This window comes from Oryctolagus cuniculus, chromosome 4, assembly GCF_051225735.1.
Source record: "Oryctolagus cuniculus isolate XC-2025 breed Fujian yellow rabbit chromosome 4, ASM5122573v1, whole genome shotgun sequence".
Lineage (NCBI taxonomy): Eukaryota > Metazoa > Chordata > Mammalia > Lagomorpha > Leporidae > Oryctolagus > Oryctolagus cuniculus.
Genome location: NC_142870.1, coordinates 25,896,130 through 26,184,487, shown reverse-complemented (window position 1 = coordinate 26,184,487; position 288,358 = coordinate 25,896,130). Strand labels below are relative to the sequence as shown.

General features: G+C 37.0%; 1 protein-coding gene and 1 pseudogene across 1 annotated transcript; one reads left to right on the top strand and one right to left on the bottom strand.

Moving 5' to 3' along the window:
- The first annotated feature begins 81,114 nt into the window (after positions 1-81,114).
- On the top strand, positions 81,115-82,432 carry LOC149126932 (succinate dehydrogenase [ubiquinone] cytochrome b small subunit, mitochondrial). The gene has a single exon (XM_089330630.1). The coding sequence runs from the start codon at positions 81,179-81,181 to the stop codon at positions 81,656-81,658; it is 480 nt and encodes a 159-aa protein (XP_089186756.1). The 5' UTR covers positions 81,115-81,178; the 3' UTR covers positions 81,659-82,432.
- Positions 82,433-107,637: 25,205 nt separating this feature from the next.
- LOC100352523 (replication factor C subunit 1-like) lies at positions 107,638-273,444 on the bottom strand (annotated as a pseudogene).
- Positions 273,445-288,358: the final 14,914 nt, after the last annotated feature.

Genomic DNA, 288,358 nt, shown 5'->3' with positions numbered 1-288,358 from the left:
TTATTGTTTTGATGTAATGATGTCAGCCCAGTACTTAATTCATCAAAGTGGCACTACATTTTAATAGAGAACCAAAATATTAATGCCCTAATTCATGTAGAGATAAAAATCCAAATATTAACCTAGTTAGAGAAAAAATATACCTCAACAGCTTTCTGTGTGAAGTTGCATGTCTGTCAATCCATCATTTTCTAAAAGCACTTTATAGTAAATGAAATTGAACAAGGCCTGACAAAAATATTTTTAAAGCTGTGCTACTATTCTGTGCTCAATTAAATATAGCCACTGTACTTGTATTTTGTCGAAACCATATGAATAATTTTCTTTTAAATTATGAAATTTATTACTGATGTACCCTAGGACATATACCAAATTTATGCAACTCTTGTATCTGTACCAAAACATTTGAATAGGTCAGTGTTTGGTAAATATTTTCTTCCATCTACTAACATAGAGATCTTTTTGATGAGAAACACTTTAGGAAATAGAACTTCAAATTTCACTGACCGTGTGCTTTCCATATTAATTATTACAATGAGTCCAACAACTGCATCTATCTGTACTGTGGCTACCCTGCATATAACTTTTCTCATTTCTTACCTGAAAGATTGCAAAATCATCCTGTTATCCAAGATTTCATTCTAATTTATCCTCGACTATTGTTAGCTGAGAGAGGAGAATGGTTCATGTAAAGTAAATCAAAGCAGTTCATATCTTTTCTTACACATTTCAATGGCCTTTCATTGTCCTTAGGAAATCCGATCCAATTTTATAGTCGGTAATTGAGACTTGTCTGCTGGTACTGTGTAGTAACAGTCTGTAGCCTCTTGTCATTCAATTTTCTCTCATTAGATCCAAAACTATTGACCTTTTTTTTTTGGTAATTTTAAGTTATGGTCATCCATGCCCTAGGCGTGTGTGCATTTTCTTCGTTTTTGTCATTTTGCTCTTTCTATACTACTCACAGTATCTCTTCATCACCTCCACATATAGGCACTGCTGCAACACCCTATATTGTACAGAAAAATCTTGCCACAGCTAAACATTCTCGGCACATCCTGCTCAGTAACATCCTCAGAAATTTGGCATATTTATTTGTTAAATTCCATTTATCTCTTTTCTCCTATTAAGTTGTAGGCACCAACTTAGTTCTCTGTGCTAAAGTATTGGCCCATTTACCATAGTTTAAAAAATAAAAGTTTATTTCTAAATTATTGCCCTGTCCAGACTTTGGGGTCAATAGCTGTATTTCTTTTACACAATGATTATTCTTTTGTTTTCCACTTAGCAATAAAGTGAGTATACTTCACAATGGAAGAAAGAATGTTGGCAGACAACGTAGGATTTGTAGCACAGACTCTCCTACTTTATTTAGGTTTTTAAACTTACATAAAATAAAGATTTTAATTTTGAAACAATAATACTTTACAAAGCTTTGTCCAACAAAAGCCTCTTCAGCATTTTTCTCATGGGCACTACAGCAATATGCATTTTTTCTTTATACTATTTGATGAATTCTTTGTATAGTGTAGGGTTAATCTTATCAGTATAAAGTAAACCTAAAGCAGTTCTTTGTAAAAGTTAAGAGTGGGAACAGGAGAGGGAGGAGGAAGAAGGTTGGGAACATGGGCAGGAGGGATGGTAGGGTGGGAAGTATGACTATGTTCCTAAATCTCTATATATGAAATACATGAAATAAAATCAAATAACATAATTAAATTAAAATAAATTAAATATTAAAAAACCTTGAAATTTATATGATCTCACAGAGATTATGGAAATTTACTTCATTGGCATGTGGTTTATCTTCACTTCAGTGTTTTCATTCAACAAATGAAACAATATTTAGATATTCATTATATTCCAAAACCAATAAATGTCAATAATCAGAGGAAAACAATAAACCCTAAAGCAATGTGACTGTTTCCATTTTGTTTTTCAGGAGGCCTTTATAATCTCTTTGCGTAGATGTGTGTGAAATACAAGTAGAATGTCAAGGATTATTCTAATGACTGGAAGGATAACTGGTGAACAGTATGTGTTGAATACAGTTAAAGTTCTATGCAAATACCATGAGGTATTATTGAGTAGGGCACTCCTAGCTTTACATTAGAAAAGGTTTGTAAATCAAACAATAGTATTTTTCATTAAGAGTTGCTCAACAGCAAAATAAGTAAATTTAAACAATTAAAATAAACAATTATAAAACAGGAGAGTATCTTTCTACTTTCATCACTAGATGCATGTGTATTCCTACCCCTAAGAAAGCCATGTCAAGGATTTTAATCATGTAAGTAATTTCATTTTTTATGTTTCTGTCCTAATCATACTTGTGAGTTTAGCTTACTTTTCTACACACTCCCCTGAAAGTGAGAACAGTCACCGAAGAACCAGCAGTTCTAGGTGTTGGTGAAGTTTCCATTACAGAAATATACTTCTTTGATTTATTAAAGATATATTATTGTTTTAGGGTTAAGTGTCATGTTTCTCTCTCTATTTCTCTCTCTCTCTCTCTCTCTCTGTGTGTGTGTGGGGGGGGGGGGGGATGGAGCACTCCAGAGTCTCTCATCTCATAAACAATAAAATAACTGAGATTCTGAATCTTCAACAGATAAGATTAGATCATTTTGATTTCCCATTCTCATTTTGTCCTTGATCAGCCAGCCTGTCTTCCTCAAGCAACAGCAGACCTTTCTCTGTCCTGTGCTGTAAAAATGTATATTAGGAGTTTACAATATTCAGTTTTTACAAAGGGAACAATACAGTTTAGCACCCACATTTTGAGAAACACCTTATGATACAACTTTTCCTGTATGATGTCTAAGACAACATGATCTGCCAACAGTAGGCATGAATTTAAAGGCTAGTGGTGAATAGATTCAGTTTGAGTAGTTGTTGTGAATCATGGGACAAAAATTGCAAGGAAACAGAGCAAAACAAAGAAAACTATAGAGAATTGTTCAGCAGGTTTTAGGAACTATTTTGAAGTTGGTGACTGTGGGGGCACTGTGGTTCATTCATTCTGTCATGTTTTCTTCCTGCAGTGCACCTCTCTTCCGAGAAAAGCTCAGAGACTGCAAATGAATAGGTACAATGGGAGTGAGGTTATTTTGTAGGGGAGTGTTCCAAGGGCAATGAAATATGGATTTGAAAACACCAGCAGAATGAGTGCTGGAGGGTAATACAAGAGTGTGAAGTGTGCAATTTTTGAAATTTATATTATCATCAATTCACATAGTACATGATATTGTTAATTTTTAGTTACTATTTTTGTATGTAGAGTTTTTTCTATAGGGGCTGGTGTTGTGGTGTAACAGGTAAAGCAGCCACCTAAGATGCCAGCTTCTCATATGGGTGACTATTGCTGAACCAGCTGCTCCACTTCCAATCCAGCTACATAGTAATGGACTTGGAAAAATAGCAGGGTGGCCCAAATGTTGGACCCTGACATGCATCTAGGAGACCAACCGGAAGCTTCTTGCTCCTGGCTTCAGCTTAGAGTGCCTAGAATCAATACCCACCTCTGACTCTGACTCCTGATTTCAGTTTCTTGTTAACTAAGCCACTGATAGGCAGCATAACGACTCAACCCATGTGTGAGAACTGGATTGCATTCCCATTTTCTAGGTTTGGCCTTTGCTCCAGTCCTGGCTATGGTGGGCATGAGGGCACTGATATGGTTTCTCTCTCTCTCTTTCTGACTCTCAAAAACAATAAATAAAATAATGTGTCATGGATTTAAATATAAATAAAAAATAAATATAAATGTACAAGTGACTATAAATTAATATTTTATGGCATCTTTTTAAAAAAACTGCATAGAATAATAATAATAATAATATGCATAGAAAACTAAGGAAGAAGACACAACCATTTAATAGTAATTGTGTTAGTGGAATACAGGAGATTTTCATGTTTTATTTAATACATTTTCAAATTATCTAAATTTATTGCAGATATTAAAGAAACAGTAAAAAATAATTTAAAGGAATCTTGGGCAATGGGAAATTCAGTTCCAAATTAATCAATACTTTTTTTCTACTGGGCGTAGAAAGGTAGTAGTATTTTTAAAGGGAACTATAGGGAGAATCATATATTTCTCAGCATCCACTCCAATCTTTGATTTCTTTCAGAAAGGATTTTATATTAACATCTCTTTTTTGTATCACATTGACATGGGTGTTTGGATAATGATTAGACCCTGGGATTCATCCGTATGGTTAAAGAATAAACTATGCTATAGTATGAAGCAACAGCCCTGGCCATCAGGAACATTTTAACTTAGATGGTGATCAGCTGATTCAACCAGGTATCACTTTCAGACAATCTCAGCATGGAACACTACAAGATAGAGAGCAGAATAATTGAAGTTGAATAGAGCCAGGGTATGAGCATTTAGTCTAGACATTAAGACACATGTATGCCATATTGCAATACCCAGTTTCAAATTCTGGCTGCAGCTCCTGACTCTTGGTTCCTGCAAATGTGAACCCTGAGAAGCACAAGTGACGTAACTGACCTCCTGGCATCTATATGGACATTTGAATTTACTTCTCAGCTCCAGGTTTTGGCTCTGGCTTTACTGGGTATTTAGGGAGCAAAGAAGTGGATGTAAACTTGCTTCTTCTCTCTTTCCTTCTCTGTCAAATTAATTAGCAAATTAATTAGTCATGAGCTGACAGATGTGGTGGAAAGTGAGAGCCATTGCATTATCTCCCAGTAAGGTAGTAAGGAAGTAAAAAGAACAGGACAGATAGAGAAGCCAGCTGTGACCTCAAATACAACTGTTAGAAAAACTCCTTAGATTGTACATCTCTTCCCTCTCTTAGTGTACAATTTGGGACATGCTCAAGCTGACTTGCCCCAAATGGTAGAGTTAGAAACATACCAGGGGACTCCAATTTAATCCCATCAAGGTGGCATGTACCAATGCCATCTCACTAGTCCCAGTGATCAATTTCAGTTCACAATTGATCATAATGAAAGGACTAAGAGTCAAACGGAGCACATAAACAAGTCTAGTACCTGCTAATACTAACTGATAGAATAAATAAAGGGGAGAGTGATCCATGGGAAGCGAGATACTCAGCAGACTCACAGAATGGTGGATGTCCTAAACAGCACTCTGGCCTCAGAATCAGCCCTAAAGGCATTCCGATCTGGCTGAAAAGCCCATGAGAGTATTTCAGGCATGGAAAGCCAAGACACTCTGGCAAAAATAAATAAATAAATAAATAAATAAATCTCTGCGAGTGAGATCCCAGTGGGAAGAACAGGTCTTCAAAGAAGGAGGTACCTTTCTCCTCCTTTGACTATGACCTTGTCTAAACAAGATAAGAGTCGGAGAACTCAAGGGGCTTCCATAGCCTTGGAAACTCATGACTGGTGCATAGGGAGATTACTGATGCCATAAACAGGAGTGTCAATTTGTAAAGTCAACAACAGGAGTCACTGTGCACTTACTCCTCATGTAGGATCTCTGTCCTTAATGTGCTGTACATTGAGACTTAATGCTATAATGAATACTCAAACAGTATATTTCACTTTGTGTTTCTATGGGGGTGCAGACTGTTGAAATCTTTACTTAATGTATACTAAACTGATCTTCTGTAAAAAAAAAAAAAAAAAAAAGAAGAAATTATCAATTCCCAACTTGACTCTCACTGGGATTAAACATGACAATAGGTCTGATCTGATTTCATCATCATTTAAAAAAAATCATCTATTATTTTTCACTTTATGTTTCTGTGTGGGAGCAAACTGTTGAAATCTTTACTTAATGTATGCTAAACTGATCTTCTGTATATAAAAGAGAATCAAAAATGAATCTTGATGTGAATGGAAGGGGAGAGGGAGTGGGAAAGGGGAGGGTTGCGGGTGGGAGGGACGTTATGGGGGGGAAGCCACTGTAATCCATAAGCCGCACTTTGGGAATTTATATTCATTAAATAAAAGTTAAAAAAAAAAGAAAAACTCCTTAGAAATATTACCACAGCAAAACACTAGATCTGCATCGCATTCTACCAGTCATTCTTCCTTGTAATTTTCTGTATGCTACAGTTTTGCAGCAACTCATATTATTTCCTGTCCAATCCGCTATGTACAAACACTGAATTTCCATTAAATAACAAGAGCCAAACAGGTTGCTGTTCTCTGAAGTCACAGACAGAGTGCCTGACATAGTGGCAAATCCAACTGCTTTACAGACTGAAATTTTTTTAAAAAAATTAGTCTCTTGTTTCGCTTGCAATTTTGCTTTCACTCTTCTTTTTTATAGTGTATTTCCTAGTTCCTCAATATTCCCTTTTCCATGTAATTTAAGCACCATACTCTTAGAGGTTTTCATTTCTCAATGACGTCCTTTCATAATCTGAAGTCTCATCATACAGATGTGGCACACACTTGCATTAAAATATTCTAAAGCAAATGCAATGTTTAGCACTCATACATAGAGACCACATTTAAACCAGTTCTACCTGTGCTATTTCTTCCCTAAAGATTCTAACCGTTTCTGATAAACATGTTTAATCATTAAAATGCTATGCTACATTGCATTTTTCATTAAGTCTGGTGACGTGGTTCACATTCACATATTGATTGCATTGGCGTTAAAACAAAAGGCAGAAACAATAGATACTTAATACTGAGTGATAAAAAGAGAAAAAGGGAGCATTTCTTTCTAATTATGTATAGTATAAAATTTTCTAGGCCTTGAAATAGCTTCTCAGGTGATATTAATACATGTGATTCATTCTGCACTAAGACTGAAAAATAAATGAAGCCTGAGTTTCTTGCCCAGTAATGTAGGAAGCATTCACTAAAATCTTGCCACAGAGAAGAGATAGACTTTCTTAAATTCTCACTGATAATTACAGATAATACACTAAATAATGTTATACCCTACACTGCAAAACACTTGAAACTTAAGTTCTTAAGATGTGCAACTTAAATCCAGTGGGTTCCTTGAAATTCTTAGATATTTTAAATCTCACATAAGCAGTCTGTTTCACTGATTTACCGGTACCAGATTTATAAGATTTTTTTTTACTCTTATTCAATATCAGAATATTCATCTTGATGCTGTAAAATACGTTTTACTTTTTAATTTTCTTATAGTAAATTTCTGTAAAAAAGACGAGATAAGTACAGTCATATTCTTAATCTTCTTAGCATTTTGTTCCATTCTACAATGCAATCATATATAGGATGTAATCATTAAGGAATGCAATTTAGTGATCTATTTTACTTTTTAAACTTTTCCTGCAGTAAATTTCTATAAATTAAATTTAGGATGAAGACCATCGTATTCTTAATGTTCTCACAATGTTTTTCCATCCTAGCATGCAACCATACACAGGGTAAAATCATTAGGGCATGTAGTTTGTTGATCTTAACTATGCCTGGGAACAAGCCATAGGCCTTTAAAAGTGTAGGAATAGCAAGCAAGTTACTGAGGTTGTCCAGAGGTCCAATGTCATGCAGACTGTGCCATCATTAGTAACCCTCTAATTTGTTTAGGGATGAGAAATTGATCTGTGAAAAGTGGTATATTTTGCTGTTTGCCAAAAAGATTTCTACTGATAAGCCTAATGGCATCATGGATTCAATATTGTGAAGATCAGCCTGCATGGTTATTTGGACCAATGAAGACAAAAAAAAAAAAAAAATGGATGCATACAGCTAGTTTTATACCTAATGCTAAAAAGTGGTAGAAATAATAGTTATTTTCTTTGCTTCTCATTTTCCAGAAACTGGTGGAAATTTTTGTGAGAAAGACACATTTTTTAAAGTTTTTTTTTCATAAAAACTCTTTGTTGCCAATCTCAATAACAGTATCTAAACAGAATAAGGAAAACATTATTCAAAATTTCATGAAAAAGGAACAAGTAATAGATTTTTTTCATTAGCTCTTTTGAAAAACTCCATATTAAATTCATTGTTTAAGTAATATGCAAAATTAAAATCTAGATTTGTAATTTTGTAATTTATAAGCCCTTTGTTAAGTCTTTTGAATGATTCTACTATGTCTCTTGGTAATGGAAATTACATGATTACATATGGGCAGCTGTGAATGCAGTAAGCAGGCTTTGTAACAAATCAGAAAATTACATTTTAATTTGCAGTTTCTTCTTGATCTACTACTAATGAAAGTTGCACTGAATTATCTGCTTAAAGGTCAAAATGCTAATTAGGAATTTCTCATCAGTGATAACTCAGATATGTGGAAAAATGCTGACATTAGCTTTTGATCTTCTTGAGTTAACTTATTTTCTACTCCATTGTCTCAAAGTTCTGAAAACAATGAAGACAGTTTATACTATTTAATATTTCCCATTTCGATGCAATATATACATTACCTTTTAAAGGAGTATATTGTTTACATTTCATCATAATTTCCTTACCTAATGCAGCTTCACAATAGGCAATTTAATAAGCTAAATTTTGCATGCCATTTTAAAACTATGCATAGAATACATTTTAGGTAACATCTGCAACAATTGAGCTTTTCAGAACAAGTGTTACTTTTAAAAATTCTTATTCTTATATTTTTAAATTTCTAGAAACAAAGATAATTAATCATTTTATCTTGACTTTTCTATCATAGTGCTATATAATTTCAGAATTCAAAGCATATTAAATAGGATTTCTTCTGTCGGAACATGGAAATCTATTCATTCAAGCAAATATTCCTTTCTCTATAAAATATAGCTGATCCATGCAAAATGAAAGTGCACTTTTAAAAAGATCTTAGTCATCTAATTTAAGTCACAATAATTGCCAATAGTAGAGAATGTTCAGTGGGTGTGAGGGTGTGTGATCAAACTCATATTGTCTTAAAATTTGCATGAAAGAAATACACAATGTCTGAAAAGATATAAACAATGATTGGCTATGGTGAAAAAGTGGTAATGTATTTCAAAGACAGAGTTTTAAGAGAGTTTAATTGAGAGCCAATTTCAAAGGCATTGATTCAAAACAAAAAGTACAGAAGCTTCTACATTTACAGTGGAGTTCTGTCCTAATAGACCCATCATAAATTGAAAATAGCCTGTTAAAAACGCATTTAATGTACTAACCAACTAAACAAGATATCTCGGAAGTATGGTGCAGTGCAGAATATTGGTTCTTTAACCTTGTGATTACAGAGCTGACAGGGAGCTGTGGATCAGTGCTGTTTTATTTATGGATTTAGAAAGTGTCCCAGGGCCAGCATTGTGAGCACCAGATTAAGCTGCCACCTGAGATGCTAGAATCCCATATGGGCACCTGTTCATGTCCCTGCTGCTCCACTTCCTATTCAACTCCCTGCTAATGGCTTGGGAAAAGCGGTGGAAGGTAACCCAAGTGTTTGGGCGCCAGTGTAGGAGACCCAGAGGAAGCTCTTGGCTCCTGATTTCAACCTGACCCAGTGCTTACCATTGAGGCCGTCCGGGGAGTGAACCACCAGGTAGAAAGTCTTTCTCTCTGTCCCTTCTTCTCGCTCTCTCTGTAAATCCAACCTGCAAATTAATAAAAAAGAAATTGTCCTAGGGCAAACCATTCTGTGCTTGGAAGAAACAAGACAGAAAATGGTAGCTAAGCCAACGTGGAAATTTAGAGGATCCATGCTGATCCTGAGAGAGATTTTGAGTCTAGTTTATACCTGATTCTCCTTGAATCAAAAAAGCCAGATTTTGTAATTCCACACCAGTCATTGAACACAGGCTTCATAAACTCACTAATGTGTGTGGCTGTGGAGTGAAAGTTCCATTGTCAAGGATCAAACTTTAAAGGTCATTGGCGCCAACTCTGAGCACAATATGTAGAAATTGAATACAGAGCATTGATAAAAAGATCAGATGAAGTTTTGCTGAGTTATAGTAGTGTCAATTCTAGGGCCTGATAGCACGTAATTTTTGTTTCCATCAAATAAAACCATTTTTTTATATAAAGCAATGTGGAAAAATGACTCTTTGGGATGGTTGTGAGATATATGCTATTAGATTGTCAAATCTACAGGTTTAGTATTGAATTTGAAAAGTCTTAAAATACAAATCAACTGTGGCCAGCACTGTGACACAGCAGGTAAAACTGCTGCCTGCAGCGCTGGCATCCCATATGGGCGCTGGTTCTAGTCCTGACTGCTCCACTTCCAATCCAGCTCTCCGCTAAGGCCTGGGAAAACAGTAGAAGATGGCCCAAGTCCTTGGGCTCCTGCACCCACGTGGGAGACCCAGAAGCAGCTCCTGGCTCCTGGCTTCAGATCAGCAGAATTCCGGTCATTGTGGCCATCTGGGGATGGAAGAACTCTCTCTCTCTCTGCCTCTGCTTCTCTGTAATTCTGCCTTTGAAATAAGCAAATAAACTGATACACTAAAATATCGGGGATTGACATTTCCCACAAAGGTTAAGACATCATTTGGGAAGACTGCCTCCATTATGGAAGTGTGTATGTTTGGATCCTGGCTCTGCTTCTCATTTCAGCTTCCTGCTGATACACTGTTTGCTGGCCAGCAAGTGATAGCTTAAGTAGTTGGGTTCCTGCCACCCACCTGAGAGACACAAATTGAATTCCTGTATCTTGTCTTTGACCTGGTCTAGTCCAAACTATTGTGGGTATTTGGAGAGTGAACTAGTGGAGTCAAGATCTTTGTCTCTCTCTGTTCGTCTTGCTCTGTTACTTTCTCTTCCTTTCAATACATAAATTAAAAAAATAAAATAAAAATGGCAAGTGCCACAGTGCTATTATAATCACAATTATTATCGTGTTATTATGGTAAACAGAGTGCAGAAATAGTTTTCTCATATTTAAAACAGTAGAATATAGATATCTTGAATATATCAGCACATATTAAGAGTTACTTTACTACTGCATACAATAATATCATATTAAAGAAATATAACTTTTCTCCTGGTGTGGTTCCCTATATTAAAAGGTAGAATGCAGTGACAGGGTTTAAAATGCCAACATTTCAAAGAAGAAAAAAAAAATCTTTAAGCAAATATTGATCTTATAGTTGTAGAATTATCAGAGTGATTAAAAGTAAAGAAGTAAGCTAAATGCCTAGTTAATCATCATCTAATTTCCATATGTTTCAGTCTTGTCATCTTTAGTATTGAGAGAACCTATAGTTCTTAAATATATGTTGTGAATATTAAGAAATTTAATAAAGATATATTGATTAGAACACAGAAAATCAGATTTCAAATTATTTTATTATAAGAAAAGTTTCTTAGCATCAAACTAAAATTAGTAATTATTTATTTTATAATAAGAGTTATCAAACTATCTCTGTAAAAGATCAAAAATTAAATAAATTTTGGCTTTGCCAATCAAGTAGGCTTTATCTCAATTATACAACGTTGCTCATGCAGCACCTAAATAGTAATGGAACACATGCAAATGAATAACTATGGCTTTATCTTAATGAAATTTTATATTTTTAAAAAAAGCAGGCATATGTCCAGATTTGGCTCATGAGTGGCAGTCTGCTAAGCCCTGTCATAAAGTAACAACTTGAAATACTTTTTCTTAGCAGAAATAAAATTTAAGAGATTCTGCCTCTTTTTATAAATGCAATAAATATTTTATGAATATGCCAAAAGCAATCTACATGATGAATGTCAATCCTATCAATTTACTAATCATAGTCAAGGTAGATCAACTTGAGATTTGACTCCAGGGGAAAAATAAATTACAAACCTCTAAGAGTACATTCTGGACCGGTTTCAGGAGAAGAATAGATATGAAATATCAGGGACACAGAACACTGAATATTTTTATTAATCTGGCACAATCCCCAAAGGCAATATGCCAAAAGCAGCCAACAATAAAGCAATCTTTTCCCAATTACAATATTGAATTGACCTTACAGTACTTGGTTTAATTGAAAGTGCAGTACAATGAGTAATATTACTTTCTTTGATGTTGTTATTGCAATAGATAAATGACTCAATCTCAAAGACTTCCAAAAGAGCAAAAGAAAAAATTCAAATAGGCTAAAGAAGTTAGAAAATAAATAATAAAATCAGCCAGAGCAACACTGAACTTTTACACAGAGCATCTTTGTTACATAATGTATCATGTGTAACACCAAAAAAGAACATCTTTCAAAAGACATTTTCTGTAATTATTTAAATTTCATCCAATAAAAATATATACTTTCAAGTATACTTGTATTTTTGTCATAGTCTTTATTCAACAGAAACAAATGCACAAAAATACATACATACATGCACAAAAATACATACATACATACACAAAAATAACCACAAAGATTTACAACTGAATATAAAATGTATTTATTTAAGAAATACCCATTTTTATTGATTTTAAAGGCAGACCTATTGAGAAGATGAGGAGAAGGAGAAGTGAGAGAGAGAGAAGTGGAGGGAAGAGAAAAAGAGAGGGAGAGAGAGAGAGGGAAGATCCTCCACTTTCTAGTTCACTCTTCAAATGCCCAGGATAGCTGGGGCTGGGCCCCCTGAAGTCCAGAGTCAGGAACTCCATGTGGTCTCCCTTGTGGGACAGTGGGACCCGGTATTTCAGCCATCACTTGCTTCCTCATAGACATATTGGCAGGAAGCTGGACTCAAAGAGAAGGCAGAAGTGGAACTCTGACAATGGATGTGTCATCCCACGTGGCTGCTTGACCTATTGTATCTTAAAATCTGCCCCTCAGTCTGCATTTTATATCATATAGACAATAAAATCTCAAGGACATGACATTTTTCTAATGACAGTTTTACTCCCTACTTTCTATGTGATATTAAATCTCTTATTCCAAAATGGCAAATCAGAGCACCTTTCTAGATTATATTTTTATTAATTTTCATTTTCTAAACAACGTTGGTTTCTCAAAGCATGTATTTTTAAAGGGGAAGGGGTGACATGGTGGGGGAGTAGAGAAAACCACCTGCAATGGTTTGTGTACTGACTGCTCCACTTCTGATCCAGCTCCTTGATAATGTTCTGGTAAAAGCAAAAGAAGGTGGTCCCTGTGCTTGGGCCCTGCCACCCGCATGGGGGACCTGGGTGAAGCTCCTGGCTGGTGGCTTCAGCCTGACCCAGCTCTGGTTCTTGTGGCTACTTGCGTAGTGAACCAGCAGATAGAAAATCAATCTCTCTGTCTCTCTGTCTCTCTCTCTCTCTGTTTCCCCTCCTCAGAGTGTAACTATGACTTTAAAATAAAGGCATATAACTTTTTTAAAAAGTGGGGGGGGGGGGCAGCGCTGTGGCATACCAGGTGAACCCACGGCCCACGGTGCTGGCATCCCATGTGGGGACCAGCTCAAGTCCCTGCTGCTGCAATTTCAATCTAGCTCTCTGCTATGGCCAGGGAAAGCAATGGAGGATGGCCCAAGTCCTTGGGGTCCTGCATCCATGTGGGAGTCCGGGAGGAGGCTCCTGGCTCCTGGGTTTGGAATGAGCCAGCAAATGGAAGACCTCTCTCTCTCTACCTCTCCTCTCTCTGAGTAACTCTGACTTTAAAATAAATAAATAAATATTTTTAAAAAATAAAAAAAGAGTGTGGGATGTGAACTTAAATTGCTGCAAATTCTTGCCTTTTTTTCTCTTTGAAATAATATTCAGAATTCATCTTAAAATATAGCCCTTTAGAATTTTATTTTCATAATCCTGTACATTGTCATTAAAATTATAGTTTTAATGATCTAGGATTACTTTACAATTAGTGAGTATGGATGAAATGGTCACCTTGACATTTGAATGTTGTTTATAGTCCTTGCCTATATTCCCAAGCATCAAGCCTTTTTACTGTAATGTAAATTGAAACTATGTTATATCAAAAATTTTTAAAAAAAGAAATAAAAAAGGGGAGAGGGAGTGAGGGGGAGAAGACAGGAAGAGGCTATCATTATAGTCTTCGAATTGTTTCTATGAACTATATTGAATCTGTTAAAAACTAGTTAACAGCAAAATAAAATAAAATAAAATTACGTGAGGAACAGGCTAGTTAATTTAGCTATATCCCACAATGGAATGACAGAGATCAGTACTTGGCTCTGGATATTGATCGTAGCTTCTTCTAACGCAGAAACTGGGAAACTGTGGTGATGACTCAGATGGCTGGGTTTCTGCTACCACGTGGGAAACCTGGAATGAATTCATGATTTTCAACTTTGGCCTCAGCTCAGTCTCAGCCATTGTAAGCATGGAGGCATTTGGGGAGTATACAAGCAGATGGGATCTCTCTCTCTCTCTCCCTACTTCCTTCCCACCCTCCCTCCTCCCCCCATAACTAATTAAAGAATAAAGAGATTTAGTCAAAGGTGGGTGTGGCAAATTTATTCTCAAGCACACAAAGGTGCACACTGGTTTTTGTGTCTGCCGTTAATTTCAGGAATGGTTCTCCTTTTCTTTTTGACCTACATAAGATTCTATTTCTGTTTCTTGTATATTTGCTCCTTATCTAGATTCCTTGCCCTCTTGGGTTTAGAAAAAGCATCTGGAGTACTGCCCCAGACCCCAAATTAGTTCCTGTACATAATGGACACTAATGTTTCTGAATAAATAAATATGTGTCAGTGTCAGGATGGCCACCATTTTTCAATCTTGTAAAAAATTTCCAAATTGTTCTGTTTAATTTCATCATGTCTTTCATGGAGCCACATTTTAGCATCCATTCAGCAAGCCTAATAATGATTTCCTGTGTTCATCTTGGCAGCTAAACAATGTCCTAATTGGGAAGGGAGAAGAATGGAAAGATGTCAGTATTACACACTTAAGCACAGTTTTATATTGACCAGAATCTAAGGTAAGTATCTCTTCCTTTTAAACAAACTATTCATAAGATTCTCTTCTTACATCTGTGGTGTTTTCTTTTAAAATTCCATTGACCTGGGGCCATACTACTTCTTTATTACAAACCATCATAATCATGTGAGATACTACTCATGATAAATCAGCTTTTACCATTCTATCTCTCTCTCTCTCTCTCTCTCTCTCTCTCTCTGTCTTCCTATCTATCTATCTATCTATCTATCTATCATCTATCCCATGGCCTCTGTTCTCTGGCATGCCCAGACAAATTCATATCTAACACAATGAAGTTATTTCACTAGATATATCATGGAGTCCACACATTTCAATAGAGTTGCTCCATCTGCTGGTTTACTCCTTAAATGGCCTTATCGGCCAGATCTGGGTCAGATTGAAGTCCACAGTGGGGAACTACATCCTGGTTTCCCACATAAGTGGCAGGGGTACAAGCCCAAGTACTTGGACCGTCTTTGACTGCCTTTCCAGGTCCATTAATGGGAAATTCAATTGATAGATGAGTATCCAGGACTCATTTGGCCCTTTGAGAATATGGGATACTGTCGTTGTAAGCAGTAATTTAACTTGCTGTTCCACAACACTGGCCCACAAATTTCATTATTTTCGGTGGGCCGCCTTTTTAGTCCTTCTACCTTACAGAAATCCCTTCTTAGTTGGGGCAGGTTTTTGTGCATTTTTTTTTTATTTTCTCCATAGATAATAATATTATGTACAATTAGTTTCATTTAGTTCTTCTTTGACTTGCTTCTCTTTCTTAGCGAATGGGATAGAATTTCTGGTACTATATTGAATAAGGGTACTGGATATGGGCATTCCATTATTGGTTCTGATCATAGGGCCCAAGCATTGAGACTGTCCCCATTCAATATAATGCTAATCTTAGGTCTTAGTAGATATTTTTATCAAGCTGTGATAAATCCTCCATATGTCTAATGTGTTAAAAACTTTTCCATGACCTTTCTGTCTCTCTCTCTCAGTGTCCACTCTGCCTGTCAAAAAAAAAAAAAAAAAAAGAAAAAAAAAAAACCTTTTCCATGAATGAATGGTCATTTTTATGTGTTTTTGTAGATCAAGTATCTGATTCTATGACTTTTTCTTCAACATATTGATACTGCAGAATATGTTGATTTATGGGGAATGATAAGTCAATTTAACAAACCCATAAGAAATCACATTTGTTCAAGGTGTATAATGTTTTTAAACAATACTTCAGTTGATGTGCTAATATTTTATTATTTATATTTATTCCACAACTTATTAGCAATATTAAACTGTATTTTTTGGGGGGGTTAGTTTGTACCCTCTTTGGTTTTGGAATCAGGGTAATATTTAATTCACTGGTGAAATAATTTGTTACCAGAAAATCCTTTTTATGATCTTTTAAGTTTAATATGTAATGTTTTTAATGTATTTATGTTGTCATGGTTGAATGGTTGGAGTTCGCTGATAGTTTAAGAGAAATTTGTTCACTTTTTCATGTCATGGATTTTGAATAGTATCAAGTTTTTTATGATGTTTTATTATTTTTTAATGACTGCAGGGTCTTGGCAGGTGCCGCAGCTCAATAGGCTAATCCTCCGCCTGCAGCGCCAGCACACTGGGTTCTAGTCCTGGTCTGGGCACCGGATTCTGTCCCAGTTGCCCCTCTCCCAGTCCAGCTCTTTGCTGTGGCCCGGGAGTGCAGTGGAGGATGGCCCAAGTGCTTGGGCTCTAGACCCGCATGGGAGACCAGGATAAGTACCTGGCTCCTGGATTCGGATCAGCGTGGTGTGCTGGCCGCAGCGCGCCGGCCACAGCAGCCATTGGAGGGTGAACCAAGGGTAAAAGGAAGACCTTTCTCTCTGTCTCTGTCTCTCTCTCACTCACTGTCCACTCTCCCTGTCAAATAATAAAAAATAAAATAAATAAATAAATAAAATGACTGCAGGGTCTGTAGTGATACCCTCTGTTTCTTTCTTGACTTGAGATTTGTACCTTTCCTCATTTTCATGAAGCTTGCTGGTGGTCTGTTTATGTCACTTATACTTCAAAAGCCTTTTTGTTTCATTGTCTTTTCCTAATTTTCTTCATGATCTTATATTGAGCCGCTTTGATAATTTGCAAAAGTGACTAACTCAGATACAAATATTTGTTAAAGAACTATTATCATTAGCATTAACATCATTTATGCAATATTGATAAATTTATAATTTGGTAAAGCAAAGACGAGACAAATAATGCTAATTGTTGAACCAATTTCAAAGTCTTTCATAAATTCTTACTGCATAAATTTTTCTTCCCGAAAATCTACCTTCTGCTTGCTGTTCCTCTTGCTTCGTGTTCAGTGCTTGTGAAGGACCCTCACTTTCCTTTGTTTGCTCCATAATGCCACAGTTAGATTCAGTGTGCTTTCAATGGTGCTGTCCCTGAAAGTGGTGACGTAAACTCTATGTAGCTGTTAAGAATGCAGTAAAGGTGTCTAGCATCTTGATGAAATTGCACAAAGATGATATAAAATAGCTGATGATTGCTATGATCTCCCAATATCAAGGGCAGAAAAAATTTACTCTAACTATGCAGGAGCTCTTCAAATTATTGTGGAGGGGAATAATCAGGCATGCTCTTCTAGGATTCTGTACTACAGGGTAAAGTTCTGTACCAGCTTCTTCTGTTAGTATCTTAGGACTCCAGCAGAATGTGAGAGCTCACTTGAATGTATAACCCATCAGCTCCAATTTCTGTTAAATTGTGGAGAAGGAGGTATATGTGTTAGAATTTGGAACTAAGGAGACCCTAGTAAACTAAGATTGCCATCTTCCATATGCTCTGATTGGCAATAGTGATTGGAACAGATGTTATCCAGTATCCGTTGGGCAATGTGCTCCTCATAAATCATGTTATTTTGGATGCTAGTATAGTTTTCAACAAAGAAAAATATAGTGGGTAAATTAGGCAGAGGTACTACATTGAAGGTGATTATTAAAAAAGATTTTAGAATATAACCCTGGTGAATAAGAATTCAGTTAACTCATTTATTCAGCATGTTTGCAGTTTATAATATGGTAGTTCAAATAATTTGAATAACTGACTCTATGACGTCTGATAAAATCTAATAGAACCAAGACTATTTTCAAGACAAGTGGGAAAAGCAAACATGCTTCATTGACATGTCATTAACATAATGATTTCCTCACTGTTTCATTACTTTTCAATCCAGAGTATAAAATAGCCAATATTATCCATGTATATAATGATGGTTGTATCATCAAGCATAAATGAATAACAAGTTTGTCTTTTATTTCCTCTAAATTAAGAAAAATAAAAAGCACCACATCTGTGTTTTTAAACATAAAATTCAAGTTATTTAAAGTTCTATCAATCTAGAAGGACTAAGATTCTAAACCTTTTTACAGAAATGAAATACCCCATTTAAGTGGACAAAAACTTCAACAATTGAGTCATCTAGTTTAAAATACAATATCCTGAGATTCCCTTATTACTCTTATTTTTATCTTTGAGCTTTTGGCACATGTATCCAACTGTCCACTCTATCATTGATTTTAGAGGTAATTTTTGACTCTGCAAGGGATCTTCTCTTGAGATAGACAGCTTTTGATGAAAGTCTGAAGTTAAGAGAATTACCTGAGCTGAGACAGATGAGCAAAGTGACATGAGTAACTAACAATAAGCACCCTTGTCTTGCTCTGAGCTTGACGAGTTAGTTATCAAAATGCTCTGGAGAAAGTGAAGTCCATCACAAGTGACTTGAAGAGATGAATATAAAGGATAAAAGAGCAGTGAATAAATGGTTTAACCTGAACACTACACTCTGAAATATCCACCCATACTTACAAGAAATGGAAAATAAAGAAAAATGTTAAAACACACAAATATACATGTATAACAAAGTAATATGAGCTCAACAAGGAGGGAAAACATTAAACATTTGGTGAAGTAGTAAAGTAGATAGCAAGCTAAATTTCATGAAATTTGCTAATGAGAAATAGTTGTATTATATGGCCAAAATGGAGACATATTTTATAGTTTAAATTTTATCTACCTTATTTAACTTTTAATATTAAATTATGAAATTTAAGTCTCAAATTCTTTAGGAACTCCTTAAGTCAGGATGTCATAGTCATTTGGACCACTATAAAAATTCTATGAATAAAGTGATTTTAAAAACAAGAAAAGTTAGCCGGCGCCGTGGCTCAATAGGCTAATCCTCCACCTTGCGGCGCTGGCACACCGGGTTCTAGTCCCGGTTGGGGCGCCGGATTCTGTCCCGGTTGCCCCTCTTCCAGGCCAGCTCTCTGCTATGGCCAGGGAGTGCAGTGGAGGATGGCCCAGGTGCTTGGGCCCTGCACCCCATGGGAGACCAGGAAAAGCACCTGGCTCCTGGCTCCTGCCAGGATCAGCGCGGTGCGCCGGCTGCAGCGGCGGCCATTGGAGGGTGAACCAGCGGCAAAGGAAGACCTTTCTCTCTCTGTCTCTCTCTCTCACTGTCCACTCTGCCTGTCAAAAAAAAAAAAACAAGAAAAGTTTACTTATCAGAGTTAAGAAGGCTGAGCAGACAAGATCAAGCTGTTGACACATTCAGTGTCAGATGAGAAACACCTAATGGTTCATAGAGTGTTGTAGTCTCCTCACTTTTTCCAGATGTGGCAGCAGAAGTGAAGAACTCTTCAGTCTCTATTGTAAGGAAAACCTAGTTCTATTTACAAGAGCAACGAATTCATGAAAACTTCATCACCTCCTAATACTGTCACCTTGGGGATGAGGATTTCATGATATGAATGTTGATGGAACATAAGCATGCAGGACATACCAATTGAGACACCTGTATTCTGTTTCACAAATAAGGAAAATGATGAGTGGTATTAAAGTTCTTATGTGTTTCTGTTCTTTAATCTAATAGAGAATGAGGATATGGAAACAGGGTATGTGGGAAGCGCTGCTTGGAACTGCCTAGTTATGACTCATTATTTTGCCTAAAGTGGTGGGGAAGAGATTATTATAAAAGGAAGTCATACTATACAGAAAAAGATTGAATATTTCAGGCTATGTTACATATTTCTTTTGATCACTTTTGTAGGGATTTTTTTTTTTTTTTGACAGGCAGAGTGGACAGTGAGAGAGAGACAGAGAGAAAGGTCTTCCTTTGCCGTTGGTTCACCCTCCAATGGCCGCCACGGCCAGCGCACTGTGGCCGGCGCACTGCGCTGATCTGATGGCAGGAGCCATGTACTTATCCTGGTCTCCCATGGGGTGCAGGGCCCAAGGACTTGGGCCATCCTCCACTACACTCCCTGGCCACAGCAGAGAGCTGGCCTGGAAGAGGGGCAACCGGGATAGAATCCGGTGCCTTGACTGGGACTAGAACCCGGTGTGCCGGAGCCGCAAGGCGGAGGATTAGCCTAGTGAGCCGCGGCACTGGCGGATATTGTGTTTTTTTGATGGGTTTCTTTTATGTATTTCAGAATACTATTTCTTTTTTTTTAAGTATTTATTTATTTGAAAGGCAAAGTTGCAGAGAGAGAAAGAAAGACAAAGAGAGACACATAAAGAGAGAAAAGAGAGAGAGAGATTGATTTTCCATCTGCTATTTCACTCTGCAGATGGCCACAAAGGCGGTAGTGTACCAAGCACTTGGGCTATCTTCTGCTCCTTTTTCAGGCACATTAGCAGGGAGCTGGATCAGAAGTGGAGCAGCCAGTTTTCAAATCTGTGCCCATATAGGATGCCAGCATCGCAAGTGGTGGTCTATCTATGCTGCAATGCCTGACCCAGCATATTATTTCTTGTACAGAGAAAACAACTTTGGTAAGAATATTTATACTACATTTTAGTTTCCTTAGGTTTTCTTATGTATAAAATATAGCATTCCTTACGAAAACCTGAGAAGTGAATTAGAAGAGACTTCAACATAGCCAGTCATTTTAGTTTTTAATTTGTTGTACATTTTAGAAAAAACTGCTTTAATACAAAAATACTCTTTAAAGATAGAAAAATTAGCTTCTAAATTGATGATTGATGAAACTTGAAAGCCAATTCAGAGTGCAGGTTGTGATTATTTTGGAACCTCAAATTTCCAGGATCATGTACTCTGTAATGAAAAAGAAGTTCCAAAGCACTTCTCACCATCCTCAACAAATTAATATAAATTTAAAGAGGTACACTGTTTCAGGGTGGCATAACTAATAGAAGGACCAATTAATAGAGTCAAATATTCAGAATTAGAAAGTCAAAATAACACCTTCAGTTTAAAGATTACTTTTGAAAACTGTGATATTCACTTCAAAATAGATTCTGTGACTATAATTATAATTTTTATTTTAAGAGATTAAGAGATTAAAACTTACTGAGCCACATCATTACAGATAAAAATGAATGAGTTCTGAAAGTTATTTAATTTTAATGTGTAAAATAGAAAGAATTCCTACCTTCAACAAATATTTTGCTTATTGTTAAAATCAGTACAAATAAGTAGCAGATCAAACAGGAAGAGATAATATAAGGACAGTTACACATATGTCATATCAGAATAGGTATAAATATAGATAGATTGGAGAGTAGAGAGAGAGAAAGAAAGAGAGGGAAAGAAAAAGAAGAGAAATTCAAGAGGATCATGCAAAATTACCTGGGGTTGGAATGTTTAGTTATGTTTCTATGGTTTTGAAAGATTTAATACTTCCGTAAAATTCTGTAATGATACACTTAGAGCAGTATGAGGAGTTAACAAAACATGGAGATCAGCTGTCCAACAAATACGTAAGAATCCAGTTTCACCATCATTGAACATTATCTAGTACAAGAGACCAGCTGCAGGAGGTCACCTCAGCCCTGTGAGGAACGCAATGGGACAAAGCTGGGAAATCTAGGAACAGTCTGACCTGAGACCTTGCAGTCTGGAAAATCAGCATCAGGACAAAGTCCTTTTGCCTCTAAGGACATTGTTCTCAAAATAACAAGTTCAAACAGCTAGTTAGTCCGGACTGCTGAACTCCCTTCCCCTTGGTGATCAAGTGACGGTCTGGTTTAGAACAGCACATGGAGAATTTTATCTTCAGTGAAATAGTAATCCGGCTTTGGGTTAGCAAGAATGTCTGACAGATAAGTGCAGAAATAAAAACTGGGACTGGCATTGTGATGTAGCAGGTAAAGCCACCAACTACAATGCCAGTATCCCATATACATGCTTGTTCATACCCTGGCTTCTCCACTTCTGATACAGCTCCCAGATAATAGCCCCACCAAGTGTTGGCCCCCTGCAACCCATGTGGGAGAGACCCAGATGAAGCTCTTGGCTTCTGGCTTTAGCTTGGCCCAGCCCTGTCTATTTCAACTAGATGAGGAGAGAACTAGAAGTTGGAAGATTTTTTTTTTGTTGTTGTTTTTTACAGGCAGAGTGGACAGTGAGAGAGAGAGAGACAGAGAGAAAGGTCTTCCTTTGCTGTTGGTTCACCCTCCAATGGCCGCCGCGGCCTGCGTGCTGCAGCCGGCACACTGCACAGATCTGAATCCAGGAGCCAGGTGCTTCTCCTGGTCTCCCATGTGGGTGCAGGGCCCAAGGACTTGGGCGATCCTCCACTGCACTCCCAGGCCACAGCAGAGAGCTGGCCTGGAAGAGGGGCAACTGGGACAGAATCCGGCACCCCGACCAGGACTAGAACCCAGTGTGCCAGAGCCGCAGGCGGAGGATTAGCCTATTGAGCCGAGGGCGCCAGCCAGTTGGAAGATCTTTATCTCTCTCTCATCCCCTCTCTCTGTAACTTTGACTTTCAAATACACAAATAAATCTTATCATTAATTGATCACTTAATAACAAGTGTCTTAATTTTAATTGCAATCATTTTTATTATAATTTTCATTGCTACTCTAGATTTTTACTCTTGTATTTTTCTCTTGAACAAAATGCATTTTGATTAGCCCATCAAAATGCAAATACTTATTAATTCTCAAAATTTTTACTAACCTAAATAAAATGGACAATAATTTTTGTAGCAATTTCCAATAATTAGCTTTTAAATTTTCAGTTGCAGTGGAATACCACCCCTTGAATTAACATACAGAGTTATCATGTACCATGTCAGCATTTCTTAAAAAGCTTCCCACAATAGACATAGGGATAATTCTTTAAGTTTATCTCAGTGTTAACTTATTCTTCTCTACCAATAACTTCAAACCATTATTTTGTCAATCAAAAATATTTATATATTTTTATAGAAATTTCCCTTAGGTACTTTTACATAGTTTGGGCCCCTGATTTATTATCTGTCTTTCCCACTTCAAATGTAATATTCCCTACAATGATCTTAATACCTGGGGCATGCCTAATATTTAAAAAATGAAATTCAAGAGCATGTGATTAAGCAAGATTACGATGTCATGCAAACTATGTCTTCCTTTGATTATCAGTTACAACACTAAGTAGGGGCAGGTTTCTGGGTTGGTGGTTATGATGCCTAGGAAGGAATCCACATTTCTTACTACTTTGATTACCAGCTTTAGCTCCAGATTCTGGATTCCCATCAGTGCAGACCCAGAAAAAGAGCAGGTGATGGTTAAATACTTGAGTCTTTGCCAAACAAATAAGAGAACTACATTGAGTTCCTGGCTTCTTTTGCTGGCCCTGGGCTGTTGTAGAAATTTGGGTAGTGCACCAGCAGTTTCAAATTCTCTGTTCCTCACTCCATATCAGAATTTTAAAAGTTTAAAAATAGGGGGCCGGCACCATGGTTCAGTAGGTTAATCCTCCGCCTGTGGCGCTGCATCCCATTTGGGTGCCAGTTCTATTCCCAGCTGCTCCTCTTCCAATCCAGCTCTCTTTGTGGCCTGGGAAAGCAGTAGAAGATGGCACAAGTCCTTGGGCCCCTGCACCCACATGGGAGACGAGGAAGTGGCACCTGGCTCCTGGCTTCAGATCAGCACAGCTCTGATTGTTGCGACCACCTGGAGAGTGAACCAACAGATGGAAGACCTTTCTCTCTATCTCTCTCACTGTCTATTACTCTACCTGTTAAATAAAAATAAAATTAAATTAAATTTTAAAAAAATGGGGCCAGCGCTGTGACATAGTGGGTAAAGTCACTTCCTGTAGTGCTGGCATCCCATATGGGCACTGGTTTGAGACCTGGCTACTCCTCTTCTGACCCAGCTCCATGCTATGGCCTGAGAAAGCAGTGGAGGATGGCCTGAGTGCTTGGACTCCTGCACCCACGTGGGAGACCTGGAAAAAGCTCCTGGTTCCTGGCTTGGGATTGGCGCAGCTCCAGCCATTGCAGCCAATTGGGGAGTGAACCAGCGAATGGAAGACCTTTCCCTCTCTCCCTTTCCTTCTCTCTCTGTGTAACTCTGACTTTCAAATAAATGAATATTTAAAAAAACTGAATAAACTATAGAGCTAATACTTGGGTCTTATTTTGGGGAATATTTATCATTAAATAAAACAGCCTGGATTTAACTGCTTCAAAAATTCAACCAACTGTTAACTGATACTTAATTTTATTATAATACACTTTGATAAATTATTCTGAATTTGTCACTAAAGTAAAGGAACAAATAAAGGAACAATATGTTTGTTAGTCACATTTAGGAACAGGAATTTTACTACTGTGCTTAATTTCACTCTGTTTAATTTTTATCCCTTTAATGTATCTATTTCACCATTTTAAAATTTATAATGATATCTTTGTAAATGAAGAAACACAATGTTGTCAAATAATATTCTTTGTTCTTTATTAAAAATTTTCACACCCTAACAAAGCTATTTTAGCTCTGAACACACTAGCAGCTGTTGTTCTGTCCTTCACTTAGGTCAGGAGACTCAGGGAACCCGAGACTGAAGCTTCCTGCCTGTACTTACATTTTCTGCCTCTCATCTTTGTCAATCTTCAGTTCATAATATGTGCCCTTCATGGTTATATCAACTTAAAGATCCAAGTGAAACATCTAAAGTGTTCAATTTGAATACATATAACAATACAGCAGTAGTTAAAATTGCATGTACCATATAAAAAACCATGAGGCTTAAAGTATCACCCCATTAGGAAAGCCCAATTAAAAAGCATGGCTCTTTCACTCTTCCCTGACGGTCATTAGAGGAAAAGTTTGACAGAGTGAAATTCTGGTCTGAACTATCTGTGTGGCATATTTATAAAGGAACCCTGATTCTTTCCATATTATCACAAAATCCAAAGTTTTTTCTTGGCTATCATTAAAGTTTTCATAATTATATAACCATATATTATATTAAAATTTTATAAAAGAGTTTTTACTTTTCAGTGAATGTGTTTGGAGTCATTAGCTGGGCTGCAGCATCTCTCCATATTAGCTTGCTTTTCTTGTCTCCACACAGTCTACTGTCAATTTTCCAAAATCTGTAGATGTTCTCTTCCAAGGCTAACACCTGTCTGACTGCTATTTCCTGCTCTCAAAAACAAGTCTTCTTTTGGTTTTGGAAGTGGACTTTTGTGCTACTGATTGAGAATGCTTATATGACCTAGTTTAATTTATAAGGACTTGAAAATCATCAAACATCATAAGAATGGGAGAGAGAGAACCACCGAGAACAGAACTGGAATCTATCCACAGAGATAGCTGTTGCTAGTTAGAAGACAACAAGTAAATGCAGAGAGAGATACAGAAAAAAGAATAGACAAGTGAAAACTAAAATTTAACCTTTTTCTCAAATAGAATTCTTAGGGACAATGGAAGAAAAGACAACTGAAGCATCATTTTTTTTCAAATCTTCCACTTTTTGCCTAAATAAAATTTCTTTTCTTGCCTCTAAATATCTAGAGAATGATATTGATACTTGGCAATTTCTAAGAATATGAATGCCTAACTTCAATCTTTTTAGAAACCCCACATAATAAACTGATTTCATTGATATTTAGTATAGACACCATATCATATACTTCTTATGATTTTTATAAGTTATTTTAAGGTAATATTCAATTCTTATATTTTTTATAATTTGCAGTGATTGTTTTTTCAAAAAATTCTTACTCTCATGTATCCCACTTCAAATGAAGATTGAAGACATTTATCATAGTAAGAAAGGAATTTAACATCTATTCAGCTTATGCATATTTGTGCTTATGATCATTCCCTGAATTAGGTCATCAAACTATTTAGTGGCTCTCTATCACCATTTTATTATTTTATTATTTTATTTGACAGATAGAAAGATACACACACACACACACACAGAAAAAGAGAGAGAGACAGAGAGAGAGTCCATCTTTTGGTTCATTTGACAAATGTCTGCAACAGCCAGGACTGGGCTAGGTTGAAACTGGGAGAAGGGCATCACATCCATGTCTCCCATGTAGGTGGGAGGAACCCATTTCCTTGAGTCATCGTGACTATTCCCCAGGGTCTGGAGTTAGGAGCTTGGGCCCGGGATGGAACTCAGGTACTGTGATGTAGAACATGGGCATCTCAACAACAATACTAAAAGCTGCCTACTATTCCTTTTAACAAGCAGATGCCACATAAGCAGGTGTGTCTCACATCATGTTCCACAGAAACAAAATCTGAGACAAGGAAACACATATCAGTGATTCTGAGGCAGCACTCAGGAACAATATTTAAATGGTGCATGACACACACATAGAAAAGAGACTAAGTGAACCTGTGGGATTAAGTGAAGGCGACTTTCCTTTATATCATGAGTAGTTCCAGAGCTCAAGCTACAACAAAGAGTTCTTCCTACAATATAAGGGAACTGAGTGCCTTGTTGACTGGAAGCCACCCTGTTGCGAGGAAGGGCTATATCCCCCATGGGTTGCCCATGACAATTCCCAATAGCCATGTGCAAACTATAGGAAAGGGTACAAGTAGAGCCATTAGCTTTCAACACCTTTAGCAGCTAGTACTGGGAGTAAGAAACAGATAATAAGAGTTTGTAGAGGGAATCATAATTTCCTCTACAAGGAAGTTACCCAAGTAGTGAGCAGTAACTGAAGTTGCAAAAGACTTCAGAGTTGTTTTCCTTAAAGGTCATGATTACACCAATGAGCAATTTGCATTGTTGAAGATAGAGCAGCAATCATTTAGCACTATAAACAGCAGATGAATAGAACCACGAAGTGCCAGAATCTTGTTTCGAATATTATCTTTTATATTCATTCATGATTTCCCCTGTGTCCTGAATAATCTGATATTAACTAAACATCAAAGAAAGTAATCAATATTTTATCCATAAAACTAGGGGAGATAAAAACAGGGTCATGCACAGTTGTCTAAACATACTTTAATCACAGGTATCAAGTTAAATTAGAAATATCTTCTGGTATCAGACATCTGATCCTTAAGCTGGAGATGGAATCATGCCAGCATTTTATTAAATATTTTCCTTACTACAACCAAATAATCTGTATATCTTGTCTTTGCAGTAACTGTCTTCCAAAGAAATTGCTTATGTAATAAATGTCTTTGATCAAACTTTAACCATTAACTTGTAAAATAAAATATATATTCACCTTGTCAGTACAAGGTGAATAAATCCACAACATCAAAACTTAATACAGACAATATATTCAAATACTCAACTCAGCCAAAATGCAAACAAGAGAGTATGAAAGAGAACAACAGAATCTCATTTCTTTGTTGCTCAAATACAAGTTCTCCCGGGAAAGGGTTGTACTGTTTTGAAGTTGAATGAACTATCAAGCTCGAATTCCATGTGTGTGTATGTGCAAGTGTGCATGCAAGTCTATGTGTGTGTGTGTGTCATTTTAAAAGCTAAGTTTGATTATGTTGCTGCTACCAAGGGAGTGGAATAGATAAATCATGTGCATAATGCGCTCACGGTGCACTCCAGTGCGTTAAGTCTGTTTTCCCTTATTATGTTATTATGGCTTAGTTTTGAATGGGCAATTTAATCGAAGTTTAAAAAAATTGAACGTAGTGAATGCCCTGCATATAGAGCTCTCTCCAGTTTCACAACATAAAGCTATTTAGCATAGGTGTTTCTGTAACTGTGATAACAGTGCCAGGTTGGATTTTGTTTATGGTGCCATGGGGATTCACCGCAGCCAGCAGCACAGCACACAAGGCACATCTGGCATGGTGGGAAGGGAGAGAAGAATTTCACTCATCCACTACTAACATGTTTGCTAGCGTAAATCTGCCTCGGGTTTTTTCCCTCTCCAGAGGTAATTTTCTTTTCTACACAAAATGTAAGTGGGTCTGCCGACCCATTTCTTGAAGAACCAAGGGTTTCAAACTGAGAATTCTAATTTAGATCAATTAGTCTATTTATTTGTGAGCAATATGACCATTACATAATGTTTTTACTCAATTCCCTGGTTTAACTGTGGTTTATTTCTCAAATTTCATACGCTCGGATCTCCTTCATGAATTATCTATGATGAGTTAACACTGGAATTCTTGTGTGTTTGTAAATAAACAACAATTCAAAATCATGTTGTAAGTCAATATTTTCTCAGTCTGAAGAACAGACTGTGAAACATGACAGAATCATTGTACAGCTAGTCCACTATCGCAGCTATCTCAGTGACCAAAAGGTACATTTTCATGTTTACTGCTACTGTCTGGCTTAATTTTTGAGTTTGATTCTTAAAAAAAAGGACTTCAACTGTCAGTTCAAAGAAGACATCTTCCCTAGAGACATATTTAGTTTGAATTTATAGTGTCTTAAAAGTTGCCAATATTATTTAAAAGTTTAAAGATTTCAGATAAACATGCAAAACTATGGCTGCTCTCTGGAAAAACTAAAATGCCAAAAGCAATAGACCCTGCTTTTAACCTGGCAACAACTGGCTGCAGTTGAATAACATCCTTTTACTTTAGCTGGTATTGTCCACCATAATCTCCAGTTGCACAGAAACCATTTTTTTTTTAATTTTTGTTTAAATATTATGAGACCTATAATGGAGATCTGAGTTTAGGAATACTGCCCAGATATTATTTATTATTAGTGATACTTTATTTGTTTTTACTTTTCAGAGTCTAAGTATCCTCTAATTTAATCATGATTTTTTCTGGTCAAGATTCCAAGACAAGTAAATGAATATTGTATTCAAAAAGTAAGAAATAACTCTGTTTTTCTTTTAATTCTCATACAATTATACATATTGTTCATTATAAAAATAATATAAAAATCAATCTGAAAACATTAAAAATAGTTTCATGAAAATTTTTGATGTAATGTATTCCAGATTATTTGTACATGAAGAGGATACATTTAAATTCAGTTTAAATTACCAGCTAAGTATTTATGTATATACTCATATAAATAAGTATTTTTATTCATTTTCTTTTTTTTTAACTATTATTTAATGAATATAAATTTCCAAAGTACGACTTATGGATTACAATGGCTTCCCCCCCATACCGTCCTTCCCACCCACAACCCTCCCCTTTCCCACTCCCTCTCCCCTTCCATTCACATCAAGATTCATTTTCGATTATCTTAATATACAGAAGATCAGCTTAGTATACATTGAGTATGGATTTCAACAGTTTGTTCCCACACAGAAACATAAAGTGAAAAATAATAGATGATTTTTTTAGATGATGATGAAATCAGATCAGACCTATTGTCATGTTTAATCCCAGTGAGAGTCAAGTTGGGAATTGATAATTTCTTTTTTTTTTTTTTTTACAGAGGATCAGTTTAGTATGCATTAAGTAAGGATTTCAACAGTTTGCACCCCCATAGAAACACAAAGTGAAATATATTGCTTGAGTACTCGTTATAGCATTAAATCTCAATACACAGCACATTAAGGACAGAGATCCTACATGAGGAGTAAGTGTACAGTGACTCCTGTTGTTGACTTTACCAATTGACACTCCTGTCTATGGCATCAGTAATCTCCCTATGCTCCAGTCATGAGTTTCCAAGGCTATGGAAGCCCTCTGAGTTCTCCGACTCTTATCTTGTTTAGACAAGGTCATAGTCAAAGTGGAGGTTCTCTCCTCCCTTCAGAGAAAGGTACCTCCTTCTTTGATGACCTGTTCTTTCCACTGGGATCTCACTCGCAGAGATCTTTTGCCAGAGTGTCTTGGCTTTCCATGCCTGAAATACTCTCATGAGCTTTTCAGCCAGCTCCGAATGCCTTAAGGGCTGATTCTGAGGCCAGAGTGCTATTTAGGACATCTGCCATTCTATGAGTCTGCTGAGTATCTCACTTCCCATGTTGGATCACTCTCCCCTTTATTTACTCCATCGGTTAGTATTAGCAGGTACTAGACTTGTCTATGTGCTCCCTTTGACTCCCAGTCCCTCCACCATGACCAACTGTGAACTGAAACTGATCACCTGGAACAGTGAGATGGCATTGGTACATGTCACCTCGATGGGATTGAATTGGAATCCCCTGGTATGCTTCCAACTCCACCACTTGGGGCAAGTCAGCCTGAGCATGTCCCAAATTATACATCTCTTCCCTCTCCCATTCCCACTCCCATGTTCAACAGGGATCACATTTCAGTTAATTTTCAACACTTAAGAATAACTGTGCATCAATTACAGATCTAAACCAGTCATATTAAGTAGAACAGATAAAAAAACTACTAAGAGGGATAATGTATTTAGTTGTTCATTAACAGTCAGGGCTATGCTGATCAAGCCACCGTTTCCCACAGTGTCTACCTCACTCCAACAGGTTTCCCTCTTGGTGTTCAGTCAGTCGTCACCGATCAGGGAGAACATATATACATATGGTTTTTATTCATTTTCTAAATATTTTTTAATTTTAATGTGAGTATAATCTGATTACTTGAAATATTTATTTATACCAAAAATATGAACATATTTAATGCCAAAAATACATGTCTGTATTATCATTTTATTTTATTTTTAAGATTTATTTATTTATCTGAAAAGCAGAGTTACAGAGGAGCAGAGGCAAACAGAGAGAGAACGGTCTTCCATCCACCCAAATGGCCACTACAGCTAGAGCTGAGCCAATCTGAGGCCAGAAGCCAGGCGTTTCTTCTGGGTCTCTCACAAGGGTGCAGGGGCCCAAGGACTCACGTCATCTTCTAATGCTTTCACAGGCCATAGTAGAGAGAGCTGGATCAGAAGTGGAGCAGCCAGGACGAACCGGTGTCCATATGGGATGCCAGCACTACAAGCAGTGACTTTACCCGCTATGCCACAGCACCGGGCCCAATATTATAATTTAAATAGTTGTATAATATTCTGCTTCATGAAAATTAAAATGATAATTACTTCAAGTGATGTTAACATTACAGATACTTTGAATCTGTGGATCTGGACACCAAGAAAGCAAAAATTTCTCCCCCACGCTCAATTATTACTTGATAGTAAGTTATTTTTGTATTTTTATTCATTATTTTTATTTTTAGCTGATAAAATTGTACATATTTATTGGATGTCACATGATGTTTTTTTGCCTGCATACATTGTGAAATGCTCAAATAAGTATAAACATATTTATTCACTCAAATGTTCATCATTTTCTAATGGTACACATGTTTGGTAGAGATCTTTTCTTCTGACTTTAAAAATACACATACAGACCATTATCATTAAGTCATTTAACACCAAAACTTATTTCTTCTAACTATGAATTGGTACCTGTTTAAATTTTAAAAGATGAATCGCTGGATGAAAAATTTTAAGACTGTAATGCTTTATATCAAGTTCCTCCCAGAAATAATGATTCATATCTTTATAAACAGCATGTGAGGAAACCTGTTTCCTCTCACCACATACTGATGTTAAATTTCTATTACGAGAAATGTATCACCTTCGTGAGGTTTGTAAAATACAGAAAACCAATTTGTTAATAACGGTTCCACATTTTATTATTATTATTATTTTAGCACAGAGATGTACCCTTAAAGTCTCTGGGGTCTAATCATTCTACAGTATCAGTGCTACAGCAGGACACTGGATGCCCACGAACATGAGTTCTATGCATTAAGTAAGGATTTCAACAGTTTGCACCCCCATAGAAACACAAAGTGAAATATATTGCTTGAGTACTCGTTATAGCATTAAATCTCAATGTACAGCACATTAAGGATAGAGATCCTACATGAGGAGTAAGTGTACAGTGACTCCTGTTGTTGACTTTACCAATTGACACTCCTGTCTATGGCATCAGTAATCTCCCTATGCTCCAGTCATGAGTTTCCAAGGCTATGAGTTTTAAGTCTAGTATTACTGCTTATTAGCACAGCTCCAGACTGCTTATTTTGTCTCTGTATTATTCATTTGGAAGAGAAGCAATCTTAGAACCAAGAGTAAACAAAATAGGAAAATGTTATAATATAAGACATATTCATGAATCATGCAATTTAATTATTGATGAGGTAGTTGTATGTTAAGATTATTTTGTCTCTCTGAATCAATATTTTTCAGTTATATTATTAGCAGGTAAAAGTTGGATTCAAACCAAAATCTCCATGCTTAAGAAGCCAGTTATATAAGTAATTTCTGCCTCTGTGAATTGAAGATTCTCCTTGTAACATGTACGATTCTACTTTTAACTCCAAAACAACTTCAACAAAATCTAAAAGATCTCAAAGTGAGATTTGTAATTGATTATGAGAGGTCTGTCATGTACTAGTGATACTTCCTACTTAATTTCAACTAATAATTAATTACTTATTTTATGTTAATTCATAAAATACAAAATATTCTTAAAACTGTATTAAACAATTGTTAAAAAACAAGCCTTCTAATCTCCATATTTGAAAATATACTCAAAACTTTAGAATGATAAATGTAAACTAATTAATGGTTCTTTGAAAAAAAGGAAGATAAAGGTAATCAAATCTAGAATAACGACATTCTTTAGAAAGTGAAGAAGATAAGTTTGCATTACAAAATTACATATCCAGAGTCAGCATAGTGGTGCAGTGCATGAAGCCACTGATGAGATTCTAGAGTACTCTTTTTATTTTATTTTATTTTTTTATTTAGTAAATATAAATTTTCAAAGTACAGTTAATGGATCACAATGGCTTCCCCCCCCATAATTTCCCTCCCACTCACACCCCTCCCATCTCCTGACCCTCTCCCATTCCATTCACATCAAGATTCATTTTCAATTATCTTTATATACAGAAGATCGATTCAGTATATATTAAGTAGAGATTTCATCAGTTTGCACCCACACAGAAACACAAAGTGTAAAATATTGTTTCAGTACTAGTTATAGCATTACTTCACATTGGAAAACACACTAAGGACAGATCCCACATGAGAAGTAAGTACACAATTTGACACCCTTGTTTATGGAGTCAGTAATCTCCCTAGGCTCTAGTCATGAGTTGCCAAGGCTATGGAAGCCTTTTGAGTTCGCTGACTTCGATCTTGTTCGGACAGGGTCATAGTCAAAGTGGAAGTTCTCTCCTCCCTTCAGAGAAAGGTACTTCCTTCTTTGAAGGCCCCATTCTTACCACTGGGATCTCACTCGCAGAGATCTTCCATTTAGGTCATTTAGCTCTTCTTTTTTTTTTTTTTTTTCCCCAGGTTGTCTTGGCTTTCCATGCCTAAAATACTCTCATGGGCTCTTCAGCCAGATCCGAATGCCTTAAGGACTGATTCTGAGGCCAGAGTGCTGTTTAGGACATCTGCCATTCTATGAGTCTGCTGTGTATCCTGTTTCCCATGATGGATAGTTCTCTCCCTTTTTGATTCTATCAGCTAGTGTTAGCAGACACTAGACTTGTTTGTGTGATCCCTTTGACTCTTAGACCTATCAGTGTGATCAATTGTGAACCGAAATTGATCACTTGGACTAGTGAGATGGCATTGGTACATGCCACCTTGATGGGATTGTATTGGAATCCCCTGTCACGTTTCCAACTCCACCATTTGGTGCAAGTCTGATTGAGCATGTCCCAAATTGTACATCTCCTCCCTCTCTTATTCCCACTCTTATATTTAACAGAGATCACTTTTCAGTTAAAATTTAAACACCTAAGAATAATTGTGTGCTAATTACAGAGTTCAACCAATAGCACTAGAACAAAACAAAGAAAAAATACTAAAAGGGATAAAGTATTACATTGTACATCAACAGTCAGGACAAGAGCTGATCAAGTCACTGTTTCTCATAATGTCCATTTCACTTCAACAGTTTGCCCCTTTGGTGCTCAGTTAGTTGTCACCGATCAGGGAGAACATATGATATTTGTCCATTTGGGACTGGCTTAATTCATTAAGCATAATGTTTTCCAGATTTCTCCATTTTGTTGCGATAACCGGATTTTGTTGTTTTTGACTGCTGTATAGTATTCTATAGAGTACAAGTCCCATAATTTCTTTATCTAGTCTACTGTTGATGGGCATTTGGGTTGGTTCCAGGTCTTAGCTATTGTGAATTGAGCTGCAATAAACATTAATGTGCAGACTGCTTTTTTGTTTGCCAATTTCATTTCCTTTGGGTAAATTCCAAGGAGTGGGATGGCTGGGTTGTATGGTAGGGTTAAATTCAGGTTTCTGAGGAATCTGCTGACTGACTTCCATAGTGTCTTAACCAATTTGCATTCCCACCAACAGTGGGATAGTGTCCCTTTTTCTCACATCCTCTGCAGCATCTGTTGTTGATACATTTCTGAATGTGAGCCATTCTAACCGGGGTGAGGTGAAACCTCATTGTGGATTTGATTTGCATTTCCCTGATTGCTAGTGCTCTTGAACATTTTTTCATGTGTCTGTTAGCCCTTTGGATTCCTCTTTTGAAAAATATCTATTGAGGTCCTTGGCCCATCTCTTATGTGGTTGGTTTGTTTTGTTGTTGTGGAGTTTCTTGATTTCTTTGTAGATTCTGGTTATCAACCCTTTATCTGTTGCATAGTTTGCAAATATTTTTCTCATTCTGTTGGTTGCCTTTCCTGACTGTTTCTTTTGAAGTACAGAAACTTCTCAATTTAATGCAATCCCAAATGCTAATTTTGGCTTTGACTGCCTGTGCTTCAGGGGTATTTCCCAAGAAGTCTTTGACAGTACCTATATCTTGCAGGGTTTCTCCAATGCTCTCTAATAATTTGATGGTGTCAGGTCATAGATTTAAGTCCTTAATCCATGTTGAGTGAATGTTTGTGTAAGGTGAAAGGTAGGGTTCTTGTTTAACGATTCAAGAAATTAGAAAGGCACCAAATAGATGAGCTTTCACTGCATCTCAAGGATCTAGAAAATCTGCAGCAAACCAGACCCAAATCTAGTAAGAGAAGAGAAACAATTAAAATCAGAGAAGAAATTAACAGGATTGAATCCAAAAAAGCACTACAAAAAATCAGCCAAGCAAGAAGCTGGTTTTTTGAAAAAATAAACAAAATTGACACCCCATTGGCCCAACTAACTAAAAAAAGAAGAGAAAAAACCCAAATCAATAAAATCAGAGATGAAAAAGGAAACGTAACAACAGACATCCCAGAAATAAAAAGAATCATCAGAAATTACTACAAGGACTTGTATGCCAGCAAACAGGGAAACCTATCAGAAATGGATAGATTCCTGGACACATGCAACCTACCTAAATTGAACCAGAAAGACATGGAAAACTTAAACAGACTGATAACTGAGACAGAAATTGATAGAGTAATAAAGGCCCTCCCAACAAAGAAAAGCCCAGGACCAGATGGATTCACTGCTGAATTCTACCAGACATTTAAAGAGAACTAACTCCAATTCTTCTCAAACTATTCAGAACAATCAAAAAAGAGGGAATCCTCCCAAATTCTTTCTATGAAGCTAGCATCACCGAAATACCTAAGCTGGAAAAAGATGCAGCATTGAAAGAGAATTACAGACCAATATCCCTGATGAACATAGATGCAAAAATCCTCAATAAAATTCTCGCCAATAGAATGCAACAACACATCAGAAAGATCATCCACCCAGACCAAGTGGGATTTATCCCTGGCATGCAGGGATGGTTCAATGTGCACAAAACAATCAACATGATACACCACATTAACAGACTGCAGAAGAAAAACCATATGGTTATCTCAATAGATGCCGAGAAAGCATTTGATAAAATACAACACCCGTTCATGATGAAAACTCTAAGCAAACTGGGTTTGGAAGGAACATTCCTCAATACAATCAAAGCAATCTATGAAAAACCCACAGCCAACATCCTATTGAATGGGGAAAAGTTGGAAGCATTTCCACTGAGATCTGGAACCAGACAGGGATGCCCACTCTCACCACTGCTATTCAATAGAGTTCTGGAGGTTCTAGCCAGAGCTATTAGGCAAGAAAAAGAAATTAAAGGGATACAAATTGGGAAGGAAGAACTCAAACTATCCCTCTTTGCAGATGACATGATTCTTTATTTAGGGGACCCAAAGAACTCTACTAAGAGACTATTGGAACTCATAGAAGAGTTTGGCAAAGTAGCAGGGTATAAAATCAATGCACAAAAATCAACAGCCTTTGTATACACAGACAATGCCATGGCTGAGGAAGAACTTCTAAGATCAATCCCATTCACAATAGCTACAAAAACAATCAAATACCTTGGAATAAACTTAACCAAGGACGTTAAAGATCTCTACGATGAAAATTACAAAACCTTAAAGAAAGAAATAGAAGAGGATACCAAGAAATGGAAAAATCTTCCATGCTCATGGATTGGAAGAATCAATATCATCAAAATGTCCATTCTCCCAAAAGCAATTTACAGATTCAATGCAATACCAATCAAGATACCGAAGACCTTTTTCTCAGATCTGGAAAAAATGGTGCTGAAATTTATATGGAGGCACAAGAGACCTCGAATAGCTAAAGCAATCTTGTACAACAAAAACAAAGCCAGAGGCATCACAATACCAGATTTCAGGACATACTACAGGGCAGTTGTAATTAAAACAGCATGGTACTGGTACAGAAACAGATGGATAGACCAATGGAACAGAATTGAAACACCAGAAATCAACCCAAACATCTACAGCCAACTTATATTTGATCAAGGATCTAAAACTAATTCCTGGAGCAAGGACAGTCTATTCAACAAATGGTGCTGGGAAAATTGGATTTCCACGTGCAGAATCATGAAGCAAGACCCCTACCTTACACCTTACACAAAAATCCACTCAACATGGATTAAAGACCTAAATCTACGACCTGACACCATCAAGTTACTAGAGAACATTGGAGAAACCCTTCAAGATATTGGCACAGGCAAAGAATTTCTGGAAAAGACCCGGGAGGCACAGGCAGTCAAAGCCAAAATTAACTATTGGGATTGCATCAAATTGAGAAGTTTCTGTACTTCAAAAGAAACAGTCAGGAGAGTGAAAAGACAACCGACAGAATGGGAAAAAAATATTTGCAAACTATGCAACAGACAAAGGGTTAATAACCAGAATCTACAAAGAGATCAAGAAACTCCACAAAAACAAAACCAACAACCCACTTAAGAGATGGGCCAAGGACCTCAATAGACATTTTTCAAAACAGGAAATCCAAATGGCCAACAGGCACATGAAAAAATGTTCAAGGTCATTAGCAATCAGGGAAATGCAAATCAAAACCACAATGAGGTTTCACCTCACCCCGGTTAGAATGGCTCACATGCAGAAATCTACCAACAACAGATGCTGGCGAGGATGTGGGGAAAAAGGGACACTAACCCACTGTTGGTGGGAATGCAAACTGGTCAAGCCACTATGGAAGTCAGTCTGGAGATCCCTCAGAAACCTGAAGATAACCCTACCGTTCGACCCAGCCATCCCACTCCTTGGAATTTACCCAAAGGAATTTAAATTGGCAAACAAAAAAGAGGTCTGCACCCTAATGTTTATTGCAGCTCAATTCACAATAGCTAAGACCTGGAACCAACCTAAATGCCCATTAATGATAGACTGGATAAAGAAATTATGGGATATGTACTCTTTAGAATACTATAGCGCAGTAAGAAACAACGAAATCCAGTCATTTGCAACAAAATGGAGGAATCTGGAACACATCATGCTGAGTGAAATAAGCCAGTCCCAAAGGGACAAATACCATATGTTCTCCCTGATCGGTGACGACTGACTGAACACCAAGAGGGAAACCTGTTGGAGTGAGGTGGACACTATGGGAAATGGTGGCTTGATCAGCATAGCCCTGACTATTAATGAACAACTAAATACATTATCCCTCTTAGTAGTTTTTTTATCTGTTCTACTTAATATGACTGGTTTAGATCTGTAATTGATGCACAGTTATTCTTAAGTGTTGAAAATTAACTGAAATGTGATCCCTGTTGAACATGGTGGTGGGAATGGGAGAGGGAAGAGATGTATAATTTGGGACATGCTCAGGCTGACTTGCCCCAAGTGGTGGAGTTGGAAGCATACCAGGGGATTCCAATTCAATCCCATCGAGGTGGCATGTACCAATGCCATCTCACTGTTCCAGGTGATCAGTTTCAGTTCACAGTTGGTCATGGTGGAGGGACTGGGAGTCAAAGGGAGCACATAGACAAGTCTAGTACCTGCTAACGCTAACTGATGGAGTAAATAAAGGGGAGAGTGATCCAACATGGGAAGTGAGATACTCAGCAGACTCATAGAATGGCAGATGTCCTAAATAGCACTCTGGCCTCAGAATCAGCCCTTAAGGCATTCGGAGCTGGCTGAAAAGCTCATGAGAGTATTTCAGGCATGGAAAGCCAAGACACTCTGGCAAAAGATCTCTGCGAGTGAGATCCCAGTGGAAAGAACAGGTCATCAAAGAAGGAGGTACCTTTCTCTGAAGGGAGGAGAGAACCTCCACTTTGACTATGACCTTGTCTAAACAAGATAAGAGTCGGAGAACTCAGAGGGCTTCCATAGCCTTGGAAACTCATGACTGGAGCATAGGGAGATTACTGATGCCATAGACAGGAGTGTCAATTGGTAAAGTCAACAACAGGAGTCACTGTGCACTTACTCCTCATGTAGGATCTCTATCCTTAATGTGTTGTACATTGAGATTTAATGCTATAACGAGTACTCAAACAATATATTTCACTTTGTGTTTCTATGGGGGTGCAAACTGTTGAAATCCTTACTTAATGCATACTAAACTGATCCTCTGTAAAAAAAAAAAAAAAAAAAAAAAAAAAAGAAATTATCAATTCCCAACTTGACTCTCACTGGGATTAAACATGACAATAGGTCTGCTCTGATTTCATCATCATTTAAAAAAATCATCTATTATTTTTCACTTTATGTTTCTGTGTGGGAGCAAACTGTTGAAATCCATACTTAATGTATACTAAGCTGATCTTCTGTATATTAAGATAATCGAAAATGAATCTTGATGTGAATGGAAGGGGAGAGGGAGTGGGAAAGGGGAGGGTTGTGGGTGGGAGGGACGGTATGTGGGGGAAGCCATTGTAATCCATAAGTCGTACTTTGGAAATTTATATGCATTAAATAAAAGTTTAAAAAAAAACAAAAAAACAAAAAACAAAAACAAATTGGGAAGGAAGAACTCAAATTATCCCTCTTTGCAGATGATATGATTCTTTATTTAGGGGATCCAAAGAACTCTACTAAGAGACTATTGGAACTCATAGAGGAGTTTGGCAAAGTAGCGGGATATAAAATCAATGCACAAAAATCAACAGCCTTTGTATACCCAGACAATGCCACGGCTGAGTAAGAACTTCTAAGAGCAATCCAATTCACAATAGCTATAAAACAATCTAATACCTTGGAATAAACTTAACCAAGGACGTTAAAGATCTCTACGATGAAAATTACAAAACCTTAAAGAAAGAAATAGAAGAGGATATCAAAAAATGGAAAAATCTTCCATGCTCATGGATTGGAAGAATCAATATTATCAAAATGTCCATTCTCCCAAAAGCAATTTACAGATTCAATGCAATACCAATCAAGATACTGAAGACATTCCTCTGAGACCTGGAAAAAATGATGCTGAAATTCACATGGAGACACAGGAGACCTCGAATAGCTAAGGCAATCTTGTACAACAAAAACAAAGCTGGAGGCATCACAATACCAGATTTCAGGACATACTACAGGGCAGTTCTTATCAAAACAGCATGGTATTGGTACAGAAACAGATGGATAGACCAATGGAACAGAATTGAAACACCAGAAATCAACCCAAACATCTACAGCCAACTGATATTTGACCAAGGATCTAAAACCAATCCCTGGAGTAAGGACAGTCTATTCAATTAATAAAATAAATTCTTTAAAAAAAGAACAAAATCTCTGATTAATTTCATAGCCTCTAGTCATACATGATTGTTTGAACTGCAAAGTTATATATTCTTTAAAGTATAAAGTTGAATTAAAATTTACTTTCATAAGTTCATTTACTACACTTCAAATGTTCAATAGTCATTATAGCAAGTGTCTACTGGACATTGCATGTATTGAAGATTTTTTCAGAATTGCACACAGTGCTTCATCAAAACATAAAATCACACTTACTAGAGTAAAAGTATCACATAGTTTGTAAATATACTGTCAATACAACATCTCTATGGTATGTTCCTCAAATGCTCATCTACTGGAAGCTTGATCCATAGTGTGTTGATGTTAAGGTGATTTTAAAGTTGTAAAGTTTCTGGCTGGTGTAGTGGCGTAACAGACATCTTTGACTCCAGCATCCCCTGTTGGCAACAGTTTGTGTCCTGGGTTGCTCCACTTCCAATCCAGCTCCCTGCTAATGGCTTGGAAAAAGAAGCAGAAGATGGACCAAGTATTTGGGTGGCAGCAACCCATGTGGGAGATGTAGTTGAAGATCCTGTTTTGGTCTGACTGAACCCTTGCCATTGCAACCATCTGGGGAGTGAACCAACAGATGGAAGGTCTGTCTCTTCGTGTCTCCTCTCTCTGTATCTCTGTCTTTCAGATAAATAAATCTTTAAATAATTAGCTGAAACCTAAGAAGTGGAGCCAAGTGGAAGGTAATTAGGACATGGGGGACTCTCTCATCATGAATGGATTAGTGGTGTCCAATAGGAATGGATCAGGTTTTTAGAAGTAGAATACTGCTCACAGGGCGGCTTGTTACCAAAATGACAAGTCTGGGGCCTCCGTTATTTCTTGCTTCTTCACTTGCACACATGGCCCTTCTGTATAAGACCAGTTGGCTTTTTGTATCTTTTCCATGGTATGATGTAGACAGAGCTCTTGCTAGGATGCCTGGCAGGTCAAGCTGCCACCTGTGATGCCATCATTCCATATGGGCACCAGTTCCAGTCTTGAATGCTCTACTTCTGATCCCTGTTAATGGCCTGGGAAAGCAGTGGAACATGGCCCAAGTGTTTTGGCCCCTGCTACCCCTGTGGGAGATCTTGAAGAAGCTTTTGGCTCCTGGCTCAGCCCTGGCCATTGAGGCCATCTAGAGAGTGAACCAGTGAAAGGAAGATATTCTCTCTCTCTCTCTCTCTCTCTCTCTCTCTCTCTCTTGTTCTCTACTTATCTATGTCCCTCTCTCTCTCACACACACACATACACACACATATTCTGACTTTCAAACTGATAAATATATACGTCTTAAAAAATTAAAAATAGTCTAAATAAAATTTATAAAAGCGGTAGACATAATCAGGTACACAAATTAAATAAATAGATTAGGGTAGATAGATAAAGATATATAGAGTTACAGGGAATAGATACAAATGATGATTGACAGATATATAGATAGATGTTAGGTGATAGATGGATATATATATATATATATATATATACACACACACACAGGATTACAGTGAAGAGTTGTTTTCTGAATTAAATAAGATTGAATAATTAAATAATAATTCATTTGAAATGTGATTGGTAAAATATACCTACTCACAAATGGTGATTGCTTTTGATATTATTCAGTGCATATAACTAAAATAAAATTAATGAAATGCTGATGCCTAATGCAAGGATAATTCAAGGTAACTTATTCTAGACCTAAAGATCCATTGCCATCTGAGAACAAACATGATATTAATATCCATAATATTTTGTGGGTAGACAGCTCAAGACTATTTGCATATGACACTTGTATGAAAGATTGTGCATTGGAAGGCAGGAAATGTTGGGAACAGCTTTTATTCAATACTGGTTTCAGTAGCTATTTCAGTACTGAGGATGGGCTAATTTATACTGACTTCATGAAAACTTAAGTTTCTACTTAAAGACAGACTTAGGTCCAGATCACAGATTTCCTAATAAGCTCTGACAAATATATACTCTAATTATACATTTGGACTCTGACACTTCATGGAATAACTTGTTAATTCAAGATACGTTATTGCCTGGTAATGTGAAGTGCATTCTGCATGAATTTATTAGTTGGTATGCAGAACAGAAAACATCTTTGTCCTTATGTGGCTTATATTTTTATGGTGAATCAATCAAAATGGGAAGCAACATTCCTATATAAACCAATAAGATAATTTGAGATTGTGATACAAGTGTATGGCTGTGTTCACACTGAAGGTAACAAAATGAGAATGTGAATTGTGAAGAAAGGACATTGTGAAATTTACTGCCCATTTATCCTCATAAGAGGTTGCCTAATGCATAATCTGAAGTAGAATCATGCCCCCTAAATTAGCAAGCCATTAAGAGTGAGTATGAAATATGTCCCAGAAAAACTGAAAATTAATCACCATGGGAACACATAATTAAATCAATTAGAGAATAAGAGGAAACATAGAAAGTAACTATTTTCATCTCCAGTAACAGCTCAGGTAACATATGAAGAATTATGTCTACCAAGTGCTCAAGAATGTACAGACTATGCCTATGTTAACAGTTGAGTAGTAGGTAGCAATAGGGATAGAGAACAGGCAAGTTAAGGCATAGAAACATTGAAGAACTTAACTAAGCTCTTGCTTCATTCAATGGAAGATCTAAATTTTAACTGCATGCATCATGTTTGTCTTAGTTCATTCAGACTCCTACAACAAAACATGCCCTGAACCAGATGGATGGGGGTTGTTTCTCACAGTTCTGGACATGGGGAAATGCAGTATCAGTGTACCAGGAGAGTCAATTCAGTATATAGATGGCTCTGACCTTACATGATGAAGGGATGAGCTAACACATTGGAATCTGTTTTTAAGGGAACGAAGCCCAAAGTCTCTTGCCACTTATTTCAAGGCATCTCTTTAATGCAAGCCATGGGATATGCTCCAGCTTTGGGAGTTTGTGTTATTAGTTTAGGGAAATTAATATTCCAGGGCAGTCATTCTAACTCAAGATTCCTAATTACTTCTAAAAATTTCCTTTTACCACATATGATAACATATTCACAGGATTCAAGAATTAGGTTTAGGGAATAGATATTTTTAAGGCATGAGGGCTATTATGTGTCCTATCACAGCTAATACTTCTTCATTACTTTTAATCTGTAGTATTTTATTTTTGAGAGTATTTTTATAATACAGAAAATCGGAGCAGAAAATATAGAGTTCCCACATATCCTTCTCTACCTTCTTCCAGTTTTCTCATTATTACATCTTGCTTTACTATGGTGCAATTTTAGCATTGCTGAAGCAATATCAATGTATAATTATTAACATAAGCCCACAATTTGCTCTGTACTTTTTTTTTTTTTTTTGTGATACAATTCCATGTTCTGATAAACACATAATGTCTGGTACAACATCACACAGAATAATTTCATTGGCCTAAAATTTCCTCTCTAGAGCCCTTATACAATTCCTTTATTTCTTTCTATAATCCCCTAACAAATGCTGGACATTTGGCCAGTGCCGTGGCTCAATAGGTTGATCCTCCACCTGCGGTGCCAGCACACCGGGTTCTAGTCCCGGTCAGGGCGCCGGATTCTGTCCTGGTTGCCCCTCTTCCAGTCCAGCTCTCTGCTGTGGCCCAGGAGTGCAGAGGAGGATGGCCCAAGTCCTTGGGCCCTGCACCCAATGGGAGACCAGGAGAAGCACCTGACTCCTGGCTTCGGATCAGCACAGTGTGCCGGCCACAGCACGCTGGCCGCAGCGGCCATTTTGGGGGTGAACCAACAGAAAAGGAAGACCTTTCTCTCTCTCTCTCTCTCTGTCTCACTGTCCACTCTGCCTGTCAAAAACAAAGCAAAACAAAACAAAACAAAAACAAATGCTGGACATTTACCATCTCAATACTTTCACCTTTTCCAGAATGGCATATTCTTAGAATCGTATAGTATTCAGCCTTTTCAGGTAGATTTCTTTCACTTGCCATTATATATTAAGCTTATGCTATGCTGGAGCAAGCATTTAGCACAAAGGTTTAGGAGCTGTTCTGGATGCCCACATTCCATACACAGTGCCTGGGTTTGCATCCTCACTCTGCTCAGGGCAACAAGTGATGACTGACGTACGTGGGTCCCTACCGCCCAAATGAGAAAACTGGATTGAGTTTCTAGCTTCCAACCTCAGTTTACCCTAGCTCTGGCTATTGCAGGCATTAGAGTAAACCTGTGGAATGGAGAATATCTCTCTCTGTCCCCCACCCCCTCTCTTTCTTTCTCTCTTTTTCTCTCTGACCTTTAAATAATAAATAAATGCATACATGCATACATAAATAGTACTCAACGTATTTTGTACATTTATTTCTTATCTTCGTATCCCATCCTTATGAAGCTTCTTCAGTTTATTGAGTCACCTATAGAAAGACATCTGTGGCTGGCACCATGGCTCGATAGGCTAATCCTCCACCTGTGGCGGCAGCACCCTGGGTTCTAGTCCCAGTTGGGGCGCTGGATTCTGTCCAAGTTGCCCCTCTTCCAGTCCAGCTCTCTGCTGTGGCCTGGGAGTGCAGTGGAGGATGGCTCAAGTCCTTGGGCTCTGCACCCACATGGGAAACCAGGAGGAAGCACCTGGCTGCTGGCTTCGGATCAGTGCGGTGCACCACAGCAGCCATTGGAGGGTGAACCAATGGTAAAGGAAGACCTTTCTGTCTCTCTTGCTCACTGTCCACTCTGCCTGTTAAAAAAAAAAAAAGAGAGAGAAAGAGAAAAGAAAGACATCTGAGTTACTTCTAAGTTTTGTAAGTCATGAAGCTACTGCAAATATTAATGTGCAAGATTTTGCATGTTTATAAGTTTGCAGTTCTTTTGGGTAAATACCAAGAGGCAGAATGGCTGAATCATATGGTAATACTACTTTTAGCTTGGTAAGAATCCTGCCTGCCTACAACAGACACACAAGCAATATGGCTATAAAATTTTGCTTTCCTATCAGCAACGAGCAATGGTTCCTTTTGTCAGTATTTGATATTAGCAGTGATTGGGGTTTTAACCAGTCTAATAAGTATGTTGTGGTATCTCATTGTTGTCTTAATTTTCCACTTCTTAATGTTATATTATTTTGAACATTCATATACTTACTTACTGAACATTTGTATAACTTTTTCATAGCACATTCTTGAACTAAATTTTAAAAATCCATTTATATTCTGAAAATCAAGTAAGTATAATCTTACATAAAAGTGATTCACGCATAATTTTTAGAACCTACAAAGGGCTTTTGAAAAATATAATGCTAATTTCTACAAACCTCTTTCAAATATATCACAGCTAGCTCGCAATCTTTTTTTAATATTTTTGAAAGATTATTTATTTGAAATTCAGAGTTACAGACAGAGAGGGAAAGACAGAGAGACAGGTCTTCCATCTACTAATCCACTTCCCAGATCACCACATTGGCTGGGGCTGTACCAGGCTGAAGTCAGGAGCCAGGAGCTTCCTCGAGGTCTCACATTTGAGTGGCAGTGGCCCAAGCACTTTGATTATCCTGCACAGCTGTTTTTCTCAGGCCATTAGCAGGGAACCGAATATGAAACAGAACACCTGGGACACGAACAAGAGCCTATATGGAATACCAGCATTGTAAGCTGTGGCTCTCTGCAGTATACCACAACACCAGCCCCACAACTAGCTCCCAGTCTTAACAACAAAGAGTTACAAGAGGCAAAAGCAAGTAGCTTGTGAAGAGGAGAGCTTAGTAGGAAAAGATAGATACACTACTAAAGAAAAGGGAGGTAAATTCTACAATACTGGTGTTTGGAAGTCTCCTGCTCACCTGTGATTTGTGAGAGAGCTGAACAAATGGTTGTACCTCTCTACACACATTAGACATAACAACTTTTAACAACTTTTGTATTAGAGTAGACCAGAAAAAAGAACGTTTCCTTGGCCCATCACTTACCACAGACGTAGATACTTATGAAATTGATCCTGTTGATATTCTACAAAGGTTGTTCCTCATAATATGCCAAAGGAAGTGAAAAAAACAAACACTTTAAATAGGCTGCTCTTAAGAGAAGTAACTGAGACAGAGAGAAGTCAATGTAAACAATCATCACAATATAACAGCAGTGCTGGGAAAAGATCCCCTCAGTTGTTAGTCATAGATTTCTAACATAATAAAATATAATTGCAACTATAATTTAAAAATCAAAAGCTACATTGGACATAAAGTAACATATTGATTTGCAAGATCACATGAAAGAAATATTTCTCATATAGACACAAATCATTAAGAGTTAAGAACCAACAGGACAATGAAAGATAAAAAACTGAGGACATCTTGAGAGGACTTTATGTATGTGACTTTTTACAGATACAAGATAACAAATGACAACAGATTAAAAACAAACAATAAATGTAAGATGTGTTGAATGAAATCAGATTTGGAACATAAAGTATGACTGTGAGACAGAATCAATGAAGATATAAACCTCTTGGCATATCCTAATAAATGCTATATTTCTATTTATAATTCTACAAACTATCCAGTGAAAGAGAACATTAGCTATGTAGGAAAGTGGATTAGATTAGAGTTGAACCTAAAATACTATAAGTTGCAAGACAAGTGGGTAACATTTTCCATTTAAGAGGTTTTTTTAAAAAATAATTAATTAAAAGGCAGAGAAAGAGAATTCCTATCTGTGATTCATTCATCGAATGTCTGAAAAAGCCAAGGGGACAAAGCCCAGGAATCAGGGACTCAGACCAGGTCTGTCACATGGTTGACAAGAATGAGCTACTTGCGACACGTCCACAGTAGCAGGAAGTTGGAGTAGGAATAAAAATTGGAATTCAGAGCTTCTCGGCAAGATGGCGGAATAGGAAGGGAGCACACTGATAGTCCGGAAAGAGACAGTTTAATAAAAGCGGATATACTGCAGGTTCAAGGAAGAGTAGCGGAAGAAACAGCAGAGGAAACTCTTCCGGAACTAGTGATTCACAGTGGACCCGCATGGAAAGCGTGGGAGCCCACAGTTTGGAACACCAGTGGCAGACTCAACACACCAGGGCTGGAATGCGAAGTGAGCTGAACCTCAATAGCCCAAGACACTGGCGGGCAAGCAGAAAGAGGAGACTAGAGGGAACGAGGCTTGAAACCCTGTGGGGAAAAGTTCACCAGGCTAAAAAAAAAAGAGGGAGAAGAGAGAGGAAAAAAAAAGTGACACGAGTTTCTCTCTCTCCACTCACCTCTCAAAGGAGAGCAAGACAAAGAGCAGGTGCCATTTTGGACATATGTGATAAGCAGGGTGACCTCAGGTCTGCACCGGCTCTCAGCCTAGCAGAAAAACCTGACTCTGGTGGGGGGGTGGTAATAGCAGGATATTAGGACATAGGGAATGTATATGCACCTAATTACAGGGCACCGGTTTGTTAAAAGATTTGTTAAGGGACTTAAAGGGAGACTTAGACTCCAATACAATAGTACTGGGGGACTTCAATACTCCACTCTCAGAAATAGACAGATCAACAGGACAGAAGGTCAACAAGGATACAGTAGATTTAAACGACACTATAGCCCAAATGGATCTAACAGATATCTACAGAACTTTTCATCCTACACATAAAGCATTTACATTCTTCTCAGCAGTACATGGAACCTTCTCTAGGATTGACCACATACTAGGCCATAAAGCAAGTCTCAGCAAATTCAAAAGAATTAGAATCGTATGATGCAGCTTCTCAGATCATAAAGGAATGAAGTTGGAAATTACCAACTCAGGAATCCCTAGAGCATATGCAAACACATGGAGATTGAACAACATGCTCCTGAATGAACAATGAGTCATAGAAGAAATCAAAAGAGAAATCAAAAACTTTCTGGAAGTAAATGAGGATTACAGCACAACATACCAAAACTTATGAGATACAGCAAAAGCAGTGTTAAGAGGAAAGTTCATGACAATAGGTGCCTACATCTAGAAATTGGAAAGGCACCAAATAGATGAGCTTTCAATTCACTTCAAGGACCTAGAAAATCTGCAGCAAACCAGACCCAAATCAAGTAGGAGAAGAGAAATAATTAAAATCAGAGAAGAAATCAACAAGATTGAATAAAAAAAAATTACAAAAAATCAGCCAAACGAGGAGCTGGTTTTTGAAAAAATAAACAAAATTGACACCCCATTGGCACAACTAACTAAAAAAAAGAAGAGAAAAGATCCAAATCAATAAAATCAGAGATGAAAAAGGAAACGTAACAACAGACACCCCAGAAATAAAAAGAATCATCAGAAATTACTACAAGGACTTGTATGCAAGCAAACAGGGAAACCTATCAGAAAAGGATAGATTCCTGGACACATGCAACCTACCTAAATTGAACCAGGAAGATAGAGAAAACCTAAACAGACCCATAACTGAGACAGAAATTGAAACAGTAATAAAGGCCCTCCCAACAAAGAAAAGCCCAGGACCAGATGGATTCACTGCTGAATTCTACCAGACATTTAAAGAGAACTAACTCCAATTCTTCTCAAACTATTCATAACAATTGAAAAAGAGGGAATCCTCCCAAATTCTTTCTATGAAGCCAGCATCACCTTAATTCCTAAGCCGGAAAAAGATGCAGCATTGAAAGAAAATTACAGACCAATATCCCTGATGAACATAGATGCAAAAATCCTCAATAAAATTCTGGCCAATGGAATACAACAACACATCAGAAAGATCATCCACCCAGACCAAGTGGGATTTATCCCTGGCATGCAGGGATGGTTCAATGTTGGCAAAACAATCAACGTGATACACCACATTAACAGACTGCAAAAGAAAAACCATATGATTATCTCAGTAGATGCAGAGAAAGCATTTGATAAAATACAACACCCTTTCATGATGAAAACTCTAAGCAAACTGAGTATGGAAGGAACATTCCTCAATACAATCAAAGCAATCTATGAAAAACCCACGGCCAACATCCTATTGAATGGGGAAAAGTTGGAAGCATTTCCACTGAGATCTGGTACCAGACAGGGATGCCCACTCTCACCACTGCTATTCAATAGAGTTCTGGAAGTTCTAGCCAGAGCTATTAGACAAGAAAAAGAAATTAAAGGGATACAAAAGGGAAGGAAGAACTCAAACTATCCCTCTTTGCAGATGACATGATTCTTTATTTAGGGGACCCAAAGAACTCTACTAAGAGACTATTGGAACTCATAGAAGAGTTTGGCAAAGTAGCGGGATATAAAATTAATGCACAAAAATCAACAGCCTTTGTATACACAAGAAATGCCACAGCTGAGGAAGAACTTCTAAGATTAATCCAATTCACAATAACTACAAAAACAATCAAATACCTTGAAATAAACTTACCAAGCATGTTAAAGATCTCATGATGAAAATTACAAAACCTTAAAGAAAGAAATAGAAGAGGATACCAAAAAATGGAAAAATCTTTCATGCTCATGGATTGGAAGAATCAATATTATCAAAATGTCCATTCTCCCAAAAGCAATTTACAGATTCAATGCAATACCAATCAAGAAAACAAAGACATTCCTCTGAGACCTGGAAACTATGATGTGGAAATTCACATGGAGACACAGGAGACCTCGAATAGCTAAAGCGATCTTGTACAACAAAAACAAAGCCGGAGGCATCACAATACCAGATTTCAGGACATACTACAGGGCAGTTGTAATCAAAACAGCATGGTACTGGTACAGAAACAGATGGATAGACCAATGGAACAGAATAAAAACACCAGAAATCAATCCAAACATCTACTGCCAACTCATATTTGATCAAGGATCCAAAACCAATCCCTGGAGTAAGGACAGTCTATTCAATAAATGGTGCTGGGAAAATTGGATTTCCACATGCAGAACCATGAAGCCAGATCCCTACCTTTCACCATACACAAAAATTCACTCAACATGGATTAAAGACTTAAATCTACCACCTAACACCATGAAGTTATTAGAGAGCATTGGAAAAACCCTGGAAGATATAGGTACTGGTAAAGACTTCCTAAAGACCCTGGAGGCGCAGGCAGTCAAAGCCAAAATTAACTATTGAGATTGCATTAAATTGAGAAGTTTCTGTACTTCAAAAGAAACAATCAGTAGAGTGAAAAGGCAACTGACAGAATGGGAAAAATTATTTGCAAAATATGCAACAGATAAAGAGTTGATAGCCAGAATCTACAAAGAAATCAAGAAACTCCACAACATCAAAACAAACAACCCACTTAAGAGATGGGCCAAGGACCTCAATAGACATTTTTCAAAACAGGAAATCCAAATGGCCAACAGGCACATGAAAAAATGTTCAAGATCACTAGCAATCAGGGAAATGCAAATCAAAACCACAATGAGGTTTCACCTCACCCTGGTTAGAATGGCTCACATTCAGAAATCTACCTACAATAGATGCTGGCAAGTATGTGGGGAAAAAGGGACACTAACCCACTGTTGGTGGGAATGCAAACTGGTCAAGCCACTATGGAAGTCAGTCTGGAGATTCCTCAGAAACCTGAATATAACCTTACCATTCAATCCAACCATCCCAATCCTTGGAATTTACCCAAAGGAATTTAAATTGGAAACAAACAAGCTGTCTGCACCTTAATGTTTATTGTAGCTCAATTCACAAGAGCTAAGACCTGGAACCAACCCAAATGCCCATCAACAATAGACTGGATAAAGAAATTATGGGACATGTACTCTATAGATTACTATAAAGCAGTCAAAACAATGAAATTCAGTCATTTGCAACAAGATGGAGGAATCTGGAAAACATTATGCTGAGTGAATTAAGCCAGTCCCAAAGGGACAAATATCATATGTTCTCCCTGATTGGCGACTACTAACTGAGCACCAAAAGGGAAACCTTTTGAAGTGAAATGGACACTATGAGAAACAGTGACTTGATCAGCTCTTATCCTGACTGTTGATGTACCATGCAATACTTTATCCCTTTTAGTATTTTTTCTTTTTTTTTTGTTCTAGTACTATTGGTTGAACTCTTAATTAACATACAATTATTCTTAGGTGTTTAAATTTTAACTGAAAAGTGATCCCTGTTAAATATAAGAGTGGGGATAAGAGAGGGAGGAGATGTTCAATTTGGGACATGCTCAGTCAGACTTTCACCAAATGATGGAGTTAGAATCGTGCCAGGAGACTCCAATACAATCCCATCAAGGTGGCATGTACCAATGCCATCTCACTAGTCCAAGTGATCAATTTCAGTTCACAATTGATCACATTCATAGGTCTAAGAGTCAAAGGGATCACACAAACAAGACTAGTGTCTGCTAATACTAACTGATAGAATCAAAAAGAGGGAGAGCGATGCATCATGGGTAGCCGGATACACAGCAGACTCATAGAATGGCAGAAATCCTAAACAGCACTCTGGCCTCAGAATCAGCACTTAAGGCATTCGAATATGGCTGACGAGCCTGTGAGAGCATTTAAGGCATGAAAGCCAAGACACCCTGGGGGAAAAAAAAAAAAGGAAGACCTAAATGGAAGATCTCTGCAAGTGAGATCCCAGTGGAAAGAACGGGGCCATCAAAGAAGGAGGTACCTTTCTCTGAAGGGAGGAGAGAACTTCCACTTTGACTATGACCCTGTCGGAATAAGATCAAAATCGCTGAACTCAAAAGGCTTCCATAGCCTTGACAACTCATGACTAAAGCCTAGGGAGATTACTGACACCATAAACAAGGGTGTCAATTTGTTAAGTCAACAACATGATTCACTGTGTACTTACTTCTCATGTGGGATCTGTCCTTAATGTGTTGTCCAATGTGAAGTGATGCTATGACCAGTACTGAAACAGTATTTTACACTTTGTGTTTCTGTGTGGGTGCAAACTGATGAAATCTTTACTTAATATATACTGAATCGATCTTCTGTATATAAAGATAATTGAAAATGAATCTTGATGTGAATGGAATGGGAGAGGGTCAGGAGATGGGAGGGGTGTGAGTGGGAGGGAAATTATGGGGGTGGAAACCAATGTAATCCATAAACTGTACTTTGGAAATTTATATTTACTAAATAAAAAAAAAAAAAATTGGAATTCAAACCCATGTACTCCGCTTTGGCACTTTGGCATCCTAGTCAGCATCTGAACCACTAGACTAAGGACCTGTTTCTAAGCAGTTAAATAGTCATTGAAATAGAGAGGCTGAAGTATTATGTGCTCACAAAATCTGTACATCAATAATAGAAATGCAATATAATAAAAATACTTATATAATTCTAGAGTAATATGTTACTCTTGAATATTTAGGACTGATATCAAATAAGAAACATAAATGATGGTCTACACTGATATTTGCAAAATTTTGATACTTAACATGAACATATTAAACAATGGCTTAAACTCCATGAAAATATGTTATTATAAACTTGTGTTATCAGGGAACCAGCCCCATCCTCCACCATCCTATTTTGCCATTCTCAAAAAACCAACTTCATTTTTAGGCTTGTAAATATATCATCAGAACAGTTCAAGGCTCATGTTAAGGCATAATTATATACAGAGACAGAAGGGAATGGCATATTTCTGTGTAAGCTTCATAAAATTGAGGAAAATTATTTTCCAATAAGTTGTCCTGTGGATGTTCATTTATACTTAAATGACAGCACACAGCAATTTCTAAACTGAATAGGAAACCCTGATTAGCTTTAACTAATCAAGATTTAAATCCTGAGGCTGCTGCTAGGAATGAATTCTACTTTCCAAGAAGTTCATAGACACACAAGAGTGTTTGTCTATGAACAACAATAGCATCAAAATAGCATCAAAATTATTGTTTATATTATTAGGTGAGGATAGGCAGTGGGCAGGCAAGTGATACATCTGTGTTTCTTGATAAGAGGTTTTTTTTTCATTGATGTAAGAATTCACCTATTGAAATATTGGGATCAATTTTGCTGTGACTTGGTTATTTCCCACAAATAACCTTCATTCCTCAAGGTAGCAGTCTTTGAGGTGTGGACCACAAGGTGATGTTTTGGTTTTGGGAGTGGAGTAGCAATGAATGGATTAATGGCACACTCAGGATGATACGTTAGTGATCTCAGGGATTTGGTCCCCTTTTCTCTCTTTTGCTCTTGCTTGCATTTCTGTTTTGCACATTGAGTGGAAGCAGTGCAAGATCCTTACCAGTGGTTGAGCAGATTATCACCATGATATTAGACTAACAAGCCTCCAGAACTGTGAGTCAAAACACATCTCCTTTATAAATCAGTCAATCACAAGTATTTTGTTATAGAACAGTAAATAAACCAAGGCAAATATGTACAGAAAAAATATTTTAAAATGTAAAAGGTAAATATGAAAGTATATGAAAATTCAGTAGTAGTTCACATCAAGTTGGTTATCAGTGAGTTATGTGAAAAAAAATAAAACTTCATAGAAATACGCTATTGGAGCCGGCGCCACAGCTCAATAGGTTAATCCTCCACCTGCGGCGCCAGCAACCCGGGTTCCAGGCTCGGTTGGGGTGACAGATTCTGTCCCGGTTGCTCCTCTTCCAGTCCAGCTCTCTGCTGTGGCCGGGGAAGGCAGTGGATGATGGCCCAAGTGCTTGGGCCCTGCACCCCATGGGAGACCAGGAGAAGCACCTGGCTCCTGGCTTTAGATCAATGCAGGGCGCCAGCCGCAGTGGCCATTGAGGGGTGAACCAACGGCAAAGGAAGACCTTTCTCTCTGTCTTCTCTGTCTCTCTCTCTCACTGTCCACTCTGCCTGTAAAACAAACAAACAAGCAAACAAACAAAGAAATACACTATTGGAAAGGAACTGAGTATAAAGTTAGACTTTGTAGAACCACTTGGCGATAACTACTAAATGAACTAAAAATCCTTTTTCTACTAATAACTTGATTATCTGAGATATATTTCAAACGAGAGTTGAAAGATACATGTATTCTAAATTAATCACCATATAGACAATAGTAGTAAAAAATGTGACATCCTTTTATAAACATTAAAGAGAGAGTAATTAAAATAATAAACACTTGCAAGGAAAACGTAAGTAGCCATTGCAAACATATATAAACACAGCTATGGATATCATATATTTAAACTTCTGGTCATGATTGACTGATAAAAGAAAATATGCAAATAAAATGTAAGATAAGACTGTACAAATATTTAAAACTAATAAATACATATTCTATTTATTGATAAATCTTACCCTATAAGTCAAAATGTAATTTACTTTTATATGTATTTAATTCATTCTAAAATATTGATTTATTTTACACAAACACACACACACAGACAAAGCTGACCCTATCCACTACTCTACTACCTAAATGCCCACAATAGCTGGAACTGGGCTCGGACAAAGTCAGAGGTAGGAGGGACCCAATTACTTAGACCATCGCTACCACCTACCAAGATTTTCATTAGCAGAAACCCAGAGTCAGGAGCTGGTGGATATATCAAATCTTGGTACTTTAGAGCATATATTATATTTACAGCTAAAAAAAAACTATATTCAAGAAAAAAACCACTTGTTTCATGTAATGATTCTAGAAGAATGTTACAAAATGAAATCAGTTCTTACTACATTTGAAAAATATTCTAAAACATTATTTAGTACGTAAAAAAACTTCTGTATCAACATTATTTATTACAAAATATGGTCAGGTAACTATTTTGATATTGTAAATTATGTTATATGAAAAGTCTTCAAAAACATCAGAGAAGTGGGAATTATGAAATAATTATGAATGGCTTATATAATATTTTTCTCCTCTTAAGATTTAATTCCGTTTTCCCACATCTTTTTGAAATATCCTCAGATTAAAAACAAAAAATAATGGAATTGAATTTTAATCTTTAGCCCACAATTTTAAATATTTATGCAATATTAAATAAAGAATGATGTGTTTGAGTATTTATACAGAGTAAATTAAAATGCTATCAAATTTCTGTCTGAAATATCTCTAGTTTTTCAGAATAATCATTTAATTAAAATGCATATGGTGGCCTGTGCCGTGGCTCAATAGGCTAATTATCCGTCTGTGGCGCTGGCACACCGGGTTCTAGTCCCGTTTGGAACACCGGATTCTGTCCCGGTTGCCCCACTTCCAGGCCAGCTCTCTGCTGTGGCCTGGGAGGGGAGTGCAGTGGAGGATGGCCCAAGTTCTTGGGCCCTGCACCCGCATGGGAGACCAAGAGAAGCACTTGGCTCCTGGCTTCAGTTCAGCGCAGTGCACTGGCTGCAGCGCGGCAGCCATTGGAGGGTGAACCAACAGCAAAGGAAGACCTTTCTCTCTCTCTCTCTCTCTCTCTCTCTCTCTCACTATCCACTCTGCCTGTCCAAAAACAAACAAAAAAATGCATATGGTAACCAATACCCAAAGTTTCCTGATCAAATACTGGGAGATAGAAAATTAAACTTTGAAGTCCAAAAAATCATATTTTGAAGACTATGGTAAATGTATGAATTTCAAAATTTTATAAGTATTTTTAGGGTTTAACCTATAATATACTTATGTTTCCCAGCTCAAATCATATCTACAGATTTTGTGCTTTTGTTCTGCTTTCACATATATGATTTCTCCCTTTTTTTTCTGAAGTGGACCCATTTTTCAGCATGAGTAAAAATTTTATTATAGATGATACCATGGACACAGCTTCAATAACTTCTTCCTTGAAAACCTACCTATGATTAGAATAAAATAGAGAAAAAGTTAGTTAATCATTTATTGCTTACCATTTTTTTAAAATATTTGGTTTTATACATTTAAGGCATTTAACATATTTTAAAATGTTTAAGACATTTTTAGGAACACATTTAGATAATAAGGAGTCTATAGTAAAGCAAATTAACACACTGGTCATCTCATGTTCTTGTTGCAAGAACCATTAGTATGTACTCATTTAACCTGAATCTCATTTACAATACAATATTCATTTGTTCCTAAGTCTCTATAATGTGTATATTTAATATTTTCACCTGTTTCAAAGTCATCTTTAGAAAAAAAAATAATTCATGTTCTTCTCTAACCTGTCTCCAAACCACGTTTACCTGCATTCCAAGGTCATCCAAATTTTTATTTAAAAACAAAATAAAGTTAAGTTCTAGAGATGCTTTATGAAAAAGGAAAGAAGTACACTTATTGCTCTTTTAAGAAAACAATGTAATTGACACTGTTCTGTACCAAGTTTTTAAATTTAATATTTATTTAATATCAATGACTAAATGATTTTATCATTCTTTTTCATAAGCACACATTATCTATGTGAGATTTTAGCAAATGTTTCACCAGATCTCATCACCAAAAACACAGTTAGTTTGACTTCAACTTTTTAAAAAACATATTTTGCTTCCATTTAAATGATGCAATGGTAAATCACCACATAAATAGCTACTTTCCACATTTCTGGGTCTATTTGTAATACATTCCTGGCAGCAAAGTTACTGGGTCGAAATGTTAGTTGCTATAATTTTGAAATTAAATAAAAATACCTTAAAAGACAAAACATTAACTTTATTAAATAGAAAAACTAGTATTTATCAACCTAGGACTTTCATCAAGCCATTGGTGAAAGATAGAAGTATGACATATTCCATGCTTTTTCGCTCCATTTAGCCCTTGTTTTATCTTTGTATTTTAGAAAACTGACTTCTGGCTTAGATTTTGAAATATATTTACACATGTGCAAATTACTGAATATCGGAAATCACATTCAATTGTAGAAACGTTCAGAGGGAAACATTTTTACTAGTCAAATCCTTAAAACAATGAAGCAGCTTGGATTTACTGAATCTATATTGCATCATCAAAGATTGGAAATAGTTTTTTGTGGAGGGCAAGAGATGCTCAAGCAGAATTTTTTTCAGGGCTTGAAACCCCAAGGGTTGCATTCATTACTTTGTTGCTATACCAGGCCATAGAAACCAACTATCCTATGATAAATATCTTTACAGTAAGCTCCCTTGAAACTCTGCTTTATAAAATTTGGCTTGGTTCCATTCTCCATTTATATCACATAGCTTGCAACAATCTTTTAATTAATTATATTTGTTCACATAATAGATAAGCAAGTATGAGCTTTTCTTTATCTTGATTCTTATTCATGACAATGCTTCTAAGCTTCCTAATATTATTAACATTTAGTTCCTGACGTTTTACTGATGAGAAGAAATCCGTGTCCTACTTCATGAAAGTGTTGTTTCTTTAACAATTTTGTTTCTATTCCAAGGTGTCCGTGTCACTTAGAACAAAGCTTCCCAGTAAATGGCCAGATGGAATTATTTGGTTACTTATACATTAACCCGTGTCAGAGTTTTAATTGAACAATATGTTGGTAATAGAGTCAAGGTGTGTCTTAAATAGCTTTCCTAACAAAGGTTTGAAAATAATTGAGAAGGATATTTTAAATTCACTTTGATACAGACCTAAAATGCATGCATTCTATTTGCTGCCTTTATCTATGATGACTGAAAGAAAAATAAATTTCTAAGTTAAGTAGTGACTGATACTATTTTCTTTTTAATTTATAAAATAAGAAGTACCTGTTAAGTTTCTTTCCCTCCAAAGTAGGCTTACCTTCCTACTGCTGACGCCCAGCAGCATATACCTGCACCTCTACCCAAGCAATTTCATTCAAAGAAAGTAGTTTGTGAGTGTTTTAAATCTACCCAAGCAATTGCATTCAAAGAAAGTAGTTTGTGAGTGCTTTTTTCAGAGATCCATTTCAGTGGCCACATGTGAATGCCAGTACTTCAGATAATAACCCCCTTAGCATTTAGAACACTTCTGTCATCCCAAACCCACACCAGATGATGTTAAAATTAAGATTCTAAAGTCATGTTGTAGAGATCAGCGGTTGGCATAAGTAGAAATACATTTGTAATGCCTTTAGGGTATATCAAAAGACCTGTGACAATATCAGCTTGACTTTAGAAGTTACTAACAAGAATTAAGAAAGACTGGGTATTTACACTAGCAGTTAAGTCCCACATGAAAGATCCAAGGGTAGGATTCCTGTCTCCAGCTCCTCACTCATTCCACTTGCCCGCTACTGCAATTGCTGAGAGGCAACTGTGATGACTCCAGTGACTGTCCTCTGTCATCCTTGGTGGACACCTGCATTGTGTTGCTGGTTCTAGGTCTCAGCTCTGGTTTTTCCAGGCACCCGGCGATTGAACCAGGAGTTGAGAGATTTTTTCCCATCTATTCCAACCCTCTTTCCAACTCTCCTATAAAATAAAATAAAATAAAATAATAAAATAAAATAAAATCATGAGAGAACACGAAGACTTTCAGTCACATCTAAAATATATTCACAGTATTATTTCTAATATCCAGTTTCTAAAATAGTAACATTATAGTGACTTACAATCCTACTTTTCAGCTGTTATCAACCAACATAAATTTAAATTGTATATATTTATCAGTCACAAACATACACAAATATATTCACACTGCATAAACATGGGCATGGAGTGTAAATTGAATGTGGTTGCCCACATTTAATCTTTCAATATTAGTTCATTTCTTTTCAAACTATTTATTCCCCTTATTTTATCTAGAAAATAGTTTCCTTATTTTATCTAGATAAATGCCCAACCCATGAAAGCAACAATCCTGTCCATCGTCTCTTTTGCTGTTGGGCAGTCTCTTTACTAGGTTGTCCCTTGACACCTCAAATCCAATAACCTAGTTCTTTTTCTTCCCCATTTTTACATGCTAGTTTATATAACTTCTTGCTTCCTCTAGAAAACTATTTAAAGCATAGGAGCACTCGTTTGGCTTTGTCCCAAGCCCGTTCAATCAGAACTTGTCCCACCAGCTACTCTGCAGACCAGCTTCCTTGTATCATCCACAAAGACTTTCCCTACCCCTCACCAAGGATTCCAGTTCACTCTTGTGTGGCTGCCTTGCGATACAATTTTTGTCTGCAAAGGACTTTGGCTTATTGCCTTGATTTTCTGCTGCTCATTAGCAAATGATTCAACCTGGTTGTGTTATACTTTCTCCTGCACTTTTGTTTCAGTTGCAAGGAAAGTAACAGGATAAACATGGTGTAGTCACTGTGACTTAGGTTAAGCCTCTGCCTGAAGTACCAACATCCCATATGGGAGTCTGTTGGAGTAGCGGTTGCTCCAGTCCTGATTGAGCTCCCTGCTAATGCATCTGGGAAAGCAATGAAACATAGGCCAAGTACTTGGGTCCCTGTACCCATGTGGGAGACACAGAAGAAGATCCTGGCTCCTGGCTTCTGCCTGGCCCAGCTCTCATCTTTGCATAGTGAAAAAGTAGATGGAAGATCCCGATTTTCTCTCTCTTTCTCTATCTCTCCTTCTCCCTTATTCTATTTCTGGCTTTCAAATAAACAAATAAGTCTCCTTTTTTAAAAAAAGTTACATGATAAGGAAGAATGTGCTTGAAGAAGGCAATGAGGAGGAAGCAAAAACGTGTAAGAATAGAAGATGCGGAGCCAGCACTGTGGCGTAATGGGCTAAGCTTCCTTCCATTTGGGTGCTGGATCATGTCCCTGCTGCTGCTATTTCAATCAAATTCTCTGCTTGGCCTGGGGAAGCAGTGGAATATGATCCAAGTGTGTGGGCCCCTGCACCCACGTGGAAAACTGAGAAGAAGCTCCTGGCTTTTGGCTTCAGACTGGCCCAGATCTGGCCATTGTAGCCATCTGGGGAGTGAACCAGCGAATGGAAGATTTTCTGTAACTCTACCTCTCAAACAAATAAAATCTTTAAAAAAGAGTAGAAAATGATAAAATTGGCCAAAAATTTGAGCTATAGGAAATTTACTGCAATCTCCAGAATATAGAATATATTGGATTTTTGCAGAGACAAAAGAACCACACTAGTCTTTAATATAATTTTTCAAAAAATAATGTAAAAGAAGCACAAATTTACACTAATGTGATTTTAAAATAGTTAAGGAAGTATAGATTTTATACAGTAGAAAAATGATTCAATATTCGGAAGAGAAAAACTGACATAATGGAGATAAGTAGATATTATTAAGAAAAATAAATTTAAAATATAGCAACAGCACTAAGAATAGCATAGTGCAGGTCACATCAACATTAGATATAGTAAAGTATAGAAGTAGATCACAAAACAAGTGTAGAATAGAAGAAATGGCATGCATTGGAGAAGAAAACATCTAGAGGGTAGGCACTGGGATGCAGTGAGTTAATCTGCTGTTTGGGATGTCTGTATCCCACAATAGAGTGCCTGGGATGAAGTCCACTTCCATCTCTGATCCAGTTTCCTGACAATGAACACCCAGGGAAGCAGCAGATGATGCCTTGAGCACTTGGATCCCTGCCACCCATCACCCATGCGGGAATCTGAGTGGAGTTTCTGGTTCCTGACTTTGGCCTAGTCCATCTCTTACTGTTGCAAGCAATTGAGGAGTGAACCAGTGAGTGATTTGATTGAAGACTTCTCTCTCTCTCTCTCTCTCTCTCTGTCTCTCCCTCTCTGTGTCACTATGCCCTCTGTTCCCCCACCCCCCACAGGCAGAGTGAACAGTGAGAGAGAGAGAGAGACAGAGAGAACAGAGAGAAAGGTCTTCCTTTTCCGTTGGTTCACCCTCCAATGGCATCTGTGGCCGGTGCGCTGCAGCCTGTGCACCGCGCTGATCCGAAGCCAGGAGCCAGGTGCTTCTCCTGGTCTCCCATGCAGGTGCAGGGCCCGAACACTTGGGCTATCCTCCACTGCACTCCCAGGCCACAGCAGAGAGCTAGACAGGAAGAGGAGTGACTAGGACAGAATCCAGCATCCCGACCGGCACTAGAACACGGGGTGCCAGCGCCACAGGCAGAGGATTAGCCTATTGAGCCGCGTTGCCAGCCTGCCCTCTGCTTTTTAAAACAAATAAAATAAGTAAGTTTCTTTAAAAAAAAAAAAAAAAAAAAAACAAGTAAATGTCAGAGATGAAATTATAAAGGAAAAATTGGTGCATTATTATTGAGAACAAAATATTAGTGTCACTGGAAAATATATAGAGTAAATAAAAAAGTCTATGAAAAAGATCTAATTTGCCAAATTATTTAATTATTTAAAACTCAGTGACATCAATATCAAGAGACACTTGGCCGGCGCCGCAGCTCACTAGGCTAATCCTCCGCCTTGCAGCGCCGGCACACGGGGTTCTAGTCCCGGTCGGGGCGTTGGATTCTGTCCCGTTTGCCCCTCTTCCAGGCCAGCTCTCTGCTGTGGCCAGGGAGTGCAGTGGAGGATAGCCCAAGTGCTTGGGCCCTGCACCCCATGGGAGACCAGGAGAAGCACCTGACTCCTGCCATCGGATCAGTGCAGTGCGCTGGCCGCAGCGCGCCGGTGGTGGCGGCCACTGTAGGGTGAACCAACAGCAAAGGAAGACCTTTCTCTCTGTCTCTCTCTCTCACTGTCCACTCTGCCTGTCAAAAAAAAAAAAAAAAAAAAAAAAAAAAAAAAAAAAAAGAGAGACACATCAATTTGAATTAAATGATACTAAAAAATCCAAATGTTCCATGAAAGCCAATGGATTTATAGACAAAGTAAGAATAATGTGTTAAGTTTATCTTCTGTCACACAAAATGTCAAAAGACAAAAGGATAGTAGCTACATTAGTTTGAGAGGAAAGGTTTATGATGTAAGAATTCAAGCCACAAACACTTTGTTATTCATGTGTGAAGGTAATCAAAAGATACTCTTATGCAAACTCAGAAAATGTATCATCCACAAAAACTTCATGAAAAAAACATTCCCTTCACAAGGTTATACTCCAGTCAACTGAGATAAAAAAAATAAAAATATAGGTGTAGTATAAAAGCATTGTCAGAGACTATTGAGAACGCTATACATATATGACATATAAATAACTATTATGTATGTCTGCAAATAGAAACTCAAAATACCAGATGTCAACAAAACCTTGAAGCTGATGTACTGGGTAAGATATAAAAATATACTGCCTTTTCCAGATGACATAAAGCATAGGCAACTATAAATTTATTTTATTATGAAATACTTAAAGAATCATTAAGTACACATTTTGCTTCTTTGGTTCTTTTATAGGAGTTTTTATTTACAGAATTAACACATGGTCAGGCAATAATTCAAATACAGCACGGTACAAAAAGGTAAGGTTATTCATCTTTTGCCCATGTTCATGTAATCTCACACCCATGAGGAAAAGATTATGCATCTGTCTTTATGTTTCTTCTGATATACATGTGCAAAATAATTAATTGTGGAAATATCAAGAATAATATGTTTGAAGTTTATGTACTCAGATAAAATAACAAAAAATATTTTGCTAGCATTGGTATCACAATAAAATTTCTACAATATGGAAGTATTGCAAGGAGTTTCTTCTAGGTAAAATGATATTAGAACAAGCTTGAAAAATTAAATAAGATTAGGATGAAATTGTTTCTTCATTAGAAAGCCAAATAAAGTCCCAAAATAAATGAAGTTTGTGGTAAGCTACATGAAAATAAAAATACAATATAAAAATCTATGAAATGCTGCAAAAATCATACTTAGAGATTTACAACATTGGAAAAACATATTAGGAAAGAACGAACATAAAAAAGAACAGAAACAGGACTCAATAGGGAAAGACAGAAAAATCTGAACAATAAAATAGTATTAAATAAATCCCATATAATATATATAGTATTATAATATATGTATATATATACATAAATGTTCATATTTATATCACTGATTGAGTACCTGAGTAAATATACAAATAGGGTAGAATGGACAAATCTGCTGAGAAAAATTGCAAATGATTTTTGTACATGTAGTACCCTCAATTAAAAGGTGAGTAAGTCTCCACCTCTCACAGGTGGGCTGTACGTAGTGACTTCCTTCTAAGAATACAGAATAAAAATGGGCGAGGGATTGGGATCTTTGCAGTGGATATAAAGGACAAACACTACCTCAGCCAAGTTATCAGTATTAACTTAAATAATGATATCATATTCAAAACATACACTCTTGATTGCTGTGATGAAAATATCATGATACTATTAGACAAAACTGAATAGAGTGTTTCACTATAAAATTCTGAGCAGTATTCTTTAATATTGCATCATTATGGCACATGAGTACTTGCCCCCCAAAAATGTTCTTCACACTATCCCTAGCACAGCTGAATGTGTTAAACAACTATGAGAAAAAAGACTTTGTATATGTCATCAAACATCCTGAGATCAGGAGTTAGTTTAGATTATTAAGGTAGCCCAGGGTTATCACATGTTTCTCTATATGTCAGAGACAGAGTAGTCGAAGTCAAGGTCAGGAGACATGTTGATAGGAAAGTGCAATGGAATTATGTGAGAGTAGGGTCATGAGCTCAGAAGCATACAAGTCCTCAAGAGCTTGGCAAGGCAAGTCAAGGAAATGTCCGAGAGAAATGAGCCTTTCTGAAATGCTTATGCCACACTAGTGAGACTGATTTTCAGAATCTGATATATTTGTCGGTAAATATGTGGGAATTTTTCACAATAGCAATTCAAAACTAATATAGTTATTTAACACAAGATCATGACACATCAACACATTCATGAAAAAGCAAAGCAGACATGAACACAAAATGAGATGCGGCATTCTGGACTGGCTACTGGGACACAGAAAAGGATGTTTTGTAAAACTAAGAAAAATTGAACAAAATATGGGATTTAATAAGTTATAATTATCTTTTTTTTGACAGGCAGAGTTAGACAGTGAGAGAGAGAGACAGAGAGAAAGGTCTTCCTTTTTCTGTTGGTTCAACCCCCAAGTGGCCGCTACAGCCAGCGTGTTGTGGCCGGTGCACTGCGTGGATCTGAAGCCAGGAGCCAGGTGCTTCCTCCCGGTCTCACATGTAGGTGCAGAGCCCAAGCGCTTGGGCCATCCTCCACTGTCCTCCTGGGCCACAGCAGAGAGCTGGACTGGAAGAGGAGCAACCGGGACAGAATCCGGCGCCCCAACGAGGACTAGAACCCAGGGTGCCGGCACCACAGGCGGAGGATTAGCCTAGTGAGCTGCAGTGCAGGCCATAATAATTATCAATAATTATTTTTATCAATTATGTCATACTAATATGTTAATAATAACAGAAAATGAATGTGCAGTGTATGGGAACTCGGCTAACATCGTGATTATTTTAAAAACTTTGTAAGAGTGAATGGAGGGGCCGATCTTGTAGCACAGTGGGTTAAACCACTGCCAGCATCCATATGGGTGCCATTTCCTGTCCTGGCTGCTCCATTTCTCATCCAGTTCCTGGCTAATGTGCCTTGGAAGGAGGCAGAAGATGGTCTGAGTATTTGGATTCCTTCTACTCACCTGGGTGACCCAGATGAGGCTCTTGGCTTTGGCCTGTCCCAGCCCTGTCTGTTGCAGTCCTGAGGAGAGTGAACCAGTGAATGGAAGACTCTCTCTCTGTGTGTGTGTGTATGTATATGTGTGTGTGTATCTCCCTCTCTCTTAGTAACTCTGCCTTTCAAACAAATAAATAAAATATTCTATTAGTGGAGTAATTATAAAACAATAGGCTTTGATGAAAAGGCTTAATGAATATAATTTGGTGAGTAAAATTAAAAATTGAAGTAAAAATAAGTTCACAATATAAGTTAGATGTTAGTGATGTAGTTTTCAAAGTTGAGAAACATTCAACATGCAAAGAAATGAGGTTTTTTTTAAAATCATAGGATGAAAGTGAATGGCTATAAACTGAAGAAAAAGAATATAACATTGTTACTAATATACAAAGGACATTAAATTCATGAAAACATATAGAATAGCATTTGCAATTCTGTATAAAATATTTTATTAAATTAGTTTTGAAATAGGAAAATGAATTATAATAAACACTTCAAAAACAAGAGTTATTTATCACTAAATGTAGAGATTTACACTTTGCAAATATTTTAAAATTTAAAACAGACACGCACAACTCTGAACCAAATGTTAAAAATTGCAGTGTAATATACTTCAAATAGCATCAATGTACAAAACTCACTGCAAAATTTCACAAATTAACATAAATTGTAATTTCTCTAAATTTACCTAACAGTTTAAAGAAAGTTCCCACTACTACTCGATAGCCAAGTGGGTTCCAATTGGTCTGGGGGTTACCTGAAGGTGAGAGTGACATTCTGCCACAGGAGTTTGACTCACAATTCACCCCAGGGTCACACTGGCAGTCAAGGTTCTTATCTAGTGGAGAAGCAAATGACTCCTGGAGTTTGGTGATTAGAACCTCATAAAGGGCTGGCGCCGCGGCTCACTAGGCTAATCCTCCGCCTAGCGGCGCCGGCACACCAGGTTCTAGTCCCGGTCGGGGCGCCGGATTCTGTCCCAGTTGCCCCTCTTCCAGGCCAGCCCTCTGCTGTGGCCAGGGAGTGCAGTGGAGGATGGCCCAGGTGCTTGGGCCCTGCACCCCATGGGAGACCAGGAAAAGCACCTGGCTCCTGGCTCCTGCCATCGGATCAGCGCGGTACGCCGGCCGCGGCGGCCATTGGAGGGTGAACCAACGGCAAAAGGAAGACCTTTCTCTCTGTCTCTCTCTCTCTCACTGTCCACTCTGCCTGTCCAAAAAAAAAAAAACCTCATAAGGCCAGCTGGATCAATCCTTTAAGTGAGTGAATTCTTTTTGATAAAGGGCAGGCAAGGTCATCTTGGGCTAAGGGAGACAGACAAGTGGTTGAGTCCTGCTTTTACATTATGGGGGTTTAAAGCCCCGTAATGTAAAACATTTCAAAAAATGCATACAAAACATGCTATAAAAATTCATTCTTTACTTACTGTAAAGGAATCATATTAATATAAAGGAAACAAAATAGATCTTTGTAAAAATTAAGACTGGGAATGGGAGAGAGAGGAGGAAGAAAGGCAAGAGTGCTGGCGGAAAGGAGGGTAGATGGAAAGAGTCATTATGTTCCTAAATTTCTATATAGGAAATTCATGAAATGTGTATACTTTAAGTAAAATAAAAATAAAATAAATAACAAAAAATTCTCCCAGATCAAATTTGGAAAATGTTGAAATTCACCATGAATCCAGAATCTCTCTGACAATACTATGAATAGAGAAAATAAAATCAAGAACATTGAACTGTTTTATCCTGCGAGGGTACATCTTGTAATGTCTGTGGTAGATAAAAATGTAAGATGGCCCCTAGAATTCCCACCCATCTTTTATACCCAGAGTGAATAATTCCTAAAGCTGCCTTTGTGATGGATGGTACTCTAGAGATTAAATTACACGGGCCCCAGGCTGGTGCCATGGCTCACTTGGCTAATCCTCCACTTGTGGCGCTGGCACCCCGGGTTCTAGTCCCGATTGGGGCACCAGGTACTAGTCTTACTTGCTCCTCTTCCAGTCCAGCCTCTGCTGTGGCCCAGGAAGGCAGTGGAGAATGGCCCAACTGCTTGGACCCCTGCACCCGCGTGGGAGACCAAGAGGAAGCACTTGGCTCCTGGCTTCGGATCTGTGCAGTGCCCGCTATGGCGGCCATTAGGGGAGTTAACCAACAGAAGGAAGACCTTTCTATCTCTCTCCTTCACTGTCTATCTGTCAAATAAAAAAAAAAGTAGATATATAATTTTCATTATATAAGACCAGCACTATAAAATATATTTTGTTTTATTCCTACATCAAATGCATTCTTTTTACTTTATTCAGAAAATCTTTGGTAGAATTTGAGGTAGTATGTGGCAAGCCCCAGACCTCCATCAGAAACTCAATTGTAAAATGAAGGTTTTGCTAATCCTGCAGGATAGCCAATATTGGTACAAAATGATTGGATCCAACATGGCCTCCAGATTAACCACTACTGATCTGCAAGTTTATTAAAAACTCATTACAATGCATTAACATAATAAAAATAATTCCCTCTCACATCATGACATTTTACAGTTGCCACAGCAACCTTAAAGAAACCCTAAAAGAATAGAAAAGAAATAGATTCCTGGTTCCTAGATATAAGGGCCCTTTTCTAAAAAATAAAATAATCCTGATCAAATATTAACATACATTTACCAAACACATAAAGAAGGAACTGAAACAACATGTAGGTGCTATTCAGGCTGTGGAGTAGCTGGGTCTAGCCCTTGCTTTAATAAAACCACCTTGTTAGGATTTAATTATATTGTTATTTCTAACTCATGTATCTCATTTCCTTTTGAATAAGAATTACTGTAAATAATCATCATCAGAAAATGCTCCTTTAAGCTTGAATTACATTCATGCTGGAACTTTAATAAAGTACTTTGTTGGCTTGGGACTGATTTCTATCTATCCTCAAGCCAGGAACCTGCCCTAAGGTGTGCTGGACTCCAAGGATTCACTACCATCCAGTATCAACTTGCTCCATGATTTTTTTTTTAATTTCAAAAAAAAATGAACATAATGTGATAATTTTTAATGCCAAAAGCTTAATAAGAGCATATTTTCCTTACATTTACCTTCTTTAGTGCCATTTTATGCCCTTCTAGTGATTTTAAAATTTGTCCTGAATCCTTGTTTTAAGGTGAAAGTTCTTAACAATTCAATAAAATATATTTTATGTACCTCACACCAGTAAATTGCCTGATCTATCTCTGACCCTTCAAGCCAATTTCTTTGCTTCTTCCACTACCCAGTGTAGCTCACTTACAAATTTGCAAAAAAGTAGCAAAATGCTTGATTTTGTTTCTCTTTCTTCTGTTTTATGTTCTTTTACTTGAGTTGATTCCCTTTTGCTGCATTTCACCTCCAACTATCACCCTCTTATCTGCATTTTTATTTGATATCAGCCATTAAACATTACTCATTTCATTTTGATTACTAGCAGCTCTGTATTATTTTTAGTTTTGTTAGTCACATTTTGTCAGTCAAATATTTACAAAGTATCTACAACATTGTAGGAATGATAAGACATATGCCTTCAGCCTTAAGCTATGTTTGTCAGGAAAAAGGTCTGATATTCTAACACTGCAAATTTTAAAAAATATGTGCATACACATACCATTTACATGCACACACACACATTCCACACACAAACTTTCATGCATGATGAGAGAAGAAACTGTAAAACCATTAATAAATTAATAGATATCTTTTAAGCAATGTCTTCAACCAGAAGTTTGGAGCCACAGGGATAACCCCACTAAGATACCGAGATTAAGTTCAGGGAAGCTTCTATTCCAATGCTTTTTTCTATTAATCTTTTTTGCCCCATGGTTAGAAAACCTTTCACTTAAAAATAATGGTTCTATATAGTTAGCTGCTAGGAATTTCCAAAATTTACTTCCATGTCATTTTGTTGACTAAGATAGACAAGATCTGGTGGGAATAGTTTAAAAAGCATTCACAAAAGGTAAACAGTTTTATTCTAGAAATACATAAACATCTCTATGAGACCTTCTGAGAAAACAGGATAAAATGATGTTATGTATCTCTTACAATCCACTAAGCTAAACTTGATAGACTATTTTCAAAACAGGATCTTGAAGATTGTTGTGTGCATGGTTAATTATACCCAATTCCTTGTCCTCATCATAAATGCTAAGGAGATATTTTGCCTGAGGTTGAATGTATCACTATATTATTCTTTATCAGAATTCTAGTTAAATACTTTTAAAATATGGCAAAAATTTGAGGTAAATGTTCTCTGGCAAATCAGAGGCTGATTAGAACTCCATTTATTCTCAGAAAGAAAAAAGAAATCATTGATGCTCCTTCCTTAACTTCTTTTTACTTTTTTTAAATTTTTTATTTAGTAAATATAAATTTTCAAAGTACAGTTAATGGATTACAATGGCTTCCCCCCCCCATAATTTCCCTCCCACTTACACCCCTCCCATCTCCCGCTCTCTCTCCCATTCCATTCACATCAAGATTCATTTTCAATTATCTTTATAAACAGAAGATCAATTCAGTATATATTAAGTAAAGATTTCATCAGTTTGCACCCAACAGAACACAAAGTGTAAAATGCTGTTTCAGTATTACTTATAGCATTACTTCACATTGGACAACACACTAAGGACAGATCCCACATGAGAAGTAAGTACACAATGACTCCTGGTGTTGACTTAACAATTTGACACTCTTGTTTATGGTGTCAGTAATCTCCCTAGGCTCTAGTCATGAGTTGCCAAGGCTATGGAAGCCTTTTGAGTTCGCTGACTTTGATCTTATTCCAATAGGGTCATAGTCAAAATGTAAGTTCTCTCCTGCCTTCAGAGAAAGGTACCTCCTTTGATGGCCCCATTCTTTCCACTGGGATCTCACTCGCAGAGATCTTACATTTAGGTCTTCCTTTTTTTTTTTTTTTTTTGTTTCCAGGGTGTCTTGGCTTTCCGTGCCTAAAATACTCTCAGGGGCTCTTCAGGCATATCCAAATGCCTTAAGGACTGATTCTGAGGCCAGAGTACTGTTTAGGACATCTGCCATTCTATGAGTCTGCTGTGTATCCTGCTTCCCATGATGGATCGTTCTCTCCCTTTTTGATTCTATCAGCTAGTGTTAGCAGACACTAGACTTGTTTGTGTGATCCCTTTGACTCTTAGACGTATCAGTGTGATCAATTGTGAACTGAAATTGATCACTTGGACTAGTGAGATGGCATTGGTATATGCCACCTTGATGGGATTGTATTGGGATCCCCTGATTTATTTTTCTTTAAAAATAAATGCAGAGCTACACGGAGAGAGAAATGGAGAGGCAGAAAGAAAGACTTCCATTGGTGATTCACTCCCCAAGTGGCTGCAATGTCCAAAGGTGGACTAATCCAAAGCCAGGAGCCAGGAACTTCTGGGAGGTCTCCCACATGGGTGCAGGGGCCCAAGGACTTGGCCATTCTTCCACTGTTTCCTAGGACATTATCAGGGAGATGGGTTGGAACTGAAGCAGCTGGGACTTGAAAGGTCACTCATACAGGATACAGGTAGAGGCTTAATCAGCTACACCACAGCACAGGCCCCTCTGGATGTCAGATGTATAAAAAGGAGTCTGGTTACACTGAGTCAATTTTAAAACACATAAAAATATGCCCATTCAAAAATTAAAATGTATTAACAACAATTATTCTTAGGCACTTCAAAGTCAATCAAATAAACCATTAAGACATAGTTCTTTCCCTCTTCTGAGTCACATTTTTAAAAACTATACTTCCTAGTTTTTCTTTTTGCCTAAGATTTTTTTTCACTGAATCACAAGCATTGCCTCATCTATTGTTTAGGCAATAGGGACAAACACTTACAAACATCATTCTCAGTGTCAATAGGTCTCCTATATTCCTATACTTGAAGTTTCAATCTTTCAGTCTGATACTCTGAAATTTAGTCATAGATTTTTATTTTCACCTTGAAAATCCAACATTTCCACAACACAAAAACTTCAATTCATATTTCCAACAAATATGATTAAGGTCAGTCCACCAACCCTTCTATCAGCTTTCACAGGGCCTGGGCTCTTATTTTCCATAAGAAAAGGAAGTTTATTTTCTTCTGATTCGATGAACAGTTTAGAACATGCATCACAACAGACAACTGCTTTTTCAGGAATATTTCAGAGTTAATCAAGTATTTGAACCACTTTCATCTTCTCAACATCTATTTACAAATGAGCTAAATTTTAGGAAAAAAATGAGGGGGTTCAATGGCCATGCATTCAGGTTTCCACCTAAAGCATTGATTTTTTTGTTTGTTTGGTTTTTGACAGGCAGAGTTAGACAGTGAGAGAGAGAGAGAGAGACAGAGAGAAAGGTCTTCCTTTTTCCATTGGTTCACCTACCAAGTGGCCCCTATGTCCGGCGCACTGCGGCCAGTGCATCGCGCTGATCCTAAGTTAGGAGCCAGGTGATTCTTCCTGGTCTCCCATGCGGGTGAAGGGCCCAAGGACCTGGGCCATCCTCCACTGCACTCCCGGGCCACAGTAGAGAGCTGGACTGGAAGAGGAACAACTGGGACAGAATCCGGCGCACCCACCAGTACTAGAACCCAGGGTACTAGCGCTGCAGGTGGAGGATTAGCCTAGTGAGCCATGGCACTGGCCCTAAAGCATTGATTTTATAAATAAGTTGGGGAAAATGATAGTAATGGAGAAAAACCATAATTAAAAAAAGACTATTTTTCCTGCAACTTTTTTAAATCTCTGAGATATGCAAATGAATTTGCCTATTCACATTCATATATACAAATGTAAATATACATATAAATTAGCATTCAAAGAAACTCCTCAAATGCATTGGATTTTTATGATAGACTATTTTTTAGTGATCATTTAAGCAATTAAGTAAGGTTCACACCATTGTTTCAAAATTGAATAGAGAAGGATATGTTTAAGGGAATATTCATAGTGATTAAGGTAAAGCAGCTATCTACTGATCAAAAGGAATTATTTACTCTTTTTTAATTTTCTACAAAAGCATACTAGACATGTTAGAATGAGTAGAAATGATAATTATCCCTTAAATATATTCTACTACTTAAACTGGCACAAGAATTCTGATTCATACTTTAAAAATATAGATTTATGAGGGAAAAGAGGCTAATGTAAAACAAGAATATGTATTTCACAAAAAATATTCTAAAGTCTAATGTGAATTTATTTATAAGACAGAAAGAGAAAGAGACTGAGGGAGATAGATGGCTCAGATCCATTGTTTCACTCTTCAAATCCTCATAACAGCTAGGACTCTGCTGCGGCTGAAGCCAGGAGCCAGAACCTAAATGCAGATATTCCATGTGGGTGGCAAGAGACCTATTTCCTGAGCCATCTCTGCTGCCTTCCAAGGTTTGTGTTGGCAAGAAGCTGGAGCCAGGAGCCAGAGCCAGGCACTCAGTTATGGGATGCAAGTATTTTTTTTTTTTGCTAGGCTAAACATCTACTTCTAAAATTTTAGTTACCCATTAAAACAATTTTTCCCATAAAGCTTGGCTGAAAGAGAACAGACTGTTGATAGTCTAAAATAGCATTGTTTGCCCTATGTATTTTGACCAATCACTGGATTCAGCAATTTCCTTGCTCTTCAAAATATCAAGAAAATATAATATATGCATTTTATAGTAATAAAAAGTAACATATAAAGATAGCATTAGTTAATAAAGCAAAACTGCATAAAACTAATATACACCAAACATATTTTCTCACATTTTCATTTGCATTGAACTAGGGTAAACATGTAACAATACTCAAAATTCTGACTGTGCTTTTGAATAATGTAATCATTTATATAACCGGCATCCACATTAGGAAGCAATATGATTAATCAGTCACAGCCTTTGACCTTCCCAATCACCGCGGTACTTGGGTCATATATCTCAACTGTCTTTCAAGATTTTATTTTGGTTTTAGTTATTTAAAGCTATAGGAATACAATTATACAGTAATTACTCTTGTGTTTTGTTATTACAAGAAGTTAAGTTTCAAAATCTGTTTGTTGATACATTATATAGTGATAATTCATTATTTCTCATTACTGTACTTCTTTAAGGACCGATATGTTAATATTCTCCAGTTTTCTTACTCATTCCATTAGTGAGTGATATTTAATTTTCTCTGCTTTGTAGTTATGAGAATACTTCAGAATGTTGGTGGGTTAATGGAATTAAAATGTTTATTTTGGCACAAAATAATTTGAAACACATGCATGGGATTTTCATAATACACATTTTCTGTGCACATTTTGAAAGTCCCTCATAAGCATGAGTTTCAGATACTTTTGCACCAAAATAGACTTATGTTAAATTCCATTCCCTGGAAACTTTTGGAAATACTCTTGTGTAATGAACAACATACATTTCAGGATACATACAAAATTTTCTTTGAAATGAGGTGTCTGAGCCATAGGGTATAATTTAAAGAGCCCACTGATTTTGTTAAACACTTCAAGCAAATTCACACTTCCAAAAAGAGTGTAAAAGATTCCATTGTTTCCATAGTCTAATTAAATTTTAGTATTTTTAATCCTTTGTGTTTTAGTCTCTCTGGTAGTTGTGATAATTGTGAAATGTCTATTCATGGTAGAGTTACAGGGGTAGGGGGTGGTTTTGAGGAGGGGAGATTCCATCTGCTAGTTCATTCCCAAGATGTCTGTAAAGGCTGGGGTTGGGCCAGGCTGAAGCCAGAGCCTCCTGTAGGTCTCTCATGTGGGAGCAGAGGTCCAAGGGCCTGGGCCATCTTCTGCTTTCCCCGGGCCATTAGTAGTGAGCTGGATCAGAAGCTGTGCAGTAGGGCACAAACTGGCACCCATATGGGATGTTGGTATTGCATTGCAGGTGGTGGCTTTTATTCATTATGCCACAATGCCAGCCCCAATTTGACTAGCTTTTAATGTGCATTTTGGTCATGTTGATTTTTTGAAAAGTAGCCAGATCTTTCCTATATTGGGTTGTCTTCATTTTTATTGGTGATAGGATTTCATTCTATAGTCTAGGCTCTGAGACATTGTAAGTAATATGTATTGTATATATCATCTCCCGTTTAGTGGTTTGCCTTATATTGAGTGATATATTTTAACAATTAGAAGTTCTTTAATCTTTAGACAGTGAGAGAGAGGGAGGCAGAGAGAAAGGTCTTCCTTCCATTGATTCACCCCCCAAATGGCGTGCAGCGCAAATCCAAAGCCAGGATCCAGGTTCTTCCTCCTGGTCTCCCATGTGGGTGCAGGGTCCAAGTACTTGGGCCATCCTCCACTGCCTTCCCGGGCCACAGCAAAGAGCTGTCCTACCAGGACAGAATCCGGCACCCCAAGGGGGACTAGGAACCCAGCGTGCCAGTGCAGCAGGGGGAAGATTAGCCTAGTGAGCCATCGCGCCGGGCAAGTTCTTTAATCTTAATTAAATCCTTTATATCTATATTTTCTTTTCTTTTTTTTCTTCATTTTTTTAAATTTATTTGACAGGTAGAGTTATGGACAGTGTGAGAGAGAGACGGAGAGAAAAGTCTTCCTTCCATTGGTTTACTCCCCAAATGGCTGCCACGGCCGCCACTGCGCTGATCCTAAGCCAGAAGCCAGGTGCTTCTTCCTGGTCTCCCATGGGGTGCAGGGCCCAAGCACTTGGGCCATCCTCCACTGCACTCCCAGGCCACAGCAGAGAGCTGGACTGGAAGAGGAGCAACTGGATCAAGATAGAACCTGGTGCCCATATGGGATGCAGGTGCCGCAGGCAGAGGATTAACTAAGTGAGCCACGGCGCCATCCCCGATGTGTTTTATTTTCAAAAGAACTGTTTTGTGTCTAGTTTTAACAACTTATGCTTGCCTCAAAGTTAGGAATATATCCTCTCTGAAATATGACTTTATTTGATTTTACCTTGTAGTTCCCTTGAATTTGATATTTCTTCTGTTACTTGAGGTACACATTTTGTTTTTTATATATGGCTATTCAGTTGACCAAGTACTATTCTGCTTTTCACACATTGCCAGAGTAACATCGTTGTCATAAATCAATTTGTAGTATGTATTTGGGTGTATTTATAGGTTTCTTTCTGCTTCATTAAACTATTATGTATATGCCAATACCACATTGTCTTAATCATTTAACTTCATAAGTTTTGATATCTGATTTTCCTCAATGTTTCTTTGTTAATGTATTTTGCTTAATGTTAGGCTTGATTATTCCTTAATCAACTGTATTTCTATGGAATTTTATAATCAGGTTATCAATTTCTGTGAAAAATTACTAGGATTTTCACTTGGATTTAATTAAAAATGTAAATCAGCTTTTGGTGACTGAATCTTAACAATGTACATGAACTAGCTTATGATTATGACAGAGAGAGAGATAAAAAAAGCAGTAGAGAGTCAGAGATCATTCCCACTAATTTTTTTTTTTTTTTTGAAAATGACAACAACTGGGTCCAAAACTGGGAGTTAGAATTAACTCAGATCTCCCACATGGGTGGCAAGAACACAGTTACTTGAGCCATCACCATTGTTTCACATGGTCTGAATTAACATGAAGCTGAGTCAGGAGCAGGAGCTAAGAATGAACACAGGTACTCTGAGGTGAAAGGTGGGTATCTTAATTACTAGAACAAATGTCCTCTCCTTCTGTCAATTTCTGTCACTAAATTCCTTCTCTACATTCTTTAAAAAAAAAAAAAGATTTATTTCTTTATTTGAAAGTCGGAGTTACACAGAGAGAGGAGAAGCACACAGAGAGAGAAGTCTTCCATCTGCTGCTTCACCCCTCAACTGGCCACAATAGCCGGAGCTGCGCTGATCTGAAGCCAGGAGCCAGGAGCCTCCTCCAGGTCTTCCACGTGGGTGCAGGGGCCCAAGGACTTGGGCCATCCTCCACAGCTTTCCCAGGCCATAGCAGAGAGCTGGATCCCACATGGGATGCCTGCACTGCAGGCAGTAGCTCCACCCACTATGCCACAGCACCGGCCCCACACCACATTCTTTAAAGGAGATCATCATATAAATTTAAGTTTCAAATTACTTTTCACAAATTAAAAATCATAAACAGTTATTTGAGTTAATATGCATGGGAATTTGCATTTTCAGGTATCAAGACTATAAAATAAATGGGGATTACATGGTTTACATGAGAAATACATGAAAACTCATCTAATATGTAAAATTTCACAAGCTGTTTTGTTTGTTTGTTTAAAAGATTTATTTTCTTTTATTTGAAAGGTAGTTGTAGATAGAGAGGGAGATACAAAGAGAGACATCTTCCATCCACTATCATCACTTCCAAAATGGATGCAATGGCCAGGGCTGGGCCAGGCTAAAAGCAAGAGTCAACAACTCAGGGTCTCCTGAGCCATTACCTAAATTTTACCCAGGCACATTAGCAGGAAGCTCAGTAGAAAGTCGAGTAGCTAGGACTTGAACTAATGTCCGTATAGGTTGCTGGTATTTCAGGAGGCAGCTTAATCTGCTACACCTCAACAATGGAACCCCCACAAATCTTATCTAATTCCATTGTCTACCTTGACTTTTATCCTGGATGTAATAAGCACATTAATTGTCAAACAACAAAATTCCTGAAAAGGCATCCAGAAAAGACAGATGACAAAGAAAATCTAACTTTATCTAGTTTCCATTATATTGGATACTACTTTTAAGTAAACTATTTACTTGAGCCATATGGAGATAAAAGTAATTGCAACATAACAGAATGCAGTGTAAACCATAACATGTCAAAAAGAATAAAAACCAACTATGACATTTAAACAACCACAAATTTTTACAAACATTTGAAATTATAGTCCAAAAATCTCTAGTCAATATTTCATCTTAGCAAAGTACACAGATATATCTGGTATAATGGCATATAAGCAGCAGCCAAGTGTTATAAATAACCAGGACTTTTTTGAGTACTAGTATATTCATTTTCATTTGATTGAAGATATTTTTAAAATAAAACTTTCATCACATTTTCTTATTTCTTGACAGTTTCTGATAACATAAACACAATCATGTGTAACAAATACTGTACAATCAACTCAAACAAAAGTGAATAGTATCATTTTGCTTGGACAAATTGGCTGAGAAGATACTTTAGGTCCAATTCTTATTAAAAAGAGAATGGAAGGGCTGATGTTTGGTGCAGTAGGTATAGCCACTGACTGTGATATCAGCATCCTATACGGTCACTGGTACCTATTCTCACTGCTCTACTTCTGGTCCAGGCCCCTGCTAATGGCCTGGGAAAAGCAGCACAAGATGGCCTAAGTGTTTGTGCCCCCATCATTCATGTGGGAAACCTGGATGAAGTTCCTGGCTCCTGGCTTCTGCATGGCTCAGGCCTGGCCATTGTGGCCATCTGGTGAGTGAATTAGTGGGTGGAAGATCTCTCTCTGTCTCTCCCTCTTTCTGCGTCTCCCTGACTTTCAAATAAATAAGACTTTTAAAAACTAGAAAATGGAATGCATTTTCAAATCTTTAACATTTTCTAAGTTACAGCAGTTAATTCTTTAAGATAAACTAGGTGTCTCTTGGCATACCACAAATAACAACATTGCTCTTTCCTGATAATATTTTGCTTGTGTCTTAACTATTAATTGCCTTTTTGAATAAAGGAATCTAATATTATTAGAAGAAACATTTTTAAGATGAAATGCAATATGATGGGAATTTTTGAACTCGGAAGACATTTTCAAAGAGGTAAATAAATGATTTTTAAATAGTATTTATCAGTATCAGAACTTGTTCACATAATTAAGAAAGCACTTTATATTTCTGGTTCTTAATGAACTGGTCAGAAAGGGAGACCTACTAAAAATTGTGACACATTAAAATACATGAAGAAAAATTGTATAAGGTTTCTTTATTAAATACATTTTAGTCAAAATGTCTCAGTTTTTGCAACAAAACCTTGGGGTCTCAATTATGCAGTTCTCGAAGCACATAGATTAAAATCCTACCTTCTTGAAAGGAAAGAAAATCACAACATGTGTTGTTCCATACTCACGGTGATCTATGATGCCATATGTCTAAATCTCGCTCCCTTTATACTTAAGAAAAATTGGGGTAGAATTTGTTCAGTGATTAAGATCCTACTTGATATCCCCACACCATGCGTCAGAGAACCATCTTTTGAGTCTTGGCTTTAATTTCAATTCCAGTTTCTAACTGATGCAGTTTCGGGTAAGCAGCAAGTGATAGCTCCAGTAATTTAGTCCCTGCTATTCGTGGGGGAGACCAAGATTGAGTTCCTGGCTCTTATCCTCAGCTTGAGCCAGCCCTGGCCATTGCAGATATTTCTGGAGTGAACCAGCAGATGATAACTCTGTCTCTGTCTCTCTCTCTTTCTCTCTTTTTTTTTTTTTTCTCTCTCTCTCCTCTACCTTAAAAAAATAACACTGAAAGATCACAGGAGTGCAGTGGAGGATGGTCCAAGTGCTTGGGCTCTGCACCCCATGGGAGACCAGTTGAAGCACCTGGCTCCTGCCTTCGGATCAGCGCTGTGTGCGGGCCACAGCGCGCTGGCCATGGCGGCCATTGGAGGGTGAACTAATGGAAAAGGAAGACCTTTCTCTCTGTCTCTCTCTCTCACTGTCCATTCTGCCTGTAAAAAAAAAAAAAGTTAGTTTTCTGACCTACTTTATATCAGAAGCACATTTGACACTTGGGGTACTTGTTCTCAAGCATTAATATATGGACTGATAGGAAGCAATATGGTAGAAAGAGCAATGAACAGCAAGCAGGAGAATTTACTATTTGGTGGGGAGCTGTCACTCCCCATAGGGCATCGTGCACAAGATGCTCATACCATCAGAGGACATCATATTCAAGCAGAGTATTGACTTAAAAAGGGGAAATAGTTCAAATCTGTGTACAAAGTGGATGATTGATTATGTATCCCCTTTTGTAAACATATTGAATATGTTGGATGTATAATTTTCAATGCCACATGGACTATTAATGACAATAATCATATTAAAGAAAATCATTTCAATTGTTTGTCTTCCGTTGTGCCATATTTCAATATTTTTCTTTTTCTTTTTTTTTAAGATTTATTTATTTATTTATTTAACAGGTAGAGTTACAGACAGTGCGAGAGAGAAAGACAGAGAGAAAAGTCTTCCATCCAATGGTTCACCCCCCAATGGACGCTATGGCCGGAGCTACACCAATCTGAAGCCAGGAGCCAGATGCCTCTTCCTAGTCTCCCATGTGAGTGGAAGGGCCCAAGCACTTTGGCCATCCTCCACTGCTTTCCTGGGCCACAGCAGAGAGCTGGACTGGAAGAGGAGCAACCAGGACTAGAACCTGGCGCCCATATGGGATGCCGGCACTGCAGGTGGAGTATTAACCTAGTGTGCCAGGGCACCGGCCCCTCAATATTTTTCTTTCTTTTTTTTGTCACTCAGTGGGCCTCTGAGCTCTCTGAACCCAGTGAGGAAGGAAGTTCAGTGAGAAGGCAAAACTTTTCAAGGAGAAAGTGTCCAGCCCAATATTTTTCTTTAAATTAAATTTATACATAAACCACTTGGTAATTAAAGAAGATATTTATTCCAAAACCTGAGAAATCCCATAAAAATCCTACATCAAATCTTGTCTTTATCTCCAGCGACATATCATTATTACTTATTTAAACAAATCTTCATGTTTATCTTGCATTCTTTTTGTAAAGCTTTCTCTGATTAGCCACCACGTCATGGCATTGGAAAATTTAAGTGCTACTTTTGAAAATACCATCATTTTCCATAGGATAGATTTTTTTTGAGTAAAACTAGGATATTTAGCAAAAAGAAATGTTCCTGCTCAACTGGAGTATATGTCATTATTGCAATAAAGCAAAAAAATACAAAGTATAAATATTATTTTATTAAGGGCACCTTTTAAGCTCTATACATTTTTAGAAACTATTCAAAATTTAAGATAATTTGAAAAGCTAAAAATGCAGTTTTACTTGTAAATGGAAAAAAACTAGTATTCATCTATGTGTTCATGATATTATTTAAAATTTTTGAAGTCTTTTTATTAACATGTAAGTCTCATTACATTTAATGACCCAAGTAGTTCTGCTTTTCATGTCACTGATCATTTTAAATTTTTGTGTAGTTAACAGATCATAACAAAAGAATATTTGTATTATTGCATGATGATATAGTGAAGCTTAAAAATAGTCAAATTTTTAAATTAATTAAAAGGAAAGTGGTTTACTATCTTCAGAATAGTGACACACTATTAAATGTATCATTGTATCTATATTGTAAAATATAATACATTATAGAAAAAAACTTAGCAAAACATAAAAACTGATTCAAGAACAATTGTACAATTCAAAATTTCCCATTCTATTAACTATACAAAGCTCTTTCAAATCACAACATAGAAATTATCTAGTTGGCAGAATTATTAGGTCAATAGTTCACAGATTGTGTAACACAGTGGTGAAATATCTTGCTTGAAAGAGCACAATCCTTTCATTGTTACCTTTAACAAACCCCCATTATGTCTGATACATGATGAAAAATGATGGATACAAAGAGGGAATTAATGTGAAGACTACTGCTTTCAAAACTACAATAAAAATAAAAATTTAAAGCCCTCTCTAAGGTTATAATCATCACTTTTCTATGAAATTCTCCTTTAGATTTATTTCTGAATACTTCCTATTAATAGAGTTTGCAAAAATTTAAAAACCTTGTGATTTGTAAATAAATATCATTGAGATAAAACTGCACTTTCATAAATTTTAGTAAATCATTCATGCACTTGCAATGCTTTTGTTAAGCAGAAAGATTGCACGCATACAAAGGAACCTGAATATATATTATTAATTTAGTGAAATACTATAGAAGGCAGAAATATTTTTGACCTAAGTCAAAAAGTGTAAGTTACTGAATTAGTAAAGCTCTTTGTTATTAGATGCAATATCATCCACACACATCTTAAAGTAATATGTGGAATTCCTTTGGAAATGTAATTTTGTTTCATTGTGAAATGTTTTAAATGCATTTTGGAAAATAACTGCACATCATATTGGCATTTTAATAAAATGCTACTTATTTTTAAAAACACAAATATATATTGCATCTTGAATAGACCAACATTCATTATACAGAAAAAATAAATTAAAAATAATTAAAATATGGACACCAATAAAGAGATGTAATTTGAAATAGATATTAATTTGCATGTTGGTATCACAGCAGGAGGAAAAATTACCTCGCTATAGTTCTCAACTCTACTTGCAATTACAGCGTCCTGTTAATGTACAGGTGAAGCTGCTGGTGATGGCTCAAATGCTTGAGTCTCTGCCATCCTTTAGGGGAGATAATGATTTAGTTCTGGGTGCCTGGTTTCAGGCTGGCCCAGACTCAACTGTTACAGGCATTGAGGAGTCTACCAGTGAAGGGAAAAGCACCTTCTGTCTTCCAAATAAATAAAAATAAACAAACAAAAGTGAAATCACAATGCTTTTATTTGGTTCTCAAATAGCATTTAGTTGGTATTTTGCATTTAAAACTTAAAATATTATGTTCATTATTTGCATGGTTGAAAGAAGACAAGCTGGACAATGAAGTAAAGCAGGGTGGCCTGATTCTTAAACAGAGATATCTGACTTTGATATTGGAATTCAAATTAAAAGTGTCCCCAAAGGAAATAAGATCGGATTGAGCACAAGGCATAGTTTTCAATGGGGATTAAATTGGTTATGTTTTACTATACATGTTCACAATTCTGTTTGCTGACCCATATCACTCCTTCATAGTCTTAATAAAGATGACCTAGCAAAGAAGCAGGTACAGGGGGTGGGCGGTGTCGCATAACTGCTTCCGGGTTGGTGTATGACCTTGAGCCCTCCGGAGCGAGATGGCGACTCTCGGGAGGTTGAGTGTCCTTTGCGGTGCCCAAGGAAGTCGAGCTGTGTTCCTCCGAAGCCTGGTGGTGAGACCCACTCACGTCGCAGCATTTCTCCAGGACCGGCCTTCCCCAGGATGGTGTGGAGTGCAGCATATTCACCTGTCACCAAGTCGCCACTCTGGTTCCAAGGCTGCATCCCTCCACTGGACTGGCGAGAGAGTTGTCAGTGTTTTGCTCCTGGGCTTGCTTCCAGCTGCTTATTTGAATCCATGCTCTGCAATGGACTACTCCTTGGCTGCAGTTCTGTCTCTGCATAGTCACTGGGGCCTTGGACAAGTTGTTACTGACTACGTGCATGGGGATGCACCACAGAAAGCTGCCAAGGCAGGCCTTCTGGCACTCTCGGCTTTAACCTTTGCTGGCCTTTGTTATTTCAACTACCACGATGTGGGCATCTGCAAAGCTGTCGCCATGCTGTGGAAGCTCTGACCTTCCTGACTTAATGCCTTAAGAATCGATTTTATGCCTCTGCTCTGTCATGCATTCAACTCACCAAAAGGAGGAAGTAACAGATTAAGGCCATGGGTGTACAAACTTGTCCCAATCACTTGGTTATTTTCAGAATTTACTCATTGAGAGAAAGATTTGAGAATTGCTAGCTAATGAGTTGCGAGACTGAGTTCTGCATTCTGGTAAGTTGTCGCCCAGTTTCTCTTGAGACTCGCAGTGTAACTAAGCATTGTCTGTGAGCCTTTGCCTTTTAATTTATCAGTCTCTTAAAGGGAACTGAGCTTTACTGCTATCAGTACAAGATCAGACTCTTCCATAGTTGTCCTAGGAATAAAGGACGAAGGGAAAAACTTAATTCATGAGTAAAGACTGTGGAAAACTAGTGCTGAATATTTGCAAATCTCCCACTCTGTTCAAATGATAGCAGCTCCTGGTGGTTACATGTCCTAGGGAAACCTCGAAATTAGGAAATGCTGATAACGCACATTACAGATTTTTAAATGCTACAAAGAAAAGCTTAGAAAACTTCATCTAAAGAAGTTCCATTTGGAAAGTGGTCCTCCTGGTAGATGTAATAAACACTTCAAATTCTAAACTGAAACTTAATGCTCAAATGTTTGATTTGTCCTAAAATAATCTGTGCATAAATATAAAACTGTAAGTAATTGTTATTTCCCACTCTGTCAATCTTGAGAAAATGCATTCATTGAGAAGAATTTTTTAAAATAAAATGTATAAAAAAAAAAAAAAAAAGAAGCAGGTACTGCATTAATGTAGGACAGAACACAGGGTAGACATAGTTGTTATTAACCTAAGATTGGAGAAACTAGAATCCCAGCACCAATAGCTGAGGGTGTATGGGCACTTGGATTCACACAGAAGTGCCTGCTTCCTTTTTCCGTGTTCTCCTTGCTTCAGTAACACATTTGTTGTTAATATTCTTTGTATGCACCAGACATGGTCCCAGCTTAGGAATTATCTTTTTGTTTTGTTTTATTTTCCCTTTGTAATCAAAACATCTAGAACAGTGATTTGTATGTTATAAATGATTACTAATGACAAATACAAAGGTTGTGGTTTATATATATGACAGTTTCCATCACTCTATTATGGACTGTGTATACAATGCATAATCACAGTAAAACAAATTCAATTTAATTTTCAAAAATTCTATAAAGTTCATTGAGCCTAATATCACAGAAAATGTAAAATGTGATGTTACAAAACTATCTGTAAGTCATTTATGTTCCCTGACATTCATTTCACTTTTTATTTTTCAACCATTTGTAATCTATTCTTAGTTTATAGAACTATATATCATATCAACTCCAAACCCAAGGTTACAATAGACACCTTCATCATGAATGACATTGAAAGGATTTTTCTTTTGAGATACGATCACAGGTAGTTTTCTGAGATCAAGATCTTTAATTCTTGGACTACATAACATGTGGTCAACTAACTTCTAAGATGCACATATTAACAATATCTCTGTACCATGCATATTTATAATTTAATCACTGCAATATTTTAATTTAAGGCATATTAAGAACAAAATTAAAATTGAAATTCCATATACCCTATATGACTGCTGTGGCTTCTTAAAGATTGTAAAAGTAATTCAAACATTGAATTCTTTGTAGGAAAAGAAATGTCGAATATAATAATAATAATAATAACGTGATCCACTATAAAGGAAATACGGAGCAAATGGAATCTGATTGCAGAGTGAACTGATGGTTGCTGGTTTTTGATAGCAGCGAAAATAAATACCTGCAGTGCTCCAAGCTATCAATGGAGTAACACAGGGCAAGCAATAATGGAAAATGTGCTGAACACTGACCTGTGTTCCTTCTCCACATTGGCAGATCAATCCCTCCAACACCTTCTGTGCTTCCCTCTTTTATATCAACCTTACATAACGTAGTCTGTGATCTTGAGATACACTTAGGAGTAGACTAAAAATATTCTTCTGCCTTCCCTTGGATTATCAGCATAAATTTTTAAAGTTTTGAATAATTTGTTTGAAGTTTTGAAAGATTACATCAAACAGCTTTGCTGCTATTTGTATGCGGCTTTTGGCTATTTTTTAGCCTATCAGCCAAAACTTTCAACAGGCAAAAAAGAAATTTTCATTGTTCACATAATATGTTCATGTAGAGACAACAATCAATAAGAGTTGCCAAAAAATATATATCAAACTAGCATTTTCATGACTTATAAAACACTTCATGGGCTTTTTGAAGAGAGTTATGGCACTGATATTAAAATTGGCATTCTAAATGGGATTTCTTTTATTCGACAAAACATACTGTGCTCAAGGTTAATAATACATTTCAGTAACGTACGTAGTGCTCTTGGCAGACACGAGCAGTTTCATCATTTTGATAGGCAGATCCCATTCTCTCCCTCTTCATAATAAGTAGAATCTTGCCAAAAGTCAATGTTCTGAATTGCTTTAAAATTCATTTTAATGTAAATTTGGATAGAACACTTTTTCTCTTGGTATCAGGCAGCCTGTCTCTGCAAGACAATTGGCTGTTTGGTGAGAAAGTCAGTGATATTAATAGAAAACTTACCTTGAAACAATGAATATGATAAAAGTATACTAACACTTTTGATGGGAATATTTGAAAAGTGTGATTCTCGAGGCTAGGAGAGGGAGTTTTGAAATCGTATGCTAAAGACTAAATTTCAGCTCCTATATCATTAGCAAAAGCATGTTTCAACCATAAATAACATAAAATCTCTTTAAATACTGAGATTCTAGATAAAGACAAGGCAAGAAACAGTTTTTGAAATTTAGCTATTGTGTGGCCAGCATTGTGGCAGAGCAAGCTAAGATGCCGCCTACAATGCCATCCATGCCTGTGAGTCCTGGCTGCTATACATCCAGTCTAGCTCCTCGTTCATTTATCTGGGAGAGCATCTCAGTTCAGCTCAAGTGCTTGGGCCTGGATAGAGCTCTGAACTCCTGGCTGTGGCCCAGACCAGCCCTGGCTGTTGCAGACATTGGGGGAGTGAACCAGCAGATGGAAGATCTGCCCCCCAAGCCCCACCGCTTTCTCTTTTCCTTTCTATATCTCTATATTATTCTCTCCTTCAAATAAATGCTTTGTTAAACATGACAAGAAACTTAGCTTTTTCAAAATAATCTTGCTGCCTGTGGGTCTCTACCTTTCTGTGTTTCTCTCTTCTTTCTTAACAATTCTAAATCATTTTATTTCCTTTTATAAAGATCAGAAAATGTGAAATTAGTCAAGGACATTATAGCAAATTAGAACTGAAATGGTTTTAACTTCTTATTGATATCTGTTCTCTCCTATTAGTCAAAGATGTTGCAAATAAACTGATAAAATATTAAACATATATAAAAACAGTTGAAAATGCAAATATAAAACCTAAATACAGAAAACACAAATGCAGAACATTGACTAAATCTAAGTGGACTGCAGAACTTAACTGCTCTGGCCTGAAAAATGCTCTGTATTTCCTATTAGAAGGAGTTAAACTTTCCTTGGTAACGCTGGACAAGATAGTTGTCCTTTCATTAACAATGTTTCATGCAGATTAGAATATTCTACCGAGCCCCAATTTTATTGAGTTGCAACCTCCCAAGAAATTTGAGCTTATCTCTCCCGACTCTTCCACAGCGTCTAGCAATGCTTATTAACTAAGAATGCTCAGATTTGGCTAACAGGACACCTCTGAGGCTGAAGAATTAATGTAGCTTTGTAAAGTGCTTACACCCAGTTTCTCAGTGGAAAGTCTGGCTCATTACACATCCAGAATGTACAAAGCAATTTAGGTCTGCAGACAACAGCCAGATGGACTGCCTTGAAGACAGAAGTCTCTTGTTTACAGACAAAACACGCAAAGAAATGCAGCCTCAGGCCAAATGCCCATAAACTGCCCAGGCAAGCTTCAGTTAGTTTAAATCCTGAAACTCAACCTCATGTCTCTGGAGGGTAAATTTTTGTATTAGAATTTATTATAGTGTTCATGATAATTGATTGTATCCTACTGAGGCTACAACTCATTTAGCATGGATTAGGAAGCCCTTTAAAGAGAGAGGCCATGAGGGAAAGAATTACCATTATATAACAAACAAGAAAAAATCATCTTGAAGTGAAGATTATAACATTTTATAATTCTATTTAGAAAATATCGAGGTAGCCAAAGGTTATTCAGCACAGAGTAATCTTTGATAAAACTAATGTTCTTTATTTATTTCAATTGTTTCCAAAATATGGTTTTCTAAATTTTTTTCTTAACAGAGATTTCAATGCTTATTTTAAACGATGTGAGAATGAAAAGAATCCTGATTAGTACATTAAGTCAAACACTCATGTTGCTGAAATGATGTGAGATACATACGAACAATCCTACCCCTTGTTTCTTAGCAAATCAGAGAAAAACAGCACTTTAAAATATGAGAGACAGAAGACAAATCGTCTTAACTAATGACTTGGATCTGAAAATAATTCAAATTTTATCACATTTCCTATATAAATTCTTGAGGATACTGCTGCATATTTTATTCTACAATAGTTTCTTCTCTTTACTTCTTGATGTATCTTCTCTAGAGAATCAGAATCACGTGAATTTGGAGAAATGTCTCCAACTCAAGAATCACTGGACAGCATGGGGCATTGCAATGTCCATGAAGCAAAAATAGAGCTTGCTGGGAAGAGATGCTTCTAAATAAACTTTAAAAATCTTTAAATCCTGGCTTTGGGAGTGGAGACACATAGAAAGATAATTGTGTGCATTTGCACACCTAGTAATTTATTAGAATTGGAAATAGAACTGATCAACTAAAATTAGTAGAAGTGTGCTCTTTTGAAGGACTCTACCTTAAAAACCCTATCTGAAATAGGCCATAATTAATTTTGAGAGTAATTTACAAGTATCTTCATGTCTAAAATAAGCCCAAATTAAAAATATCCAATTGATATAAGCTCTTCTGGACTAAAAATTGTACTGAAACAAGCAGGAATGTTCTAAGTTTGATACATTTTACTTTTAGATTGATACATGGAAACTTCTGCAGAAACTCAATAAATAACATCTTAACCTAAAATATGAAGCAAAAAAAATAGTTCAAGATTTATTAGATAGCAGAATCATCAAATATTTCACCGAGACTTGGAACACTCACATCCCAATAAACAGACCAGAGTATGATTCTCAAGTCCTCCACAAGAACTTGTTAAAATGATTTTAAATTTCTGTCTACTAATACTTTATCTATCATGTGGATGATCTTTTTTTAGTATTCTGAAAATGAGGTGAGCTCTAAAAATGATACTATATATGCTCCGAAAGTCAAGATATTTCTAAAGAAAAGTGAAAATTTTGTACAAAGTCTGTAACTTAGTACAAGATTTATCTAAAGATGTCTATTCCTCACTCTTGATAACATGGAGGCTATTCAGAACTTTTTGAGACCCAATAACTTTGGCAAATTTTAGAAGATTCTTGGGTTCAGTGAAAATATTTAATGAAATTCTCTTATTTTATGACATCTTAATGGCACTCTATGACTTGTTCTTGTATTCAGTAAGTTTAATGAAGCTGCAATAAGAGTTTTATATAATTGAAATGGTCTCCCATCAGAAAGAGTGTATTGTAACTGCTTAATGAAAGCCACATTGCATATAGTCCAGCTCCTTCTTAGTTTCCTCTTAGCCACTTTTTTGTATTCATGTTGTTAGGAGTAACTTATCTACAGTCACAGAAGTCCATGACTAGTCTGAGCCCAGATCACTCTTGGATCCCAGAGAGAAAAGGAATTTTTTCCACTTTCCCTTTAATTCTGCTGGGTGATTCCTCTGATGCTGCCTCAGGATTACATTCTTCCCAGCATGACACACACCCTTGAGAGAACACCGGACACTGTACCACCTGAAAGCTCAGTCAAGAGAACAATGAAAACAGTCCAATTATTCTTTTTTTCAAAGTCACTCTTATGTACTATTAAAAGATGTGGAACCAAAAGTCCATCTCAGATTATGCATTTATTTGCCTAAACTTTCCTCCATTATAGACAAAAAAGATGTTTATGTTTTTCCTTGTAATCCTTCCTATCCAAATCTCAGGTCTGCAAATAGCTGCTTGCAGAATTATGCAGTAAGAGTATTTACAGTTTTATAGGATCAGAGGATCAGGTATGATCAGCTCCAGATTTATAAAAGATTTTTTTCCTAAAGCAGTGTCAATATTTATAGAAAATTCAATTGCATTGCAGATATTAATAGAAATACAAATTTGGAAGTCAAAAACAAAAAAAAAATGAATTGATTTGTTAGATTACCACATACACAAATCAAGCATCTGTCAAAATGCTAATGTTCAGGAAAACATGTTTCATCAATACTGCAAAACATTGAGGAAGATTTAGGAAAAGGGAGACAAAGAAACATAATAAGCAGATGTTATTCATTCACTCACTCATTTATATTTTCTTGCTATCTTCCCCATCTCTGAGTTCAGATTTGGCAAATTAGGAAATGTATTAAAATTGTAACTCATAATTCTGAGGAAAATATCAACACAGAACACAGACCAGAGTACTTGACAGTGCAAATGCAACCCTAAAGAGCTCATGAAATTTAAGGTTACATGAAGGCACCTCCAGGTTTCCACAGAGAACCTATCTGGTGAGAGTGCTATATTAAAAAGCAGTTGATTTCCTGAGAGACCACCATTTTCTATTGAATTAAACAGTAACAGAGCCTACAGGTGGATCTTAGCACCAAAGTGTTGGATGGAGAACATGACAGGATCTGCTCTTGAGACAGCAGATGAAACTAAAACAAACACGATTTGAATCAATGAAGACAATATAAACCATGACTTCAATCAAATATGAATATCAGCTTTGAAAGGCACTACAGATTCAGTTACAGAAGAGCCAAAGGACAATGCAAAGAGGCTGGACATCAAGTGCCCTCCTGTGCCCCTACATCCACTGGCCATCTAAAGGAGAGAAGCACATGTGCACGTTCAGAGGGTGTGGAATGCTAACAGTCTGTGTACTTCCTAATGATTACATTTTAAAAATAGTGTGAATTTATGTTTTTATGAAAAAGAAAACATAAATATATTCAGCAGAGAATGTAAAATATTATCAACTGCTTGGCTTACAGGGCAAAACTGAAATTATTTTGAAATAAATACATATGTTTTGCTACTAATCATCAATATAAGGTGTCAGTGAATTAGAAGAGCTAAGTACATTCTCTGAATATCATATTTGTCATGTGATGAGTTTGAAACTTAATTGTTGTTATTTGCAACTCCTGCAATGAAAAAAAAAAACTTACAAATTGTTTAATTCAGTGTTGCATTGCCAAAACTTAGGAAGCATTTATGAGTAACCGGAACCAACCCAAATGCCCATCAACAATAGACTGGATAAAGAAATTATGGGACATGTACTCTATAGAATACTATACAGCAGTCAAAAACAATGAAATCCAGTCATTTACAACAAGATGGAGGAATCTGGAAAACATTATGCTGAGTGAATTAAGCCAGTCCCAAAGGGACAAATATCATATGTTCTCCCTGATTGGTGACAACTAACTGAGCACCAAAGGGGCAAACTGTTGAAGTGAAATGGACATTATGAGAAACAGTGACTTGATCAGCTCTTGTCCTGACTATTGATGTACAATGTAATACTTTATCCATTTTAGTATTTTCTCTTTGTTTTATTCTAGTACTATTGGTTGAACTCTGTGATTAACACACAATTATTCTTAGGTGTTTAAATTTTAACTAAAAGTGATCCCTGTTAAATATAAGAGTGGGAATAAGTGAGGGAGGAGATGTACAATTTGGGACATGCTCAATCGGACTTGCCCCAAATGGTGGAGTTAGAAACGTGCAAGGGGATCCCAATACAATCCCATCAAGGTGGCATGTACCAATGCCATCTCACTAGTCCAAGTGATCAATTTCAGTTCACAATTGATCACACTGATAGGTCTAAGAGTCAAAGGGATCACACAAACAAGACTAGTGTCTGCTAATACTAGCTGATAGAATCAAAAAGGGAGAAAACGATCCATCATGGGAAGCAGGATACACACCAGACTCATAGAATGGCAGATGTCCTAAATAGCACTTTTGCCTCAGAATCAGCCCTTAAGGCATTTGGATATGGCTGAAGAGCCCATGAGAGTATTTTAGGCATGGAAAGTCAAGGCACTCTGGAAAAAAAAAAAAAAAAAAAAAAAAAAACAAACCTAATGAAAGATCTCTGTGAGTGAGATCCCAGTGGAAAGAACGGGGCCATCAAAGAAGGAGGTACCTTTCTCTGAAGGGAGATGAGAACTTCCACTTTGACTATGACCCTGTCAGAATAAGATCGAAATCGGCAAACTCAAAAGGCTTCCATAGCCTTAGCAACTCATGACTAGAGCCTAGGGAGATTTCTGACGCCATGAACAAGAGTGTCAGCTTGTTAAGTCAACAAGAGTCACTGTGTACTTACTTCTCATGTGGGATCTGTCCTTAGTGTGTTGTCCAATGTGAAGTAAAGCTATAACTAGTACTGAAACAGTATTTTACACTTTTTGTTTCTGTGTGGGTGCAAACTGATGAAATCTTTACTTAATATATACTGAATTGATCTTCTTTATATAAAGATAATTGAAAATGAATCTTGATAAGAATGGAATGGGAGAGGGTCGGGAGATGGGAGGGGTGTGAGTGGGAGGGAAATTATGGGGGGGAAGCCATTGTAATCCATTAACCGTACTTTGGAAATTTATATTTACTAAATAAAAATAAATTTAAAAATTGTTAAGTCAAAAAAATCTATATTTAGTAAACACTTTTTATTCCTTTTGTGAATCCCTCTATGCTTTTAATGCAGAAACTGTAAATTTGATATTTACACATTAAGATGCTTGTCTCTTCAGGGGAAAAATTATACTTTCTCTAACATATGGACTTTGAAAATTAACCAGGAAAGAAAGACAATATTTCCAGTAAAACTCTAACATACAAGATAAATGTATTTACTAAATACAAAAGTGGAAAATAGATTATCATATATGTTTCTAAATGTTTCATTTTAACAAAATAAATACTAACAGAATATATATATGGAAGTATTTTCTACTTTTATTCTATCTAGACATACTGAGAAAATGAGGAAATTTTTAGACACTTGAAAATGTAAAACACATGTTGTTTTTCTAACAATTAACAAACTTCACTGGGAGCAATATATACACGTAAGTAAACACTTGTAAGCAATGATAACTGTTCAGTGATCGTTTAATATATGTTATGCATAGTTCATAAAAATCATACATATGTATTCATTTAAGAATTAATTCACCATGGCTTACTATTATTACTCCTACTGTGTGATGGAAATATTCAAAAATTAACAAAGTAACTTGCTGATCTTACAGAGATTGATAGTATTATATATTGTACGTTGACTCAATCCATCAGAATTGAATATTTTTCCTCTTAAATTCTATCCCAGAAAAATAAAAATAAAGACAAAAAATAAAATTTACCAGGACTTGGAGGGAATATTACATAACATTAAACATTAAATATGGCTAAATTATCATGAGAATCAATGGAAACTAGAGTATGACTACATATCATGTTTATATTTCTAAATTTTTTTTCAGAAATTGTGAATACAGAATTACCCATGTAGTGAAATAATCCTTTAAAATGAAACTGAAGAAAAAGTATTCTCAGACAGCAGTGGTTTAGAATTTTCCTCCAATAGAATGGAAATTCAGAAAGCCAAAGATCTCAGAAATGAAAGAAAATGATGATGATGATCATGATGATGATAACAATAATAATAGATTTAAAAGTGTTTTGCAGGAATTAACACAAGAGTTGAAAATCGAGGATAGCTATAAATTAGCTTTTTCTTTTCTTTTATGAATTAATGTGTGCATTTATTTATAAAATTTCTAAAGTTTTATTGAATGAAACAACAGTGCTATGAATATATTCTGGGTTTACTTCATTTAAAACTAAATTGTATGAATACAAAAGCACAAAGTGTAGGGAAAGCTTAAAAAATATGCTGCTATGAACTTCCTCCACTGATGAAATACTATAACATTATTAGGAAACTCAATGTGATAAAAAAAAGATACATACTATAAACTACATAGTAACCTTGTGTAATAATGTCATGATGAACACGTTCAATTAATTTATGCTACTTAATCCTGTAACTACTAGCTGCATCTGTCTAATAAGCCATTGTAAGAGGCTAGTGAAGATTAGGCATTGAGTTTTTAATGAGGCTTACTGTAAAATTATTAAACTAATTCATTGTACTAATTTGAAGGGTGGGGGTAAGAGAAAGAGGGAAACCTTACATCTGTTGTTTCATTTCCTTCCTGCAAGAGCCAGGCTGAGAAAGCACAAAGCCAGAAGCCAGGAATGCAGTTGGGGTCTCCCATGTGGATAGCCAGGACCCATGTTCTTGAGCCATCATTTTCTGCCTCCTAAATTATATATTATCAGTTGGCTAGAATAAGGAACAGGATGAGAACTCAAACCAGGCAATCCAATAAGTGGTAATCCAGTAAGCACATATCATAAGTATTGTCTTAAACACAACACCAAATTACTGTCCTCATATATAACTTTAATTATTTTAAATGATTATATGTGATTAACAGATACTCCATTGGCCAATGAAGCTCTAATGCAAGCAAACAAAACTGAAACAAGGATAGCCTAAATGTCAATAAAGCAGATACAGGGAATAGTAAAATAAATAAATTATCCAAAAATGATGACAAATGAAACAAAGGTATGAAGAACTGCTGTGACCAAACTACAACAAATAGAAAGACATTTGAAAAACAAAAGAATATAAATAATTTGATCATATAAATTAATTAAAAACTCCAATTCAAAGGCAGATACCAATAGAGTAAATCACAAAACAAGTTGCCAAGGAGGAGGATGAAGGAGGGATATTTTAAATATAAAGATAAAAAGAGATTTCAAAATAAATATCATAATTACTTATTTCAAACACATGAAAGCTTAAATAGCTGTATTTACATCAGGAAAAGTAGCCTTTAAAACCGATTTAGCTGCTGATTCAGATAACCACATCCCATATATGATGTTCTGCCTCCCCTTTCAGTCCAGCTCCTGCTAGTGCTCCTGGGAGGCAGCAGACCATGTCTTAGGTATATTGGTCCTGACACCTATGTGGTAGACCTGAATGGAGTTCTTGGCTCCTGTCTTTGGTTAGGTCCAACTCTGACTATTGTGGTCATTTAAGGAATGAATTAGTGGATGGAATATCTCTCTCTTTCTCTCTCTCTTTCTCTCTGTCTCATTGGCTTTCAAATTAATTAATTAATTTTGAAAAAGGAAAAGTAGCATTCTGAAAGTTATCAGATATAAAATAGCACATCTCTTCATGGTAAAAGTATCAATTTATCAAAAGCCATAATACCAAAATAATATACAACTAATCATAAAGATTCAAATATATAGGCCGGTGCCGCGGCTCAACAGGGTAATCCTCCGCCTAGAGGTGCCAGCACACCGGGTTCTAGTCCTGGTCAGGGCGCCAGATTCTGTCCCGGTTGCCCCTCTTCCAGGCCAGCTCTCTGCTGTGGCCAGGGAGTGCAGTGGAGGATGGCCCAAGTGCTTGGGCCCTGCACCCCATGGGAGACCAGGATAAGTACCTGACTCCTGCCATCGGATCAGCGCGGTACGCCGGCTGCAGCACACCAGCCATGGCGGCAATTGGAGGGTGAACCAACCGCAAAAGGGCAAAAGGAAGACCTTTCTCTCTGTCTCTCTCTCTCACTGTCCACTCTGCCTGGGAAAAAAAAAAAAAAAAAGGATTTAATTATATGACTAGAAAATAAGTCTACAGAATTAATTGGAGATTGTTAGCTCAGCACTCTCAGTAAATAATAGACAAGTACTCAGATAATTAGTAATAAAGTTTTAATTGACTAATCTGATATTGATAGTGCACTATATTCAACAACTGTCTAATTACTATTCATTTTCTTTTTTTTCTTTCTTTTTTTTTTTATTTTTTGACAGGCAGAGTGGACAGTGAGAGAGAGAGACAGAGAGAAAGGTCTTCCTTTTGCCCTTTTGCGGTTGGTTCACCCTCCAATTGCCGCCATGGCTGGTGTGCTGCAGCCGGCGTACCGCGCTGATCCGATGGCAGGAGTCAGGTACTTATCCTGGTCTCCCATGGGGTACAGGGCCCAAGTACTTGGGCCATCCCCCATTGCACTCCCTGGCCATAGCAGAGAGCTGGCCTGGAAGAGGGGCAACCGGGACAGAATCCGGCGCCCTGACCAACCGGGACTAGAACCCGGTGTGCCGGCGCCACTAGGTGGAGGAATAGCCTATTGAGCTGCGGCGCTGGCCTATTCATTTTCAATAACATGAAGTAGTCTCCAACACAGAGTGTATAATGGGTCATGCAATATACCTCAATCAATCTCAGATGATTGTGGTTAGTGTTCCTGTCCTGAATGCAACAGAATTATACCACAATTTAGTAATACTAAGACATCTAGGAAATCCTCAAGTATCTGACCATGAAGCCATAAATTTCTGTACAAATTGTGTGAAAAAAAAATGATGGTGATAAGGCAAAAATATTTCAAAATAAAATTAAGAGTATACAAACATTGTATGTTGAACATACAATATACAGAAAAATCAGTGTAGAAAGAAAATTGTATGTAAATTATACAAAACATGTACATATAAATATATACATAGTACAAGCATATGTAAAAACACATATGTGTTCTATGTAAATGTCCACATGCACAAATTTAGTCCATGAGTACTTTCATTCCTTCAAGCTACTCTCATGGCTCCACTGTTAAACATTCTAATTTATGCATATGTTTAGTTGGACAAAGTATATGTAAGAGAATATGCAGAAATGATGAGTAAGATTAACAGTGGAAATCTTAAAGAGGTAAGGGATATTTATCTGTTTTGTCTTCTCTGGACAGTGGAATGTTGCCAGTAGCAGGCTCAGTTCCTTCTAAATATCTGACTCATTCAGATGTTTAAAAAGTTAAATACAGAAACCAGAGGGATAATAAATAGGTTAGGGATAAATAAGCCTAAAACTTTCATAATACACTTATGTACACACTTCCATATCTAAACAAGTCTAAAACATACTTTCATCAAGTCACAAATTTTGAGATTTATTATAATGATAGTACTTCATAGAGATACATTTTTTATGGATTATATATAAGCCAAAAATGTAGGCAGTAAACATAAAAACACATCCAGTGTTATTTCTGAAAAAGTAGGGAACAAGCCTGATCTTAATGTATCTTTCCTTCTTAAATTTATTTTTCATATTTTTCATATTACTCTATCCCTGATTCATTTCTTTAAATGTTATCCATACTCTACCCATACTCTCTTAATTAAAGAGCATGCCATGGAAAGCGATGCAAATTTTAAAAATGGTATTAATATGGAATACAGGGATGCCAATTTATTGGTCATCCTTTTAAATGATATTCTTTTGTATAAGAGCCTGAAAACCTGTATGCACAGTTCAATGTATCATTACCACAGGTAATCTCAAGAACAAAGTCCATAATGGTAAATATTTGAAAGATAGGGTTAGTCTACACATGTTGTGACATACTAAACATTTCATATTACTCTATAAATTACTCTATTTTGAGCACTATATGTTCTTACTAGCTGGCCTTCTAAAATTTGGATTTATAGTGTTGTTCTATATTGTGGTAATGTTGAAGGTTTTACATTGAGGAGTAACAGAAAACCTAGGGATAAAACCTTCACATTTTCTGTATAGAACATAAAAATGGAAGTCCTGAGTCCCTCTACAATCCAATTTAACCTAAAGGAGACATACAATCTGATGTACTCGCCTGGAGATAAAAGAAAATGGATGCAAATATTTGTCCATTTCATCACTTTGAATGCACACTACCAAAACATTTGCCATACATCTAATAATCGTTCACCATATTACTTCTTATTAGATGCTATCTGGATATCTATGATGCTTAAAAAACCACCAAAAGTGTGTTTTTACAAGGATAGCAGCCATATTCATTGTAGTTAAAACAGAGAATTCATCTAATCTCTACAATGAGTGAACTTAGGTGATTCAGACTAGTGAAAATGGCTGTGTTAACTCAAGTGAGGCCATATTGATTCATATTTTTATTGTTTGAAATCAGAGAGGGAGAAAGACAGAGACAAATAAAGACTAAACAATTAAACAAAACAGAGATGTGTTTTTTTAAAGATTTATTTATTTATTTATTTGAAAGGCAGAGTTAGAGAGAGAGGTAGAGAGAGACAGAGAGAAGAGAGAGAGAGAGAATCTTCCACCCATTGGTTCACTCCCCAAATGCCCAAATGGTCACAACAGCCACTACTGGGCCAGGCAAAAGCCAGGTGCCAGGAGCTTCTTCCGGGTCTCCCATATGGGCTCAGGGGCCCAAATACTTTATCTATCTTCTGCTGCTTTCCTGGGCGCCTTAGCAGGGAGAGGGATCCTAAGTGGAGCAGCTCAGTCTCCAACTAGCACCCACATGGGATGCCAGCTCTTTGGGTGGCAGCCTCACCAGCTACTCTATAGCACCAGCCCCAAGACATAGATCTTGCATCTACAGCTTCACTCCCTAAAAGTTCACAACAGCCTGAGCTGGACCAGGCTAAAATCAAAATTGTGAAACTCAGTCTTGTTCTCCCATGCTGGTGGCAATGATCCCCAAGAACTTGAACCATTATCTGCAGGCTCTCAGGTTGTACATTTTCAGGAAACAGAGACACAATCCAAAACCACACACTCCAGTATGGGATGTGGGCATACCAACACGTGCCAAACATTTGCTCCAGATTTCACTTTTCCTGGGAGAAGCAGCAAGAACCTGTGGCCATTTAGAATACGTGACAGATTCTGATGAGTTTAGAAGGCCCAGAATCCATAGTGTCCAAGAAATGTATGATTGAGTCAACTATTTAGTTTTTGGTTTAGCACATGCAAATCATACTAAGTACTTCCTCATGTTAACCCTTTTTTTATTCCTACGTCTTCCTCAAGGTCTAGATTATCAAATTATTCACATCACTGCTTTAAATTCATCCATGTGTGCCGGGCGGAGCCAAGATGGCGGAATAGTGAGGGCGCGCACCGATAGTCCGGGAAAATTTAGTTTAATAAAAGGGGAGTTACGGTAGCCTCAGAAAAAAGAACCAGGAAAATATTGCAGGGGAAACCCTTCTGGATGGAGCAGCCGTGAATCGGAGGACCTACTGGGAGAACAAGGTCGCCCACCGCGCGGAAGCCAAGTCGCGAGACCGAGCTGCGCGCCAGTGCTCCAAGGGGAGTGCATGCCACACAGACAACAACGGGGAGACTTGGGACGCTCAGGACTCTGAGTCCACACATCGGCGCTGGAAGGGGAGGTGAGCTCAATAACCCGAGACATTGGTGGGGAAACGGGGGTCAGAATCTAGAGGGGGGCCGGAAAGTGCAGCAAACTCACTACCGGAAAGAAGGAAAAAAAAAAAAAAAAGCTTTGGGGTTTCTCTTCCCCCTAACCTTGCAAAGGTTACAAGGCTGCAAGGCTTGAAGAATTCCCAAGAGACAAAGAGCAGGCCTCCTCTCTGGATTTACATATCAATGGGGGAGAGCTAAGGAACTGAGTCACTACAATTCAGTAACCTAGACAACCCAGTGGGAGTCCAGAGGAGCCAAAGACTGGAAGCTAAATACCATCAATTCTGCACAGCCCTGCCCTGCGGTGTTACTTACCCCCTGAATAAATAAAATAAATAAATAAATAAAAAGAGAGAGATTTACCACACATAACCTGAGGGTGTCACCTTTGCACACCCTTAACCAGGAAGAACCAGGCAGAGCTCTCAGGCCGCACCCATCTCAAGCCTCCAAGGCTCCTCCAACAGCAGGCAGTCCACTTAACACGGACACAGTATAAAAAAAAAAAAAAAAAAAAACGCACAGTGACGCAAGAAGAATTAACTATGCCGAGTAACAAACACAGAAATAGAGGGAGCAGATCAACGATGACACTATGATGCCTCCAAATAAGCAAAACACCCCAAGCCAAGAGTATGAAGATGATGAGATAGAAGAAATGCAAGATACGGATTTCAAAAAATTTATGATAAGAACATTTAGAAGTTTCAAAAGCAAATCCTTGAACTACAGAAATCCTTAATGGACAAGATTGAAAATCTCTCTCGTGAAAATGAAATTTTAAGGAAGAGTCAAAATGAAACTCAGAAACTAGTAGAACAGGAAAGTGTTATAGTGAAGATAAATCAAAATGAAATGAAAAGCTCAATAGATCAAATGACAAACACATTAGAAAGCCTTAAAAACAGAATGGGTGAAGCAGAAGAGAGAATATCAGACTTAGAAGATAGAGCACAGGAAAACATACAGTCAAACCAAAGAAAAGAAGAGGAAATTAGAAATCTAAAAAATATTGTTGGGAATCTACAGGATACTATTAAAAAAACCAACATTCGAGTTCTAGGAGTTCCTGAAGGCATGGAGAGAGAGAAAGGATTGGAAGGCCTTTTTAGTGAGATACTAGCAGAGAACTTTCCAGGTTTGGAGAAGGACAGAGATATCCTAGTACAGGAAGCTCATAGAACCCCCAATAAACATGACCAAAAGAGATCCTCACCACGACACGTGGTAATTAAACTTACCACAGTGAAACATAAAGAAAAGATCCTAAAATGTGCAAGAGAGAAACGTCAGATTACTCTCAGAGGATCTCCAATCAGACTCACAGCTGACTTCTCATCAGAAACCCTACAAGCTAGGAGGGAATGGCGAGACATAGCACAGGTGCTAAGAGAGAAAAATTGCCAGCCCAGAATATTATATCCTGCCAAGCTCTCATTTGTGAATGAAGGTGAAATAAAGACCTTTCATAGCAAACAGAAATTGAAAGACTTTGTGGCCACTCGTCCGGCCCTGCAAAAGATACTTAAAGATGTGCTACACTCAGAAACACAGAAACACGGCCATCAATATGAAAGAAGGGAAAGGAAGAACACCTACCAGTAAAAGAGCATGGGAAGCTCAAAGCATATACTAGAAAATATTTCCAGGAAAATGGCAGGGCAAAGTCACTACGTATCAATAGTCACATTGAACATTAATGGTCTGAATTCTTCAGCTAAAAGACACCGTTTGGCTGACAGGCTCACAGAACACAACCCAACTATTTGTTGCCTACAAGAAACACATCTCTCTAACAAATAGGCATGCAGACTGAAAGTGAAAGGTTGGAAAAAGATATTCCATGCCAACAGAAACCAAAAAAAAGCAGGTGTAGCCATATTAATATCAGACAAAATAAACTTTAATACAAAAACTGTTAAGAGAGACAAAGAGGGACACTATATAATGATTAAGGGTTCAATTCAACAGGAAGATGTAACTATTATAAATGTATATGCACCTAATTACAGGGCACCGGTCTATTTAAAAGATATGTTAAGGGACTTAAAAGGAGATTTAGATTCCAATACAATAGTACTGGGGGACTTCAATACTCCACTCTCAGAAATAGACAGATCATCCGGACAGAAGAGCAACAAGGAAACAGCAGATTTAATTGACACTATTGCCCAAATGGATCTAACAGATATCTACAGAACTTTCAACCCTACATCTACAGACTTCACATTCTTCTCAGCAGTGCATGGAACCTTCTCTAGGATTGATCACATACTAGGCCATAAAGCAAGTCTCAGCAAATTTAAAAGAATTAGAATCATACCATGAAGCTTCTCAGACCACAGCGGGATGAAGCTGGAAATTAGCAACTCAGGAAACCCCAGAAAGTATGCAAACACATGGAGACTGAACAACATGCTCCTGAATGAACACTGGGTCATTCAAGAAATCAAAAGAGAAATCAAAAACTTTCTGGAAGTAAATGAAGACAACAACACAACATATCAAAACTTATGGGATACAGCAAAAGCAGTATTGAGAGGCAAATTTATAGCAATAGGTGCCTATATCAAGAAATTGGAAAGGTACCAAATAAATGAGCTTTCAGCGCACCTCAAGGACCTAGAAAAACTGCAGCAAACCAAACCCAAATCTAGTAGGAGAAGAGAAATAATTAAAACCAGAGAAGAAATTAACAGGATTGAATCAAAAAAAAAAATTACAAAATATCAGCCAAGCGAGAAGCTGGTTTTTTGAAAAAATAAACAAAATTGACACCCCATTGGCCCAACTAACTAAAAAAAGAAGAGAAAAGACCCAAATCAATAAAATCAGAGATGAAAAAGGAAACGTAACAACAGACACCACAGAAATAAAAAGAATCATGAGAAATTACTACAAGGACCTGTATGCCAGCAACCAGGAAAACCTATCAGAAATGGATAGATTCCTGGACACATGCAATCTACCAAAATTGAACCATGAAGACATCGAAAACCTAAATAGACCCATAACTGAAACAGAAATTGAAACAGTAATAAAGGCCCTCCCAACAAAGAAAAGCCCAGGACCAGATGGATTCACTGCTGAATTCTACCAGACATTTAAAGAAGAACTAATCCCATTTCTTCTCAAACTATTCAGAACAATCGAAGAAGAGGGAACCCTCCCAAATTCTTTCTATGAAGCCAGCATCACCTTAATCCCTAAGCCAGAGAAAGATGCAGCACTGAAAGAGAATTACAGACCAATATCCCTGATGAACATAGCCGCAAAAATCCTCAATAAAATTCTGGCCAATAGAATACAACAACGCATCAGAAAGATCATCCACCCAGACCAAGTGGGATTCATCCCTGGTATGCAGGGATGGTTCAACATTCTCAAATCAATCAATGTGATTCACCACATTTACAGACTGCAGAAGAAAAACCATATGGTTATCTCAATTGATGCAGAGAAAGCATTTGATAAAATTCAGCACCCTTTCATGATGAAAACTCTAAGCAAATTGGGTATAGAAGGAACATTCCTCAATAAAATCAAAGCAATTTAAAAAAAAAACCACAGCCAGCATCCTATTGAATGGGGAAAAGTTGGAAGCATTTCCACTGAAATCTGCCACCAGGCAGGGATGCCCACTCTCACCACTGCTATTTAACATAGTTCTGGAAGTTTTAGCCAGAGCCATCAGACAAGAAAAAGAAATCAAAGGAATACAAATCAAGAAGGAAGAAGTCAAACTATCCCTCTTTGCAGACGATATGATTCTGTACTTAGAGGATCCAAAGAACTCTACTAAGAGACTATTGGAACTCATAGAGGAGTTTGGCAAAGTGGCAGGATATAAAATCAATGCACAAAAATCAACAGCCTTTGTATACACAAGAAATGCCATGACTGAGAAAGAACTGCTAAGATCAATCCCATTCACAATAGCTACAAAAACAATCAAATACCTTGGAATAAACTTAACCAAGGACGTTAAAGATCTCTATGATGAAAATTACAAAACCTTAAAGAAGGAAATAGAAGAGGATACCAAGAAATGGAAAAATCTTCCATGCTCATGGATTGGAAGAATCAACATCATCAAAATGTCCATTCTCCCAAAAGCAATTTATAGATTCAATGCAATACCAATCAAGATACCGAAGACTTTCTTCTCAGATCTGGAAAAAATGGTGCTGAAATTCATATGGAGGCACAAGAGACCTCGAATAGCTAAAGCAATCTTGTACAACAAAAACAAAGCCGGAGGCATCACAATACCAGACTTCAGGACATACTACAGGGCAGTTGTAATCAAAACAGCATGGTACTGGTACAGAAACAGATGGATAGACCAATGGAACAGAAATGAAACACCAGAAATCAATCCAAACATCTACAGCCAACTTATATTTGATCAAGGATCTAAAACTAATTCCTGGAGCAAGGACAGTCTATTCAATAAATGGTGCTGGGAAAACTGGATTTCCACGTGCAGAAGCATGAAGCAAGACCCCTACCTTACACCTTACACAAAAATCCACTCAACGTGGATTAAAGACCTAAATCTACGTCCTGACACCATTAAGTTATTAGAGAACATTGGAGAAACCCTTCAAGATATTGGCACAGGCAAAGAATTTCTGGAAAAGACCCGGTAGGCACAGGCAGTCAAAGCCAAAATCAACTATTGGGATTGCATCAAATTGAGAAGTTTCTGTACTGCAAAAGAAACAGTCAGGAGAGTGAGGAGACAACCGACAGAATGGGAAAAAATATTTGCAAACTATGCAACAGATAAAGGGTTAATAACCAGAATCTACAAAGAGATCAAGAAACTCCACAAAAACAAAACCAACAACCCACTTAAGAGATGGGCCAAGGACCTCAATAGACATTTTTCAAAAGAGGAAATCCAAATGGCCAACAGGCACATGAAAAAAAGTTCAAGGTCACTAGCAATCAGGGAAATGCAAATCAAAACCACAATGAGGTTTCACCTCACCCCGGTTAGAATGGCTCACATACAGAAATCTACCAACAACAGATGCTGGCGAGGATGTGGGGAAAAAGGGACACTAACCCACTGTTGGTGGGAATGCAAACTGGTCAAGCCACTATGGAAATCAGTCTGGAGATTCCTCAGAAACCTGAATATAACCCTACCGTTCGACCCAGCCATCCCACTCCTTGGAATTTACCCAAAGGAGTTTAAATTGATAAACAAAAAAGCGGTTGCACCCTACTGTTTATTGCAGCACAATTCACAATAGCCAAGACCTGGAACCAACCTAAATGCCCATCAATGGTAGACTGGATAAAGAAATTATGGGATATGTATTCTTTAGAATACTATACAGCATTCAAAAACAATGAAACCCGGTCATTTGCAACAAAATGGAGGAATCTGGAACACATCATGCTGAGTGAAATAAGCCAGTCCCAAAGGGACAAATACCATATGTTCTCCCTGATCGGTGACAACTGACTGAACACCAAAAAGGAAACCTCCTGAAGTGAAATGGACACTATGAGAAATGGTGACTTGATCAGCATAGCCCTGACTGCTAATGGACAACTTAATACATTATCCCTCTTAGTATTTTTTTTGTCTGTTCTACTTAATCTGACTGGTTTAATTCTGTAATTATCACACAGTTATTCTTAAGTGTTGAAAATTAACTGAAATGTGATCCCTGTTAAACATAAGAGTGGGAATAAGAGAGGGAAGGGATGTATAATTTGGGGCATGCTCGGGCTGACTTGCCCCAATTGGTAGAGTTGGAAACATACCAGGGGATTCCAATTCAATCCCATCAAGGTGGCATGAGCCAATGCCATCTCACTAGTCCAAGTGATCAATTTCAGCTCACAATTGATCATAATGAAAGGACTAAGAGTCAAAGGGAGCACATAAACAAGTCTAGTACCTGCTAACACTAACCGATAGAATAAATAAAGGGGAGAGTGATCCAACATGGGAAGTGAGATACTCAGCAGACTCATAGAATGGCGGATGTCCTAAATAGCACTCTGGCCTCAGAATCAGCCCTAAAGGCACTCGGATCTGGCTGAAAAGCCCATGAGAGTATTTCAGGCATGGAAAGCCAAGACACTCTGGCAAAAAGATCTCTGTGAGTGAGATCCCAGTGGAAAGAACAGGTCTTCAAAGAGGGAGGTGCCTTTCTCTGAAGGGAGGAGAGAACCTCCACTTTGACTATGACCGTGTCTAAACAAGATAAGAGTCAGAGAACTCAAGGGGCTTCCATAGCCTTGGAAACTCATGACTGGTGCATAGGGAGATTACTGATGCCATAAACAGGAGTGTCAATTTGTAAAGTCAACAACAGGAGTCACTGTGCACTTACTCCTCATGTAGGATCTCTGTCCTTAATGTGCTGTACACTGAGGCTTAATGCTATAACGAGTACTCAAACAGTATATTTCACTTTGTGTTTCTATGGGGGTGCAAACGATTGAAATCTTTACTTAATGTACACTAAACTGATCTTCTGTAAAAAAAAAAAAAAAGAAAAAGAAATTATCAATTCCCAACTTGACTCTCACTGGGATTAAACATGACAATAGGTCTGATCTGATTTCATCATCATTTAAAAAAAATCATCTATTATTTTTCACTTTATGTTTCTGTGTGGGAGCAAACTGTTGAAATCCTTACTTAAGGTATACTAAGCTGATCTTCTGTATATTAAGATAATCGAAAATGAATCTTGATGTGAATGGAAGGGGAGAAGGAGTGGGAAAGGGGAGGGTTGTGGGTGGTAGGGACGGTATGGGGGGGGAAGCCATTGTAACCCATGAGTCGTACTTTGGAAATTTATATTCATTAAATAAAAGATAAAAAATAAAAAATAAATAAATAAATAAATTCATCCATGTGGATTTAGTTGTACTAATATCCAATTGATTGAAAGAGAAAATAAATAGTACAAAGGCAGTGTACATATTCCCATTTCCATTTAGGACCATTTAAACTCAGATCTATTAGCAAGATAATACTCCATGAATTTGCTGCACTATTATGACAAAATTTTTTGAATAGCACAAGAAGCGTAACCATGATGCTGCAAAACAAAATTATAAAATCACTTTTTAATTGAAAAATACTGATAGGATAAGAAACCTATCTCTATACATACAGAGAAGAAATTCCTTAAACAATGTATTGGTTCATTTCATGCAGTTCAAAATGGATAAATACAACCTAAATTGAAATTATATATGTTCCTCTCTTACAAGTTAATCACTGTCAAAATTGCAGAATACGTATGTTTGTTATTCAAAAGAGTTCCAGTAGTTTTCTTTACATGATTTCATGTCCCTGTGCTCTTAGTATACATTTTTTTTTGACAGGCAGAGTTAGACAGTGAGAGAGAGAGAGAGAGGTCTTCCTTCCGTTGGTTCAAACCCCAAATGGCCGCTACAGCCGGTGTGCTGTGCTCATCTGAAGCCAGAAACCAGGTGCTTCCTCCAGGTCACCCATGCAGGTGCAGGTCCCAAGCACTTGGGCCATCCTTCACTGCCTTCCCGGGCCACAGCAGAGAGCTGGCCTGGAAGAGGAGCAACCGGGACAGAATCTGGTGCCCCAACCGGGACTAGAACCTGGGGTGCTGGCGCCGCAGGAGGAGGATTAGCCTAGTGAGCCAGAGTACCAGCCTAGTATACTTTTTTAACCCAAAAAATACACATGTAGCCATATGAAAATTTTAAAAAAAGAGACTATGTGTTAGAGACAACCTTATTTATCAATTGTCCTCCCTTCAGTAGAGAAAATATGTTTGCTTCATAGAAATGGAAAGGAATGTAGACATAGATTTGCTCATACATACATACATGAGTATTGGTAGCTATAAGAGGAAGAAGTGATTATAGGTCCCAAAATTGATGAGTAATTTAAAAATTCTGTAGTACTCTGTACAGCAGTTGAGATACTTATTTTGCTTTTCAACTGTGAAATAGAAGACAGATATTTTTCAGCCTAGTACCATTATTTGATTTACTTAACAATCTTCAGTTCTTAGAAGCAGATGGTGTTATTAGTGGTAAACATAATTAATTTACAATTTAGAGAGTTTACTTATTTAGACTGAGACTTCATGTCTCACATTTTATACTTACTGTTCATAATGGTGCCAGCTGTCATAAATATACATTTATTTTTTTAATTCTGAAGTTATCATTTCTAAAGTACAGATAATCTATCCATTTTATACATAATTAGAATAATATATATTATTTTATAAATAAGGTCATCAATTTATTTTGCTTCCAATAGCATGAGGAAGTCACAGTATACACAACTGCTAAAGCCTGGGAAAGCAGTAGAAGATGGCCCAAGTCCTTGAGGCTCTGCATCCATGTGGGAGACCCATAAGAAGCTCCTGGCTCCTGGCTTCAGATCAGCACAGCTCCAGCTGTTGCAGCCATTTGGGAAGTAAACTAGTTGATGGAAGACCTCTCTCTCTCTCTCTTTCTCTCTCTCTCTCTTCCCCTCTGTAACTCTGCCTTTCAAATACACAATTAAATCTTTAAAAAGTATATTATCACAAAAGACTTTTAAAAACCAAAATGAATGGGAAAGAAGTAGAGAAGAGAGGAAGTTGGGAAGTATCACTATGTGCTTCAAATTGTATGAAATACTGCTCTGTATATACTAATCTGTTATATAACAGTTCAAGCATACTATACATAGTTACATTGATCACATGGAACCATTTTATTCCCAACTTATACTTTGTAAGACATTTAACAACATACAAAGAATACCTAGTTCTAGTTGATGATTGTTTTGTATTATGATGATTTATTTACGAAAGTTCACCACATAATAGGAACTACACTTTTTTTAAAATAAAAATCAGTATTGGTCCTAAAAAGGCCATCAGGTTAAATTTCTTTTTTTTTTAATATTTATTTATTTGAAAGATTTACAGAGAGAGGGACACACACACACGCAAACACAGATAGAGAAAGGCAGAGGAGAGAAGGAGAGAGAGAGAGAGAGAGAGAGAGAGAGAGAGAGAGAACTCTTTCATCCTCTGATTCCCTTCCCAAATGACTGCAAAGGTTGGAGCTGAGCCAGTCTGAAGGAAAGAACCAGGAGCTTCTTCCACTTCTCCCATGTGTGTGTCAGGGGCCCAAGCACTTGGACCCTCTTCTGCTGCTTTCCCAGACCATTAGTCGGGAGCTAGATCAAGAATGGAGCAACCATGACTTGAACCAAAACTGTAGATGACAGCCTAACCTGCTATGGCACAATGTTGGGACCTAGGTAAATTCTTAAGCCTACAAAAGGTGATTCAGTACCACTGACTACAAACTTAATATTATTAACTGAAATCTGACTTCAAAGCCCACATATAGTTTCTGGTTCTAATTACACACTGTCTTGTTGAAGCACAGTGTCCTGGTTGGATTGACCATGGGAAGTAAATGATCCACTGTCCTATCAACTTTTATAAAAGGTATGTGAGTCCACTGGTTATATCCTTGCTGTACCCGCCTTTCTTTATAATGGGTCCACCAGGCCATCTCATTATGCTAAAGCATGGTTCCTCTAGAGGGTGAAATGTTTTTTCCTTTTTTTTTTCTTTTTTAGCAGGCAGAGTGGACAGTGAGAGAGAGAGACAGAGAGAAAGGTCTTCCTTTGCCGTTGGTTCACCCTCCAATGGCAGCTGTGGCTGGCGCGCTGCAGCCGGCGCACCGCACTGATCTGATGGCAGGAGCCAGGTGCTTCTCCTGGTCTCCCGTGGGGTGCAGGGCCCAAAGACTTGGGCCATCCTCCACTGCACTCCCTGGCCACAGCAGAGAGCTGGCCTGGAAGAGGGGCAACCAGGACAGAATCCGGCGCCCTGACGGGGACTAGAACCCGGTGTGCCGGAGCCGCAAGGTGGAGGATTAGCTTAGTGAACCGCGGCACCAGCAAAATGTTTTTTCTTAAAAATAAATTCTTCTATCCCAGCTAGACTATTCCAGGATGTATAATAAAAAAGTGGCTGTCAGTAGTGAAATACGGTTTCATTTCTTTGATTTCTTCCCTTTTCTGTTTCAGAATTCCTTATCCTTTTCTACTTTTTTTATTTTTATTTTTTATTTTGACAGGGAGACTTATAAACAGTGAGAGAGACAAAGAGAAAGGTCTTCCTTCTGCTGGTTCACTCCCCCAAATGGCCGCCACAGCCAGCGCTGCGCTGATCTGAAGCCAAGAGCCAGGTGCTTCTTCTGGTCTCCCTTGCGGGTGCAGGGCCCAAGCACTTGGGCCATCCTCCACTGCCTTTCTGGACCACAGTAGAGAGCTGGACTGGAAGAGGAGCAACTGGGACTAGAACCGGCACCCATATGGGATGCCGGCGCTGCAGGCAGAGGATTGACCAAGTGAGCCACGGCTCCAGCCCCCATCATTTCTACTCTTGAAGGTGCTGTGGATTTTCTTTTATTGGGTCATAGCATCAAGTTCTATAGCATCTTGGTCTTTCTTGTCAGACTGAGAATCTTCTTCATTTAAGTTAGCACTGTGTTCAGAACGGGAACTGGGCCTGTGCTGTGTTGAGACAGCTTGACTGCCTGCAGTTAGATATAAGGCGAGCTTCCTTATTGTATGTCTTTGTGAAGGTTGTGCTCACCTTGAGATTCAACTTGGAAAACGGTCTGGGATTGCTACCCCATCTGCTGAGTTACATGTTATTCTCAGAGTTCTCTTTCATCAAATAATATGTGCCCGTAAGTGCAACAATATCCTGTATGCCTTCTCCTGCTTGTGAGATCAGTTGTAAAAGTGCATCTCTAATGTGTCATCAATAATCCACGTTCACAATCATTTTGCCTGAGTAAGTCCTAAGATTCATATCCAGTGCAAGGTCCTGAACAATATGATTGTGTTTGCCTGTGGACAAGTGCTTCTCTGGCCAGCTTGGACAGGTGGGAAATTGAGGCATGTACCCCCTCTCATTTCTCAGGAAGAATGCTGCCATAGAATAGCCTGTGTGAGCAGAAGGCTCCAGTTTTGCTTCCTCCCGATCTGACTGCCCACACAGCACCATCACATATGTTAAAGCTACCATCACATATGCTCTCTGTTACTTGGTTTAAAAGCATCAAGTGCTTTTCATGAAACCCCTGGGGCTACAGAATTCACATGTCTTTAGTTTTCCTGAACAAAGAGTGGTGTATGAATAATCAAGAGATCTGATTTCTCCACAAGTGACATATGAGCCATCTTCTTTCAAGGTGCACACACTTTCCAGGCAACACCAAATGGATCCAATTTGAATTATTTTTTTCTTCCTACGGAATCAGCCTTGTCTTGGCCAGTGACTAGTGCCTTACTTCATACACACTGAACACTCACATTATCCAAAACCTGATATCCTGATTGGCTCCAAAAAGTATTCTTCCATAGCTATAGGGGGGAATCTTTAAACCCTCTTTAAATTCAATAGACATTAACACCTTAATCTGCTCAACATGAGTTCTTTGACAACAAATATCAAAACAATAATGAACTAAGGAGTGATATTCTTGGTATAATTTCTATTATTGTAATACAAATAATGAGAATTTCAGTATGCTTTATCAGGCTAATTAATTACTGGATTATTCCCCTGTATTCATTGCCCCTGTTAATACAAACAGCCATGTCATCTATTTCATCCATGTTGAGAACACATTTCATGATTCCTGAAGGGGCTGCTTCACTTGAATAGAAACACCTGAAGCTAGTATCATTCAGTCATTCAGTAGCAACCAGCTTCAGAAAACTCCTCCTCCAAATGTCCTTGCATTCAGCTGCATGTACCTATATCCTGACTCTTGGCACCCTAGAGCAACGGAGGTAGTTTTGTCATCTTCTGGAGGGCCTGAGAGCAACACTGCTTTAAAACTCAACCCATCATGTTTGCCAGAATATTTACCAGACTTTGAAAGTTTTTTTTCTCTTTGGGAGAACCCTAGTGCCAGTTTCTTAGCCAGCATAAGAATTTTTTGGCACAGCTCGGGGCATCTTGCTGTCCAATTATGGTTTTGAGTGAGGCTGGCTTATGCTTATCTACCCAGAGAAAATTTTCCGATTTGTTTTCATTGCTACCATCAGCCAAGTTCCTAGCGCTGCTCTCAGCATGTGGGTCCTCAGTCACCTGCTCCTGGAAAACCAGGCCTCTCTGAAACACGTTTGTTTCCTTTGCTTCCTTTTTTCCCTGACTTCACGGAGCTGTCGCCTTGGAGAGTCAGCTTGCTCTTCCTGGATTCTGAGTCCTTCTGAGTTGGACTGGTTTTCCTTTCTGCTTGGTTAGTTTTGTGGGATGTTTTCTCCAATTTATCCTTTCTTCATTTCAGCTTCAGAAACTGTTATTTCTTATTTGGACTCCTTGCCCAGCATAGTTTGAGTTGGATTTAATAGTCCATCTTCATTAGTAAGTTTTGTCCCCAAATTTCCTGACTTATCACTCACAGACTGTCCACTCGTATGATGTGTGACAAGATGATTTGTCTTCTTACTGACATTTTATGTTACTTCTCCTCTGTAACATTCTATTTGAGACGTGGCTCCATCTCATCTGATGGATTCCAGGACTCCTGTGATTAGGCATGTAAGGCCTTCAAAGCAATTGTCAATCCCTCTGGGGATTTCTTTAGAGCAAAGAGCTTTGGAAACTTCTCAATTTAAGTAACTTACATATGCTTAATAATAATGTGCTTCTTTTCAGAACTCTCAGGACCTACTTTTTTTTTTTTTTTTTTTTTTTTTTTGACAGGCAGAGTGGACAGTGAGAGAGAGAGACAGAGAGAAAGGTCTTCTTTTTGCCGTTGGTTCACCCTCCAATGGCTGCCGTGGCTGGCCCACTGTGGCCAGCGCACCGCGCTGATCCGAAGGCAGGAGCCAGGTACTTATCCTGGTCTCCCATGTGGGTGCAGGGCCCAAGCACTTGGGCCATCCTCCACTGCACTCCCGGGCCACAGCAGAGAGCTGGCTTGGAAGAGGGGCAACTGGGACAGAATCTGGCGCCCCGACTGGGACTAGAACCCGGTGTGCCGGAGCCGCAAGGCAGAAGATTAGCCTAGTGAGCCGTGGCACAGGCCAGGACCTACTGATTTTTTTCTTAGCTGGAGAACTGTTGGTTTTCTTAGGGGTTTTTGTCTCTCCTTTCCGCTCAACAGCATTTTCTTTTCTTTTAGAGGCCAAAGGTTCTGTTTCTTTATTATGGCTCTCTAATTTAATTTTTAAAGATTTATTTATTTATTTGTTACAGAGAGGCAGAGAAAGAGAGAGAGAGAGAGAGAGAGAGAGAGAGAGAGAGCTTCCTTCCACAGATTCACTCCCCAGATGGCCACAACTGCCAGAGCTACACTGATCTGAAGCCAGGAGCCAGGAGCTTCCTCCAGGTCTCCCACACAGGCAGAGGGGCCCAAAGACTTAGGCCATCTTAAACGGCTTTCCCAGGACATAGCAGAGAGCTGGATTGGAAGTGTAGCAGCTGGGACTTGAACTGGTGCCCATATGGGATGCCGGCACTGCAGGCAGCGACCCCTCCTGCTATTCTAGAGCTCCAGCCCCACTAATTTAATTTTTCAAAGATTTATTTGAAAGGCAGAGTTCCAAAAAGAAGGGGAAAGGCACAGAGAGAGAGAGAGAGAGAGAGAGATCTTCCATCCACCAATTCACTCCAGAAATGGTTGCAATAGCCAGATTGGGCCAGTCGAAACCAGGAGCATTATCTGGGTCTCCCACATGGATGGCAGAGATGAAAATAATTGCGAAATCTTCCACTGCCTTTCCAAGGCCATGAGCAGGGAGCTGGATGGGAAGTGGAGAAACAAGGACTCAATCCAGCACTCGTGTAGGAAGCTGGAGTCACAGGTGGCAGCTAAATTCGCTGACCTGGCCTTTGGAGAGGAGGCCTCTGCAGTTTTGTGAGTTGATGACTTTGAATGTTGCAGAGCTTCCTTTGAGCTTCACATTTCATTTGCTTCTAAGCTTTTGCCTTCATGTGTTTATTGTTCTTTTTTTTTTTTTTTTTGAGGATACTTATGTTTTTGTGCTTTAGTTAAATCGGCTCGAACAGATGAAAGCATTTCTCCCTCTTCTGTGTCATTTCAAACATTTTCGTTCCAGAGTTCTTCATCCAACATGGCTAATGTTCTGGAAAATTCTTCATCTCCATGCAGTTGCATCTCCAGCTCTACACTTTCATCAAGGGGCAATTGCTTAGCGATGCTTTTGTCATTTATTCTGGACTCATTTGTACTTTGCATTTTTGTGCAAGATTTTTTTGCTGTAGTTGTTGCTTGCCACCATCTTTTTTATCTAGTCTTTGAACATTTGCAGTTCCAAAATAATCAAGTACTGATGAGGGTATCAGTTTTCTGGTAATAAAGGCTGATTCGTTGTCTTGGTATTTTCTTCATACTTCTTCATGTTTGATATTCTAAGACAATTATTTGGAGATCTTCCCTTCTCTTTACATTTAGAGTCTGCCTTCCTTAAAAATAAGGATTTATTATTTACTTTTTTTATTTGAAAGGCAGAGTTACAGAGAATCAGTGGTAGAGAGAGAGAGAGAGGTCTTCCATCCATTGGTTTCACTCCCCAGATGGCTGCTGCAGCCAAAGCTGGGCTGACTGGAAGCCAGGAGCCAGGAGCTTCTTCCCAGTCTCCCACTTGGGTTTAGGGGCCCAGGGACTTGGGCCATCTTCTACTGCTTTCCCAGGCCATAGCAGAGAGCTGGATCAGAAATGGAGCAGCCAGGTCTCAAACCGGCACCCATCTGGGATGCCAACACTGCAGGTGGCGGTTTTACCTCCTACACCACAGTGCCAGCCCCAAGGCTGCCTTCTTACACACAAAGTCATCTTCTTCCTCTGTTTCTGAAATCTAAGTAACAGGGTCCTACTGTATAATGTTGCTAGGTTTAGGAGATAATGGCGATGTTTTTGGCTGTTTTTGGGTATTTTTTAAATGCACTATCTCTTCTGATACTGAAGCCGAATTACAGATACTACTGTTTCATGTTTGTTTTGTTTGGAGTTCGCCCCTTTAAAAGAGCTTTGTTGGCTGGCGCTGCAGCTCACTAGGCTAATCCTCCTGCGGCACCAGTACTCCAGATTCTAGTCCCGGTTGGGGCGCCGGTTCTGTCCCATTTGCTCCTCTTCCAGTCCAGCTCTCTGCTGCGGCCTGGGAAGGCAGTGAAGGATGATCCAAATGCTTGGGCTGCTGCACCCGCATGGGAGACCAGGAGGAAGTACCTGGCACCTGGCTTCGGATCAGCGTGGTGCACCGGCTGCAGCGCACTGGGCCTTAATGGCCATTTGGAGGGGTGAACCAATGGAAGGAAGACCTTTCTCTCTGTCTCTCTCTCTCTCTCTCTCTCTCACTGTCTAACTCTGCCTGTCAAAAAAAAAAAAAAAAAAAGCGCTGTAATGCAATTTTCTTTTTTCCTTTCTTTGTTTTCAGTGTTTCTTCCACAGACTTTGTTTTCTCATTCTTCATTCCTATCTTAATTACAAGTTCCTTTCCATTTGCTATAACTCCATGAAGTTCTCACTGCCCCAAACCAAGACATGTGGGGGCAGACAGGTTGATGGGCTGGCCCACTGTGCAATCCATTTTCAGACTTGAGATCCGTCTGCACCAACAATTTATTCTGTGAAATAGAAGAGGAAAATATTTTCTTAAAAACGCTTTTTTTTATGGGCTGGAGCTGTGGTGTAGCAGGTGAAGCTGCCACCTGCAGTGCTGACATCTCATATGAGAGCCAGTTCCTTTCCCAGCAGCGCCACTTCTGGTCCAGCTCCCTGCTAATGTGCCTGGAAAAGCAGTGGGAAATGGCCCAAGTCCTTGGCCCCTGCAGCCTCGTGGGAGACACAGAAGAAGACCCAGGCTCCTGGATTCGGATCAGCCCAGCTCTGGCCATTGTGTCCATTTGGGGAGTGAAACAGTGGATGGAAGACCTTTCTCTTTCTCTATCCTCCCCAACTTTTGCTCTCTTTCAAATATATAAATAAATATTTAAAAATAAGGAAAAATTCCTCAACACAAAAAAGGCAATATACAACAAGCATGATAGACTATTACTCTTCCATAAAATAATGAAATTGTGTTTCTTTGCAACAAATGGGTGCATTTGGAAATCATTATGCTCAGTGAAAAAAGCCAATCCCAAAAGACAAATATCACATCTTTTCCCTGGTTTGTGATAAGTAATATACGGATTATAAAGAATGTAATGTATACAAGTGAAGTTGACATTTTTAGATTTAATTATTGTTTATAGCCCTTGTCTGAACTCTTGAGAGATGGTGGTTATCTACTCAATATTGGGTGAACTGTTTAGTGGAGGTTTAAGTTTGAGAGTATAAAGCAAACTGAAAGTAAGTCATTATAAAACTTAAAAGAAGACTAAGAAAAGAGAGAAGACTTAGGGATGTGTGTGTAAAGAGAGAGGGATTGTATGATGGGAAAATCATTATGCACTTGAAACTATATACATATGAAATATAAAAAAAATTACTGCAAAAAAACACAAAAGATAGAAGGAGAGTGGATACAGAAGGAGAAAGAGGCAAATATGGTTATCTTTTTAGAATAGCATCTATGAAATGCATGAAATCTATTATCTCTACATAAATAAAATTTTTTTAAAAATGTGCTAGTAAGAAACACATTTTTCATAGACAGTAGCTTTAAATACAGCAAAAATTGCAGATATTTAGTCATTTGGAAACTGCTTGATTTATATACGCTAAAAACCTACCCCATAATTTGTTTTCCTAGATAAGAAAACCCTAGGGGCTATGAAAGTTCCCTAAAAATTACTGCCCTTAAGACTTCAGTCACCCAGAGTTCCATCATGCTAATGAATGACATGATTTTCACATGGAAGATACTACAAAAATTTGCAGAAAAAGAAATTAAAAATATGTTTATTTGGGCTATTGTTTGGCATAATGGTTAAGATGTGGCTTGGGATGACCACTTTCCGTATTAGAGTTCTTGGTTTGAGTCCAGGTATTTTTGCTTCTGATGCAGAATCCTGTTTATGTTCACTCTAGGCTACACTACATGATGGCTCAAAGATTTGGGTCCTGGACACTAAAATTAACTGTGTCTTTTAATTATACTTTTCCATAGTTTGAAATAATCTCATATAAATCCTCTCACCTATCCCATTGTTTTCCATGGTTGCACTATCCTTCTTTTCCTTCTGTGTGGTGACCCTGCACATTTGTGTCGAGATTTTCCATTTAAACGAATTAACTCTCAAATACAAGTCTATCAAAACACTATCCAAATGAAACTCATCGTGTACTATTGCCTCCTCACAATAATATATATTTGCCTTGGTCAGCTCTGAAATCCGAAACTTGTTGCAGTTAAGATTATATATGGGGGGCGGGGAGGAGAAAGGGAAGGGCAGGAAGAAATATCAGTCTATTGTTGAAACTGTAACTATGAACCACATGAACTTTGTTCTCTTTTTAAATAAATAGATATAAATTTCCCTAATGAAGTATTAGCAAATCAATTCTATTAACATATTAAAGCACCTATATATCAGGAAAACATGGGTTTCATTCCCATATTTCAACATCCAAAATACTATCAATTTAATACAACACACAAAGAAGATAAATGGCAGAAGCCATATAATTTTAATTGAAGTAGAAATAGCATTTAACAAAATACAACATAGTTTCATGATAAAATGTATATAACAGAGTAGTAATATAAAGGAAATTCCTGAATGTGGAAAATGGCATATACAAAAACTCACATTTATGAGCTGACAGTGTGGCTCGGCAGGTTAAGCCACTGCCTGCAATGCTGGCATCCCCTATTAGCATCGGTTCAAATTAGCTGAGCTCTCGCCACCTCTGTGGGTGACCCAGATGAAGTTCCACACTCCTGGTTACAGCCTGGCCCATCCCTGAGCATTGTGGACATTTTTGGAGTGAACTAAATGTGGAAGATTCTCTCTCTCTCCTCCCCCTCTCTCTCTCACTCTGTTTTTCTAATAAATAAGTGAATATTAAAAAAAAAAAAACCTCCTATGTCATATCATAGACTAAAACCTTGCTCTTTAAAATCAGGAACACAAATATGCCTGCTCTCGCCACTTAATTCAATATGGTAGTTATTTTTGGTCGGAAAAATATGGTCAATATAAAATAAAATTCATCAAAGTGGGAATAGAATATGCAAAATAATTTTTGTTTGCAGATTACATGATCCTGTACATGGAAAAGTTTAAAGGGATAAGTAAAATAAGTTTACCTTATTTTCATAATGCAGTATCAATATGCCAAATCAAATGGATTTCATTGAAATTTAAAACAACTATGATTCAAAAGATCTATCAAGAAAGTGAAAAGATTGTCCAAATAATAGGAGAAAATATTGGCAATTATATGCCTGAATAAAGGCCCAGTGCACAGACTGCATTGTCCTATGTAACTCTGTAACTGGTCAGTAAAAGCGACAACCTAAGTAAAATACTGTGTAAAAATATATAATAATGACTCATAAATACCTGAGGCAGTTTCAACATCATCCATGCTTAGCAATATTCAAATCAAAATTCTTAGAAAATATAACTTTGCAATCTCTGGTATGGCTATAACAAGAAAATGGAAAATAAATGTTGAAGATACAGAGAAGCTTGAACTCTCATATATTGCTGATTAAAATGTAAATGGTGTAGGAGCTTAAAAGATAATTTGGCAGTTCCTCAGATACTTAGACATAGTATCGCCATAAGAAACAACAGTTTCTTACTTAGCTATGATGGAAACATGTGCTCATAAAGATTTATGTACCCATTCATAGTCACGTTTTAATAGTCAAAATGTGGAAACAGTTCAAAGGTATATGAAATGATGAATAGATAATGAAAATCGTGTGTGTGTGTGTGTGTGTGTATGTGTGAGTGTATTTATATATGTTATCTATCCATATAATGTTATCTGGGAATAAAATATAATGGAATACAGATGCATATGACAACATGGATAAATCTTGAATATATTATGACAGGTCAGAGAAGCCTTTTGGAAGGTTGGCTTTGTATGAAACATCCTAAATGAGTAAATCTATAGAGATAAATGGTAGACTTGTGGAATTTGAGTTCGGTGTGAGGAAAATAGTAACAGGAATTGGCAGTAACTGCTAATAGGGACTTAGTTTCTTTTCTGAGTGATGTAAATATTTCAGAACAGACTATGATAATGAATGTATTACTTGGTGCGTATAATTCACTAAGATACATTAACCAATTTAATGTGTAAATTTAAATGCATATGCTTTATTTTTCATAAAGCTTAAAATAAATCCTGAAGGTTAAAATAAGATCTCTTCAAGTACATAATTTCTAAAATTCAGAGTCCTATTTTCAAATAATATAATTTTCTTCTAGAATGTATATATATATATACACACACATATATATATGAGAGAGCTCATGCCACCTGTATGGGAGACCAGGATGAAATTCCTAGCTCCTGGCTCCAACCTGCCAAGTCCTGGTTCTTGTAACCCTTTAGAAAGTGAACTAGCAGATGGAACTCTCTGTCATTCTATATTCTAAATAAATAAATAAATAAATACACTTTTAAAACAGGGATGCATATGAGACCTTTGAATTCATACTAGTAGATTTTAAAATAGATCTGTTATGCCTTTTAATGAATGAGATTATTCTAATTCACTGTTTTAAATGCTTTTATGTACATAAAACAGAATGTAAAGTTTAATTCATATGTGTGCATGAGTGTGTGGGGGGTTCTGTGTGAATAAAAGAGAAAAGCATCTCAATTATAAGATGCTTTAAGTACATGATTTTGAATTTATAAAAATATTTCCAAGTTATTGATTTTGTGTCTGAAGAGGCCGCTGAACCTATCACACATGAATAAATTGTTTCTGAAGGGATCAGATTTATCCTGGGAACTTATTACATCGGCTACAGACCAAGGAAACGAAGTCTTTTCTTTATACAATTGTTCTTTCATTGAGTAATGCTAGGTAAGAGACAGGAGTCATAGCCCAAGGACACAGGAAGAATTATCCCCTCCTGGGAACTAAGCCTGATGCTCTGTAGAAACTTCAATTCTAGAATAAATTCTTGGAATAATTTAGGCAGCAGAAGGAGCCACAGTGAAAAAGTAAAGTTGTCTGTACAGAATCTATACTGACTGGAATAAATACCCAGAAATATAAACAAACTTTATTCTGCCTTGGAAATTATTTCATTTTGGTTCATTTTATTTATTTATTTAGTTTAGTTTATTTTTATTTCTTTGAAAGACAAAGTGAATAAGTGGGTTTACATAGAGGTAGAGAAAGATTTTTTATTCACTGATTTACTCCCCAAATGCCTGCCTTAGCCAAGGTTGGGGCAGGCCAAAACCACAATCAAGGAAAGGCAAAGGTTTCCCACGTGCATTACAGGGACTTAAACCACGTGAGTCATAAACTTTTGCCACCTAGGATGTCCATTGGCAGAAAGCTGGGTGGTGGCCAGTGCCATGGCTCACTAAGCTAATCCTCTGCCTGTGGCGCTGGCCACAGCGGCCATTGGAGGGTGAACCAATGGCAAAGGAAGACCTTTCTCTCTGTCTCTCTCTCTCACTGTCCACTCTGCCTGTCAAAAAAAAAAAAAAAAAAAAAAAAAAAAAAAAAAGAAAAGAAAGAAAAAAAAGAAAAGAAAGCTGGGTGGCAAGTGAAGTTGGGACTCCAGCATAGAACCTTGGCATCTCAAAGCAGCTTCTTAACCACCGTGTGAAAAGCTTACCCCAAGAACTATTTTAGTCATTGAGCTGCATGCAAGTTACTGCTGACTAAAAGCTGGGAATATATAAATGTCACAAACAAGAATAAGATAATGTTATAATTTGACCATGTTTTTTTCTAGTTTTTATTGATTTCAAATCTAATACCATCACCCATAAAAACCTTAGACAATCGTCAGGTATAAATTATATGATGAACTAAATTTCTTAAAGACAAATTGGCAATTATTATAATTTGTATGAGCTGCAGCTTAATGTAACTGGTCTAAATGAAAAAAGTCACAAGTTCTCTGGCATTCAAAAATTCAGTATAGCGGCTGGCACTTTAAGTAGCAGGTAGAGCTGCTGCCTGTGATGCTGGCATCACACGTGGGTGCTGGTCTGAGTCTTGGCTACTCCACTTCCCATCCACCGCCCAACTAATTGTCCGAGAAAGCAGTGGAAGATGGTGTTTGGGCCCCTGAACTTACCTGGAAGATCTGAAGGAAGATCCTGGCTCCAGTCTTTGGATCAGCCCAGCTCTGACCATTGCAGCTATGTAGGGAGTGAACCAGTGAATGGAAGGTACTGTGCTCTCTCTCTGTCTCTTTAACTCTTCCTTACAAATAAATAAATAATTCTTATAAAAAACACATTCAGTGTAAATTTGTTGCCCACTTATTATTTGTTAAATATTAAGGTAAAAATACAAAGAATATCAGAAATAAAGACTAGCTGCGAGTTGAAAAAATACATAACGATATTTGTATCCACCAGTTGTTTTATCTCTCCCATACCACGAATGTGGTCTACTCTTTCATTATTCTCACAACTAATCATTTGCTTGAAGATGGAGTTACCCAAGTTCCCAGTATTCTCTACAATAGAATTGTCTCAAAATCTGGTCCTTAAATTGATCCCCTTTATATGGGGGTTCAATGTAAATCCAGAAAGATACAAGTTTAATTCCTCTATGCACTTACTCTTTTCATCTGTTTAATATGTGCTAATTGAGCGTCAATATATGTTAAGAGCTGCATATACAGGTGAAGAGCATTATACCTGAAAGGAGCTTTTACATATCAGATGGCACCTTAGAGGAAAAAATGAGTTCTAGACCCATAGCACAGAAAAAGAATACTTGGAATCTAAATGTAAAAGAGTGGTTGGGGGGGAGGGGACTTACATAAAGCTATATCTTTGCTAAAATTAGTTATCCTTATTTTACATTATTCTGTAGAGTAAAATATTCCCTCTCTCTCTCTCTCTCTCTCTCTCTCTCTCTCTCTCTCCCTCTTTTTCTCTTTCTCTCAGAACGTACACACAGGGGCTAGGCTGTGGCGAAGCCTGCATCTGAGGTGCCAGTTCCTGTCCAGGCTCCTCTTCTGATCCAGCTCTCTGCTGCTGGCCTGGGAATGGTGTGGAAGATGACCCAGGTGCTCGGGCTCCTGCACCCACATGGAAGACCCAAAATAAACTCCTAGATCCTACCGTCAGATCAGCTCACCTCCAGCCGTTGCAGCCATTTAGAGAGTGAACCAGTGGAGGGAAGGCTTTTCTTTCTCTCTCTCTGTAACTCTATCTCTCTAATAAATAAATAAATCTTTAAAAATATAGAGAATTCACAAATACACAGTGTTTTCAAGAACAAGAGTTACAACTTGAAAGTTAAAGTTGTAACTTAAAATGTTGACAATAGTTCTGACTTATTTACTTGCCATCAAATTGGTAATGTAGCATGTATTATTTATTTTATATTTGACAGAGGGAGAGAGAAAGAAGGGGGCAGTGTTTCCATCCTTTGATTCAACTCTCAAATGCTGACAATAGCTGAGGATAGCCTCTGGTGGAAGCCAAGGCCAGGAGTACAATCCAGGTCTTCCTTGTAGATGGAAAGAACCCAATTACTTGAACTACCACCACTGCCTCCCAGGGTTTGCATTGGCAAGAAGCTGGAGTCAGGAACCAGAGTCAGAGTCAAAACCAGGTATCCGGATGTGGGATACACATCTTAACCTGTAGGCTCAACATCCACTCCCCTCAGACACTGTTTTAATAGTGAGACTTACTCGGCTATTGAGGGAGCTTTGTTTTTTTTTTTTTTTTTTTCTTATTATTACTTATTGAACTCTTAAGTGTAAAGTTAATCTCATGAGTATAAAGTTATCTGAAAATAGATCTTTGTAAAAAATAAGAATGGGATTAATAAAGGGAGGAGAAAGAAGGGTGGGAGCATGGATGGGAGGGAGGGTAGGGTGCAAAGTATCACTATGTTCCTGAATCTGTATATATAAATACATGAAATTTGTGTACATTAAATAAAATTTTAAGAAAAATCAGACTTAGCTTAACATGTAATCTCAAAAAAGTAAATAAAACATAAATGTAGAAAGGGAAAGGATATAATATCCCTGATCAATTTGTTCAGTATTTTAATCTGTGAAAATATTTTGAATTAAAATACTAAATTTTAAAGATTAATGCTTAGTATTTATACACTATAACTGAAATCATTCTTAAAAACATTATCTATAATTAAACCTATTCTGATTTTTATGCATACTTTCATTAAAAATATATTTAAAAGGCACAGTGATAATAGAGAGAGAGAGAGACAGAGAAGAGAGAAATCTTCTATCTGTTGGATCATGTGTAAAGTACCTATAACAGCCCAGGCTGGGCTGGGCCAAAATGAGAAGCCAGGGACTCGATTTGCATCTTCCACATGGATGACAGAAACCCAAGTACTTAGGCCATTATCAGCTGCCTACCAGGTGCATCAGCAGAAAACTAGATCAGAAGTAGTGGGTCTGGGATTCGAACTTGAAACCCAACATAGGATGTGGGCATCCTAAATGGCAGCTTAATCCTCTGTACAATGCCCACCCCTGTTACTCTTAAATTTTCACAAATATTTGTGGGCTTTGCTTGCCTGCTGATTTGGTTTAAAATCCAAGCTCTTCCAAGTATTTGTCTCATGATCTTATGCAAATCAGTTAAAAGTCTTAAGTCTCAGTTACATCACCTAATAGAGATAATAATATATACTATTAAAATTACTGTGAAGCCTGAAAAAACACAGGTAAAGTAATCAACAGAACTGTGTTGCATATAGTAATAGCTCAGTAAGTGGCAGATGTCATATGAAAGCATATTAAAATAGATCAATATTTTATTCTATCAGTAAATTATACTCTAGTGTGCAAATTGTGGAAGTGTAATCCTCCAAGTCACCATTCTGAATTTAAGGAACTAAGAGTCTACTTTTATGTTATTAACATAGAATTTGGAAAATTGTTGAACGTACATTAAGTTTTGGCAGGGAGGAATGGAAAACATCCTTTCATTATGCAATATTTATTTGTGATTCTTTCATTCACAATTTCCCTTGAAGACTTTCTATGATACAGAAATATTTATTCATTTTTCTGAAGTATATATTCCTCCTATTCATTTATAGATTCCAATTAATCTTTTATTCTATACCAAGAAATATAAAATACTATAATTAAAATATCTTTTGTGAGATGCCAGCATCCCATATAGTTCAAGTCCAGGCTGCTCCATTTCTGATCCAGCTCCCTGGTAATGCACCTGGGAAAACCATAGAAATTGTTCCAAGTGCTTGGTCCTTGATACTCACATGGGAGAACCAAATGAAACTTCTGGCTCCTTACTTCAGTCTTGGCTATTGCAGCCATTTGGGGAAAGAACCAGAGGGTGAAAGACCTGTCTCTCCCTGTTTCTATCTCCCTCTCTCTCTTTTTCTCCCTCCCCCTTCCTCTAACTCCACCTTTCAAATAAATTAACTCATACAGAAGAAAAACTGAAAGAAATTAACTCTTGTTATCTAAAATCTTTATATACTTCAAGTTTTTTTCTGTCCTATAGAAAAATAAATTACACATAATTAACTCCCGTCTTCCAGAAAATAATTGGTTTATTAACTATACAGTTAGGTGACTTTCTTTATTAAATTATATTTCATTCAAATTTAAAGCCAGAACCACTTTTTGATTCATGTACAGTTTTCTCATTCATTAAAGAGAAATGTTTGCTCAAAGATGGAAGAGCACAGACGTTGTCAGTGGAATGAATTTTATAATGATATAAACCATTCACAATAAGATAATATCATTTATGTTGTAGAAGTTTCATAAAAGATGACAAAGTTAAGATCAAGGGAATAAAGGAAAATTATAATTAGGGTTAATTAATCTAAAAATGAGAGTATTGTTCATACAACATTGTCAAAATGTCTTGTCCATTGTAAAGGAATTCAAACTCATGAAAAGGCACAAAAGTCAACATGAGATGTTGACAAAAGCTTAAGTCCAGTTTATCATGTAATAGGAATGATAAGAAAAATCAATCAAAGTTGTCACTTGGAATTTCTAGGTTAATTCACTGAGCTCTTCAAAATAACTCATCAAAGTCACTTAATATAACATTGAAAATAACAAATAAGTCTAGTCCTATGAGAGCAATTATGTTCAGAAAGCAAAAGAACAAATTTCTAGGAAAATGCATTGTACAAGTATTGAGACATTTTAAAACTATCACATTTTGTTAAAAAACTGGGACTCTCAGGCCACTATCACAGAGCTGTAGTTTAATTAATTCCAGAGTATAACCAGAGTCAGCCACAGTGAGTAAATGATAGTTTAATAAGAATGCACTATGACAAACTGACAGTGGTATGCACGTATCTGTCTTATAATCAATGAAAGTGTTCATGTGGTAATCATCGTTCTCTCGCTTTTTTATTCTATCAGCAAGTATTTGCAGACACTATTCTTGTTTATATGATCCCTTTGGTTCTTAGTCCTATCATTATGATCAATTGTGAACAGAAATTGATCACTGGGACTAGTGAGATGGCATTGGTACATGCCACCTTGATGGGATTGAATTGGAATCCCCTGGTATGTTTGTAACTCTACCGTTTGAGGTAAGTCAGCTTGAGCATGTCCCGAACTGCACATCTCTTCCCTCTCTTATTCCCACTCTAATATTTAACAGTGATCACTTTTCAGTTAAGTTTCAGCACTTAAGAAGAATTGTGTATTGATTACAGTATTCAACCAAAAGTATTAAGTAGAACAAACAAAAAAATATTAAGAGGGATAACATATTAAGTTGTTCATCAACAGTCAGGGCAAGGGCTGATCGAGTCACCATTTCTCATAGTGTTCATTTCACTTTTGCAGGTTTCCTTTTTGGTGATCAGTTAGTTGTCACCTATCAGGGAGAACATATGGTATTTGTCCCTTTGGGATTGGCTTATTTCACTCAGCATAATGTTTTCCAAATTCCTAAAAAGGATCACTTTTCAGTTAAAATTTAAACACCTAAGAATAATTGTGTGTTAATTACAGAGTTCAACTAATGGTACTAGAACAAAAAAATACTAAAATGGATAAAGTATTACATTGTACATCAACTGTCAGGATAAGAGCTGATCAAGTCACTGTTTCTCATAGTGTCCATTTCACTTCAACAAGTTTCCCCTTTGGTGCTCAGTTGGTTGTTGCCGATCAGGGAGAACATATGATATTTGTCCCTTTGGGACTGGCTTAATTCACTCAGCATGATGTTTTCCAAATTCCTCCATCTTGTTGCAAATGACCGGATTTCATTGCTTTTGACTGCTGTATAGTATTCGATAGAGCACATGTCCCATAATTTCTTTATCCAGTCTACTGTTGATGGGCATTTGGGTTGGTTCCAGGTCTTAGCTATTGTGAATTGAGATGCAATAAACATTAATGTGCAGACAGCTTGTTTGTTTGCCAATTTAATTTCCTTTGGGTAAATTCCAAGGAGTGGGATGGCTGGGTTGTATGTTAGAGTTATATTCAGTTTTCTGAGGAATCTCCAGACTGACTTCCATAGTGGCTTAACCAGTTTGCATTCCCACCAAAAGTGGGTTAGTGTCCCTTTTCCCCACATCCTCGCCAGCATCTGTTGTTGGTAGATTTCTGAATGTGAGCCATTCTAACCGGGGTGAGGTGAAACCTCATTGTGGTTTTGATTTGCATTTCCCTGATGGCTAGTGATCTGGAGCATTTTTTCATGTGTCTGTTGGCCATTTGGATTTCCTCTTTTAAAAAATGTCTATTGAGGTCCTTGGCCCATCTCTTAAGTGAGTTGTTTGTTTTGATGTTGTGGAGTTTCTTGATTTCTTTGTAGATTCTGGTTATCAACCCTTTATCAGTTGCATAGTTTGCAAATATATTTTCCCATTCTGTTGGTTGCCTCTTCACTTTCCTGACTGTTTCTTTTGCAGTACAGAAACTTCTCAATTTGATGCAATCCCAAATGTTAATTTTGGCTTTGACTGCCTGTGCTTCTGGGGTGTTTTCCAAGAAGTCATTGCAGGTACCTATATCTTGCAGGTTTTTTCCAATGCTCTCTAATAATTTGATGGTGTTGGGTCATAGATTTAAGTTTTTAATCCATGTTGAGTGAATTTTTGTGCAAGGTGAAAGGTAGGGGTCTTGCTTCATGATTCTGCAAGTGGAAATCCAATTTTCCCAGCACCATCTATTGAATAGACTGTCCTTACTCCAGGGATTGGTTTTAGATCCTTGATCAAATATGAGTTGGCTGTAGATGTTTGGGTTGATTTCTGGTGTTTCAATTCTGTTCCATTGGTCTATCCATCTGTTTCTGTACCAGTACCATGCTGTTTTGATTACATCTGCCCTGTAGTATATACTGAAATCTGGTATTGTGATGCCTCTGGCTTTGTTTTTGTTGTACAAGATTACTTTAGCTCTCACACATCTCCTCTGTCTCCATATGAATTTCAGCATCATTTTTTCCAGATCTGAGAAGAAGGTCTTCGGTATCTTGATTGGTATTGCATTGAATCTATAAATTGCTTTTGGGAGAATGGACATTTTGATGATATTGATTCTTCTAATCCATGAGCATGGAAGATTTTTCCATTTCTTGGTATCCTCTTCTATTTCTTTCTTTAAGGTTTTGTAATTTTCATCGTGGAGATCCTTAACATCCTTGGTTAAGTTTATTCCAAGGTATTTGATTGTTTTTGTAGCTATTGTGAATGGGATTGATCTTAAAAGTTCCTCCTCAGCTGTGGCATTGCCTGTGTATACAAAGGCTGTTGATTTTTGTGCATTGATTTTATACCCTGCTACTTTGCCAAAATCTTCTATGAGTTCCAATAGTCTCTTAGTAGAGTTCTTTGGGTCCACTAAGTAAAGAATCCTATCATCTGCAAAGAGGGATAGTTTGAGTTCTTCCTTCCCAATTTGTATCCCTTTCATTTCTTTTTCTTGCCTAATAGCTCTGGCTAGAACCTCCAGAACTATATTGAATAGCAGTGGTGAGAGTGGGCATCCCTGTCTGGTACCAGATCTCAGTGGAAATTCTTCCAACTTTTCCCCATTCAATAGGATGTTGGCTGTGAGTTTTTCATAGATTGCTTTGATTGTATTGTGGAATGTTCCTTCCAAACCCAGTTTGCTTAGAGTTTTCATCATGAAAGGGTGTTGCATTTATCAAATGCTTTCTCGGTGTCTATTGAGATAATCATATGTTTTTTCTTCTGCAGTATGTTAATGTGGTGTATCATATGGATTGTTTTGCGAACATTGAACCATCCCTGCATACCAGGGATAAATCCCACTTGGTCTGGGTGGATGATCTTTCTGATGTGTTGTTGCATTCTATTGGCCAGAATTTTACTGAGGATTTTTGCATCTATGTTCATCAGGGATATTGGTCTGTAATTCTCTTTCAGTGCTGCATCTTTTTCCAGCTTAGGAATTAAGGTGATGCTGGCTTCATAGAAAGAATTTGGGAGGATTCCCTCTTTTTCGATTGTTCTGAATAGTTTGAGAAGAATTGGAGTTAGTTCTTCTTTAAATGTTGTGAGGAATAGTCCGTGGCGGCGGCATCGCTAGGCGGAGGTTTTTACTTTTGGTTTTGATGGGGGGGGGGGCGCTTTCCTACGGGTTGGGCTTTCCGGAGGTGGAGGGATTGAGGTCGTGGTAAACAACAAGATGGCGCCAGGACCCCCACAGTGAGTCTGCCTGCCTGCCTGCTGCGTGACACCTCACCTGATTGGCCGAAGGACACGTGCCCTTCACGTGAACAGAGACTGGATTGGTGTGCCTGATGCATGGACTCTAGCTTGCTCCTGATTGGTCGCATTTTGTATATAAGCCGCAGGTGTAAGGAGGAAGTTCTCTTTCTCTCCTCTCCTTTCCTCCTACCTCTCTATCTCTGTCACGTTTACTTTCTCTAATAAAAAGTCTACTGAAGACCCATAAACATTGTTCATTCTTTTCTCGCCCGAGAAACCATCGTCGCGGGCCCTGAGTTGAGTCTGCTGGCCAGAATCCCCAAGACGCTTGCAGCAAAATGTCTGGTAGAATTCAGCAGTGAATCCATCTGGTCCTGGGCTTTTCTTTGTTGGGAGGGCCTTTATTACTGTTTCAATTTCTGTCTCAGTTATGGGTCTGTTTAGGTTTTCTGTGTCTTCCTGGTTCAATTTAGGTAGGTTGCATGTGTCCAGGAATCTATCCATTTCTGATAGGTTTCCCTGTTTGCTGGCATACAAATCCTTGTAGTAATTTCTGATGATTCTTTTTATTTCTGTGGTGTCTGTTGTTACATTTCCTTTTTCATCTCTGATTTTATTGATTTGGGTCTTCTCTCTTCTTTTTTTAGTTAGTTGGGCCATTGGGGTGTCAATTTTGTTTATTTTTTCAAAAAACCAGCTCCTCGTTTGGCTGATTTTTTTGTAATTTTTTTTGATTCAATCCTGTTGATTTCTTCTCTGATTTTAATTATTTCTCTTCTCCTACTAGATTTATCTGGTTTGATGCAGATTTTCGAGATCCTTGAGATGCAGTGAAAGCTCATCTAATTGGTGCCTTTCCAATTTCTTGAAGTAAACGCCTATTGATATAAACTTTCCTCTTAACACTGCTTATGCTGTATCTCGTAAGTTTTGGTATGTTGTGCTGTTATCCTCATTTACTTCCAGAAAATTTTTGATTTCTCTTTTAATTTCTTCTATTACCCATTGTTCATTCAGGAGCATATTGTTCAGTCTCCATGTGTTTTTGTATGCTTTAGGGATTCCTGAGTTGCTAATTTCCAACTTCATTCCTTTACTGTTGAATTGGGTTCAATAGCCAATTCCCCATCAGGACTTCAGCTTCCTACAAATGCAATTACTAGTAGGTAGAAGTCGTGGTGCAAGTAATTGGGTCTTTTTTCTCCCACATGGGAGGCCTGGATTTAGTTCCTGGCCTAGTATGTGGTCAATCCTAGAGAAGGTTCCATGTACTGCTGAGAAGAATGTAAATGCTTTATGTGTAGGATGAAAAGTTCTGTAGATATCTGTTAGATCCATTTGGGCTATAGTGTTGTTTAAATCTACTGTATCCTTGTTGATCTTCTGTCCTGTTGATCTGTCTATTTCTGAGAGTGGAGTTGAAGTCCCCCAGTACTATTGTATTGGGGTCTAAGTATCCCTTTAAGTCCCTTAACAAAGCTTTTAGATAAACCGGTGCCCTGTAGTTAGGTGCATATACATTGATAATTGTTATATCTTCCTGTTGAATTGATCCCTTAATCATTATATAGTGTCCCTCTTTGTCTGTCTTAACAGTTTTTGGGTAAAGTTTATGTTGTCCGATATTAAGATGGCTACGCCTGCTCTTTTTTCATTTCTGTTGGCATGGTATATCTTTTTCCAGCCTTTCACTTTCAGTCTGTATGCATCTTTGTTGGAAAGATGTGTTTCTTGTAAGCAGCAAATAGATGGGGTTTGTTCCTTAAGCCAATCAGCCAATCGGTGTCTTTTAACTGGACAGTTCAGGCCATTGATGTTCAATGTGACTAATGATAAGTGGTAACTTTGCCCTGCTATTTGCCAAAGATAAGTTCTAATATATGCTTTGAATTCCCTGTGATCTTTTGCTGTGAGGTTTCCTTCCTTTACCTTCTTTCATATTGATGACCGTGTTTCTGTGTTTCTGTATGCAACACATCTTTAAGCATCTTTTGCAGGGCTGGACGAGTGGCGACAAATACTTCCAATTTCTGTTTGCTGTGAAAGGTCTTTATTTCACCTTCATTCACAAATGAGAGCTTTGTAGGACATAATATTCTGGGCTGGCAGTTTTTCTTTCTTGGTACCTGGGCTATATCTCACCATTCCCTCCTAGCTTGTAGGGTTTCTGATGAGAAGGCAGCTGTGAGTCTGATTGGAGATCCTCTGAGAGTAATCTGACCTTTCTCTCTTGCACATTTTAGGATCTTTTTTTTTTTATGTTTCACTGTGGTGAGTTTAATTACAACGTGTGGTGGTGAGGATCTCTTTTGGTTGTGTTTATTAGGGGTTCTATGAGCTTCCTGTACTAGGATTTCTCTGTCCTTCTCCAAACCTGGGGAAATTTCTGCTAATATCTCACTAAAAAGGCCTTCTAATCCTTTCTCCTTCTCCATGCCTTCAGGAACTCCTAGAACCGGAATGTTGGGTTTTTTAATAGTATCCTGTAGATTCCCAACAATGTGTTTTAGATTTCTAATTTCCTCTTCTTTTCTTTGGTCTGACTGTATCCTTTCCTGTTCTCTGTCTTCTAAGTCCGATATTCTCTCTTCTGCTTCACCCATTCTGTTTTTAAGGCTCTCTAATGTGTTTGTCATTTGATCTATTGAATTCTTCACTTCATTATGATTTCTCGTCACTATCACAGTTTCCTGTTGTACTAGTTGTTTCATTTCATTTTGATTCCTCCTTAATATTTCATTTTCACGAGAGAGATGTTCTATCTTGGGTCTTAAGGATGTCTGTAGTTCAAGAATTTGTTTTTGAGAACTTCTTAATGTTCTTATCAATTTTTTGAGATCTGCTTCTTGCATTTCTTCTATCTCATCATCTTCATAATCTTGAATTGGGGTGTCTTTTTCATTTGGGGGCGTCATGGTGACTTCCTTGTTCTTATTACCTCGGTTTTTGCGTTTGTTATTTGGCATATTGGAGATATTTGGTTTCTTCACTGTGGTGCTTTTTCTTGTTATACTATGACTCTAGATTAAGTGGACTGTCTGTTTTTGATGGAGCCATAGAGGCTTGAGATGGGTCTGGCCTGAGAGTTCTGTTTGGTGTGCCAAAGTTGACACTCCCAGGTTATGCGTGGTAGATCTCTCTCTCTCTCTTTTTCTTTCTTTTTTTGATTCAAAAGGGAAGTAATTCCGCACAGCTGAACGAAGTTGGAGGTAGTTAGCAGGCAAATGATATACCCACAGGAGCCAGAGATCGGAAGCTCTTTCCCAAGGACCACACAGGGAATCTGTTCTTCCCTCAGTGTGGGCTCAAATTCTCCTTCAGTCTCCCACTGGGTTGCCAAAGTTACGGAATTGTAGTGTCTCTGGAGAGTACTCACGTGAATTCCATGAGTTCTCTCCCCCACCATCTCTTTTTTCACAGTCTCAGTTCAGTAGCACCACAAATTCACTACGTCCTAATCTCCTGTTAATTCACCCCCCCCCACCCCCGAGTCAGGTTTTTCTGCTAGGCTTAGGGCCGGTGCAGACCTGAGGTCGCTCTGCTTATGACGTATGTCCAAGATGGTGCCTGCTCTTTGTCTTGCTTGCCTTTGAGAGGTGAGTGGAGAGAGAGAAACCCGTGTCTGTATCAGTCACTTTTTTTTTTTCTCTCTCTCTCTTCTAGTTAGCCTGGTGAACTTTCCCCCTGGGGTCGTTCTCTCTAGTCTCCTCTTTCCGCTTGCCTGCCGGTGTCTTGGGCTATTGAGGTTCAGCTCACTTCACGTTCCAGCGCTGGTGTGTTGAGTCTGCTGCTGGTGTCCCGAACTGTGGGCTCCCACGCTCTCCAAGCAGGTCCACTGTGAATCACTCGTTCCAGAAGAGTTTCTTCTGCTGTTTCTTCCCCTACTCTTCCTCGAACCTGCAGTATCTCCACTTTTATTAAACTGTCTCTCCCTGGACTACCAGTGTGCTCTCTTCCTATTCCGCTGTCTTGCCGCTCTCCCTCATGTGGTAATCATGATTATGTGTTCATTGGGGATTCTGTTTAAGCTTGCTTCCCTAAATTTTTCTATTTATGAGGTAAATATTTTATTTTTATTCAAAAAATGTATTGAAGAGGTCTTTGCATATAAAACAACATAATTCATGTGCAGTTAGAAACCACTGTAATTCATTAACTTCCATATTCTGTTACTCAAAAAACATAATTATAGTTATAATAGTACTTTCCTTAAAATTAATTTATGAAAATTGTTTCTTGATCTCTTGCTTTTAAGATTGAAATAAAGTTGAGAAAATATGGCCTTATGACTGACAACCTGAATTAGCACTACTCAGGTAGTCATTTTTTACTAAGATAGAATAGTTACTATGAAAATGTAAGGAGCATTATCATGGAATTGGATTGAAAGTGGAGTAGCTCAGGGAGCTGGCATTTTGCTGCAGCAACTTAAGCCATAGTGTTTGAATGCCAGTATCCCATATGAGTGCCAGTTCAAATCCTGGCTGCTTAACTTTTGATCCAGCTCCCTGCTAATGTAACAGAGAAAGCAGCAAACATAGTCTGAGTGCCTGGGCCCCTGCTACCCATATGGGAGAACAGATAGAGTTGTTGCCTCAACCCTGGCTGTTGTGGCCATTTGGGGAATGAACCAACAGATTGAAGATCTCCCTCTCTCCATCCCTCCATGATTTTGCATTTTAAATAAATAAAATAAATCTTTGTGTTATATTTTGGAAAGATCTACTCTTGATTTTCTGTTTCTTTGGTTTTCTCTATTACACTTCTAGTTGTTGTGTCATCTTGCTTATAACATAGATATTTCTATGCATATTTTCTCTATCACAAAATTTCTGCTATTTGAAAACATTCTTAGAACTTACCAAGTTCTCCATTCTCTGATCTAAATAAAATATGGGGTAGTAAAACTTCACTTCTATTCTGCTTGTACAATTATGTAATACATTGCATAATAATTAACATCTCGAGCCACCATTCATCAAATATATGCAAGGACAAACACATTGATCATAATAATCTAGAAAATTTGCAAAATGTATTATTTTATAAGGTATGACCATACTATGCATATACTCCATAATATGTGCATGTATAACTACAATGTCTCTTTGACAAAATCAATTTTACTTTGTGCATATCTACCTCATTTTCTGAAACTGCTGTTTAGTTTCAATACTTTACTATACTTTATGTCCGTATTCCCAAACTTGTAGTATTAGGTTGGCTTCTGTTAAAATTTTCCATGACAATTTGATGTTATAGACTGTTAAAGAGTTTTAAAATTAATTGCTGTCAGACTTATTTCATTTTTACAAAAAAATATTTACTTTATGTGAAAGGCAGAACTTCAGAGAGAGCAGAAGAGAGAGAGAGAGAGAGAGAGAGAGAGAGAGAATCTTCAATCAATTGAGTCACTCCCCAAATGGCCACAATGGCCATGGCTGGACCAGACGACGGCAGAATCCAATAGTGTCATGTGGGTCTTCCATGTGGGTACAGGGTCCCAAGCACCATCTTCTGCTGCTTTTCCATGTGTGTTAGCAGGAAGCTGGATCATCAGTGGAGCAGCCTGGATTTGAACCATAGCCCATATGGAGTGCTTTCATTGCAGGTGGCAGCTCAACTCACCATGCCACAGTGCTGGCCCTTGTCAGATTAATTTCTAACCATAACAGTTATACCAAAGAGCAGTTATATTTAGAAAATATACTGCGGCTTTGCAGTTATACCAAAGAGCAGTTATATTTAGAAAATATACTGCGGCTTTGAGTTTAAATTTTAAAAGATTCAATTATTTTTGATTTTCACAATATAATAAAAATATGTACTGTGTTTTACAGATGGAAAAATTAAGATATCACAGATTAAGCTATATTGAAATGATTGGATAAAATTATGATTCAGAAGAAAATTTAAAACAGATGTCACACATCTTTCTTCGCAAGCTATAGCTGAACCATGCTCCTATATTTTGTTCTTGTCTTTTAAAATATTTCTGCCATAATCCAACTCTCCAGAGCAGGTACTAGTGTATAAATTGAAATGTCTCTTCCAAAGAAAGCCTGTAAGTGATGAAATGGTTTAGAAATTGGGGAAATGTCTGTTACCTTGCCCACAAGATTTTATTCCATTTATCAATTGCAACTGTTAGATCAAAGTTGACGGACACATGAAATTCACTCTTAAGTCTGCAAACTACAGAAGATGTGGCATTTATTTCTTCAGTTTGTTTTCACACAAGACCCTGAAATTTGCTCTTGTTTTTCCAAACAGATTTCTAACAGGCATTATTGTTTTCATTATGTGTTTAATAGCAATGAATAAACAAAGACGATATTTTGGAAGAAATGTTCTAGTTGTCTGAAAGTCATCAAAAACCTTAGCAAGTCTCATAGTGAGTAGATAACTTACATTGTTCTTTGAAACAATTGCATTTTCTGATAGAAATAATTTGAATCTCTATTATTTTTATTTTGTTTTTAAGTCAGTATTGTGCATGCTATGCCTTTATTATTGAATATGAATTCCTTTGTATATTTTTACAATTAAAAACAACTATATTAAAGGATCATAATACCAAATATATTTTCAATTTTTTGAAATTTTATTTCTCTTAACTCTCAATGTTGGAGAAGCTACAGAATACTTTTTCTTGTATTAAAATAATTTTTAGACAAAAAGTGCCAAGTGCCAATTGAAATATTATCTTGCCATTTGAAACTTTGAAGTTGAAGTATGTTTTCTTCTATTTTAACAATGATTGTTTGTATTCAAAATAGGAATCCAGCAAAGAAAGTGAAGGAGAGAGTGACTTTGTTTGATTGATTTTTTAATGATGAGGAGCTCCATCTGGTTGCCTGCATCACATGGTTCTAAAATAAAATTCATTCAACAGCATGTTTGCATTTCCAAAGACGATTTTATTTTCAAATTTCTTGACCAGAGCCACAAAAATTAACATTGTAAATCCAAAGATATTGTTTGAAATTAAAGGATCTGTAGGGAATAGGCTAACATTATAACAACAACAAAATGTCTTTCATTTATGGGACAAAATTTTGGTTTCTGCAATCTAAGTCAATAATAAAATACTTTACCAACTTTAACAGTATGTTAAATTATAGAAACTACAATGATAAAAATATGCTATGAAAGCAATATTATTATAATTTCACTGACTTTGATATTTATAAATGTATAATAAATAATAGATTTAGGATAAAATTCTTTACAACTACAAATTATTTGGTGCATGTAATTCAAGAATATGTTCTGTCTTTCATCAGTTTATAACAAGCCAGGAAGTGAATTTATGCATTAACAAGTTTAGGTAACAATATATAATTTAAAATTATACTTAGTTACTAAAATGAAAGTAAATTAATGACTTATAGAATTGTTAATCTTTGAAGGTTTGGATTTGCCTGTACATGTCTTGTGTATGTACATATACACACATATGCAAATACATGCTTATATATGAAATCACTGACAATAATCTCATAATTAATTTATACCATAATCTATAATATAAATTCTAATTATTACCTATATAGTCTTTTTACAAACTTATTTTCTAAATAAAAATTTCTAATATTATTAACCTTTCATTATATTTCTTAAGACAAATGTATTTTACACATTAATAACAAATTTTATCTAATTCATATTAATGTGAAATGATAGATATGGCAAATTGAATGATTGTAATAATCTCTGTACTCTGTATACTTGTTTTGAAACATCATATTGTACATTTTCAATATGTACAATATAAAATACAATAAAAATTATGATCTGTGTAGCACTGTTTACAAAGTTCATAAACACCTAAAAGGTTAAATATTATTTTTTACTTTGCAAGTAAAACAGAATTCTATTAAAAAATAAGAAAGCAAACAAGTAAGTTCAGACTTCAGTTTTTCAAAAATTTCTGGAAATCAATACATTTTCCTTCAAATATATTTTAGATAGTGCTAATTATATGTTAAATAGAAGCATATGGACCTTAGTAATGCTTTAAGAATTTTAACTAGAGTTGATTAGATTAACTAATTTCTCAAATAGTTTGCATAGTTGTGACTTAAACTGAGTCTAAATCAATTTTTATTTGAAAATATTAACATTTTGTTTATATCAAAAAAGAGTAATAAATGTTCATTTAAAAATAAAATACTCAGAATACATTAATTGTTTATAGTATCTGTAGTGTCTTAGGTTAAATATTGGCCTTTGTAAGAAAAGTTAGGTGTGTTACACAACTGTTTTTCTGTGAGTGTGTATTTGTGCATGTATAAGCATCAATGCGTGTAACATATACAAAGGCTGTTGATTTTTGTGCATTGATTTTATACCCTGCTACTTTGCCAAAATCTTCTATGAGTTCCAATAGTCTCTTAGTAGAGTTCTTTGGGTCCACTAAGTAAAGAATCCTATCATCTGCAAAGAGGGATAGTTTGACTTCTTCCTTCCCAATTTGTATCCCTTTCATTTCTTTTTCCTGCCTAATAGCTCTGACTAAAACTTCCAGAACTCTATTGAATAGCAGTGGTGAGAGTGGCATCCCTGTCTGGTACCAGATCTCAGTGGAAATTCTTCCAACTTTTCCCCATTCAATAGGATGTTGGCTGTGAGTTTTTCATAAATTGCTTTGATTATATTGAGGAATGTTCCTTCTACACCCAATTTGCTTAGAGTTTTCATCATGAAAGGGTGTTGCATTTATCAAATGCTTTCTCGGTGTCTATTGAGATAATCATATGTTTTTTCTTCTGCAGTATGTTAATGTGGTGCATCACATTGATTGATTTGCTCACATTGAACCATCCCTGCATACCAGGGATAAATCCCACTTGGTCTGGGTGGATGATCTTTCTGATGTGTTGTTGCATTCTATTGGCCAGAATTTTATTGAGGATTTTTGCATCTATGTTCATCAGGGATATTGGTCTAACTTTCTTTCAATGCTGCATCTTTTTCCAGCTTAGGAATTAAGGTGATGCTGGCTTCATAGAAAGAATTTGGGAGGATTCCCTCTTTTTCGATTGTTCTGAATAGTTTGAGAAGAATTAGAGTTAGTTCTTTAAATGTCTGGTAGAATTCAGCAGTGAATCCATCTGGTCCTGGGCTTTTCTTTGTTGGGAGGGCCTTTATTACTGTTTCAATTTCTGTCTCAGTTATGGGTCTGTTTAGGTTTTCTCTATCTTCCTGGTTCAATTTAGGTAGGTAGCATGTGTCCAGGAATCTATCCATTTCTGATAATTTCCCTGTTTGCTGACATGCAAATCCTTGTAGTAATTTCTGATGATTCTTTTTATTTCTGTGGTGTCTGTTGTTACGTTTCTTTTTCATGACTGATTTTATTGATTTGGGTCTTTCCTTTTTTAGTTAGTTGGGCCAATGGGGTGTCAATTTTGTTTATTTTTTCAAAAAAGCACCTGTTCATTTGGCTGATTTTTTGTAATTTTTTTTGGATTAAATCCTGTTGATTTCTTCTCTGATTTTAATTGTTTCTCTTCTCCTACTAGATTTGGGTCTGGTTTGCTGAAGTTTTTCTAGATCCTTGAGATGCATTGAAAGCTCATTTATTTGGTGCTTTTCTCATTTCTTGATGTAGGCACCTATTGATATAAACTTTCCTCTTAACACTGCTTTTGCTCTATCCCATAATAGAATAAGAGACCAAAAAATGGAAAAATCTTTTATGATCATGGATTGGAAGAATCAACATAATCAAAATGTCCATTCTCCCAAAAGCAATTTATACATTCAATGCGATGTCAAGCAAACTAACAAAGATAATCTTCTCAGATCTGGAAAAAATGATACTGAAATTCATATGGAGACACAGGAGTCCTTGAATAGCTAAAACAATCAGGTACAACAGAAACAAAGCCCGAGGCATCACAATACCAGATTTTAGGACATACTACAGGGCATTTGTAATCAAAAAAGCATGGTACTGGTACAGAAACAGATGGATAGACCAATGGAACAGAATAGAAACACCAGAAATCAATCCAAACATCTATAGCCAACTCATATTTGATAAAGGATCCAAAACCAATCCCTGGAGTAAGGACAGTCTAATTAAATGGTGCTGGGAAAACTGGATTTGCACATGCAGAAACATGAAGCAAGAGCCCAACCTTACACCTTAAACAAAAATCCACTCAACATGCATTAAAGACCTAAATCTACTACCCAACACCATCAAATTTTTACAGAACATTGTGGAATCCTTGCAAGATATAGATACCAGCAAAGATTTATCAGAGAAGACCTTGGAAACACAAGCAGTCAAAGCCAAAATTAACATTTGGGATTGCATCAAATTGAGAAGTTTCTGTACTGCAAAAGAAACAGTCAGGAAAGTGAAGAGGCAACCAACAGATGGGAAAAATATTTGCAAACTATGCAACAGATAAAGGGTTAATAAACAGAATCTACAAAGGAATCAAGAAACTCCACAACATCAAAACAAACAACCCACTCAAGAAATGGGCCAAGGACCTCAATAGACATTTTTCAAAAGAGGAAATCCAAAGGGCCAACAGACACATGAACAAATGTTCAGGATCACTAGTAATCAGGGAAATGCAAATCAAAACCACAATGAGGTTTCACCTCACCCCGGTTAGAATGGCTCACATTCAGAAATCTACCAACAACAGATGCTGGAGAGGATGTGGGGAAAAAGGGACACTAACCCACTGTTGGTGGGAATGCAAACTGGTTAATCCACTGTGGAAGTCAGTCTGGAGATTCCTCAGAAACCTGCACATAATCCTACCATACAAACCAGCCATCCCACTCCTTGGAAATTACCCAAAGGAAATGCAATTGGCAAATAAAAGGGCTGTCTGCAACTTAATGTTTATTGCAGCTCACTTCACAATAGCTAAGACCTGGAATCAACCCAAATGCCTATCAATTCGGGACATGCTGAAGCTGACTTACCTCAAACGGTAGAGTTAGAAACATACCAGGGGATTCCAATTCAATCCCATCAAAGTGGCATGTACCAATGCCATCTCACTAGTCCCAGTGATCAATTTCTGTTCACAATTGATCATAATGATAGGACTAAGAACCGAAGGGATCACATAAAGAAGAATAGTGTCTGCAAATACTAGCTGATAGAATCAAAAAGGGAGAGAATGATCCAACATGGGAAGTGAGATACACAGCAGACTCATAGAATGGCAGATGTCCTAAACAGCTCTCTGGCCTCAGAATCAGCCCTTAAGGCATGTGGATCCGGCTGAAAAGCCCATGAGAATATTTCAGGCATGGAAAGCCAAGACACTCTGGGAAAAAAAAAAAGACAAAAACAAAAATAAACAAACAAACAAAAAAAAAAAACAAAAAACAAAACCTAAATGAAAGATTTCTGCGAGTGAGATCCCCGTAGAAAGAACAGGACATCAAAAAAGGAGGTACCTTTCTCTGAAGGGAGGAGAGAACTTCCACTTTGACTATGACCTTGTCTAAATAAGATCAGAGTCGGCAAACTCAAAAGGCTTCCCTAGCCTTGACAACTCATGACAAGAGCCTAGGGAGATTACTGCCACCACGCCATAAACAAGAGCGTCATAAGTCAACAACAGGTGTCACTGTGCACTTACTCCTCATGTAGAACCTCTGTTTTTAATGCATTGTTCAATGTGAATTAATGCTATACTTATTACTTAAACAGTATTTTACCCTTAACGCTCTTAGTGGGTGTAAGCTGTTGAAATCTTTACTTAATATATACTAAATTGATCTTCTATTTATAAAGATAATTGAAATTGAAATCTTTATGTGAATGGAATGGGAGAGGGAGTAGGAGTTGGGAGGGTTGTGGGTGGGAGGGAAGTTATGGGGGGGAAGCCATTGTAATGCATAAGCTGTACTTTGGAAATTTATATTTACTAAATAAAAGTTAAAAAAGAATTCAGAATTTGAGATGACTCAGAGGTAATTTCAAGAAAATAATATTTTATGTTTTAATATTTATTTATTTGAAAGGGAAATTGGCAAAAAGAGAGAGAGATGTAGATATATATATATATATATAGAGAGAGAGAGAGAGAGAGTGAGAGAGAAAGAGGGAGAGAGAGATCTTATATTCATAACTTAAATCATCAAATGGCTACAAAATCCAGGTCTGGAGCAGGTTGAAGCCAGAAGTGAGGAACTCCATTCCAGCTTCTCACATGTGTAGGGGAAGCCTAAATATTTGTACCATCTTGTGCTGCCATCCCGAGCACATAAGCTGAAAGCTGGATTGTAAGTTCTGCAGCTGGAAGTTAAACTAGGTCTCTGATATGGGATGGATGCCTAGGTTTTAAGAGGCAGATTAAGCCACTATACTACAACTTCAGACAGAGACTAATATTTTTGTTTAGAAATAGGTAAAACAGGCCGGTGCCGCGGCTCACTAGGCTAATCCTCCACCTTGTGGCGCCGGCACACCGGGTTCTAGTCCCGGTCCGGTCGCCGGATTCTGTCCCGGTTGCCCCTCTTCCAGGCCAGCTCTCTGCTGTGGCCAGGGAGTGCAGTGGAGGATGGCCCAAGTGCTTGGGCCTAGCACCCCAAGGGAGACCAAGATAAGTACCTGGCTCCTGCCATCGGATCAGCGTGGTGTGCCCGCCGCAGCGCGCTGGCCACGGCGGCCATTGGAGGGTGAACCAATGGCAAAGGAAGACCTTTCTCTCTGTCTCTCTCTCTCACTGTCCACTCTGCCTGTCAAAAAAAGAAAAAAAAAAAAAAGAAAGAAATAGATAAAACATTATTTTTAGGGTCTTCCTTTCAGCTGTTAGAAAATCAAAATTCCCACATTAACAATTTGACCTAGTGGATAAGATGCCATTTGGGATAATCACATTCTAAATCAGAATTCCTGGCTGGGTTCAATACCCAATTCCCCATCAGGACTTCAGCTTCCTACAAATGCAATTACTAGTAGGTAGAAGTCGTGGTGCAAGTAATTGGGTCTTTTTTCTCCCACATGGGAGGCCTGGATTTAGTTCCTGGTTACTTACTTTATCCCTTGCTCATCCACAGCTGGCCATTACAGATATTTGGGAGTGAAAGAATACATGGATGTCTTTCTATCAATCATTATCCTTCTCTACCACTCAAATAAGTAAATAACCAAATATATCAAATATGTCAAAATCAAGAGGATTAAAAATATACAGTCGTGTATACTACATGTATGTTGTTTCTACATATAATTACATGCAAATATGTATAATTGAATCATATTTACTAGAGAGTTCGGCTAATGAGAAGAGTGATAAGTAGTAGGAATGATTAGAAGAAACACTTAACTGAATTGGAATCTCACCTCTACCATTTGTGTTGCAGTCAAGAAGTTATTGATTTTCTCTCATTTTCAATTTCATTACTTAAAAAACCAGCCTCACAAACACCTCATTTGTGTAGCCATGGATATTGCATAAAACAATGTTTATGAAAAATTCAATACTGTGCTAGGAAAAATTACTCAATAATAGTTGGTTTATTATTGTGATTATTATTGTGATTATTTCTATTGACTTGTGTATTTATTATGGGGGTCTCTGAAACCATCTACCTCAATAATTGTGCACATACGTTTTTTAAATAGGTTTATCAATTGGGTTCTGCTAGAATATTTCCAGAGACAGGGAAAAAAAACCTATATTTTTAAAAGACCCATAACCTATTCTGCTATAATTTTGCGTAGCTGCTGTTATCCAAAATATGTACATGAGTATAGGGGAAAATTATATTCTTAATATTCTTAACATATACTCAAATATTTTTATTAGCTTGTCCCCTAATTAATGATCAAGTAATTGGTATACTCAAACTCTTATTATTTAGAATAAATTCAATGAGAATAATAACATAAAATATAGCTAGCATATAATTAATTTGCTGTTAAAAATAAAAAATAGATTTTTTGGAACTGAGTTAAATAAAACCTATATTGTCGATGGATGGAAGTCTCATGCATTCAAAACAGGGCTGATATTTTGTACCATTCTTGAGCTATAATAATTAATATTTAGGAAGTGGAAGAATCATGCCCTCCCGATTGCAGTTAAAATAGGCCTATTTTAAAAATGAGTTTTTGCTTATTAGACTGTGAAACCTCATTTTGTGAGGAGAAAACGATTAATGAGCCTGTAGCAATAACTATATTGCCACCTTTGAGGAAAGTATCCACATAAGAAGAAGTCTTCAACTGTCGCGTTCTTAAATACAGATAACTTAGATTGCTTCCTTTTTCCAAATAGCTAGAATATAATTAAAATAGATAATTAGAGAAAGTAATTACTGAGTTCTTTCAGTCCTTGCACATTCATTAAGGAATATATATAAATCTAACTTAGCCTAAAATGTATAGTAGTTGACAGCTCAAAAGCTGTCTTAAAGTGTAATGTGAGGGCAGTCATCTTTTCTCATAAATATCTGTGTTTAATTTGGAACCATGCAAAATTCTATTTATATAATTGAAGTTTTTAATTGTTTCTCAGCAATGAATGATAAGACTAATAGGATAATCTGAACCTATTTGTTATATTTATTTTAAATTGGAAAACAGACACAATTTTCCCCTGTTCCATTTTACTTGACTATTTTTACAGCCAAAATGTTTTGTTAGTTCATTGTTGTTTCTTTAAGATACAACAAATATAAACTGATGACAACAATCTTATTTGGCATATTCAAAAGACATGGTTATAGGAAAATTTTTTGTGACAAATTAAGGAGAGACAAATAATGTTAAAGAAAGACTTCTACACTGTAGCCATTAATAATTTTATGATACAAAATAATATAATGGAAAGAAAAATCTGAAAATAATGTATGAGATTAATATCCATAAAATGTGTATTGATGAAGGGTATATCATTCAATACAAAATTAAATGATGCATTTTCTGAGTTATTTTGTTATGAGATTAAAAATGTGCAGTTATTGAAGGCATCAAATATAAAATTAAGAATAGTACAGGGCAGGCTTTGTCACAGAAGTTATGATGCCACTGAGACTCCCACATCCTATATCATGGTTCCTGTGCTCAAGTCCTTGCTCCACCTGCCTCTCCAGTCTCCTGATAATGTACACATTGAGAAGCAGCAGAGAATGACTCAGGTGAATTGTGTCCCCCACGCCCTATAATCCACATGAGAGACCTGAATTGAGTTCCAGTTTCTGGTTTCAGCCTGACCTTGGCTTCGGTTGGCTATTGCTGCATTCTGGGTGTGAACCAGTGGATGGATCCCCGTCTGTGTGTCTGTGTCTGTATCTTTCTTTGTCTCCATTATTTTGCCTTTTAAACAGATAAAGATATATCAATAACTTTTTTAGAGTATATTGGTAGATTCTACTAAAAGGAAAGGATATAAACGTGATTCAAAACCAAGTAAATGCTTTATTTCTTAAGGAATGTGTGCAGTACGTAAGACACAATCATTTATTTCTTCTTTCATACATATGTTTGATTTATATAATAAAACACTTCTTTGGTCCACATGAAAAAATTAAAAAGACAATAAAAAAAGCAGACAGCGGCCGGCGCCGCGGCTCACTAGGCTAATCCTCCGCCTTGCGGCACTGGCACACCGGCTTCTAGTCCCGGTCGGGTCACCGGATTCTGTCCTGGTTGCCCCTCTTTCAGGCCAGCTCTCTGCTGTGGCCAGGGAGTGCAGTGGAGGATGGCCCAAGTACCTGGGCCCTGCACCCCATGGGAGACCAGGAGAAGCACCTGGCTCCTGCCATCGGATCAGCGTGGTGCGCCGGCCGCGGCGGCCATTGGAGGGTGAACCAACGGCAAAGGAAGACCTTTCTCTCCTCTCTGTCTCTCTCTCTCTCACTGTCCACTCTGCCTGTAAAAAAAAAAAAAAAAAAAAAAAAAAAAAAAAAAAAAAAAAAAGCAGACAGCCACTGTTTTAAAAGTAAAAAAAAAAAAACATGAAGTTCAAGTAAAAATTTTAAGGTTAAAGAAAATTATGTCTAAATTATTTTATATGTCTAAATTATTTTGAGAAAATATTGTTATCCTGATTTATATTGCAGGAAACTTAACTCAATTTTGTAATCAGTAGTACACATAATACTTTTTAATAATTGTAGATGACTACGGTTAGAATTGTATAAGTAATTGTTTTACATGTTACCATTCTACATTATTATAGAAAAGTTGCAGAATAAAGACCACAGATATTGTGTAACATAACTTTTTATCACCAGCAAATGGAGAAGCACATTTGAATCAGAAATATTATTTGAATTCATCACTGTCTGGAGGATAATACAGTTCCCCATTTGTAACAAATATGCTTTCTAGAAGTACAATACCTGTTAAGTAGAAGTAAGACAGGCTGTTGTTGGTGCTTCGGTGAAGCAGGCTCAGCTGCACCTTGATATGCCAACATCTGACATCAAAGTGTTGGTTCAAGTTTCAACTGATCCAGTTCCAGTCCAGCTTTCTGCTAATTTGCCTGGGAAAGGAGCAGAAGAAAGCACAAGTAGAAGGCCCCTGCCACCTATGTGAAAAACCAAAGTGGAGTTCCTGGTTCCTGGCCCAGTCCTGGCTGTTGCCATTTGGGGAGTGAATCAGGAAATAGAAGATCTAAGTCTCTCCTTCTCTTTTTCTCTGCCATTCTGCCTTTGAAATCCATACATAAATTGATCTCAAAAAAAAAAAAAGAAATAATACATGCTTGTCTAGAATTTGTCTATCACATCATTTAATGTATTTGAACATATATTTATCAAATATGTCATTATTTGCATAACATGCAATTAATCTTCCTATTCAATTAAAATTCAAACAATCTTGGGTGGTTATTTTAATAGATCACTGTGCCTTAAAGAAAGGATTTTTGTTGTGTAATAATACACTGATGAGCTTATACAGCTATAGCTACATATCAAATGGGCTGAAGTAAATTATTATTAATTAGATTTCCCTTTATGTATTGAGTTTAATAGCTTAATTTTTTTCAAGTACAGACTTATTCTGTTTTGTGTTGATGTAAAAATGTCTAATATGTTGTATTTTTATTTGGATTGATAGGTTTGCAGGCTGAAAAATTCAATTTCTGGCAACCACATGTGGCAAGAATTTAGTGTTGCATCATAATACATCAGGTTCTGTATGTGAAGGCAGTGATGGATGCATATGGAATGTGCCAAACACATGGGGTGGTGCCCCCTGACCTAATTACTTTCCACTCCACCATCTTCTTAAAGGGTCCACCACTTCTTACTATCATGACAATGAAGAGTGAGCTTCTGGTTTGCAAATCTTTGGGGAACAAACTTTATCCAAACCATAGCAAGTAACAATATGTAATTTTTACATAATCATAATTGAAATGCCCAGTTTAATTATTTATTTTTTAATTCTAAGAGCATGCAATAATTCAGGAAGCAATATGAAAATAGTAACATTATTAAACTATAATAAAGATAACATTAATTACCCAAAACTCATTTCAAAAGTTAATCAAATAACAGCAATAGAGGTGCAGGAAGTAGCCTACAATACCAAGACCAAACTAAATTATAAAGAAACAAAGAGTAATATATTTAAAAAGATTAATCTGAGAGATAATTTCCTTTTTACCTGAGGAGAAATTATAACAAGTACATAATGCCCTTTACAATTGAAGTTCAGCATTTTGTTTCCCTGTAGTAATTGAGTATCATAAAAATGAAGGGGTTTCACATTACTTTTCTTAGAAGAGAAGTTTAAAGTGTGGCATTTTACCAGAAGGTTTTCTGCTACAAATCCAAAGATGAATGTAACAGAGTAAATGAAAGGTTCAGATGAGTTCACCCTCTCTCTTCTCTATTTTCAGAGTACCTCGCAATAGCATTAACTTGTAGTTTGTTCTGTTTTCTGTTTTTATTTAATATCTCTCTCATTTGAACTTTTTCACCTTTAAACTATGAATTTGGTTATATGAATTTAAATATACAAGAATTTTTCTTACTGATATAAATTTTAAACAACTATCTGATGTTATCTGAACACTGTGCAACCATAAGTTTTAATTTCAAGGATTTACATATTTTGAAATATGACGTGTTGTTCCTTTTCAGATATTTATTGTGACAAAGAAGGTTGAACTATGTGGACTGTATCTTCCCAGACTTAACTTGAACTGGCTCTGTAGGCACAGAGAATAGATTCAGAATGAAAACAGAGTGGAGAACAGCTATGAAAATGATTAATGCTGTAACTAGTACTCAAACAGTACTTTGTACTCTGTGTGTTTCTGTGTGAGTGCAAACTGTTGAAATATTAACTTAGTATATACTAAATTGATCTTCTGTATATAAGTGAATCTTGATGTCAATGGGATGGGAGAGGGAGTGGGAGATGGGATGGTTGCGGGTGGGAGAGAGGTTATAGGGGAAAACGTTGCAATAATCCTAAAGTTGTACTTTGGAAATTTATATTTATTAAACAAAAGTTTTACAAAAGAAAAATACAGTGCTGCAAAAAAAAGGTTTATGAGATGTTTGAAAAATCTGTTGTAACAGAGGGGAAAAGATACAGGGACAGTAGGGTCCCTGGAAGATTTACATCAATTCATAAATGTTGCTCATCGAAATGAAGCTCTGTATTGTTACTGAGAAATTCAGGCAGTTTAATATCAGTTTTAAATTAAATAAAAATTCATTTTGAGTAAGGACTCACAGATGCTTCAAACAGCTGAGATTAGAAAACCAACCTTTTTGAAGTTCCTTGAAATTATTAATGCTTAATTGGATGGAATACAGTGCTTTTAGTATAAATAAATGCATGACATGATTATGTACCATATATGAATATGTAAGATATGATAGGTTGGGAGTTGATGTCAAGGGAAAACGTATTGAAATATAAGTAAATAAGAATTATGAAAGAATTAAATAAAATGAATCTCCACAGTGAAAAAACTTAAATCAAAGGTATTGGAAGCAAGATTCATTTAACAGAAGTAAACAGTATCAAGATGGTGATTTAAAAATTTTTTCTTTAAATGTATTTCAAAAGCAGAGTTACAGAGAGAGGGAGAAATACACACACACACACACACACACACAGATCTTTCATCTGCTGGTTCATTCCTCAAATGGTCACAATGGGAAGGGCTGAACAAGATGAAACACAGGAGCCAGAACCTTCTTCCAGGTCTCTCAGGTGGTTCCAGAAACCCAAGTACTTAGGCTGCTTGCTGCTGCATTCTCTCTTGCATTAGCAGGGAGCTAAATCAGAAGCAGATCAGCAGAGATTTGAACTAGTGGCCATACAGATTGTTGGCATCGCAGGCATCAGCTTTACCTGCTCTGCCACAATGTTGGCCCCATTGATGGTCATTTAAGTAAAATCAATAGTCTTCGTCATTATCAAAATCTAAAAAAAAAAACATTTTTCATCATTACCTTTTTGGAATATGATTCCTTATTTTTCTTAACATCTTTAAAGCAAAATCATTTATGACTAGAATGAGCTGATCCAAAGCCAGAAGCCAGGAGCATCCTCTAGGTCTCCCATGTGGTTTCAGGGGCCCAAGGACTTGGGCTATCTTCTGTTGACTTCCCAGACTATAGTAGAGAGCTGGATGGGAAATGGAGAAGCCGAGACTCGAACTGGCACCCATATGGAATGCTGGCACTACAGGCGGCAGCTTTACCTGCTATGCCACAGGGCTGGCCATATGCATGACTCTTTCATATGCTGATTTCATTTCCTTTAGGTAAATTCCCAGGAGTGGGATATCTGGGTTCTATTGTAGGTCTATATTCAGATTTCTGAGGTATCCCAATACTTTCTTCCACAGTGGCTGGACTAGTTTACATTAAAACAGAAAGTGGATTACAGTACCTTTTTCCCTGGATCCTCACCAGCATTTGTTTGTTGGTTTCTGTATGAAAGGCATTCCAACAGGGGTGAGGTGAAACCTCATTCTGGTTTTGATGCGAATTTCTCTGATGGCTAGTGATCCTGAGCATTTTTTCATGTGTCTATAGGTCATTTAGATTTCCTCTTTTGAAAAATGTCTGATTATTGGCCCATTTTTTAACTACATTATTTATTTTGTTGTTGTTGAGTTTCTTGATCTCTTTATATATTCTGGATATTAATTCTTTACCAGTTGCATACTGTGCAAATATTTTCTCCCATTCTGTCCGTTGTCTCTTTCCTCTGCTGAGTGTTTTTTTTGCAGTGCAGAAACTACTCATTTTGGTGTAATCCTGTTCATCAGCTTTAGCTTTGACTGCCTGTGCTTCTGGGTTTTTTTTTCCAAGAAGGCTTGGCCTATGTCAATGTCTTGGTTTTCCCACAATGTTCTCTAATAATGTGATAGTGTTGTAGGTCATAGATTTAAGTCTGTGATCCATTTTGAGTGGATTTTCGGTGTAAGATGTTAGACACGGGTCTGGCTTTCTTATTTCTGCATGTGAAGAACCACTTTTCCCAACACCATTTGTCAAAGAGACTGCCCTTGTTCCAGGGATTGATTTTAGCACCTTTGTCAAAGAGAAATTGGTTGTAGATCTATGTATTCATTTCTAGTCAATTTGCATTATGTTCCATTGGTCTACATGTCTGTCTGTTTGTTTGTTTATTTATTTATTTATTTATTTTGCCATTACCAGCCTTATTTGATTATAACTGCCTTCACATCTTCACATTCTTTTATAGTGATGAGAAGTTTCTGTGTTTCTGTGTGTAGCGCATTCCTTAGTACCTTTTGTAAGGCTGGACAATTGGTGACAAATTATTTCGATTTCTTTTTGTTATGGAAGGTCCTTAATTCACATTCATTCATGAATGAGAGCTTTGAAGGGTATAGTATTCCTTATCAATTTTTTTTTTCTGCCGGCGCCGCGGCTCACTAGGCTAATCCTCCGCCTAGCGGCGCCGGCACACCGGGTTCTAGTCCCGGTTGGGGCACCGGATTCTGTCCCGGTTGCCCCTCTTCCAGGCCAGCCCTCTGCTGTGGCCAGGGAGTGCAGTGGAGGATGGCCCAGGTGCTTGGGCCCTGCACCCCATGGGAGACCAGGAAAAGCACCTGGCTCCTGGCTCCTGCCATCGGATCAGCGCGGTGCGCCGGCCGCAGCGCGCCGGCCGCGGCGGCCATTGGAGGGTGAACCAACGGCAAAGGAAGACCTTTCTCTCTGTCTCTCTCTCTCACTGTCCACTCTGCCTGTCAAAAATAAAAAAAAAAAATAAAAAATAAATAAATAAATAAATAAAAAAATTTTTTTTTCTTCTTCTTAAGACTTGGAGTATAGCTCACCATTCCCTCCTAAGTTGTAGGATTTCTGATTAGATGTCAGCTGTGCGTCCAATTGGAGATCTTCTGAAACTAATTCAGCATTTCTCTGGTGCACAGTTTATAATCTTTTCTTAATGTTTTACTATTGGTAGTATGACTACAGTGTGTCCTGGTACAGATCTTTTCTGGTTAGGTCTACTAGGAGTTCTATGTTTTTCCTCGACATTTCTTTCTTTCTATAAATTGGGAAGTTTTTCTGTAATCATTCATTGATCAGCCCTCACCCTGACTGTTGATGAGCAACTTGATATGTTATCCCTCTAAGTATTTTTTTTTTGTTTGTTCTACTTAATACTTTTGGTTGAATACTATAATCAATACACAATTCTTCTTAAGTGCTGAAACTTAACTGAAAAGTGATCACTGTTAAATGTAAGAGTGGGAATAAGAGAGGGAAGAGATGTGCAATTCGGGATATGCTCAAGCTGACTTACCTCAAACGGTAGAGTTAGAAACATACCAGGGGATTCCAATTCAATCCCATCAAGGTGGCATGTACCAATGCCATCTCACTAGTCCCAGTGATCAATTTCTGTTCACAATTGATGATAATGATAGGACTAAGAACCAAAGGGATCATATAAACAAGAATAGTGTCTGCAAATACTAGCTGATAGAATCAAAAAGAGAGAGAATGATCCAACATGGGAAGTGAGATACACAGCAGACCCATAGAATGGCAGATGTCCTAAACAGCGCTCTTGCCTCAGAATCAGCCCTTAAGGCATGCGGATCTGGCTGAAAAGCCCATGAGAGTATTTCAGGCATGGAAAGCCAAGACACTCTGGGGGAAAAAAAAAAAAAAAAAAAAAAAAAAAAACTAAATGAAAGATCTCCGCGAGTGAGATCCCAGTGGAAAGAACGGGTCATCAAAGAAGGAGGTACCTTTCTCTGAAGAGAGGAGAGAACTTCCACTTTGACCATGGCCTTGTCTAAATATGATCAGAGTCGGTGAACTGAGGGGGCTTCCATAGCCTTGGCAGCTCATGACAAGAGCCTAGGGTGATGACTGAGGCCATAAACAAGAGTGTCAATTTGTTAAGTCAACAACAGGAGTCACTGTGCACTTACTCCTCATGTAGGATCTTTGTCCTTAGTGTGCTGCACATTGAGATTTAATGCTATCACTAGTACTCAAACAGTATTTTCCACTTTATGTTTCTGTGTGGGAGCAAACTGTTGAAATCTTTACTTAATGTATGCCAAACTGATCTTCTGTATATAAAGAGAAACTAAAATGAATCTTGATGTGAATGGAAGGGGAGAGGGATTGGGAAAGGGGATGGGAGGGTTGCGGGTGGGAGGGACATTATGGGGGGGAAGCCATTGTAATCCATAAGCTGTACTTTGGAAATTTATATTCATTAAATAAAAGTTTAAAAAAATAAATTAAAAAAAAGGTCTTCTAATCAATTCTCTCTTTCCATGCCTTCAGGAACTCCTAAGACCCATATGTTGGATCGTTTGATACTATCTCATAAATCTTCAACAGTCCAGCACAGTTATTTTTTGATTTTTCTAATTTCTTCTTCTCCTTTTTTTTTGTATTACTGTAAAATTTCCAGAGATTTTGCATCTAACTTGGATATCTTTTTCTGCTTCCTCACCAAATTTGTTGTTAAGGCTTTCCACCACAGTTTTTATTTGATGTATTGAATTCTTCATTTCTAACATTCCATTTTGATTTTTTTTTAAAATCTCAGTTTCATGGGTTGAATTTTCATTCAAGTCATGTATGAATTTCTTTAATTTGTGAATTTGCTGAGTAATCCTATGATTAATTTTTTAAATTCCATTTCTGGGCTTTCATCAATCTATTTATCTTCACATTCTGGTATTGAACAGTTGTTGTATTCCTTTGGGGGCATCCTGTTGACTTCCTTATTCTTGTCTCTGGAGTTTCTGCATTTATTTTTAGGAATTTGTGGTTTTACTTTTTCCCCTTTCATGTCTTATTTTTGGACTTTGCCTCTGTCAGTGAATACCAGACGCATGTGCTGGGTGTGGCCGGGAGCTGCTTTCAGTGCTCCAAGGTGAGGAGAGTACCAAGTCGGGAGTTATAAATCTCCTCTTTTATTTACCAGAGGGAAAGATTTCTTCAGCTCTGTTGGCTTAATCTCCCCTTCACCTTCCCTCCTCCAAGTGAGGAATGTCCAAGTGCTAGCCACAGTGGGTGCAATATTCATCTGTGCTTCTACAAGAACAACAGAAAGGATCTAAACAGTTTCAGTGTGAGTGCAAATTCCACAGCCAAGTCCCACTCCAGACAATCAGGGAACCCTGAGCGTGTGGAGCCTCCCACAGCAACTGCCCAGGGACCCAACCACACACTATGCCCTCCCATGCCACCATGGTGTTCCACAGTGCCAGGATCAAGCCTCCCAGTCACAGGGTGCTGAGGAGCCACTCTGTCCTTCCTGTCTGTCCCACCCTGTCTCCACAGGAAGGTGGAGATGCTCCCAGAGCCAGCTGCCTGTGGGTACTCTGCCCATGCAGCCTAAATCCCAGAGTCCTTGATGTGCCTGGAGGCTAGAGGCAGCTCACAGTCCTACGTGGCTGCTCAACACCTTGTCAATCCTCTCAGCCGGACTCAAAAATCTCCTCTCAGCTTGTTTCCGGGAGTGCCAACACAAGCTGGCACAGCTGTTACATATGTCCAAAATGGCACCCACCCTCAGCTAGTTGCTGGGCATCTTTGTTGAGGGGTCGGGGAGAAAGAAATGTGTCCCTTCTTCCCCTCTAGGTTGGCATGTACACTGTCCCCCACAGGGCACCAGACTGGATTCCCACCGGGCTCTCCCCACAGCTTCATCACCAGTGGCTTGGGCTGCTGCAGTCTGGTCTCACCTCTCTCTCCAAAGCTGGTGCTGAGGCTCTCAGCTGCCGGGGTCCTGTGCTGTGCCTGTACCTGTGCAGCATTGCCCACGCCTCCATGGAGATCTACAGTGTCCCTTCAACATTCATGGAGTTTCCACTACAGTTTTCTCCCTAACTTTTCCTTGAGATTGTACTCTCTCAACTTTTTTTTAAGCTATCTTCCCCTATATTAAAGCAGTAAGCTCCCTCCCTATTCTTCCATCTTGGAATTTCTCTATTAAAACTGCATCAATAATTATTGGGGGGCCAACGCTGTGGTGTAGTGGATAAAGCAGCCACCTGCAGTGCTGGTTCCCATATGAGTGCCAGTTCGTGTCCCTGCTGCTCCACTTCCAATCCAGCTCTCTGCTATGGCCTGGGAAAACAGTAAAAGATGGCTCAAGTCCTTTGGCTCGTACACCTATGTGGGAGAGCTGGAAGAAGCTCTTGGCTCCTGGCTTCGGACTGGTGCAGCTCCAGCTGTTTTGACCATCTGGGCAGTGAATCAGTGGATAGAAGGCCTCTCCCTCTCTCTCTCTCCATGCCTCTGTCTCTCTGTAACTCTGCCTTTCAAATAACCACATAAATCTTAAAAAAAATCACTGTGTCCAGCTATAATTCCCTTTTTTCTTAATAAGTTTTTTCTGTATTATCATTTCAGAGTCCTGCAGGATATTCGTGAATTTCTTTCAGTCACTCTATTTATTTGAACAAATGGATAATATGATGAAACCAGTCAGTATGAGAGATGAGTACAGCACAGGAACAGAAAGAAAAAATTAGCATTTTTTCATCTTTTAATAAATTAACTTATTAGGTCTTTGGAAAAACTGTATTCCACTTTCAGTTTCTAATTTATGTTATTGGAATATTATTAATATATGCTACAACCTTATTTAAGGTAGTATAATATATTTCTAAGCAAATGGCAAGAGAGAGGTAACATTTAAAGTTTCCTTTCAGAAGTAGTTAAACAGTTTTCAAGGCTTTTTATTGGATTATTTGATTTAGCTACACCATATTACTCTATTAACTAGCAGCATTAAAATATACATTTTTTCTAAAATATATATGAATCCCTAAGTCTCCATTTTTCTAAGTTAATTGTGTATAGGGTTATGAATTACCACTGATTCCATTAGAAATGACTGATGTGTGCAAAATAATTTGATAGTTTATAACATCACATATTTAACTTTGTAAAAAATTATCTTAAGTTATATTAGAATTAATGCTATTTTATATGCCTACAATTTTTGCATCAATTTAAATAAAAATTAAAATACAGAGCTCTGTTATGATGCTAATTCTTGCAACTTTTTGATAAACTTTTATTACAGTATTATAAATTCATTGTTGAAGAGAGGAGAAAATAAAATAAAATTATAGATCATTACAGTGGTTTATGTTACTATAGTGACATTACAAGCATGATAAAACAACTATGTTTGTTATTTCACTTTTTTAAGTTTTCATTTTTGTGGGCTTTAAAGAAAGGACTGTGTGTAGACAAGATCATTAAAACTTAGTAGGATCACATTCAAAAGTTAAAGTTAAGTAAATGTGACAATAATCTAATGTACATCTTAGGTTGCTCTATGATCTCATAAAAATCTCAAGCCCTATCAATTAAGGTAATTAAGGACATAAACCATTACCATGTGGTAGAAGTAAGAAATTTTTTACTGGAATTATATTTCTGTATAAATGGAGCTGGTCACCTTTTGCATTTATTTAAAGTGGGAGTGGATATCCTAACAGTCGTACAATGGGAATCATTGTACAAGGAGAAAAGTAGAGTATACATATTTGTGATTTTTTTTTTCACAATAGCTATTCAAACTGGAGTGACCTGTTATCTCACTGTGGTTTTTATGCTCATTTTTCATGGTACCCACTGATCCTGTACATTTTCAAGTATATGTTGATCATCTGTAATTATTTTGAAAAATGTGTGCTGAGATCCTCTGACCATTTTGTAACTAGAGTATTTGGCTATTGTATAATTCTTTGAGGTTCTTATATATCTTGGATATAAATCCTTTATCAGATGTGTAGTTTGCAAATATGTTCATCCATTCTGTCTGTGGTCTATTCACTCACATAATTGTTTCCTTTGTTGTACAAATGTTTCTGAGTTTGATATTTGTATCATCTGTCTATTTTTGCTTTTATTGATTGCTTGTGCTTTTGAGGTTTTATCAAAAAATGCCCGTTCCTCTTGTAATTTTATAGTTTTGGGCCACATATTTAGATCTTTGATCTGTTTTAAGTGGATTTTTGTATAGGGTATAATGTTAGGGTCTTGTTTCAAACTTCTCTGTGTGTGAGATCTATGAAACATCATCAGATAAACTAGTATTCAAGTTATGATTGTCTCCCAAAGGAATTCAGAAAGAATGGCTTGGACAGTCTATCCATTGAAATAATAGCTAAAAACTTCCTCAGCTTTGAGATAGAGGTAGACATCCAAATAAAGGAAGCTCATAGGATCACAAACAGACATTATTAGAAAAGAATCTGACCAGGAAACAGTCAAAATTTCCAAGGTACAGCATAGAGAGAAAGTTCTAAAATTTTCATGAGAACAGTTCCATATCACTTTAAAGAAGAAAAAAAAAAAAAAAACCTCTCATTAAATTGACAACAGATTTCTCTACTGAAAACTGTCCAGAGCAAAAATGAATGAAGAGTTATAGTTCAATGTCTGAAAGCAAAGAACTGCCAACACAGAGTACTTTACCAGGAAGACAGTTGTTACTAAGGACAGAGGAATTATGACTTTCCAAAACAAGATTACACTGAAGGAATTCCTCACCACCATCCCTGCCTTACAAATAATACTTAAGGATGCACCACCAGAGAAACAGAGAAAGGTAATTTTCGTATTGTGGAAGTATGAAACTTACTAGAAAAAGAAATAAAAGGGTATAAACAAAAGAAATTTTAAAGAAAAATAGTAGAATTCAGTGATTAATAATCAGTAATAACCTTGAATATAGATAAGCAGATGGTTGAATGGATAAAAAATGCTCACTAACATGATATCTGAAAAATATATACTTCAGCACTAAGCATACAGACAGACTACTAGTGGAAGGATTGGAAAAGATATTCTATGCAAATGGAAATCAAAAGCCAGCAGCAGAGGCTATATTTACATCATGAAAAATAAACATTAAGACAACAATTGTTAAAAGAGACAAAGAAGGTCACTATATTATAATCAAGTGTTCAGTTCAACTATGAGATAGGACATTGTAAATGTATATACCCCTAATTAAACATCATCCATTTTTATAAAACAGACGTTAGTATACAAAAAGGGACCAGGAGCTGCAATAAAATAATACTGGAAGACTTCAACAATCACTTTTTATCAATGGGTATCTCAATGAAACAAAGAAAAAAATTAAAGAAACTGTAATCAGGTAACTTTAAGCCAAAATTAATGTTTCAGGTTCTTGTCTCGTGCTTAGAGAGGTATTCTAAGCTCAGACACAAAAGAGACAGGCAACATGGTAAAGCTCAAAATTTATTTGGGGAAGTGAGAGAAATAAGCAGGAACACAAGGGCTTTATTAAGGAGAGAAGGGTCAGAAAGAGTATACCAGGAGTTCCATACCAGGATCTCAGCGGGCAGAACAAGGGCCACATGTGGGAGTCTACAGGCCAGACTTGCACAGAGGAGCCACACAGGTAAGAGTGGTGTGAAAGTTTCACATGGGAGAGCAGGGCAGGCCCAGTGTGCTCCACGCCTCTTATTCATTTCCAGAAAGAGAGTGGTTATGTAGTCTGATTGTCACGTGGATGGATACAGGTGAGATCAGGTAGGAGCAACGGGGGAGGGGGTGTAGTCTCCAGCTCATGAATCTAATCAATCTAATCCTATCTCCCTGATCAGGTCCCATGTTACAACCACGCAGTTAATCTACCTCTTAGACCAAAAGGACCTAATAAACATTACAGAACATTCCATTACACAGCTGTACAATACATATTATTTTCATAATCACATGAAACACTCTCTTAGGATAGACCAAATACTAGGACACAAAAGTCTCAAAAATCTTTAAAAACTGTAGTCATGTGTAATGTTTACCACAATGTATTTAAATTGGAAATTATCAAAAACAGAAACTTGAGAAATTATACAAATACATTGGAAATAAACAACATGACCCTGAATGAAAATTGAGTCCCATAAGAAATCACAAGGGAATTGTACAATGTTCCCTGAAATTAACGAAAATGATAACACACTGTATCAAAAGTTAAGAGATACACATTAGCCTCTGCTTGAACAGGGACACCGCAAATGTACATAAGCAATCTTATTTTCACCTCATTAAGACAATACTGAGAATAATCAGTCTCAGGAATCCTGATCAGAGGCAGGCATGTTTGCCTGCCAGTTAAGATACTGGTTAATTCAGGCCAACACTGTGGTGTAGCAGGCATGTCTGTCAATGCCTTCGCTTTAACAATCACATCAAGATACATCAGGAATCATCTTCCAAAAAAGTAATGCTCAAAGAGACTCTTGATTTTACCTAAATGACCATTTTTGGGACCTGTGTCACGGCAGAGCAGACAAAGCAGCAGCCTGAAATGCTCGCTTCCCATATGGGCACCAATTTTATTCCCTGCTGCTCCACTTCTGATCCAGTTACCTGCTAATGCACCTCGGAATTCCACTCAGTGGAAACTGGCAAAAGTACTTAGGCCCCACCTGGGAGACCTGGAAGAAGCTCTTGGCTCCTGCTGCAGACGGAGTGGGGGTGGGGTATAGACCAGTGGATAGAAGATCTCTCTCTCTCTTTTCTCTCTCTTCCCCCCTCTCTCTCTTTTATTCTGTCATATTTTAGGACTTCTATTCAGAGGAAATGAGACATTATTGTTGTATAATGCCATTAATTGGATTTTGTGCCTCTATATTGCTTATTATGGAAGGATCTTCAAAGTGATCTTGCAAAATATGTTGTATGAAAAAATAAAACCGTACTTGAAATCCAAAAAAAATTATAGCAGAAACATACATATCTCTTTTTAATTCTTTCACAAAGTTTTTGAAGTACTCTCATATGGTTGTAAAGATCAGATAAATTTTGGGCTGCATATTTTATTTTGCTGACATACATCTCTTCTGGATTTCAACTATATTTGTGCATAACTCATCCTGTTAGAGTCGACCGCCCGAAAAACGTCACCAAGAGACGTCTCTTATGCAAACAGCAAGGGGAAGCTTTGTTGATTATCCAGCATGCTGGGGCTGTCTGATCATACATGAGCAGAGTAGCCCCGAATAACCAAAGGTTAGGGTTTATAAAGGCGAAAACCGCAAAATCGGGAGGGGGGAGAGAATACACGGTTGCTAAGCGGTTGCTAATATCTTACAATCAGCAATTATGATCTTAAGACATAGACAAATCACATTTTTATTATTAGCTCAGGTAACCCAGGTGTAACCTTTTTATTTTTAAGGTTGAGCAATTATGCTAGGGGGTTTTTGTGCGTTGCTAAGGGTGATGTAGTGCACTGCTATTGTCCGACTATTTGAGATCATAGTTTCAGACCAGAGTCTCACGGTGGTGGTGGTGGTGGGGGTTTGCTTTCCCAGAATGCAGTCTCAAGTGCTCCAAAATGGAGTCCCTACTGTCAAGGTGCTACTTTACTCTGTCTTATTTTCACAGCTGCACCAGGAAGGTTTAAACCTGTAAGCTTAGGCTTAACTTTTTACACCCACGCATATACAATTTTAACTCTTCAATCCAAAGAGCTAGAGAAGCCTACAGAAGGAAAATGAAACAAGGAGAGTAATTGCAGATGAAAGTATATGAAATCCAAAAAATTGCCATAGAAATCAGAAGAGGAAAGAGAAGAGAAACAAGGAGGGGATGTGTACAAGAAAAAAAAAAAAAAAAAGAGAGAGGAAAGTTTCACTAAAGGAAAGGAAGATGAAATCAGAGAAATTATTTATTTGTGTAAAATCTCCAGGGCTCTTGATTTTGCTTCTTGGGCCGGCACCACAGCTCACTAGGCTAATCCTCTGCCTGCGGCGCTGGCACCCCGGACACCTGATTCTGTCCCTGTTGCTCCTCTTCCAGTCCAGGTCTCTGCTGTGGCCCGGGAGGGCAGTGGAGGATGGGTCAGGTCCTTGGGCCCTCCACTCGCATGGGAGACCGGGAGGAGACACCTGGCTCCTGGCTTCGGATCGACACAATGCGCCAGCCATAGCTGCCATTTCGGGGGTGAACCAATGGAAAAAGGAAGACCTCTGTCTCTCTCTCTCACTGTCTAACTCTGCCTGTCCAAAAAAAAAAAAAGAATGTTGCTTCTAACAATTAATTTGTACTACATATTCATCTAAAACAAACTTGAAATTTGCACCATTCCTCTTTAAGCAGATCTTTTGCTATGGATAACTTAGTTTCAACATTATCTGAAATTTTTCAAGAAAGCTTTATTTCTCACAGAAAATAATGAATCTGTACCAGAAATTCCTTAAGAGTCAAAATTAGGTTCCATCAAAGCTAAGTTTGGTTTGTGGATTGTTATAAAGAATATTGTGATTCTATGTAGACTTTTTATTGCTTAGTAAGAATAGTTCAATGTGAACCAACTGAAATATACTAGGGATATGTCAATCTATTGTTAATCGTAATTTCACATTTGAAAAAGTGAGTCTATATATATTTAAATATTTATTTTTATTTAAAAGGCAGAATATGAGAGACAGAGAGAGAGAGAAACACTTATATCTGCTTCCCGAATTTGGGTTCACTGCCCAAATTGTCACAGTGGTTAGGGGTGAACAAAGGTGAAGCCAGGATCCAGGAACTCCACCTGGGTTTACAACATGGGTGGCAGGAACCCAAGCATTTGGGCCATAAGAAACTGCTTCTTCAAACACATTTGTGGCAAGCTGGATCAGAAGCAGAATAGCTAGGACTCTAATCAGTACTCCAAAATGGAATGCCCACACCAGAAGTGGTACCTTAACCCACTATGCATCAGTGACAGCCCCAGTTTTTATATTTTATGTAAAACAAGCTCATGTGTCAATAGCTCAGTTGAAAGAGGAAATTCTTTCTCCACAGAAAATAAAGCACAAAGAGGTATGGATTAATATTTTATATGTAAAATGTGGATTTTTTAATCTTCCCTTTTCAAGTAAGAACTAAATCTGTCAGTTTTCATTTTAAAGATGCAATAAAAATGTAATGTTATTTGAACTACAAAATACCTAATACATTTAATTTTGACCAAACTCATTTTGGGTGGATCAAGATATAGGAAATGACAATCTGACTTTGTTTTAAAGATTTTTTTTTTATTTATTTACTTGAAAGTCAGTTATAGAGAGTAAATTATATATATATATATACAGAGAGAGAGAGAGAGAGAGAGAGATTTTCCACCCACTGATTTATTCCCCAAAAAGCTGCAACAGCTAGAGTTGAACCAGACTGAAGCCAGGAGACAGTAGCTTCATCTGTGCCTCCCACATAGGTGGCAGGGGTCCAAAAAGTACTTGGGACATTTTTCACTGCTTTCCAAGTTCATTAGCAGGGATCTGGGGTAGAAATGAAGCCACCAGGACTTGAACCAGCATCCACGTAGGCTACCGATGTCTTAGGTGGCAAATTTGCTTGTTATGCCTCAACACCAGCCCTGATTTGGTCTTTACATACTAAATGAGATTATTAAAAAAAAAAAAAAAAACCTAAGCACACAAAGGTGTGCAAAAATGCAATTCTTAATTTCTTTATCTGAATTTAATGCTAACATGAGTGCTGACTCATCCTGTTTTTTAATGATCCATGTTAATTCAATGTAAAATTTATGGTCAAATAAAGACTTTCTCAGTAACTTAACTTGCTGCTTTCCATTTCTGCCCAGTGCGGGCATCAATTGTGACGGGATTATGCAGATTCAGTACATTGGCAGCCCACCCTCTCATATGTGCTTATTATCTCTCCTTATTCTTATCTGTAGAGATGAATATGGTTGAGGCATCATGTCATCTGGTTCTAATACTGTCAATCAATCCTAGCAGCATTTGCTGAAATGGGCTGCTACAATCTTATGTCTTACTGCCCTTATTCTATGGGACAAATCATCTTTTCTGTACAAAGTATGAAATCTTTCCAACCTTTTCTCATGCTTCTTTCTAGTTTGGATATCTTTATTTTAGGTAACAGAATATCTATTAAAAACTGAGTTAAGCCAATCCAAAAGGGACAAATACCACTTGTTCTCCTTGATAGGTGACAACTAACTGAGCACCAAAAAGGAAACCTGTTAAAGTGAAATGAACACTATGAGAAACGGTGACTTGATCAGCCCTCACCATGACTGATGATGAGCAACTTGATATGTTATCCCTCTTAGTATTTTTGTTTGTTTGTTTGTTCTACTTAATACTTTTGGTTGAATATTGTAATCAATACACAATGCTTCTTAAGTGCTGAAACTTAACTGAAAAGTGATCACTGTTAAATATAAGAGTGGGAATAAGAGAGGGAAGAGATGTGCAATTCGGGACATGCTCAAGCTGACTTACCTCAAACGGTAGAGTTAGAAACATACCAGGGGATTCCAATTCAATCCCATCAAAGTGGCATGTATCAATGCCATCTCACTAGTCCCAGTGATCAACTTCTGTTCACGATTTTTCATAATGATAGGACTAAGAACCAAAGGGATCACATAAACAAGCATAGTGTCTGAAAATACTAACCGATAGAATCAAAAAGGGAGAGAATGATCCAACATGGGAAGTGAGATACACAGCAGATCCATAGAATGGCAGATGTCCTAAACAGCACTCTGGCCTCAGAATCAGCCCTTAAGGTATGTGGATCCGGCTGAAAAGCGCATGAGAGTATTTCAGGCATGGAAAGCTAAGACACTCTGGGGGATAAAAAAAAAAAAAAAACTAAATGAAAGATCTCCGCGAGTGAGATCCCAGTGGAAAGAATGGGTCATCAAAGAAGGAGGTACCTTTCTCTGAAGGGAGGAGAGAACTTCCACTTTGACCATGGCCTTGTCTAAATATGATCAGAGTCGGTGAACTGAGGGGGCTTCCATAGCCTTGGCAGCTCATGACAAGAGCCTAGGGTGGGCCAGCGCCCTGGCATACTAGGCTAATCCTCCACCTTGTGGCGCCGGCACACCACGTTCTAGTCCTGGTCGGGGCGTCGGATTCTGTCCCAGTTGCCCCTCTTCCAGGCCAGCTCTCTGCTGTGGCCAGGGAGTGCAGTGGAGGATGGCCCAAGTCTTTGGGCCCTGCACCCCATGGGAGACCAGGAGAAGCACCTGGCTCCTGCCATCAGATCAGCGCGGTGTGCCGCCAACAGTGCGCTGGCCGCGGTGGCCATTGGAGGGTGAACCAACGGCAAAGGAAGATCTTTCTCTGTGTTTCTCTCTCTCACTGCCCACTCTGCCTGTAAAAAAAAAAAAAAAAAAGAGTTTAGGGTGATTACTGAAGCCATAAAATAAGAGCGTCAATTTGTTAAGTCAACAACAGGAGTCACTGTGCACTTACTCCTCATGTAGGATCTCTGTGCTTAGTGTTCTGTACGTTGAGATTTAATGCTATAACTAGTACTCAAACAGTATTTTTCACTTTATATTTCTGTGTGGGAGCAAACTGTCCAAATCTTTACTTAATGTATGCTAAACTGATCTTCTGTACATAAAGAGAATCGAAAATGAATCTAGATGTGAATGGAAGGGGAGAGGGAGTGGGAAAGGAGATGGGAGGGTTGCGGGTGGGAGGGACGTTATGGGGGGGAAGCCATTGTAATCTATAAGCTGTACTTTGGAAATTTATATTCATTAAATAAAAGTTAAAAAAAAAACTGAATTAAGGAGGACAAAATTGTGATACAGGGGGTTAAGTCTACTTTTGTGAAACCAACATCCCTTACCCAAGCACTGGTTAGCATGCAGGCTGCTCTGCTTCAGATCTAGCTTCCAAATTATGTGCCTGGAGAGACAGCAGATGATGGCCCGCATCTGTGGGCCCTGACTACCCATGTGGGAGACTGGATGGAGTTCTGACTTCTGGCTTCAGCCTGACCCAACCCTGGCTTTTAGGACCTTTTGGCGAGTGAACCAGTAAATGGAAGACACTTCTCTCTCTCACTTTCTCCCTCCCTCCTTTTTCTCTGTCACTCAGCCTTTCAAATAAATAAATCTTTAAAAAATGAGTTAGTAAGGAGGATTACTTAAATTCATTTCAAAATATAGTTATTTGCTAATAATTGACTCATCTAAAATTGATTTCAGTCCCATGATTGATTGAATCTGCTGTTCTAGTCATTTCTTTCTGTAAATAAGTCGCGTGATTTGAATATTACCTAATAGTATAATACCAATAACTGAGAGACATTTGCCTTAAGGGAATTGATGAGATGCAAGAAATTGTGTTTAATGACCATTTTCTGGCTTCCTTCCATCTATTATTCATCATTAAATCTGTCTGAGAATCCTTCAAACAGTTTATGGAAAATTAACTTTTTAAGTTTATCTCGTTTACAAACATTGAAATTCACATAAAGTTTTTTCATAGTAGTGTTTTCCATTAATTTTTGAAATACTCTCATATTCTTTAATTTATTGCTCTGAAATATTAAATTAGTGATCAGGAATATGTAAACTAAAATAACTTACAAGGAAATTCGGAAATCCTACATTAAAAATACTATGAGAAATTAAGACAAAAATGGGAAAGTGGACATAAACAGAGGGTGGCAAAAAGAAATAGTTTCTCATAGTAACCCGATTGAATAGAACCCAAATGTCTCTCCATCAACAGGATGAGGGATACATTTTTATGCACAGTAGAGAACAATTGAATCATCAAAATAGAAAAAAAAAAACACTGCATTTACAAAATCCTGGATGATCATCCACAACATACTGATCAAAAGATGGCAGAGACAACAGAGTGCATGCTACTTGGTTTTATCCATATGTAGTGTGAGGTTAGGATAAAACAGAAAACAACTGGGTAATTCTGAAGGGAAGGGTTGACTAGGAAGGTGCATGATCTTTCCACCTGAAGTGAAGGTGTCTATGTCTTGATACCACGGTATTCGTGTGTGTGTGAATGCAAACACTCAAATTGTGCACTACATACAAAGTACCTCCATTATAAAGCATATGCTGCTACAGAATTATAATTTGTTTCTGAAGACACTGTTTATTTTTACATTAGACATATATTAGTTGAGACAGGTTGTTAATCATACCATGAACTTCCTAAATTGAAATAGAATTTTCTTTGAGCTAAAAAATAATAATGTATTATATAAAATGTGTTCCTCCGAACTGAAAAATTCCTCTGAACATCCATATATTCCAGAATTGTATCAGGATGTATAGAAAAATTTTAACCTTTTTAGAGAGCAAATAACACCTCTTTGAAGCTAATGATAGCTAGTTGTCATAGGTAAAACTTGTTTAAAATTATTTTATAATTCTGAGGCTGGTGTTGTGGCATAGCATTAAGCTACCATCTGCAAAACCTGCATCCCATATAAACACCAATTCCAGTGCCAGTTACTTCACTTCTTATCCAGCTTCCTGCTAATGGCCTATGAAAAGCAGCAGCATGTGTAGCAGGAGTTTTGGGCCTGCCACTCATGTGGGGATCCCAGATGAAGCTCCCAGGTTCTGGCAACTTCCTGGCCCAGGCCCGGCCAATGTGGCCTCTTGGGAAGTGAAAAAGTGGGTGGAAGATCTATGTCTCTGTACCTCTCTGTAACTCTGACTGTCAAATAAATACATAAATAAATCTTACAGAAGTATTTAATAATTCATTTTCCTATTTGGTTATATTGTCTATTTTTAAAATCTGGTTAATTAAACATTTTGCTTTTATTCTGAGTATATGATTAGGTTAGGAAATGTTAACAGTGTTGGCATGATTATATCCAAACACATATTAATATCAAATGAAAGTTAGTTTACTTTGACACTGGAATAAAGTATTACTATATATTATTAGTCTATGTCTTATAATTATTTTCTATAGAAAAGTTTTTAAATTGGAGTTCATTTAACTCCATTAAATTGATAAAAATACAACATTATGTTAAAGATATCTACAGAAACGTGTATTTGTATTTATAGTACTTATCCACATGGAAATAATTTTTTGCATTTTTGATGAGCAATAATATTTTGTGACTGCTTAAAAACCAGTGAGGTATTTCATTTATTATTATTGTTGTTATTAAATTGAATGCTTGGGTTTTTTTAAAGATTTATTTTATTGATTTGAAAAACAGTGTTAGAGAGAGAGATAGAGACAGAGAGAGAGAGAGGTTTTCCATCCTCTGGTCACTCCTCAAATGTCCACAACAGCCAGAGCTGAACCAATCTGAAGCCAGGATCCAGGAGGTTCTTCCTGGTCTCCCATGTGGGTGCAGGTGCCCAATGACTTGCGTCATCCTCTGCTGCCTTACAAGGCACATTAGCAAAAAGCTGGATTGCAAGTTGAGCAGCTGGGACTGGAACTGGTGCTTACATGGGGTGCCAGTGCTGCAGGCCTGGGCTTTAACCAGCTGAGCTATAACGCATGCCCCAATGCTTAGTTTTTCATCCTATAAAGTGCATAGTCTTACATCATTATAATAACTTGCCTTCACTTTATTGTATTGTGTATGGGGTGTGTGGGTAGCGTAGCAGTCAAACAGCCACTTGGGATGCCTGCCTGCATTCCACATCAGAGTGTATGGGTTTGAGTCTTGCTCTATTCCCTATTCCAATTTCCTACTAATGAGCACTCTGAGAGGCAGCAGGTGATAGGTCAAGTAGGTTTGCCATTGCCACCTCTTTGGAGGCTTGGATTGTGTTCACATTTCTGAGCTTTAGCTTAGCCCCGCCATGACACTCTCTTTCTTTCTCTCTGCCTCACAAACTATATCAAAGTCTTAAAAATGATAAAAGTCTAGAAAACATTCACTATCATAAAATTGCTTCCTTTCGATAATGGAAATAGTTGCATATTTTTTCTCTATTTCCATTTCTTCTTTAAATAGTTAACCTATATGATGCCAGAAATGGGGAAGAGGGTCTTAGAGAGTAAAAGTAACTTCAGATTTGACAAAACTACATTATAATTGCTATAGTTTGCTAGTTATGTGACTTATTTTACTTTATTTCTTTTTTTGAGAAGATAAAAATGCTCTCAATTTCTGAAAAATATTTAATCCAGAAATTTTGCACCTGCTTCATTTATCTATTTTCTTTATTCTTTTAAAGATTTATTTATTTTACTTGAGAGTCAGAGCTACACAGAGAGAGAAGAGGCAGAGAGAGAGAGACAGAGGTCTTCCATCAGATGGTTCACTCTCCAATTGGACACAACAGCCACAGCTGCGCTGATCCAAAGCCAGGAGCCAGGAGCTTCCTCTGGGTCTCCCATGCAGGTGCAGGGGCCCAAGCACTTGGGCCATCCTCTACTGTTATCCCAGGCCATAACAGAGAGCTGGATGAGAAGAGGAGCAGCCAGGCCTTGAACCAGCACCCATATGGGATGCAGGCGCTTCAAGCCAGGGCATTAACCCGCTGCGCCACAGTGCCAGTCCCATCTATTTTATTTAAATTGGAATAAAATTCATTTTTCCATAGTAGAAAATAAGCAATATATTATTTAACCTGTATAATTAAAAGACCTTCAAAAATCCTCCACCACCAAAATTCCATCAGAATATTTTCCTATGTACTCATAACATTTTAAGATTCCTAATAATGAATCAATTACTTTATATTTGATTAAGTTTTTTGTTTTATATTTATAAACTGATAAGCTTTCTTAATCCAAGGATCATACCTAATTCATTTCATTTCTTTTTTTTTCCAAATTTCATTTAATAAATATAAATTTCCCAAGTACAACTTTTGGATTATAGCAGCTTTTCCCCCAATAACCTCCCTCCCAACAGCAACCTTCCCATCTCCTCCTCCCTCTTCCATCCCATTCTTCATCAAGATTCATTTTCAATTATCTTTATATACAGAAGATCAACTTAGTATATACTAAGTAAAGATTTCAACAGTTAATTCATTTCATTTCTGCGTTATCAGCATATAATTTTTACCCAAGATACATTTAATAGTTAATAAATATTTGTTAATTAATGGGTATTTCTTACCATAAACATTTTTTAACTACCCCAGTGCTGTTTTTTTTACTCCATTTGATCACCTAGCTCAAAATTATTAATTAATTCTTATTTGAACTAACAATTTGCCAAGTTATAACAACTAGCAGGCTTTTTTAAAGATTTATTTAAAAGTCAAAGTTATAGAGAAAAGTTGAGAGGGAGAGAGAGAGAAACTTAGCTTCCATTCGCTGGTTCAAGTCTCAGATGCTTGCAATTGCCAGATCTGGGCCAGGCTGAAGCCAGGAGTCAGGAGCTTCCTCCAAGTCTCTCATGTAATCGATCAGGGCCGAAGTACTTGGGTGATCTGCTGCTGCTTTCCCGGGTGCATTTGCAGGTAGCTGGATCAGAAGGGGAGCAGTCCATACACCAACTGACCCTTCCATATCGTATGCCAGCTTTGCAGGCAGCAGCTCAACGCACTAAACCACAACATGGCCCCTAAACTAGCAGTTTAAGGGCTGTCAGTTTTGCATAGCTAGTTTATTTACTTGTTTTCTTTCTAACACCTGAAGTACATAGAAGATACTGTGTATCTTAACGCTATATTTACTGATAGAAAAAAGAAAAGGAACTCTTCAGTAGATGTAAATTGTGAAAAGCACAGATTTGGTAAGGCTATTTCAATGACTCTGAAAGAACATTGAAGACACTGAGTAACTGAAAAATAGAAATTTGTAAAGAAGTGATAGATCACTGAAGACAGACATTCTGCCCTTGACCTTTCGCCTGGAGTGTGAGGCAGTTCTCATTCCCCTCCAGGCTTCTATCTTCAATTCACCACCTGCCACCACACCGAGTCTTATTTCCTATGTCCTGTGGTGCCGGCATCCCATATGGGCGCCGGATTCTAGTCCTGGTTGCTCCTCTTCCAGTCCAGCTCTCTGCTGTGGCCTGGCAAGACAGTGGAGGATGACCCAGGTGCTTGGGTCCCTGCACCCGCATGGGAGACCAGGAAGAAGCTCCTGGCTCCTGGCTCCTGGCTTCGGATCGGCACAGCACCAGCAGTAGCGGCCATTTGGGGAGTGATCCAACGGAAGAAGACCTTTCTCTCTGTCTCTCTCTCACTGTTCAACTCTCCCTGTCAAATTAAAAAAAATAAAATAAAAAGAAATGCTTAAATATTAAACTCAAAAGAATTGTTAAAATATGTTTGTTTCAAGAATACATTTTAAACTGTAGTGTTGTATTTCTTGTAGGGCATCCCTGAAGTAGTGTTTTTCAAATCTGGCTCTTTATGCCTATAACCAAGAGAGACTTTAAAATACACTGGTATCCACACATCAATATATATTTTAAAGCACCCCTGGTGACTGAAATGTACTGCTAAGTATAAGAGCTACTGTCAGAAGTTGATGAAAACAATCGATTCACTTAGCGGACATTTCATGTATAACTGAAGACGCCTTCAAAACTCAGACAAGAAACTGATCTGTTAAAATGTTTTCCATATATGAACTGAGGTAAAAGCGTTTATTGCATTTACCCGAAAAAGGGAATATCAATTTCCATGACAAAGATTTCAGGAAAGTGCCTTTAAAAGTGCAAAGTTTGCATTCTTAAAAAAAAAAAAAAACTACTTTCAAAATAAAGTATAGTATATTTGTCCTCTCCTCTTATATTTCTTCTCCCATAAAACAGCACAGGTGCAACTAGGCCATCAATCTGTTTTTGTCTTTTTTTTGTAGAATCCATAAAAACAATACATATCACATAAAAATGTTACCTAACAAAGCAAAGTAATTTTATTTTAAAAGCAGTGTTTTTATATGAATATATGAAATTCAAAAAAACTATTTTAAATGTCTTAAAAAGGAAAAGAATTTGATAAATTCTATATAAAGAAATGCATAAGAGTAAGGTGTTTAAGAAAATGAATGTGACATGGACATTCCTTTAATATATTTTTATCTTTTTTTTTTAGTACATGATTACATTTTAGACAAGGCTAAGGTGACTTGATGCCTAAATTTGGCATAGAAAGACATTCCTATATTCTAAGGAATGTCTACACCAGAGCAGCTTACCCAGAAATAAGTATTGTATGCATCTTCCAGGGATCTATCTAAGATGACCTTGCTTTGTTCCAGTTCACAATGTGATTCATGATTCTTTGTACCTTGGGCACAGGTTGTTCATTTTTCTCTTCCAAAGTACATTTAGTTCTAAGAGACTGATCTTATTTTGTAACAAGTAATACTGAATTCCAGGAAATTTTAGAATTTAAAGATGTTTCTGGACTTCTCTTTTATACAGTGATCACAACCCTCACCTAAGGAGATAAAAGTGATCATCACATATTCATAGAAAATGTACTTTATGTATAAAGTAAGGCATGGATTTCAAAAGTCTTCTGCACCAAAACATACTTTTAATTCTGTTTTACATGAATGTCTTGAAGTTCTTGAATATTGACATTTTGGACAAATGGATTCAAAAACTCTGTGAGCTACTGTGTCAGCCAACCTCTGTTTCCTTTGCTCTGCATTTTCCCTTTGAATTGCACAGCTGAAAATAACACCCAGTAAAGGAATTGAACTGAGGAGACTTTGGGATGGAAAACTGGACACATGAACTTTTCTTTACTATTTAAATTTTTTATCTGGCTAAAGGAATGATGCATTCATTTTTTTAAACTTTTATTTAATAAATATAAATTTCCATAGCACAACTTTTGGATTATAGCGGCTTTTTCCCCCATAACCTCCCTCCCACCCACAAGCATCCCATCTCCCACTCCCTCTCCCATCCCATTCACATCAAGATTCATTTTCAATTATCTTTACATACAGAAGATCAATTTAGTATATACTAAGTAAAGATTTCAACAAGAGCCCAAACTCCACCCATTTTCCTATGCAGGTGGGTATACTGGGTGGGATTTTGTTAGATGAACAGGGAGAAACAAATCTAAATTATCTATCTGTGCTAAAATAACTCAGAAAATGGTGTGGCAGGAGTTGTGGTGCAGTGAGTTAAACCACCACTTGATGACTGCATCACATATTAGAGTGCCAGTTCGCACCCTGACACATCTGTTTCTGATCCAGATTCCTTATAATGCATCCTGAAAGGCAACAAATGATAGCCCAGGCACTTGGGCCCCTGCCACCTGCGTAGGAAAATGGATGGAGTTTGGGTTCTTGGTTACAACATGACTCAGGCCTGGGTTCAGCAGGCATTTGTGGAGTTAACAAATATATAGATTTGAGTACTCCCCTCTCTCTGTCACTCTAGCCTTCAAATCAATGGATATACAAAACTTTAAAACAAGCAAACCAAAAATATATAAATGTCAGAGATAAAATTTCAGACTGATTCAACTGGAAATTTAGATCTGTGTTTTCAATGAATTTATGGGTAATTAAGCTGATATTTTGATCTTCATTTGATTGTCTTTGTATTTAATTCTCAATTCATTCTGAAATGCATAACTGAAGGAATAGATCTTAATTAGTTATTCAATGAGAATGAAACATATCAAGTCTTAACCAAACACAATGGAAAACAGATAAGGATTCAGGGATTGAGAATCCTTGTCCATTGAAGGATATAGTTCTAAGTGTGTATCATAGATTTGAGGATAGTCTTTTATATTTAATTTCTAGTGGCTGAATACTTTTTACTTCTTGGAAAATTTTAATTCCTAAACAATTATTCTCTGATGAAGCAAGTGTGGGTGATCCTATACCTGGCAGGAACTCTGCCTGCCTTGCCCATGCAGGAAGTGGAAAGGGCATGGCACAACATGCCTCCAGGGAAGGACCCCATGACCTGACTGCTGGCAGAGGGCAGGAGCCCCAGGTGCTTTTCCCCACCCTCACTCCCTGTTAAAGGGCCGTGTAATTGCCAATCAGGTAAAGAGCTCCTAGGTCTGGCCTAGGCCCATTAGGACCACCTGGAAAGCTATCCTAGCTACATGACCTTCAAGCTGGTTGGAGAAGCATAGTGGCAACAATATCAGTTCTATCCTATAGAATTAATGTTGCCCTGAATTAGTTATGCCCCTTCAACCTGCCCTTTAAAAAGTATGCATGGTCATTACTAAAGCATTTTCACTGAAACTTGTGTCTGGTGCTTCTTGTGGAAGAACGCCGTTGCCCCACCATCCCAGCAGTGTGCGGGCCTCGCAGGTCAAGGCGGCAAGTAAGGACTAACAAATTTAGAAAAATATGCAATTCACATTTGGACCAGCCTTAACCAGACACAACCAAAGCAGGGATTCAATGCTAAGAAGTATTTATATTCAGGCTTTTTATGTGTCTGTTGACTCAGTGTCTCATCCAAGAGTTAAAAAAAAATATCCCATTTGAGATTTCTTTAAAGTATTTAATTGATCATTTAAGTATTAAACAAAAATATTTAGTTTAATTGTTTGTTTTTATTAACTTGGAAGTCAGGGAATCATCCAGAGACAACTACCTTTCTTCTGGTTTAATCTCCAAATGCCTGCAAGAGCTGGGGCTACACTAGGCCCAGGCAGGAACGAAGTGCTCAATACAAGTCTTCCACGGGGATAGCAGGGACCCAACTACTTGAGCCTTTACTTATTGCTTCCTTGGGTGTACATCACCAGAAAGCCATAATTGGCAATAGAGCCTGGACTTGAACCCAGGGATTCTGATGCAGGATGCAAGTATGCCAAGTGACATCTAAAGCACTGCACCAAAAGCTCACCCCTCCATTGAGCTTTCTGTCTTTTAACATGTATTTATTTTATATGAAAGGCAGAGTTACAGAGAGAGAGAGAGAGAGAAAGAGAGATAGAGAAAGCAAGAAAGAGAGAGAGAGAGAAGCTTTTCTACCTGCTGGTTGATTCTCAAATGGCCACAACAGCCAGGGCCAGGCAAAAGCCACGAGCCAGAAGCTTTATCTGGGTCTCCCTCATGGGTGTAAGTGTCCAGGGACTTGGGCCATCTTCCTTTGATTTTCCACGTGCAGTAGCAGCGAGCTGATTGGAAGTGGAGCAGCCACGACTCAAACTGGATGCCAGTGTCCCCAGGGCGGACATAATCCACTCTGCCACAATGCCAGCTCCATCATTTGAACTTTCTTATATCATCCACACATGCTGTCAGACAAGCAGCTCCAGTCTCAAACATTTTTGTTCTGAATCCGATATTTGCATGGCCTATTAAAAAATAAATTGTTTTTCTCCATAACTCCTATGGTGAAGCTCTCACCCCAGTGTTGTAGTAGGAAATGAGGCCTTTGTTTGTAAATATATGTAAAAGGTCTTGTACATAGAGCCCTGATAATGAGGTCAATACCCTTTAAGAAGAGGTAAAGGCCTCAGAGTGCCATCTGTCCACTTGGACATACATAAGAAAGATGTTCTGGGGGCCAGCGCCATGGCTCACTTAGCTAATCCCCCACCTGCAGCGCTGGCACCCTGGATTCTAGTCCCAGTCGGGGCGCCGGATTCTGTCCCGGTTGCTCCTCTTCCAGTCCAGCTCTCTGCTGTGGCCCGGGAGTGCACTGGAGGATGGCCCGAGTGCTTGGGTCCCTGCACCCATGTGGGAGACCAGGAGGAAACACTTGGCTCCTGGCTTTGGAATGGTGCAGCGCGCCAGCCGAAACGCCAGCTGTAGAGGCCATTTGTGGGGTGAACCATCAGAAGGAAGACCTTTCTCTCTATTCCTCCCTCTCACTGTCTATCTCTGTCAAAATAAATAAATAAATAAATAAGAAAGAAAGACCTTCTGAGCACACAGGATGGCAGCTGTCTTCAAGCAAGGATGAAAGCTCTCACCAGAAGCCAGTTAAATTGATATATTGAACACACTCTTGACCTCCAGAACTGTGAGAATGTAGTTGTCTATTGTTTTTTTTGTATCTTATCATATTTTTTTCCTTTTTTTAACTTTTGTTTAATGAATATAAATTTCCAAAGTACAGCTTATAGATTACAATGGCTTCCCCCCATAACGTCCCTCCCACCCGCAACCCTCCCCTTTCCCACTCCCTCTCCCCTTCCATTCACATCTAGATTCATTTTCGATTCTCTTTATATACAGAAGATCAGTTTAGCATACATTAAGTAAAGATTTCAACAGTTTGCTCCCACACAGAAACATAAAGTGAAAAATACTGTTTGAGTACTAGTTATAGCATTAGATCTCAATGTACAACCCACTAAGGACAAAGATCCTACATGAGGAGTAAGTGCACAGTGACTCCTGTTGTTGACTTAACAAATTGACACTCTTGTTTATGGCATCAGTAATCACCCTAGGCTCTTGTCATGAGCTGCCAAGGCTATGGAAGCCCCCTGAGTTCACCAACTCTGATCATATTTAGACAAGGCCATGGTCAAATTGTTTAAACTATCTTGTTTATAGTACTTTGTTATAACATCCATGAGATTAGCAAAGGAAGGAATATTGGATAAGTTAAACTTTTAGTTTCATGTTAGTTTTCATAGAGAAAAATTTGCAAATGTGTTCTACATTACTTGGTGTTAGGTTAACTACATAAACTCTGTGTAAGGCTTTGAGAAGGAGAGATTAAAACTCCCTCTTTAACCTTTTGTTGACAAACAAAAATGTCAAAAAGGAATGGGGACCAATTAGAACATTTCATATTATTTGGTTGAAATAGATAATGTGTAGAATTTATTGCAAATCAAATGTGTTTTTAAAGATTTAGATATTTGCTTAAAAATCAGAGTTGCAGAGAGAAAAAGAGAGAGATATAGATAGAGAGATAAACAGAGTTAGAGATAGATAGAGAGACAGAGAGAGAAATGAGAGAGAGAGAGAAACAGCGAGACAGAGACAGAGAGAGATTGATTCTCACTTCCACTGGTTCATCCCCCAGAAGAATGCAATAGCTAGGACTGGGCCAGGCAAAAGGCAGGAGCCAGAAGTTTCTTCTAGGTCTTCCACATGGTTGCAGGGACACAGCCATTGGGCTATTTTTCATTGCTTTCACAGGCACATTAGAAGGGTGCCCATATGGGATTCCAGCAATGCAGGTTGTACTTTAATTTGCTGAGCCATTTCACTGGCCAACAAGTCAAATATTTAAAAAGAAAATTATTAAGCATTATCTTATGTCTTACTCAAGAATATATCTTACTCAAAAAATCAGGATTTGAATAGAATTCTAATTATTAATGTAAGAGTGGAAAAGAAGAAAGATCAAATTAACGTATGGCTTTGCACCTATTTATCTGACTTAATTTAAGACATCTAAGCACACAAAGAATTGGAATAGCTCTGTATGAAAGAGAATTATTACATACTACTGTTGAGTTGTGAACTGATAAGTTATTTTAAACAAACAACTTGAATTTATATTGTAAGGCTGAATGTATATATCTTATGATATAGTACTTTGATGTATATATTTAAGAGAATCTTCAATATATGTGTACTTAGAGAAACTTAAAGTCTATGATCTATGATTCTCATAGTGATGTACAGAATATAAGTGAACTAGTCCAGACACTAGGGAATAAAGACATTATAGAAAAGCACATATGATTTAATATTGCTGTGGCCAGGGAGTGCAGTGGAAGATGGCCCAAGTGCTTGGGCCCTGCACCCCATGGGAGACCAGGATAAGTACCTGGCTTCTGCCATCGGATCAGTGCCGTGCGCCGGCCCCAGCGCACCAGCCACGGTGGCCATTGGAGGGTGAACCAACGGCAAAAGGAAGACCTTTCTCTCTGTCTCTCTCTCTCACTGTCCACTCTGCCTGTCAAAAAAAAAAAAAAAAAAAAAAAAAAAAGAAAAGCACATATGATTTAATATTACACAGCAGTGAAAGTAAAGAGAAATATTATTAAGAGTGTACCAAAAAGCAAGTCTATGAGAAATATTTGTAGGAAATGAAGATCAAATATAAGTAAAATATCATATACATGATATTTTATATCATTATATATATATATATACACACACACACACACACACACACACAAAAGGAGAATGGAATTAATGCCAAAGTCAAAGTAGGGATTACTTCTAAGGGTAACAGAAAAGAGCAATGTTAGAGGAAAAAATTTTGTAATATTTAGTAAAACATCAGGCCACTTTCTTCATGGTTATGATAATAGACATTTGGACAACTTCAAAGGAAGTTTTGCAGTGGTAGAGAGGGATTGGGTTCAACTATGAATACACTATGAATATGTGTAGGTTCTACTGACTTTTCACAATATTAATTATGAAATACACAAAAGATTTTTTCAACTAATTGAACTTCTTGATCTAGTGTAGCAGCGAGAACCACCATGTGTTCTATTGTTTGTTTTAGAGTTTTTTTGAGTGCCTCATGGAAGATACCAGAGATGATAACATTGCTAATTCAACCTCAGTCATCAAGACAGTGACTGCTCGTGGGATAGTAGTTTCATGAAAATTAGAACCCAAGTGCCCCTGAAGTCAATTGGTCTTCTCCAAAGAGGAATATTTTGACATCCTGATAGATCATGGGCTCAACTTCCATTATTTCAGGAAGATGAACATATAGTCAACTTTAATGACACCTACAAGAGTAATTTCATGAGTTTAATCACACCAATTCTTTCTAAATGAATATCTTTTACATAATTGTTTGCACAACATAATGTATAAATTACTATATGACCCAGTCATTCTGCTTCTGAGTGTACACCCAAAAGAATTGAAGTCAGGGTCACTAATTGGATTTTGTACACTCATATTCACTGCAGTACTAGTCATAATAGCCAAAAGGTAGAAGTGACCTTAGTAGCCATCAATAGACTAATTGATACGTACAATATGACCTGAACACACACACACACACACAATCAATATTTTTGAAACTTAAAGAGGAAGGAAATTTTACCTATAGCTACAATGCTGAATAACTTGAAGACATTATGCTTGGTGAAATAAGACAGTCACAAAAGGAGAAATATTGTATAATTATATTCATATGATGTATTTAAAATCATCAAATTCATGGGATGACATTGTGGTGCAGTAACTTAAGCCACTGTCCACAACACTAGCATCACATATAAGTACTGTTCTGAGTCATGGCTTCTCTACTTTTGATGAAGTTTCCTGATAATGTATCTGGGAATATAGTGAAAGATGACCCAAGTGCATGGGCCCTGTACTCACTTTGCAGGCCTGTATGTAATTCCATGCTCCTCACTTCAGCATGGTGCAGGCCTAGCCATTGTGGCTATTATGTAAGAACCAACAGATGAAAATTCTCTCTCTCTCTCTCTCTTTCTCTGTCTCTGTAACTGTGCCTTCCAAATATATAAAGTAAATATATAAAATAATCAAATACATAAAGAAAGTAGAATGTTGATTGTTGGGGTCTGGTACTGGAAGCAAGCAATAGAGACATGTTATTTAATAAGTAGAGTTTTAATTTTGGAATATGAAAAAAGTTCTGCAAATAGTTGGAGGTGATGTTTGCATAATGACATAATATTGCTTAATGTTATTTAACTGCACACATAAAATGGTTAACATGATAAATTTATATATATAAATATGCATCCACAAAAAATTAATCACTTTGTAAATACTTAATGAAGCAATTAATTTATTTTGGGTCACATTAATATTATGGGAATGTTCACTCATGAATGCTGCAAAATCACATCTTTTTTCTGTTAAATATAATGACAGAGACAGAGGCAAACAAATCTGTCTGTTGACTCACTCCTCAAATACCTGAATCAGCTAGAACTGGGCTAGAGCAAGGCTGGAAGCCCAGAATATAGTCCATATGCCCCATGTGAATAACAGGGACTCAAATACTTGAATCATCAACATGTCGCCATCTAGGGAGCACCTTAGCAGGAAACTGACATGGACATTGAACCAATTAACTCAGGAGATACAAATTTCCCAAGTGATATCTTAACTACTAAGCCAAATTTCCACTTCTGAAATCTTGGATTTGAACCTTCGGTTCCAAATTCCTATATTTGTATAATCATTTCCTTAGAGCTTTCAACAAAATATTGTTTCATTAGTAAGAACTTCACTGTTCATTCTTTTTCAATCAGAGCTACTTGAGGGCACATAAGAATGATCATTTGATATGTATTTATTTTTTATGTCAGCTTAATGAAGCAATCAGTATACACAAATATTTCTGCAAAGTTACCTTTTAAAAGTCATTTGAGAAACAGGCACTGTGGCATAATGAGTAAAGCCGCCACCTGCATTGCCTGCATCCCATATGGGCACCAGTTTGTGTTCCGGCTGCCCCACTTCTAATCCAGCTCTTTGCTATGGACTGAGAAAGCAGTAGAAGATGGCCCAAGCCCTTTGGCCCCTTCACCCATGAGGGAAAGAAGCTCCTGGTTCCTGGCTTCAGGTTGGCTGAGCTCCAGCCATTGCAGCCAACTGGGGTGTGAACCAGTGGATGGAAGACCTCTATCTCTTTACCTCTGCTTCTACTTCTCACTCTGTGTAACTCTGACTTTAAAATAAATAAATAGATAGATAGATAAATATTTTTTAAAAAATAATTTGAAACAAAGAGAGATAATTCATATCCAAGCATAAATGAAATAAAAAAATTTGAATGCTTCTGGTCTGTCCTTTCTGCAAATAAAAATACACATGCATTTCCCTGATCATAATTTAGTTCCAGACATAATGAGAACAATACAGTTAGATATAATTTAAGATGGATTTTTTAAAACAAACCCACCAGTAATACAACAACCAAAAAGCTAATAAAAACAAAATCAAAAAAGTTGCTGAACCAATTATGATCAAGAACAGAAAAAGAAATTTAGTTTGTTTTTTTCTACCTCATTAAAAATTTGAAATAAAGATGAGCAACCAGATAACACATTACAAACTTCAAACCTACATTATAACTTAATAAGCATATGTTTATGTCTCTGTTTATAAGATTGTATGTATGCATCTGCATCCAACCATAACCTTTAATCCTAACATTATATTCAACTCTATTAACTGTCATGAATGACATAGAAACATTGAACAAAATGGCTGTTCTTGTACCTGATTCATCTCTTCAGTGGTATTTTGGGCAGGGATGTAATTCAAAGAACACTGTTAGCCTTTTGTCATGTGGAAATGAGTGTGTGCGTGTGTGTGTGTGTGTGTATGTGTTTTGTGTTTAGCTAGTATTTATCTATCTGAATATAATAGTTTAATCTGAAGATATGTCTTCTTATGATAGAAAGTGATGTTTTTCTCAATCCAAATATTTAATTATGTTATTCACCATAGCTTTCTAGGTACCCAGTTGCTTGAAAATGGGAAGTTAAATTTTAAGAAGTAGACAGAATTTTGCATCCAGAGAATGACATTTTCACTATAATAGTCCTCATTATTTTAGCATTTGTAAAGTCCAATCCATAATAAATGTCAAAATCATAACTGACTATACTGGCTACTATATGGGGGATGACATATGGGAAGAAAATCTTTGGAAGAGTTACAAAAAAAGAAAGAAAAAAAAAAGATTCTGGCTTTTCTCTAGGGAGTTTTCTGTAAAATATGAAGGGCAAAGAAGTATAATCAAAGGCCAAATTAAACAAGAGTACACTATAGGGTGGGATATTTTCATTTGTTTTCTGCCGTTTCAACTACTGTTTCACTGAGTATGATTAATAGTAGCAGTTAAAATTACTGGAAAACAATGACTAAAGAGCTGCTTGAAATCAGAATACTTACATGTGGAAGCAAGTAAAGGAAAATAAAATGAGACTGAGTGTTAGAAAAGGGTAATTAAAGTGTTCAAAGTGTACATATTAATAACTTTGATTCTAGGATAATTTTTAGTAGTCACATTAATATTCTATTATAGTATTGTTATCCTCCTTTTCAAATGAACAACAAAAGATCAAAAGAGGTTAAGCAATTTGCAAAACATGTGAGTTATGGTAATATTGATAAATGCCTGCTTTATACATAGGCTTCCCTCAAGTATCACCCCTGGCCAAATAAATTAGGTAAAGAATATTGGAGGGTATGCATTTGGTGAAGTAGCAAACATTTGGCTATGACACCGAATTCTTCTGGAAAATGTATAGGTAAAGTTGTGTAAGAAACTAATAGGTTTTGAAAAGTGGCCAAAGGTCTCTGTGTTTGTTGACTTTTTAGTCTTGGCTAAATTGTTTCTAAAAATGTATTAATGGGGAGGGATTCAAAAAAGGTTAAAAAGAACCATATAGAGCAACATCAGTGGAAATTAAAAACACAATTCTTTTGAAAACTACCATTAATAAAACCTGAATTCATGCACTTAATGGAACACAGAAATTTGTAGAACTGTGATGGAGTAGATACAGTTTGCACTCAGCACGTGTCCTTCAGTTGTATATACTTTGAAGCAAATGGTAGAAGTTCATTTTTAATAGTGACTAGTATTTCACTGTGTAAAAATACCACATTTCTTTATCCATTCATCAGATGATAAATATCTTGGTTGACTCCATATTTTAGCTATTGTAAACAGTACGGTTTACTGTTTTCCAAAGAAACAGGTTTAATTTACATTCTAAGCAATAGTGCATAAATGTCCCCTTTTATCCACATCCTTGCCATAGTTTACTGTTCTATGGATTTTGGATTTTAGCCATTCTGACAAGAGTGAAGTGAAATCTCACCGTGGTTTTAAGTAGCTAGCGATATTGAACATTTAAAAAATGTATTTGCTGCCTGTTTGTATCTCTTCTTGTGAGAATTGTCTGTCGAGGTACTTGGCCAATTTCTTAACTGGATTAGTTGTTTTTTATTGTTACTGTTTTTTGATTTTCTGATACATTCTGGATATAAATCTTTAGTCACTTGAGTGGCTCAAAGATATTTTTCCCATTTTGTTGTATGTCCATTCTATGCATCATTTCCTTTGTTATACATAAACTTCTGATATAATCTCATTTGGTTAGTTTTGCTTTTATTCCCGAGCTTTAGGGTTGTTAACCTAGAACTTGTCACCTACACCAATGTCTTGGAGTGGTTCTCCTATGTTTTATTTCAACAAATTAATGGTCTCAGGTCTTACACTTAGGTTTTTGATCCATCTTGAGTTCATTTTGGTTTATAGTGAAAGGTATCAATCTAATTTCATTTTTCTGCATATATATATCCAGTTTTGCCAGCCTCACTTGTTGAAGAGATTATGTGTACTTCAGTGTATGATCTGAAAATTTTTGACTTATCTTCTGCTGTGTACCACTGGTCTATGTAACAATTTTTATGACAGTACCAGTACAATGCAACTTTAATTACTATAACTTTGTAGTAAGTTTTGAAAATCAGTATTATGATGTGTACAAATTGATGTTTTCAGAAAATCAGTAAAGATACATCAGTGTTGAACATTTGATTGTGCAAACGAACCTAACAGACACATACCAGGCATTTCACCGAACAGACATAGAATATACATTCTTCTCATAAGCACATGGAACATTTTCTAAGAAGCTTCTGCATTGCAAAGGAAATATTCAAAACAGTTAAGAGGAAACCAACAGAATGGGAGAAAATATTTGTGAACAATACAATATCCAGTATATATGAGGACCTTAATAAATTCAACAATGATAAAACAAAATTTCCAGTTAAGAAATGGACTAAGGATATGAATAGGCATTTCTTTTGGTAAAGATTTTTACACATTTACTTGAAAGGCACAGTTATAGAGAGAAAAGGAAGGAGGCATACATAGGGAAGGAGGGTGGGAGAGAGAGAGATGGTGAGAGAGAGAGAGAAAGATCTTCCATCCACTGGTTTACTCTCCAATGGTTGCAATGGCCAAGGCTGGGCCAGGACAAAGCCAAGAACCAGAAGCTTCTTCCAGGTTTCTCAGTGTGAGTGACAGGCTCATCTTCCCTTGCTTTCTCAGTTGCATTATCAGAGATCTGGATTGGAAGTAGAGGAACGATGACTTGAACCAATGACCATAAAGGATGCCAGTCCTGGAAACCGTGGGGTAACCCATTATGCCACATTGCAGGCCTCAAACAGGCATTTTTTTGAAGAATAAAAAGCACATGGCCAAAGATACAGGAAAAGATGCTCAGAATAGCTAGCCATCAGGGAAATGCAAATAAAAATGAATGATGAAGTTTTACCTCATGGAAGATAGAATGGCTATCTATCATCCCAAAATTTAAAGTAATAAATGCTAGTGAGGATGTGAAGAAAAAGAAACCATAATACACTGTTGGTAGGAATGTAAATTAGTACAACCATTATGGGAGACAGTATGGGGATTTCACAAAATCTGAATATTGATCTATTGTATGATCCAGTCATTGAACTCCTGGGAATTTACCAAAAGGAATGTAATCAGTGTATGCCTGTACTACAACATTTGTAACAATTCAATTCACAATAGCTAAGATATGTGTTCAATCCAGATGTCTGTCAATTGAAGACTGTATAAAGAAAATGTGATACACATACACAGTAGAATACTACTAAGTCATAAAAAAGACAAAATTCTGTCTTTTACAACAAAATGGATGCAACTGGAAACCATTATGCTTAGTGAAATAAGCAAGACATAAAAAGACAAATATTGTTGTTTTATCTAATCTGTGGTCATTAATATAAAGAAAATGCAATTTTTTGAGTAAAATGTAATATATTTGCATAAAATTCAGGGTCTCATTTTTTATTTTTTTATTTATTTATTTATTTTTTTTTATTTTTTTTGACAGGCAGAGTGGACAGTGAGAGAGAGAGACAGAGAGAAAGGTCTTCCTTTGCCGTTGGTTCACCCTCCAATGGCCGCCGCGGCCGGCGCGCTGCGGCCGGTGCACCGCACTGATCCAATGGCAGGAGCCAGGAGCCAGGTGCTTTTCCTGGTCTCCCATGGGGTGCAGGGCCCAAGCACCTGGGCCATCCTCCACTGCACTCCCTGGCCACAGCAGAGGGCTGGCCTGGAAGAGGGGCAACCGGGACAGAATCCGGCGCCCCGACCGGGACTAGAACCCGGTGTGCCGGCGCCGCTAGGCGGAGGATTAGCCTAGTGAGCCGCGGTGCCGGCTTATTTTTTTATTTAAAAAATATTTATTTATTTGAGAGGTAGTGTTATAGACACAGAGAGAGAGCCAGAGAGAAAAGTCTTCCATTTGTTGGCTCACTCTTCACTGGTCACAACAGCCTGAGCTGTGTGGATCTGAAGGCAGGAGTTAGGAGCTTCTTCCAAGTCTCCCACATGGGTGCATGGGCTTAAACACACTTGGGCCATCTTCTACAGCTTTCTGAGGCCATATGCAGAGAGCTGGATCAGAAAAGAAGCAGCCGTGACAGGAACCAGCGCCAATAAGGGATGCCAGCACCTCAGGTGAAGGCTTAGCCTACTATGTCACAATGCTGACTCCTATTGTTCATTATTGTTCATAGTACTTGTCTATACTCTTGAGAATCTGTAGTCTTTCAAGTTAATACTTGGTGAATTCTTTATTTCATGGAGTATTAAGCTTCTGATTTAAAGTACAATAAAAGTATGTCATCACAAAAATTAAATGAAAAATAAGAAAGGATGGAGGAGAGAGGTTTTGAGGGAGGGAAGTAGAATTGTACTCTTAAAATTTTACATTTAAAATATATGAAATCTTTTACCCTTAAAAATTAAAATAACAATCCTACACATAGAACCAAAGGAAATACAATATTGGTAAAAAAATATACTGTGGTTATTTCCTATTGTATGTTCTATTGCTGATTTAATGATATTTTTATCCCCAATGGAAACAATACAGAGCTTCTATGTAAAATAAACAGTAATACAATAAAAAATTCAAGTTTTATAATCAGTTTGTTAATCAAGAAATTGATAAATAACAGTAACAAGAAGATACATATGTTACCAATTTGTCTATTTTCATTCATCATCTAAAATATTTAAGTTTTAACGCTACATAGTCTTTATTTAAAGCATATGCCTATAGTGATCAAGAAAGTTGAACGAAAAATTAAATACAAATATGACATAACACAGAAAGTATAAATTTAAAGTCTGAATATTTCATAAATACTACTTCAATTACTTTTACTATTGCTTCATCTACATCTAATATGACAGCATACTTTGAATGAAAGCTTTTTCAAATCAACTATTTATTTGAATTTTAATAAGGTAAATTACTCATTTCATAAACATATTATTCATTTAAATAAAATATATAATTACAATGATAGCACCAAACTGGCAATGGAACATGTTAATTAATCCTGATAGTTCCTTTAATACAGACTGGCTGAAGGACCTTTTATAACACATTGTATTACTATGTGTTACATCTACACTGAATATAATAGATACTTGTGCAGAGGAAATATTCTCCTTTTTAAAATAGATGTCAGCCTCTTTTGTTTTATTTTTACATAATTCACTATGAGTTCCTGCTTGTAATGATATTCCAAGAAATAAATAAGCCCTAAGGAAGGAGATGTTTTTCTGTAACTATAAATATCTTATAAAATTCATGGGTCCATCTTTCCTAAAAATTTGTTCTCTGGTAAATTAGAGAACATACATCTGTACTTGCATTTAGTATTAAGTGATTCCTCCTAGTAGATATTAATCATCCCATAATGTGGATAAAGCAAATGAGAGCTGATTTATTCAATGATTCCCTGAAATTATTTGCAGAGAGATTATTCCAATAAGGCAAAAATAATATTTTTCATTAATTCATTAAATTTCTTTTTCAGGTTCATACTCTCTACTTTTAGGATCACTTTCCCATACACGTTCCATTATAGTCTTTGTCTTTGGGAGATTAGTGGTCTTACAACGTGCCATATCTCAGAATCACAACTCTCCTAAGTTCTTTTATTCTCTACAGGCTTGACATCAACTAAATTACCTTAAATAGGATTAAATTAGAATTGTATTATTATTCATATATCACATATTAATTTTTTCCAAAGTTGTCTATGTCATTTCCAAGAATTCTATGCATTTTCCCTGAAATATATTATAGCTAAGACATTTTGACAAATAAATAAGATATCCATTCAAAGATCAAATAGTAAACTAAATTTTTCTCTTTATACTTGTATTTATAAAAATGAGTACATTTAAGATTTTTCAAAGCACAGTGGTGTATAATTTATAGTACATAAGTGACTAGCCTTAAAATGTAGTAGAGTGTATATTACAAAAAACATAAAATTGATTACGAAACCTTTTGAATTCTGTTTCTCATTCTGCTGTTGCTTAGCTGTGGCAAGATTCAAAATATAGTCAACTCTTAACTTACTTCATGCATAAAAACTAAATTAAATTATTCCCTTCCCACCCATATGGTGGTCCGTCTGCACAGATACAATTAGTATTACGTGCTGTGCAACATCCCAGTTGTAAACTGAAAATGGAGCTTTCATTTATTTCTTTATTTTTTAGTATCTATTCAGTAAGCTGAAAAAGCAAGTGAGAAGCATAAAACAGAAACAGTATTATCTAAGCCCACAATTTGATAATGGCAAAGATTGTGCTAAAAATCAAAAGGAAAAGTAGAAAGACATTTATATGAAAAGTATGTTCAAAATAAGAAAAATTAAGATTATTTGCAAACTTCTTAAGAAACAAGTTTGACAAAAGTAGTATCTTCAGAGAGACAAACACCACAGTTTCTCCTTTCTATAAGTGGAAACAAGTGTAAAAAGAGTCGCCACCTGCAGTGCCAGCATCCCATATGGGCATCTGTTTGAGTCCCGGCTGCTCCACTTCTGATCCAGCTCTCTGCTGTGGCCTGGAAAAGCAGTTGAAGATGGCCCAAGTGCTTGGGCCTCTGCACCCACGTGGAAGACCCAGAAGAAGCTCTTGGCTCCTGGTTTTGGAGTGGTGCAGTTTCTGCCAGTGGATGATGGAAGCCTTCTTTATCTCTCTCTCTGCCTCTCCTTCTTTCTCTGTGTAACTCTGATTTTCAATTTTATTTTTTTACTTTTTACTTGTTCAATTCTTTATTTAGTGGAACATTAAGCTTCTGACTATAATTTAAGTTAAAAGTAGTTTATATCAAAAATAAAAGAAAAACATAAGGAAGGAAGAATGGGAAGAAAGGAAGGAAATGAGGGAGGGAGGGAGGAAGGAAGAAAGAAAGAAGGAGGGAAGAATGTATTATTATATGCTAAGAAGTGTGTCTATCAACTGCATTGAATTGGTTCACTTCATATGAATAAAAAAAGAATTTAGATAAACAACACCATGGACGTAGTGTCCTTTGAAAGAGGCATAAAGCAGAACATTTGTTCTCCAAATTTCTGCTGAAGAAAATGAGTTCTTAGAGAAAAATTCTCATGTTTCCTTTTTTAAAAAATATGTATTTATTTGCAGTCAGAGTTGTGGAGAGAGAGGGAGGGACAATGAGGGAGAGATGGAAAGAGAGAGAGAAGTGGGGGGGGGAGTTCTTTCTCCCATCCAGGTACTAGCCAGGCCTGACCCTGCTTAGCATCCGAGATCAGACGAGATCGGGCGTGTTCAGGGTGGTATGGCCGTAGATGAGAGTTCTTCTTTCTACTGGTCCACTCCGCAGCTGGCAGCAAAGGTAAGGGCCTCTGGCCAGGATAAAGTCTTTGGGTTTCTCATGTGGATAGCAGAGACACAAAATCTTGGGCCATTAGTAGGGAGCTGGATACTAAATGCAGCCTCAACACACAAACCATATGGGGTGCTAATGTCATAGGCAGTGATTTATTGCCTATATCACCATACCAGGCTCCATGCTTCATTTTGACAGTAGGAAAATTTAAAACAGGATAGACAATTTGTAGTATTCCATATATTTCAGTTAATAGCAAAATAAGTCTTTGGGGGGAATGCTCTGTTTTCACACAGCATTTTAAAAGGGATTTAAAATAAAATTAACAACTTGCTGTAAATAAGTTCTTGTTATGGTGGATTTCTGTCCAGAATATTTTTGTTTCTGATTTCTATAGGCTTCCCAGCAGAGGAACACATTTAAGAATTCTTCATTCTAAAGGTCAGTTTGAATATCTGAAGATTTCAGAATAGGTATGTATGTCTGTTACAGGCAGAGACGGAGATGTGCTTAACCATATATCTGAATTTCTCAGACTATGTGCACAAACATGTCTTTGGGCCTCACTTTTTAGATAAAATTAGTATTTTTGATCTGTAAGTAGAATACAAGTTATTTTTTAAGACCAATTTATTTATTTGAAAGGTATACTTACAGAGAGGTAGAGGTAGAGGCAGAGAGAGAGAGAGAGAAAGAGAGAGATCTTCCACCTGCTGATTCACTCCTTAAATGGCTACCATACCTGGAGCTGGGCCAATAGAAAGCCAGGAGCCAGGAACTTCTGGGTCTCCCACAATGGTGCAGGGGCCACCCACTTAGACCATCCTCTACTACTTTTCCCAGACTTTCCCAGACCAGCCGAGAGATGGATTGGAAATGGAGCAACAGAAAATAAAGTATATCACTCCAGATACTAACTATATCCAGCAAAGCTATCCTTCAAAAAAAAAAGTAAAATTAAAGAATGTCTCCGGAAATAAAAGGTGTAGGAATTTATTACCCCCCATCAATAGTTAGAAGAAACAATTAAATGAGTCTTATATCTAGAAATAGAAAATATTTAAATATCATTACAAAAACTTGAGAACGTTTACCTCACATAGTATAGACAAAACACAAAATAAAAAAGCAACCAGCCTTAACAATACAGAAAAAAATAAAACCAAAGATGAAGTAAGTAATAAAGGATATATGAAAAACCAGAAAAGCAAAGTGACAGGAATATGTTTTTACATATCACTAATAGCCTTGAATATAAATGGACTTAATTCACCAAATAAAAGGTTAATATTGGCTTACTGGCTTAAAAAGCTGAGATCTAATGATATGCTATTTACAAGAAACTCAATTCCCAGTAAAGCAACAGATACACTGAAAAAATAGAGGGATAATAGTAGAGTTAGAACACAAACAGAAAACAAAAGTAAGAAGGAGTCGCTATATTTACTTGAGATAAAATAGACTTTCAGTCAAAACCTGTATAAAAGACTTAGATGGTAATTGGGTAATGATAAAGGGATTAATTCACCAGGAGGATATAATAATTCTAAAGGTATACATATCCAACATTGGAGCACACAACTATATATATATATATATATATATATATATATATATATATATATAATCATTACCAGATCTAAAGCAAGAGATATAGACTTCAACACAATAATAATTGGATGCTAATGTATACCATCTTTAGCAATAAATACATCATTAGATAAAATATCAACAACAAAGTTAAGGGTTAAGCTACAATATCTGCCAAATGTACCAAATATACCATTACAGACTATTTCTTCCAACATCCAGAATATAATTCAAACAATTCAACAAAACAAAGCAAATAATCTGATTTTAAAGCAGGCAAAGTGCATGGATGCCATGGTGCAGTGGGTTTAGTTGCTGCTTGTGATGCCCGCATTATGTGTCACAGTGCTGGTTTGAATCACAGCTACTCCACTTCCAGTCCAGCTTCCTGAATAGGAAGCTTCCTGTGCATAGGACCACAAGGAATATTGGCCAAATACAAGGGTCCCTGACACCCAAGTGGGAAAACTAGAAGGAGTTCCAGGCCCCTGGACTCAACCTGGTCCAGCCTCAACTGTTGTGGGCATTTGAGGAGTGAAGCACTGGATGGAAGATCCGACTCTGTCTTTTCCTATCACTCTCCTCTTCAAATAAATCTAAATGAATAAATAAATCTTAAAAAATGAGCAGAGATTATGAATTAAACATCAAAAGATGACACACAAATTACCGAAAAGTATATAAATAAAAAAGACTCAAAACCATTAATCATAGGAAGCATCAATCATAATCACAATGATAGAGGATCTCACATTATAATCACTATAAGTGATAATGACAATCAAAAGAATACATATATATGTACATATATATGTACACACACACACACACACACACATATATATATATATATATAATGCTGGCAAGGATGTGGAGAAAGTGAAACTCATACTGTTGGGAAAGAATGTAAATAAGTACAGCCATTACGGAAGACAGCATCAACATTCTTTAAAAAACTAACAGAACTGCAGTATAGTCCATCAATCATACTGTTCGTTATATATCCAAAGAAAATGAATTAATTTTATCAGAGATATTTGCATGTTTATGTTTTTAATAGCTATATTCACTATAACCAAGGCATCTATCTATCTATCTATGTGTGTGTGTGTGTGTGTGTGTGTGTATCCCACACACTGGGATATTTTTCAATTATAAAAAATAAATTCTGTCATTTATGGTATCATGGATGAATCTGGAAGATAGTAATTGAAGTATCTCAGGCACAAAATATACAATTATCACATTTTTATTCTTTTTGTGTGGAAGCAAAAATGTTGATTTCCTAAAAGCAAAAATTAGAGAACAGAATGTGACCATTAGGTAGTAGAAAGTGTAGAATGGGAGATAATTGGAGGTTGAATAATAGGCATTAAAATAGAGTTAAATAGGAGAAATAATTTCTCATGTTCCACAGCACAGTAGAGTAAGCATAATTTGCAACAATTTATTTTACATTTTATAAAGTACTCTGAAAGAGGAGTTCAGAAGTTCACTGCTCAAAAAGATGATAAATGTTTAAAGATATGGAAATGCTAATTGCCCTCATTTTATCATTATACTTTATATCCATGTATCATATTATGACATTGTACCACAGAAATCCATACAATTAGTATATGTCATTTTACAGAAAAGGCCAAAACCCCAGATATTCTTATTTACCAGAAGTAATGCTGTGTAACACCAAGTTGTACTAAGAATACAGAAAATAGTATGAGGTTGGAAATTTTGGTGTTCCAATTATCTACAGCTGTGTAGCCAACTACCTTTAGTTAGCAACTTAAAGCAAAAGCAATTACTTACTTTGATCACAAATCCATCATTTAGATATAGGGCTTGGGCTGGATCAGTCCCCATTACATCACAGAGTATCAGCTGATATGCCTGGCTGGGGCTGCAGATCTTCCCAGGAGGTCACATTCACATGGCTGTACCTGGGTAACAGAAGAAGATGGTCCAAGTGCTTGGGCACCTGTACCCTGGGAGACCTCAAAGAAGGTCCTGGCTCCTGGCTTCAGCCTGGACCAGTCCCAGAAAATGCAGTCATTTTGGAAGTGAACCAGCAGATAGAAATTCTCTGTCTCTCTGTCTCTATCTCTCTGTATCTCCCTCTCTCTCCTCTCTCTGGATCTCTGTTTTTCAAGTAAATAAATATTTTTAAAAATACTCCCTTTCCAGTGTGATTGAATTAGCAGACAAAAGGGAAAACTAAAACCTACAGCTGCATACAAATCTAAAACTTATTTTATAATAATCATACTTACATGATTCAAAAAGATAAAAAAGAGGAGTCCATAATGCCCCAAGAATATATTTTATCATTTGTAGATACACAAAATGAATACTATTGTGACTTTAATTAAAAAGTGGCATATTGTAGAGTTAGTTTCTGATTAATCACTGGATTAACAATGCTGAAAAAATACCAATATTTCATAGTGAGTTTAAGATGACAACTGAGCCGACAAAAAGTCTGAATATCTAAAGGAATGTCAAAAGGAAAGAAAAAGTGCTAGGGAAGACAGGCTATCTTCAAATAGAAAATGAACTAATTTTTTCCATAAATACAAAAGATTACATTTTCAAAATGAATTGCACAATGGGTTCTGATTAAGAATAGTAAAGACCTTTTACTGAGAGCAATACTTTCTGAACATCAAGATTAAAGATATAGTGTGAATATATTGTAATAGTTGAATAATTAAGTTACATATGATATAGATACTTCCAACTCTATGGGTAGTAATTTGATTTTTATCATATAATCTTTTAGTATTGGTTACTCATTTGAGAAATGGAATAACATTAATTATTGTAACTGCTTCAGAGAGGTGTGTTCAATACAGAAGTGGGCATAACATTGATGTTATCTGAGAAACCGTAAGAAATATGCAAATACGAGCTGCTTGCTATTGCTATCACTGATTTGAAATGCTAGGATGCTGTTACACATCTTTCATTCATATTTAATCATTGTTTTAAAATATATTTTTTATTAAATTGAAAAAATAAAATCATCAGATGCTGGACATCTAGGTTGCTTCCACACGTCTTATGTGTTCTGAATTGAGCTGCTATGAACTTGGCAGTCTGGGTAACTCTTTCATATGTTAGTTGCATTTTCTTCTGTCAGATTCCAAGGAATGTGATTGCTCAATTACATGGAAGATCTATTTTTGGTTTCTGAGGAATATGGATAAGAAAATGTGGTGTACATTCATAAGGAAATACTACCCAGCCATAAAAAAGAATTAAACACCAACTTGTGCAACAAAATGAATCCAAATGAAGATTATTATGCTTAGAGAAATAAGTCAGGCCCCAAAAGGCAAATGTCATATGTTTTCCCTTATGTGTGGTAGTTAATATATAGAAAGAGAACAAAAACATTTTTAATACATATGAGTGAAATTGTCACCTTTGGATTTGACTATGTTTCTTATCTCTATTCCAGCTGAACAGTGGTCTTTCCACTTTTTATTTGTTGAACTCTTTATTTAAAGGACCATTAAACCATTGACTAGAAAGATAAATTAGAATTATGTCATGGTGAAAATTAGAAAATAAAGAAAAGAATCAGAAAAAGGAAGGAAGCAGAAAGGAGCGAGGGAACGAAGGTAGAAGGAAGTGTCATTATATTCTTAGAATTGCATCTATGAAGCACATTAAATCTGTTCTCTTTATATTAATTTTAAATATAAATAATAAAGAAAACAACATTAGAAAAATTAGAAAGTAATGGCAGTTGTTTGGGGAAGAAAACTACAAAGCAAAAGAGAATGAAAGTTTTTAAAAATTCTCTTCATTTCCATTAAAGTATTGTAACAGTATTCAAATGATATCATCATATGAATAAAAGTGATATGATAAAATATAAGAGCAAAAACTGCTTTCACATATTTCATATTTTCCCATATCACATATTTCAGATAGCTCAATAACTAATTAGGAAGACTGATGGATTCAGGTTGTTCTGATCTCTTTAGAATCAGATCTAATAGACAAGTCTTCCAGCTTTGGAGACACTGTATTAAATTGTCACTTTGCAAAAAGGAACTGAATTATATAGGGTGAATATATGTAATATGAATTATATTAACCTAAGCATTTATGAAAAGTTTCAAGAAAGAAGCATGATTTAGAAAATCAACATCTGGCAAAAGATCTCTGCGAGTGAGATCCCAGTGGAAAGAACAGGTCATCAAAGAAGGAGGTACCTTTCTCTGAAGGGAGGAGAGAACCTCCACTTTGACTATGACCTTGTCTAAACAAGATAAGAGTCGGAGAACTCAGAGGGCTTCCATAGCCTTGGAAACTCAGGACTGGAGCATGGGGAGATTACTGATGCCATAGACAGGAGTGTCAATTGGTAAAGTCAACAACAGGAGTCACTGTGCACTTACTCCTCATGTAGGATCTCTATCCTTAATGTACTGTGCATTGAGATTTAATGCTATAACGAGTACTCAAACAATATATTTCACTTTGTGTTTCTATGGGGGTGCAAACTGTTGAAATCCTTACTTAATGCATACTAAACTGATCCTCTGTAAAAAAAAAAAAAAAAAAAAAAAAAATTATCAATTCCCAACTTGACTCTCACTGGGATTAAACATGACAATAGGTCTGCTCTGATTTCATCATCATTTAAAAAAAATCATCTATTATTTTTCACTTTATGTTTCTGTGTGGGAGCAAACTGTTGAAATCCATACTTGATGTATACTAAGCTGATCTTCTGTATATTAAGATAATCGAAAATGAATCTTGATGTGAATGGAAGGGGAGAGGGAGTGGGAAAGGGGAGGGTTGTGGGTGGGAGGGACGGTATGGGGGGGAAGTCATTGTAATCCATAAGTCGTACTTTGGAAAATTATATGCATTAAAGAAAAGTTTAAAAAAAAAAAGAAAATCAAAACAATAAAAATCTTCCTATTAACAGCTGTATAAACTACCATAAATCTTCAGAATCTGACATTTGTTAGTGATAATATAAATAAAAGAAATCAAAATGAGCTAATATATTAAACATAGAAGAGGTAAGGACAAAATTTTCTTTGTAATTTCTTGATTTTATAATGCATACTAGAAAGTGAAACAACATGCATTTTATAAAATATATTATTTATAGAAAATATTGCAAAAATACAGTATATATAACATAGAGTTTCCCAAGAAGCAGATGACTTTAAAACCAATATTTTCCTTCAAGTGTAGAATTAATTTTCCTAATGGAAACATCTGTGTTGTAAGAGTAACTTTATGATGAAAAGTCTTCAGTAGCTTGTTCCCCAAAGAGGTCAAGATAAATTGGACCCACCTTAATCAAGGTTATGACTTCCTTGAGGCTTGCCTTCTGACAGAATCATTTTCTATATCATTTTCTTTTCTGTCAGTAAGTATTGTCTGGGGCTTTTCTGCTTCCATCACCTTCCCCCCACCTACAAATCAAAGAAATGACCAGATACTCAATTATTTGCACTTTAAAAACAGTTTATCCTTAGTTAGAATTGATTCACAATTAAGTATAATTAATTTATGACTGGCATCTTGAGCCATCCTGACTCCAGTGAGAAGCATAGGTATGGTATATTAGGGAGGAAAGAGGACATCCATGCCTGTGGGCTGGTATCAGACAGAAAACTCAAGATATCTCAATGACAAGCCCCCTCACCCAACAGCAGTTCTTTCTTTATCCCTATGGGAAACAGCACAAAACATTAACCCTAGCTCTCCAAATTAATGATTTTTTTTTTTCACTTACATGCTATGGTGAATACTGACTGGGCAAAATGTCACCTAAATGATTTACTATTGAGGAAAAGCTGAACTCGTTTTGCTTTGTTTTAAACCACTGCAAAGGAGAATGCTACTCTAGCAAAAGGGGAAGAGATTTACTAAATAACTTAAACATGGTTTGAGATGGGTCTTTCAAGCCAGGGTGTTTGGTTGTCTTTGGGCAAGCGTTATAATAATATGATCTAGAATTATTACCACAGTCAGGAGAGAACTTTGGGGACAGTGACACAAAGGCTATTGACATACACTAAGTTGCTGGAAAGAAATATATAGCTATTTCCAATTTTTGACTTAAAAGGCAAGAGGTTTCTGTAATATTAAAGTTAGTTGATGAAGTCAGTGGAGGAGGAAAGGCATGGTAGTATAGACAGTAAGCTCTGGACTTGTGGATAGACTGTTCTCAGCAGGGAGTCCCAACAAAACAACATCAGGAGTGATGAAGCTAGACTCAGGAAAGCATAGGCCATTGCAGAGAAACAGCAGGCTCAATGAAGAGAAACATTTGAACACAGGAAAACAAAGTTATGACAGAATTTTAAAAAAAATAATATGGCTTTAAACATACATACATAGTCCCACTAGATACCAAAGGCTTTTCTTTAAAAGAAAAAAAGAAAAGCCTTAATGCGTACACTGAAAGCAAAATGAGTATTACTCGACAGAAAATTAAAAGGCCTGTTTAATTGGGAATAACTCTCATAGGGAAACTGAGAGTTAAGAGGACTGGGGAAAGTGTGTAATCCAACATTCAAACTGCAGGAACGCAAACGGCAGAAAATTCAGAGATTGCTGAGGAATCAATGATACGGAAATCAGTTTCCTGTGAGTATTTCATGGAGCTTTGCCCTACTGCTAAGAAAAGAAAAGAAATGTGTTGAAGAGCCCCTGAAATAAGACTTAGTAGTATGTCTAGAGAGTGACCCTTACCTATGGAATGTGCCTTATTTGGGGCTCCTTGGAATGGGGTCCTATTCTTCTGAAAGGTATAGTTTATGTCTTGAGTACTGAGGAGTTTTTGATATACAAGTTATCTCAAATTCTTAAGATGGAAGATTTGTATTCTGACATGTAGAATGTATTGAATGCGTTCTGTTGCATGAACTTCTCTTTGCTATGACTATTGCAAGGTAAACTGATGGTAGGTTACCTGCCTTCAAATTTTCTTAACTTCTCTGCCTGGATCCCAATTCAGTAACATGTTTAGCATGTTAGCTTCTAGTATCAACTCATCTTCTGCTTCCCAAACCATAATTCCACTCTAATTCTTATTATTCCTCACCTTCTCCCCACCCCAAAAATCTACACATTGATTTTTTTAAATTTTATTTTTTCACTTTTATTTTAGAGAGAGAGAGGGAGAGAGGATAGAGAGGTGTTTTATCTGCTAATCTCACAATAGCTGTACACAGGTACAGTCAGCTGCCCAAAACTCAATTCCATTCTCCCCCATCATTGGCAGGGGCACAACTATGGAGCCATCATCCACTGACTTCCAAAGCTGCACGTTAGCAGGGAACTGGAATTGGGAGCACAACCAGGATTTGAGCCCAATCACTCTGATATGGGATGTGGGCATCCCAAGCAGAGTCTTAAGCTCTGTGCCAATTGCCTGCTCACATGTTGATTATTTTATAAGTCATTTGAATGAGTTAATTTAGTTAATATTAGGAACACATTGTTGCCAAAACTCATGTTTCTTTGTACTACAAAATACATTGTTTCATATCTTTTACTTTTATATCTGGATATAAGCTTACTTATAAAAAATACTAAGGAAATGAATCCATTTTATTAAAAAAGGCTTTCATGTTTCCTAGAAGTGGTTATGCAGAAATATAAGTACCACTTGTCAAATGCTCATTACAAATGGCACAGCATAGTTACCATATCATTATGGATCAGGAAATACAATCTTCTCTAGGAGTGGCTAAAAAATCTTACCAAAATGCTTTCTTTTCTCTCTAGGTCCATAAGGCTTCTTACTGATACAGAGAAGAAAAAAGCATCTTCCTCTGCTCTGTACTCGCCAGTTTAGCCAGTCTAAGGGGATGTTACTACTTCTGATCTGAATAAAGGCATCTTATGTTATTTTTCAACACTAATATTAATACTTCCTTTTACACACTTTATCATAGAGGTTATATACTAATGGGAATAAAGAGGCTATCTTTCCACGTGCCCTTCGTTATTTTCAAATATTAACAAAATCTTGAGTAAAGGAGATATTTCATTTGAAAGGATTATTTGAAGAGAGCAAGACTACTGAAATGGGAAAGGAGTTGGATTCCAATAGGGAGAACACTCTAGTAATAAGATCTGTAAGCATTTTAAGGATTAAACAAAAAGGGATTATTTTTCTTCTCTATAAAGGAGTGAACAAGCCTAATATAGACCCAGATATGATCAATATGGAGATGAGAGAATGTTTCGTCTGAGGACAGAATATTCTCTAGGACAACTGATGAGGGGGGGTAGCATGCTGGCCACAGTTAACAGAACTGGAGAGGGCAAGGAGCTTAAACAAATATTGATAGCATTGTTATTGTTTTTGCTTTGTTTAAATAAGCATTTTGTTCTAATAAGCATTAAATTTTGATTGTCAATGGAGGCAGGTCATTTGGCTAATTACTTGTGATGCAAAGAACAGCAATCTGGGGACAGCACTGTGGCATAGCAGGTAGGGCCACTTCCTGCAGTGCTGGCATCCCAAGTGAGCACAGGTTCCAGTCCCAGTTATTCCTCTTTCTATCCAGCTCTCTACTATGGCCTGTGAAAGCAGTGGAGAATGGCCCAAGTCCTTGGGCCCCTGCACCCATGTGGGGAACCTGGAGGAAGCTTCTGGCTTCAGATGGGTGCAGCTTGAGCTATTGCGGCCATCTAGGGAGTGAAACAGCAGATGGAAGACACCTCTCTCTGTCTCTCTCTCTGCCTCTCTGTAACTCTGCCATTCAAATAAATAAATAAATCTTTTTTTTTAAAAAAAAAGAATAGTAATTTGAAGGGCCTGTGTCTGGTTTGGCCATGGGTAGACAAGGACGACATGCATAAGTATATTTCAGTCATTCAGGAAAGGTGATGCATTGCATTAGGTCTTTTATCTAGAGCACAAAAGCGAGAGGAGATTTAATATTTATTAGTTTCCACAATCCTAAGATCAGGAAAAACGAAAAAAAGAGACTTCAACAAGTTTCTGCGAAACTGGAATTAGAATAAAAGTTTATTTCGGTGCAAAAAATGTTGAAATCCATACATAGATTTTTCATAATAACCAGTTTTCTGTGGACTTTTGAAAAAATCTTCAATTATCTTGAAATTCAAAGTAAACTTTTCTGTATAATCACTTACATTCACTAGGGTGATTGGCAGTCAATCATTTAGAGATTCTAGAAATGAAAGAAGACCTTAGTATAGTCTAAATCTGGCTGTGCATTTATTGTTTGCGTTATGTGACACATACATACACTTATTTAAAAAGAAGAAAGGATGAACTTTTAGCCTATTGGTTAAGATGGCCACATCTGAAATCAAAGTACCTGTGTTCAATTCACAGCTCTGGCTCCGGACTGCACCCAGATTCTGGCTAAAACATGAGAGGCAGCAGTAATGGTTCAGGTAACTGGATCCCTATACTTGTGAGTCTGTGATTGAGTTCCTGGATCCTACCCTGGCCCAGCCTCAATGTTCTGGGCATTTAGAGACTGAACCAGCAGAGCTCTCTCACTCTCTCTTTCAGTGTGTGCGTGTGTGTGTGTGTGTCTGCCTGCCTCTTAAATGAATTAATTAAAAATTTTTAAAGGAAAATTGAATCTTTTGGGGTGAAAGCATCCAATAACCTTACAAAATAAGAAAACAAAAGAAATATTGACTGTTGCTATTTAAACAACTGAAAACTGAATTAGTTGTACCTTTAAAATCAGCAATGATTTACTGATTACATTTGATTTAAGTTTTTCAATGTAGAATGAAATGTTCAGTTTTATTTTCTCTTTGAAAACAACTAGACGATGAGGTTTAGGTTTCTACTTACATAAATTAAAAATATATAGAAAAATATCCCAAAGTTATGTATGTGATAATATCAGAATAATTATAGAATATAGACTATTACAAAAATTCCTAAAATTCTATTTGACTACAAATTTTGAGAGATGATTGTCTTCTGTGGTCAATTCTGCAAATTTCATGATGAATTTTGCCACTTCAGTGAATTAATTTCTTCTTATTTATTTATTTATTTATTTTAAAAGCAGAGCATCAGAGAAAATAGAGACAGAGAGACACCTTTTATCTCTGGATTCAATCTCCAAATGATTCTAACAGCTAGGGCTGGTCCAGACTGAAGTCAGGAGCCAGGAACTCCATTCTCGTCTCCCAAATATGTGACAGGGGCTGAGGAACTTGGCCCATTCTCTCCTGCCTTCCCAGGTGCATTAACAGGAAGCTAGATCAGGAGTAGTACAGCAGGGACTCAAATCTACCATTTGACGTGGGATGCTGGCATTGCAAGTGGCAGAGTAATCTGCAGTGCCACAATACTGGCCTTTTAGTTGCTTCTTTTGCCTTATTTCCTACTTCTTTTGATCAAATACATCTCTACCCACTGAATTAAGTAAGGGTACTATGTAAAGCCCATATACCCTATGTGGGCTGAAGTCTCAGTAACACCAAACAGCAAAAAATAAGGAAGGGGAGGTAAATGACTATGATGTAATTAATTCCCTTTGAATGAACTCTGGTATTATACATAGTTAACGCATGATATCTGAACATGAGAACTGTCTAGGTTTATCTGAAAGAGAGTTCCAAAAATATGAACCTGATCTGTCCGTATAGCACATAAAACATTAATATGCTTGATAATGGTTTTTCATAGAGTAAAATCCAAACATATTCCATTTTTAAGCTTTATAAAATTTTCCTTGACTTACACTAGAATATGTGACAAATCGATGTAGTTTCAAAAGCAAATCATTTCCATGTCACACTCCTAGGTTTTCTCAACTGGCACAGAAATAACTGGGTCATTATCCCTCTGAGAACTAAAAATGAGTGCTCGTAAATAATTGAGTTTTAAAAACCCATAATAATAAGGACTTTTAAATGTCACATTTACTAACCAAATTCACCTTTTGTTCTGCTATGTAACTTTAATATAACTTTATATGTACTGTACATGATTCCTTTTTGCAACATTATCTCTAGAGAGAGGTAGATTTTTCATAACTTAGCCTGCCAGAAGAGTCTAGAGAAGTCTTTGAGATTTTAATTGTATAAGGGGACATATGATTCTGGCTTGGGGACTTTTTCATCTTTTATGAATATTTATAGTAATATTGCACTGTTTAATAAGAGTGTCAGGGAGCAGCAGGGTGAACCTATAATCATTTAATTACCATTAACAGAATTTCTACGACTTCTTTCTTCTTTTTATGTCTGTTTTTGTCAGAGAGATTTCATTACTACAGTATAGTACATCTTTTTGGCAACAATGATATGAGTCTGTTAAAAAGTAAATTGGGCAATAACACAGAGAGAAAATGGAACGACTCAAGAGCTATGTGCAATTACTGGAGGGCCCTAAGGAGAACAAAGTGGAACATCTGCTGCTAAGGGAAGAATCAGCAGTTGATGTCTTCCTACATGCGGTGAAAAACCAACCAAATAATACGGACAAACATTTTCATATGGCATTTGCTCTGGCGCTTCTGCTAGCCTTGTATTTAAACTGGACAGAGCCTTGGAGTACAAAAGATCAAATCTTTGTTAAAATTGTGTGAGATAACGGAATATGTGTGTAATCTAGTGCTGTTAATACTGCTTTTTTGGATATTCTGTAATTTTTTTCTGGCTATCCAACAAAATCAGTGAGGACATGAAAAAGAAAAACGAATGAGAATTACATTCCTCCAAGTCATATTCTATATCAAATGCTTTTTATAGACATCAGGTATCTACTCATCAGTTGTCATCTAAACATATGTGTCTAGAGAGTGTGTTTACAACATATTTTATGAACAGGGACAGAGAAAGAATAAACCCTAACCCTTATGTGTGAAGGCAAGCATGTTTATCTGATTCACAGCATTACTAAATCACTGTTGTAGTTTAGAAAGTCAATTTCAAGTGCTTAAAACATAAGTAGTCCCCCTACCCATAGAGACACCCAGAATAATTTTCCCCCTTCTCAGTGTACAAAAAATAATTTCTATGTTAGAGTAATACATTTTGTTACTATAGTACATAGTCCCATAGAGGTAGGTTCCAATGCTTTGGCCTCTGAAGATTGCTTTATTTCTGCTAAGGTCCTAGGTCCACAAAGCATCACATGGTTAGAGACAGAGAACCAGTATGTCTATCCATGTGGTCTCTCACAAAGCCACCAGGATTCATCCATGCAAGTTTCACCTTACTGATCCAATCCAATCTGAAGATTTCCAAAAGTCCTGAGTAAGTTTCTCCTCTCTTAGTAACATTAAACATAGGAATTTAGGTACTATACTAAATTTGGGTACTAAATCTTGAAATAACAACATATCTTTTCAACAGTAGTATTTCAACTTACTTGCATTTTACAGATGGGTAGAACAAATTCAATAAGGTTAAAGGAATTTTCAGAGTTGTAACACTAAAACTACAAATGTCTGAAATCCAGAGATCAAGTTGTCTGATTCTAGGACAATTTATTATTGTTCTTTGCTTTATGGATTTAAAATACCAATTTCAACAGGGACCAATCAACTAATACAAGTAGAGCCACTTCTTAGTTAAGTGAGTAGTAACCTCCCAGGTATTTGCCTTTTTAGGAGCTAATTGCTAACAAGCTAAACTAACTGATTCCATCACTGAACCGACTCAGTGTCGTTCAGTGTTTCTCATTTTCTTTGCAAAGGATCAGGAAATTCCAATTTTAATATATATTCTTCATATAACATATGTAGGCAATAATTCTGTATTGTGAACACACTAATCCAAACACAATTACCTATTTATGGGATCCTGCTATGACAAAACCCTTTGCACCAGTGAATGGATCCTTACATAAGTGAATAACCTTAATTCTTAGCTATAAAAAGAATAAGTGTCTCACGAAAGATAAAGATCAGGAATAGAAAACCCTTGTTCTCTTGCCCCTCAGATAGACAGCCAAGAAATTTAAATCATATTTTTAATTTAGCAACATCGATGCACAGTCTAACAGTCTCCTCTTGCTATTTTACTTGGTAGCTTTCACAGGGACTGGCTCTTCTTACAGCTAGGTTATAAGTTGGATAGAGTGCTTCAGCTTTGGAGGAAGTGCTAGTTATTGATTGTGCCTGGGTCTCTGGAAGTGGCAGTAGGCTTTACAGGGTGTGTCATCATGCTCTGCTTGGGCATGCCCAGGGCAGCAGCAGGGCTACAGACAGCAAGAACCATAGCTCCAGGGATGCATGTAGAGTGGAGAATGGTGGGTCCTCAGTTCCCACTGGGGACAACCTCAGCCTCCCAGGCCTTGAGGAAAGTACCTCTTGCTGTGCTGGACCAGGTGTTCTTGGCAGTGCCGTGTGCTACATAGCTTTGGATATTGCCCCTTAGTTGCACATTGGGTCAGTAGGATATGTAAAGTATAACCTTTTCTAAGAGTGTGGTGGAATGTTTGGGAACCGGGTAGAGTGACATATATAAGCTACTAGTCTGTAGGACACTATATACTTTAGTAATGATTCTGTTCTCAAGATGTCATGCTGTAGCAGCATGGGCTGTAAGAGTTGGGGGAAACTACATGAGTCCCTTTTCTGAAGTATTGCTACCGTGAATACTCCAGGCAGCTCCACAAACTGGGCTAAAAGTATATGAAGACTGGAATGTTCCTCTAGATAGCATTGCAAAGGCCACAGTCTCTTATGTCTACCATTTCCCTCACAGTATTGTGGAGTCATGCTGATTGGAGAGTGGGAGTCACAATTGTCATTTGCCTTGTTTCTCTTACTATGCCGCCATCCTGAGTCCCCACACCATAAAAGGTTCCTTTCACTCCCGGGTCAAGTTTTCACTGCTTTCTCCTTCACTAATCAATACTGAAGTGCATGGCTCACTAGGCTAATCCTCCGCCTTGCAGCGCCAGCACACCGGGTTCTAGTCCCGGTCAGGGCTCCGGATTCTGTCCCGATTGCCCCTCTTCCAGGCCAGCTCTCTGCTGTGGCCCGGGAGTGCAGTGGAGGATGGCCCAAGTCCTTGGGCCCTGCACCCTATGGGAGACCAGGATAAGTACCTGGCGCCTGCCATTGGATCAGCGCAGTGCGCCGCCACAGCGTGCCGGCCACGGCGGCCATTGGAGGGTGAACCAACGGCAAAAGGAAGACCTTTCTCTCTGTCTGTCTCTCTCTCACTGTTCACTCTGCCTGTCAAAAAAAAAAAAAAAAAAAAAAAATTGAAGTGCAATCATTTACTTGTTGTCTTAGCTTTTTATGTAGTGCAAAATTGTTTAGCACCTCTCTTATCTGTCTTAGATCTATCTTTATCACCATTCTTTTGATTTGATTAATTTAGGCTATATTTGAACCATTTGGCTCGCCTTTAAAATTGTATACTATTCATAGGAAACTAAGAATAATTAGCAAATAAAAATACTTTTGTTTTAAATAATATTTTAAGACCTTGAAATATCACTCTTTAGCTCCTGGTGTCCTCATTTTGGCAATCTATTCTTGTGAAATAAACCCAGACAAAGTATCTGTTCACAGCTAAAAGGATGTTTTAAGGAGTCATAAAGTAGGTGACAGGTAGCAAGGAAGCTATTTGGTGTCTTCAATCATTGCCAGAAATCATGATTATATACTTTGTTGCCTAATTGAATTTATGTAACAAGCACTATTTAATGAAGGAAAAGATGGCTTAATATTTTTAAGTTAGCTAAAAGTCAGTTGGTAGCACAAAAGTGATAAAGATCCAAAAATATAAAAGGCTTTCTTGTATCGCTTTCAAAAATAGTTATCAAGACTGAGGCGTATTTACATTTTGAGATCCTGTAAGCGAGAAGTTCAAAACTCAGTTAATTGCTATTTTATATACTTACATATAAAATGTGTTGAGTACTACAGTGCCTAGCATATAGGTAAAGCAGTCACAATATCTTACTATATAAGAGATTAAATGAGCCACTGCAAACCTAAGTAGAAAAGAATAATTGAAAAAGTAACAGTAAGAGTGCAGAATCGATGGAAATCTGGGAGAAACTGAGGGATGAAAGCTATCATGAGAGCAGTTCCTCAGTAGGAAGCATATCCAACAACACTTTACAATGAACATTGAGAAGTTATTTAGTGACACGGCTGTAGCATACTCACTAGTATTACTATCGACTCACTTTGCTACTATCTCTGATGGAACTCTCCGATTTATTTAGTGCTCTGGTTTGAACATGGTTTGTTCCCTCAAAAAATTATGTGGAAGTTGGATTCCTATTTTGATGATGCTGAGAGGTGGAGCCTATATGAAGTGAGTAAAAAAATCCTTTATTACAGAACAAGATTAATTTTTGTGATAATGATTCTTGTTCTTGAGGGACTGAATAGGTTACCACAACAGTGGCTTGTTATAAAGGAGTGCTGTCCATCTTCTTATTGTTCTTTTAACTCATTTCCACCAGTCCTTCCAGTCTGCCTTAGTTGAATTGACATGGGACTCTTACCTAAAAGCAAGCAGATATAACATCATGCTATGCACTTCCAATAAATTTTACTTCTTTAAGAATTACCCTGTGTGAGGTGTTAGGTGTTCCATTATAGTAACAGAAAATGAACTAAACACTGAAAATTGACCAGATTCCCAAAAGAAATCCTCCCATCAATTGAGAATCTATGGTAGGAGAGCAAGACCCGAATTCTTGCCAATTATGAAAAATAAACATTGATAAAGCAGTTTACAGGAAGTGAAGAACAGAAAAATTTACTTATAGTGTGATACCACCTTTGTTTTAAGATATATGTATATCTTAAAGATATATGTATATATAAAATATATATGTATATCTATATGTGTAAGATATATATTAAAAATATATGTATATATAAAAATATACTCATATATATTGAAATACATAATAAAATATAGTAAAATAGCAACTGTGATCAATTTAGAGTACGAGAATGAGTTTACATACTTGTTTGATTTTAGCTTGCCTGTATTTCTGTGAGTCAGTATAAACAATCTATAAAATAAACATTTTTGTGGTTTAGATTATTCATCTTATTTTTTCACTGATGTATTCAAAAGATATTTATTGAATAAGTACTAGATTTTAAAAGCCTAGAAACTGGAGGGAACACTACAATGAGCAAAAATGATTAGACTTCACCACTGTGAAGTGTTTAGTCAATCAGCAGAGAATATATTATATAAATTCCTAAAGATATAGAAATGTTAAGGACAGACTGTAATTTAATTAGTGAAATAAAGTCCAACTGAGAAGTTGTGTAAAAGATAAGATCTGAGAACTACAACAATTGGTTGAAAGAACTAGAGGCAGATCAAAAGTAGAGGTAAGGAACAGTAGGAATGTTTTCCCATAATGTTCACAAAGCAACTGTTTTTGAAATCTGTAGGCTACACGATCTTTGTTGCAGTTATTCAAGTCTGTCATTCAGATCAGTCACAGATAATAAATAATAAGCAAATAAATGAAAATCTTTTCCAGTATTTTCAGCAGCAGGTTGGATTTGAATCATACCAGTTACTAGCCAACGTCAAGCTAGACACAGAGCACATTATGCATGTGAAAAACTTGAAGGCCAAAACATTCTTATGTAGTTCATTAAAAAGCAATACAGTGATGGGCATTGAGTCTGAAAGGAGAAATACTTTAAATCTATTGTCATATTATTCAATTCTTTTTATTTATATAAGGTGAATATATTTCATGTATTTCATATTTACATATTTAACAGCATAATGGTACTTCCCACCATACCTCACTCTAGCACATGCTCCCACCCAACCTCCTCTTTATTTTCTTATTCTTTCTTTTAATTTTTACAGTGACATACTTCTAATATTTTTATAACTATATGTTTAATCCTCCACTATGGAAAGACTTTGCAAAATAGTAAGAAGAAAAAAAGAACACCGTTCCTCAGCAGTAGAGACAAGGACTATAGCAAGAATCAAATCTCAAAATGAAAACACATTACATTTTTATTACTATATTAGTTACCACAAATCAGGCAAACCTATGATATTTGACTTTTGGGGATTAGCTTCTTTCACTGAGTATAATGTTTCCAGTTGCATCTATTTTCTTGCAAAAAACAGGATTTCATTTTTTTATACCTGAGTAGTATTCCATAGTGTATATATGCTACAGTTTCCTTATCCATTATCAGCTGATGGACATCTGGGTTGATTCCATAGCTATTGTGAATTGACCTGATATAAACATGGGGTACAGATAACTCTTTTATAAACTGATTTCATTTCCTTTGGGTAAATTCCAAGGTGTGGGATGGTGGGTCATATGATAGATCTATTTGAAGGTTTCTGTGGAATTTCCACACCATCTTCCAAAATGGCTGTACTTGTTCACATTCCCAGCAACAGTGGATTAGGGTACCTTTTTCCTCACATCCTCACCAGAAATTGTTTTTGATTTCTGTATAATAGCATTTTATCTGGTATGAAATGAAATCATACTGTGATTTTAATTTGCAATTTTCTGATGGCTACTGATCCTGAGCATTTTTTCATGTGTCTTTTGGACATTTGAATTTCATCCTTTGAAAAATGCCTTTTCAAGTCCTTTGTCCGTTTCTTAACTATATTGCTTGTTTCATTGTTGTTGTGTTCTTGAGCATTTTATAAGTTGCTGATATTGTTCTCTTACCAGTTGCACAATTTGCAACCATTTTATCCTGTTCTGTTGGCTGCCTCTTCACTTTGGTGAGTGCTTCCTTTGCATTGTAGAAGCTTCTTAGCTTCATGTAATTCCATTTGTCTATTTTTGCTTTAATTGTGCTTCTGCGGTCTTTTTCAAGAAGTCTTTGCCTATGCCAATTCCCCAATGTTCTCCTCTGGTAATTTGATGATTTCAGGTCAGCTTTTGTATATGCTTTAAGGTAGGCATATTGTTTCATATTGCTATACATGAAGATACAATTTTCCCTGGTCCATTTGTTGAACAGACTGTCCTTTCTTTAGTGAGTGATTTTATTTCCTTTGCCAAAGATAAGTTGGTTGTAGACCTATGGATTGATATATGAGGTTTCTATTCTGTTCTGTTGGTCTAGCCATCTGTTTTTGTACCAGTACCAGGCAAGCTGTTTCGATTATAACTGCCCAATAGTATGTCTTGAAATCTGATATTATTATGCCTCTAGCTTTGTTTGTGTTGTTTAAAGCTGCTTTAATTATTCATGATCTCTTCTGCTTTCATATGAATTTTATAATTGTTTTTCCTAGATCTCAGAAGAAAGTCGTTGGTATTTTGATCCGTACCACATTAAATCTGTAAATTGCTTTTGGTAGTATGGACATTTTGATGATATTAGTTCTTCAGATCCACAATCCAAAAACATGGAAGATTTTTTTTTCATTTTTTCTGTGTCTTCTTCTATTTCTTTCTTAAATGTTTTATAAATTTCATCATAGAGATCTATGATGTTCTTGATTAAATTTATTCCAAGGTACTTAAATTTTTGTAGCTCTGGTGAATGGTATTGAACAGACAATTTGTTTCTCAGCCATGGCATTGTCTCTGTATACCAAACTCTACTTTAAGTTCCAATAGTATCTTAGTGGAGTTTCTGGTTTCCCCTATACAAAGAATCATGTAATTTACCAACAGGGATAATTTGATTTCTTCCTTTCTAATTTATATTCCTTTAATTTCTCTCTTTCTTTCTTTCTTTCTTTCTTTCTTTCTTTCTTTCTTTCTTTCTTTCTTTCTTTCTTTCTTTCTTTCTTTCCTAATGGCTCTGGCTAAAACATCCAGAACTATATTGAATAACAATAGTGAAAGGAAGTATCCTTGTCAGATTCTGGATCTTAGAGGAAATTCTTCTGACTTTTCCCCATTCAATATGATTTCTGCTGTAGCTTTGTTATATATTGCATTGATTGTGTTGAGAAATGTTCTTGCTATACTCAATTTGTTTTAGATTTTTGATCATGAAATGATATTGTATTTTACCAAATGCTTTCTCTGTATCTATTGAGATTATCATTTTTTAATTTGTTAATGTGATGTATCACATTTATTGATTTGCCTATATTGAACCATCCTTGCTTACCAGGGATAAATCCAGCTTAATCCTGATAAGTGATCTTTCTGATGTGTTGTTGGATTCAATTATCTAGCAATTTGTTGAGGATTTTTCCATCTACATTCATCAATGATATTGCTCTATAGTCCACCTTCTCTGTTGTATCTCTTCCTGGTTTAGGAATTAAGGTAATGCTGGCCCGGTAGAAGGGGTTTGGAAGGATCCCCTCCCTTTAAATTATTTTTAATAGTTTGAGAAAAATCAGAATTATTTTGTCTTTAAAATCTGGTGACTTCAACAGTGAAGCCATGTGGTCCTGGGCTTTTTTTTTCTTTTTTTTTTTGACAGAGTCCTTATTACTGATTCAATCTCTGCCTTCCCCAACAATCATGCACCAAGGTAAAGATGTGTGAGCACTTTGAAACAAATCTTTCATCCCCAAGTAAGATAGGCCTCTTAAAAACCTATTGCTTCTGGTACTGGCATTTTGGAATAGCAGGTTAATCCTCATCCTATAACACAAACATCCCATACCTTAGGATGGATTCAAGTCCCAGCTGCTCCGTTTCCAATTTAGTTCCACGTCAGCATGCCTGGAAGTCACCACAAGGCGAACAAGCATTTGAGGCACTGCCACCCATTTTGGAGACCCAGATGAAGTTCCAGGCTCCTGATTTCAGGCTGGCCCAGTCCTGTATGTTGTGGTTATTTGGGAGATTCTCTCTCTATCTCTCTTACTCTCTCTCTCTCTCTCTCTCTCTCTCTGCTACTCTCTCTCAGCTCAGCTTTCACATAGATAAATATTTTTTAAAAAATGCTGATACCTCCGGGATCATTTCCAAGAAGTCTTTGCCTGTGCCTATATCTGCAGGGTTTCTCTGATGTTCTCTAATAATTTGATGATGCCAGGTCATAGATTTAGATCTTTAATCCATGTTGAGTGGATTTTTGTGTAAGGTGTCCCAGAGGCACAAGCAGTCAAAGCCCAAATTAACAATTGAGATCACATCAAATTGAGGAGTTTCTGTGCTACAAAAGAAACAGTCAGGAAAGTGAAGAGGCAACCAACATAATGGGAAAAAAATTTTGCAAACTATGCAACCAATAAAGGATTAGTAACCAGAATCTAAAAAGAGATCAAGAAACTCCAAAACAACAAACCAAACAACCCACTTAAGAGATGGGCCAAGGACCGAAATACACATTTTTTAAAAGAGAAAATCAACATGGCCAACAGACACATGAAAAAAAATGTTCAGAATCACTAGCCATTGGGGAAATGCAAATCAAAACCACAATGGGGTTTCACCTCACCTCCGTTAGAATGGCTTACATACAGAAATCAACTAACAACAGATGCTGGCGAGGATGTGGAAAAAGGGGACACTAATGCACTGCTGGTGGGAATGCAAACTGGTAAAACCACTGTGGAAGTCTGTCTGGAGATTCCTCAGAAACCTGAACATAACCCTACCACATGACCCAGCCATTACACTCCTTGGAATTTACCCAAAGGAAATTAAATTGGCAAATAAAAGATTTGTCTGCACCTTAACGTTTACTGCAGCTGAATTCACAATAGCTAACACATGTAATCAACCTAAATGCCTATCAATAGAAGACTGGATAAAGAAATTATGGGATATGTACACTATAGAATACTATACAGCAGTAAAAAAATGAAATCCAGTCATTTGCAACAAAATGGAGGAATCTGGAACACATCATGCTGACTGAAATAAGCCAGTCCCAAAGGGACAAATATCATACGTTCCCGGATCGGTGACAACTAACTGTGCACCTAAAAGGAAACCTGTTGAAATGAAATGAACGCTATGAGAAACAATGACTTGATCAGCCCTTGTCCTGACTATCGAGGAACAACTTACTACTTTATTGTTTTAGTATTTTTTGTTCTACTTAATACCATTGGTTGAACTCTTTAATTAACACACAATTATTCTTAGGTGTTTAAATTTAACTGAAAAGTGATTCCTGTTAAATATAAGAGTGGGATTAAGAAAGGGAGAAGATATACAGTTCAGCACATGCTCAATCAGACTTACCCCAAATGGTAGAGTTAGAAACATACCAGGGGATTCCAATTCAACCCCATTAAGGTGGAATGTACCAATGCCATCTCACTAGTCAAAGTGATCAGTTTCGGTTCATAATTGATAATAATGATAGGATTAAGTGTCGACAGGATCACATAAACAGACTAGTGCCTGCCAAAACTAGCTGATAGAATTAAAAAGGAGAGAACAATCCAACATGGGAAATGGGATACACAGCAGACTCATAGAATGGCGGATGCCCTAAACAGCAGTCTGGCCTCAGAATCAGCCCTTAAGGCATTCAGATATGGCTGAAAAGCCCATGAGAATATTTCAGGCATGGAAAGCCAAGACACTCTGGCAAAAAAAAAAAAAAAAAAAAAAAAAAAAAAAAAAAAAAAAACCACCTAAATGAAAGATCTCCGCGAATGACATCCCAGTGGAAATAACAGGTTATCAAAGAAGGAGGTACCTTTCCCTGAAGGGAGGAAAGAACTTCCACTTTGACTATGGCCTTGTCTAAATAAGATCAGATTTGGCGAACTCAAGAGGCTTCCATAACCTTGGCAGCTCATGGCAAGAACCTCGGGTGATACTGGCATTATAAATAAGATTGTCAACAGCAGGAGTCACTGTGCACTTACTCCCATGTAGGATCTCTGTCCTTAATGTGTTGTACTATGTGAATTAACGGTATAATTAGTACTCAAAGAGTACTTTATACTTTGTGTTTCTGTGTGGGTGCAAACTGTTGAAATCGTTACTTAGTATACACTAAATTGATCTTCTGTATATAAAGATACTTGAAAATGAATCTTGGGCCAGTGCTGTGGCTCGCTTGGCTAATCCTCTGCCTGCAGTGCCAGCACCCTGGGTTCACATCCCGGTTGGGGCACCATGTACTAGTCTCGGTTGCTCCTCTTCCAGTCCAGCTCTCTGCTGTGGCCCAGGAGGCAGTGGAGAATGGCCCAAGTGCTTGGGTCTCTGCACCCACATGGGAGGCCAGGAGGAAGTACCCAATTCCTGGCTTTGGATCAGCAAAGTGCCAGTTGTAATGACCATCAGGTGAGTGAGCCAACTGAAGAAAGACCTTTCTCTCTGTCTCTCTCTCACTGTATAACTCTCTCTCTGTCTCTCTCTCTCTCACTGTCTAACTCTGCCTGGCAAAAAATAAAAAATAAATAAAAGAAAAAGAAAATGAATCTTGATGAAGAATGGGATGGGAGATGGAGTGCGAGGTGGGATGTTTGTGGGTGGGAGGGTGGTTATGGGAGAAAAAGCCACTATAATTATAAATTTGTACTTTGGAAATTTATATTTCTTAAATAAAAGTTGAAAAAGTACTGTTACCACAATTTGAAATGTTCACTCTCATGAACTATAAGAAAATACATTTCTGTTTTTAATCCACCCTGTCAATCGAAGTGGGAGCTAGGACATGCATCAAGTAATGATAATTCTAATCAATGCAACTATTATACCATACTAATAAAAGGTATTATTAATATGGGAAACTGTAAGGCAAGGGAGAGGGATTATGGGACTGCTCTGGGCTCTGTTTAATTTTTCTAGAAGCCAAAAATTTTGTAAGAAAGAAATGAATGTCATTATTTAAACAAAGAAAAAACAAACAATTTGAAGCATGAACATGTTTTCATGGCCCCATTAATTATCCTTTAAACCACATTCCTTGATGGAAGTAGAAAATACTTGCAAAACAGACACTGACCATGAACTTGAATCTTTCTTCCACCAATTAAATGTAAATTTGGGGTATTTATTAAAAATTCTTCAGTGTTTAATATTCTTAAAACACATTCCTACAAAAAATGAATCTGTGTAAACATTGATAGACTTCCTTATCTTCCACACATATATATTGAGACCCCCATGAGATATCTCAATGTGCAGATAACACTGAAACCTATATATCCTATGCTGTTTTATATATATGCATACCTATAAAAAGGGTTGGTTCACACATTCAGCACAGTAACATTTTAGTAATGATGAATAATATGGAAATAGAAAAATATGATAACATTCTATAATCAAGTTATATGGATGTGGATTTTTTCACAAAATATTTTACTGTACTTGCTCACCCTCTTTGTGATAATGCAAGATGATACAATGTCTTTGTGATGAGATAAAGTGAGAAGAAATACACGGATATTTTGGTATATCATTTTTAAAAGGTTTATTGGTAAGTCTTCCATCTTCTGATTCACTCCCCAACTGGCCACAATGGCCTGAGCTGAGGTGATCCAAAGTCAGGAGCCAAGAGCTTCTGGGTTTCCCATGCAGGTGCAGGGGCTCAAGGAAGCAAAGCAAGGAAGAGATCATTTTAGAAAGAGACCAAACTACAGAGTTGAAGAAGTAAGAAAAATCATGGACCTCCTGGATTGGTAGTAGGACAGATTTGCCCTTGTGTTACTTGATCGTGAAATAACAGTGTGGAATGTAATTGGGAAAAATGAAAGGCACAGCTTCCTGCTTGGAATCTGTGATGGTTCATGTGTAAACTTGATTAGTCCGTACTATCCAGATATTTGCCCAAGCGTTAATTGAGATGGTCCTGTAAAAGCATGCTGTTTGCTTAGATTCTGCTAACATCAATAGACTTTCATTAAGGCAGAGTATCCTGCATAATGTGCTTATCTTATCAATCGAGAGCATTCATAGAAAACAGACTCACCTCCCTGAGGAAAGAAGCACTTAAATCAGCATGTCACCTTTGAACTGCAACTCTTTCTTTTATCTCAATCCTACAGGCCTACAAGAAGGAGAGAGGGAGGGGATAAGAGTAGAAGGAGTCATGCATCTCATAACAATGTGTGGTTACTGATGAATCACACATATCTTGATGTGTAGTAGGCTTGGTGTATAGTAGGCTATATCATCTACATGTTTAGGTACAATAGTACAATCTGTAATGTTCACACAATGACAAAATTTTCTAACAATGTGTTGCTTATAACCTATGCCCATCATCGTCACACAACTCACACACACACACACACACACACACACTGCTGTTTTTATTTGTATGGGGAACCATGACTAATACAGAATTTCAGAAAGAATAACTTGAAATCTGAATAGTAGAGAAGTGCTTGTATATCCTTGCTTAGGAAGAGATAGATGGCTCTGGAAGCCATGTTGGTTGAAGCTCACAGAAAAAAGGACCGATTACCAATTGCATGGACTTTTGCCTTTGAAAATGGAATAATTAAGTGGCATTTATAAGATTTTTTCTGAGCATTTTCTCTATTGGTAAAATGTATCACAAAAGAGTAAGATCATGTGAGAGATTTTTTTCCTTTCAGAATTGATTTTTTTGCTTTATTTTCTTTTTAATTAAATTTTTAAAACATTTTGTTGAAAAACAATTTGAATTCCAAGAAATTCACAGAAGTGTACAGATGTATGAAGTTATGTTTTTAATCTGGTCACATTTATAATCATCATTAGAATTAAAAACATAGCATTGTTGGTACTCCAAGAGTCCTCACTAACATCTCTTTCATGGTATAAATCAGTGAAGCCCTACTTATAATTATATACCAAATTATATAACATCGATTTTATGCTCTCTTTGTATATTAACTACTATAAATAAGAGAAATGATATTTTTCTTTTTGTCTGGGTTATTTCACTTACCATAATGATCTACAGTTGCCATCATTTTGTTCAGATTTAATTTTTTATGGGTGAGTAATATTTAATTATGTATATATACCATATTTATTTTATCGTGTCTTCAGTTGATGGGTACCAAGTTTGTTCCATATTTTAGCTATTGTGAAATGAACTGAAATAAACATGGTAATTATTTCTTTTTTTTTTGGTTATAACATCAAATTTTTATTTGAATTACAATTTATTTTTCTGTTTGCAAGTAATTAACTTTTCCTATTTCAAACTTTTTTTTAACTTTTATTTAATGAATATAAATTTCCAAAGCATGGCTTATGGATTACAATGGCTTCCCCCCATAACGTCCTTCCCACCTGCAACCCTCCCCTTTCCCGTTCCCTCTCCCCTTCCATTCACATGAGGATTCATTTTCGATTCTCTTTATATACAGAAGATCAGTTTAGCATACATTAAGTAAAGATTTCAACAGTTTGCTCCCACACAAAGACATAAAGTGAAAAATAATAGATGATTTTTTAAATGATGATGAAATCAGATCAGACCTATTGTCATGTTTAATCCCAGCGAGAGTCAAGTTGGGAATTGCTAATTTCTTCTTCATTTTTTTTACAGAAGATCAGTTTAGCATACATTAAGTAAAGATTTCAACAGTTTGAACCCCCATAGAAACAAAAAGTGAAATATACTGTTGAGTACTCGTTATAGCATTAAGCCTCAATGTACAGCACATTAAGGACAGAGATCCTACATGAGGAGTAAGTGCACAGTGACTCCTGTTGTTGACTTTACAAATTGACACTCCTGTTTATGGCATCAGTAATCTCCCTATGCAGCAGTCATGAGTTCCCAAGGCTATGGAAGCCCCTTGAGTTCTCTCACTCTTATCTTGTTTAGACAAGGTCATAGTCAAAGTGGAGGTTCTTCCTCCCTTCAGAGAAAGGTACCTCCTTCTTTTTTTTTTTTATTTTATTTTTTTTTATTTTTTGACAGGCAGAGTGGACAGTGAGAGAGAGAGACAGAGAGAAAGGTCTTCCTTTGCCATTGGTTCACCCTCTAATGGCCACCATGGCCGGCGCGCTGCAGCCGGCACACCGCGCTGATCCGATGGCAGGAGCCAGGAGCCAGGTGCTTTCCCTGGTCTCCCATGGGGTGCAGGGCCCAAGCCTGGGCCATCCTCCACTGCACTCCCTGGCCACAGCAGAGAGCTGGCCTGGAAGAGGGGCAACTGGGACAGAATCCGGCGCCCCAACCGGGACTAGAACCCGGTGTGCCGGTGCCGCAAGGCAGAGGATTAGCCTAGTGTGCCGCGGCGCCGGCCCAAGGTACCTCCTTCTTTGAAGACCTGTTCTTTCTACTGGGATCTCACTCACAGAGATCTTTCATTTAGTTTTTTTTTTTTTTTTTTTTTTTTTTTTTTACAGAATGTCTTGGCTTTCCATGGCTGAAATACTCTCATGGGCTTTTCATCCGGAAATGAATGACTTTAGGGCTGATTCTGAGGCCAGAGTGCTGTTTAGGACATCCGCCATTCTATGAGTCTGCTGAGTATCTCGCTTCCCACGTTGGATCACTCTCCCCTGTATTTATTCTGTCGGTTAGTATTAGCAGGTACTAGACTTGTTTATGTGCTCCCTTTGACTCTTAGTCCTTTCATTATGATCAATTGTGAACTGAAATTGATCACTTGGACTAGTGAGATGGCACTGGTACGTGCCACCTTGATGGGATTAAATTGGAGTCCCCTGGTATGTTTCTAACTCTACCATTTGGGGCAAGTCAGCTTGAGCATGTCCCAAATTGCACATCTCTTCCCTCTCTTATTCCCACTCTTATGTTTAACAGGGGTCACATTTCAGTTAAATTTCAACACTTAAGAATAACTGTGTATTAATTACAGAATTAAACCAGTCATATTAAGTAAAACAGACAAAAAAAGCTACTAAGAGGTATAATGTATTAAGTTGTTCATTAACAGTCAGGGCTATGCTGATCAAGTCACCGTTTCCCATAGTGTCCATTTCACTTCAGGAGGTTTCCTTTTTGGTGTTCAGTCAGTTGTCACCTATCAGGGAGAACATATGGTATTTGTCCCTTTGGGACTGGCTTATTTCACTCAGCATGATGTGTTCCAGATTCCTCCATTTTGTTGCAAATGACTGGATTTCGTTGTTTCTTACTGCGGTATAGTATTCTAAAGAGTACATATCCCATAATTTCTTTATCCAGTCTACCGTTGATGGGCATTTAGGTTGGTTCCAGGTCTAGGCCATAAAGCAAGTCTCAGCAAATTCAAAAGAATTAGAATCATACCATGCAGCTTCTCAGACCATAAAGGAATGAAGTTGGAAATTAGCAACTCAGGAATCCCTAGAGCATTTGCAAACACATGGAGATTGAACAACATGCGCCTGAATGAACAATGGGTCATAGAAGAAATCAAAAAAGAAATCAAAAATTTTCTGGAAGCAAATGAGGATAACAGCACAACATCCCAAAAATTATGGGACGCAGCAAAAGCAGTGTTAAGAGGAAAGTTTATATCAATAGGTGCCTACATCAAGAAATTGGAAAGGCACCAAATAGATGAGCTTTCAACTCACCTCAAGGATCTAGAAAACCTACAGCAAACCAGACCCAAATCTAGTAGAAGAAGAGAAATAATTAAAATCAGAGAAGAAATCAACAGGATTGAATCAAAAAAAATTACAAAAAATCAGCCAAACGAGGAGCTGGTTTTTTGAAAAAATAAACAAAATTGACACCCCATTGGCCCAACTAACTAAAAACAGAAGAGAAAAGACCCAAATTAATAAAATCAGAGATGAAAAAGGAAACGTAACAACAGACACCACAGAAATAAAAAGAATCATCAGAAATTACTACGAGGAATTGTATGCCAGCAAACAGGGAAACCTATCAGAAATGGATACATTCCTGGACACATGCAACCTACCTAAATTGAACCAGGAAGACATCAAAAACCTAAACAGACCCATAACTGAAACAGAAATAGAAACAGTAATAAAGGCCCACCCAACAAAGAAAAGCCCAGGACCAGATGGATTCACTGCTGAATTCTACCAGACTTTTAAAGAAGAACTAGCTCCAATTCTTCTCAAACTATTCAGAACAATAGAATAAGAGGGAGTCCTCCCAAATTCTTTCTATGAAGCCAGCATCACCTTAATTCCTAAGCCGGAAAAAGATGCAGCACTGAAAGAGAATTACAGACCAATATCCCTGATGAACATAGATGCAAAAATCTTCAATAAAATTCTCGCCAATAGAATGCAACAACACATCAGAAAGATCATCCACCCAGACCAAGTGGGATTTATCCCTGGAATGCAGGGATGGTTTAACGTGCGTAAAACAATCAATGTGATACACCACATTAACAGACTGCAGAAGAAAAACCATATGATTATCTCAATAGATGCCGAGAAAGCATTTGATAAAATACAACACCCGTTCATGATGAAAACTCTAAGCAAACTGGGTTTGTAAGAACATTCCTCAATACAATCAAAGCAATCTATGAAAAACCCACAGCCAACATCCTATTGAATGGGGAAAATTGGAAGCATTCCCACCTGGTTCTGGTACCAGACAGGGATGCCCACTCTCACCACTGCTATTCAATAGAGTTCTGGAAGTTTTAGCCAGAACTATTAGGCAAGAAAAAGAAATTAAAGGGATATAAATTGGAAGGAAGAACTCAACTATCCCTCTTTGCAGATGATATGATTCTTTATTTAGGGGACCCAAAGTACTCTACTACAAGACTATTGGAACTCATAGAAGATTTTGGCAAAGTAGCAGGGTATAAAATCAATGAACAAAAATCAACAGCCTTTGTATACACAGGCAATGCCATGGCTGAGGAAGAACTTCTAAGATCAATCCCATTCACAATAGCTACAAAAGCAATCAAATACCTTGGAATAAACTTAACCAAGGATGTTAAAGATCTCTACGATGAAAATTACAAAACCTTAAAGAAAGAAATAGAAGAGGATACCAAGAAGTGGAAAAATCTTCCATGCTCATGGATTGGAAGAATCAATATCATCAAAATGTCCATTCTCCCAAAAGCAATTTATAGATTCAATGCAATCCCAATCAAGATACCGAAGACCTTCTTCTCAGATCTGGAAAAATGGTGCTGAAATTTATATGGAGGCACAAGAGACCTCGAATAGCTAAAGCAATCTTGTACAACAAAAACAAAGCTCGAGGTAATTATTTCTTATGCTGATTTCATTTTCATTGGCTATATCCCATGGAGTGGTATAGTTGCATCATATGGTAGACCTGTTTTTAGATTTCTGAGGAATTTTTATACTATATTCAATTGTGATTATACCAGTTTACATACCCACCAACAGTGTATTAGGGTACTTTTTTCTACATACTCTAAGTATTTGTTCTGATTTTGGCATTTATTGATATGATAGTGATTCCAACTTTGGTGAAGTTACCACTGTGGTTTTTGTTTGCATTTCTATGATGACTCGTGATTCTGGACAATTTTTCCTGTGTCTATTGTCCATTTCATTTTTGAAAACTGTCTGTTCATATTCTTTGTCCATCTCTCAACTTGACTGTTGTTTTGTTCTTGTTGAGTTTCTTGAGCTTCTTATATATTCTGGATATTAATTCTTCAGAGTTGCAGAGTTTGCAAATATATGTTTTGAAAACTCTCTGTGAACCAGCCTTCCACAGGGATTGGCAGAGACTCTTCTTGGTATAGATTAGATACTTGTTTCATGGTAGAGGGGGTCTTGGGGACCCTACTATTGTTAAATAATTCACAGGCTCCAAAATTTCTTCAATTCAGTCTGCTATGGGTTATTATTTAGAACTTCCTTTTGTTACAGATAGGCTCCCAACTTTACCGGTGTGGGCATTTATTCTATCTCACTATGTGGGTTCACTGCCCAGTCTCTTATCCAGCCAATAGTAGGGTAAGAGGTGTGCACAGTGACAAGGTGGTGCCCATTTTTGTTTTAGAAGCCATCCACGTCCATACATTGCAGTGTGCTATTTTTCCAATCATGACATACCAAAACTCTGCTCCTTTTTACAGTTGGAACAAAAATTCAATGAGTTGTCGAAGCCATTTGTGCCATTGTCAAATGCAAACATGCATAACAAAAATTACAGCAAATCAAAATTAAAATGTTTGGGGCTGGCGCTGTGGCACAGTGGGTTAATGCCCTGGCCTGAAGCACTGACATCCCATATGGGCACCAGTTCTAGTCCCGGCTGCTCTTCTTCCAATCCAACTCTCTGCTATGGCCTGGGATAGAAGTAGAAGATGGCCCAAGTCCTTGGGCCCCTGCACCCGTGTGAGAGACCCGGAAGAAGCTCCTGCTCCTGGCTTTGGATGGGCACAGCTCTGGCCGTTGTGGCCTTCTGGGGAGTGAACCATGGGACGGAAGACCTCTCTCTCTCTGCCTTTCCTCTCTCTGTGTAACTCTGGCTTTCAAATAAATAAATAAATCTTTAAAAAAATCAAAATTTTCTACCCTTCAAAAAGCATGAGGTAATAAAAAATGATAAGCTACAGGCTTGGCAATCAGAATAGAGATATTTTTCTAAGCAACATTAAAAAATATTCAATTTAATTATTTTATGTATTTTTTTTTATTTAAGGTAAACCAATTTTATATATTTAGGATTTAGGAACAAAATGGTACTTCCCACCAAACACTCCCTCACATTCTAGCTTCTGCCCTTCCTCCTCCTTCTTTCAGTTCACTTTATACTCATAAGATTAACCTTACACTAAGTAAACAGTTCAACAAATACTAAAAAGAAAAAAGCACAGTGCATCAACAGTAGACACAAGGGCTATAAATTATCATTGAATCTCAAAATGTCAATTTCACTCCTATACATTACACTTTTGGTATTCTATTAGTTATCACAAATCAGGGAAAAACATAGTATTTTTTCTATTTGGGACTGGCTTAATTCACTTAGTATAATGGTTACCTCTATGTTTATTTTGGCTCAATATACAAAAGCTAAGATATGGAATCAATTCAGATGTGTATCACCTCATGACTCTAAAGAAATTTTGATATACATATATATCATATAGGTTTTATATATATATATATATATATATGAGTAGTATATATATGAGCAGTAGTATGGAATGCTACTCAGCCATAAAAAATAATGAAATCCTGTCTTTTGCAACAAAATGGTTGTAACTGGAAACATCCAATTTATAAGAAACAGAAAATTGCTTTGAAGATATTTCAATAATGAAAATATCCTAAGGTGGTGGTTGTGGCCATTACATGCAGCTCTCAAAACCCATATCGGAGTGCCTGTTTTTGAGTCCCATATCCTCCTCTGATTCAGCATCCAGTCAATGCACCTGGAAGGAAGCATATGATGTCCCAAATACTTGGGTTACTGTCACCCACATAGGAGACCCAAATTGTATTCCTAATGCATGCCCTCAGAGCTGGCTGTTGAAGGTATTTAGTATCAGATCTAACAGTTAGAAGATCTCTTTCCCCTTCTATGTTGCTGTTCTCCCTTTCTTTTTTTTTTTTTTTAAATATTTGTTTCTTCATCTGAGAGGCATAGTTACAGACAATGAGAGGGAGAGACAGAGAGGTCTCCCATCTGCAGGTTCAATCCCCCAAATGGCCATAACACCTGGAACTGGGCCAACCTGAAGCCAAGAACCAGGAGTTTCTTTGGGGTATCCCACAAGGGTGCAGGGACCCCTGTATGTGGGCCATCATCTACTGCTTTCCCAGACCATTAACAGGGAGCTGGATGGGAAGTGGAGCAGCTGGGACTCGAAATTGCATCCATATTATTTGCTGGTGCTGCCAGCAGAGGCTATGCCATGGTGCCAGCCCCAGTTGCTTTGCCTTTCAAATAAATAAATAAATCTAAATTTAAAAAGAGAAAATATACTATTTTAAAATAAACACTTAAATACCCTGTGTAATTACTGATATGCAAAATAAAATCAGAGTAGGCTACCACTGCACAAATATTAACATTTATTGGGAAAATTGCTGATAATATCTTATTTATTTGAAAGGCAGAGAGTTACAGAGAGAGATATATCTTCCATCTGCTGATTTACAGAGAGAGATCTTTCATCTGCTGGTTTACTCCATAAATGATCCCAGTGGTCAGGGCTGGGACAGGCTAAAGCCAAGAGACAGGAACTATACTCAGGTGTCCCACATGTGTGGCAAGGGCCCAAGTACTTAGACCATACTGTACTGATTCTGCTGGTGTGTTCGCAGGGAGCAATCAGAAATGGAGCAACTGGGACCCGAACCAGCCCTTACGGGATGCTTGTGTCCTAGCTGGCAGTCTAACCCACTGTGTCACAACACTGGTTCCTTTAAATTGCTTATATACACTAACTACATAACCAAACAAAACAATTCCTTGACACTTATTCAAGGGAATCAAAAACATATAACCACACAAAACACCATGTTTGATTTAATTGGAGAGTTATTCATGAACACCCAAAGTTGAAATGACTTCAATAGTCAATACATTATGAATGGGTATTCAATATTTATATATCTATTCCATGAAACTCTATATTTGTATATCTACTCAATGAACCACAGATAAACACCATTAAAATCAGTGGAACTATATTGAATGAGATGAACTCTCAAAATGTTGCACTCAAGTAACATTCTATAAAAGAAAAAAATTCTAGGATCAGGATAGAATTTAGAGGGTGCCTGTACTGGAGTTGGGAGGAGATCAAAAAGACACAAAGCTTTTAAGTGACTGGAATCCCCTATATATAGATTGCAGTGGCGGTTGCCTAATGTAAACAATTAGTTCAAAACTAGCAGAAGGTTATGCCTAAAGGGATTGAAATATATATATATATAATATATATATATATAATTATGACTCTGCTTCTGTTTCTAGCCAATTGTAACCTACCTTATGTGTACACAAACTGCAGTAGTCTTGTAACAAGTAGCTGAGTCTTTGTCAATGACAGGAGCTAAACTTTTAGCCTCTCACAGGCTACAAGTTACTCATACATGTCCAGATATGAACAACACTGAGCTATGACTGATTAGACTATTTATACATGTCACTATCTTTTTTTCTGTCTACAAATGCTTTCCTATGTAGTAGAGGTCTCTGAAATTTTACTTATTTAGTCTGCTGCCTGATTCACTAACCATTTATTTGCTCAAATAAACTTTGCCAAACTTAGTTTTTTTTTTTTTTTTTTTTTTTTTGCTTTTGACATTCAATAAACCTAACTAAAAATTAAGTACCATGGAACAATATACTTTATCACAACTATCAGAAACAATAGGCCCTTGTTTTGTATCCATATGCTGCTAAGTAAGATGTATTTCTTCAATTCCACGTTTGTGAAAGTTATCTCCAGATCACGTAGTGTTTCTGTTTCTCATACTTGTATCCAACTGCATCCTTGTTATCTTCTTTATCTATATAATAGGTAATTAAAACTCAAGATATCATTAAACAAATCATTATATCTATTATATTATATATTTTATATTTATTACCATCTTTTGTTTCTTATCTCATATAATACAAGTCAGTTATTCAAACCAGAATTTTACATACTATACTTATTTCCTTTTTTCCCTTCCACTATAAGTAATCAGACACAATCTCTGTTAAGAGACATTCAAAATAATAAGTAATGGATGAATAAATGAATCACATAAGGAACTCTCTTCCTTGCCACGAGCATAGATTGAAGCAAAAGTGTCATAAACTACTCCATGTTTATCCCCTTAAGTTTTATGCTCTACATCCTGGATCTTATTTATAATTCTTATATCTGTCTTTCCTTATGAATTCATAACTGCTTTGTTCCCTCAAAGGCACTCCATTTCTCTATATTTTATTCCTGCCTTTGCTAAATCAATTAGGCTCAATTGAATTTAGCTAAATAAGTCACAAAACGAAACCCAGAAGACCACATTAACAAAGACATACTGCTGCATGCACTCCCAATGAATATTTAGTAGTATCCATATTTCCTCAAACTGAAAGCTTTCTTGATTTATTATTTAAGTCTCTAAATAGAATCAAATCGATTAGTCTTAAAATAACAGCCGCCATTATCTAAAGGGAACAAAAATGTAGTAAATTGAAAATAGTGGTATTCAGGAAAGCCGTCCTGGTCATTCAAAAACAAAATTTAAAAAGGAGCACTTGTGGGATGTGACGAGATTTCTCTGCCTCCTTTTCCTGTCTACGATTTTGTAGAGATCAATGTGCACTTGGAATTGAACTGGAACTTCACGTGTGACTTTTTTCCACAAACCTGTGTTGGCTAATGGCTAATGGTTTGTACTGTGGTAACAAAGCATCATCTTTTGAAGAAAATTGTTGTGGGTCTTGAGGATATTTTAGTATATCTATGGCTTCACAAATGCACCGAGTTTCCCAGAAGAACTGGCCAATAAAACTGCCCAGGATGGGGAAGGTCAAGCACAAAATAAATAATTAGATCTCAAGGGAAGAGCAGCACAGATAGTGGTTATTACCACTCATGCCTAGGCCAGAAGATCTGTGAAGAAAATATCAGACTCTTTCAGCACAGTTTTCTTTCTTCATATTGCCTTAAGTAGCCATATCTTTAAACTTTCGTAAATTGTCCTTCAGGGTGCAGAAACTATATTTCAGTTATTAGCAAATTTTTAATTAGAAAGCAAAAAAAATATTGGATAATGCAGGGAATAAGTTATATAATTAAATTACTACTTTATCATAAACTTATTCTATGGTCATAGTTTTCCATTGACATTAAGCAATATAAATTAGGGGTTTTTTAAAAATTTATTTAACCATGTGCTAACTAATTGAATCTTTGCTGTTGGGTGCATACTATTAACGTTTTGCATAAAGAAAAATGACACTAAAAATAACAATGAAAGGAATAAAGAAAAATGCAAAATAAACTGATATAATTTCTTCTACTCACGCATTTTGGAAAAAATAGACATAAATTTTAGGAGCCAGCAATCACCACTGTACATACATGACCCAGAAGCACAATTGTAATTAATTCTATAAGGCAATCCCCAAATGGATCCACATGATTCATCATGTAAACTGGTAATATTGTTTTCTCTTTGAGAGTTTTAGACTTGGGGACAGCATTTTGCCATAGTAGGTAAAGGCGCTGCCTGCAATGCCAGCTTCCCATATGGGCACTGCTTCAAGTCCCAGCTGTTCCACTTCTGATCCAGCTCCCCTGTTAATGTGTCTGGTAAGGAAATGGATAATGGCCCAAGTATCTAGGCCCCTGCACCCACATGGGAGACCCGGAAGAAGCTCCTGGCTCTTGGCTTGGGCTTAGCACAGTCTTGGATGTTTTGGCCATTCAAGGGAGTAAACCAATAGATAAAAGGCATCTCTCTGCCTCTCCCTTTCTTTGTAATTCCACCTTTTAAACAAACAAAATCAATCTGAAATAAAAAGGGTTGGGATTCAACATTTCTTAGAATTATTTGTAAATTAACCAAGAGGCAACAGTGATGTTTTCTAAGTTTCAATAAATACGCACTTAGAGATTACATTACACTTATTTGATTCCCAAACTTTTTAATACCTTCCAAACCATATAATTGCTGAAATTAAAACAAAAGCAGAAACAAAACAATACATGTTGATGTTCTCATTCAGATTATCTTCCACGTCTCTGTCATTCATTCCACAAATTTTGAAGCCAGATACTCTTCTTTCAAAATATGCTGTCAAGTACAATTATAACATGATTTCACTCCAGTTGGTATCAATTATGGTATTATCAATTATAAGATACATCTTAATATGAGATATTAAGTTCAGAGAAAACATAATTCCTAACAAAAACATACAGCTACAAAAATTGTCAAGCCAGGATTCAAAATAAGTCATCAAATACAAATGTCCACTCTCATAACTATCTAATTAAACTTATGTCACATATGCATTTGTAATTTAATTTTATAAATGAGAAAACAAAGGGAATTTCAAATAGAAATTATCATTTCAAAAAATAGTGTTTTCAGAGGTATCCAGGTTTTTGTACAATTATGTTCTAATTACACAAAATAGATTAAAATGTTATCTAATGGGGCAAGCGCCATGGCACACAAAGTTAATCGTCCGCCTGCGGTGCCGGCATCCCATATGGGTACCGGTTTTAGTCCTGGTTGCTCCTCTTCCAGTCCAGCTCTCTGCTGTGGCCTGGGAAAGCAGTGGAGGATGGCCCAAGTGCTTGGGCTCCTCCACTTGCATGGGAGACTGGAAGGAGGCACCTGGCTCCTGGCTTCGGATCGGTGCAGCGCCAGCCGTGGTGGCCACTTGGGGAGTGAACTAATGGAAGTAAGACCCTTCTCTCTGTCTTTCTCTCTCATTCTGTAACTCTGCCTGTCAAATAAATAAATAATAAAAATAAAGTGTTATCTAACAACACCTGAAACAATAGAAATAAGTGAATTTCTGGGTATAATTACATCACAATTTTAATGTGAGGGCAGGTGTTACCATAACAGTTTACAAATGAAAGAGCAAATGTGTAAGCCAAATTATAACAGAAAAATTTACTAATTCAACTCCTTGATTTTCTTTTACCTCATCTTCATTATCAACTCAAAAGCGAAAACATTAATGAGATCATTGAGCTACTTCTGGGAGCCAGCTGTGATATAAGATGGAATATATTTCTATTAATCTGATTCCTCAGATATTCTCTATAAAGCTGTTTTGTATAATACACTCTCCTAGTTGTACTAGGTAATCTCTCTCATGGTCCTAGTTAAAGTAGTCCGCACTGTATAGTCATGGACCCCTGGAAAATGACTAGAAGAAAACTGTTGCTGCTTTTCCTTATTTCAGCATATTCATTGTTTTTGTTTTTTAAGCCATCATATATACTATAGTTCTAACTACTCTATATCTGAAAATCAAAATGTTCTCCTGAAGCTATCTGTTTATTTATCCAAGATTGATTCCTTCTCTATTTTCAGAACAAAGCTGATCTCTGTTCTTACTTCCTTAGGAAATCAAAAAAATCCTCAAAGGACTGAATTAAGATAACTGATCTCACTATACTTCAAAGAAAACTGCCCTATCATGAATTTTTCCATTGACAAATTTGTCTTGCTCACAACGCTCCCTTTTGGTCTTTCTGTACTGAAATAAATTGTACAAACTTAGCCATGAGATCTCATTCTGCACTGTCTGGTCGATGAGCCAATCAAGGTAAATGTGAGTACCTCCCACATCACCACTATTCCATTTTCTCACAGAAGCGGTTGCCCCAAATATCAGCTTTCCACCAGACAAGTTGGAAAGGAAGGGTAGAATATGTCCAGTTGCTGCACAGCTAGCATTCCCAACCAGCTTTGGCCAACCGTGTTCTACTCCTGGTTGCTCCTCTTCCAGTCCAGCTCTCTGCTGTGGCCCGGGAGTGCAGTGGAGGATGGCCCAACTGCTCGGGCCCCTGCACCCACATGGGAGACCAGGAGGAAGCACCTGGCTCCTGGCTTCGGATTGGCTCAGCGCCGGCCGTGGTGGCCATTTGGGCAGTGAACCAACAGAAGGAAGACCTTTCTCTCTCTCTCTCTCACTGTCTATAACTACCTGTCATATAAATAAAAAAAAGAAGAAGCGCTATACTGCCCAACAGCAAATCTCCTTTGTTTTCAAATTCAGAAGACTATTTTCTCACACTTTCTCATACAGTGCAGAATAAAGGGAAGGTAATGTCCCGCCTCCCCCATGCTAGAACATAAACTCCCTTGTGAGTCCATAAGCATCCAGGCACTGACAAGCCTCTTTCTGGAGGGACCAGAGAAATTGTAGCTTATTTTTTTTAAAGATTTATTTTGGCCTTTTTGAAAGGCAGAGTTACAGACAGAGAGAGAGGAGAGATCTTTCATCTGCCGGTTCACTCTCCAAATGGCTGCAAGGGCCAGAGCTGGGCCAGACTGAAACCAGGCACCTGGAGCTTCTTCTGGGTCTCCCATGGGTGGCAGGAGACAAGCATTTTAGCCACTTTCTGCTGCTTTCCCAGGCCATTAGCATAGCGCTGGATCAGAAGTGCAGCAGCCAGGACTCTAATTGGAACCCACCTGGAATGCTTGCACTGCAGGAGGCAGTGGCACCACAGTGGGGGTTCCTGGAGCTTATTTTTACCTTTCTGCACTACCATTACAAATACAATTCAGTTGAATTCATTCCAAATTTTGATAAGGAACATTTACAGACCCAGAATAAACTGACTTCGCATAGCCTAACTAATTAGGTACATAATCAGGCACAGAGTTAGTGACTAGGAAACAGTTTGCACTAATTTAATGGCTCACACTTTGTAACTGATACTTTGTTACCACAGCAAATATACAACTAGCACAACTTCTCACCTCTATCCAAAATAGCAGTTCATTTTATTTTCCTAGCTTTTCTAAAATAGTGACTTAATTAATCAGAAATAATTACTTCTACTCAAACAGGCTTTATGGATGCTTTTGTAAAATCCTGTTAAATAGTGCAGCTTTAGATAAATTTTTACTGGAACATTAAAGTGCCCATTGAGAAACAGTTTACAAAGGCTGTTTACAAAAATCCTATGCCACTTTTGCAACCCAAGAAGTTGTTTTCTGTTACTCAAAAATACGCACAAAAATCATATCATTAATACTATTATTATAACAATAAATTGTGTAAGCTTGCACATTTTACTGCTTAGAGATTTTCCCATTAGAGATATTATAGCTTAAAGTTTATATCCTAATATGTGAGACAGAATATTACCCAAAATAGAAAAAAAACAGAAGAGGATCAAATTTAGAGTTTCAAAGTTTATTAATGATGCCATATTTTTGCACTTCTAAATCCATCATTAAGTTTTCATTGCAAGTTCACTTTTAATATGTAATTTATTGTTGTATATATTTTAAATTGTTTGACAAAAATAAAAATATATATGTGGTTATCTCTGAGTACAAGAATAATAAGTGACATATTTTCATTTTATTAACAGTGTACAGTGACTAAATATCTTAAATATATTGAACAACATAAAATGATTTGAAAAATAAAGGTGGCATTTGGACAGCAGTTTTTTTTTAGAAAATATATTTTTATTTATTTGATAGCCAAAGGCTTAATGTTCTCCTCAATAAGTAGTTAGACATGTAAAACATTAGAAGATCATAATTCAGGAGGAATATAGGCAAGGTCATTCAAATGAAAATGATATTTCACTCATATTCAGAAAATTTTTAAAATAATCACAGATCATTAAAACTATAGTAGTGGGGCCGGCGGTGTGGTTCAGCAGGTTAACGCCCTGGCCTGGAGCGCTAGCATCCCATATGGGCACCAGTTCAAGACCCGGCTGCTCCACTTGGAGATCCATCTCTAAAGAGAGATCCATATCTCTGCTATGGCCTGGGAAAGCAGTAGAAGATGGCCCAAGTCCTTGGGCCACTGCACCCATGTGGGAGACCTGGAAGAGGCTTCTGGCTCCTGGCTTCAGATTGGCGCAGCTCCATCCGTTATGGCCAATTGTGGAGTGAACCATCAGATGGAAGACCTCTCTCTCTCTCTCTGTCTCTCTCTCTCTCTGTCTCTCTCTCTCTCTCTCTGCCTATCCTCTCTGTGTAACTCTGACTTTCGAATAAATAAATAAATCTTTAAAACTAAAAAAAAAAACTGTAGTAATATATCTTTCTTTTTAAATTGTATTTAAGTCATACAAGTTGCATATATTTCCTATGTATAGATTGAGGAATATAGTGCTGTTTCCCCCCTCTAGTCTCCCTTCCATCTATGCTCTAAACCTTCATCCCCTTAATTCTCAGATTCCCATTCTTAACTTTTACAGTGATCTATTTTCAGTATACTTAATGATAGTATGATTAACACTGCTCTAAATAAAGGAGTTCAACAAATAGCATGAAGAGAAACAGAACAAAATAAAGCAAAACAATACACTGCTTCTAAATGGAAGAGACAAGGGCTATAAATAATCATCTATTCTCAAAATGTCTATTTCACACCAATACATTATATTTCAAATATTCTATTAGTTACATTAGATCAAGGAAAACATACAATATCTGTCTTTTAAGGACTGACTTATGAATCATGAAGATATAGAGAACCTAAACAGACTGATAAACAAGACATAAATTGAAACAGTCATAAAGATCCTCCCAAAAAAGAAAAGCCCAGCTTCACTGAGTTCTACCAAGCATTTAAAGAAGAACTAATTCCAATTCTTCTCAGGATATTCAAAACAATTAAAGAGAGGGAATCTTCTCAAGCTTCTATGAAGCCTGCATCATCTTAATTCCTAAAAAGAACTATAGACTAATATCCATGATAAACATAGATGCAAAAATCCTCAGCAAAATACTAACTAATCAAATCCAGCAATGCATCAGAAAAATCATTCACTTGGACCAAGTGGGATTTATCCTCAGTATGCAGGAATGGCTCAACATTCACCTATCAATAAATGTGATGCATCATATTAACAAACTGAAGAACAAAAACCATATGATTATCTCAATAGATGCAGAGAAAACATTTGATAAAATACAGCAGGGTTTCATAATGAAAGCCTTAAGCAAAACAGATATAGAGGGAACTTCCTCAAACTAATCAATACAATATATGAGAAATCCAAGGCCAGCATCCTATTGAATGAGAAATAGCTGGAAGCATTCCCCTTAAGACCTGGAATCAGACAAGGATGCCCACTCTGATCATTGCTATTTAATATAGTTATACAAATTTGGCCAGAGCCATTAGACAAGAAAAAGCAATCAAAGGTATACAAATTGGAAACGAGGGTATCAAATTATTCGCAGATGACATGATTCTACAGATAAGAGATCCAAAAGACTCCACTAAGAAAATATTGGAACTCATAAAAGAGTTTGGTAAAGTGGAAGGATATAAAATCAACACAGGCAAATAAATAGCCTTTATATACACATTATTACAGTTAAGAAAGAACTTTAAAGATCAGTCCCATTCACAATAGCTCCAAAAAAATCAAATACCTTGGAATAAATTTAACCAATGATGTCAAAGAAAATTACAAAAACACTAAATAAAGAAATAGAAGAAGACATCAAAAAATGGGAAAACCTACCATGTTCATAGTTTAGAAGAATGAACATCATCAAAATGTGCAAACTATACCGAAAGCAATTTATGGATTCAATGCATTCCCAATCAAAATACCAATGACATTCTTCACAGATCTAGAAAAAATATGCTAAAATTCATTTGGAAACACAATAGAACTTGAATAGCTAAAGCAATCTTATACAACAGAAACAAAACTGGAGGCATCACAAGCACTGATTTCGAAACACACTACAGAGTAGTTATAATCAAAACAGCCTGATATTGTCACAAATAAACAGACTTGTAGACCAAACAAATAGTGTATCATTCTTAGCAATTTGTTTGGCAAATTTATAGAGCAAAATTTGATAATGCTATATATGCAGCAATAATGATTCACACAAGCATCTCTTTTTAGTTTCTTTGCTTTTGCTTTATGATTTTTTTAAATTTAGCTCTCACATGTAAAGCAGAATATGCATGATTTGTTTTTATGTACCTGGCTTATTTTACTCCACATAGTGTCCTCCAGTTGTAACCATTTTACTGAAAATGATAGAATTTCAGCCTTTTATATAACTGAATAATATTCCACTGTATTACGTTTTTCAAAAGTAACTATTAAACAGTTTATAAGAAAATATTGTCTAATTCATTCCTTTGGGGAAAAAAAGGTATAGCAAACAGCTCAGAAGTAAGACATACCCTCTGACCCTGTTTTATTCTTTTAATCTTAGCAGAGATAGCCCATCATTTGAACTTGCAGAATATCAATGTTCTCCTTCAGTCACTCACCAAGTATGTTCCCTGCTCTATCACTTTTTAATACCTTCATTCTGTGACTACACTGCAGTTTTTGTTGCCAATTATGACATTTAGGTCTGTCAAATAGCATACATATAATTACTGTTTTTTCTATGTACCAGAAATATTGTTTTCATTTGTCACAATTGCTAAGAAAATTAGCTTTATTAGACCAATTTAAAGAAAAAAATAGTTAAAAGATGCCATTGTGACAACTTGCCCAAGATCACCTACAAGTAAGTAATACAATACATATTTAGATCTTATTTCTCTGTGTTCACCACCTTGCCCAATAGCAGAGAATATCATTCACATGTTAACTGAAGAGAAAGGGCACACCTTTTTAATTAAACACTGCAGCCTTCTGCTTTGACTGCGGAATTGTTATAAATTCTTCTCTATGTACCATGTTTCTGCCAATAAATCACAGCCAAATGTGACATATAGCTTGGTCACAGAGAACTCTGTCGAGGGCACAGATGATCATAGACTTATCTACATCCTATGTGAGTTTATCAATGAGCAGATAGCAACCTACTGATTAAGGTGGCATTGTTATTATTCTATTTCTGACTCAGAAAAATAGCATAACGAGAAAGCTGACTTGTTGGTGGACTCATTTTGATAGAATTTTATTTTAGAAAAGCCACAATCAATGAAAATTCTCACATTCATATTTCAACAGCCATTGGCAGATCTTAAGATTTCTTTACCTCTGATGATTTTGTTATGCAATGACTATATTCACTGGCTTCAATCTACTCCTAGTCATTTAGCCGGATTCTGGAGTTAAGCATTGTGACTCAAGGGAAATTTGCTTTTATTTTGATACACTGGGAATTTTGAGTACTCATGGAATAGCTCAGTGAATTTTCTTGTTCTAGAGAGAAAGGCTCCTTGGTTAATCTCATAGAGAATTCTCCCGTTGGCTGAAAAAAAGACCTACTGGCTTCTTCAGATAACACCAAGTGGTATCATGAGGGTAGAAGTAGGGGTGGAGAAGAAAAATATATAACATTAGCTTTACATAAGGCCCTGAATAAAAATACTAACTATGTTGTACTTAAGTATTTACATAAAAGTGAATCGTTTAGGGAAATTACATGAGATGAAAAAGGAAAAAAAAATACAGTGCCTTAAAACTGTTTTTACTGTTTCCTAAATTAATATATTTCAGTCCAACAATTTCACTTCTAAAACTTATATTCTAAATTTTCCACCTTTTCTATCCTAATATTCTGTTGTACATAATGAATCCACCCTAGAATAAAAGTTAGTAACATTTATTTAGCCAAAAGAATTTTAATAGCACTTATTGATTTTTAAGTATTTTTTCATTATGGGCGTTTGGAGAAATAATACAAATAGCAATATAAATTAATAGAATTCAAAATATTGATTGAAAAAGACAACTAACTTGTCTACGGCCATACCACCCTGAACGCGCCCGATCTCGTCCGATCTCGGAAAAAGACAACTAACTTTCCCACAACTCATCATTTTCAACTAACAGAATGGATTGATTCACACTTAACCTGGTTGTGAGCTTGTCTAAAACCCAACAGGATCTATAATCTGAAACAAAAATATAAAAGAAGTGGCAGGACAGAAGAGTACACTCTGAGCAATTGTTAGAAAATTAGGTTCTATGGGAAAAAAAGAGGTTAGACAAATTTAAGCCACTGAATATCAAGCAACTTTAAACATGGGAGACAAATGTGAGTGTGGAAAATGATGACCAGTACTGAAAGAGACAGAGTAAAACATCTCACAGATGGAAAACATCATTAACTGGCAAAGTGTTTTCTTCATGTTTCTTCTTACTTTTAAGGGTCTTCCTAGATTTCAGTACTATTCATTCTCCAGCTAAATGTCTGGATTTTACAAAAATTAAACATGCACAACCATATTTTGTTGTTGTTGTTGTTGTTGAAGCCCTTCAGTTTTATAAGTAGTCTACTCAGAAAAAAAATCAAAGTATATCTAGATAGTTTCCTTCTACTATATCAATTTAACTGAATAAAATGACTTTCATGTTCTTAAACTTTTATTAGATTTATTTAAAATGCAGAGATAGAGAGTAATGCATACACACAAGCACACATACACACACACACACCCACACACACAGAGAGAGAGAGAGAGTGCGAGAGTGAGAGAGAATATCACATGCTGGTTCAATCCTCAAAGGCCCAGGCTAATTGAATTTGAGTCTGCTAAGTGGAGGCAAGGGATTCAACTACTAGAGACATCACCTGCTGCCTCCCAGGGTGCGCAGTAATGGGAAATTATAATTGGAAGTAGGGCAGGGACTCAAACTCAAGCTCTGTGAGCTGGGCTGAGGCTGTCCCAAATGATATCATAACCACTACGTGAAACACATACCACAGTGCTCTGCATTTTTTCCAAATCAGAATTGGAAGCCAAATGGTTCCTACTGCAGCCTGGGAAAGAGATCTTACTGTCATTATAATAGCTCTAAAAAGTCTCTCATCTATGGATTTGTCTAGGAAAGATTCAGATATGATTTTCACATTCTAAAACTTTTAATATTTCAAGTGGTACCCAAAATTTCTCATTTTGTTCTACTCCTGTCCAGTAACAACACCACACCTACTGTTAAAGGAAACAAATCAAAGCGTAAGTCAGGACTATCACAACAGATATCGCTATCACGGCATTGCTACTGTGCAGTGAGAGAGAGATTTGGCTCAACTCCAAATACAGTACCAGCAAGTGAGAATTCATATATTAGAAGAATAGGGGTAAGTGGATGGAAAATTATTAAGAAACATAAGGAGTCAGGGGATATCTAGCTAAACTGACTTCACAGATTCTTTGCTGAAAACCAGCTGTAGTGATCCGACATTGCCTAGGATATGATGGAGGATGTGGGCCCTCATCAGAAAAGGAGTGTTCAGGTATTAAGGGTAGGGAGTTTTTGTTAAACTGACTTCAACAGGTTCTTGCTAAAACTGGATTTTATAAGAAAGTGAACTTGGGACAAAGCTCAGGAGCTTTACTACAGATTTTCAGGCTAAGAAATTTTTGTCATCATGGAAATCTAGCTTCATTCTTCCTAGTAGATACCTTCAAACCCCACAGCTCATGCAATTCAATTCCAATGGGCACAAGTGATGTGAAGTTATAGAAGGAATAAATGTACAGTAGTGACCAGTACTGTTTATAAATACACCCTTTCACACAAACCTCTTCTTTGCTTGTATGTAAGACTGACTCAAAGTGGCAGCTGGGTAAAAGACAGAGGAACTGTTTTGTTTACCGCTGAATAAGTCTTGTTTCTGAGGCACATAGAACCTCTCTTGACAATGTCAGTGTTTGCCCCTGGCTTTGGAGGTTTCAGCTGATCCTCTGAGCTACCATGAAAAAGTTTGGCATTTTGTTTTACATCAGAGAAAGGCAAAATGTATTTATAAAAAAACGTAGAATTGGTTTTAAAATATATTAGGAATATTGAAACTGGACCTACCCAGTTGGATTTATACCTCCCAATCAGGAAAAACAGAGACTGTTTAGACATGTTCTCTTCCATCAAAGACTTGATGAATGAAAAACAGATAATGATATTAATGGCACTAGTAACAGAGGACACAAGCCAATCCTTTTATTGGTAGGAACATTGTCCACCAGTAAAACAAAACTGGTGACCTTGTACATATTCATATGAATACAAGGGCACTTCAAAAATTTCATGAAACAATAGAATTAAAAGGCCAATTTGGGGCTGGTGTTGTGGAATAGCAGGTAAATCCCAGCTTGCAATGCTGGCATCCCATATATGGGCACTTGTTCATGTCTAGCTGCTCTACTTCTTATCCAGTTCCCTGCAAATGGCCTGGAAGAAAGCAGCTTAAGATAGCTCAATTGTCTGGGTCCCTGCCACCCAAGTGGGAGAACTGTATGAAATTCCTAGTTCCTGGCTTTGATCTGGCCCAGCACGGGCAGTTGCAATCATCTGAAGAGTGAACCACTGTATGGAAGATTTCTTTCTTTCCCTCTTTCTCTGTAACATAGACTTTGAAATGCAAACCAAATGAAAAGACAAGTTTATTTTGGGACAAAATATTTTGAAATCCATACATATTAAAACTTTTCAATAAATTCATGGAAATTTGTATGATGAGAAAACTGTCTATGAATGTCAAATACTGTTTACACAAAAGTAAGATTATCTTTTAGTCCTATAGTCCAAAATCTTTTAGGAAGACTCTCTCACAAAGGTGCACACACATGTGCATACACATGTGTACACACACACACAGAGTAGTTCACCCTTATCCAGGGGTTGTACATGTTCTAAGACACCCAGTGAATGCCTGAAATAGTGAACAGTACTAAAACCTAAATATAATATATATACATATCTATGATAAAATTTAATTTATAGGTCAGTCACAGTAAGAGACCCATAACAATAACTAGTTATAAATTAGAATGATTAAAATATACTGTAATAAAAGTTTTGTGATCTCTTTCTCTCAATATCTTATTGTACTGAACTTTCCTTCTGGTTATGATGTGAGATGACATAATACCTATGTTATGAGTTAAAGTGAAGTGAATGACATAGCCATTGGGACAAAGAGTTTATTACTGATCTGATCTGATGATATGTCATTAAGGAGATGTGGAGTTTTGACAGTTAACTGAGTAACTGAAATTACAGAAAACAAAAGTAGAGATAAAGGGATGTTATTGTACAATGCTTTGACATCAGATTTCATCTCAGAAAAAAAGCCTAAAATTGCTTACTCTTTTTAAAAAGCTACAAAAGTAAGAAGACAAAATTGAAAAAGCAACACCTGCTTAACAGTAAAGAGAGAAGGGCAGAGACAAAGTCAGTTGAAACACATAAGACAACAATTGGATAAAATTAGAATTAAAGCTCAAGTAATGGAAGAGAAAAGCAAAAGGTCAATAGAAAATGTTTTAAACTGATCAGACTGTTATCACACTTCAAAGATAATAGCACTTCTTTAGATTTTGATTTATTGCTTTAATGACATTGATCATCATTCACTGCCTGTGAAAGAGAAAGGAATAATAAAGAAGTATTATGAGTAAGATTATTTTATGTTAGAGGATTTATTTTGCAAATCTAACATTTTAATGAACTGCTTTGAATAAAATTATTTAATATGATATATATTAGATTTTTTAAAAAATCAGCCTCTCTCTTCACTTTCAATATATATTGCAGTATTGGGTCCATTCTAATATGATTCTCTGGAAATCCCATGGTCTACTGCAATAATGAGCTCTTTACATAAGCCAAAAAAATATAAAGGATCTTTAATACTAATATGAAAATACAGTCTTTTCATTCAATAAATAATCAAATATTCATTGAGAACCAATTATAAGCTGACTATATATTAGGTACTAGGAATTCAATTGTGATCTAAACTAGATATTTACTGCCTCATGGAATCCAGAACATGTACATTCTACCTTTGCTGACCTTGATCATCATCAGAAAACAGACTTATGGGGTCAGCTGATTTTAACTGAACCCCCAAAACCATGAGCTGCAATAACACTTGTTTCTTCCTAAGTGGCCCTTCTAAGATATTTCTTAAAGCAGTGAAATACTGAGTAATACAAAGGCGCTATAAGAGATACATAAGAAGCAAGGCATCTTGTGGAAAAAAGTTCACATGGATGAATTTGCAGGTACATAAAGATAAAAATGTATTTGTTTCTGAATAAAGAAGGCAGATGATTGAGCAATGTCACGCAGTCCAGGAGAAGACTTAGAGAAACAGAAGAAGCACATAAAGTACCAGCTTTATGGACTGATACTCTGAAATAAATGGTATAAATAACGTGATTGTATTACACTCCTTCAATATCTGCTAGAGATTTGATTGTTACAAGGAAGGCATGCAAGACTCAGCATATAGTCATACTCATGGCAATAACTTATTTAAGCCAAGCCTCAGATAAGGAAGATAATAAAATTTTATATGGATTAATTATGTGTGTTCTCCAGAAATGCATGTGTTAAACCTCTAACGCCCAATTGTGCCTGCAGATCCGTCATTTGAAAAGTATTACGTCTTAGGAGGTCATGAGGATAGTGAATGGTCTGTTGGAATTAGTGGTCTTATAGGAAATATGAAACCTTTCTCTCTCTCTTTTTCACCCTCTCTCCTCTGTGCTCACTCTTCCTATGTTTCTACCTCTGAGCAAACAGTATAATGTGGCAAACATCTACAACCCAAGAAAAGAACCCTCATGAGAGCTAAATTGTGCTAGCATTGATCTTTCAATTTCCAGTATCATGAGAAAATAAGTTTCTGTTATTTAGGCTGCACAATCTGCGGTATTCGGTTGTGACAGCCCAATCTAACTAATCCACGGTCTTTCTAGAGGAAACCAGGTGCAAGCTTCTATGAGTCCTCTCCAAATTGAGTCACACAGCATGTGCTTAATTCCTTCAGCAATGAACTGTGATAACACATGTAAAATGCTACCTACCAGAGAAACTCTTCCGAGACTCAATGCCTAGGGTTTAATTGGCAGCTGCTTATGTAAACACTCTACGTCCAGTATGTTCAAATTCAAATTCCCTAAAGAAAAGCAGATGTTCAGTCTAAACTAGATTATTTTTATAAACAGGTTAGGAATGCTGTGCTGGTCTTATAGTTCTAACAATGATCGGAACTCTCCAAATCCCAGATACAAGCCAAGTGCCAGTCTTAGAAGCAGCCATACCCAAACATAGCAGTTTTGAGGATACTGTATTAACTCTTTTCTGCATATAGCCCAAGTTTGATTCTATAAAGAACAGAAATCTGAGGTATTATTCATAGGAGTAAAGTTAGTATAAAAAGATGAAGCTTTTTAATGGTACACTAAAGATATGAAAGAAGCACTAAATAAAACTTCTGTTAATTTGAGAAACACAGATAGCTTTTGTAAGTTGCAAGAATCTGGCCTTGAGATGGTACTTGGGGCAAAAGCCAAGAATACAAGATTACCTATACTTGACTAGTTACTGGCATTAGTCAAAGAGCTTGGAAGCATAGAAATTATAAAGAAATCCTACATGGAGTGTTAGACCATCTGGCTTTAGAAGTTGGAAAGAACATAAGCTTTGTAGTCACATAAAAATATTGTTTGCAAAAGGCAGTGCGGAAGAAGACCAGCAAATGTGGTCCAGAGCCAAACAGGGATCTAGAATATGTAGGTGAGAATCAACTTACTTAGATTTAGATTATGGAGTTTTCAACTTTATGTTCTTAGAGCTTGGAGAATTCCTACAGAGATTCGCCTTCATGTTTTTTGTTTGTTTGTTTGTTTTTGTTTTTGTTTTTCTTACCCAGAAACCTTTTATTTAAGGTATACAATTTCACACATTTCAAAAACACAGTGATTTTTAAAATTACTTTGAGTGGAATAGGAGGCAGCTATAATACATAAACAAGTCTTGAGTTGCATATTTTTCACCAATTAATAAACACTTTAAGAGTGCTATATACGTGATAGGGAGAACCAATCTCAAGGATACATCATGGTGAAGACTATCAATGCAAACTGAGAATAGTCAAGTTATTTGCTAGAATAAAATCTTCTACTCAGGTATTTCAACAAGGAGAACAAGGCTGAGGTTGTTATGTTTGGAAGTATTCAAATAGATGACATTTGAAAAGTCAAACACTATCTCCAATTCTGTTAAATAAATTATTTAACATATATGTACTAAACCAGATAATTTTCAATCTAGAACATAGTAGTCAGTGAAACTGCTTTGCATATTTTTTCTGTAGCCATTCAGAAACCTATCAATTGGGAACATAAGTTCCATATCCCATTTTGTGATATTTAAGAAGGAGAATGTGCTAACATTTACAAAGAAATGATTGATAGATTGATGAGTCATTTCCAAGTGACAAGTGAGTTGTCACATTGGCAATGTAACAATTGCTTATATCTATGTGTATACTCATATATACAAATATTCATATACTTATTTATATGTAAAATGAGGAATCTTCAAAAATTTCATGGGAAGTGTGTATTATAAAACCTGTAAGCATTTCCAATAAAATCCAGAAGCAGACAAGTATATTCACTTTCACCATTGCTATTCAATTTAGTTCTGGAAGTTTGAGCCAGGGCCATTAGGCACAGAAAAGAAATCAGTGGTTTAAAAATTAGAAAGGAGAAAATCAAATGATCCCTGTTTGCTAATGACATGGTCCTATGTAAAGGGAAATCAGATGACTCCACTAAGGGACTATTAGAACTGATAAAAGTTTGATATATTGTAGGATATAAAATCAACACACAAAAATCAATAATCTTTGTATACACAGATAATTCCGTGGCTGAGAAAGGACTTATAAGAATAACCCAATTCACAATAGCAACAAAAAATCTTAAATAACTTAGGATATATTTAACCAAGTATCTGAAGATTCTGTATAACAAAACAATGAAAAATTGAAGAAATTGAAGACATATTCATGAATTGGAAGAATTAATATCATCAAATTGTCCATACTACCAAAAGCAATTTAGATTCAATGGGTCTCAATCAAAAGTCCAACAACATTCTCAGACCTAGCATAAAGGATGCTAACATTCATATGGAAACACATGATACCCGAGTATCTAAAGCAATCTTAAACAAAAACAAACCCAGAGTTATCACAATACCAGATTTCTAAACATACTACATGGCAATTATAATCAAAACAGTCTGGCACTGGCAAAAAAAAGTACATATGTAGACAAATGGAACAGAAGAGAAACTCAAGAAATCAATCCATGTATCTACAACCAGCTAATATTTGACAAAGGAACTAATATAAATCCCTAGAAACTGGACAGTCTCTTCAAGAAATTATGCTGGGAAAAAGGAATCTCCACATGGAAAAGTACAAACAAGACCTCTACATTACAGCTTATACAAAAATCAATTCAAAATGGATCAAGAATATTAAATGTAATACCTGATGCCATCAAATTACTAGAGGAGAACATTGAGGAAACTCTGTAAGACACTAGCATAGGCAAAGACTTATTGGAAAAGACTCCAAAAGCACAGGCAATCAAAGAAAAAATAGACAAATGGGATCAATCCAGCTAAGAAGCTTCTTCACTGCAAAGGAAACACCAAAAAAATGAAGAGGCTTCTGACAGAATGGGAGAAAATATTTGCAGTCCATGGAAATGAAAAAAGTATTAACATCTAGAACCTAAAAAGTTCAAGAAACTCAACAATAACAAAACAAACTAACCAGTTAAGAAATTGGCAAAGGACTTAAACAAGCTTTTTTAAAAAATGAAATTCAAGTGACAAAAAGACACATGAAAAAATGCTCAGGATCACTAGCCATCAGGGAAACGGAATTCGAAACCACAATGAGATTTCACCTCATCCCAATAACATTGGCTGTCATACAGAAATCTAAAAACAATAAATGCTGGCAAGCATATGGGGGAAAAGTAACCTAATCCACTATTGGTAGTAATGTGAATTACCATAGCCACTGTGGAAACCAGTATGGAGTATCCTCAGAAATCTGAAAACAGATCTACCACATGACCCAGCCATCCCACATCATGGGGTTTACATGAATGAAATGAAATCAGCATATGAAGGAGTTAGCAGTACCATCATGTTTGCTGCAGCCTAATTAATAATATCTAAGATATGTAATCAATCCAGATGTTAATTAACCTATAACTTTAGGATAAAGAAAATTTGGCATAAGTACACTGTGGAATATTACACAGCTAAAAAACAATGGAATCCTTTCTTTTGCAATAAAATGATGCAACTGTAAACCATTAAATTTAGTGAAGTAATCCAGTACCAAAAAGACAAACTCAATAGTTTTCCTTGATTTGTGGTAACTAATAGAGTACAGAAAAATGTAATATAAATGGGTGAAGTTGATATTTTGAAATTTGATTATTTTTATAGCCCTTGTCTACTGTTCAGTTTAGGAACAGTTTTGGGTTTTTTTGTTTTGCTTTTTTACTACTTACTGAATTCTTTACTTAGTGGAGAGTTAAGCTTATGATTACAAAAGAAACTGAAAATATATCATTGTAAAATTGAAAGAAAGAAAGAAAAAAAATTGAAAGAAAGAATGAGAAAGGAAGGGAGTGTGGTGGGAGCTTGTGAGGGTATGATAGGAAGTATCACATGCTCCTAAATCTGTATATATGAAATATATGTATGAAATATATATATGTATATATGTTCACCTTATATAAGTAAACTTTATTAAAATAATACAAAGGAAAAATTAATCATGCCTATGTTCGCAGACACCTAATAGAAGAGGGAGCAGAGAGCATCCACTTAGGTGAACACATGTAGATTCCTGGAGATCATGACAGAGAGGGCAGGAGAGCTCCATGCTCTTCTCCCATACGTTTATCTAATGCCTCTCTTCTATATCCTTTTCTGTAGTCTTTACAGTAAGTCAGTAAGTGTAACTGCTTCCTTAAGTGCTCTGGACCACTCTACGAAATGAATTGAAATCTAAAGTGAGGTTATGGGAACCCCAATTGTTAGCCTGCTGGTGAGAAACATAGATGAAAATAACATGGGGCTTGCAACTGAGGTGGAGTGGGGTGCAGGGAAGAGGAAGCTATCTTGAGGAGTGAGCTCCCCACCTATGACAACTGACACTGTCTTCAGGGAGAAAAAGTTGGAACAGAATTGGATTACAGGGCACTCAGCGGGTCTGCTAATTTCTGAAGTATTGATTATTTGCTTTTTATTGGGAAGAATTTCCTATCCCTTTAGAGATCTCGGGAGTGATCTGTACGATGAGTGTGTAGCAGGAGGAAATGAGTCAATTTACATTGGCTTTTCCTTCGATAGCCTCAGAGATCAGTTTGCAAAGCTATGTTTTTGTTTTTTTTTTTTTTTTTTGAGATTTATTTATTTGGTTGAGAGGCAGAGAGAAAGAGAGAGAGAGAGGTCTTCCATCCGCTGTTTCACTCCCCAGATGGCCTCAAGGGCCGTAGCTGCCCCAATCCGAAGCCAGGAGCCAGTAGCTTCTTCCAGGCATCCCATGCAGGTACAGGGGCCCAAGCACTTCCACTGCTTTCCCAAGCCACAGCAGAGATCTAGATAGGAAGTGGAGTAGCCGGGACTCAAACACACTAGGCCACAGCACCGGCCTCTAAGCTATGGTTCTTTAGAACCTCGGTGGCTAGTTAGTAAGCAGTGTACAAGCATAGAGAAATATATATTCAAATAAACAAATTACACAGATTCTTTTACTATGATATGGAAAGAACTACACTATATATGGCATATGCAATCAGTAAATAATAAACATAGCATTATTTTCTAAAGTGAATTCTGCCTTAGGGAACACTAATAAATTGAAGAAGACGTTTTGAAAAATTCTGGTCTCAGAAGTTTTCCCAGACTATTTGTATATATATAACATTTTTGTGATGGCACAATGATATAATTAAAATATAATGTTTGCTGTTTGGTCAATCGCTGACCTGGAGCTCTAGACCCTTGGAGTTCCTTCAGCAACAGGACACTTTTTGGTATTCCTAAAAACTCCTTTGGACCACATCTGAATTTGTATCAAAATGATTAAATCTGGATGGGTTTTTTGAATATCTCCTTGATAGGGGCTCTCATCAGAATGACCAACACATGTCTTCAGACTGAAAAGTTCAGCCTTGTCCTCCGAACTCTGGAGAGGAGCAGGGAGTTGGAGATCATTTTTAAAAACTCTTGAACAACAAGGTTTGAAGAACTTTGTGTTGTTTAACACACTGATGTGCAACCATGGTGGCATATCCAAAAAGTTCATGGGAACTCTGTACCTCTGCTCTACCCTCCTAGTTTACATTGTGCATATCTTCTGTTAGGCCATTCCTGAGTAGTATCCTTAATTAAAAAGAAACTGATAATTGAATGTAGAATACTTTCCAGAGTTCTATGAGTCATTCAAGCAAACCGTTGAACCTGAAAACTGGCTTTTGAGAAGTCTGGCATTTTCAGTTGGCTGAGGTGAAGGGTAAATAGCAGGAAGGCCATTTGCAGTTGGCATCATAGTGCCAGGCAGATGCAACATAGCCTTTAACCTACAGAGTCTTCACTAACTCCAGGAGTTAAGTGTCAGAATTGAATTGAGTTGCTGGACATCTATTTGATGTTGGATCAGAGGATAATTAGTTATTGGTGTGGAAAAATGACACTTATTTTGTATCAAAAGAAACATGCTCAGTGAAGCAAAATGAAGAAATCAATAACCCCAAAGTGATCAATTTCAACACAAACCAGTCACCAACCCTGCTTCACTGCCCTGTGGACAGAGAATGGTGATCTCAGCCCTGCCCGCACCAATCCCCAAGGCTGAACCCCAGAAGAAGCCTACTTTTAATTTAAAGTGTCATTGTCTTTATTCATCCCATTGTATACTTAAGGAAAATGATATATTTCACAGTATATAACTTGATAAATGCTAACAGCCTGGTACATACAATTCATAAGTAATTTTTCTTGAAATGTAAGATTTCATTATTTGTTCAGCTACGATTGTTTTCTTCTTTGTAGTTTGAACTTTTACTTTCTTAATTGTGCTTTTTACTGAGTCACAATTCTTGATGCTAATGTAGTGTAATTCATCTTCTTTGTGACTTTTGAATCTTGTTTAAGAAACTGTTATAGGAGCTGGTGCCGCAGCATACTAAGCGAAGCCTCCACCTGTGGTGCTGGCATCCCATGTAGACACTAGTTCCTGTCCCGGCTACTCCTCTTCCAGTCCAGCTCTCTGTTAATGGCCTGTGAAAGCAGTAGAAGATGGCTGAAGTCTTTGGGCCCCTGTGCTTGCATGGGAGATCTGGAAGAATTCCCTGGCTCCTGACTTTGGATCAGCCCATCTCCAGCAGTTGCAACCATTTCGGGAGTGAACCAACAGATGGAAGACCTTTCTCTCTGTCTCTCTCTCTCCCTTTCTGTTACTCTACCTCTCAAATCATTTAAAAAAAAATAAGAAAAAGAAGTTGTTACATATTTTGAAGCAAAAATATTTCTGTATTCACCTCTCAAACTAATACTATTTGTATTTTATTAGATCTGCAACCCATTTGAATTTTAGTTTTGCCTATAACTTGAGGTAAAGATAAATATATCATTGCATACTCCAAAATTTTAAAAAATCCTTAACCACATTTATAATTGCTTTTAAATCTTTATTTCAGAATATTCTTTAAATTTATAAAACAATAATTGTAAAATAGTGTGAACAGTTTCCATATTCCTCATACTGTGCTTACCTATTGCTAACATCATATACTAATATATTTGTGACTATCTATAAATCATTTAGATCTGTAATCCATCTGGATTTCATATTTATGTAGAGTGAGTTATGAGTGAAGCTACCTCCTCCTCATAAACCAATGTTAAATTGACATATATTGGCAACATAATCATATTCCCATTTCCTTGAAGTGCCACTACTGTCATACATTAAGTGACATTATGTTATGCAATACCCCTGAAATCTGTATGATATCGCTTTATTGTTTCTATACTTTGGCCATAAATACAGCATTTTAGTACAATTTTATAGCTTCATGGTACAATTACATTTGATACTGAAATATCCCTAGATTTTTTTCCTTTAGGTCAGTAGGAGTAGGCCCTCACAAAGGTTATGGGACCCAGGGTCTTTTCCTCTTTGTTTCTCTATGCTTTAGTTCAAGATGTGAGTGTTCACTCTGTCACATGCTTCTGCCATTGCCATACTCTTCCCTCTGCTAAGGCCATAAAATGGGGTTGCCCAATCTTAAACTTGAAGTTAGAAAAGTGTCTCAAACTCATTAAAAAGCTAATTGTTTCTGCTAAGTTCTGTTACGGCAAAGCAAAGTTGATTTCTTAAATTTCCAACTCTGGGACGGCGCCATGGCTCACTTGGCTAATCCTCCACCTGTGGCGTTGGCACCCTGGGTTCTAGTCCTGGTTGGGGCGCCAGGTACTAGTCCCGGTTGCTCCTCCTCCAGTCCAGCTCTCTGCTGTGGCCCAGGAAGGCAGTGGAGGATGGCCCAAGTGCTTGGGTCCCTGCACCTGCCTGGGAGACCAGAAGGAAGCACCTGGCTCCTGGCTTCGGATTGGCGCAGCACTGGCCATAGTGCCAATTAGGGGAGTGAACCAATGGAAGAAAGAGGGAGAGGGACAGGGAGAAAAAAAAATTCAAACTCTGTTATTTTATTTGAGGTAGAAATACAACTGACTTTTATATTTATTTTGGAGCCACTGCTGATTGTTAATTTAGGAATTTAGTCAAATAATTTATAGAGCATTGTAGAGTTTTTAGTTATTATCTCTACATAAGAAAATGATGGTTTTATTTATTTCATTGTAATTCTTATATTCTTTATATTTCTCTTATCTTATGGTGATACTCAGATTCCTTATTAAAATAATATTCTGGAGATGGTCGAACACCTTCATTTTTGCATGGTGGAAAGTTTGCATCCTTGTAAAAAAATTTCTGAGTGTATACCAACTCTAGGTTTTCTGTAACCATCTATCATTTTTACAATTTTAAATTTTTCCTAGTTCATTGAAATGATTTTTCCTGAAAAGGTAGTGAATTTAATTCAATGCTTCTTTTTAGCTTCTGTTGATATTATTCTTTTTCATTTCATAAATATTCTTGACAGGATTGAGAATCACGCTTTGGTTAGCCTCTAAAAAGTGGTTAGAAAAGGTCACCTTCACATTTTATGTTTTTCAGAAGATTTTGTACAAGATTGGGGTTGTTTCTTTCTCAAAGTTTGGAAGAACTCACTATTAAAACCATCTGGTTCAGGAGATTCCTTGGGAGAACTTTTCTAAAATAACAAATTTAATTTCTTTGACAGATGCCTCACAAGTGAGATTGTATATGGCATCTCTTAAATTTGGTAAATTGTACTCAGGAGACATGTGTTCTTTTCAACCAAGCTATCAAATTCGTTTTTCTTAAAACATTTGTAATATTATTTTAAGCTATATATACTTATTATTTATAGTTATTATTTAATGTTTGTATAACGTTAACATTTGTTCACATTCTTATTTTTTAGTTGTTTTATTATTTTTTTCTTCCCTTGATCTGTGTTGTTGTGTTTATCAAATAGCTTGATCTTTTTTAAGTTTCCAGCTACTGGTTTTGTTATTTTCTCTATTTGATTTATTTATTTCATTCCATTCCTGTTATTTTTATCATCCCTATTCCATTTCCATAGATTTGCAACTTGAGAAAAAATTTAAGAAATTAAAATTGATTTTTACCCTCTGTTCATTGTCATGTATGCATATAAGGCTCTAACTTTAAGAAAAATGATAAAACACAATATTTTGTGGGAGAGGGCTCAATTGGCCTAGTATTAAAGCTAATGGTTAGGATACCGACATCTTATATCAGAGTGCTTTGTTTTAAGTCCTGATTCTAGCTCACTGATATTGCACACCAGGTAGGCATCAGGTGGTTTCTCAAATAATTTATTTCCTACCACCTACATGGGCAAGTTTGTTTGAGTTCATGGCTCTTGGCTTATGTCTAGCTAATCTCTAACCATTGTTGATATCTGTGGAGTGACTCAATATATAGGAGCACTCTTTCTCTCTTCGTCTGTTTCTCTCTTTCTGTCTCTATGTATATGTGTGTATGGGCATGTGTGCATGTTTGCATCTCAATAAGTTTTAAAATAAAAAGACACTTATTAACTTTATTCTAAATACTTTCAAATGTCATATTTCACTATAATTCAGATAAATCATTTTATAATTTCCACATTGGTTTCATATTTGGCCCATGAATTGTTTAAGAGTATATTCTTTAATTTCCAGAAACTAGATAGTTCTTTATTCATAACCTAGAGTCTGGTTTCTATGTTGATCCCATAATTAGAAAACACATTGATAATTATTTTAATATTTTAAAAATTGGCATTTTGAGATTTGATGATTGTTTACAGTCCTTGTCTCTACTGTTGAGGAACAGTGTTATTTTCTTCTTAGTATTTTTTGAATTCTTTACTTAGTAGGGTTGATCTTATGAGTATAAAATAGACTAAGTGGTCACTATAAAAATAGAAAGAAAGAATAATAAAGGAACAGGGAGGGAAGGTGGTGGTATGGGCAAGAGAGGAGAGGGTGGAAACTATCACTGTGCTCCTAAATCTGTATAAATGAAATTTGTTCAACTTAAGATTAAAAAAATTTAAGGCTTTTTGTACCTTGTTATGTGTTTGATATAGATTAACTTCAAATGTTCGTTTGAAAAGAAGGTAAATTTTTGTTAAATGACATCTAAATACATATGTATTAATTATTCCAAATGTGTTAAATGTGATGTTCTAATCTCATGTTGTCTACACTTAAGTAATGTACTATCAACTAGGGAGATCATTTAAGTCAAAATCCTTCCCTGTAGAACTCACAAAAATGAGTATGTTAATATTGTCTCAAGTGATGCTATTTGTCATCCAGTTTCAGTTGAGATATCAGGGCCTTGGTCAGTGATGCAATCTTTAATGGATGACAGTAATCAATTTAATATACAAATTTATACTGAACATATTCCTGATAATGTTCTGCAGAATTACTCCTTAACATCTTATTTTTTAGTAAGACAGTTTTTTAAGTAAATGCAACCAAGCAAAGTAATATTTCTTTCCCAGACACAAATTTACTCTCTAATGTAAAAGCATTTTATATATATATATATATATACATATATATTATATATATATATAGTGGATCTATCTTTAGAATTTCAACATTTTGAAAAAAATTCATGTATTTTTCTTTTCTGGTTATATAATGAGTCACAAATTCATTTCCATATTGTGCTTCTTTTCTCTTCACCAACTTTTTTGGGAGTAGCAGCTCATCAAAAAAGAAAAAAAGAACAAAATCAAGAGCAAAATGTTAACTCCAAATTAGACACGCAAACTGGTAGCTTAAGAATATAATGCAGATACCAACATTTTTGAGTTGACCTAGAGAATGTTTTAATTGTTTAATATTCTAAAATTGGTAAATATAAAAATGAAGATTTTAGTTCTTATAAAATATTAGAAATTTTACAGGACCTATATGTCATAATTACCTTAGCAACCCACAGTCTCCCATGTTGGAATAAGCATTTGGATACTTGTATCTTTATTCACTTAAATATTCTGCTTAATAAATGTAGATAGATATTTGCAAATCCTGCCATAAAACAATTCTATAAACTTAATTATCATCATTCATCGCACATGTTGTCAAAGGAAATGTGTTTGGGGTGCTGATGGCATAAAAAAATGTTGTAGATCAACCCATGATAGATACTGTAGTGGAGTGACTGGCAAGTAACTAAAGAAATTTGCATCTAATTCATAAAATCGTATGGTTGGAAATATTTCTAACAAAGTTGTTAGTAAAATTTAAATAAGGTAGAAGCTTAATCTAAGGGTTTTTAATTTTAAAAATACAGATGAATGACACAACTATAGTAGGTTGTAGCATGTTGTCAGAAATGTGTAGCAATGAATTACAGACCTTGAAGAAATAGGGACTTAGTTATTATCTTCTGAGAAGTCTTCTTCCCTTCTCCAAGCTCCAGGAAGTTGAAACAAAGAAGCAATAGCAGATTTCCCATAATAAAATAGGCATACATATTATCTGGGTTTTTTAAAGTATCTAATGAGTTCTGTTTTCAAAATCCAGGGACAATGCCATACAACAGTATTTAATATTAATAGACTTAATGCTCAGTTTTAAATTTTTAAAGGTGCTGCATTTTCTAGAATCAAAATATTAGTTTGATGGGAATCTGTACAGAAATGATATTCATCATAAGTTTCTGAGTTATATAGAATTATACTTTATGAGGTCATTCTGCCTAAAAGTATTGTTAGCTTTAGTGCGTAACATAGAATAATGTCTTGTCTTTAGGGTCAAAGAGGTTGAACTGTTTTGCAAAAAGTACAGAACAGTTATTTACATTCTTTTATGGTGAAAGAAAGAATTCACTGCAGGTTCTATTTTCTTCTTTAGATCCAGAGAAGTCTATACAACAACATTATTTATACATATTTTAGAACTAAAAGAAAATCAGTATACTGAGGAATGTGAGTCTATGGGGTTTTAGAATGTACTTTAACAGAAAATTATTTCAAACACCAGCATCTCTCTTTCAATAAGAAAGACGGGTGAGAAAAAGCCGTAATTTGAATGTAAGACAGAAAGAAACAATTGGAAGAGTGAAAACAGTCCAGATCAGTAGACAGAAAGCTGGCATCATGGCAGAGGGTTTCCTTTTTTGAACTTCCTGGATAAAGAATGATATGTTTCATAACTCAATGTAATTAAATTTAACCGCCAAGAAAGGAAAAAAAAAAAAAACCTGAAAGATGCATAGCACAACAACATTCAGAAAACACTACAGTTAACTGTTTTATAACAGCACTGATGTAGCTTAAAAATTCGTTATATTTCTTCCACTTTAATTTCCTATAATTCATCAACACCTCCAAGAGAGAAAGTTTTTTAATAATCATCCAGTACTGTGCTTGCTTAACTAGAGAAGCTACTGAAGGCTCCCATGGTTGTCTGTATCTTATTCATCACCTGCCTTGGACGTTGAAACCATTTCTTGTGAAGAAATGTCAAAATTTACGCAGCCTTGAAACTTAAGTATAAAATTGGAATTTAAAATTGGAACTTTACTTTTACTCTTTGATTATAAGCTATCTAAATCATTCTAATATAATCAGTCTTTAACATGATGAAAATTTTGTGGCTGAACTCTTTATCAAGAATCAAAATTTTTGGAGGTACTTGATATGTTATGTTATATACTTTTGAAAGCTGACACATGGCCACAATTAACACTTGAACATTTCACTGGGGACAAATATATTTATTAAACCAATATTTATTAAGATCCTATAATGTGTCATGAATAACACTAGAGAAGCTCCAAGAATTAGAAAAGTAACCAGATAATAAATATAGTGTGAAATATAAAAATGTATCTTTCAGAAGAAATGGCATTTGTGCACCTAAGAATAACTTGGGGTATATTTGTTAAGAGTAAAGCATGATTCATAAATGGATAATTAGTGAGTTATGATATTCAAAGTGTTTAATAACTTATATAGAAAATTTAAATGGCTAATCAGGATAGATATTTGCCAAATCTCTTTTGTAAAGTCCTGGAGATCCCCTGACATTCAAGGCAAAAGGGAGATAGATACAGAAGTAACTGCTAGATGATTACAAGGACCAATACCCAGGTGATGTGGCATTAGTCATCAGTCCAAAGACATTGTGTTTAGAGATGTGTGGAAGCAGCTTTCAGTGGCTGGTATATTACATTTCATAAGTTGATAGCCATTCCAATAAGCCAGAAGATCAACCTTGAATATGTGGACCTGCAAACAACTTCCATTAGAGACACAGATTTGGGGGTATTTTCTCTTACAGCAGCTCTGAGAACACTTGAAAATGAAGAGTCCTTGCTGTTACCAATACATTATTCAATAATGATTTTATTCAATTTATTACACATTTACTCAGATGGGAAAAAGAATGAATTTTCTTCCATGTTTATATTGTAGGGGTCTGAGTTCTAATCACTCAGATTTGTGTCTCATCCCAAGAAATGTTACAGAATTTATTGCCACTGAATTTTCAAAATGTTAGTTTTTTAAGATTATAATTCTTTTTATCTGTTGGGTTCTTTTTCTTGCATTCATTAAGAATGAGGAGAAAGAGGAAGGAAGAGTGAGAAAATTGTGTGAAGTTTATTGAAAAAAGCAGAAAAAGCTCTCAACAGTTGGTAGGTTCTCTGAAGGAAGAAGTCACTGAGGGCAGATTGTCTAGTGCCTTTCATGGGCTGTGGAAGGGAAAATTGTCATGATTGGTCCAGCAGAGGCATTTATAAATGACAGTTTTAATTGGTTAATTGGCTGAAACTTAAATCTCCAATCACAGAAGTCCTTCAAAGAAGTTGGTTGTTTGATTCTCTCAGGTCCTCTGAGACTCATCCCCAGATGGTGGACAGCACCTCTGTGCTTGCCAATTAACTTAGCCAAAAGTCTATCTGTGTGTCAATCCCCTGACTTAAGAGGTATCACTAAATTCCATTAGGAAGAGGGGGAAATGACTTCTCTGGCTACTTTAAGCTGGCAAAGGGCAATGTTAGTGATAGCAGTCAGGATTCCTCCTCTAGAGGTCTGTCAAAAGGTCCCAATAGAAGGCTGCAACCATGATTCCATATGTGGGACCATCTGGAATTTTGTAGCCTCTAGACAAGAAACAAACTAAACAAAAAGACTGAGTATGCATGGCCCAATTATAAGCAGTATAAAAAAATGGGAAGAGTAGCTAGAAGAAGATAAATCCCTATTCATATGTTAGAGAGCTCCAACAAGGTCAAGAGGAATTGTGGCCAACTTGGTTTTGAGCTTCACATTGTTTTTTTAATAAGGTCTAGATTTATTAATCATTCCACCTTGTTGGGCCACAAGGATGTCTAATACCTAATGATTTTACAAGATGACAGAATCTAATGAGATAATAGAAATCTAGCTGGCCTTGACAGCTCTTGTGGCCTCCCATTCCTATTGGACCATAAGAGTGAAGTTTAAAATGGATCTCTCTAATTGGTGAGTTAGTGATACCAACAAACCAGATGAGCCCTTGTAAATAGAGCACCACACTCTGGGTGCTCTATCTAAGAGGAGGTTGTGATGGGCAAGTCCCCCAAAATAAAAGGGACATTATAAGTCCTCACCATGTTGAACAGTTAGTTGTATTAACTAAGCAAAATCTGTTTTGCTATAAATACTATTAATGGAGATAAACAGGTGAACAATAAGATGGAAAGAACTGGCAACACATGCAACAAGACTGTTCTCAAAATAACTGTAGCTTGATGATAGGATTGAGGGAAGAAAGACTGGAGAGTAGAGCATAAAATATTTAATTATTTCATTTGAATGACAGGATTACACAGAGAGTGGGAGTGAGGGAAAGGGAGAAAGAAAGAGAGGAGAGAGAGAGAGAGAGAGAGAGAGAGAGAGAGAGATTTCCCATCCATGGATTCACTCCCTAAATGGTCGCAATGGCTGGTACTGAGCCAGGCCAAAGCGAGGAGCAAAGAACTTCATTCAGGTCACCCCACGTGGACAGCAGAGGCTCAAGCATCTGGGCTGTTGTTCACTGTTTTCCAGGCATATTAGTAGGGAGCTGGATTGGAAGCAGAGCAGCTGGGACTCTAACAGAAGGTCATATGGAAAGCTGGCATCACAGGTGGTGCCAAAAGCCACTATATTGCATTACCAGCCACTACTCATCTTTCTTTTACTTTTTATTTTTTTTTTCTTGAAATGCTCATGTATTCCAGAAAATATTTCGGCTTTGAGTGCCTCATGTGTTTTTCAATTTAGAAATCACAAAGTTGCATGCCACCGTAACACTGCTCTATTGAAATTATATACTGTGAAATTCTTTTACTTTTTCTTTTTTTTAAAGATTTATTTACTTGAAAGGAAGAGCTATACCCTCACCAGTGATTGCTGTTAAATCAGAGAGGGAAGAGATGTGAAATTCAGGACATGCTCAAGCTGACTTACCTCAAACGGTAGAGTTAGAAACATACCAGGGGATTCCAATTCAATCCCATCAAAGTGGCATGTACCAATGCCATCTCACTAGTCCCAGTGATCAATTTCTGTTCACAATTGATCATAATGAAAGGACTAAGAGTCAAAGGGATCACATAAACAAGAATAGTGTCTGCAAATACTAGCTGATAGAATAAAAAAGGGAGGGAATGAGCCAACATGGGAAGTGAGATACACAGCAGACCCATAGAATGGCAAATGTCCTAAACAGCACTCTGGCCTCAGAATCAGCCCTTAAGGCATGCAGATCCAGCTGAAAAGCCCCTGAGAGTATTTCAGGCATGGCAAACCAAGACACTCTGGGGAAAAAAAAAAAAAAAAAAAAACAAAAAAAAACCACCACACACTAAATGAAAGATCTCTGCGAGTGAGATCCCAGTGGAAAGAATGGGTCATCAAAGAAGGAGGTACCTTTCTTTGAAGGGAGGAGAGAACTTCCACTTTGACCATGGCCTTGTCTAAATATAATCAGAGTCAGTGAAATCAGGGGGCTTCCATAGCCTTGGCAGCTCATGACAAGAGCCTAGGGTGATTACTGATGCCATAAACAAGAGTGTCAATTTGTTAAGTCAACAACAGGAGTCACTGTGCACTTAAGTCCTCATGTAGGATCTTTGTCCTTAGTGTGCTGTACATTGAGATTTAATGCTATAACTAGTACTCAAACAGTATTTTTCACTTTATGTTTCTGTGTGGGAGCAAACTGTTGAAATCTTTACTTAATGTATGCTAAACTGATCTTCTGTATATAAAGAGAATCGAAAATGAATCTTGATGTGAATGGAAGGGGAGAGGGAGTGGGAAAGGGGATGGGAGGGTTGCGGTGGGAGGGACGTTATGGGGGGGAAGCCATTGTAATCCATATTCTGTACTTTGGAAATTTATATTCATTAAATAAAAGTTAAAAAATAAAAAAAAGAAAGGAAGAGCTATAGAGAGGGGGAGAGAGAGAGAGGTTTTCCGTCTGCTGGTTCACTCCCCAGGTGGCTGTAATGGCCTGAGCTGGGCCAATCTGAAGCCAGGAGATTCTTCCAGGTCTCCCACACAGGTGCAGGGGCCCAAGGATTTGGGTCATCTTCTACTGCTTTCCCAGTCCATAGCAGAGAGCTGGATTGGAAGTGGAGCACCCAGGACTCAACCCAGATTCCACATGGGGATGCTGACATTGTAGGTGGCAGCTTTATTCACCACAACACAGTGCCAGGCCCTACTCATCTTTTTTTTTTTTTTTTTTTTTTTTGACAGGCAGAGTGGACAGTGAGAGAGAGAGACAGAGAGAGAAAGGTCTTCCTTTTGCCGTTGGTTCACCCTCCAATGGCCGCCGCTGCAGCCGGCGCACCGCGCTGATCCTGGCAGGAGCCAGGAGCCAGGTGCTTTTCCTGGTCTCCCATGGGGTGCAGGGCCCAAGCACCTGGGCCATCCTCCACTGCACTCCCTGGCCATAGCAGAGAGCTGGCCTGGAAGAGGGGCAACCGGGACAGAATCCGGCGCCCCAACCGGGACTAGAACCCGGTGTGCCGGCGCCGCAAGGTGGAGGATTAGCCTATTGAGCCACGGCGCCGGCTCTCTACTCATCTTTCTTAAAGAGAAGTTTGAGTCATCTGTTGTCTTAACAGGAATAACCATCTTTCTTGGAAATGTCAAATTCATCCTCTGGGACTGAATCTGAAGCTGTCTTGTAAACCCAGACTCCACTCAGGAATGATGGATCCAAGAATGTAATCTGGAAACTTAAAGAACCACAGTGTAGGGTCCTTCCCAACATTCATCCAAAGAGGGAGAGTGAAATATAGGGACCTTTATTAACAGCCAGTCTCCTGGGATATACACAGGGCTTTCCAATTACCTGGGTTGTGTCTCTGGGAGTTTTTAAGTTTTTATTTGAAAGGCAGAGTTGCAGAGAGGCAGAGGCAGAGAGCGATAGAGAATTAGAGAGTGTGAGAGAGAGGAAAGAAAGAGATCTTCCTTCCACTGGTTCACTTCCCAGATGGCTGCAATGGCCAGAACTGTGACTATCTGAAGCTAAGAGCCAGGAGCTTTCTCCAGATCTCTAATGTGGGTGCAGGGGCCCAAGAGCCATCTTCCACAGCTTTCCCAAGCCATAGCAGAGAACTGAATTGGAAATGGAACAACCAGGTTTCAAATGGGTGTCCAAATGGGATTCTGGTACTGCTGGTGGCAACTTTAAAGGCTACACCTTAGTGCTGCACCTCTGGAAGTTTTTGAATGGTTTGTTGGAATTTGTCAAATGCTGTGATGGATCTGATCATATATGAGGTCTCATTTTCCATTTGGAGAGGATTAGTAACGAAAGGATGACTGTATGGAGTTTTAAAAGTGTGCAGACCTAACTTGGAGAGGATATTTATGATCTACACTATAATTAAGAGCAGGAGAGAGATCCAAGTAAGGAGAATTTATTGATGTGTCTGTTGAAATGTCATTAGCCTTTTCTATAACATCCCTGATGATTGTGGCATTCAAGCAAAATGGAGATGATGTTGTGCACCTAGCACTTTATAGAATGATGACTACATTGAAAGAGGGGCCATTATCACTTTATAGGCTCTTAGGAAGTCCAAAATTAGGGACTATTCCAAAAGATCAGCATCTTTCTTACTTCAGTAAACTTATCAGCTCTACAAGGGAGGCTTCTACCTAACTACCCATAACAAGAGCTCCTGGATATTTCTTGTTTTATGCATGTCAGTAAAATCTGGTTGTCCATCCTGCCCTAGATAGCTTCCTTTTATTTGTACTCAGGGAATTTGATTTAAGGAGTTTTTCCTAAGACAAAGATCACAGCCCTCACACCTTTTTTTAAAAAGATTTATTTGTTTATTTGAAAGGCAGAGCAACAGAGAGGCAGAGGCAGACAGAGAGAGAGAGAGAGAGGTCTTCCATCTGCTGGTTCACTCCCCAGAAGGCCGCAAGGGCTGCAGTTATGCAGATCTAAATCCAGCAGCCAGAAGCTTCCTCAGGGTCTCCCATGCAGTTGCAAGGGCCTAAGGAATCGGGCCATCTTCCACTGCTTTCCCAGGCCACAGCAAAGAGCTGGATGGGATGTGGAACAGCAGCTTCATCCGCTATGCCACAGCACCACCCCCAACCACCACACACACACCTAGTTTTAAAGTCCTGAGGAGGTCTTTTCCTCCCCAGGTGGAAAGTTTTGGGGGACGTTTTAAGTGCTCTGGTAGGAGGATGGAAATTGGATCCTCCCTTCTTCAGATCTGAAGCCATCCCCTGGACTAGAGACTATAATCTCTAGAAAGTCTACACTGGGTCTCTTTACCAGAACGTTGTAGGGTTTTTTTGTTTTTTGTTTTTGTTTGTTTTTTGTTTTTTGTTTTTTTTTTACCAAATTGAGGGAACCTCTAACGGCCAGAGGGAGGGAGTCTCCTTCGCTGCTTATCTGACTGCAAAATCTGCCAATTGATTTTTCTCAGCCATTTAATTGGGCACTGTCTGGTGTCCATTAAAATGTAAAATTGGTGCTTCCCAGGGAAGGAACACTTATATCTGATAGGGAGCCCATTTGAGGTAAAGAAGTGCCTTTCTTTCCAAACAACCATATGACCGTACAGAATAATGGAGAAATACTTAGTAGAATCAGTATATCTACCCTTTTATCCATGCTCAGCTTACAAACTTCCAGTTACCAACTTTGCCAATTGAGCACTCAGGCCACAAAAAAAAAAAAAAAAAAAAAAAAGAACCTAAGATGACTTCATTTAAGATGACTACATCATATCCAGCCTATCAAGTTCCTTGTTCAACAAAGGAGTTGCCATCTATGAGGAAAACCTAGCCCAGATTTTCTCTGGCTATATATGTCTGTAGAATTACATGTTCACAGTCATGTTTAGTTCCCTCCATCTCTTCTGGAAGAATAGTCATGGGATTAAAAGTGGAGCAATTGTTGAACTGCAGGACCCTCCAGCAGTAATGGCAGATATTTTTTCTGTATTTTATTTATTTACTAATTTGACTTATTTATATAAATAAAAGAGATTTCATGTATTTCACATGAATACAATTCTAAACACATAATTTAATAGCTGATTATTTATTAACTAGAGATTTCCTTTTCAAGTTAGCAACCCTATCACATTACAGGGAGCATACACTATAAGGTGTCATCTCAAGGTCAACTGGTTTCCTTAGGAATGAGGAAGACGCGTTCTTTGGTAGGATTCCAGGTAGACTGTTGAACTGGTCCCTTAAACCCTCCTAAAGTCATCCGTTTCAACTCTGTAATGTATAAATCAAAGGCTTTACTTATTGACAGGCTTAAAGCTGGAGTCTTGAGTAAAGCCTGTGTAAATTGGACAAAGGTGTGTTGGGCCTCTGGATCCTGTGTAAAAATATATTTCCCTGCTATCTTTTATCAGTTGATACAAATCATATGCTATTTTCTCATGTCTGATGATAAAGAGTTGACAGAGTCTTGTGACCCCCAGGAAGCCTCTAACCTGTTTAAGAGTTTTAGCACATGAAAAGATGTCTGTGGGGTTGAGTCTATATTCTTGAAGTGCACAAATCCCTTCAGAGAAGCATCTATACTTAACAGAGGTTGACAGAGGTGGAATTTAAACTTTGAGACCTTGTTGCCTCTCTCTGTCAGAATATTCCTTCCTTCTTGGGAAAGTTCAATTGTAGAGGCGGATGTCATCTACATACTGTAGCACAATGGCTTATGGATGGAAAAAACTCAAAACAGGTCTTTGGACCTGGAGGCTGTCCCAGAATCTCTAACAACACAGTGCATACAACTATATAGACTGAGGCGAATTCCGTTCCAGAATTTGAGACAGTACATTATAATATTAGGGATGACCAACTTAATGGGAACCAGGACCTCATTAATGAGATGTTGATCCGTTACTAGTCTCTATTCCCCATTACATTTTTGGACTCCAAATATTGGAGTGTTACAGAGACTATTATATGACTTTGAAAGCCTTTGTGACTTTAAATTGCCTATTATGTCTTTTAACCCTTGCCAAGTTATTGGATTTAAGGGATATTGCTTTTGATGGGGAAAAGAAGAGAGATCCTTAAGATGATTCCATACTGGTTGGGCCGTTTTTGATCATCCAATCCTCCCCTTGGTTGTCCAAATCCCTGGATTAATATCTGGCTCAACTAGGGGAAGTCATAAGGATACTCCTGGGGCCATGAGAATAGTAGTTCCCATCCAGACAAAGAGATCTCTCCCTAGAAGGGAAAATGAGATCTCCAATATTATCTGAAAGGCATCTGTAAAACAACAAATTTTCCCAGTTATAATATAGGGGCTTAGTGAAATATCTAACTATGTGTCTTTCTGAGACACCGCTCACAGTCATACCTAAGGGAGAAGGGAGACTCAGATTTGAAAGGACAGAAAATATAGCTCAAGTATCCAGAAAGAAGTCAACTTTTTCCATTTGTTGGTTAGGACAACCCAGGACTCTTGATTGCTAATAGCCTGGGTGGTAGGAATCTGAAGAATAAGTCCCAGGCCCCTTCAGTCCTGACGGGTCATCCAAGAAAAGAGTGCAACCCCAGAGGCCCCTTGCTTAACCCTCCAATGATCCCCAGTGGAACTAGGACAGGGCTGTGGAGGTTTTCTCTGGAAATTGGAATGTAGACATTCCTTATTAAAGTGTCGTGGCTGAACACAGGCATAGCACTTAGGAGAATCCTGCAGACCCTCAGGTTCATGGGGCCAATGCTGCTACCAGGCCTGTGATTTTTTTCTTATCTTATCTCAATCTTGTTTCTCCTCCTGGTATTGATTGTACAAGACCAATGTAGTAGGATAGGAATTTGTTTTGATGAAAGCTTATCTCTGTCTTTCTAGAAATGCTCCAAGATTCTCCCCAAAACCGTGGTCTATCATAGATAGCTTTGACTAATTTAAGGGCTTGGTCTTGGTCCTCAATACTTTAAGACTTGAGCAATGAAGTGAAATGAAGTGCTTTTATTGGATAGCCATATTATAGAATATAAAGTTATCAAGTCTTATAAAGTATTATAAAGTTCTCAGATTTTATACTTTTTACAAGCTAACAAATTCTCTTGTCACCATTTCATGGATTCTAGCAGAAGATATAACACTCCTGGGTGAGGTACAAATGACTTTATTACTCATAAGAATTCTACTAATCAGAATATCAGTATTTACTTGAACCAGTTTCTCAAACTCTATTTCCCAAAGATTGAGCCAAGGAGAGACAGACAAGGCTTGTCTATGGAGTTTTGTTAACAGGAAAAAATCTCTGAGTTTAGGGAACTTAATTATGTAACTGGCAGTCAGCAGGTCTGTCCTTTGACCCAGAGACAGACATAATTTTCCTTTACTGGACAGTAAACAAATATGTCATTTCTGTTGGAGGTTGGCATTATTGCCATTTGTCAAGGCTGTTCACTAGGCAAACATTGATAGTAGTCCAGACCAACATGAGCAAAAGTTAGAGATCCAAAACTCATAGCCTTTTACAAGTATCTGCCGGTTTCTTTGTTATCTTGATTTCTGCAAAATTTCTTCATAAACATTTTTCTCCATCCCCTAGTCTGATTAATCTGACAGGTAGTAGGTGGGACTAAATCTTTTTGTTTCCTTCATTTAAAGTATGCTATTATTGGTACAGCCTCAAGCTGCAGGATGAGACTTCCCTGAAGGTTTCAACTATATATGTATATCCTGGTCTTAACCATTTAAACAAATCCCATAAGTCATAAGGTATACCTTGGGAATATATATTGTTTTCTCTTTAGGTTTATGAATTGATCATTCATGTGGCTGGGTGCATTAATTCAGTACAAGAGGATGCATTACCTCCAAAGATAGCATATTTGTGTTTGAAAAGGAATTTTGATGCATTCTAAATCCAAAACAGATCTGAAAGTCTTCCAGGGCCAGAAGAGCATTTCCTTAAATATGTGAAAGTGTCCCTAATCCAACTCTAATGAGTAAGTCACCATGTTTTCAGAAAAAAGGAAAGTTAATACCTGGCTCGTGTTCAGGAAATCCAGTTTAATAGTTCCCAATTAGAGTTCCAAAATTAGATTAAATAATTAACCCCTTAGTTTTAGGGTTTTTTAAGATTTTATTTATTTATTTATTTGAGAAGTAGATTCATAGACAGAGAGAGGGGGAGACAGAGAGAAAGGTTTTCTATCAGCTTCATTCGCCAAATGGCTGCAGTGGCTGGTGCTGAGCCTATCTGAAGCCAGGAGCCAGAAGCTCCCATATGGATGCAGGGGTACATTTACTTGGGCCATCTTCCACTGCTTTCCCAGGCCTAAAGATTTAGGTTTTTAACTAAACTAACGGTTTAGGTTTTTAAAGGTTAGGTTTTTAATTAAATAGATTCAGATCAATCTATACTGTATTCATCTTGTCAACCAAATGATAGTTACAGAAATGACCACACTGCCAGAGAGTACGCCTATGTTGAGAAGTTGTTTGAGAAAAATTTGGATCTCCCATCTAAGTACTAACCAGACCCGACCCTGCTTAGCTTCCGAGATCAAACGAGATCAGACACGTTCAGAGTGGTATGGCCATAGAACTCTGTAATCAACACACATTTATTCTTAGGTGTTGAAATTTAACTGAAAAGTGATCCCTGTTAAATATAAGAGTGGGAATAAGAGAGAGAGGAGATGTACAATTTGGGACAAGCTTAATCAGACTTGCCCCAAATGGTGGAGTTAGAAATGTGCCAGGGGATTCCAATACAATCCCATCAAGATTGCGTGTATCAATGCCATCCCACTAGTCCAAATGATCAATTTCAGTTCACAATTGATCACACTGATAGGTCTAAGAGTCAAAGGGATCACACAAACAAGACTAGTGTCTGTGAATACTAACTGATAGAATTAAAAAGGGCGAGAACGATCCAACAGGGGAAGCGGGATACACAGGAGACTCATAGAATGGCAGATGTCCTAAATAGCACTCTGGCCTCAGAATCAGCCCTTAAAGCACTCGGATCTGGCTGAAGAGCCCATGAGAGAATTTTAGGCATGGAAAGCCAAGACACTCTGGAAAAACAAAACAAAACAAAACAAAACAAAAAAACAACACCTAAATGAAAGGTCTCTGCAAGTGTGATCCCGTAGACAGAACAGGTCATCAAAGAAGGAGGTACCTTTCTCTGAAGGGAGGAGAGAACTTCCACTTTGACTATGACCTTGTCTAAATAACATCGAAGTCAGCGAACTCAAGAGGCGTCCATAGCCTTGGCAACTCATGACTAGAGCCTAGGGAGATTACTGACGCCATAAACAAGAGTGTCAAATTGTTAAGCCAACACCAGTAGTCACTGTGTACTTACTCCTTATGTAGGATCTTTGTCCTTAATGTGTTGTCCAATGTGAAGTAATGCTATAACTAGTACCCAAACATGTTCTGTGTGGGTGCAAAGTGATGAAATCTTTTCTTAATATATACTAAATTAATATTTTGCATATAAAGATGATTGAAAATGAATCTTGATGTGAATGGAATGGGAGAGGGAGGAGGAGATGGGAGGGGTGTGGGTGGGAGGGAAGTTATGGGGTGAAAAGCCATTGTAATCCATAAACTGTACTTTGAAAAATTATATTTACTAAATAAAAGTTTTAAAAAAAGAAAAATTTGGATCAAGGATCATCATTTGCAGTTTTCCTTAGATTTCTCTAGAAGATTAACAGTGATCGAATTGGGGACAGAGATATCTAATGGGACTAGCTAATTCATCAATCAATGAAGTTGGAAATTCTTGCAATAGATTGGAAAAGAAACATAGAAATGGTTCTTTTGTGAAAAAGTCTGTAAATGCAGTTATGAAAGAAAGATCGTCAATGTCCTTGCCTTCACACAATTCTGGGAATCTAGTATATCTCTGAACTTGTACATTAGGTACCTGGATGTTACTATTTACATATGTATTTATATAAAGGGAACAGATTCCATTTATTTCATATATTCTGTTTTAAGGACATACTGATACTTCCCACACTGCCTCCCTCTCCCTTTCTTACTTTTCTTTTAATACTTTCTATCCACTTCTACACAATCCATATGCAGTATTGGTGAAAATACAATTTTATCTATTTTTAGTTTTTAAAAAGTATTATTATTTATTTGAGAGAGATGGATAATCAGAACTCCCATCCACTGCTTTACCCTCAAGCCTAGAGCCAGTATACAAGAACATGATCCATGTTTCCATGTAGTAGCAGGAACCCAATTGTTGTGGAATGAGAAAGGTGGTGGAATGAGAAGGCCATGCCAAGATGGCCACTGGCAAGCGAGTGTCAGTTACTTAGGAATGGCTTCAGAAACCCCCTGGGAAATGCCCTGAGAAACCACCTAGCAACAGAGCCTGTCTGGCAGCAGGCTGTGATTGGTTAGGGCATAAACTGCCCCTTGATCAGATTGGCTGCCTTGGCTATTTAAGCCACTGTAACAACTGAAATAAACCAGTCTGCGGGCTACTCGCCTCTGGCCTGCTTTCACCCGACTCCCGGGGTCTGTGTGGTGACTCCATGCCTCTTGCCCCCACCACACTCCTCCTCTCAGAACTAATCCACCACAACACCCAATGACTGAGCCATTACCACTACCACTACCTCCCAGAGTCTGCATTTTCAGGAAGCTATAATCACGGGCTAGAATGGTAACTGAACTCAAGTATTCCATTATGATACATACACATCTTAGCCACAATTATAAATTGCCATTCTAACTTTAGAAATATCATAAGCATAATATTTTTGCATTCAGATCTTCTGTTTTGATGGATCAAGTGTAGGAAGGACAATGAATTTCTATAGAACTTATAGAGAGTGATAGTCATCCCTACTTGGAAATTCATGATCAGCTGTAGTTGTCACTATCTTCATGATCTAGGACTCTGTCAAATTAACATGGGTATATAGGTAACTGAGTCAGAATTAAGTCAGATTCCCTAGGCTCCATTTATTCTTGGAAGCCTCAGGATACAACTGATTCAGGGCAACCTCCCATTGCCATAAGTTTCTTTATTTTGAGACATGAGTTTCAACAACTTTGGAGAGTCACAATTGTTGTGTGTCATGCCGGCTTCAACATTGAAAACAAAAAATTTTGTGCCAGTCTACAATGGTGGATGTGTCATGCCCAGTACAATGATGGATACAGGAAATTATGAAGACAATTTCAGGAGTTCATGCTTAAGAAGATTGCTTCCAATTGTTCTTATCAGAAAATAGTTCCTTATTATGAACATTTAAATTGCTTACTCAGATCAGTGGTCATGACTTTCTTTGAGAGTTTCTGATCTCTGAAAGGGGTACTTTTAAAATTCCAGCCTGAAATTTCCAAAATATCAAATCCAACCAAGATATTATGAAAAAGCCTAAGAGGGAGTAGTGGAGAACGTCATTATTTTTAGCATAGTGGATTGTAAATAAACATGTACTTAGCTTCAGAGGGATCTACTCTCTCCATATCCCAAGTATGTTCACCTGGAGAAGATAGCTCAGAACAAATGCAATCAGATGTACAGATCTTGCAATAATAGTAATCAACGATTTAACTACTTTGAGAACAGGAGCTATTGTTGGTTTGCATGATTGACCTGTGAGGATTTTTTTTTATATACAAGATGACCAGAGGAAATAATAAATTATAGATTTTTTCCTCTAATTAGAGCAATGACAAGTGGACATGATTTATTTTCCAACAGAAATACTGCAGATACTGAATATAGTTTTGAAATATAACTTGGGACATGCTCAAGCTGACTTGCCCCAAATGGTAGAGTTAGAAACATACCAGGGGACTCCAATTCAATCCCATCAAGGTGGCATGTACCAATGCCATCTCACTATTCCAAGTGATCAATTTCAGTTCACAATTGATCATAATGAAAGGACTAAGAGTCAAAGGGAGCACATAAACAAGTCTAGTACCTGCTAACACTAACCGATAGAATAAATAAAGGGGAGAGTGATCCAACATGGGAAGTGAGATACTCAGCAGACTCATAGAACGGCAGATGTCCTTAATAGCACTCTGGCCTCAGAATCAGCCCTAAAGGCATTCGGATCTGGCTGAAAAGCCCACGAGAGTATTTCAGGCATGGAAAGCCAAGACACTCTGGCAAAAGATCTCTGTGAGTGAGATCCCAGTGGAAAGAACAGGTCATCAAAGAAGGAGGTACCTTTCTCTGAAGGGAGGAGAGAACTTTCACTTTGACTATGACCTTGTCTAAACAAGATAAGAGTCAGAGAACTCAGAGGGCTTCCATAGCCTTGGAAACTCATGACTGGAGCATTAGGGAGATTACTGATGCCATAGACAGGAGTGTCAATTGGTAAAGTCAACAACAGGAGTCACTGTGCACTTACTCCTCATGTAGGATCTCTGTCCTTAATGTGCTGTGCATTGAGATTTAATGCTATAACGAGTACTCAAACAATATATTTCACTTTGTGTTTCTATGGGGGTGCAAACTGTTGAAATCTTTACTTAATGCATGCTAAACTGATCCTCTGTTAAAAAAAAAAAAAAGAAATTATCAATTCCCAACTTGACTCTCACTGGGATTAAACATGACAATAGGTCTGCTCTGATTTCATCATCATTTAAAAAAAATCATCTATTATTTTTCACTTTATGTTTCTGTGTGGGAGCAAACTGTTGAAATCCTTACTTAATGTATACTAAGCTGATCTTCTGTATATTAAGATAATCAAAAATGAATCTTGATGTGAATGGAAGGGGAGAGGGAGTGGGAAAGGGGAGGGTTGTGGGTGGGAGGGACGGTATGGGGGGGAAGCCATTGTAATCCATAAGTCGTACTTTGGAAATTTATATTCATTAAATAAAAGTTTAAAAATATATGTAATAGTTTTGAAATAAATATATATATATATATGAAATCTGAAAGAAAAATATATTTCCCAGAATTTGCCATGTATTCGTTATCTTTGCCTATTCATTGCATAACTTATTTTGTGCAGACATAATGTCCCAGGTCTTCTAAGTTCACAGGCAATTGGAAGCTGATAGTAATTATGGTGACACACTTTCTCCCTTCACAATGCATTCAAAATTCTGAGCACATTCACGCTCTTCCTTACATAGTTTGTAAATTTGCTTGCTATTTTCTCACAATTCTGGGGCATGATATTGAAGTGAATCCTGTACTAAGTTCCTTTTGATGACTCTCTCTGTGATTTGGAGGTGTTTCTCTCTTGTTAGCACCTTTGGCACTATCTTCTGAGGATGTGGGACACCAGAGTCTCCTTCTGTTTCCACATTTCCTCCTCTCGCAACTAAATTTGTCAAGTTAGATAAGAAGCCACTCTTAGAGGCTAACTCAAGTTTAATTAACTTTAAAAAACCCTATCTCTAAAAACAGTCACATTCTGAGGACTACAGGATAAAGACTTCAACATGTGAATTGTAGAGAAATATAACTTAGCTTCTCCACCTGGTTTTTTAATAGCCATATTCTAAAATGTTCATCTCATCAGGGCTACACTTTGAAAAGATAATGTGTCAGGGAAGTGTCCATAACTACAATAATATGGATTCAGTGACAGATGAATTGAGAAGCCATGAGTCAGGATATCTAGCAAATGTAGGCTTTCCCCATCTGCATCATCCTCAGGGACTAGAGACTGTGTGATCTTCTGGTAATAAAGCATAGATATACAGCCCAGTGTAGGGAATTCTATAGGGTAAGCATAACATCAACTAATCCACTCAGTTTCAAATCTGGGTGCAAGGCTGTCTGGATTGCTTTCTAGCTCTTTTCAAGAGCTGTGCAGAAATACAGATGTCTTAGGAATTGAAGTTTTAGTTTCACAGGAATGAAAATGGTGATGTCACTCTCAGGGAAGGATATGTTGTGACCCTGGTCCCACAAAGCACAAAGAAGAAAAGTCCAAACCAGGTCTTTTAAATCAAATTATAAAAGTGCATTTGGGCTGGCGCTGTGATGTAGTGGGTAAACGGCTGCCTGCAGCGCCAAGCATCTCGTATAAGCGCCAGTTCGAGTCCCACCTGCTCCACTTCTGATCCATCTCTCTGCTATGATCTGGGAAAGGAGTGGAAGATGGAGCAAGTCCTTGGGCCCCTGCACCAGCATGGGAGACCCAGAAGAAGGTCCTGTCTCCTGGCTTTGGATCAGCACAGCTCCAGCCATTATGTCCAATTGGGGAGTGAACCAGAGAAGGGAAGACATCTCTCTCTCTCTGCCTTTCCTTCTCTCTCTGTGTAACTCTGACTTTCAAATAAATAAATAAATCTTTAAAAACAAACAAACAATAAAGTGCATCAGAAAGTGTTTGATTCAGTTTATTATGCACATATAGCATGAAAGGAGAGTTACAGTTACAAGCTTGCTCTCTCTACCACACCTCAAAGGATAACATTGAAACTAAGGGAATCAGATGACTACAGTGGGAGCTGTGGAAACCTCTTCTCATAGTCAGTTCTCTACTTTGATACAGGTTAAGAGCTTTATAGCCTGCAGCTATATTCTCAGGTGCAGGGGGAAATTTTTCTTCTAAACCATGGAGACAAAGAGGAACTATTTCATGATAACCTCTGATAGAAAAAAAGGATGAACTAGAGATGGCTTTGTGGCTTTCCTTCCTACCCCATTCAGGGAGGATCAAAATGCATCCTTAGATAACAATGATTTAAATTTTTGTCCATATAATCAATATGGATACACGCAAGGTCATCACAGCATCATTCCCCTAGAGATCCCTCCATCTTATTGTGTTTGGAAGCCAAAGTGAAGCCTTAGAGACATTTTCAAACAGTCATACTCCTTTATTATAGTTATGATAACTCAAGTAAATACTAAGTCATCATACCCCTGATGCATATGCAGAAGAAATTATTTCTGGGTACTGATTTGAATTGCAACATAAAAAATGAATATTGTGCATAGAAAATTTGATCCTCAGGTCACAAAATAACTAATTTTAAGAAAAAATCAAGTGTAAGTTTGAAAACAAATGTTTATTAACAAAGATGGTCTATTACTTCTCTCTTTCATCTCACTGTAACATTACTGTCAGGAATTCGATCATGCTGCGGTAAATTTTTGGATTCTTTATTTAAAAATACAAGTTATAACAGACGTTTTAAGTTTCAAAAACCAAAGTCCCTTTAAAGTCATTCTTCATTAAATTATTAAGTGTTGGCAAAAAGTTTGAGCAATATCATTAACAGCGGTATCTGTGGATTGTTTTTCCCCTTCATGTAAATCATAGCAAATTGTAATGATGCTGTAGGTCACACAGGGTGTCTGGAGGGTAGAACTTTGAAAGCAACCAAGGAATTTTTATGGATGGAAAAGTGCTGTTCTACATTTCATTCTAAAATGAAAAAACACAAGATTGGCATCATCATACTGAGACTAAAATAGACTCATTCAACAAAATGTCTTTCCAGTTGTGGCATGTGTTTTATCTGATTTTTCAAAATGTAAAAAACTTAATCTTCTTTACTGTCATAACAGCTTGCAATTTTGAAAATACATATTCACACAGATAATTAATGTCATTAACCAGATGATCATATCATTTGAGTTCATCCCCTTTGCAAGCTAAGAAAAAAAGTACATCATATCATAGTACCTTTTTTACTGAAACATTGCAGAATAGACTATTTTAATGAGCTATATTGCTCAAGAGATACGAAAATAGAGTACTAAGAGTCAGCCTGGGAATACACAATGAGGTTTAGTCACATTGCTTATTCAACATCATACCCCATGGCTTCTAACTAAATCTGTACTATATTTGTCATTAACAGCAGAACAAGCACACAGTAGAAAAAGAAGAGAATCATTAAACAGTTGGAAGAGATTGGTATTGACCATCTAATACACAGATTTGTAATAAGAGAGGCAAAAATCAAGAGATCTGCAATGAGGCCCAGTGAAGTGATAGAAGAAAGCACTAGATATTCTACTCATACATGTTCTGTTACATTTTTAGTTTATTTTTTCACTTTCCAATGTATGTACTTATTATTAGTCCATGAATATAATTGTGCCTTGAATCATCAAACATGTACATAATTTAGAAAGATACAGTTTATGTTCACTGGGTATACTGAATTATCTTTGCACATTAAAATGAAAAACTAAATAAATTTAGGAAACTTCTGCTAGGCTAATCATTAAGTCATTATTCATTTTGTGCTGGGAGAGAAAATGTAAACAAAATCATACTACTTATACTACAGATGATTATGTAGTCAAAATAATCAAATATTTAAAATAATTAAATATTTTTAAAATTTTAAGGAGAGGAAAATGCCTAATTTGTGGCTAATTTGACCTAATTTGAACCTTAAACATTGAATACATGTAACAAATTATCACACTGTTTGCCATCAATATGTACAATTAAAATAATTATGAAACATTCAGTGGTCCAAAAAATATATTGGTTATAACCAAGGAACTCAAAAGCCAATTGTGTTTTTTTGTTTTTGATTCTATTTTTGTGTTTTTGTTTTAGACAACAATACACTTATGGTATTTCATCAAAGTCAACTTTCAAAATTAATTTCCTATTGTACAATAACAAATTATCACAAATATTATACTTGATTTTAGCCAAAAGGCCAAGAAGTGATAAATTATCAAAATTTGGTGGCTTGAATCAACACATTCTGTAATTGTAGGCTTTTACTCCTTTGTGGGTCAGATGATCCCACTGGTGCTGGGTTCTCTGGATCCTCCAATTCCTTGATTTCCCAGGATTCTGCTCCTTGAGTCATCTCTCTCTTCCTCTGCCTTCACAGCTAGAAGTGTTACATCTTCACATATCATTATCTGGCTCTCTGCTCCATCGATTACTTTGCCTTCTGTCTAAACGTCACCTATGTGATTACAGTGATCCCATCTGAATAATCCAGGATAATCTTCTCATCTCTAGTTCTTTAGCGTGATCACATCTGCAAATTCCATTCTGTTATATTAGGTTACATTCACAGAGTTTGGGAGGTAAAGCATAAATAACATCTCTCTTTGGTGGCCATTATTCAAAGACTATTTTAAGCTGTTAAAATCTTCCCAATAAAAATACTTTTATTATGTCCTGCCATGCACTCAAAAAAAAATCTGCTTTATTCTGTTCAAAAATCTCCTTTGACAATGATTATATACAAATATGTATATATATATATGTATATTACACAAATATATATACATGCATGTGCATATTTGGCTTGATCCTATTTTTTGTTCTTCAAAATTCACAAGAAGAATCTTTGAAATCTATGAAAAAAATTTTAAATGGTGTAAAATATACTCAATTTTCAATTTAAATATACAAGAATAGTCACAGATATGTGTTTCAAATAAAAACAGTAAGGTTATATATGCCAATAGTCTGTATCTGTCAGTTAAATTAAAAGAGATAAGCAAAACATTAGTCTAAAATTTGTTTGTATTTATTTGAAAGAGAACAGAGAAAAATGTCTTTCACCTATTTGTTTATTCTCTGGAAAGCCACAACAACCAGGATTGGGCCAGGCCAACACCTGGAGCTAGGAACTCCATCTGGGTCTCCCATACAAATTACCCGGATCCAAGCACTTGAGCCATCATCTGTTGCCTCCCAGGTTGCACATCTGCAGCAAACTTGATTGGAAGTGGAGGCAGACTTAATTCCAGGCACTTCACTACAAGATTAAGACATCAAAAGGTGAACCATAACCCTCTGTACCACAACACGAGCTCCAACAAAAATTTTAACATGATAAAATCCTGTACTGAATTTTCTTTTTTTTGTGTGTGTGTGTGTGTGTTTTTAACTTTTATTTAATGAATATAAATTTCCAAAGTACGACTTATGGATTACAATGGCTTCCCCCCCATACCGTCTCTCCCACCCACAACCCTCCCCTTTCCCACTCCCTCTCCCCTTCCATTCACATCAAGATTCATTTTCGATTATCTTAATATACAGAAGATCAGCTTAGTATACATTAAGTATGGATTTCAACAGTTTGCTCCCACACAGAAACATAAAGTGAAAAATAATAGATGATTTTTTTTAAAATGATGATGAAATCAGAGCAGACCTATTGTCATGTTTAATCCCAGTGAGAGTCAAGTTGGGAATTGATAATTGCTTTTTTTTTTTTTTTACAGAGGATCAGTTTAGTATGCATTAAGTAAGGATTTCAACAGTTTGCACCCCCATAGAAACACAAAGTGAAATATATTGTTTGAGTACTCATTATAGCATTAAATCTCAATGTACAGCACATAAGGATAGAGATCCTACATGAGGAGTAAGTGCACAGTGACTCCTGTTGTTGACTTTACCAATTGACACTCCTGTCTATGGCATCAGTAATCTCCCTATGCTCCAGTCATGAGTTTCCAAGGCTATGGAAGCCCTCTGAGTTCTCCGACTCTTATCTTGTTTAGACAAGGTCATAGTCAAAGTGGAGGTTCTCTCCTCCCTTCAGAGAAAGGTACCTCCTTCTTTGAAGACCTGTTCTTTCCACTGGGATCTCACTCACAGAGATCTTTTGCCAGAATGTCTTGGCTTTCCATGCCTGAAATACTCTCATGAGCTTTTCAGCCAGCTCCGAATGCCTTTAGGGCTGATTCTGAGGCCAGAGTGCTATTTAGGACATCTGCCATTCTATGAGTCTGCTGAGTATCTCACTTCCCATGTTGGATCACTCTCCCCTTTATTTACTCCATCGGTTAGCGTTAGCAGGTACTAGACTTGTCTATGTGCTCCCTTTGACTCCCAGTCCCTCCACCATGACCAACTGTGAACTGAAACTGATCACCTGGAACAGTGAGATGGCATTGGTACATGCCACCTCGATGGGATTGAATTGGAATCCCCTGAATTTTCTTTGTAGGGAAGTTGGATTCCAAGACACACTCAAAATTCATAACCAACAACTGCAGTTCTGAATGCTGGAGAAGTGCTAAATATATCTGTAGAACTTAAGTTCAACCCAGGCCATAGATTGCGTAGTCACTGAAACTATCTGCTCTTCTAAGAAGAACCTCTTTGGGCTCTGATTCTACCCTCTACTCCAAATGCATTCCTTTCTTAGGAAAACTCCACATATTTCATCATTGGCAATGACTCAGGATAAACCTTAAGTTATACATCTTTGAAGCTGAAAAATGAAGAGAAAATTCAGAAAAAAAAAATCCATGGAAGTCTTCTTTTGGGAGGGGAGGTAGGTTATTGGTTTATATGAAAGAGTGACAAGAGACAGAGAGAAATCATCCATCAATTGATTCACTCCCCAAATGCAGGCATGGGCAGGGCTGGGCCAAGCCAAAGCCAGAAGCCTAGAACTCCAGCCAGATCTCCCACTTGGGCCACCATCTGCTGCTTTCCCTGGTACATGAGTTGAATCAGAAGCAGAGCAATCTGGATTTGAACCGTCACTCTGGTATGGAAGGCAGGTGTTGCAGGTGGCAGTTTAGTTTGGTGCACTACAATGCCAGCTCCCCAAATGGCAGTCCTTAAAGATGCAATTTTCACCCATGCATTCTATCCAGTTTCTTAAATGTAGCCTATCAAATATCTAAGAATTAGTATTGTTAGGTTCACATGGATAGATACAGTTTGAGAGATATAGGTATAAAAATGTAGATAGGTATAATGCTTATGAATATACTTAAGGCAATGTGCAAATGTTTTCAGCTCAAACAAAAAGATGGAAACTATAGCATTTGTATCTTGTTCCTTTGTGTATTAATTTACAATCAGAATAAATTCAATATAACCTGTATTAGTGCAGCTCGCTCTGTGTACCTGGCATCATGCTAAGAGATAATGAGCACAACCCCATCTCAAAGAGTTCCCAGTCCAGCTGAGAGAAAGCCACACTGGTAAACAATCATAATACAAAGGAGAATATAATAACTGCAATGATAAAGATACAAAAGTGCAGAAAATTTTTCTGAACTGAAATTTGAGATCGAAATAGAAAAACAATTATCCTTTTTCACTAATTCTTGTAATGAAACAATGCAGCAAGAAGTTTTTAAAATTATTGCTTTGCTACTTGCTAAGTGTTTAGGGCTCATAAAAAGCATGAGAAGTTTATGTAAATTCTAAATTAGAGAATGAGTCATAATGGAAGGGTTTTCAATGCTGGTAAAGAATCAGAAACAGGCAAAATAGGAGGAGAAGGAAGCGAAGGAGGCAGAAGAGTAGGAGGTGAAAAAAAAAGATTAGGAAAGAGGCAAACGAGGAGCAGAAACAGAAGAGGAAAGGGAAGCAGGAAATAGGGAAGAAAGAAGGCTGGGGAGAGGAAGCAGGAAAAGCAGCAGCAGGAGCAGGAGGACTGGTGCAAAGTGAGGCAGGGTCTAGGGTTTTGCCAAAGACGTAACCAACTGACAAATTCTAAAAGTACCATTCAGTGAGATTTCTAGACTGGACTGTAAGCTGGGTACGTTTTGCTAATTCATTTGTATGATACTTCTTCCAGTCTTAAACTAATACTCTTTCTTAATGTCTCTGTTTTTGTCTATGGTCTATCTTCAGGAAAATTTCAAAGCGTGTATAAGATCATCTGTGGTTTTGCTTACGAGAAAATGCCTTTTATTTTCACATGTAAAAGAAAGTTTCGGTAGTTATAAAAATTTGATAATTTTGAAATTATGGCCAATATAATTTTCATTTCCTTGGAGAATTTATTTTTATGTTTTTCTTATTGTCATAATAAGCTCTCAATAGTATTAACAGTATTAACCATGAGCTTTAAGAAATGGTTTTTTTAGTTTAGTGCATTTACTTCTTTTGAAAAATATTTAGGCTTATGCCATCATCACCCCATTTTAAAATAAGAAGACTGAATCACAAAGAGTATATTTACTTTACATAATGTAACTTTTAAAAGATTTATTTATTTATTTGAAAGGCAGAGTTAGAGATGCAGAGACCAAGAGAGAGAGAGAGAGAGAGAGAGAAACAGAGAGAGATTTCTTCCATCTGCTTGTTCACTGCCCAAATGGCCTCAATGGCTAGAGCTGGGCTGATATGGTGTCAGGATCCCTGGAGCTTCTTCTGGATCGCCCATGTGAGCACTGGGGCCCAAGGACTTGGGTTATCTTCTATTGCTTTCCCAGGCACATTGACAGAGCTGGATAGGAAGTGGAGCAGTTGGGACTCAAACAAATTCCCATAGAGGATGCCGGCACTGCAGGCAGTGGCTTTACTCACTATGCCACAGCCCTGGTCCCTACATAATGTCATTTTTTAAAAGATTTACTGCATTTACTTGAGAATAAGGGTGACAGAGTGGAGGAGAGACAGAGAAAAATAGATATTCCATCCATTGGTTCACTCCACAAATGGAGGCAACAGGCAGGGCTAGGCCAGTGGGAATCCAGGAGCCCAGAACTTCATCCAGATCTCTAATGTGGGAGGTAGGGACCCAAGCCCCTACCACTCAGAGTACACTCTGTGTAGCCCCTACTTACACAGAGTTACATCATCCACTGCCTTCCCAGGCTTATTAGCTGAGAACTGGAATGGAAGCAAAGCAACCAGGACTCAAACTGGCACTCTGATAAAGGATTATGACATCATAGACAGTGATTTAAACCATTGGGCCAAAATGCCAGCACCTTTGTATTATCATTTCAAAAGTCAGTGACTTATTCAAGAAAATTAAAATATGTTGCACTAACAAATAATTCTCCAAATCCCCAAAGTTTACTTTATATAAAATTCAAGTGCAAAGACAAAATACAGCAAGGTAGCTCTAATTTTTATGTTGATTCAAAATTCAGGACTATGATCTGATGGCCAAACCTATGATTACATTGGCATTGTTGTATGGGAAGAAAGTGCAAAAAGATCTTGTCTTGGTAGTTAAATGATTCTGTCAGCGGTGACACAAATGAATCCAATCTCTGAACAATTTATATGGCCCTTACTGCAAATATGGTGATAGGAAAGAATAACGTATCATACAGTCAGGAGTAGAGAGTTAGTTATGGTAATATTTCCTTGCAAGAATCTATTACAACGGCATGACCAGCATTCCAAGTCCAAATAGCCTAGTTCCAGAGGCCTCTTAAACTCTTTGCTAAATTGCCCCGAAATGTATATTTTTTTTCTTATTATTATAATTTAAATCAAGATAAGGATGATGCAATTATTTAAGCCTTTTATTTTAAGCTACTATGTTGTGATATTATTCTAAGAGTTGTGAACACTGTAATCAACAAATCCCTTGAATTTATAGTTTTAAGCACTCTCTGCTTTTCATTGTGAGAGTTCATTTCAATCTGAGTCCTTCTGCCTATATGAATTTCATTGCTGCTTTCTATGTGTTTGATAACCTCTTTTCTTTACTCACTTTATCAATTCTATTTTCCCATCAAATGTATGACACACTTAAAGTAAAAGTCCTTCCAATCAAGTTATGACATTTATGATGACTTCCCTCCTTATTTCAACAATGTTAGCATTTAAAAATTGACATTATATTTTATATAATGAAGTACAGCATGATTTTAATTATTGCTGTTTAATCCTTATTTACTACATAACAGAGCTGTCATTTCTCAATTTGATTTCTGTTTTCTTGACTTAATATGTATGTCTATCTTTTTCCTTTGTGTCTGTTGATCTCCCTTAAATTTTGGGAGAACTCAATGTATTCCAAATTTTAATCTTCTTGGCCCATATCTAAATTAATTTACTTTAAAAGGTTTCTCTAATTCTTTTGAGTTATTTATCTTCCTCTTGATCTCATCTTGTCTGGTTTACATTTTAGTTATATTAAACACCCTTTATGGTGTCTTCCCAATGTGCAAATACCTTGTTTTACTGTAGTTGACAGTAAAATGAACCCATTAGATCCTACTTCAAGGAAGAACATGTGGTGCACCTGTAGAAAATGCAGTCTAGTCAATACCCGACTGACATATCTCTCAGGGTATCCTTTAACTACAAAAGTCTGCCTTGCCTCAGATTATGTGGTTCCTGGAACAATACACATCTGATTATAAGCAGGAGCACAACTGCCCACTCATCTTAGTTAAAGAGCGGCTAACATAACAGATGTTATTTATGCCATTCTTTCCCAAGGCTTTGATGAGCCTTCACTGTAATTCCACTCATCCTTCTTCCCAATCACACTTCTTCTTATTCCTTTTCACAAATATTGATCCTTAGAAATACTTATAATTTAAGAAGTGTGAGTGTATGTAACCACAGAATCAGCCTGCAACAAGAATGACACACATCTTCAATCTCATCACAGGGTTACTTTAGCCTTACCATTCCTATTATAATCATATTTCCATTTGGAAATCTTATAAAATATCATATTGATTGATTGCATCAATGAGAGATCATGATTATAAGGCTGGGTAATCTATACATGATTAATACACAGATGAATATGAAAAGACCTATGTGCTATGTGCTACAGGCTGGTTTCAAACACAGACAATTAAAAGAATTTTGATATTCGTTAAACTTTTAGAGGTATAGAGGTTAAGAGTATTTGTGTATGTGTGGGAACACATCCTAGGAACATGACTATCTTTTAGTTTGTATACTTTTGATAAGCAAGCCTACCATGTTTACATACTATCCGAATTTAGAAAAAGGTTTGTAGGACATCCAGTCTACAGAATAAGTAGCCCAGCCATATTAGCTATGGTAAGTCAAGATTCCTGTGATGTAGGAAGTATCAATGGCATGAAATGTGGTGTTTGGTGTAAGATCCAGCCAGAAAAATCCTAATAAAGATCATTGAAGTTCTTAATCAAGATGATACTAGCAATAGCAAAGAATTATAAATGCTATGAAAAAAATATTCTGGACATAAACTAGTTTCAGAAGGAATACCAAACTCTGTATCAGTGAGGATTCTCCAAAGAAACAGAACCAATAGGATATATATATATATATATATATATAGACACACACACCAATAGGAGATACATAAATATGTATGTATACATATGTATACTCACATGCACACACATACATATATACACACGCAAAGGGACTTTACAGAATTTAAGGCAAAATGAATTGAAAGATAATGCAGGAGTGGGCATTTTGTCTAGCTGTTAAAATTGGCACGTGAGGCACACACATCCCATATCAGAGTGCCTGGGTTTGCATCCTGGTTCTGCTTCCAGCTTCCTGCACATATACACCCTGGGAGTCAGCAAACGACGATCAAGTAATCGGGCCCCTGGCATCCATGTGGAAGATCCAGACTGAGTTTCCAGTTCCTGACTTTGATCTGGGCCAAGCCTTGGTATTGTAGGCATTTATGGAATGGAGCAGTGGTTGGGAGTCTTCTTATCCCTTTCTCTCTCTCTCTCTCTCTCTCTCTCAAAAATAAATAAAATAACTTTGGGGACATTTTTAAAAGAAGATATTTTCATCTTCTTTTAAAAATGTCCCCAAAGTTATTTTATGTTATGTTTGCTGGAGAATTTCCTCTTGTTGGAGGGATATCAGTTTCCAATTCTATTCATATCCTCAATTAATGAGGCACATTATAACAGGCAATTTGCTTTGCTCAGAGTCTACCAATTTAAATGTTAGTCTCATCCTACAACAGTCTCACAAAAATATCCAGCATAATATTTGACTATATGTCTGGGAACCATGACCACGGCAAGTTGCCATAGAAACGCATCACACCATGGGATACCATGTGACCATGCTACCAGAGCCCATGGATAAACAAGTCCTGTCAGAGTCAGTAACTTATAAAAAAAGGTGTTCTCAGTAATGTATCTTAAAAACAAGATGGTACATTTGAAATTAAACCTTAACATAACGTAATGGCAGAAGTAAAATGCAGGAGCATAAAACTTAGGACCTATGACTTTCAATACTTATGGACTTACATAGTATTATTATGGACAATTAAAACTGGCCAGGTGGTCAAAGACTTTGAAATATAATAATTAGAAAGGACACTGTCAATTGGTAAAGTCAACAACAGGAGTCACTGTGCACTTACTCCTCATGTAGGATCTCTATCCTTAATGTGCTGTACATTGAGATTGAGACACTGTCAATTGGTAAAGTCAACAACAGGAGTCACTGTGCACTTACTCCTCATGTAGGATCTCTATCCTTAATGTGCTGTACATTGAGATTTAATGCTATAACGAGTACTCAAACAATATATTTCACTTTGTGTTTCTATGGGGGTGCAAACTGTTGAAATCCTTACTTAATGCATACTAAACTGATCCTCTGTAAAAAAAAAAAAAAAAAAAAAAAAAATTATCAATTCCCAACTTGACTCTCACTGGGATTAAACATGACAATAGGTCTGCTCTGATTTCATCATCATTTAAAAAAATCATCTATTATTTTTCACTTTATGTTTCTGTGTGGGAGCAAACTGTTGAAATCCATACTTAATGTATACTAAGCTGATCTTCTGTATATTAAGATAATCGAAAATGAATCTTGATGTGAATGGAAGGGGAGAGGGAGTGGGAAAGGGGAGGGTTGTGGGTGGGAGAGACGGTATGGGGGGGAAGCCATTGTAAGCCATAAGTCGTACTTTGGAAAATTATATGCATTAAATAAAAGTTTAAAAAAAAAAGCCATCATGTCAACACACACACAAAAAAAAAAAAAAAAAAAAAAAAAAAAAAAGAAAGGACACAGTCAGAGGAGATTGGAGAAACCCTCTAATACTTGTCTCCTCAAAGATACATCAAATTGAACAGACACTGACACATAAAACCACCTTCCTATGATCAAAGGAAAAGAGGCGAGAGATCACTGTACCTGATTTTAGCATTAAGATAAGAAAGGTTCATTAACGTAAGCAGAGGGCTAGAGATGCAAGTTTCACTTCTGAAAATCTAAGCAGCACAGTATGGATAAAGATACCTCCTGCTTAAGGGAGGCAGAATTAAGCATAAGATTTGGACTTGGAACCCATAAAGAGTCATATCAGTGTAAAACTCAGTAGCGGGCAGAGACCCACACCTTTACCCCTAGATGAGTATCTGAGACTGGAGTCTCTGGATCCACATTACCCTGTCAACCACTATTAACTTGGTAGTTAAGGAACTAACTCAACTACCATTTCTCCAATTTCATGCAGTACAATGAAGTTTACATCTGCTACAGAATAAGACAGGAAAGTAAGATAGAACTTTGGAAATCAATGCTGGGACTACAATCCTGAAGCCTAACATTAGACATAAAGTAATGGCCCTGTCATCAGGGAGGTGCTTGTGCATAGAGCCTCTGGATTCACCCCAGTGTCAGGTGGAGACCCACAGACCCAGTGGGATAGACTCATATTCTGGACAACCTAATCACTGATTGGATGCAAGACTTGTCTCAGACAAATGCAGCACAGCAACACCCAGGCCATGGAAGTGTGGTTCATAGCCTGCCCAAGTGCAGCATTTGTTTCAGCAGCTGTAGGTTTGATCCAGGGTTGTAACATTTGTGACCATGATTTTGCTCACTCCATCTCTTACTGAAACCTAGGTAGTACATCACGGAGTCATTCTCCAGTTGGAGGAAGAGAAGGGCTGTAAGATAAATTGCTTCTTTGGGGCCAAGGGGCAGTTTCTCAACTGTGAGTCCCATAATAAGGCAGAATCCCACAGAATCTGGTGAATCAATTAACAAAAAACACGGATCAGTCCCATTCGTGCTGGACAGACTCGTTTTAGGCACTTTTGCAGTCCATCTTAATAGTGTACCAATAATGAATCTGTGACAAACTTGCACTTGGGAATCTCTGGTCCTGAAACCATGAAAAAAGACAATTTTATTTATTATCTATTGGTAAAATAGTGGCAGTGACCAGAGGTTCAAAGAAAATAAATAGACTACTTGAAATTTCTACTAGGACAGGCACAAATAAAGGCAGACTATGAAGACTGCAATAAATACATAATCCTTCAGTATATTCAGTGTGCTCAGAGATTGTCATGCATGAAAAAATAACATTCTGGGAACCATGAATTCACCAGAACCAAGCCATGATCATTATACACATACATATACATATATGAGTTTATACAAATGAAAAGTCATTGAACTTCAAGAAATTACAAAGGGAAAAATCAATATTTATAAAAGAAACTTAATGCATTGAAAGAAGTAATTGGAAAATCAAATAAGGATGTTTAAGAAGTACATCAAATAAATGAAAAGCATGATAGAAGGAATCAATAGCAGATTTTTGACATAAGAATAAATGATTTGAAGACTGGTTATTTGAAACTACATATAGGAGAAAACAGGGGAATGAAGAGGAATAAGGAAAACCAACGGAGATTTTGGGACTGGATTATAAGAGCAAATATTCAGTCCTGGACAGACTTAAGAAAGTCAAAGTATAAAAACTTATTACAAGAGATGATAACAGAAAATTTCCCAAACCTAGAGAAAGGTACAGATATCCATGAACAGGAAGGTCAAGGTCAACAATTAGATACAATTCAACAGAGTCAACCCAAACATAATATAATCAAACTCTCAAAGGCTAACAATAAAAGAGAAGTCTCAAAATAGCAAAAAAGAAACAACACAATAGGGGGTTATGATTCACTGACAGCAGACTTCTCAGAAAAATCATACAGGTCAGCATGCAGTAAGATGAGATAGTCACAGTGTTTGAAGGGAAAGAAATGCCAACCAGAATACTGTACGCAGCTAAATTATCCTTTAGAAATGAAAAAGAGATAATAACCCACTCGAGATCAACAAAAGCTGAGAGAATTTATCACCATCAGATTTATCCTACAAAAATACCAAAGTGAGTTCTTTGAACTGAAAGAGAGAGACACTAAAATATAACAAGAAAGTATTTGACAGTATTACATTCACTGACAGAAGTAACTATACAGACAAGTATAGATTGCTCTAATAGTCTAAACAGGTTAATAGACTTTTAATATCTTTAGTAAAAAGAAGAAGACCAATAAAATAAATAGCAATAACTATATTAATGTGTTAAGAGATAGACAATAAATACTGAAGTAATATAGGACATCACAAACTTACAATAGAGGGAGAAATAAAATGCAAGTATAGAGTTTTTAATTAACTAATTCTTTATTCCTTTTTCTGCCTTTTTTCTGTCTTTTTTTAAAGATTTATCTGTTTGTTTGAAAGTCAGAGTTAAACAGAGAATGAAAGAGAGGCAGAGAGTGAGAAAGAGGTCTTCTTCTATCTGCTGGTTCTCTCTCCAATTGGCCTCAACGGCCAGAGCTGCACCAATTCGAAGCCAGGAGCCAGGATCTTCTTTGGGGTCTCCCAGGGGTGTGCAGGGACCCAAGGCTTTGGGCCATCTTCCACTGCTTTCCCAGGCCATAGCAGAGGGCTGGTTCAGAAGTGGAGCAGCTGGGACTAGAACTGGCGCCCATATGGGATGCCGGCACAGTAGAAGGCTGCTTACAGCACCTGCCCCTTTTTTCTGTCTTAATGATCAGTGTCAAGTTGCTATCTTTAAAAAATAGCTTGTTATAACCAAAGGATATTTTGTAACTCTTGTTGTAACCACAAAACAAATACCTGTAATGCTCATGCTAAATTTTACTAGCAGCGAATCAAGACACTCTGCTAGAGAATCACTTCACCAAAAGGGAAGACATAAGTGGAAAAATAAAAGAAGTACCAAAATGAATAAATAAATAAGTAAATAATTACATAAATACATATATAGTAAATTAGTAACAAAATGTCAATAGTGTAACCATATATATTTATAATTTTCTTAAAAAGAAGCATACTAAATTCTCCAATTGAAAGACTAAGAATGACTAAATAGATCTTCAGAAGAAGACCAAACTATATGCTGTTTCTCTTTTTAGGATAAATAAGATTAATGAAAAATTATTAGTTAGACTATAAACAAAAAGCTTTGAATAAGTAAAAACAGAGATGAAAAAGGAGCAACTAAATCAACTAATATCAACTAATGTTATAATCTAAAAGAAATGGTCAAATCACTAAACACACACAGTATACCAAGAGTGAATCATGATTTAATGAAAAGTCTGAACAGAGCAGTAATATATAGTGAATCAGTAATAAACAGTCTTTCACTTAAGAAATACTGAATCAGAACTTCATGACTGAGTTCTACCAAACTTTCAAAAAACTAATACCAAATCTCAGATTATTCCAAGAAATTTGATGTAGAGGGAATTCTTCCAACCTAATTCTATAAGACCAGCACTAAGAAAAGTACAGGCCAATAGCCCTAATAAACATAAATTCAAAAACTCCCTTGACAAAATACTGACAATATTTCATCCATAGCACTTCAAAAATATTCACCAAGATCAAGTGGGATTCATTACAGGGATGCCAAGATAACATGTGCAAATCAATGAACTACATCAACAAATGCATGGCATAAATAATGATAATTTCAATACACATGGAAAAAGCATTTGATAAAACTTAACATTTCAGAGGGCATCATGGACATCAGCTGTAGTGTCACTGTGGCCACTGGAGCTACAGTGACCTCCAGGGAAGCCATGTGCCTGCAGATTCGGAGATGCAACCTTGCATCCTTTGCTGATTCCAGGTCTGTGGAGAGGTGTTCAGAACTCAGGCTTGGGTTATGCTGGCACTTGGACTTGCCCTTGGAGGAAGTCCTGTCCTCCTGAAATCTGCAAATGCCTGTGCCCAATCTAACAGCCAGCTAGACAACAGCCCTACCTGCTTGTGCACCTGCTGTGCAGCCACCAGGCCCATATCAATTGCAGGTGCTAGAACCCAGCCCAGCAGCCAGCCAGTCCCTGGCCTTATCCTCTGGGGAATGTACCACACAACCACTGACCATCAGCTTCTACTGGCACCTGTGCACAGTGCAACAGTCAGGCAGGCAGTAACTTCAACTCTAGCAAAATTGTACCACATCTGTTCATTAATTAACACCTGCAGCATCAGTTACTGTAGATGTTGATGATGAGGTTTACAACTGAGGAAGCCACACAGAAAGTACAGTGCTGTGCATATCCTTATTCAAAGCCAACACACAAATTGAAACCATAGTCTCTCCCTAAATATAAAATTGGAAAACATTACTATTACAATAGTGAAGATATCAATGTAGCTATCAATGCAGAGACACAAGAAATTTAAAATAGGAAGTAACATGCCAGCTTCAAGGGAACACAATAATTTTTCAGAAACAGCTCAATAAATTAAAGAAATATCTGAAAGGGAATTTGATATAATAGCCTTAAGGATCCTCAGTGAGCTAGAGGAGTGTATCAACCAACACTTTAAAGAAAAACTCAATTCATAATTTTATATATTTGACAAAGGAAAAAAATATCACAGAAAAGAGCCAAACAGAAGTCTTGCAGCCAAAGAATTCAATGAACAAGGTAAATAAAATTCAGAGCTACAGCAAGAGACTGGACCAAGCAGAAAAAACAGGGTTTCTGAACTAAAATATAAGGCTTTTGGATTAGCCCAGTCAGAGGAAAATAAAGAAAATAGAATAAAAATTAATGAACACCAATGGGCCACAATTAAGCAAAGAAATACTCACATTAGATATATTCCAGAAGGAAAAGAGATGCATCAAGAATCCAAAAGCATATTTTATGAAATAATAACAGAGAACTTCCCAAGTCATAGGAGAGCTATTGACATTCAGATCCATGAAGCTCGAAGAACACCAAATAACAACCCAAAGAGGTCCTATCCAAGGCACATTTTAGTAAAGCTATGAAAAGTAAAAGACAAAGAAATTCTTAAAGCAGAACGAGGAAAATGCCAAGTCACATATAAGGGAATTCTTATTAGGCTAACAGCAGTTTTCTCAGCAGAACCTTGCAGGCCAGGAGAGAATGGAATGATAGCTGAAAGCAAAATCTACCTGCCAAATCCTGTACTCAGCAAAGCTAGCCTTCAGAAATGAAGGAGAAGTCAAGTCTTCCCAGATATGCAAAAACTGGGGATCCATCACCACTAGACCAGCCTTATAAGAAGTCTTAAAAAAGTGCTATATCTAAAATCAGTAGGACAATTAACTATCCTCATGAGAATACACAAATTTACTCATAGAGTATATACTCAAATGAGAAAGGGAAAAGAATCAAGCCTCGAATCATCGAACCAAATATTAACAATAAAAAAGGAAGAAAGTAACATGATATACAAAACAGCCAGAAAACAGTGAACATAATGACAGATGTAGGTTTTTACCTATTAATAATAAACTTGATTATAAATAAAGTTAAATTCCTCAATTAAAGAATACAGACTGGCTGAATGGATGAGAACAAAGACTCAAATGTATAATTCGTACAAGAAACTTACTTCACACACAGATTAAATAATAATAAAACAATCAGTTCTCTCTCTGCAACCTGACTAGAATTTGGTATCTTTTTGCTCATAGCCATTTAAATTGGAGTGAGATAATAGCTCATCATGGTTTCCATTTTCTTGATGATTTTACATGATTATTGACCATTTGTATACCTTCCTTAAGTACATGTCTATTCAGATAATTTTTCTAATTTTTTAATTGCATTTTTTGGAGGGTTTGTTGGGTTGAGTTTTTTTTTAACCTCATCAGTTGAGCAGTTTGTAAATGTTCTCTGCAGAGAAAGGGGGGCTCTCATACACTGCTGGTGGGAATGTAAATCAGTGCAGCCCTTGGGGAAAACAGTGTGGAGTTTCTTAAAAATCTAGAAATAGAACTGCCAGTAGTAGGCCCACTGTGGTTATATACCCAAAGGAAAGGAAACCATGATGTGAAAGAGATACCTGTATTCCCGTGTTTATTGTCAACCTAGCTGTTCCAATAGTATATGAATGGATAAACAGTACATGGTTATCTATACACAATGGAATAATACTCAGCCATAAAAAGAATACAAATATCATTGTTTGCAGCAACACAGATGAGCCTGGAGGACATTGTGTTAAGTGAAACAATTCAGTATAGAAAGAAAATTCTGCATGTTCCAACTTAGATGTGAAAGCTTAAAACTCTGCAATCATGTATTAGAGAGTAGAATTGTGATTACCAGGGGATGGAAAGAGGAGAAATGAGCAGAGGGAGCATGGTTGATGGGTACCAGGGCGAAATTGGATGAAAGTAGTAACCTGTAATGATCTGAAGCATAGTGAGATAATTGATTGAAAACAATTATTTATGTGTCTGAGAATAGCTAGTATGATTCAGAATGTTCCCAACACAATGATAGATTTTTGAGTTGATGGATGATGAATATGCTAGTTAAACTGATCATTACTTGTATGCATGTATTGAAATACAACATTGTACCGCATAAGTATATACAATTGTATATGCGAATTATAAATCAATACATGTATTAATAAAATCAACATTTCTTCATAATAAAAAAGCTGTGAAAAATTTAATTATAAAAGTAAGATGCCTCGGGACTGGTGCTGTGGTATAGAGGGCTAAGCCTCTTACTCTGGTGATGGCATCCCATATGGATGCTGGTCCATCTCCTGGCTGTTCCTCTTCAGAACCAGCTTTCTGCTTGTGGATTGGGAAAGCAGTGGAAAATGTCACAAGTATTGGCTCCGTCAACCAGGTGGGATACCCAGAAGAAGCTCCTGACTCTTGGCTTCAGATCAGCCCAGCTCCAGCATTTACAGCCATTTGGGAAGTGAATCAGCAATAGAATACTTTTTTTTTTTTGCCTTTTTAAACTTTTATTTAATGAATATAAATTTCCAAAGTACAGTTTATGGATTACAATGGCTCCCCCCCCATAACTTCCCTCCCACCTGCAACTCTCCCATCTCCCAGTTCCTCTCCTATTCTATTCACATCAAGATTCATTTTCAATTATCTTTATATACAGAAGATCAGTTTAGCATATATCAAGCAAAGCTTTCAACAGTTTGCACCCACACAGAAACACAAAGTGTAAAATACTGTTTCAGTACTAGTTATAGCATTAAATCACAATGTACAGCACTTTTAGGACAGAGATCCTACATGAGAAGTAAGTGCACAGTGACTCCTGTTGTTGACTTAACCAATAGAATACTTTTATCCATTTCTCCTTCTCTCTGTCTGTAATTCTACCTCTCAAATAAATGTAATCTAAAAAGTAAAGTGCCTCCACATATAAATTATTATGAATAACCACATATAACAAGCCAATAGGTAACATTATACTGAATGGAAAAATCCAAAAACTTTTTACCTAAGATCTGGAACAAGGCAAAGATGACTTTCATTCAACATATTACTTGAGGTCCTAGCCAAAGCAATCAGGCCAAACAAAGAAACACAGGGAACTCCAAATCCAAAAGGAAAAAGTCAAAGTATCAATATTTGCAGACATGAACTTCTACACAGAAAACCCAAACACCCCCCCCCCACACACACACACACACAACTGCTGGAAATAATAATAAAATTCAGAAAAGTTGCAGGATAGAAAAGCAAAGCAGAGAAATCATGAATTTTTCTTTTTCTTTTCTTTTCTTTTTTTTTTTTTTTTTTTTTTGACAGGCAGAGTGGACAGTGAAAGAGAGAGAGAGACAGAGAGAAAGGTCTTCCTTTTTGCCGTTGGTTCACCCTCCAATGGCCGCCGCGGCCAGCGCACCATGCTGATCCGATGGCAGGAGCCAGGTACTTCTCCTGGTCTCCCATGGGGTGCAGGGACCAAGCACTTGGGCCATCCTCCACTGCACTCCCGGGCCACAGCAGAGAGCTGGCCTGGAAGAGGGGCAACCGGGACAGAATCCAGTGCCCCGACCGGGACTAGAACCCGGTGTGCCGGCAACGCAAGGCGGAGGATTAGCCTAGTGAGCTGCGGTGCCGGCTTGAAATCATGAATTTGTGTGTGTCACTAGTGAACTGTCTGAAAAGGAAATCAAGAAAGCAACTCCATTTGCAATTGCTTCAAAAGCAAATAAATAAAACTAAGAATATATTTTACCAAAGAAGTGAAAGATCCACAATGAAAACTATAAATGTTAATGGTAAGAGGTCAAAAGAACACAAAAATAGTTAAAACATTGTTCATGAATTTAAAGAAAACGATATTATATTGCCCATACTATGCAAAATCATCTCTAAATTCAATATAATTTATCCAAAATATCAATGATATTCCTCAGTGCACTAGAAAAGAAATCTTAAAGTCTGTATGAAAACACACACACATACACACACACCTGAACTGCCAAAACAAAAAAGAATAAAGAGATAATATACTACCTGACATCACAATATACTACAATGCTATAATAACCATATGTATTAGCATAACATATGTATTAGCATAACAATATTGAAAGCAAGAATTGAAGCAAGAATCCAGAAGTAAGCACACAAATCTTTAACCAAGTGAGTCTTTTTTTTTTAAATATTGTTGGCTTTGCATATTCTTTTTTAAAATATTTATTTTATTGGGGACTTCACTGTGGCATAGCTGATAAAGCCGCCTCCTGCTGTGCCAGTATTCCATATGTGTGCTAGTTCAAGTTCCGGCTGCTCCACTTCCTATCCAGCTCTCTGCTATGGCCTGGGAAAGCCGTGGAAGATGGCACCCACATTAGAGATCCAGAAGAAATTCCTGGCTCCTGGGCTTTGGATCGGTGGAGCTCTGGCCAGTGCAGCCAACTGGGGAGTGAGCCAGCAGATGGAAGACTCTCTCTCTCTCTCTGCCTCTCCTTCTCTTTCTGTGTAACATTGACTTTCAAATAAATACGTAAATCTTTAAAAAGATTTATTTTTGTTATTGATTTGAAAGACAAAGTTATAGAGAGGAAGAGGCAGAAGCAGAGAGAGAGAGAGAGAGAGGTCTCCTGTTGCTGATTCACTCCCCAAATGGCCACTAAGCCCAGCGCTGAGCTGATCTGAAGCCTGGAGCCAGGAGCTTCTTCCCAGGTCTCCTACGTGGGTGCAGGGGCCCAAAGACTTGGGGCATCTTCTACTGCTTTCCCAGGCCATAACATAAAGCTGGATCAGAAGTGGAACAGCCTGGACTCAGACTGGCTCCCATATCAGATGCCAGCCAGCACTGTAAGTGTCAGCTTTACCCACTACACCACAGCGCTAGCCCCCAAAGGGAGTTCTGACCAAGATTTATATTGGGAAAATGATAGTCTCTTTAATACTTGGTGCTTGGAAAACTGGTAATCCATGTGTTTAAACATGAAACTAGGCCTCTCTCTTGCAACAAATAAATATATTAACTAAATAAAATACATTAAAATTAAAGACTTGACACTGTGAAACTATTGGAAGAAAACAGTACATACTTCAAGACATTGGAATGAGCAGAACTTTGTTTTTTTTTTTTTTTGCAAAATTCACAATATCACAGGCAGCAAAAACAAAATTAAACAGATAGGATTACATCAAACTAAACTCTTTTACTAGGCAGAGGGAAAAATTGAGTGAAGGAAGAATCTACAGAACAGGAGAAAATATTTGCAAATCATACATCTGGCAAGGGGTTAGTATCCAGAATATAAAGAAACTCAAACAGCTCAATAGCAAAAGAACACATAATCAAAATTTTAAATGGGCAAATGATATAACTAGATCCTTCTCAAAAGAAATACAAGTGTACAATTACATGGAAAATGCTCAATATCACTAATCATCAAGGTAATGAAAATTAAAAATACTATGAGATATTACCTCATGCCAATTATAATGGCTATTATATTTTAAAAAATACTGGAGTAGATATCTCTTATTAGGGGTATAAATTAGTTCAATGTTTATGAAAAACACTATAAAAGTTTCTCAAAAATTAAAGATAGGACTATCATATGATCCAGAAATCTTATTGCTGGGTAGACAACCAAGATGAATGAATCAATAGTTCAAACGTACATCTGCACCTCTATGAATATTGTGGCACTATTCATAACAGCAAGGCAATGGAGACAACCTAAGTGTCCATCAACAGATGAAGGAATAAAATGTGGTATGTTTATATCAAATAAAACACCTCATAAGTCAAAAAGATAAGATCCTGTCGTTGTGGCAACATGTATGGAACTGAGGACCTTATGGTCAGTAAGATACTCTAGGCACAGAGATGCAAAAGCTGAACAATCTTAGCTATATATAGAATCTAAAATCATTGATCTCATACAAGTTTAGAGTAGAATATTCATTGCCACAGACAAAGAACAGAAAGGAGCATAGAGGGATGTGGCATGGTTGGTCAATAGCTAGCAAATTATACTTAGGAGAAATAATTTCTGGTGTTCCATTGCACCAAAGGGTGACTACAGATAATGGTAATGCACTTTAAATTTCGAAGCCATTTGAAGAAATGGTTTTGAATATCATTGTGACCAAATAAGTATAAATGTTTGAAGAGATACATTTGCTTACTCTGATTTTAATATAACACAAAATCCATGTGTGGATCAAAACTTCACATGTTAGATTACTAACTTTTATGTGTAAAATGCATATACTATTCTAAAGATCTTTATTTATTTGAGTGGCAGAATTATAGACAGAGAGAGGAAGATACAGAGAGAAATGTCTTCCATCCGCTGGTTCACTCCCCAAATGACTGCAAGGGCCAGAGATGGGCCATTCCAAAGAGAGGTACCAAGAGACTCTTCTGTGTCACCCATGTGTATTCAGTACAGTGGCCCAAATACTTAGACCATTTTCCACTGTTTTCCCAGGCCATAAGCAGAGAACTGGATCAGAAGTGGAGGAGCTGTGACACAAACTGGTGTCCGTATGGGATGCCAGAGCCACAGGCAGAGGCTTAGTCTACTATGCCACAGCACAGGGCCAATACATATACTATTTATATGTAAGTTAATAACATTTTTAAAAAGAATTATAAGAAAGAGGCAAAGAATTTAGAGCTACAGACCTGAAGTTAGGCACATGGGATTATGCACAAAGTGTAAAAAACTTTTTATATTGATAACTTCTAGAAGGTATTTCATTGCAGATGATTAATTAAACAATTAAATAGACAAATTAACTCAACAGGAAGATATCCTAATGTAATGGGTATGCAAAACAAATAATCACTATAGAAGAGTTGTAGAATATATGTGGACTCAATCGGGCTTACCCCAAATGGTGGAGTTAGAAATGTGCCAGGGGATTCCAATATAATCCCATCAAGATTGCATGTACCAATGCTATCTCACTAGTCCAAGTGATCAATTTCATTTCACAAGTGATCACACTGATAGGTCTTAGAGTCAAAGGGATCACACAAACAAGACTAGTGTCTGCAAATACTAGCTGATAGAATCAAAAAGGGAGAGAATGATCCAATATGGGAAGTGGGATACACAGAAGACTCATAGAATGGCAGATGTCCTGAACAGCACTCTGGCCTCCGAAACAGCCCTTAAGGCACTTGGATGTGTCTGAAGAACCCATAAGAGTATTTTAGGCATGGAAAGCCAAGACACTCTGAAAAAAAAAAAAAAAAAAAAAAAAAAAAACCTAAATGGAAGATCTCTGCGAGTGAGATCCCAGTAGAAAGAACAGGTCACCAAAGAAGGAGGTACCTTTCTCTGAAGGGAGGAGAGAATTTCCATTTTGACTATGACTTTGTCTAAATAAGTTCAAAGTCAGCAAACTCCATGAGGCTTCCATAGCCTTGGAAACTCATGACTAGAGCCTAGAGAGATTTCTGACGCCATAAACAAGAGTGTCAAATTGTTAAGTCAACAACAGGAGAACAGGAGTCACTGTGGTGTACTTACTCCTTATGTGGGATCTCTGTCCTTAATGTATTGTCCAATGTAAATTAATGCTATAACTAGTACTCAAACAGTATTTTACACTTTACGTTCTGTGTGGGTGCAAACTGATGAAATCTTTACTTAATATATACTAAATCGATCTTCTTTATATAAAGATAATTGAAAATGAATCTTGATGTGAATGGAATGGGAAAGGGAGCAGGAGATGGGAGGGGTGTGGGTGGGAAGAAAGTTATGGGGGGAAAAAGTCATTGTAATCCATAAACTGTACTTTGGAAAATTGTATTTACTAAATAAAAGTTTTAAAAAAAAGAATATATGTGGACTCACCAGAGTTGACTCTCACTTATCTAAGCTGACCTACATGCCTTCTTTCCAGAGAGTCAACATGCTAGCAATAACGTCCAATGCAATATGACACTTTTACTCTAGATGACCATTCAACAACATGCTAGTAAGATGACTGCATTAGGCTATTTCAATTTATGGATGGCCAGTAGTCTTTTTCGCAAAGAAATAGAAAAATATTCTTGATATAGGCTTGTCTTTCCTGCAGAGTCTGCACAAGCACCATTAGTTGAGTGTTTACATGTTTAGTCCAGTGGCCTGGTTCCCATCTAATACCACGTATCTAACCAAGAGCATCAGATTTAAGCAAGAAGAGGGAATAGGAATAAAAGAAGGAAACATAAAACAATTTATTCATCAGAGAATTTTTTCAGGGGATGTTTCAGGAGGGGGTCAGACAACAAGTCAACCAATAAAAGTTGCAAAAAATCAATCTGACTCAGGGTTTTAAACACACAGTATATAAAGATGTGTTTTGTGGGGCTGGTTAAGCCTCTGCCCGTCATGTAGGCATCCCATATGTCACCAGTTTGAGTCCTAGCTGCTCCACTTCTGACCACCTCCTTGTTTATGTGCTTGGGAAAGCAGTGGAAGATAAACCAAGTGCTTGGGCCCCTGCACCCAGGTAGGAGACCTAGAAGAAACCAGACCCAGAAGCAGCCTTGGGCTTCTGACTTCAGCCTAGCCCATCCCAGCCATTATGGCTATTTGGGAAGTGAACCAGAGGATTTAAGACGTTCTCTTTCTCTCTCCCTCTCTCCCTCTTTCCTTCTCTCTCTCTAACTCTGACTTTCAAATAAACAGGAAATTAATAAAAGAAAATGAAAAATGCATGTTGCTTTATCAGGATAGCCCTCCTGTTCATTCCTTCTGGAAACTTCCCTAACCCTTACTGTAAAGCCCTGGAAATCCACTTCTCAGAAAGGTGGCTTCTTTATTTGTCATAAGTAAATAAAGTTTCTCTTTATCAACTTCAATTTGAAGATGATTATTAAACATCTCTTGTGTTCACTAACACTTGGGTCAAGGTAGTCACTCTTTAGCCCAAGTTGGCCCCTGATTAATTGATCAGGTAAGGCAACACCAAGAGTCTGACATAGAATTTAAGGAATAGCTGATACATACTGACTCATCAGTCTAGATGCCATAATTTATAATGGTTGCATGACATCCCACAGAAGTCATTATACACATTTCATCAAAGACTTTTAGATGGTTATGTGGTCCAGAGGAGGAATACACAGCTTTGTAATACAAGAATGGAAGCAGGAGTCATCATTTCAATGACTCACTCAAGGACTTCATATTTTTCTTGCTCGAAACTCAGGGCTCTATAGAGTAGATATCCAGTTTCCCAAAGGGTCAGAAAATTTACAGAACGAACAGTGAAGGTCCAACTGAACTGTAAACTACAGCTGTTTCCAAGGAAGTTTAAGGTTCTTATTTTTTGTTTGTTTCTAGTTCCCAGCTGTCAAGAAGTGGAGTCACCTTGTCATTGGTAATTGATCCTGAACTTTGGAAGAAATTCAAGAGTGCTGTTAACACAAAAGAGAAGTGAGAGGTTGCTTGGTGTCTAGTTAACTCAATTAGATGACATTTGATAATTTCCTACCCAGTTGTAGCAATCATAAAAAGACCTGATGGTGGAGTGGGAGTGTCATTGTGCTAGTCACAGAGATGCTCCATCCAGAAGCCTGTTTCAAAGAGTATTTACTGTCCCTGTCCATGGTAAAGGAATACTACCAGCAGAATCCTCTAACTGTCATTTCCTTCATGGTTTGCCTCAGCTGCCAAGAACTGCCTTCCTAAGATCACATGCCACTCAAGACATCTCGTGGCCATCAAATGTGGGGATATATAGATCCAACCACTTCATCAGATAGGGAGTAACACTTGTGAGTGATGTTTGCCACAGAGTTCCAAGTTTTCTTGGCGAAGATTTACAGGCTTGAAAGCATATGTGCAGCTGCTTTCTGAAGATAAAGTGAAGCCAATATAAAAATATATGCCTAGGCCAGAGTCTGGCACAGCAGTTAAATTGTGACATGAGACAACTACATCTCATTTCAGAATAATTGTTTCAAGCCAGAGCTCCTCCACTTCTGATCGAGCTTCCTTCTAATATGTACTCTGGGATGTAGCCGTTAAGGACTCAAGGACTTGGGAGACCCAGATTAAGTTTCTGGGTCCTGGCTCCTGACTCCAGTGTGTTTCAACCCTGGCTATTGCAGACATTTAAGGAGGGAACCAATGGATGGAGATCTATTTACATCTATCTATCTATCTATCTATCTATCATCTCTCTGTATATCTGCATCTCTGTATTTTTCTTTCAAATAAAACGAAAAAAATATATTTTCAGAATCTAAAGCACAAGACAAACAAAAACATATGCGCAAAGAAGGGGAACAGAGACAACCCTCTCCCCCCTTGCCTGTCTGGCCACAGCCTAAAGATTTACCGGTTCCTAAATAAAGTTCCTTTGGAAAATTGGCACAACTTTTGCTATTTTTCTGTTTTTTTTTTTCCTTAGTTTAGGTAGAGATGCATTTGTATTTCTTACAATCTAAAATTCTTACACTGAAAGCAGCTTCCTATTTTCTTGCTTTGACATTTATGTTATTTTATGGAATCTAGTTATTCTGTGGAAAAAAAAATCACAAATTATGTAGGGTTTCTGCAATAGATAATCCCCGGTTTCTTGCATTTGATAGTTCAACCATCTATAGATTAATGTACTCAAAATATTGCAACTGTTTTTATGGAACATTCATATTTTCTTGTCAAAGCAATGTAGTATAATGACTATTTACATAATATTTACATTCTAAGTAATAGAGATAGTCCTTAAGATATATGGGAGAATCTGTGTAGGTTGTATGCAAATACTATATGTTTTATAAAATGAACTAGAACATCTCAGCATTTTTGTGGTGGGTATCCTGGAAAAAATCTGCTACAGATGCAGAAGGATGGCTGAATTTGCCTTAGTGAAGCTTCATGGTAAAATTTCGTTTATTTCACATAATGCTGTATAGAAACTAGGCTGTTCTTTCTTTAAATTTCATTACAACAGATGTAGTAAAGCGAAATTTACTCAAAGTCATTTTTTCATTAACCAAAACATTTAAGAATATGTTTCCGCTGGGACATTTTTTGCATAAGCATTGGTGAAAATCTCTTTTCCATGCCAAAACCTCAAAATTTGGTTTTTAGAATCCAGTATTCTTTCCTATTCCCAAAAGCCAATTGCATTCACAGCACACAGGTTTCCTGTACTCAATCTTAAATAAGATCATTGCTTAGTTTCCTAATAATCTAAAAAAAAAAAAAAAGACAGCATGATGCTGAAAGATCACTACTTCTGGGAATATTCCCATATCCACCCTGCTGAAAGTGCTTTATTTTAGATGAAATTGCCTGCAGGTTGCAATACCATACACTTCTATACCACTTTCAGCCTTTC

Coding starts and splice junctions, on each gene's coding strand:
- LOC149126932 (XM_089330630.1), top strand. CDS start 81,179: ATGGCGACTCTCGGGAGGTTGAGTGTCCTTTGCGGTGCCCAAGGAAGT.